At 54.3% G+C, this 224,413-nt stretch overlaps 1 protein-coding gene across 5 annotated transcripts; it reads right to left on the reverse strand.

Annotated features, from left to right (window-relative positions):
• Positions 1-5,969: 5,969 nt before the first annotated feature.
• MED27 (mediator complex subunit 27) lies at positions 5,970-218,890 on the reverse strand. Of its 5 annotated transcripts, XM_002721943.6 has the most exons (8): positions 218,665-218,890; positions 216,786-216,930; positions 142,296-142,426; positions 64,018-64,111; positions 26,166-26,273; positions 19,125-19,166; positions 7,340-7,417; positions 5,970-6,377 (listed from the first exon to the last, which is right to left on the reverse strand). In XM_002721943.6, the coding sequence occupies exons 1-8, from the start codon at positions 218,865-218,867 to the stop codon at positions 6,243-6,245; spliced, it is 936 nt and encodes a 311-aa protein (XP_002721989.1). In that variant the 5' UTR covers positions 218,868-218,890; the 3' UTR covers positions 5,970-6,242. The 5 variants fall into 5 exon arrangements, with proteins under 5 accessions (XP_002721989.1, XP_089177994.1, XP_089177989.1 ...); XM_089321868.1 differs by lacking the exons at positions 5,970-6,377; positions 7,340-7,417; positions 19,125-19,166 and having other exon boundaries at positions 26,180-31,692; XM_089321863.1 differs by lacking the exons at positions 5,970-6,377; positions 7,340-7,417; positions 19,125-19,166; positions 26,166-26,273 and adding an exon at positions 42,152-42,450.
• Between the last annotated feature and the right edge of the window lie 5,523 nt (positions 218,891-224,413).

The raw sequence follows: 224,413 nt of genomic DNA on the forward strand, positions 1-224,413 counted from the left end.
CATTGGGGGGCAGCTCTCTTACAGCTGCTGTGACCCCTGGATGCCCTCCACCCCAGCTTCTCAGGTCAAACCCTTCCTGCCCTTCCAGGCTCATTTCAATGCCACCCGCTCCAGGAAGCCCCCCTTGATGTCCTGGCCAGGGCACCCTCCTCCCTCTCTGTTTTCTGAACTCCCTGTGTCTGGCCTTCGGTCTGCTCCTCCCTGGGGTGCCCGTGATGCCCCTGGCAGGAGGCAGGGCCCACAGGGAGGGGCGTAGCCTTGCAGCCCACACCCTGCCCCCTCTGCTTTTCCACCTGTGACCTGGGGCAAGCCCCTCACCTGCTCTCTGCCTCAGTTTCCCCACCAGTAAAAGGGAGAAACAGTCTCACCTGCTGGGCTCAGCCAGTTCCAGAGGCTCCATTCATCAATCCGTCTATTCGTTCGCTGAGGCCGTGACCAGCTCATCCAGCGCCGTCGCCCGCGAGGAGCTGAGGGGGGGAAGCGGCCCCCGAGAGTGGGGCTGGGAGCAGCGGCAGCAGCCGGGGTCACCTCACCCCGCCAGCCTGGCCCAGGCCGGAGCCCAGCGTGGGGAGAAGCGTAGGCCTGGTTCCCTGCACTGGCAGGAATGAGGCTCCCAGGAGAGGCTCAGCAGGCGGCGTGGAGGAGGGGGCCTCTCCGGATGCTCTCGGAACCCCCCTCCCCGCGGCCTCCGAGGCCACAAAACAGGGGAGGGCGGTAGGGGGTTCGCTGTCTGAGGAGGGGGGCCCTCCCTGGGGCTCCCCAGTCTCCAGGCTGCTCCTGCAAGGGCTCAGTGCTGCGTTACTGTTACTGCTGCCGTCGTTGTTGTTGCCAAGCCTGACCCACCGCAAGCGCAGGGTCGGTTGGATCCGAAACCGGGAGGAAGTGAAAAACCAGAGGTGGGAAGCCAGAGGCGGCAGCGGCCCAGCGTTTGGCGCCGGCATCGGCACGCACTCTGGCCGAAGGCCTTTGGGGAGCTGAGCTGTTCCTGTTGGCGATGCCAGCTGCCTGCCGGGCACGACGGTTGGTGGCGCCATGCGCCCAAGTTCACGGGCAGCGTGGTGCCGCCGCCTCGCACCCGTGACTCAGGGCTGGGGCTCTGCAGCCGGGCCGGGAAAATCTTGGTATTTAGTGACAGTGAGAAAGGGCGCGGCGGGGAAGGGGAGCATGGAGTGCTATTTAAAGGAGCTGACAGTTTGAGCAAATTCCAGCCGGCCTGTGAGGGCCCACGGCTGCCCCGGGAGCTGGGGGCGGGGACGAGCAGCGAGGTCACGGGTGGGCTCACCCCTGTGGCTTTGGGGGACCCCCTGGAGGTGGCGATTTTGCAGGGGGAATGCTCAGGTTGCAGCCGAGAGGTGGCCACGGCCAGTTGGGAGCCGACCTGGTCCTTTCTGGCCTATGGGGAGGCTGCCGAACACTGTGGGCGCCCGGCAGCCTGTGCAGTCAGCCCCTGCTCATCCCTGGGACCTGGCCTGTGGGCGGGTGGAGGAGGGGGTGGCCAGTCCTGCCCTAAGGGCCTGTGGGAACTGTTGCGGCACCTGTGCCAGGTCAGGCCATGGCAGCTGCCCCAACGGCTCCCCGGCCCGTTGCTGCCCTGGCCTGGGAGTCAAGGGTTCAGGAAAATATCTAGACTGTGGGTGTGGCTCCCAAAGCCACACAAATGGTCAGAGGGCACACTCAGTGACACACGTGCACACACAGCAGCACATGCACACATGGCAACACACGTGGACACACAGTGACACGGACACGCACAGACGAGTGCGGTGTGGCTGGCGAGAGCTGGGCAGCCCCGGTTTGGACCCTGCGTTCCATTATGTGGTTCGCTGACCTGGGAGGAGGCTGGGGATGGCTACATGGGCTCCCCGCACGCTTTTTCGTGTATTCCTGGGAATCTGTAATTATCCAAGATAAAAAGCTACAGAAAGATTCCGGCAGGAGACTCATCTCATCAATTACGGCCACCAAATGGTGGGACACAGGGTGACACGAGCCCCAGGGCCACGCCCACCCGAGGACAGCCAAGTGGCGCTGGACAGAGGGCAGCAGAATCCTGGGCTGCAGAGGCCCGCACATGGCACATGGGCCCCGTGCCTCCCCCACCCTGCCAACTGGGAGGGTGCCTGTGACTCGGCTTTCACCCATGGGACGGGACAAGAGGGCGTCCAAACACGTGGCCTCCTCCCGGTGCCCTGTCCCCTGCCCCTGCTTGCTCACGTCACCCGGTTCCCTGCAGAAGGGACCCACGGGTTCCTTTTGTAATTGAGAGCGGGGTTGAAGCCAGGGGCTGCGGTGAGGCACGCGTTCAGCAACCGCCTGCCCCCAGAGCCGCCACGCTCGCTGCTGTCCCCCTCGGCCCCCTTCCCCTGGGGGACAGTCATTGTTTGCACGGGTGCAGTCCGCTGCTGGCCTCCCCTGCCTGTTCCGTGTGCACCAAGTCCCGGCCCCCAGGGTCCCCGGGGGCGGTGGGTCCCCGGCTGAGATGTTAGGCTGATACTGGGGCCTCACCAAGCCACCAGCACGGGGCTGCGCCTGGATGTGCCCGTGAACTTCCTGGCTGATCCAACAGTCAACACTCAGCTGGAAAGTGGGTTTCCGTGGCTCCTTGCCCGGATTTAAGGAGCTGGGGTGGGGAAGGATGTGTGTGGGAGGAAAGGGCCGGCTTGTCCTGGAGAGGGAAGCCCCGTTAGGCCCCGTCCCTGTGTGCCCGGGCCACACGCAGAACAGCACGGCCGGCATTGGCAGAGGGTGAGCAGGTGCAACGGGACTGGCTGCCCCTTGGGGTCACCCCCGGGGCCCTCCCCAGCCGGCCGGCGACGCTGCAGAGGCCGCCGTCCCCCGAGCCAGGCCAGGTGTGCAGGGGCCCCGGCTCCCATCGGCTGACCCGAGGAGGCTCTGGGTTTAGCACGAGGCCCACACGCTGGCACTCCAGATGCAGCGGCGGCTTGCACGTTCACGCCGAAAGATCACCGCTCCACGCTGTCAGTGGTGTGAAGTCTTGAGAGGCTCACGCGGTTCCCAAAGGCCGATTCCCATTTTAGTTTGGGGGGGAAAAATCTGGACAACCTTTCAAGGGCCTGCCGGCTCCATCCCATCCACCCCCACGGGCGGCTGGCAGTTCGGGGGCGGGGGAGGGTCGGGGTGCGCGGTCCAGGGAGACCTGCAGGATGGAGGGGCCTCGGGAGGCGGTGTCTCTGCTGGGGGAACTTGTGGCCCCTCCCGGGCTCCTCATCGGCCACCCGGGATTGAATCAGACCACATCCATCACGTGCCCGGCACAGAGCAGGTGCTGAGGGTTAGACCCTGCCCATGGAGCACCCCGCCTGGGCCACGCTCCCGCTGGGAGAGGCACCGAGGATGGCTCCGGAAGCCGGCCAGCGTCCTCACGGCCCACCACTGGGAGGGACGCCGGTGCACACCCAGGGCAGCAGACGCGCTCCTTTCCATGGTGGGCATGCACAGCCTGAAGCTCCTGAGCGCTGAGCATCCGGGGATCTGGGCGGCAAGCCCAGCCCCTCCCACCTCCCTGAGCTCCAAACACAGCCCCACGCCCGGAGGAGAAAGGCTTGGAGGCTTACCCGGTGCCCCCAGCCCCCTCGTCAGGGAATTAGAAGAAAAAGGGACAACGTAGTCGCAGGCCCTGTCCTTGTCCCCCTCTGCCCCCGGCAGTCACCGCTGCATCTCACAGAAGCCTCATCGGCCACCTGGGATGGCTCCCGGGGCGTCGGAGCCAGGCGCTCAGGGGTCTGCACCCCCACCCCATCACCTGCTCGCGTCCTCCGCGCCCCTGCCACCGCCCAGTTGTCGCTTGCCCACTGGCTTTCTTTCACAGTCACGCTGTTCCCCCTGGGCAAATCCGGTTTAAATGGAAACTTTCCACCGCTCCTGTGAGCGGGACGCATGCGTGGCTCCCTGTAAGCGGGAGGCATCTCCCCTGAATTCTAAGAGGAAACCATTGCCTGCCCAGCCCCGCAGTGCTCAGGCCTGGCTCGCTCCACCCAGGGGACGGCCGGAGAGCCGGGCGGAGCTCGGGGTCCCTCATCAGCAAGAGGCAAACGGTGAAAACCTGAACCCGCAGCCTCACAGCGCGACCGCCCTTGCTGTAATTCCATCGGGGCTCCAGCCCCAGGTGGGGCACGGCCAGCTGGCACCGGTGCTTGCTGTCGTCACAGCCCGGCCATGTGGCCTGCTGGCATCGCACGGGGTTCAGATGTGGATGAGGCGGGTTTTTGAGCAGAGGGGTCGCCCGTCACAGCCTTGGAGGAGACACGGACGGCCCGGGGAGCCGCTGTGCCGGCACACGGGTGGGAGCGACAGTGGAGCAGGGGAGGGCTGGCGGCGGCTTCACCGTCCCGGTCACCACCAAGGCCACGCCGGGCTCTGGCTGGTGCTGAGGTCTTTCTGAGCGGTTCATGAGATGACCGCGTAGCTCAGGGGCGCTCGCAGTCTGTGTGGAACCGTGGAACCGTCCCCACTGCTCGTCCTCTCAGCTCTGCTGCCTCTCACCATGCCTCCTGGCCGGGGAGGCCACGCCCCCACCTCTCCCAGGTCCCTGTCAGTCACTAAACCCCCGGAGGGGAGAGAGAGGGGCTGAGCACCAGATCCCAGGAGGGAGCCAGCCTGTGCTCCTGGTCCTGCCCCACACCCCTCCTCGCCTCCACAGAAGTGGGAACTCCTTGGAGGGGGTCGGGTCCTCTCCCTCCGAGCGTGTGTTCGGCTCTAGTGCAGAGACAGCTGCGCCCTCCGCTGCAGGTACCGCTTCCCAGGCCCAGCCACCCCTGAAAGGGAGGCTCTGCCGGCTCCCTGGAGAGCAAGGGGTGGGGACGTTTTTAAAGATTTACTTTGGGGGCTGGTGCCGCGGCTCACTAGGCTAATCCTCCGGCTCACTAGGCTAATCCTCCACCTTGTGGCGCCGGCACACCAGGTTCTAGTTCTGGTTGGGGCGCCGGATTCTGTCCTGGTTGCCCCTCTTCCAGGCCAGCTCTCTGCTGTGGCCCGGGAGTGCAGTGGAGGATGGCCCAAGTGCTTGGGCCCTGCACCCCATGGGAGACCAGGAGATGTACCTGGCTCCTGGCTTCGGATCAGCGCAGTGCCGGCTGTAGCGGCCATTTTGGGGGGTGGACCAACGGAAGGAAGACCTTTCCCTTTCTCTCTCTCTCTCTCTCTCTCTCACTGTCTATAACTCTACCTGTCAAAAAAAAAAAAAAAAAAAAAAAAGATTTACTTTGAGAATGAAAGGGAGAGACAGAGAGAGATCTTCCATCTGCATCCATCACGCCAAAATGGCTGCAAGGGGCCAGGGCTGGGCTGAGCTTAAGCCGGGAGCCCGGAAGGTCCATCTGGGTCTCCCACAGGAGCGCCCGGGGCCCAGGCACTTGGGCCACTTTCTGCTGCCGTCCCCGGCCATCAGCAGGGAGCTGGGTTGGAAGCAGAGCAGCCGGGACTGGAATAGGTGCTCCAAGGGGATGTTGGCGTCTCAAGGTGGTGGCTTAACCCAGTGTGCACAGAATTTAAAAGCAGGCATCACTGGGGGCGGAGCTGTGGCACAGCGGGTTAATACCCTGGCCTGCAGTGCCGGCATTCCATATGGGCGCTGGTTCAAGACCCGGCTGCTCCACTTCCGATCCAGCTCTCTGCTGTGGCCTGGGAAAGCAGTAGAAGATGGCCCAAGTCCTTGGGCCCCTGCACCCATGTGGGAGACCTGGAAGAAGCTCCTGGCTCCTGGCTTCGGATCAGCTCAGCTCCGGCCATTGCGGTCACCTGGGGAGTGAACCAGCGGATGGAAGATCTCTCTCTCTCTCTGCCTCTCTCTCTGTGTAACTGACTTTCAAATTAAAAAAAAAAAAATCTAAAAAAACAAAAAAAAAACAACAACAACAACAAACAGCGGGCATCGCTAAGCTGTCCTTTAAAAGGCGGGTTCGCTGCACTGAGCATCAGAGGCGACATGAGGAACAGCGGCCGGCGCCTTGTCCTGGGTACAAAAGGTTTATTGTTTACAAAAATAAGTTACAGAAAAGCAACACAGCCACATGGCTCATCCCAGTAACAGTCAAGGCAAGGGCTTCATGGACGGACGGGGGTGGCGGGGTCCCCAGCACTGCTCGGCCCGCTCGGACGGCCTCCCTGGAGCGTCCCCCCGGCCCCCGCAGCGGCCAGAGCTGGGGTCTGCTCTTGGAGGCTCGGCCCTGCGCTCCACGCCAGGTGGGGGCGGGGCAGACAGGTGCGGGCAGCGCGGGCGGGGCTCACTGCCGGCAGGTGTCGTGGAAGGCTTCGAGGGTCCGGAAGTCCCTCCAGGTGGGGGGCAGGCCGTCCTGCAGGAACTTCCCGCAGCGCTGGCACGGGGCCTGGAACAGCTTGACGTAGCTTCTCAGCCAGGTCTGCGAGGCAAGCGAGGGGAAGTGAGGGGCCGGCGCCTCCGCCCGACCCGACGCCCGCGTGCAGAGCGCCTGGCTCGGCCTGGACCCCGGGGGATCTGCCGTGGTGCAGAGGGGCAGCGGTCACAGCTGTGGGCCAAGGGGGACGTGGACGAGAGCTCGCCCGCCGCCGAGGGCCACACACCTTGGAGCGCATCTGACCTGAGGCCATCACTCACTGTCATTCCGTGGCCTGACACAGTGGGGACGGGCGGGGACAGCCCTGCTGCCGCCAAACCTAACGAGTGGCGGGCACACACCAAGGGGCTCAGCGTGCAGCTCTCCGGCATCATCCTAAGGACGAGGCTCACATAACTCGATTCTCAACCTCACGGAGATTCGCTGACAGGGGAGAAAACACTCAGACAACGCCCCCTCCCCTGCCCCGTAAACCAGACCTGGTGACAGGCAGGCCGGCGCTCACTGCCACAGGGGCTCGAGAACCTTGTCATTCCTCGTGCTCCCGAACCAGGGCGCCGAGTTCCCTGAGCCCAGCGCAGGGCTCACGCCCCAAAGCCATAAACACGAGGAGGCCAAACTCCTTCCAAAGGGAAGCCGGCGGGGAGCCGACTCTCCGCCTCTGTTGCTAAGGGCTGGAGCTACAGGGTTCTCGGCCCAGCTCTGCTGAGCACCCGGCTGGGCTGGGTTCAACTCCCGACAGCACGCGGCAGGCCAGGAGCCGGGCCAGCGACCCCTGAACAGCCCAGGAGCCCAAGGCGGCACCTGCGACCAAGTAGCAATGGGGACTGTGGAGACAGCTTCTGAAACCTTGTCGCCCGGCAGTGGCACAAAGTAGCAGCTGGTGGGCGAGGGGGCCCAGCGCCCTGCAGCCCACCTCCTGTGGGGAGGCCGTGGGACTGGAGCCACGGAGCCGAGCTGCCAGTTCTCACAGCCCGCCGGGAGGCCTGGCTCCAGGGGCCACTCACCATGAAGGATCTGACCACGACGTCCGGCATCTGCGGCAGCTGGTAGTGCAGCAGGGCTGTGGTGGCGTGGTCGGTCACCTGGGGACAAAGGACAATGCTGGGGCCAGTGGCCACTGCAAGCGGCAGCGAGAGCCAGGAGGCGGCTGGCTCTGCCCCGCGTGCACACAGAGCTGCCCCCAGACAAACTAACTCAGGGCTGGGGGCAGGGGGTCACAGGCAGGAAAACATGGGCCTGGAGGCCGCTGGAGTTTGGGACATTCCAGCAGCTGAAAGCCTGCACAGGCCAGAAGGGCCAGACCCTGAGCACACGGCACGCACGCAAAGGAGCAGGTGTCCTTGGAGAGTGGCCGCCTGCTCTGGGTCCTAGCTGGCCGCTGCACAGGGCTGATGTTCAGGAGCCTCCAACTCCTGCAGGTCTTTCCCTCCGAGGGGCAGGAGCTGACCGCGGACGGGACGCTCTCCCCAGCTCTCCCCCGGGGGCGCTGTTTCCCAAACCCCAGTAGGAGCCTTCCAGGGCCGTCAGGTGACCAAGGACAGAGCACTGGGTTCAAGCCCTGCACCACCCCCACGGCCACGGCTCCCTCCCGCCTTGCGCTCTGCAATGTGATGACCCCGTGAATCGCTAATGCCCGTTATCCATCAGCAGGCTCATAGATTACCCCTAACTTGATGGTCGTGTTCTCACTAATGCTTCTCTTGATCGTTCTCATTAGGGGTTCTTGGCATTACAAATGCTGTGGTTACAAAACAAAACAAAAACCCAATAACATCATTAGCTCTGAGAACACAGTGCGTGTGCCCGGATCTGTCCATTTCCACCCATGCCCTCCCCCACGGGCCTGAGCGGCATGTAAGGCAGCCAGGTGGGAACACGCGTGCTGTGCCGGCTGGGAAGGAGCCCGCAGTCGGCCCAGCTGCTGTGCACACCTGTAGCCTGAGTGTGAGGACCCAGGCTCCGCAGCCAGGCGAGCTGGTCCCGGCTCCCGGTTTCCAGCGTGATCTCTGGCTCCTGACGGGGCTCTCGGAGCCTCGGCTCCCCCTGCCCCACGGAGGTCGTCATCAGGCGCCGCCCAGGCCCCCCCTCCCGCCACGCCCCTCTTTCTCCGCTCCCTTTCTCGCTGGGTTTCTGCCGCCTGCCTGGTGAAGTGACAGAGCGGTCAGCTCTGGGGTGGGCTCTGCGCCATGTTCCCGGGGCCTGGAAGACCACCCGGCACCCAGCGCGTGGCCAGCACGTCACTTGTTGGATCGAGGAAGCCTCACAAGGTCCACTCGCCGGAGGCCACGGCCGGAAGTGCCTGGCCCGGCTCTCCTGCAGACGCAGCTCAGCTCACGCATCCAGTGTCACGGAGAAACCCTTACCCAAGTGACTGTAAGATAAATGGGACGCACGCCTTCCAGTGCCAAGACGGCTTTTATTTTAAGCAGCTTTGACAGACAGCTTTCTAAAATGAGCAAGGGTGTTTTTGAAGCAGTAGTAACGATAACTTTGCAAATGGGTGGCGGCGAGAGGGGGCTCGGGGGGTGCAGGTGGGATGAGCGGCTGTAAAACACAGCACAGCCAGCAGGGCCCACCCAGGGCCTGCCCTCAGGGGCTTGGTTCTTGCCCACCCAGCTTCCCCACTACGCTGTGTGCGGCAACCATGCTTGCCGATTACAAGAGGGACGAAACTTCTGGAGAATTCCTGACGCTAGGGCTAATTTTTTTTTTTTTTTTGACAGGCAGAGTGGACAGTGAGAGAAAGAGACAGAGAGAAAGGTCTTCCTTTTGCCCTTGGTTCACCCTCCAATGGCCACTACGGCCGGCGCGCTGTGGCCAGTGCACCGTGCTAATCCAATGGCAGGAGCCAGGTACTTCTCCTGGTCTCCCATGGGGTGCAGGGCCCAAGCACTTGGGCCATCCTCCACTGCACTCCCTGGCCACAGCAGAGAGCTGGCCTGGAAGAGGGGCAACCGGGACAGAATCCGGTGCCCCAACCGGGACTAGAACCCAGGGTGCCGGCGCCGCAAGGTGGAGAATTAGCCTAGTGAGCCGCAGCACCGACTTAGGGCTTATGTTTTAAAATGCCCCGACAGGGCCGGCTGCCGTGGCAGAGCAGGCCGGGCCAGCCTTGTTTGCTCTGCGCCCTGCTATTCTGGGTCCTTAACATCTCTTTTCTCAAGCTGGGACTGTCCAGCTGCACCAGCCCCAGGTGGGCCCTCCAGAGAGGGTAGGCCCAATGCGCTCATCTAGTGGCCAGCGCTGGCCTGGGGCCTGGCTCCTTCTTCAGAGGGGACTGGGTGCTGGCCCCGTGCACACTGCGTTTCTCTTCTTTCATGAGTTTTGATTCAACGGACCCACATTTACAGTTCGGGGAACTTCATGGAACTTGGGCTCCTGCTTCTCTCGAAGCTGTGATTGGAGCCGGGGCAGCCTCACAGGTGGCCGTGAGGATAAGCCCCTCCCCGCTTCCGAGAGGGTGCACCTGCCGCCGGCCCAGGCTGCTGCATCCATCAGGACACCTGCAGGGCCCTGCTCAAAGCCGTGACTGTCCCGACATCCCTGACCCTGCCGCAGCCCTGTGCCCACCTCCGGCTTCCTTCTTAACCGACCCCTGCACTTGACCTCTTCCATGAGGCCCCTGGAGCACTCTCCCAGTCCTGCCCCTTCTACCACGTTCTCCCTGAACGGCCACGCATGTGTCCCCATCCGCATGCAGCCACAGAGTCCCACGTTCCTCAACCTGAGTCCTCCCACTCCTGCGCTCCCTGGAGACGGAGACGCTCCATCCTGAACTGTCATGAACCACAGCGGGAGGACTAAACAAAGGCCGATAAGCATCCTGGTTATCAGTAAATCCTCCCACACCCAGGAGGCCCTGGGAGCCCCGCAGAGGCGCTGGTTCCGGCCTCTCCCTCCCTCCCGCTCAAGTCCTGACCCTCTCTCTGAGCCCGGGCGAAAGCCAGGCTTCCTGGACGGGGCTCGGCCTCCTGGCGCAGCCGCCTCCTCTTCTCTCGGACTGAGCTCCGACGGACAGAGCCCGTGTCTGGCGCACGGCCGGCCCTCGGCTGGAGCTGCACCCAAGCTCTGCCTCGGCACCTGGCTCCCAGGCCAGCCACTGAATTTGTTCCCAGGGACTGCTCGCAGCCTGGCCAAACCCGGCCCCTTTCACAGGCCGCCTGTGAGAGTCACCTACAAGGATTCTCCTTTCCCTCGAAGAGCCCGCCTTCAGTATTTTGTTTTATACTTTCCAACAATAAAGTTGTTTTCTCCTCAGTATCTGAGATGTGGATAAAACAGGCCTGGGGCAAAAAAAAAAAAAAAAAGAGAAAGAAAGAAAAACCCCTGCCATTAACTAACTGAGTGGCAGCGGCTGAGGTTGGCCCCATTGTGCCGTGGAGCTAATGAGATTCCACTGGGAGATAAAAGCCGTCCTAGTCCTCCCGTGAGGCAGAGGGAGGCCCCCTGGCTGTCCATCCGCCTCTAGTGCTGTTAGAAAAAGAGATCAAAGGGGATGGGGACCCCAAGGACAGGGAGAGACAGAGTAACATTCACCAGGGACAGAGCGAAGGCAGGAGCGGGAGCGGGCGCTGTGCTGGGAGACCTCTGGTGCTGGCTGCAGACCCACTCCGGCTTCTGACCGGTACTTAGTTCTGTCCCAGGCACCAACGGGCCAAGTTCCTCCCTGAGCTTGGAGCGCTGGAGGAGGCCTTCGCACACCCAAACCCACGCAGGACTAAGCTGGGGGTGGGGGGGACTCCTTCAAGAGACCTTGAAGGAGCTGCCAGTCACCAGGCGGGCGGGGCCGCCTGCCAGCCGCACGCTCTCCCTGGCTCCCCGGCAGACTGCGCGGGCCGGCGGCCGCCCCTCCCTGAGTCTGGGCACCCAGGCTGCTTCAAAGGAGACCGTGAGCTATTTCTGCTGCGCTGCCTGCAGGGACAGCAGTGAGCCGAGCCCACGTTTAGGGAGCGGCGCTGGGTGCGGGCTCGGCTGCTCCACGGGAGCTCTGAGCCGCGGCGAGGCCCCGCGTGCATCCCTGCAGCCCCCTCGGGACGAGAGCCGCCTGCAGCCAGAGCGCGAGGTCAGGCTTCCTGGCTGGGCCCATGCGTGGGTGCCCAGACTCCAGGCCGCTGCGGGCGGCAGGGGCTGCAGAGGTGCCACAGCCAGGTCCTCTCCTGGTATGACCACGTGGCAGTAACCACACCCCAAAGGGCCTGACAGGCACCGATGGCCCCAAGAAGCCCTCCAGAGTGCACAGTGAAGGGGGCACAGGGCAGCCACATGCTCACCCAGCAGCAGGGGAGTAGAGTGGGCGAGGGGGGGGTGGGTGCGTCGCAGGGGAGACCCTACCATCAGGTGGATGTGGTGCAGAGCCCAGCTCTCGCCCAGCTCACCCCTGCCCTCCCCTGGCCGTGGGCATGGAGGGAACAGGCTTGGGCCCAGCATGACTCCTTTCTGCCCAGGGCCACCCCTGGAGCCCAGGTCTCAGGGCATCGGGAAGGGAAGGGCAAAGCACACGGTGCAGACTCAGAGCGGTCGGCGAGACACGGGAGGAGGGGCCTCTGCGGGCAGCTTGCTCCTCCCGGGGGTCTGCCCAGGGCAGCGAGACGGCCCCGGGGGGCAGCTGCACCCTCCCGAGCCCCGCAGACGGCTCCTTCAGCAAGCAAGGCTGGAGACGCTGATCTTGGCCGAGTAATCCCCCAGGCCCTGTGGGCGCCGATGCTTCCTCCTCGGGCCTCCAGGCCTGCTGAGCCTGTGGCCTCCAAACCAAGGTTCAGACCAGAGAGGGCTGCATGGGAAGAAGGCAGTCGCATCTCCCACTCCATGCCGACAGCCCCTGCTTCAGGACGCACGTCCGCTGCAGCCTGTTCCCGCTCGGCTGCAGTCCTGGCCCCTGGTGGTGGGAGGCAGGCAGAGACCGCAGTGGCCTGTTCCTAGCCGGGCTGCCCCTCAGAATCCATCCCCCGGGGAGCTGTGCGGCAGCACCGCCCAGGTCCCCGGCCTCGATGCACTTTCTAGAAGCTGGGGAAGATTCCAGCAACGCCTGCGGAGGCTGCCCTGGCCTGTGTGCTGCACTGCCCGTTCTCCCCAGTTCTTCGGCCCAGAAGCAAGGAGAGGTGGCGTGGTGCCGGGGGCCTCGGGGGTCCCCAGCTCACCAAGCGATGCAGGGAATCGAGTCAAGTCTGAGCCGAAGGCGCTCGGGACGTGTTGGGGAGAAAGTGCAAGGTCGTCCTGGACACAGCAGGGGTCTTGCTGTGAGAGGAGACCGAGCTGCTCCACGGCGCCCCAAAGCCCTGCCCGCACACGGGCTCAGCTCGGCTCTGAGAGGGACGCGCCCGTGTGTGCAGAGCGCTTCCCTGACTGAGCGGAGGCTTGGTTGTGGTGTGGAGGTGCTAACCCTGCTTTTAGTTACTTTTCTGAGAGGCAGAGAAACAGCGCACATCTGCTGGCTCGCTCCCCAGATGCCCACAGCAGCCGAAGCTGGGAGCCACCAACTCATCCGGGTCTTTCTGGGTGGACTCAGCTACTAGAGTTGTTACTGCTGGCTTCCAGGGTCTGCACGGGCAGGAAGCTCGAATCAGGAGCGCAGCTGAGACTCAGACCCGGTCACTCTGATGTGGGATGCAGGCGTCCCAACCAGAGCCCTAACCCCATTAGGCCGTACGCCCGCCCCCACCCCACTGTAAAGCCCCAGGAACCCAGGTCGCAGCCCCGGCTCCCGTCAGCCCGTGCCACCCGCCGTATCGCCTGACTCAGGGCTGTGCTCGGCAGCCCCTCTGCCTGCAGCGTTCCTCCCCTGGAGGCTCCCATCACCATTAGCACTCAGCTCAGGGGTCTTCCCTGTCCCTTCTGTCACCGTCCCCTGGGCTGGGCAGCAAGTTCCTTGCCTGTGCCCCCAGCAGCACTCTCCAGATGCCCAGACCCGGGACCAGACGCCTCTGCGCCAGGCTGCGCTCTCCCTGGGGCTGGGCAACTCCGGCTCCTGCCTCGTTCCCACCTTGCGGTGCAGGGCCCTCTGAGGGGGGGGCTCTACCCCGGGGGCTCTCAGCTGGCAGGACGGGAGGTGAACGAGACGGAAAGCGGGCAGGCGTCTACTTTCTGCCAGCTGGGGAGGGGGCACTTCTGGGGAGGTGGGCCTGGCCAGCAGGGAGCCCAGGGTGGATGCTAGGGACCTCCTTGGGGTCCGACCAGTTTCTGCTTTTGTGCAGGGCTGAGGGGACGCACACAAAGGGTCCTCGCCATTTTGCAGGATTAAGGAATTAAAGCTCCTCACTGAGATGAAAAGCAGGCCAGCGCAAGGCTTTCCAGATGGTAGAACGCCAATTCTGCCAGCGGCTGCCAGGAAGGTCCAGGCCCAGAGACACCTGCACTGCACGCGCCCACTTGGTGAGCTGTCACTTCCTGCAAGGGCAGCCTTGCAGTCGGAGGCCCCAAAGACAGCCAGGCTCCCGGGGAAGCACACACAGTACCGCCCACTTCTCCATCAAACTCATGCAGGCCGAGGCCTGGAGCCCCGGGGGAGCCAGCCCTGGGTGCCAGGTGGCTCTGTCCACGGCGCCTGCCAGCCCAGCCCTGCTCTGCTGGAGGACACGGGGAATCGGGGCCCCACCTCTTCCTCTGCTGCTTTGTAAGGAACCAGGTGCCAAAGAGGCCATCGGGGCTGCCTGAAGGGCCCCAGCGCGTGGCGTCCTCCTCCGGCTGGGGCTCACTGTTGGCCTGCGAGGGGGTGCAGTGCCTGTGCCACAGCCCCTAGCAGATCTGCGTCCCTGACCCCCGGGACGGTGGTGGCCATGGTAGCGTGTCCTGAGCCGTGGCTCTGGGCAGCCTGAGTGCTCCAGCAGCACCCGCACAGCCCGCCCCCCCAGCAGAGAGGCGCTGCCGTCCCCCCACCCACAGACGGAGGGCACAGGCTCCCAGGAGCCGTCAGCACACTCCGAGTGGCGCAGGCTTCGTCTTGGGCAACCTTCCATGAAGAAGCCAGCGAAGGAGATGCCGGGCGGCGGCTCCGCGACCTCTGACGGCGAGACCGCAAACCACTTCCGGGACAGGCCTGCTCTCCCGCTCCCCTCGCGCCGAGTGCCATGGCCGTGGCTGCCGTGGCTGCCGTGGCCGAGGAGACTTCAGAGGGCAGGGGCAGGGGCAGGGTTATCACAGGAGGGAGACTCTGCCTCTGAGTACTCAAACAAGCACCTGCAGGAGGTGGAGGCCAAGGCCTCGTGGCCATCGGGTGAGCGCGCGGCCCTTGGCCATCTGTAGCTTCTATCTGGCGTGGCCAGGAAGTCCACTGGCAGCCGAGGAAGGCGCTGCCCTGCTCAGCCCAGTGCCGGCTCCCGCCCGGGCCCCTTGCAGAGCCCAGGCGGTCGGGCTCTGTTTCCCTGTGCTGGCCGCTCGCCTGTCCCTCACTGCTACCCACCTGTTCACATCTGCGAGGCAGCAACTGGACGCACAGCACCCGAAGCAAACGAGCGCACGTTTCACCTTTACACCTAAGTTCTCCCCAGGGGAAGAAGGTGCATTAGCACTGAAGACACAGGTGGATCGTGAGAGGCGCAGGACCCGGGACAGTGCACGGCCCTGTGCCGGCTTTGGGAAGCTGCCCCCTGACACCAGGGTCCCTGGAGGTCGGAGCCTCAGCTGTGCAGGGCGCTGAGCAGGGGAAGGGGCGAGACGTGGCCCAAGGTCTCCGAACCCTCGCCACACCCTCAGCCCTGCCCGGTCTCCATCTGTGGCATTCCCACAGAGGGTTTTGAAAGAAACGCCGACGAGGCTGCAGGAAGAAGTTGTGGACTGAAACCAAGCTGAGCCTGGGTGAGGCGAGGCGCTGCGCGGCCAGGTTCCCCGGGGGCGGTGGCTCCTGCTCCGGGCGGCCGCCTGGGATTAGCTGGACAAGCTGTTTTCGTGGAGGTGCTCAGCTTAGGCAGGGCTCTGGGAAGCCCCCCAGCTGTCAGCGTTTCAGAGTGGGGCCTTCCAGGGCTGACTCCACCCCTTCGACTGGGAAGCACCTGAGGCCCCTGGGTGAGCGAGTGCACACCGAGAGAGGCCCCGCCTTCCACAGCAACGGGAAGGAGGGAGGCATGAACGGATACGTGCAGCCCAGCGGGCGCTTTCTCCCCACCGCACAATGCTGCCCCCCGTCCTCAGCTGGGCACCACGGCCTGAGGGCTGGACACTCGCGGCCACCACTGCCGTGCTTTGTCCTTCGAGGCCGAGTGAAGAGCGGCACAGCCAGCCCCTCTGCCGCTCCCTGGGTCCCCTGCCCACCTGGGGCCGTGCACACCCCCACCCCCTTCCTGCCAGGATGCAACACAGCCGGCGGCCACGCGGTAGCTCTCACCCCTCCCACGTTTCTGGATGAGAACGCACACTGTTCTGAAACGAGGGGGTTAAAGATCAAAACAGCGACTGCCCCCGCAGAGTGTAAATGTCAGAAGCACGCGCAGGCCTGGGCCGTCCCCGGCTCTGTGAGCTGCCCTTTCAGCTGGGCCCCGTTTCTAAGTCCTATTCTCCAAGTCCACCCTGCTGGAGACCGGCGCTGCACAAAGCCGCGTCGCCCTGGGACGGAGCGCACGGCGCCTCCGGGGCTCCTCGCAAATGACGGGCACCTGTGAGCAGCTGTGGGCCCACAGCAAGCTGTCCCTGGCGTGTGCGGCTTCCCCTCCCGCAGGCCCGGGGACTAATGAGGGCCCGCGGGCATGGCCAGCGCCCGCAGACAAAAGGCAGGCCCAGCTCCGCCAGCGGCGGGGGCTCCGGGGCCTCGGCGGCTCTGCTTCCATTTTCTTCGCTTCTCGCGTCACCTCCTGGCAGTGAGGCGAGGTAAGCTGGGCTCAGCTCCACAAGGCAGTCCCCCGCCCCTCTGTCACCCAGGGGAACACCCTGGGGGGCTTCCCGTTTCCCAGCCGGCCCTGCTCTGCGGTGGCCACTGCTGCTACTTGTCACCAGAGCAGCCAGGGAGAGCCTGGCTCCCAGGACACCGTGTGGGTGCAGCTGCGGTGTCTGGGGCTCCTGCCTGCTCTTGGTAAGCAGCCCCACCCTGGCTGGGGGGTGCCGTGAGACAGCACCTTGGGGAAACGCTACAAGCACATGGGTCAGGACACCCTAAGTTTGTGAAGGCAGGCAGGGGGAGAAGTTTGGAGACTGGCTGCTGTCTCGCCCTCCTCTGCGGTGTGTTGCATGTGAACGGCCCGAGGCCAGGCCCGAGCCCTGCGCTGCGTGTGGAGCTGGGTTGTGTGACCGTGCTGGCCAGAGCTGAACACAGGGAAATACGCCGAGCACAGCCCTGCCCTCGGGGTCCCGCACGGCACACCCCTCCTGCTCTCCCCACCAGCTCCTGCCAGGGACGAAAGCAGAATGGACTTTCTGATAAACCCCAGGCCCGAGCCAGGGGACGACGAGCAGGCAAGGGCTCTGCCGAGAGGGCGCAGCTGGATTCTGTAGCCCATTCCTCCCCGTTCCCGCCCAGGGGACAGCAGGCCCCCCATGTTTCAGGAGGGAGTGAGAAACAGCGCGTCTGTGCTCCCGCCTTTAGTTCTGATCAGAGAGCGCTGTCACCTGCCCGGTCATGGCCCTTTCATCTACTGCAGATGGATGTCAGGGGTCAAGGCCGCTCAGTTAAAACCAGGTGGAGAGGACGAAGGCACCTCGGGGACAGCCCCGCCAGCACGGAAGGCCCACAGACTCCGTCCATTTCCACCGCGTCAGACCTGCTCCACAAACTACGAGGCAGGAACCGGCAGGTGTTCCGGCGAATGTCAAGCTTTCAACGCGGCCTCAGTGTGTGCCTGCAGTTTTCAGCAAACACAAAGCCTGCCTGACAGGCTATGTTCGGCGGGGGCAGAATGAACGCGAGCACGGGCTCTCCGAGCCCAGGCTTCGCCGAATCTGTGCTTCACACATTTCTAACTTCTAATCAGCCTGCTGCTTGCATTCAGACCACTTAATGCTACACACAACATTAAAGAAAAAAGAGATATGCGCGGGCCAGCAGGTGCAGGCCCCTCCCTCACGGGAGACTGGAGTGGCCATGGGGCCATTGTTAAACACCAGGGTCTGGGCTGCACGTTCCCAGCCCTTTGTGGAGCCAGAGGAAGGCAGCACAGAGGACACGAGATAAGAACCAGGGCAAAGTAAAAAATACAGCTTCACTCTTAGACCGAACAGACCGGGAGCCGTGCTGCCTCTCCTCCGCGTGGCGAAGGCAGCTGCTGGGGAAATGACAAGACCGGCGGACCGGCAGGGGACGAGTTGGCACTGATGGCTGAGACCGTGCATGCTCTACGTGGAAGTCCTTGGGGCCCGGGGACTTAGATAAGAGCCCTGAGGTTGTGAGGCCGCCCCACGCCAGGGCCCACACAGGAGTCTCTGGTGGGCACGGCCCAGGCAGGGGGCCCCGCCCGGCCTCTCCAGCGCTCAGGGTAGCAGAGGGCTATTGGGAGACACCAGGTGAGGATTCTCTGTTGAACACACATTTCATTTTGCAAGATTTAGATTGCCGGAAAGCTGCAAAAGTGGCACACAGCTGCCACCTCCCCTCACTAGGCTCCTGCCAGCACCTCATTCCCACGGAACACTCGTCACAACAGGGCAGCCAACACCACGACTCAGCGATAACTAGCCCCAGCCCCACTGGACTGTCCATTCATGCCCTCTTCTGTCTCAGGGCAGCTGGCTGCGGTGGGAGCATGGATGCCAGCCGGAAGGCAGCTGGGACCCCCGTCCTGCGGCAGTTGGGGCGAGAGCGAGCTGGCCTGCACTCAGGACCGCTAGCAGGACGGCCATTACACCCCTGGAGAGCAAAACCCGGAGCTCAGCACTCGTGGGCTCGGGGTCTCCTTTCAGGAGAGACACAGGTGGTGCCGGCACACCGTGGTGGACGTGCTAAAAGCCAGGGAGTTTCTACTCTAAGTGCCAGTCATGTGGTAGGTGAATTTCAGTTTGGCAAGAAAAAGGCGTCACGCTCCCGGGCACAGGTGGGCAACAGCTACCACTCAGTGTAGGACTTGCCCGGGACATGACGCACCCAGTCATACCCTCCTCGGCTCCAGTGCCAGCAAGGGTTTCCCACGGACTGAAACAGAATCCATGCCTCCCACGCGGGTGTCCAGGCAGCTGCCTGGCCTGGGCCCTCCTGAGGCATCTCAGGAGCTGGCTCCCCCACCCATGCTGCCCACCCTAACATGAGGGGGCCCCAGGAACAGGTGCGAGCTGCCTCATCTGCCTCGCCTGCGCCGCCGGCCCCTGTATTCCCAGCACTGAGCACAGGACACGCATGCAACCCTGGGCTCGGGTGCAGTGTGGGGTACTCCAGGAGGGACTGGGCGAAACCAAACTGGTGTGATCTCGCTGCCCGAGGACAAGGACAGCTGGCACCGCTGCTGCCTCGCTGTGGGTGGGGCGGGGCCCCTCCCTCATCAGGAGCTGGTCACTTCCCACTTTTCCTCACAACCCCTCACCAGACCTCAGCAGGCGGCCGGGATCCCCCCAGCCATCCCCAGGGTGCCTGTGTGGACCACAGGGCTCTGAGAGGGCCAACGTAACCCTGACTTCTAAGGTCTGGTGCACACAAGGGCACTGCAGGCACAGCACTGTGCACTTTGATGGACGCAGCCGTGTAATCACACACACACACACAGAGAATGGTTTCTGCACCCTGCATGTTCCGCATGTCCCCCGGCTCCCACCCCCACACAACAGCCGCCAATCACCGTCTAAATGGAACACCCAGCCAGCGGCCCCCATGCTGGCCTGTGCCTCCGCGACCCCAACTCTTCACACACCGCTGCCTGGCTGGGGCCCCGAGCAAGCACTCACCTTCTGGAACACCTGGTAGTTGGACTTGGACCATATATCAAGCTGCGGAGAGAAGAGGGAAGACTCATCAGCACTGTGTCAGAACCCCCCACCCTGAGAGTCGGCCTCATCTGCTAGGGACTTGAGACAACCACAGGAGGGAACAGAGACATAGGCACCTGTTGCCTCCTCCCCGGCTCTGCCCCGGCCTGGTTTCCTCCCCCCAGTTCCCGGACACGGCACCTCCCGCACTTCCCTTAGTTCAAAGGTCACTTCCCAGTGACGTGTCACCCAGCCACCCTACCAACATATCATTCCCAACACCCACTGTCCCCATTGTCTTCACCCTTTCAAAACCTTCTATTTTTGTAACACTTAAGAACTGCCCAAACTGCTACCATTTTTCAAAAAAATTTGTAAAACCAGCATAGTGTTTCCTAGTTTACTGTCTCTCTTGCCCACAGGCAGGAGAGCTCAGCTGGGATGGGGCTAATCTTCCCCCCACTGCCTGCCCCCTGGGTCCCTCAGCAGGCCCCAGCAGCCTCTGCAGACAGGAGGGAGCCGGCAGCTCCCGGCTGCCCAGCGTCTGCCCAGCATTTGTCCTGTGCTGGGCCCTGCCCTGGGCCCTCCACACTCAGGTTCCGTTCATAATCTGACTCTGCGGATGGCGTGGCAAGGGTTCAGAGGCACTCAGCGGCCCAGGGTCACCCGGAGACACCTCCTCCAGATGGTCTCACGGGCTCTGCCCAAACTGGCCGGGCATCAGGAGCCCCTAGGGGGATTGTTGTGGTTATTATTATGGTTTTTTAGTATACGGATCCCTGCTGTGTCTGGAGTCAGTTCAAGAGCCTTTTTTGTCTTTCTTTTCGCAGAGCTAATGTGACGCCTGGCCGGTCAGAAACCCTGGTCTCAGGCACCCCTACTTCACAAACCCAGAGGCTGCAGGCCAAGGTGGCACCTGGTCACACCTGGGACACCCAACGCCATCTGAGTTTTACGGGTTTGTACAAGCCCAATCAATGTCTTCCCACTGCTTCAAGAATTCAGAACAAGCGGAGGGTGGCAAAAATAGGAACAGCCCCGACACAGTGCTGGGTAAATGAGGAGCCCTCAGTGAGCCCCACAGGTGCTAAAAAGTCGACTTTAATCAAGAGGTCACAAGGTGAGGGAACTGCAACACCTGGCCATGAACCTCCTGGGACCGGGTTTGGGGTTGGCTGGTGGCCGGGCTGAAGCCGAGCCGTGGCTATCGGGGCCGGAGAAGCCAGTGGACGGGGCAAGAAGTGTTGCCTTTGACCAAGGACAACACCCAAACCTGGCTTTTGGAAATCTGTCTCTGCAAAGGAAAAGGCTGGGCTGTGAACTGGTTCCCGGGGCATCCTCCTGTTCACACCCCCTCCCTCAGAAATGCCTGGCGAAGACCCCGGGACAGAGGCCAGGGAGAGAAGGCCTCTGCAGGGCTCCTGGTGGAGGCTCAGTCAGCCCGGCTCCGGGGTACACGACAGAAGACGTGGCTCACGTCCATCCACGGCCCCCCGCCCACTATTCGCATCGTCTCCTTCCTGGGTCCCAGCTCCTCCCTCTGCGCCTGCTAAAACGCTCAGGGCGGCACGAGCATGACTTTGTGCACGGCCAGGACGGCACGGAGACACCGAAGGTTCTAAATCTAAATCTTAGGGAGAGCAACATCGGTCTGAACCTGGAACCGACAGAGCTGTCCTCACGGCGCAGGCTCACAGCTGCCGCCTCCCAGTCCCAGCTTCTCCGGGGATTCTGCCCGCTCACATCACACAGAGCAGACCCCCCCCCCCCAACACACACCCCGAGATCCACGGAAAACAGGGGAAAAAGAACAGACTCCGAGGACTGAGAAGTTTGAGTTTTCACCTGCAGGAGAGAATCACGTTAAGAAGCAAAATGTTTTAATGAAAAATCGTCTGGAGAGAAGCAGGCACAGGTTTAATTAAGAGATGGACTCTCCAGCCTAATTGTGGATTCGCAAAACACACGCCGCTTATTCAGAGGGAGGGAGCTGCTCTTTTGAAAGGAGGCTTAACTATGCTGTTCAGGGCCCCAGGGAACAGTTCCTGCCATCTGGGACGGAGGGACCTTAGACAGCCGCGGCCGCTTACCTGCCGGCATGCCCGTCCCTGCTAAGAAGGGGGACCTGAGAACAATGGGCTCCCCTTTAGCTGCGAATGCACGGCAGGTGGCACGGGCTCCATTTTTCTGCTAGATTTATGCCAAAGAAAGCCATTTAGCAGAGCGTCTGGAGTCGGTGCCCTGCCCTACTCAGGGGCCAAGAAGATCTTAGAAATTCATTCCAGGGAGCCAGGACTGATCTGATCCGGTGTTTACTTCCTCCGGTCATTCACTGAAAAGGGTGGGCATAGCCACCAAGTTTCCACTGACCGCAGTGCTCAAAAAAGGAACATTCTGGAAGCCGCGACCTTCAACACAACGAACTGGAGATCATTCAGAACCACGGTGCAGGAAGGAGGCGAGGAGCACCCTGGTGCTGGGCAGCGTCAGAAAGCTGTGGAACCTGGAGGGCTGTGAAATCCCGGCAGGTGGCTGCACCTGCTGTCTCCAGTGAGGCTTCCAGAAGAGGGGCCCGGCACGAGATTCGAGGATGGGACTATGGTCTGCTCTCAGAGGACCACTGTGCTGGCAAGACACACGCCTGCTCTCAGGACAAACATCCAGGCCCCTCGGCACAGGAGGAACAGGTGAGGATGGTGACAAATCCAAATCAGTCACCAAAAGCAACAACCAGAAGGTCGGGACACCAGCAGGCGGGCGAGGCCTTTCGGACTCTGAGGATGACCACGCTGTCAGCTGCAGCCCAGCCACGGGGCGGGCACTCACTCTTCACATCCTGTCGGCATGGGCACGGGCACGAGACCAATCATCTCCCAGCCCCGAGGAGGAAACTGAGGCTCAGCGGGGGCCCCGACTCGTCTGGCATCACAGGTCCCCGTCCCCAGGCCTGGCTCCGGGCTGGGAGGGGCGGCGCCGAGCGCTGGCGCTCCTGCCGTGTTCGACACCGCTGTCTGCTTTGAGGCCTGCTGCTGCGACAATCATCGCCACGAAAATTCACTTAGCAGCAAGTGAAAATGTTGGCAGCGTATCAGAAGGTTATCAATTCTTTATTTCATTTCAAAAAAACTGCACGATGAATTTTAGATGATCTGAGAGGACACTTCCAAGTGGAGTTCTCGGGCTGAGTGATGGTTTCAACTTTGAAAGCTTTTACTGACAGCTGGCAAGGTCGACAGGTACGTCACGCCCGGCTGTCGAGGGTGCTACAAACCAGCATGCTGAGGGATCACCCTTGGGGTCACCAAGTTTTCCTGCCTGTGACCCCTGCAGGCAGTCCCAGGGTCCCACCCTCCCAGGGGACGGGGAGTGGACAAGTCTCGCCCAGCCACGCAGGGCCACGGGTCTATTATTCTTCAGCTTTTCACTTTCAATCAGGACACGCATTTGTTACTAAAAAACTGCTGAAAGCACAATTTTAGGGCACCCTCTGCATGTGAATTAAACTGGATTCCCCTTCCCGGCTCTCGCCCTTCTCCCCAGAAGTAACAAGAGGCCATTTTTCTGAAGGTCGTCTGAACAATTTCAAAGGCTATAACAAATCAAAATGTTCCCTGCATCTAATATCAAACGGGGCTGATGCCAACACTTATTAGAGAAATCAGATTCCAGCTTCCCCCAACCCGCTCGACCCAAACACACACACACACACACCCCAACTTTGAAGTGGGAAGAATGCAGGGATCAGAAATTACCCTGGAGACAGCTCGGGCTGTCTTTGAAGGTTTCCTTTGATACCACCATTTCTATTCCTCTCTTACACTGGGAGGCTAACAGCTGCCTTTCTTATTGATATGGGGTAATTAATGAAGCTATGGCATTAACATAACCCAAATCCCCTAATAAGATAAATTCACCCGAGACACTTGTATTTTTTTCCGCGAAGGCTGACTGCTATAAGATCAGGACAATGGCCAGGTACTCATCTGAAATTCTGCTGTCTAACGTGCTGAGTCACAGCGCGGGCTGCGCCCCGGGTGCCCTGCCCAGCCGCTGCTAAGTCTGAACAACATTTCTGTTTCTTATTAGAAGCCTCGGGCCACTACTGCTTGGCATCAAAACTGCGCCTCCCAGGTAAGGAGACAGCATGTCAGGGTGGCGCTGGGGGTCCCTGCAAGTGATGGATTCTGATGGGGAGAGATCCTGCCGGGGCTGGGGGCTGGGGCGGTGCTGGGCCATGGCTGCAGCCACAGGGGGAACGGAGCCTGTTAGAAGGCACCACGGCCTTGGGCCTGGGGACAGCCGCGGCACAGGCAGAGTGCAGCCGCAGGAGCTCCCCGAGCCGCACGCGGGGCATCTGAGGCCACTCTCCAGGAGCCTGCAGCAAACACCCCTGCAGCTACCCGGGACAACGCGGCAGACGCAGGGCTGCTCCCAACCAGCTGCGCCGCAGGCCACGCCCTCGGCTCCGGGGCTCCTCCAGACGGGCAGCTCCATTTGGGATGTGCCAGACACCTCAACACCAGTGCACGTGCCTGCATGCAGGTAAGTACATGTGACCACGCAGACACACCCCCAGGTCCAGCACTCAAAACGGATCCCTGGTGCCGGGTGGTTCTATTTTTATCAGCAGTAAAGTGCTCTGAAGCAAAACAAAACAAATGAGCGAGCCCGGCGTGGAGTCCCCGGCAGCAGCCTGGCTACTCCGGCTTCAGGTCCCTGCTCACTGCCTGGCAGGCCTGCGGCTGGAAGAGTGCTTCCTGTCCCACCAGACTTCTGAGGCCACACGGCTCCCGACGCACAGCACACCCCCTTCTCCTGACGGACGGAGACGCCGAGCTGTTTTCTCATCAGCAGTGTGTGAGTGTGTGTGTGAGTGTGCGTGAGTGTGAGTGTCCTTTATCCTCTGACTCCTTCAGAACACCAACACCCCTACTCCTTCTCCTACTCTCCGTCTCTCCCTTCTCCACTTCCCGTGCTCTGCTTTTCCCCGACGCCCTCCCAGGCTCCACGGGGCACAGAGAGACAGCCTGGGGACCGCGCCCTGTGCTCCGGGCACAGAGAGACAGCCTGGGGACTGCGCCCTCGAAGAGCTCCCGGCCAGTGCAGGTTATGGCTCCGCCCCGGCGGCCGTGGGCAGTTTCTTCAGCTGAAAAATGAGACTCACAGCAGCACCGGGTCATGATACTGTCTGGAGGACTTCATTAGGAAATGCCCAGCACATGGCCCTGACCACGCCCGCCAGCACTGCCGGCATTTCTGTTCCTGGGAAGAGACTTCACGATCCCACAGACCTGCCGAGCGCGGCTCTGGCGGCTCTGGCACAAGCAGAGGCAGACCCAGGCGGGCTGCTTCAGGAACCCACTCACGAGCATGGCGCTGGAGTGAGGCTGCCAGGTGAACAGGGACGGCATGACGTCCCTGTCGAGGGAAGGGTGAGGGTCGCAGGGCAGGGGGCAAAGGGCACGCGACAGGCAGCTGCGAGGCAGAGTTTGGCACGTAAGACTGGAATGTGAGATGTGACGCAGAGAGGCCGATGCAGACGAGGCCAGAGGGGCAGGCAGGGCCCAGCCATCAGGCACTTCTGTGCCTTGCAAAGGAGTCTGGGTCTTGTCCAGGTTTTTGCTGGGTTCTCAGAAGCATGTTCCGCAAGACGCCAGCATCACAGCATGACCCGAGATGAAAGGAATACACAAAAGAACCTGGTGGTCAGCCAGGCGGGAAAGCCCTGCCCAGGGCGCATTCCTGCTGATGGAGTTCCACGGCAGAGGCGACCACGGGCTCCAAGGATCTCCGCGGCTAAGCAGCCTGCAGGCCGTGCTCCACGCTGTGTCTGCCACGCTTGCTACGTCACCTACTCCCAACCTACTATCCTGCTTCGAGCAACGGGGAGGGGGTACGCAGCCAGAGGCCTGGGCGCGTGGTGTGAATCTCAGGAAGATGGCCCTGGAAGCCAGGAGGGCCGGATGGTGGAGGGAAGTGTGGCTGAGGACTACGGGAGCCACTACAAAGCGGTTACTCGGTTCAGAAACAGCAGGAACCGAATGCACAGGAGACGGCTGGGCCCTGCTGCAGAGGTGAGAGGGAGGCCTGCCGGCACCTGCTGACAGCTGGGGCCTGGCTAGGAAGGCTTGTGCAGGGAGGCCAGCAAAGGTCAGCCGGGAGCCGGACGACGGGGCGGGGCCAGGCTGGACTGGAGAGACACCGGGGCGGGGGCTGACGAGGAAGCAGTCGCGAGTGGTCACTGCATGGGAATGGACGGAGGACAAGAGAGCCTGGGGGACTGGGGGTGGGGCACTTGGGAATGGCCGAGCGGGGGTGACACAGAGAAGAGAGGGCTCCCTAGCAGGCCACTTCCCACTTCCCTTCAGTGTGTTATAAGATCCTAGCCGTCTACCGCTGGGGGCTTACCAGGCGGCACAGTGCTAAGCGCGTGCCCGCTATGTATTATCTGGGACACCTCAGTACGGGGCAGTTGAATAAGGCAAACCCGGAGGCCAGCACAAGGCAGGGCGCCGAGTCTCCCGTCCTCACTCAGAGCTCGCGGCCGCCTCGCGCCCTCAGGACACCGGCCCGGCCATCGCTCAGCCTTCTGAACGTCTCCTTCTCATCTCCCTGCTGCACACCGGCTGTAACCAGCGGGGTCTCTGCTCGCCCACGGGCTGCGGGTCGCGTCCACTGCGCCACCATGCACTGCGGCTTGCTGGGGGCTACCTGCTTCTTTCATGGAAAACGGGCGTCACCAGGCTGTGTCTCCCTAACTCCAACCCTCGAAAAGCAAAATGCTGACCCCTGGGCTACTGACGTGCTGTCTGACTTGGGGGAGAAAGAGCCCCTTCCTCAGAAGAGACGTTTAGGGAGGCGGCCGGGGTCTAGGGAGTGAGTTAGAGATGCAGCTGAGGGCGGTGGCGGCTTGGGGGAAACCCCGGGCAGGGCTCACGCAGCGCTCATCTTCATATGCGGGGCATTCACCGGGGACCCTGGGCCATCCGTGCCGGGACACAGAGAGCGGCGGGCGTGTACCTTGCCGTCCTCTGTGTAGACGTCCTCATGGTAGCCCTTCACGATGGTGCGGTCGATGAAGAGGCTCCGCATGACCACGACGACCTTCAACACCTTCCCCAAGGTCACCTGTCAGGGCGCAAACACACAGACAGCACAGCTTACTGGGACGTGCACATCACAAGGGGCGGGGCTGGGAGGACTCCCCGGAGCCCTGGCGCGACCCTGAGGCACTGCAGAACAGACTCTGGCCACCAGTCAGCGCCCCGCCCTGCAGCCCTTCATACTGTTTGGCTTGGACGCTCAGGACAGGTTTCCTGTGCTCACAACCCGCCCACTGGAGACCGCCCTCTTCCAGGCCAGGGTCCCGGGTTCTGGATGCAGGGGTTAGGGAGCACATTTGTCTTCGTCCTGCTGCGGGCCCTGCACAGCCGCGGAGTACGGAGCAGCACAACAGAGAGTGAAGGCGGGCGCCGCACTCCTCGCAGCTGAGCCAGTCCTACCAGACGAAGTCTGGAGGTAAAAGGGAAGTGGCTGAGCTTTATCTCCACCAAAGAGCACCACCCTGGTGTGCAGGCAAGCGCTCTGGTCTCTCAGAACTGGAGCACGTGTTATGGATCGAAAAGGAGAAGCAAGTGCAGTTTCAGACAGCAGGGCAAGCGAACTGCTGCGCTCGCCGGAACAGACTTGGCACCTGCCTGCTCGTGGGGCGCCGTCACTCATGGCCCCTGCTGGCCCTGTCTTCCCTTCAGAGAAGAGGCCTGGTACGGGGCCGGTGTTGTGGCACAGCAGGTAAAGCGGTCAGCCCACAGGGGATGGAGTCCTGGCTGCTGCACTTCCAATTCAGCTCCTTGCTAATGCACCTGGGAAATTAGTGGAAGATGCCCCACTGGCCTGGCCCAGCCCTGGCCGCTGCGGCTATTTGGGGAGTCAACCAGAGGAGGGAAGATATTTCTGTCTCTTCCTCTCTGTGTAACTCTTTCTTTTTTCTTTTTCTTTTCTTTTTTTTTTTTGACAGGCAGAGTGGACAGTGAGAGAGAGAGACAGAGAGAAAGGTCTTCCTTTTTGCTGTTGGTTCACCCTCCAATGGCCGCCGCGGCCGGCGCGCTGCGACCTGCACATTGCGCTGATCCAAAGGCAGGAGCCCGGTGCTTCTCCTGGTCTCCCATGTGGTGCAGGGCCCAAGCACTTGGGCCATCCTCCACTGCACTCCCTGGCCACAGCAGAGAGCTGGCCTGGAAGAGGGGCAACCGGGACAGAATCCGGCGCCCCGACCGGGACTAGAACCTGGTGTGCCGGCGCCGCTAGGCGGAGGATTAGCTTAGTGAGCTGCGGCGCCAGGCTCTGACTTTCAAATAAACAAATAAATTGGAGAAGAGAGACCCGGGAGGCCACCTGGCCCAGACCCACCGGGGTGTGAACATCACAGAACCAGGTGAGGGAGAACCTTGCAGGTCTGGGTAAGACCAGAGCCTCGGCCTCCGACAGCAACCCCATCCCCCAGTCTGACCTGGACCCCCTCCCCCTGATTAGCTCTGGGCACCAGTGCCCACCCCCACATCTTTTTCCTTCAGTAACTTCACTGCTAGGTTGATGTCTATTTGTACGTCTAAAATGGCAGGGAAAATAAATAGGCCAAAGGACAGGACACGTGTACTTACATTGAAGGGAATGCTCAAACACCTTATTCCATGAAATACTTTTAAATACGGTCCCACCACGTACCACTCAGGGGTCCTACCTTGTTCCCAGTCTTCCCATCCAAACATAATCACCATCACTGTTTTAGGGTAAGTGTCCCTCAATTACTTGTATTACCAGAGATACGCGGTTTTTAAACTAACAAGGTTATAACAGATCACATCTGTCTATGTAATTCCTGTTAGGACATAAGCACCGTGCCACCCTCCATGCACCTTCCAGGCCAGGGTCAGCCGCTGTGCGTGCCTGAGCGCTCTGATCCGACACCGGATCCAAGTCTCCACAAAGCTCTCACCACATTTGAGGTTCCCTCCTTAGGAGAGACCTTCTGAAATGTAACTACACCAACAGGACAGGCTTTTGGAAGGATTTGCCAAGCTGCTAACCATAGGGTTGTGCTAACCAGGATGGCACGAGCACACCGACGTCTCTCTGCCATCAGCAATGGAAGCTGCTGGATGGAAACAAGATAAACTGAAACCCACTCCCTGCAAGTAGCCCACTGAGCTGGCTTTTGAACAAGACTTTCACCATGGAGCCATAAAACCCCACACAAACCTGAGCGAGGCGGGGTGGGGACACCTGCAGCGAAGACCCCTGCCGGCCACTCCAGCCACGCTGGCCACCCACACCTCCTTTACCCCTGAGTGATGTGAACGTGCGAAGGCACGGGTCAGTCACCTCACCTGCAAATACTGCAGGGTACATCTCTGAGATGAAGACCTGGGAAACAGAGCCTCCGCTCAGAGCTGGCCCCCGACTCAAGCAATCCCTGTGCAGCGTTACCAAGACCCCACTCATCTGAGTCTCCTAAGTACCACAAAAGTTTGCTTGTTTCAGAACTCAAACAAGAGCCACACAGTGTGCCTGGGTGTGCCTGGCTGGTCTCATAAGCCGTCTCCTACCTCCTCTGTGCAGGGAGCTGGGCTATCTGTGAGCCCCGCAGGCTGGACTCTGCCGCAGGCGCCCGTGGTGCAGGGTAGCCTGCTCCCCCTCACACACTCGTCATGTGAGGTGTTCAGGTTTGACACTTTTGGAAAGACGACACTGAGGGCTGCAGTAGTTCATAGCCAGGGTGGTGAAGTCTTGCTCTGGTTTATTTATTTATTTTTTAAAGAAAGGCAGAGTTACAGAGAGGCAGAGGCAGAGGCAGAGAGAGAGGTCTTCCATCTGCTGGTTCACTCCCCAGAAGGCTGCAATGGCCTGAGCTGCGCCGATCCAAAGCCAGGAGCAAGGAGCTTCTTTCAAGTCTCCCACGCGGGTGCAGGGGCCCAAGGACTTGCACCATCTTCTACTGGTTTCCCAGGCCATAGCAGAGAGATGGGTCGGGACTGGAGCAGCCAGGACGTGAACCAGCGCCCACGTGGGATGCTGGCGTTAGAGGCAGTGGCTTTACTGCTACACCACAGTGCCGGCCCCTGGTTTACTTTTTTTTTTTTTTTTTTTTTTTTTTTGACAGGCAGAGTGGACAGTGAGAGTGAGAGTGAGAGAGAGAGAGAGAGAGAGAGAGAGAAAGGTCTTCCTTTTGCTGTTGGTTCACCCTCCAATGGCCGCTGCGGCTGGCACATCGCGCTGATCCGAAGCCAGGAGCCAGGTGCTTATCCTGGTCTCCCATGCGGGTGCAGGGCCCAAGGACTTGGGCCATCCTCCACTGCACTCCCTGGCCACAGCAGAGAGCTGGCCTGGAAGAGGGGCAACCGGGAAAGAATCCGGTGCCCCGACCGGGACTAGAACCCGGTGTTCCGGCACCGCAAGGTGGAGGATTAGCCTATTGAGCCGCGGTGCCGGCTTGGTTTACTTTTAATATCTTTCAAATCAGTAAAGCTCTCTGAGGTTTGACAATGCAGAGCCACAAGGACCCTGGTGCTCGCTCAGCGTGGACAGCCGGGAACGACGGTTTTCTCAAGTCTGCTGGGTCACGACCACATGCAAGCCACAGTTCTGAAGCCCAGCATCCGAGGCTTTGCAGACAGCTGCCTTTGGACTGGAGTCTCACCTCGTGGCTGGGAAGCTTAGCCACGGTCTCCTTCTCTCCCACCCCCAAGTGGCCAGGACATGCCCGTGGAAGGCAACAGCACAGCATGGCCGCTATCGTGACTGGGCTCAGAGCCACGTCACACCTCGAGCCAGAACTGCTGCCGCCAGCGGGCCAGTGGACCTGCTACTCTGGCTGGCGGCATGGCTGAGCGTGGGGGACGGTGCCGCTGGGCCCTGAAGACCGGACGACTGGGGGCTCCCGGGAGTGACTGTGGAGCAGAAAGTGAGAGCCTCGGGGTCGGACAGCCGAGGGCAGGGTGCGAGGCCAGCACGTCGCTGACCCCGAGGCGGCCATCAGGTGTGCGGGTGGAGGGCGGCGCCCCTGCCCAGGGCAAGGCAGACACCTGCTCAAGCCTGTTTGTTCAGCGGAAGGCCAGCTGGGGAGTTCAGAAAGGGAGGGCGACGTAAGAGGCGTGGCTGGGGAGCGGCCACCCCAGAGGGGTCGCGGCACCAGGAGCCCTGCCAACTCGGCCATTGGGACGGAGTTCAGCCTGCCTTTTCCCACGTCCCCCACGGAGGTCAGATTCTCACACCTATGTGTTTCACCCCATCTGGAGTGACCCTGGACTTCTGATGGACCAATATGGCAATGTGCCGCACGCAGGCCACTGGACATCCTTCCACAAACTAGCCAATGCCGGCCACAGTCAGAAGCAAAGCACCCACTGCCAGGGCTCCAGGCTGCTTGTTGGCAACTGCAACGGACGCCACCGACAAGAGCTCACGCCATCTGGTGATGAAGCGGGCTTGCGGTTACCACGGTAACCCTCTTCTATGTGGAGCAGCGCGTCTCCAAAGAGCTCGCTCCCTACTCGTTCCACGTCGGTCCAGTGAGCATTCAAGCGGCACGCTGCAAAGACAGGCAGAGGAAGGCCCCTGTGCACCTGGGGGAGGCCAGCCCCGCCCGCCCCCTCAGCACGGGCAGCGCTCCGCCGTGGTTAGTGGCCCTTCCTGTGTGACCTTCCAGCAGTTGTCTGCCAAGCTGTGTGGCACTTTGAGCATATCTAGTTCAAGTGTCACGTCAAGTCACAAGAAGAGGGAAGTTGAGAATAACAGAGAAAAACACTTGGTTCAGCTCTGCCCCTAGAGAAACCCGAGGAATCTGGTGGCAGGAATGTCGTCTCCACTGGCAGACCAAGGCAGGCGATCCCTCACAACCCTACTCCTCCCGCGTGGGGGAGACTCTGGGCCCAGGGTTCAAGGAAGCTGGGCTGACCAGGACCAGGGCACCCAACCTGGCCTGAAGCCTGGGTGTCTGCAACAGGAGCTGGCCCCAGGGCTGTCACTCAGGACTGTCTGCCCCGCCTTAGGAGAGGGGTGTTCTACAAAACCCCGCCACGCCATGGTGCTATCCCGCATGGCAAACAAGGTAGAAGCCTGATACCCAGGTCTCCCTGAGGGGTAACTGACGTGGTGTCGGGGGAGGCAGACTCAGGAGGTGCAGTACAGTGCTAAGGGTCCTGTTTGTCCCAGTTCCAAGGAAGGAATGGGATAAGGCCTGTGGTCCTGATGGAGGAGTAGGTGCGGGGACGAGGAGAGACACTGGGCCAGGACGTGGCCTTGGAGAATCACAGAACCGGAGCTGGGAAGCAGTCACAGTATCATCTTCTAACTCTCCCATTTAGAAATCAATCGATTGATCTTCACTTTACTTTCCAGGCAGAGAAGGGGAAGGGAGGGACAGAGAGAGAGGGACGAGGTGGGACGGCAGGCAGGCTTCTGTTCCATCCACTAGCTCACTCCCTCAATGGCTGGGGCTGGGCCAGGCCGAAGCCAGCAGTCTGAACTCCATCCTCGCTCTGTGTAAAATCTTAAAAAAAAAAAATTTACTTATTTATTTGAAAGAGTACACAGAGAGAGAAGGAGAGGCGGGGTGGGGGTGTGTCTTCCATCCACTGGTTCACTCCCCAAATGGCCTCAATGTCTGAAGCTGCTCTGATCCAAAGCCAGGAACCAGGAGATTCCTCCGGGTCTCAAATGCGGGTGCAGGGGCCCAAGGACTTGAGCCATCTTCTACTGCTTTTCCAGGCCATGGCAGAGAGCTGGATCGGAAGTGTGGAACAGCCAGGACTTGAACCGGCGCCCATATGGGATGCCGGCACTGCAGGTGGTGGCTTTGTCTGCTGACCCCAACTGCTGCTTTTTAGCCCAGGGCCTGTGAGTGTGGCAAGGCTCAGGCAGAGAAGATCAAGTGTCTGCCACACCTTGGAAGCGGAGGCCCCTGGGGCTGCAGGGTGTAGGCCAATGGCCACATCCCTATGTGATGGGAAACCGAGGTCACGCCGAGGGCCGTGGCAGAACTCGCGTCCTGCCAGGCTCCAGGCCAGGGGTCCGGTTGTGTCTCAGATGTGAAAGGATGTGAAATGTGGTCTGAGAGGGGCCAAGCGAGCCTGGCACTGGACTCGAGATGCGAAGCCGTGAGCCTCAGGCGAGGGCTGAGAGCCGGCCACAGGCTGGGGGGAGGCAGACTGGACAGCAGATCCGCTCCGCCCCTCCAGGCCCTCTCTAGGCCCCGCCTGCGCCAGCCTCGGCACTGTGACGGAGACATGGCGGGGGCTCTGTCCGCAGTCACGCGGGGCTGCCCCCTTCACGGCCCTTGTCACAGGGGACAGGAGAGCCGGGGCTGGGGAGCCTGAGCTCTGCTGGGCTTCGCTCACTCTCTTCTCCCGAATGCAGCCTTCAACGAGGACCGACAGCTGGCGCTGGGCTCACAGCACGGCTGTCGCTACTTTCCGTAATTACTAAGCACCCTGCCTGGTAAGGCGAGGTCTAACTTGCCCTGGGTGGCCCATTCCCCTGCGGAGAGGACTGGGCCGCCTGCTAACGGGCCACCAAACTTGTGACCTGGGCACCTGCCGATTCCCTAGCTCACCCCTCGTCCGGCCTCACAACCGCGACGGCCAGGGAGCACTTGGGGCAGCCGGTTTCACTGACAGGCTTCCGACAGGGAAGGCTCTGCCGCGACTTCCCGTGTCACCCGTCAGCTACGGCTCTTCACCAGCCTTGCCGTCTTCGTCTGCCTCCCCTCCACAGCAGCCAGGATGCACACAGTCTAACGGATCAGAGACCAGAGAACCGCGCCTCCTGAGGTCGGCTTCACACTACCTCCGGGCTGCCCTTGCACCGGTATGAAAAATTCCCCCAAACTGTCAAGAGAAAATGTAGTCCATCTTAATTCATAAGGCGCACATGCATATGTAACACGCATCCCTTCCAGGGAAAACGGAGTGCAGAACTAAAGCCGGCGCCTGGATAAAACAGGACGTCGGACTCCAAACAGAGCTACGGGAACGGGGCAGGACACAGGCTACGTGGAAAGTGAGAGGCTGCTTTCTCCCAGCAGATCTGAAGTGGGCTCCTGGACGGCTGGCGGCCCCTCCCCGCGCCCGCACTGCGGGGCATGGCGAGGCAAGCCGCCGCACACCAAGTGCCTGCCACCCAGGGCCGGTGGGGCCAGGGGCAGGACCCAGTAGCGGCCTGGTTCTGCCTCACACTGCTTAGGCCGATTACAGCGTCCCCTGCCAGAATCCGGACAGGAAAACACTGGTCACACCGGGAAAGTAACAGCGCCGCCATGGGAGGGGGCAGACTAGGGGAGGAGGAAGGAGGGACAGACGGGCAAAGGCACACAGCCAGAGCGGCGCGGGCGGCCTGCAGCTCCCGGCAAGGCTGTGCTGGCTGCACGTTCCCACGTGCACTGGAGGGGGAAGGGAGCGAGACGCTCCTGGGTAGGACTGACGGTCTAGGAGACAGGTGACGAAGACCCCCACACAGAAACAGAATGTGCCAAGAGTAACAAAGCAAATGAGCAACTGGACTGCTTCCCATTTTATCTGAAAGGCAAGGAGACGGTTTAAAGAGACTATGTAGGTAACACTTGTGTGTTAAAAATGACATGTAGGTCAGCTCATTGTCATTCATTTGGTCACTCACTCACTCACTCACTGAAACCCTAACGAGGCACCCAGCACATGCAATGCATCTTCTAGGAACTGGAGATGGCCAGAGAACAAGGTCACGTTTGCTCTCAGGGCTGGACGTGCTCAGGTGGATGGGTGGCGTGGGAGCCAACGGCTGCTTAGCCTGAGCCAGGCTCTGAGGACAGAAAGCTGAAGCCTACTGAGCAGGACTGAGCTGGCCCACACCAAGCACCAGGACAGAGCAGCCAGGCCAAGAGAGCAGCACGCACCAAGGCCTGGTGTCTGAGGGGCAGGCGGGCAGGCAGGCAGGCGAGGACCCACGCTGGGCACAGGCAGGCAGGCGAGGACCCGCGCTGGGCAGAGGCGGGCAGGCAGGCGAGGGCCCACGCTGGGCACGGGCAGGCAGGTGAGGACCCGCACTGGGCACGGGCAGGCAGGCGAGGGCCCGCGCTGAGCAGAGGCAGGCAGGCAGGCGAGGACCCGCACTGGGCACAGGCAGGCAGGTGAGGACCCGTACTGGGCACGGGCAGGCAGGTGAGGTCCAGCGCTGGGCACGGGCAGGCAGGCGAGGACCCGCACTGGGCAGAGGCAGGCAGGCGAGGACCAGCGCTGGGCACGGGCAGGCAGGCGAGGACCCGCACTGGGCACGGGCAGGCAGGCGAGGGCCAGCGCTGGGCACGGGCAGGCAGGCGAGGGCCAGCGCTGGGCACGGGCAGGCAGGCGAGGGCCAGCGCTGGGCAGAGGCAGGCAGGTGAGGGCCCGCGCTGGGCAGAGGCAGGCAGGTGAGGACCCGCACTGGGCAGAGGCAGGCAGGTGAGGGCCTGCGCTGGGCACGGGCAGGCAGGCGAGGACCCGCACTGGGCACGGGCAGGCAGGTGAGGGCCAGCACTGGGCACGGGCAGGCAGGCAAGGGCCCGCACTGGGCACGGGCAGGCAGGCGAGGACCCGCACTGGGCACGGGCAGGCAGGCGAGGGCCCGCACTGGGCACGGGCAGGCAGGCGAGGGCCCGTGCTGGGCAGAGGCAGGCACACCGGGGAGAGCCTCGGAGGCTCCGTGGAGGAGTTAGGTGCTGCATGGGTGACGGGGTGGCCGCCCAGGGCTTTCGGCAGAGAAACGAGCAGGTGGATGTGTGCTTAAAAACCACTCCAGCCCGGATGCCGCGTGGAGGGTCCAGAGAAGAGGGAGCGCACAGGAGGCGCCAGCGGCAGCCTCACCGGGCGGCGGAAGTCGGGCAGCTAGAGGCTGATGGCTGCGGGGACTGAAGTGACGTGCCGAGAGCCAGCGAGGAGATGCGGGAAGAGGCAGGACGAAGGAAGCTCCCGGGGCCTGGGCTTGAGCGCCAGGCCTGCGGTCCTGCTGCTGGATGGAATGAGGAGAAAGGCGGCAGGGACGGGGAGACTAGTCCGTCTTTACGAAGCTGAGGATGCTCTTGAAGTAACCGAGTGAGGAGATGTTAACAGGGCAGGTCAGGGCCTGGGAGCCACTGCTGAGACAGCTCCGTCTGATGAGCGGCCAGAACGGGTCCTTTCTCGAGGGGGCCTGGGGACTCATCCCCGGCCCACAGCCAGAGGCACAGCAGTCGGGGCTCGGAGGTGCCCAGGGATGCGCTTCCCCCAAAGCGGTGGCCCACGGACGCCCCCCACAGAACCGCCACTCGCTGCCTGCATTAGAATGGCACCGTGGTGCCCTCGGCGGCAGAGCTGTCCCTGTTAAGGCTCTACCTCTTCTGTCGATACCCTGTTAGGCAGCCTTGGCTTTTTAATATTTTGTCTGTAGGATGTATGCCAACTTGACCTTGGTGTAGAAAATTTTAATTCAAATCAATACATGGACAAGGTCACTTTAAAATCCAATTAATATGAATGGGAAAATCTACCCCACAGTTCTGTGAGCTGAAAATGGAGCAGCTGCAAGTTAACACCTACAAAGAGACAGCCCCTCTGCCGTCTGGGTTCTCCTGTGTTTGATAATGCAGCTATCCGCGTCCTCAAACACACACGCGGTCGCTGGCATACCAAATATATAGATATATTTTGCTTCTATTTAGGGTAGCTTAAAATTAAACTGAGTTTGTTTGAAAAAAAAAATAAATGTACTGAAAGCTGTGAATTCCTATAACCCAATTTAAAAAAAAAAAAAAAAAACAAACCCTGGACTTCAACTCACCCAGGAATCCCTAGAGAAATCTATGTTTTTTAGCAGTTTGAACAGCAGCCATTTGCATTTATATGGAATGCTTTTACAGAATGCTTTGCAATGACAGCCAGAACAGAAGGGGAAACTGAGGCACTGGGCCTGAAGAGCCATCGTTATTCCTGCAGGCAATATACAACCAGGGCCCCGTGGCACCTGCTTCTCACACTTAGCGCCTACACTGCCGCGTCTTTGTTACTGCACCTACACTCTTCATTAGCGTCTGATTCACACCACGGACCAGAGCACTGCGCACCAGGAGGGAGGAACGCGCCCTTGCTTCGGCTCTTCCGTGTGGTTCTCTCTTCCCCCGTCTCACTGCCGTCCCATCTGGAAACTCAGCTCTTCTCACCCCATTCAGCAAGTTTAGAAGGGAACATAAATGATGATGCATCGGCCTAAGAGACGAGACGGCGCTGTAACTGCAAGGAACAACTGCACGAATGCAGAACTGGAATGGGATCTCAGGGAGCCGGTGAAGTGCCAGAAAGCTATTTCTCAGCTTATCTGACACTTGGATTCTTCTTTTCGGCTGCTGAAGGCCTGGCGCTGAGCTACACCAGGCGAGGCCCATCGTGGCACGGCTCTGCAGCTCTCGGGGGAATCCTCACGGCTCTGAGGCTCAGATGTCCTGCGCTGCAGGGCCGCCAAGGCGGCTTCCACCAACCCCGGCCGGCTGAGGTCGGCGGACAGCTGGGTGAGCGTGCTTGCTCTCTTTTAGAGACCAAGACCAAACTGCAGTGGCGAACCCACTGCTGGCCGGAGGACAACCTGCCGCCGCCTCACCTCGCCTCGCCTCGCAGAGCCTTCGCTCCGCCCGTGCCCCGCCCTGCCGCCCTGCATTCTCCATCCGAAAATAATAAAGCAGCAGCTGTCCCATCCATCCCTCCCACTTCCACCAACCTCCAGTTACCGCATCTGCTGCTGGTACGAATGTGTTTCACACACTCATTATTCTTTAATGATGCCTGTTTGTAAATAGCAAGATGGGATGCAATTAAACCATGAGAGGCTAAATAAACACACATCCTAATTAGGGTCTTTACAAGAGACTTTCCTTTTTCATGTATAGACTGGAATTTACCTTTCATTAATCTAACTTAATTGCAATAGTGCACCAGTAAAGAGTCAACACAAATTAAGTGCTCTAAATGATTTTTCCCATATTAGGGGGAGCGAGTGAGCCTTCCTTTGGGTACCAAGCCCCAGCCTGCAGGAGCAGTGGACGAGTGGGACCCGGTTCCTCTGAGCATCAGGAGAAGGAGCTGGGCAACAGGCTGCGTACTGCGCCATTACCAGAAAGCTCAAGTTAGCGAGGTCAAGGGCAGGGGTTCAAACTGCAGCCTCCCCCCGCCTATGGGTCACCTAGCTTTGCTGGTCCCATGGTGGCATCAGCACCTCTTACACCTGTCAGCTTTCTGCCACTGGTTCCAGGAGGGGCAGAGCAGGGTTTAGATGAACTGGTTCAAATCCATTTCCACTTCCAGCCACATCTGTAGGAAAAGGAATGCTCTCCGGTTTCAACCTTTGATTCTAGAAGGTGTGAAATCACATATGCACTTGGCAACTAACCTGAGGTAGAACAGCATGGTATGCAAGCACTGGTGGCAATCTTTTAGCAAAGACCTCAGACCTAACAGTTCACCCTTCAGCAAATGCTGACAGAGGCGTTCCTGGGAGGCAGGCGCCGCTGCGGGGAACGCGTCACTCACTCTAGGGCCCTCTGCCTCTCAGACACGACGTGTCCTCCCCTAAGCACTGATGCTAGCCACGGACCACCCTCCTCTCGCTGCCACACAGGCACGCGTGGGTCTGCAGGGGCCCAGCTTCCTTCCCGTCCCCCAGCTGCGCCAGCGGCACCTGCCTTACAAGCAGCAACCCTGAGAAAAGCCAGGTCTGCAACGGACTAGGGGGCAAGAGGGCCAAGGCCACGGCCGCTGCCTTGAGGAACTGAGGCTCCGTAAGCTGCGTGACTCAGAGAGCAGCGGATTCCCGAGCTCCTGACTTCATAGCGCGCATCTGGAAAGTTCTCTGACGCTTCCCAACGTGTGTTCCATGACAAAGGGTCTGTGGTGGTCCAGTGCAGCGGAGGAAGTGCACACTCGGAACCTTCCCCTTGGAGGGTCAGTGCGTGCGGGTCCGGGTCAGAGGCTCGGACAGGGACTGCGGCGAAGGAACCTGCTTGGCTTTGCTGAAGCAGTCAGCACCTCTCAGGGTCTCTGTGCTTACCAACTTCCTTTAGGACTAGTGTCCCAAGAGACCCACTTTGGGAAACACTGTTCCATTACCAGAATTCTAGAAAGAAGAAAGGGGCGTCAAAAGTCACAGCAGCCGGGGTCCTGTTCCCTCAGTCGGACACCTGACCCCACTCACCCTGCAGGCGCATAGGGACAGGAGCGCCACCGTCCCTCCCTGACCCCAGAGCCTGGACTCACAGCAGCAGACCAGCAGGGGCGCCACGGATGGAAACGGCTCCCTGACCGAGTGTCAGGGACAAAGATCTATCAACTCCAAGACATCCCAGAACTTTCAAAGATTCACTCTTAAGCTCGTTTTTATGGTTACATTATCAGTCTGAAAAACCTAGCTTTGCAACACCATCACCAACAGCCCTGACTTAATCACTGTGCAGATCATATATAAAAACAAAACAGAGCTTAAAAAAAATCACTCCATGTTAGCGAGCAGATGTCTAGCCCATTTGCAATTAATACGACCCACTTCCATACAATCAGACTGCTTAAAATTCCTGGAACAAGATGTAAAAGTTAAGATGCAAATGTTCTGATTTTAATGAGAATGAATGGAAACTATAAAATCCTCTCTCCCTTTGAGGGTAGGTACAATCTACATATAAGTCCCAACTGCACGCTAAATTTATCAACACAACAATCATTTGATGAGGGCTCTGTGCAGGAAGAAAATAGAACTGGGAAAGTCAGAAAGCATTTCCCACCAAAATTAAATTTTATCAAAACCATTTTTCTTTTTTGAAAGCTAAAAAAAAAAAAAAAAAAAAAAACAAAAACCCTGAACTCATTTCAGTATGTTCTCCCTAGTCCCCTACACACACTAGGAGTTTCTTATGGTTCTGAGTCTGTGTGGCCATTTCTAGTTTTTTTTTTTTTTCAATATTTATTTTATTTGATAGAGTTATGGGGGCAGAGAGAGAGAGAGAGAGAGAGAGAGAGGGAGAGAGAAGATGGAGGGAGGGAGGGAGGGAGAGAGAGAGATCAATCTTCCATCTACTGGTTTACTTCCCAGATGGCTGCAACAGCCAGGGCTGGGCCAGGCTGAAGCCAGGAGCTCCATCCAGATCTCCCACGTGGGGAGCAGGGACCCAAACACTTGGGCCCCCGTCTGCTGCCTTTCTCAGGCCAGCAGCAGGGAGCTGGATCGGAGTGGAGCAGCCAGGAAGCGAACTGGCGCCCACATGGACTGCTGGTGTCCCAGGTAGCAGCACCACCCATTGCACCACATGCCGCGCGCCCCACGCGACCTCTTCCAAGAGCAGAGGTGGCAGAAGAGACCAGGACGCTGGTGTTTCGAGGCTCTCTCTTCACATCGCAGCTCCACTACCTGGCCTGAGTTACTACACCTTCCAAGTCTGGGTTCTTTTCTGGAAAGTGGTGACGGCACCTTCCTGTGGGGCGTCGGTGTGAGACTCGGGCCAATCTGAGTTCTGGGCACAGAGCAGGCACACTCAGCTGCGGCCATGATCAAGGTTATATTCCTGGTGGCAGGGGTGAGCCATTCTAGGACTCAAGGCAAAAGCCATCATCCAGTTGTCTGTCTCCCTGCCTGGAGGGCCCTTCTGGGGCTTGCTGGCTCAGCTTCCCACCTGGAGCCAATGGGCTTCTCAAGATGGGACCCCATCTGACCCGCTGCCCCTTCCCCACAGCTCTGGGGAGGAACGGACACATCTAACCGGAGCCAGCCCGAGCCTCCCCTGAACCACTGGCGCCTGACACAGGGCAGCACCCAGCCGGGCTTTGTGGAGTTGAACAAACATGAGCTTTGATTCCCGCAGCACCGAACCATTTGTCTTCACCCGTCCAACAGCTCCAAACGCTGTCTCCTTTGTGCCAGGCTTGGTTCTACGCCTTCAGAAGAGGAACCAAAAAGTGTGCAGGCTGGTTTTCTAGAGCTCCTGGTCACGCAGTGCGCACGCTCCAGGCTGAGAAGGGCAGCGGCCAGGCACTGGCCCTCCTTTCATTTTTTAAAATATTTATTTATTTGAAAGGCAGAGGTACAGAGAGGCAGAGGCAGAGGCAGAGGGGGAGAGGGAAAGAGAGAGAGAGAGAGAGGTCACCACCTGCTGGTTCACTCCCCAGATGGTCACAACAGCCAGAGCTGTGCCGTTCTGAAGCCAGGAGCCAGGAGCTTCTTCCAGGGCTCCCATGTGGGTGCAGGGGCCCAAGGACTTGGGCCATCTTCTACTGCTTTCCCAGGCCACAGCAGAGAGCGGGATCAGAAGTGAAGCAGCTGGGACTTGAACTGGCGTCCATACAGGATGAGAAAGTGTTGCAGGCAGTGGCTTCAATGGCTACACCACAGCGCAGGTCCCTCCCCCCGCCCTTTCATCTTCTGTGACAGGAATAAGCTCTGTGCAGTCCAGGCACTCAGAAAGCATTTGATGGCAATAACCAAATCCAGAGGCTAAGGCTTCAAAGGCCCAGTAAAGCTCCTGGCATTATTCAGAAACACCCAGACGTGGGAGGCGGTGTGGCAGGCGGGGAGCGCCCGCCCTCTCCATGGGAGGCTCTGTGGCAGGGCAGGGAGCGCCCGCCCTCTCCATGGGAGGCCGGGTGGCAGGGCAGGGAGCGCCTGCCCTCTCCATGGGAGGCTGGGTGGCAGGCGGGGAGCGCCCACCCTCTCAGGCTGGCCGAGGTAACATCTCAGCCTCCCTGCCAGGTGCTTGGGCACGACCTCCTGCCTCTCTCCAGGGTCCACCCGGAGGGTTGGGGAGAGGTCACCCTGCAGACCGGCACCTTCCCTCGCTTGCTGAACACCCACTGGGCACTCAGCGGTGCCAGGCCCTGCCTTTGGCACTGGGGACACAGCCAGGAAGCAGAGTCTGGGGACACAGGGAAGGGCTGGATCAGGGAGAGGCCTCCCTCAGCGCAGTGGAGTCTCCCGGGCAGCCTCGGGGGATCCTGCTGCGCCTGAGCTGGGGGTGATGAGAAGCACATGGATTCCAGACACCTCTCTAGCAGAAGAACGCTGGAACCTGCTGGTGGACTGACTGGGAAGTATGAGAGCAACAAGAGGCCAGGGCACCTCCAAGAATTCCGGCGTGGGCAACGGCAAGAACGCCCGAGCGGCAGGTGCGGAGGTCAAGTGACGACACCAGCAGGCTGAGGGGTCTGAGGCTGAAGCCTGGGGACCTGGATGAGGGTGACACTTGGGTGTCATCAGGGACTACAACGTGGGCAAAACCTAGCAAAGCCACGGCTCCAGAATCCTGGTGAGCCGCCCACGCCTCTGATGGACAGAAATACAGAAACACAGACGTGCTGAGGGGTGAGCGGGGTCCACAGGAACCGTCACGACGCAACCGGAGAACGAAACTCAAGAACGGGGAAGAACACAGGTGTTCCCCCCTCAGTGTGGTCAGGGGCCCACATGGCGTACAAAGGATTTCTGAACAGAAACAAAGGAGGTCTGCAATTCTCCCAGCCCTTAGGATCAGCGGTCGACACGGTGACCAAGCGCAACAAGTGTTAGAGCAGTCGGATCTTCAACAAGCGTCTGCTGCGGCCCACCCCCACTGCCCTCCCCGGCCGCCGGCACGCCCGAGTCGGCAGCCACAGGCCTGCCGTCCGCATGGGCTCACGAGGGACGGCTGCCGTCCCATCTCAGGGAGGCAATGAGGCAGAGAGGAAGCGGCGACTCAAGGTCACGCGGGCAGCAGCGGCCACCCAAGAATCTGAATCCACGCTGCCTGGCTCCCCAGAGCCTGCATCCTCATTACTGTCTGCTTACAGTTGGGTTAATTATGATGGTGATGAGAAGGATGACTATTCCCATAACTACGGATGGCACAATTAGCTAAATTAATTTTAATTAAAATTTAATAAATTGATATAATTAATAATATCAGTGCATACCAGTGTAAACTCACACTCATCTTTCAATTCAATTGCCAAGAGAAATGGATTATGCACGCTGCTTTTATTAAACTGGAGTGATGGTTTTATCTCAGTGCACAGACACAATGAAAAGTTAACTGCAGGAAAAATCAACTGTGTAGACTGGGATTAAGGAATAAAGTAAAATACCAAGACAAACTGCTTTTGAAATCAGCTGAAGATTTAATGCAGCTCTGGAAGTCTTAATTTTTCGCGGCTTGGTCCACACGATGTATGTCTGGGCTAATGGGATCCCACTGCTGTGTAAATCGAGGACGCCGACCGTCCACAGAAAACAGCAGCGCGGCCCCCGCGCTGTAACTCTGCGGAACAAAGACGACGCGTCAGGCCAGTGACAGCGGCCCCCGCGCTGTAACTCTGCGGAACAAAGACGACGCGTCAGGCCAGTGACAGCGGCCCCCGCGCTGTAACTCTGCAGAACAAAGACGACGCGTCAGGCCAGTGACAGCGGCTCGCTGCAATTATCGACTGCGCTGGCTCTTGAGAGAAATGGCTCCATTTGGTCAAATACAAACTTTGAGACAAGTTGCATGGGATCCAAAGAGTCTATTGATCAACACCGTTGTTCTGTGAGGAGCCCAACCACCATGACTTACGTCGCCTCTTTGTCCTGTGGACATTATGAAGTCCCAAGAGAACCCTTCCTCTTTGTGAAGCTTGCTGTGCCTGGTACCTAGGGCCATGCAATGCTATGTAAAGAAGTGCAATGAAACAGATGTTAACGGGCCGCTGGCCGGACCCCAGGTCTTCCCCTATAGGTTCTCACGACGGCTTTGTGCACAGCAGTGCATAGTGGCACAGGCAGTGTCAAAAGGCACCGTAAAGCAAAGGAATCCATGGAGGAGCCGCGCAGGGCACCTCGGTACACAGCACACTCCTTCAACACAGGCGTGCAGGGCTCAAGGCTCAAGGGACATGGACGGAGGTGGAGCTGACTCTGTCTGGGGGAGCACGGGTAGGTATTTTGAATGTTAGAACCCAATCTGAGCCGGCGCCGCGGCTCAATAGGCTAATCTTCCGCCTAGCGGTGCCGGCACACCAGGTTCCAGTCCCGGTCGGGGCGCCGGATTCTGTCCCAGTTGCCCCTCTTCCAGGCCAGCTCTCTGCTGTGGCCAGGGAGTGCAGTGGAGGATGGCCCAAGTGCTTGGGCCCTGCACCCCATGGGAGACCAGAAGAAGCACCTGGCTCCTGCCATTAGATCAGCGCGGTGCGCTGGCTGTAGCGCGCCGGCCGCGGCGGCCATTGGAGGGTGAACCAACAGCAAAAGGAAGACCTTTCTCTCTGTCTCTCTCTCTCAACCTCAGAGCATGTAACAGCAGCAAGGGTAGCCACTGGGCCTCCTCTGAGTGTCTGGGTTCAAGTTCTGGCTCTGCTTCTGACTGCAGCTTCCTGAGAGGCAGCAAGTGATGGCTCAAGTAGTTGGTTCCTGCCAGCAATAGGGGAGCCCCAGATTGAGTTCCTGGCTCTTGGCTTCTGCCTGGTCCAGCCCTGGCTGTGGCAGGCATTTGGGGAGAGAACCAGCGACAGAAGATCTCGGACTCTGCCTTTCAAATAAAATGATTTTTTTAAAGAAAAGAATGTACAGCAGTTTTGCTAGAAAAGGCAGCAGACGGAGATGGCTGCCAGAGGCAGAGAACACCACGCACCAAGCACCACGCGAGTGGGTACCAGGTACCAGGTGTTCGTGGACTCTGTGGTTCCCAAGCAGCCTCTGGAAACCAGGAGGTACTGCTGACTGTCGCAAGTAGGCAGCTGGAGGGGCCGGCGCGGTGGCGCGGTAGGTTAATCCTCTGCCTACGGTACCGACAGCCCATATGTGCGCTGGTTCTAGTGCCGGCTAGTAGAAGATGGGTCAAGTCCTTGGGCCCTGCACCCGTGTGGGAGACCAGAAGAAGCTCCTGGCTCCTGGCTTCGGATTGGCGCAGCTCCAGCCATTGTGGCCATTTGGGGAGTGAACCAACAGATGGAAGACCTTTCTCTCTCTCTCTCCCTCTCACTGTCTGTAACTCTACCTCTCAAATAAATAAAAAAAATTTCTAAACAAACAAAAAAACCCCAAAAACCAGATGGGTAGCTGGAGCCTGCTGCCATGCACTGGCCAGTTCCGTGCTACAAAGTGTCCATCCAAAATGCCAGCCGTGCCTCCCCTGGGAAACACTGCGGAGTGCTGAGATACCGAGGCGGGGAGGGGATGAGGTGGGAAAGCTAACCAAGGCCGAGCGATAAAGACCAAGTGAGCTGCCCTGAGGAGGGGCCTTTGTCCTACGGGCAACAGGGAGCCAGCAGAGCAGCAGACTGGTGTCTTCGGGGTGACCACTCTCATGTGGGAGGCGGACAGCGAGCAGAGTGTCTATCAACAGGGAGACCAGGAGACCAAGGAGGAGGCCGGGCAAGGGGTCAGACAGCAGGCGACAGAAGCGGGCAGGACAGCATGGCAGGAGGAGTGGGGACAGTGGCTGGGGCCGCCACCACTGGGATTCCAGCGGGGGCCTCTTTCACACGTATCTGAGCAGGAAGCATTTGCTACCACAAGGAGGATAAGGAAGAAACAGAAAGGTGTCCAAGTGGAGGCCGATGTAAGGCGAGTGGTGTAGCCTGAAAACAGGCCTCACACTCGTCACTGAAAACGGAATCAGATAGTCTTAAAAAAAAAAAAAAAGTTAAGACAGTGGTGGTACTGCGTTCATTAGCTCAACACACTTTTTCAAACTTTGAAAATACAAAGTTTAACCCCCATAGGCAAGCGCCATTTGTTTCTCTAAGACATTACATTCATATTATGCATTCACAATATTTGTTTATTTTTAAAGATTTATTTATTTAAAAGAGTTACAGAGAGAGGTACAGACAGAGAGAGGTCCTCCATCTGCTGGTTCACTCCCCAGATGGCCGCAATGGCTGGAGCTGCACGGATCGGAAGCCAGGAGCTTCTTCAGGGCCTCCACGCGGGTGCAGGGCCCAAGGACTTGGGCCTTCTTCTACTGCTTTCCCAGGCCATAGCAGAGAGCTGGATTGGAAGTGGAGCAGCTGGGACTAGTATCGGTGCCCATATAGGATGCCGGCACTGTAGGCGGTGGCTTTAACCCGCTGCGTCACAGCGTCGGCCCCAACATTCAAAATATTTATCAGCAAAATTCAAATTAACTCCTTTGGAGCTGGACCCATCTTCTCCAACAGGTCCCTGCGCTGTTATAAATGCCATCTAATACCTACTGGGACATCTAACAGGATACAGACGGGGCTGGTGGAACGTGTTTCCCAGCTCCCTGGAGGTCTTAATTTCTGAGTTAAAAGGCTATCACTGGAAATGGAAGAGACTGCTAATTACTGACATTAGCATGCTGGAGCAGGGGAGCAATCTAGGCACCTAACTAAGCCATCATTAGTTTATTTTAAACTTTTAGTTAACTAGTTAATGAAGGGGGTGGGGCAGACAGAGGTCTCCTCTCCTGGCTCACCCCTAAATGCCTGCAATGGCTGGGGCGGGGCCGGAGCAGGCCAAGGGCCAGGAACTCAATCGGGGTCTCCCATGTGGGTGGCAGGGACTCAACCAATCGAGTCATCTCCTGCTGCCTCCCTGGGAATGCAACAGCAGGAAGCTGGAGCTGGGTAATGAACCCAGGCACCGCGAGAGGGTGTCAGCAGCCGAACTGGTGCCCACCCCATTACCATTAAATCCTAGAATACATTCATTCAACGTGTCAAGTGTACCATGGCTTCTGGGAGTGACTGTGTGGCACTAATAACTTAAGAAGCTAGAAGAAACAACAGGGGCTGGTGTTCTGGCATTGCGAGTAAAGCTGCCGCCTGCGGTGCTGGCATCTCACAAGGGCACCGGTTTGAGTCCCGGCTGCTCCATTTCCAGTCGAGCTCTCTGCTATGCCCTTGGAAAGTCCTTGGGCCCCTGTCCCACATGGGAGACCTGGATGAAGCTCCTGGCTCCAGCCTGGCCCAACCCTGGCTGTTGCAGCTATTTGGGGGAGTGAACCAGCAGATGGAAGATCTCTCTCTCTCTCTGCCTCTCTCTCTCTCTCTCTAACTGCCTTTCAAACAAAAAAGAAAAGAAACAACATACAACTAGTAAGCAGCATTTCTTGTTTTTATTTTAAAAGGATAAACTATTCCTTTAAATTATTTGTGAGAAGAAAAACCCCTCAATTTGACTTCACATGTTTTTTTCAGAAAATACTCATAAAAACTATTTAGCTCAAAATGTTTTGTTTTTCTTCAGCTGTCACAAAACTGACTGACAGGCATTTGGTTAAGCTTTCCTACTGCGGATCAGAGCCTTGGGTGTGTCTGTTTCCCTGACATGGCCATCGCCTCTAGGGGTGGGGCTCACGGGGCTGCAACCTGGAAGCCCCCAGAGAGTCGCCGGGGACACGGTACCCACGTTCAAACAGACCGGACACAAAACAAGAGGGCAGGGCCAGGTGCGCTCAGCAGGTAACAGGAAGTGCAGGGCTGGGCCCTGATGGTGAGTGGAGGTCTGGGGCCACGGCAGAAGACGGCCCAAATCCTTGGGCCCCTGCAAGTGGATGGAAGACCTCTGCCTCTCTAACTCTGCCTTTCAAATAAATAAATCTTTTTTAAAAAAGAGAAATATACAATATACTTACAGTCCTCCTACTGTGCCCAATTCTTGATTCATCGACTTACACTAGGGTGAACTACAGCATTGTTACTGGACTCTGAGGGCTGCAATCTGCTACCATCACTGCACTATTTATTTTGGTGCTCCACGGCCCGGGTGTGACCAGGGTACCCCGGCTGGGCCCCCCTCTGAGCACCGCCCTCACTTCCCGGCACGGCCTGACGCTCCTGGCTCACCAGCAGTTCTAGAATGTGCTGCTTCTCCAGGGAGTCTGTCAGGAGGACACTCAGACTGCCACGTGGGTGACTCATGTGTCCACTGCCCCTGGGGTCTCACTGCTGTGAGTGTGTATCGGCAGACAGCGGCCAGACACCTGTGCACACGACTGCACGGCCGGGCTACTTCCAGGTCTACCTACAAACATTACCAACAGGTCGCTCAGGCTGACACCTCCGACTGCGGTCAACACCAAGGGCTGATTTGTCCTTCTGTCCTGCAGCTGTACCTCCCCCTTCCAAAGGAAGAAACTCAGTTCCTACTCTTCCCATGTTTGTTCAATCCCAGATTCCTATAAAGGAGTTCCAGAATTACCAACCCAAACCACTGTGAAAAACCAGCCAAGTAATGAAAGTCTACTATTCGCTCAGTTATCACTCCTGAGCCTGTGGGTCTGGAGTCCCAAGGCCAGGTTCGATGGCTAGGGTGAGCTCTCCCTGCCTCCTCCCAAGCTGTGGGCACAGTACACAAGAACAGCTCGGTTCTTACTGGTTTATCCTCCTTTCTGAGTACGTGAAACACCTGAGTCAGAACTCCACACCAATACGCTCAGGGTCGCCCCCAGCGCACACCTGGCCGGCCCACACCCTGCACACCTGGCCGGCCCTCCTATCGACCCACCTAGAAGTGATGTCTTCAAGTTCACCTTTCCCCCTACACGTGGGCAACCACTGGATGCTTCCTAGCTTCTCTCTCACCAAGAAAGGGGAGCCGGGTGAGTTACTCTTGCAGTTCGCTTCTTTGTTCCAACAACGTACCCTGGAAATCACTTCATGATAAAGGTGCGGAAGGCAGTGAGGCTCCATTGTGAATAATATTTTTTGACAAGACTGGTACGTGTGGTCTCAATTTGACAACCCAGTCTTACTGTGTGTGTTGTATTTGCAGAGTTTCTCTAAGTGATATTTTCTTTGCTTACTTATTTTTTTAGGTTGATATTTTGTTTTCATACTTACCTTTGTAATGCTCTAAGACTCTCATTTTCTCATGGGCCATTTTAGCACCTTGTTGCTCAGTATTTATTGGTATCCTTATTCTCATATATGTGGGGACTTCAGTAATTCATGGAAAATGGAATTTAAGGTAAGTCGATTGTGTTACAAAGACATTTGAAATCCATGCATGCAAGCGGTCTTCAAAAACTATACACGGATTTCACAAAGTGTGTGGAAAGTAGAATTAAACGACAATGCAGGGTGGGCGTTTGGCCTAGCAGTCCAGACACTGGGTGAGATGCCTGCGCCCCATACTGGAGCGCCCCGGCTCGACACCCAGCTCTGGGTCCTGACCCCAGCTTCCTGCTAATGCAGACCCTGGGAGCGATGGCCATGGCTGCCACTCTCACGGAAGGCCTGGCCTGCATTCCTGGCTCCCAGCTCCAGTCCAGCTCAGTCAGTCCTTGTGGACAGCTGGGGAGTGAATCAGAGGACAGGACTCTGTATGTCTGTCCGTCTTTGGAACAAGAAGAAAGGCCCCCTGTGTTTTGGAGCCCCCCCCGCACCTGCAGTTCCTGCACGACGCGCTCACCCCCAGCCTTGCTGCTCAGGCTTTCTCACCCACCGCTGGGCTGGGGGAAGCTCTTCCCTAAGACGGCCCACAGGCACAGAACTCCCTGTCAACACGGTCTTCCACTGGCCCGCATACCTGAGATACCCACACATGAGGAGTATCATAGATCCGTAACTCACACCTGTCTGCAGATGCTGCTCCATCACTGCCTGGCATATCTATATCTATACCTGTATCTATATCTATACCTGTATCCATATCTATATCTATACCTGTATCCATATCTATACCTGTATCCATATCTATACCTGTATCTATATCTGTATCTATATCTATACCTGTATCCATATCTATACCTGTATCTATATCTATATCTGTATCTATATCTATACCTATACCTGTATCTATATCTATACCTGTATCCATATCTATACCTGTATCTATATCTATACCTGTATCTATATCTATACCTGTATCCATATCTATACCTGTATCCATATCTATACCTGTATCCATATCTATACCTGTATCTATACCTGTATCTATATCTATACCTGTATCCATATCTATACCTGTATCTATATCTATACCTGTATCTATATCTATACCTGTATCTGTATCTATATCTGTATCTATACCTATACCTGTATCTATATCTATACCTGTATCTATATCTGTATCTATATCTATATCTGTATCTATATCTATACCTGTATCTATATCTATATCTATACCTGTATCTATATCTATACCTGTATCCATATCTATATCTGTATTTATATCTATACCTGTATCTATATCTATACCTGTATCTATATCTATACCTGTATCTATATCTATACCTGTATCTATATCTGTATCTGTATCCATATCTATACCTGTATCTATACCTATACCTGTATCTACATCTATACCTGTATCTATACCTGTATCTATATCTGTATCTGTATCCATATCTATATCTGTATCTATACCTATACCTGTATCTATATCTATACCTGTATCTATACCTATACCTGTATCTATACCTATACCTGTATCCATATCTATACCTGTATCTATATCTATATCTATACCTGTATCTATATCTATACCTGTATCTATATTTATATCTATACCTGTATCCATATCTATATCTATACCTATATCTATACCTGTATCTATATCTATACCTATATCTATATCTATACCTGTATCTATATCTGTATCTGTATCCATATCTATACCTGTATCTATATCTATACCTGTATCTATATCTGTATCTGTATCCATATCTATATCTGTATCTATACCTATACCTGTATCTATATCTATACCTGTATCTATATCTGTATCTATATCTATACCTGTATCTATATCTATACCTGTATCTATATCTGTATCTGTATCCATATCTATATCTGTATCTATACCTATACCTGTATCTATATCTATACCTGTATCTATATCTGTATCTATATCTATACCTGTATCTATATCTATACCTGTATCTATATCTATATCTATACCTGTATCTATATCTGTATCTATATCTATATATCTGCATCTGTATCTGTATCTTTTTGAGCAGTCTGATTCTTTGCACTTAAGTTAATTGATTTTTTTTTATTTTTTAGTTTGGAAGACTGAAGTGTTTTTTCTTTATCTTTTAAGTATAACTGTATTACCAGGATATATTGTAGATTTGATTATTTCTGGTTAATAATGCCAATTACCCAGTAGGTCCTTCCAATGTATAGATTCAGACCTTCTGCAATTTCTAGAAACTTCTCTTAGATTGGTTTTACATACTATTTCTCTTCTATTACTTTGGCTTTTTCTTCCCTGGACTCCAATCATACTTGCACTGTTTTCTCTTTGGCTGTGTTTCATTTCACTCACTCTTTCTCTGGCTCTTTCTACTTTTATCATTGTCACTCTCTTGTTTTTCAGCCTTTCTTCCATTCTCTTCATTAAATTTCATTTGAACCTATTGTTCTTTGGTCATCTTAACACTGAGTCTGATGAACACCCCCTGACTTGCACCCTCTGGTCTGCTGTAACAAAACCGGGAGGAAGAGGAAGCGAGGCAGCGGCAGCAACGTGAAGACGGGTGGCAGCCAGTTAACGCTGCTTTGCAGTGATCTGCCCTCAAGGAGACCCAACGGGCCAGTCCACTGCACTGGTTTTCGATGTGGAAAACCAGGGCTTCAGCAGAGGTCAGCCTGTGAAGAGCCCTGGCCGCTCTGCCAGCCAAGAGCTGGGTCCCTGGAGATGGACCTGCCCTGGAGGCGAAGGGTTTCAGGTCTGAGAAGCCCTTCACTCGGCCCAGCTTAAAAAGTGACCATGGCTGCTGAGGGGACGGCCAAGCAGGGTCAGTGACACTGCAGAACTGTACATTTCCTGTTAGAGATGACACCTGCCTTCACCTGGCCAGCTCTCCTCCCAGGCCAGCCAGGTAATGCAAGTCAACAGGGTGCCTTTGTGAAGAGACAGACAGCTCTGGGCCTCATGACTGACAAGGCCTTCAAGCCCACCTGATCATCATCAAGCCTCTTCTGTCAGTCTCCATTTGCCTCTCAATCAAAACACTTCCTCATGGTTTTCTTAGGTCCTCCAATAATGGCTCTGTCCTTTGTTCTAGACTCTGTCTGGCCCACTTGGGGTCTCAATCCTTTGTAATCATAGCCTCTACTCTTACTTACACCAATGGCTCTACTCCCGACCCGTGTGGATTGATGGTCCTCTCCCCCACTTAACGTTGTATGACTGTTCAGAATTTTCCTGCAGACAAACCCCTCTGCCCACAAGAGACGAGTGGCCTTTCTCCCGTCTTGGTTGGGATCAGCTTCGCAGCCTCCCTCTCCTCAGTAGTGATCTCAGGAACAGCTTTGGGCCACATTATCTTGACCAACCGACTCAAAACAACCCCGACAGCTACAAGTGGAGGTCATTAGGCCCATCCTCATTAGACCTCAGCTGATGCCATCCGAGGTCCCCAAAGCCGAATCAGCTCACTAACAGGTGTGGCACTATGGGACAGATGCGCCTTACCAGTGTTGTTATTATGTTAACCACACCCACCTAACAATCTTCACAAGGGTCCAAAGACCCTCCTCATTTCTTCTCCAAAAGAACTCCTCTCATCACTTGGTTAATGCCACTCCTAGGACCACTGGCTGCTATTCTCACCCTGGCTTTTATACGACCTTGTGTGTTTAAGTGTTCTAGGAGGTGAGAACGGGACGCACCAAAGCCTTCACCAACCAGGCGGTCGACCAAACGCTGCTCCAGGGGTGTACTGGGCTCCCTACCTAGGAAACAGCTGGAGACACTGCGCCACGCCAGAGGCCCAAGGCCTGTCGCCCCTGCAGCTATAGAAGATAGACCATCGCTCCTCCACCCCGCCTGGCCTTTCGAGGCCAATGCAACCTCATACAACACCTGCCTTATAGAAAACAACAAGAAGCCAACCAATATCTCCACAGACGCCAAATAATAAATGCACCAATTCAAGAAGCAAGAAACATGATGCCCCCAAAAGAACACAACACCTCAGTACTGGACTGTGAAGATGAAGAGTCTGAAGAAATGCACGAAATGGAATTCAAAAAATTGATAAGATTACATAGAAGTGGGGTGGCGCTGTGGCACAGTGGGTTAAAGCCCTGGCCTGAAGCACCGCATCCCATAAGGGCGCCGGTTCTAGTCCCGGCTGCTCCTCTTCCAATCCAGCTCTGCTGTGGCCTGGGATAGCAGTAGAAGATGGCCCAAATGCTTGGGCCCTGCACCCACGTGGGAGACCTGGAAGAAGCTCCTGGCTCCCGTTTCAGATCAGTGCAGCTCCAGCCATTGTGGTCATCTGGGGAGTGAACCAGTGGATGGAAGACCTCTCTCTCTGTCTCTACCTCTCTCTGTAACTCTGATTTCAAATAAATAAAAAATAAATCTTTTTTGAAAAAAAGATTACATAGAAGTAATCAGAAGCAAATGCACAAACTAATGAAATCTGTACATGACATGAAAGAAAATTTCTCCCATGAAATTGAGATCTTAAAGCAAAATGAAATCTTGGAAATGAAGAATTCAATAGAATTCTAAATGCAGTGGAAAGCCTTGACAACAGAATTGGTGAAGCAGAAGAAAGAATATCTGACTTAGAAGACAAATCACAGGAAATTATATAGTCAGACAGGGGCCGGCACCATGGCGCAGTAGGTTAATCCTCTGCCTGCAGCGCCGGCATCCCATATGGGTGCTAGTTCTAGTCCTGGCTGCTCCTCTTCCAATCCTGCTCTCTGCTATGGCCTGGGAAAGCAGTAGAGGATGGGCCAAGTCCTTGGGCCCCTGCACCTGTGTGGGAGACCGGGAAGAAGCTCCTGGCTCCTGGCTTCAGATCAGCGTAGCTCTGGCCGTTGCGGCCATCTAGAGAGTGAACCGACGGAAGGAAGACCTTTCTCTCTCTCTCTCTCTCTCTCTCTCTCTCTCTCTGTAACTCTACCTCTCAAATAAATAAATAAAATCTTTAAAAAATAAATAGACAAAAAAAACAAGAAGAGGAAATTAGAAAACTAACAACAGAAAATTTCCCTAATTTGGAGAAAAAAAGGGACATCCAAGTACAGGAAGCACACAGAACTCCTAATCGACATGACCAGAAAAGATCTTCACCACAACACACTGTAGTCAAACTCTCCACAGTAAAACATGAAGAGTAGATTCTAAGGTGTGCACGAGAGAAATGCCAGATGACTTTCAAAGAATTTCCAATTAGACTCACAGCTGACTTCTCATCAGAAACCCTACAGACTAGGAGAGAATGGAGAGATACACTCCAAGCCTTAAGAGAAAAAAACTGTCAACCCAGAATGCTGTACCTGCCAAGCTCTCATTTATGAATGCAGGCGAAATAAAGACCTTCCACGACAAACAGAAATTGAGAGGATTTGTCACCACCCATCCAGCCTTGCACAAGATGCTTAAGGATGTGCTGCACACGGAAACACGGAAACATGGTCATCGCTATGGAAGAAGGTAAAGGAAGAAAATCTCCCAGGAAAAGTACAAAGGAAATCGAAAGTAAAAAATAGGACTATGTATGGAAAAATGGCAGGGCCAGGGCGTTACTTACCAGTAGTCACTTTGTGACATGTAAATAGCCTCAACTCAGTTAAAAGTCATGGAATGGCTGAAGGGATTGAAACACAAAACCACCTATCTGCTGCCTACAAGAAACACATCTCACCAACAGAGATGCACGCAGACTCAAAGTGAAAGGCTGGAAGGATGCTCCATTGTTCCCACAGGACACAGCAAGCCCGGGTGCCTACAGGTTATCCCGACTGCTTGCTTCAGAGAAGGACTGTTCCTTTGAGAGAAACAAGTTATGGATATCGGTCTGCTCATCCGGCTGGAACAGGCATATTTCTGGCTTCTGTACTTCTGCTTGCTTGCTAACAGCCAAGACCACCAAAATATGGTTTTTGCCTTTAAAAACGCCCCACAACTGAAACTCGGGGCTGTCTCCTATGGACTTGTTCTGGGAGCAGGGCAGCCGCCAGCTGGCTAACAAAGACTCCTCATTTAACTTAATCGCTTTGGTGGCCTTTTGCTTGCTGTGCCCCACAACACCATGCTAACAGAGACCAAAAGAGCTGGGGTAGCCATCCTAGTATCAGACAGACAGACTTTAATACAGAAACTGCTAAAAGAGACAAAGGAGGTTGGGATATGGAGAATCTGTCCTCAAAGGTGGTGAAGGAAAATGAGTTGTTTTCTGTCCAAGGCTGCAAAGGGCACATAAATGAAAGAGTCAAGAGCTTCTCCTCAACCCAGGAATAAAGGGGAGGGTGCTAGTAAAAGGGCACAGGGGTAGGTATTAGCTGTGGCACAGTCGACGCCCTGCACACCATCCTAGCTTTGGTCCCGTAGCTACTGCTAGAAGTCAGCTGACCAAATGGCCCACCCACAGACGTCAGCTCCAGCCCGACCCTAATGGGATTCACTGCTCCCACACATGGAGCGGGACCTGCTTCCCACACACGTGCGATCTCTCTCTCGACCCCCCTCTTTTTTATTCTTCACCCTTTCCATCCGGCCTGTCAGATTTCCACATCAATAAACCTTTTCCCTTAAAAAAAAAAAAAATGGAGTCTGGCCGGCGCCGTGGCTCACTAGGCTAATCCTCCACCTAGCGGCGCCGGCACACTGGGTTCTAGTCCCGGTTGGGGCGCCGGATTCTGTCCCGGTTGCCCCTCTTCCAGGCCAGCTCTTTGCTATGGCCAGGGAGTGCAGTGGAGGATGGCCCAAGTGCTTGGGCCCTGCACCCCATGGGAGACCAGGAGAAGTACCTGGCTCCTGCCATCGGATCAGCGCGGTGCGCCAGCCGCAGCGCGCCAGCCGCGGCGGCCATTGGAGGGTGAACCAATGGCAAAGGAAGACCTTTCTCTCTCTCTCTCTCTCTCTCACTGTCCACTCTGCCTGTAAAAAAAAAAAAAAAAAAAAAATGGAGTCTGAAAATTGGATAATTTTATCACTTTCACCATGGGACAAAGTTTTCCTTAGATCTACTCCTAGGAAGGAACTGCTTGGTTTGGGGGTAGTGGTTCTTAACTTCTTTTTGCTTGTTTGTCCAGCAAAGGACATTCATTCAGCTGTGGCTAGTGCTAACTGTTAGAGCTTTACAGGGAAAGGGCAGGCTACCAGCAACTGGGGTGAAGAGATTCTGCCTCGGGGCTGGGGTGCAATAGGCTAAGCCTCCGCCTGTGGCACCTGCATCCCATATGGGTACTGGTTCGAGTCCTGGTTGCTCCACTTCCAATCCAGCTCCTTGCTAATGGCCTGCGAAAGCAGCAGAGGATGGCCTGGGCTCTTGGGTCCCTGCACCCATGTGGGAGACCCAGAAGAAGCTCCTGGCTTTGGATTAGCCCAGCTCTGGCCGTTGTGGCCATTTAGGGGGTGAACCAGTGGATTGAAGACCAATCTCTTTTCTTTTTAGATTTTATTTATTTATTTGAAAGTCAGAGTTACACAGAGAAGGAAAGGTAGAGAAAGAGAGAAAGAGAGAGAGAAAGAGAGAGAGAGAGAAATAGAGAGAGAAAGAGAGGCTGTCCATCCACTGGTTCACTCCCCAATTGGCCACTACAGCTGGAGCTGTGCCAACCCAAAGCCAGGAGTCAGGAGCTTCCTCCGGGTCTCCCACGTGGGTGCAGGGACTCAAGCATTTGGGCCATCTTCCACTGCTTTCCCAGGCCATAGCAGAGAGCTGGATCAGAAGTGGAGCAGCCAGGACTAGAACCGGTGCCCATATGGGGTGCTGGCACCGCAGGTGGCAATGTTACCCGCTACTCCACAGTGCTGGCCCCGAAGACCATTCTCTGTCTCTCTCTATCTCTCGACAGCTCTACCTCTCAAATAAATCTGAGAGAGAGAGGGAGAGAGAGAGAGAGAGAAAGAGCGAGCGAGCGAGCGAGCATGCGCGCAAGCGAGAGACCCAGAGCCAGAGCCAGAGCGAGATTCTGCCACACTTCTGACCACCAACAGGACCGCCCCACACAACAAAGAATCAGCCGGGCCAAGACGGAAGGCAGTGTGAAGGTGGGAAGCCCGGTGCGAGGGGTGAAGCAGCTGACTCCCCCACCACGCTAAGCCACACCCAGCAGCGATCTGAGAATGACCTCCCCAGATATGAGGACTCAGAAAGTCACTTCGCTGTCCCGCTATTTCTGAAGGCACTAAATTCTACAATGTGACAGCAACAACCACTTCGGAAATCTGAACCCACGTTCTAACATCTTTGTCACTCCGTGGGATATTATTGGAATTCCCTGTTAAACACTCTTTGGGTAAAAATGCCATTTAACAAACTTTGTAAGAAAAACGTGGTCTTTATAGTTCTTCTTCATTTTTGACACACACAAAAATCGTACTGAATGTGGCTCCAAGTCAGACCCCTTTATGGCATCAGTTCTCAAGCCGTGCGCCGGACACGAAGGCGACAGAGACCCTTCCAAGGGGCCCGTGAGATCAAGTTGTTTTTAGGCCAACAGCAGCCACTGCTTTGTGTGTTTCAGTCTAACTCTCAAGTTCACGTGGGAACTTCTGGAGCCTGCACACCACGAGGTCACATCAACACGACGCTGAGTGGCTCGTGTATTCTTATGTCTTAGATATTTCTCAGTTCTAACTTTTTTTTTTTTAGATTTTTTATTTGACAAGTAGAGTTACAGACAGTGAGAGAGAGAGAGAGACAGAGAGAAAGGTCTTCCTTCCGTTGGTTCACTCCCCAAATGGCCATAATGGCAGACGCTGCGCCGATCTGAAGCCAGGAGCCAGGTGCTTCTCCTGGTCTCCCATGGGGTGCAGGGCCCAAGCACTTGGGCCATCCTCCACTGCACTCCCGGGCCACAGCAGAGAGCTGGCCTGGAAGAGGGGCAGCCAGGACTAGAGTTGGCACCCATATGGGATGCTGGCACCGCAGGCGGAACACCAGTCCCCAGTTTTAACTTCTAATATGGTAAATATTAATGGCTATTTGCATATCACACAGCAACAAAAACTCTTTCAGGTTTTCAAAAATGTTTAAGAGTGTGGGGAGGTACCAAGACCAAAATGTTTGAGAACTACTGCTTTAAGGTGAAATACAGTCAATTATTAAGAATATTCAAAATAATGTCTCAAATCAAAAATTTTTTAAAAAGTTGTTTCCAAAATGTTTGTTGCAATGGCAATGACATGGTTAGAAATTTGTTAATAAATAGAGTTTAAAGTAAAAGAAGTCAAAAGCAAAAGTAAAGAGAAGCGGGTGACTTACTGGACGACCAACCCAGGTTCCGCAACGCAGCCAGTGGTGGGAGGACAGGAGGGGACGCTCGGACGATTAGCAGTGACCGTCAAGTGTGGACTTCGTCTGGACCTTCCTTCAAGTGAACTGGCTACGGGGCATTTTTAAGCAAATCCGAGCAATCTGAACATAGTCTAAATTTTTTTTAAAAAGATGTATTTATTTGCTAGAGTTACAGAGAGAGAGGAAGAAACAGAGACAGAGGTCTTCCATCCACTGGGTCACTCTCCAGATGGCTGCAATGGCCAGGGCTGGGCCAGGCGGGAGCCGGGAACTCCACCCAGGTCTCCCACTTGGGCCATCTTCCAGTGTTTTCCCAGGCTGTTAGCAGGGAGCTGGAATCGAAGTGCAGCATCTAGGACATGAACCGGCACTCACATGGGATGCCGGTGTCACAGGCAGTGGCTTTTACTGGCTACACCATGACAAAGGCCCCTAAATTTTAAATGATACCAATGAATTACTGGTAATTTTGTTGAATTTAATAATGGCCTCATAGCCATGAAACAGAAGTGCTGTGTTTTTCTAGAGGCAGACAGCTAAGTGTGTATTTTAAATGGCAGAGGGAGGATGGACAGATCCAGCCAGGGCAGTAAATACTTGTCATTTTAGAATCTCTGTGGGCATCAACAATCTCTCTTCTTGTATGTTTGAAAATGCTGGCAGGCAGACACACTATGGACAGTTACCTACATCAAAGTCTCTCCAGAGAGCCCCAAGCAAGAACAAATACAAAAGCTGATCACAGTTCCAACCACGAGACCAAGAACATGCATACTCTAAAATACTCAAGAGTAAAACAGAAAGGAAAAGGAAAAAAAGGAAAACTAGAGAGCTATTCCTGGTACTTCCATTGCCAACCTTGGTGGAGGGAAACAATGCCCCCACAGAGTGGATATTGCATGTGAAGTTCTAGCACTGGCCAAAACTCTCAAGAATAAAAAGCAGACCACCAGGGGCTGGCACTGCGGTGTAGTGGGCTTACACCGCAGTGCCAATATGCCATATGGGCTCCACTTCTGATCCAGCTCCCTGCTATGGCCTGGGAAAGCAGTAGAAGATGGCCCAAGTCCTTGGGCCCCTGCACCCTCCTGGAAGACCCAAAAGAAGCTCCTGGCTCCTGGTTTCAGATTGGCCCAGCTCTGGCCGCTGTGGCCATTTGGAGAGTGGACCAGTGGATGGAAGACCTCTCTCTCTGCCTCTGCCTCTCCCTCTCCCTGTAACTCTGCCTCAAATAAATAAATTAAAAAAAAGAATCTTAAAAAAAAAAAAAAAAAAAAGCTGACCACCAGTGGGCCCCACTTCCCTCAGGTCTCAACTTCCGGGGGCTGCCCTGACTGCCCTCCTGCCCCCATGCAGGGCCCTCTGCCCTCTCCAGCCCTCCCCGCCTCACACCTGCAGCAGCTGGCTGGCCTCTCATCCCTCTCCCGCCCTCCAGTGCAGGCCCCGAGACACTGTGCCCAGACCAGCCGCTCTCTCCTGGGGCTCGTGAGTATTCACGGAGCAAGGTCAAGGGTTCCAGTAACACAGCCCACACACCAGTGTGACCCCCAGAGCTGGGGCTTTCAGGCCAGCCTTCACCAGAACTTGAACTCTGATCCTCAGAACATGTTCCACAGATAACCAGACTCAACTGGCCCCATGGGGGTGCGGCTCCCGGCCTCCAGCCCAGAGCCTGCCAGGAATGTGCCTCTTCCACACGCTATGACGAGTCTTAGGCCTACTCACGAGAAACACCGGACCCAGCAGGGGAACCAGAGCCCCAGACGGTCAGCAGGGCAGCTGTGGCATGGCCCTTCCTGCCTCCAAGAACTCGGCCTCCCATCAGATGCAATAATGCAAGAAGATGCGGCAGGACGCAGCGACGCCTGAACATATCAACGACACGCAGGTCAGTTAAAACAGGCAATCACAAAGACTAATGCATGCGTTTTATCTTTTGTAAAATCAAATCGCATCTACAGGCAGGTTAATTCATAAAACAGGAAGGTGTATTAGAAGCATCATGGCTGAAACTTTTCTTACATTTTTATACTTAGCGGATCAAACATTGTAGATTAATATTTTAGATGCTGAGAGGAGCCAGCAGCTTGTCCCAGGCTCTGACTCAGTTAAGCTCTTACAATATTTTGACTGTTTGAAGAAAATTAATAATGGGATGTTAGGCGGTAGATTAGCTAAAACTAAATATCAACATAGCTAGATTTATTTTTGGCTGACTGAGCTCATCTCTTGAAAGAACAGAAACAGGATTTATTATATCATGAGTTATTAACTTGCACAACGCCAAGACAGCTTCCAGAGCTGAGAGCCACGATGTATTTAAAGATTATGTAAGAGGCTGGAAGTTGGGATTTCACAGGAGTTGGGCCAGGGCTCACAAAGACGCCAGAAGTTGGGCCGGTAACTGTGCTGTCGGTTTCGGAGTCCAGCACTCCTCCTCCCAGCTCCTCTGCGCACCTGCTGGTCCATGGGAAGCCGGCGCCACGCCTGCTGGCCCTCCCTCTCACCTCCCGTGCCCAGGCCAAGCACACACAGCCGTGCAGCTTCAGATGGGCCAAGGCAACCTCAGTCGTCTAAAACAGAAGCTGTTTGGGGCTGTGCACTCGGTTCCACGCCAGAGTACCTGGTTCGATTCTTGGCTCCGGCAGTTGGGTTCCTGCCACTGGCGTGGAGCTCCTGGCTCCTTCAGCCCCAGCCCAGCCCTGCTGGATTAGGGCATCTGTGAGTGAGCCAGTGGGTGGGAGCGTGTTGTCTCTGTGTCTTCAACAAACACATTTAGGAAAACGCATACCGGTGTCAGTTTGGCGGCTCTCTGCCTCTCCCTCATACCGTGCAGAAGCAGGACAGCCGCGGGCTCCATGTGCAGTCCGTGTGTGGCCTAGGTGCCCTGCACTTACTTGGCACGGATTTCCTGAGGAGCGAGGAACCAAGACAGGACCAGCCAAGCTACCATCATCTGGGAAGACGATGGCTTTGTGCTGTCTCCCCACGCATGCTGTCCTGTGCACAACCTGAGGGAACCCCTCTGCACCCAGGCAACAGGAGCAGAGCAGAGTTAGGACGCTGCAGGGTCGGTGGGACGTGGGACGGCAAGGTCACTTCTCAGGGGATATTTCAGGGCCTCCTTCTCCACCAGGGTGGCACCAGGACTCAGGTAACTCTGGGGGAAAAGCCACCAGCCCTACTGCTCCCAACAGCCCCTCACTCAACCACAGGGTCTGCGCTGGCTCCGCGACTCGTGCACAAGAAGGCTCAGGCTGAGATTATTTAAGAAGCAAAATTAGAAACAACCTGACAGGCCTCGGCAAGGAGAGTGTGGGCAGTCACAGCACAGCACGGGCTGTTAGAGAGCGATGAAGATGACGCAGCTCCCAGACACATCCGAGCCGGGGCCCCTCTCACCCCGGCACACGCCGCCCGCCACGGCGGAGCACCCGTGAGGATCCCAGGTGAGAGGCAGGCTCGGGGCGCAGCACATGGCCAGGGGCGCGCAGGGTTTATCTGTGCTTTGTAACTTACATGCTTGTCACATGTTCGTACTTCTATCAGATTCCATAATAACACTTTAAGAATCAGTGTACTCCAAGCCTTCCTTACCCCTGCACAAGCCGTCCTTGGAGACCCTGAGGGGGCTCTGGGCTCCGGAGGTGCGGGTGGAGGAGGGGTAGGGCTCCCGGCTGCACAGGCAGTGGAAACGAGGGCCTCGGCTACTGCTGGTGCTGCCTAGCCCGAGGGCGGGGAGCTGGGAGCCGTGGGCTGCAGCCTGGCCTGCCCCGCCTCCTCTGAGGAAGCCGTTCCCTCCACTCCACGGGTTTCTGGGGGGCTGCTGGAGCCCGACTCCTGCCCTCCAGCGCCAGCACCTCCATGGTCGGATGACACGGGGATCAGGCAGTCAGCGCCAGGAGACCCAACAGGACAGTCCTGTTCCTGCTCCTCACACTCCTTTGTCCCTCCTGGCAGCTGAGCGCTTAGCATCACTAAACAGCAAAGCCGAAACCAAAGGCCGCCAAGGCCTCCCTTAGGTCAGCCGGGCAGGTTCTGTTTCCTGCTCTCCAGGAAGCTCCGCTGGCTTCTTAGGAGACCACAGGTGCAAGTCAGGTTTGCGCCAAGGGAGGGACGGGCGGGGTCGGCAGACCACTCAGCTGTGCCTGCTCCACCGGCCTCCCCAGGCCGTCCAGGGTATTCTGTATTCTGCACGACACACGGACCAAGTCTCCAGACAACACTTGCACCTCTCCCCGGGCCTCCTGCGGTGGGGCCCTACTGCCTCCTGTACAGTCCAAGTCGTCCCACCTCAGCCCAGGGCGCTGGGGCTACAGAGGCAGCAGGGGAGGTGGCATCTGTTGGTCCCACTCCCTTCCCAGGTGAGAATGCCTTCGGCCTCAGAGAAGAAGGGTGTGGCAACAGCCCAGAGATCTGTAACCCAAGAGAGCCCCATCTTAGGGGCAGGGTTGGCCTAGTGGCTGGGCCGCTGGTTGGGACAGAGGCATCTCATCTGGGAACGGGCAGGTTTGGGTCCCGACTCTGCTCTTGATTCCAGCTTCCTGTTGCTACACACCCTGAGAGGGAGCAGGTGATGGCCCAAGTGGTTGGGTCCCTGCCACCCACGTGGAAGATTCGGATGGAGTTCCAGCTCTTGGCTTCAGACTGGCCCAGTCCCGGCTAGTGCAGATCTCTGGGGAGTAAACCGGCAGATGGGTGCTCTCTGCTTCTTTGCCTCCCCCTCTACTCCAAAACCTTCTTTTAGAATAAAAAGCCAACTGAAGCAATAATGCTGAAAGCATGATTACCCACCTGGCAATCTGATCCTGAATTGGATCACCCTCTACTATTCCTATAAATAAACACCACCTTCTGTGAATCCCTGTGTCATCAAAGAAAGGTAACAACCAGCCAGCGAGACACAGAGGCCTGCGCTAGCTGTTTAGTTCAGCAAAATGGGAGGCTTCCCATGAGCTGAGCCGGCGCACGCTCACAGTGGGTCTGAGCGGGCCGACGAGGCTGGCAGGTCGCTGGGACACACACTCTGCTCTTCCCCTCAATGCCAAGTTCCAGTCTCCATCGCAAAATGGGAGCGCAAGGACCCAGAAATCATCCCAACAAACCCACTTCACTGAGGGCGCGTCTAGTCCCCGTCTGGGTTAAGTCTGCGGTCCCTGCCGGGTGGGCTACGTGCAGGATTCATGTCCTGGCTGCTGGGCGTCGAGGGCCTCGACGTTGCCACAGTGTGCGCACTTGACAGAGGCAGAATCTGCGGCGCGCTGTGTACCCAGGCACATCTTACAGGAAGAAGATGGATTTTTTTTTCTATTAAAAGAACACTATTATCTCATTTTTAAAAAAATTTTTTTTGAAATTATATATTTGTTTGAGAGGCAGAGCTACTGACAGAGAGAGGGAGAGACAGAGAGAGAGAGAGGTCTTCCATCTGTTGATTCATTCCCCAAATGACCACAAAGGCCAGAGCTGGGCTGATCCAAAACCAGGAACCGGGAGATTCTTTCAGATCTCCCAGGTGGGTGCAGGGGCCCAAGCACTTGGGCCAACTTCTGCTGCTTTCCCAGGCCATTAGCAGGGAGCTGGATCAGAAGAGGAGCAGCTGGGACTCAAACCAGCGCCCATATGGGATGTCTGCACTGCAGGCTTAGCCAGCCCACTGCACCACAGTGCCGGCTCCCTCTCATTCTTAACTGAATTTTAAAGAAAAACAGCAATGCTGCCTGCATATACTTCACTAATTTTTTTCTCACAAACAAAATAATGCAATTTGAGAAGCCCATACGACTTCCTTGCTTAAGAGAAAAACACACCGCACACACCAAGAAGCCTGCTCCCTAAAGCGGAACGGCCGAGCGCACGGCGACCCATCCTGAGGCACTGTCACTTATGGGCTCTTCTGTGAGTAAATGCTGAGACGGAGGGCATCACACGGAGCCAAAGCGGCGGTGACTGACGAGAGGTACGGCCTCTCGGTCCTGGCCCTCACCTCCCTGACGCCCGGCCAAACCATCGCCCCTTTCTGCGAGCGCTGCTTCCCGTTGGAGGAGGTGGCCCCGGAACCCGCGTTCAGGAAGCGTTCGCCAGCCATGTCAGCCGCAGACCCTCGGGAAGCGCCTCCGCGCTGAGGTCCCGTCCTTCTCAGCAGGAGGATGAGCTGGCCTTTGCAGCCAAAGCCAGCAGGCTCTGCTGGACCACCGCAGACGCAGACTCCGTGCTGAGCCTGAGAGGTCAAGTGCATGCAGCACGGCGAGCAGACCACACCCCCTGAGGCCGCCGGCAGCGAGGGCCCCTGTCCGGAGGGAGGGAACACATCGCGAGCTTTCTAAGCGATTCCCAGCCGCTGCGCTCTGCAGCCGGGCACTCCTCACGTACTTCTTTGGGAACATCCAGGCCCTCACTCGGGAGTTTGCACCCTCGGCTGACTGAGGGTCAAACAAGCCTTCCAGGTCCTTCCTCTTTGGCTCACTCCTCCATGGGGTCTGTATTTCTATCTAAAGGCAAGGCCTGAAAGCACAGAACCTTTAATCTACAGAACGCCAGCAAAGGAGACAGGCTATTTGCCATCAAACTCGGATTTAATCTCTGTGTACAGGTCCTGTGCCACAGGACCAGAGTGAGTTTTGAAGTCAGTTTTTTGTCCCTGCAGATAGGTCACACAGATCTTACCAGAAGCATTGCTGACGTCCCATTGGGTCTGGATAAGTGGATGGACATCTCAGGAAACATCCTGTCAATGCGGCTGATCACGTCATCGACATATCTAACGGGAAAAACACACACAGACGATGAGATACGGCCCCATCAAAGAGCACTAAATCTACAGTGCACTAAAGACTCCACTTCAATTTAATTTTTTATTAGTGTAATACATGTTTAGGAAGGCAAACAAGATTACAAGGCTTTTTATAAAAAATATTACTCCCCTGTTCCTTCCCCTGCCTTCTTGAAGCTGAGCGTTTTTACGTGATTTCTTTTGGTATTTACCTCGTTATTTCTACTAACATGTTTTTAATGCTACTTCTTGGTTTTTCATTTTTAAGGCGTGAATATTTACTTCCTTCCGCAGGAGAACAGAATTGAGCTGTCACCTCCCTAGCCGGGGGCTCCAACAACACAGCCTGTTCTCTTTGTCCGTCCAGTCCAGGCCCTGCCAGGGCCTCCCTGCCCCTTATACACCTGAGTGACCAGTCCCTTGGATTAAAGTCCTTGTGCTCTAAAGACCCAATGCTGTTCTTGTTTTCCTAGCTGGACTCTAATTCAGATCACAGCACAGTTTTTGCTGAAATCAGTACTCCGTGTTTCCCTTCCACATCTCTGTGTTTTGATAGCTGGGCCACACTGCGGCGCAGGGGCACAACAGCTTTTATTTGCCTGGATTTCAGTCTTGCCTTGATTTTCATTGATCAGTTTTCTGTGCACCTATCACAATTTTATTCCTAAGCTCCCTGCCTGACGCGAAGACTTCCCTCACCACAGCCAAACATCTCAGGTGGGCCATGGGCTCCAGGGCTTTGCTTGGAGATACTCCTCCAAAAGAGGAGTGCTCCGTGAAGGCCCAAATGGTGCCTGCCCCTCTCGCAGCTGAACAGTAATGGAGATCGCTGACGCAGCGGAGGCTCAGAGCAGACGCCAGCCCCAGCGTACACAGGGCTGGATCTGGCTCTGGTCCTTGGAGAATAAAATAAAGCAAGTGTCTGTGCTCACCATCCAATCACACTAGACACAAAGGAGACGTGCAATATAATAACCGAGATGCAAAACTATCTACTCAGGCAGTGCACAGGACTTCATACCTATTGGAGAGGTAAATTAAATCACATGTCCATTAAATCAGGGACACACACAACGCATAGTCTCTCGAGGAAGCAGGACCAGCTCTCCGATCACAAGCACGAAAGATCTAATTCCAAACCTGGGACTCGTGAGAGATGACAGACAACTTAGCGCTGGCTGTTAAGAAGTGGACATCGATACGGACTACTGTGAAAGTTGCAGAGTGACCCTACGGATCGACCTATCAGGTCTTCCTCAGAGGGCCGGCGTGACTACCAGTGACAGCTGAGAAGACGGGAGGAGAGGAGAGCGGAGGTGCACTGAAGGGTATTTGCTCCTGGGAAAAACAAGACTAAGGGAGACTGATTCTTCAAGTGCACGCGTGGCTTCTGAGAGGCAGCACCGAAGAACCATCTCCCACCTCGAGCAAGGACTAACGTCCGAGGGATGCATCAAACCGAGCAAGGACTAACGTCCGAGGGATGCATCAAACGGTGAACCTGCTCAGGACGAACAGGCCGACTCGGCTGCTGCTTTAATGATCTGGAAAACAGCCTGTGCGGGCTGAGATGCCGCCTCCACCCCCTCCTGACGTCCCCTCTGGACTTGCGGTTCCACGACAAGCCACCCTGGATCTCCACTTTAACTTAATTTCCTTGCAGGTGGAAGACACAGGACAAACATGCTACGCCGAGAGTGCACCCGAGGTCACCGGAAAGCACTCTCATTTCCACACTTCTTTTCTGTGTTCACGGGCACGGTGTGAATCCAGTTTCTTTAGACTCAGCAGGAAGCAGACGCCGTGTCCTGTGTGAATGGAGGTCACTGCTAAGCATATGCTCCTGGGGAGGGAGGGGTGGGCAATGTCTTCTGCACAGATCCTCAATCAATAGGCGTCCTAGCTCGGGACAGCGGAGAGCAAGCCAGGACAAAGGCAGCACCGCCTGCACTGCCTCCTGCCGTTCACCGTGAAGGCTCCGCCCTCCACTCCATGAGACCCGGGGGTGGGTTACGGGATGACCCCGAGTGACACAGCAGCCCAAGAAACCAGGCTCACTGAGCCGATCTCCAGAATTCCACGCCAAGCGCCAGACTGCTTGCTTTGCGTAAGGGACCGACCCTAAATGGGCACACAACCAAGTCCCTGCCATTCCGATTCCTTTCTCCGTGAGAGAGATCCCGGGTGGGAAAGGCTGCCAGGAAAACACCCGCGGCAGGCGGGCGGCACACAGGTCTGGGCAGGGCTTCCTTCGCCGTTGGTCCCTCCCAGCCTGGGGACCCCGTGCTCCCCGATCAGGCTCAGCGAGCTCTGCTCAAAGATGCTACTAAGCAGAACGGGACGTAAGGAGCCTGGCTCGCCACATGCCTAACAGATTCCTTTGTTACAGGTGACATTATGGATCTGCCAAGAAGACAGAGAGAGGCAGCTGCACCTCGAGGCGGGGAAAACAACGTCTAAACTCTAGAAGCAAAAATCAAAACGCGTCACTTTCAAACAGACTCAACCTGGGAAACAAACCAAACACGGACGACTCGCCGGAAATAAGGAGAGCTCGGAGCGTCAGGCTGCAAATGTGGAGACAGACACGGCTCTCCTTTGGCCGGGGGAGGGGGGGGCCGGCACGGAAGGTGGTCTCTGGCAGTGCCTGATGCCGCCTCCTGAGGCGGCGCCTGCTGGGGCGCAGGGTCGAGGACAGGTACGAACAGCGCACTCTCCTCCTACGCTCCCGCCATATGGTCCCCTCCGCTGCGTGGCAGAAGCTAATTACTCTGCTTTCTACCTTGGGCGTGCAGGCAAACAAGCAGCAAACAGCGGCGGTGGCTCGCTTACACTCGAGCAGACGCGCGCGGAAAGACATTAATTTGGTGCCAAATTGAGCAGTGAGTCACAATTTGCACATATCTGTCAACCTGCTCACAGGGTGATAACTTGGAGAGACTGCTGCTCCCGTGCGCGTTCCAGAGCCTGTCGAAACGCAGAGAGCTGCTCGGCTCCCCTTCTGGGGGCGCTCGGCCCGAGAGCTGGTGTGGCGCTCCCGGAGCCCCGCCGGAGAACGCTTCCAGAAACCGGCGGGCGTGGCACGGGGTGTCAGGGTTTTCAGGCAGAAAGCCAGCGTTTAGGCCACGGGAGTCCTCTCGACGGTTTCCCATCCAGTCCCCCCCCCCCCCCCCCGCCCCGACCTAAGAGACTTGCTGAAGTTCCTGGCAGCTTCCTGAGGCCTGAGCGCCACCTGCTGCGTCAGGATCAGCCACGCCGTGCTCGGACTCCCGGCAGGTCCTGGAGCCCTGCACCCCTCGCTCTTGGCGTGCCTGTCCCCTGGGAGCTCTGACTCAGACCACTGAACACCGGGACCTCAGAGGTCCTCCCAGCCGACATGGCGTCAGTCGGGACCTCGGCCACCTCGCCAGGCGATCCCCGTCCTGCTGGCCGGCTGGCTTGTTCAAATCCTCCCACTGTCTCTCCCCAGTGCCCCGCGCAGCCGTGTGCGAGTTTCGGGGTTCTCTGCCCAGCTGTTCTCAGCGTTCCTCGGGCTGTGGACCCGCACAGGTCACACAGCAAGGTCCATGCAGGGCCTCCAGCTCAAGAGACCTCTGCTCTGGCGCCAGTCTCCGGTTTGCTCTTTGTTCCTTTCTGAATGGTACATTTTAATTTTCAATGACACAATTTGTATTGTTTGCTGCAGCTCACAAGTGAATGCTACCGAGGTGGTACCAGCGACACAACAAATCCTGTAACCTCAGAACTGCTTCTGTGGGGGTGGGGCCGGCACTGGGGCGTGGCAGGTAAAGCCGCTGCCTGCAACACCGGCATCCCAAATGGGCATGGGCTCGTGTACTGGCTGCTCCACTTCCCGGCCGGCTCCCTGCTAGTGGCCTGGGAAAGCAGCGGGAGATGACCCAGGTGTTTGGACCCCTGTTACCCTAGAGGGAGACCTGGAGAAAGCTCCTGGTGTCGGCCTGGTGCGGCACTGGCCAATGTGACCATTTGGGGACTGGACCAGTGGATGGAAAATCTCTCTCTGTCCCCCCCTCCCGCTCTGTAACTCTTTCAAATAAATAATCTTTACAAAAAAAAAAAAAAAACAAAAAAAAAAACAAAAAAAACCAAAAAACCCTGCTCCTGTGACACAGCCCTGGGTTAGTTCTGTTTGTTGATTTATTTATAATTGACACATGAAAATTGGATGTATTTATCACGCACAACATGCTGTTTTGAAATACATACACACTGTGGAATGGCTAAATCAAGTTAGTTAGTTAACACACACACTCCCTCACCCACTTAGGCACTTCTGTGGTGGGAACACTGAAAGCAGTCTTGGCCATGTTTGGGAATACATTCTTCTTCTTATTCTTTTATTTATTTATTTATTTTTGACAGGCAGAGTTAGAGAGAGAGAGAGACAGAGACAGAGAGAAAGGTCTTCCTTTTCCGTTGGTTCACCCCCCATATGGCTGCCATGGCTGACGTGTTGTGCCGACCCGACGCTAGAAGCCAGGTGCTTCCTCCTGGTCTCCCATGGGGTGCAGGGCCCAAGCACTTGGGCCATCCTCCACTGCCCTCCCGGGCCACAGCAGAGAGCTGGCCTGGAAGAGGAGCAACTGGGACAGAATTCGGCACTCAAACTGGGACTAGAACCCGGTGTGCCGGCGCCACAGGCGGAGGATTAGCCAAGTGAGCTGTGGCGCCGGCCCATTCTTATTTTTTTTTTTAAAGAATTATTTTATTTATTTGAAAGTCAGAGTTATACAGAGAGAGGAGAGGCAGAGAGACAGAGACAGAGACTTAAGTCAGCTCACCTCATTGTGTTACACGAACAAAAACCCAATACACCCACTCATCCACCCCTCCCGCTCAAGCCCCTGGTAATCGCCAACCTACTCTCTGCGTCCATGCATTCCACCTTTCAGACTGCACAGATAAGGGACATCCTGTGGTGTCTGTCCGTAGCTGGTTTATTTCATTTAATACGATGTGCGGCAGGCTCACCCCTACTGTCACAAATGGTAGCATCTCCTTGTTCTTTTAGGACTCAGTAATACCCACTGTGTGTTACACCACGTTTGCTTTGTCCATTCACCTGTGGGCTCCATATCTTGGCTACAGAGAACAACGCTGCGATGAACAGGGGACTCAGACAGCTCTGAGCACACTGACTTTGTGTCCCCACTGTGTGCCTAGTGGCAGGACTGCAGGATCTCGCAGCAGTTCTATTTTCAAGTTGCCGTGGAACCTTCAGTGTTCTCCACGACAGCTGTACTAACTTAGACCTCCACTCAAAGTGTGCGAGGCTCCTTTTCTCTATATCCTCAACAACACTTACCTTTCGTGTTTTACTTTTTTAGAAAAGATTTATTTATTTATTTGAAAGGCAGAGTTGCCGCGAGAGAGAGGGAGACAGAGACAGAGACAGAGAGATCTTTCATCTGCTGGCTCACTCCCCAAATGGCCCCAGTGGCCGGGGCTGGGCCAGGCTGAAGCCAGGAGCTTCTTCCAGGTCTCCCAAGTGGGTGCAGGGGCCCAAGCACTTGGGCCATCTTCCACTGCTTCCCCAGGCACGTTCGCAGGACACTGGATTGGAAGAAGAGCAGCCGGGCCGTGACCTGGCACCCACGTGTGACGTGGGACTGTAGATGGCGGCTTAACCTGCTGCAGCACAGCACGGGCCCCTGTGTTTGATTTTAAACAGCTGCCTCTCACTGCTAAGTAAAACTGCCAACAAAGTCAAGGACCCACTTCCGCGACCTTAGAGGTCATGACTGCGGGTCACCACCTCTGTCCTCCAAATTCGCAGCAGCCAAGCTGTACAGAAGAGAGCGCCCCGCTTCGTGCGTTAAGGTTAAGGCTCAGCCTGGAGGTGAGCTGGTGTCTCAAGTCCTGGCATGGCCAAGGAGACCCTGCGGTCCAGCTTCCTTCAGCCTTCTTCTTCCACACCCCTGAGCAGGCCCAGGCCTACCCCGTGCGCTGTGCACATTCTGTATTCTCTGCCGGACCCCCACCCCCATGCCATCCCACTCACGCAGCAAGTCTTTGGGTTTGAGCTTAAAGGACGCTTCCGCACGGGAGCCCTCTGACCCCACGGAACTCTGGGCCGGTGCACCCTGTGCTTCCTCCTATGGTCCCTTTAATTCTCTCGTGGCTCCTGTCCATCTGTCATTAAACAACTTTTCGGGTGGCTGTCTGTTTGACGCCTTGCTCTGCTACGGGACTTCCTGGGATCGTACGCCTGCTTCTCCAGTGCTGCGTCCCAGCACCCTGCCACGGGGACTGGCACCCTTTACCACGCCTCAAGTATCTGCTGAACGGACAGGCGCTGCAGGCAAGTCAGCCACGTCGGGTGGGCATTTGGCCTAGTGGCTAACCTGCGGGCTGGGACGCCTGCAGCCGCATCTGGAAGGCTGGGTTCAGGCCCCAGCTCCCTGCTGGTGCACACGTTGGAAACAGCAGGTGATGGCTCAAATATTAGGACCCGGCTACCCTCAGGGGAGACCTGGATTGCGTTTCCAGCTGCTGGCTTCAGCCTGGCCCAGCCCCAGCACTTGCAGGCATTTATTTAGGGAGCGAACCAGCAGATGGGAACAACCCTTGACTGGCTGCCTCTCAGGACGAATTAACAAAGCAGAATCGAAATGTGTAGACCCAAATCAGGCCATTATGAGAGGACTGAAATGCAAAGTACCCTTAAGCAGAGGAAGATCTGAGATGCTAGAGAGTCCATTACATCAGCCGTCAAAAGTCACTAACAATAGCGGCCGGAGAGCTGCACAAAGCAGAGCTCAAAGCAAGCAGCAGGCCTTTCAAGTCTCGGAGTTAATGCGCGTCCACAGCTCCCTGGCATCTGTCGGTGGCAGCTCGACGCCTCTCAGAAGCGAGAGCCTTCTAAAGAGGTGGACTGCTGGTGACACGCCAGCTTTAAGGGGTGCTTTTAATGCACTAATTAATTCTGAAAAACATTAGTACAAAGATGTGTGCTACCAAATTGGGATTACAATACCAAAATGATAACAAAACAGAATGTGGAAGACATTTCTAAAGATAACAGTTTTGCAAAAACATTCATTTTCTACTCTACACGTTAAACTACATTGCGAACTCTTTGTTATTAAAGCCTTAAAATAATTTACTGGACAGATGGCTTAGCTCTCTAAAGTCTGACCCCTCCTCAAAAGAAGAACAAAACCACAACCAATCTGGCCCGCGGCCCTGGTCCCCTGTGAGTGCGATGTTTAGCAGCTCAAGCCGGATTTAAATAGCACTTACCCCACACAGTGTGCACAAGCCATGCTGTTCACTTTCCCCACCCATACACACTCTCCAAGCCAGGGAGGCGGAGGTGAATAATCCACCTTCCCAGGGGAAGGGGGATGCCCGGGAAACAGCGACAAGGGACGCATCTGCATGACATGAACATGGGGCAAGATTCTCCTCCGTCCCTGTCCACAGTGATGAGACGGAGAGGCCTTTGCGAGTGGGGAAAGCACAGGGGGGCTGCTGACTCGCTCCGTGAGGAGCAGATGAACTCACAACTGTCAATCTCGAGACGCTGAACAGGGAGGCTGGAAACTCAGGTCGAACGTGCTTGCCTTTCACGTCTGTTAGATGCTTGTATCGTGTCTGTGAAAGATTTCTTGTTATTCTCTCAGGAAAATCAAAGTGTTCTCAAAAGTGCCTGTCAAAAAGCAAGCGTGGGGGCTGGCGCTATGGCATAGTTGGTAAAGATGCTGCCTGTGGTGCTGGCGTCCTTTATGGGTACCGGTTCGAGTCCCGGCTGCTCCACTTCTGACCCAGCTCCCTGGTAACGGCCTGGGAAAGCAGCAGAAGATGGCCCAAATACTGGGCCCCTGCCACCCGTGTAGGAGACCTGTGAGAAGCTCCTGGCTCCTGCCTGGCTCAGCCCTGCTCCAGCCGCTGCAGCCATTTGGGGAGTGAGCCAGCAGAAGGATGATCTTTCTGACTCTCCCTCCCCGTTTGTAATTCTGCTTTTCTTTTCTTTTTTCTTTTTTTGACAGGCAGAGTTAGACAGTGTGAGAGAGAGACAGAGAGAAAGGTCCTCCTTTTCCGTTGGTTCACCCCGCAAATGGCCACCACGGCCAGTGCTGCACTGATCCAAAGCCAGGCGCTCATTCTGGTCTCCCATGGGGTGCAGGGCCCAAGCACTTGGGCCATCCTCCACTGCACTCCCTGGCCACAGCAGAGAGCTGGCCTGGAAGAGGGGCAACCGGGACAGAACCAGTGCCCCAACCAGGACTAGAACCCAGTGTGCCGGTGCCGCAGGTGGAGGATTAGCCCAGTAAGCTGTGGCGCCAGCCTGTAATTCTGCTTTTCAAATAAAATAATCCTACAAAGAAAAGAACAAAGCGAGCTCAGACGTCCTGCAGCATCTGCTTCATCTGCTTGGGTGTCGGCAGTCTCTCACCTGCTCCCTTCCTGTCCCTGCACACCTGGCTGCGCACCGAGACACGCACAGCCTCCGGACCCTCCGGGGCCACGCAGCCAGTCTGCAGCGGGGCTGCTCCCCCGGAGGCCTCGGCGGCGCTCTGCCTTGCTCTACTCTCCTTGGCTGCCCGTGGACGTTAGGCTCCCCAGATAAGTTACCTGAACAGAGTTAGGAGAACACTGGGCAAGCCAGCCAACACTCTTCCTCCATTTGCCAGAGCAGAGCCACACACACAGGGGCCCTGCACACACGCACGGAAACAAATTGCCCGCTGCCGGCTGCCAAGGGCCCAGCAAGTTCACGGGCCTGCCGTGAACTACAACGTGTGACAAATGTCACCTCGAAAAAAAGAGTTCTTCGTACACGCCCCCGGGCATGATTTAGAGGGAGAGGCAGAGCAGTGAGTCTGTAAACGACCGCAGTTGCAGCCATCGATATTTATTGAGTGCCTCCAATCCTCCACAAACACCCAGCGCATCCAAGGAGAGGCCTGGCAGGGCCGGCGAGGGCGGCAGGACGGCGGCGTCTCTGCTGCTTTAAAGTGACCTCTGTCCCCCCCCCCCCCCCCGTGCGCTCTCCCGTGCTGGGAGGGGGCAGGGCGAGTACAGAGCTCCCGTTTTGTAGCAGACAGAAACAGAGGTTGCGTGGCTTGCCCAAGGCGACAACACTGCTGGGCGGCGGGGCGGAAGCCAGAACCCGTCACCCAATTCCCTGCTCCGAGGCTTTCCTAGGCATCAGGGCTCTGATCGGCTGAAAGAATTCCAGGGAAGCAGACTTCACTTTTGTCAGTCCGCACACTTTTTAAAAAACAACGGAGAAACCCTCAGTGGTGGAGTAACAGGGCGGAATGAGTGGATGGTTTGCTCTCTTCCAGCTGGGTGCAGACACCGCAGGGCGAGCGTGCAGGGGCACCCAAGGGCACCACGGTGATCAAGGGGCCTCCGGCCTCAAGCCCGCCCCTCCCAGGCTCCGGGGAAACAGACCGCCACGGAAAAGCTGCTCAGTACGTTCGCCTGCGAAGGATCTTTTCTGTGTGTGTGTGTGTGTGTGTTTAAGATCAACATATTTATTTGAAAGTCAGAGTTACAGAGCGAGAGAGAGCAAGAGCGGGAGAGAGAGATCTATCTGCTGGTTCACTCCCCAGAAGGCTGCAAAAGCTAAAGCTGGGCCAGGCTGGAGCCAGGAGCTTCTCCCAGGTCTCCCACGTGGGCGCAGGGCCCAGCACTTGGGCGTCCTCTGCTGCTTTCCCAGGCCACAGCGGGGAGCTGCATTGGAAGTGGAGCAGCTGGAGATTGAGCCGGCACCCATATGGGACGCCGGTGTCACAGGCAGCAGCTCAAGCCGCTATGCCAACGCCGGTCCCCCCGTTCAGCTTTATGCTTCTATGACTCTCAGTGTGCAAGGCTGGTAGGCAGCAGGAAGGGACAAACAGTGAATCCTTGCTTTGCATTTGATTTTACATTTATAACCAAAGGATTCATTCTTCTAAATTTCTGTTTTTCTTGCATTACAAATTTGGTCAGTTATCTTGTGGGTCACTGTTTTCCCTAAACTATTTAAGCAACGTACTAAGCTTGGGAAAGAATTCTAATTTCACTCAACACCTACCTCTTCTGCAAGCCTTCACCAGGAAAAACTCCAAAACGCCGAACCTCCCCACTGAACCTTCCAGAAACGCCAGTAACGCCAGTTCTTAAGTCAGGCATCTCGGTGAGCTCTGGGGAGGTGACACGGAGCCCCGCTGGGCAACCAGCACAGCAAGTCACCTGGCAGAGGGCAGCCCTTGGGGTCTTTCAACCGGGGGCCGGCTGGGGCAGACAAGGCCCCGCTGGCCCAAATTCTACTGGCCTTCCTTCCGGCCGGCTCTGTGTGTGGACCACCTGCTCGGGCTGTGTTGGAAGGTGGCGACCAGCCCAGGAGCTCGGAGGGCTGCGGGCGTGTAGAACAGACTTCACCCCCACGCAGGTTCCGCTCTCTGGGAGTGCACGCGGTCCAGTCCACAAGCACAAGAGCCAATGGGAGTGCTCACACACTTGTTCTAGTCACAACAGCACACCAGGCAAACACACACCCGTCGGCAGAAATAGCGGACGCCTCTCAGGAAAGCACTGAGCCCCTCCTGGGGAAAATATGCTGCTTGTGACAGTCATTTCAAGCTGTATTTTCTCTCAGACAACCCAGGCCCTGAGGGGAGAGTCTAGGCCCCACCTCCAGGTCCCGCAATGAATTTCCACAGAACACACGAGGAGGAACATTTGGTGAACTGAGCTGACTCGAGCAGATTGAATCAAGGTACCACAGAGTAAACAGACCCTGTTTTGTAACTGTTTCTTCTAAAATAAGTGAAAATAAATAAATAAATAAATAAATGAATCAACACCAGAAGATGCCGTCAAGCCGAGCGAGCAGAGCCAGCGAGGCTGCCCCCTGCCTCCTGCCCCCTGCCCGGGGCCTCCTGGCTGCAGCCTCAGGGGCCCGTCCCACCTCGGGGCTCTGACTCTGACTATCCACTCCTCAACAAACCCTCCCGGGGCTCTGTGTACAGAACCCCGGCCCCTGAGTAAAAACCCAGCGCCCACCCTCGGTCTCCCTCGCCTGCCCTCAGAGAGCCCAGAGCACCTGTCCCGCGCGTCTGTGGGCTGACTGCCTGGTGTCGGCCTGCCCTCCAGAGGAGAGCTCCACGGGCCACCCTGCTCCTGCTGTCAGCACCCAGCACCCTCCACCACAGGGCAGGCTCTCCAGGGACACTGGGTAAAGAATCCTGCCAGTGTGCGCGGCAGAGAGCCTCCTGAGGACCCACGCTCACGCTCCGGCCCTGCCCTCGGGCGGGCTCCTTTAGCCTCGCTCAGCTCTGGCTTCCCCCATCCGTCAGGTGAGGCTGAAGGCACCGCCTTCTTCACAGGGCTTATGGGAATTCAGGGAGGAAGGGCAGCACACAGGCACTGAGCACAGACAAGCCATGCCCACCAGCGCTCCTCCTCTGGTGCGCACACTGCCCTCTCCTGCCGCGGCTGGGAGCTTCCGAGTGAGCAAGAAGCCACCGGAGGAACAAGCACGAACAGCAGGGCCCGCTCTCGGGGGGTCAGGGCCCACTCTCAGAGGGGTCAGGGCCGCTCTCGGGGGGTCAGGGCCGCTCTCGGAGGGTCAGGGCCTGCTCTTGGAGGGTCAGGGCCTCTCTTGGAGGGTCAGGACCTGCTCTCTGAGGGGTCAGGGCTGGTCTCGGAGGGGTCAGGGCCGCTCTCGGAGGGTCAGGGCCTGTTCTCGGAGGGTCAGGGCCCGCTCTTGGGGGGTCAGGGCCTGCTCTTGGGGGGTCAGGGCCTGCTCTCGGGGGGTCAGGGCCTGCTCTCGGGGGGTCAGGGCCGCTCTCTGAGGTGTCAGGGCCTGCTCTCGGGGGGTCAGGGTCTGCTCTCTGAGGGGTCAGGGCCGCTCTCGGGGGGTCAGAGCCTGCTCTCAGAGGGTCAGGGCCGCTCTTGGGGGGTCAGGGCCTGCTCTCAGAGGGTCAGGGCCTGCTCTCGGAGGGGTCAGGGCCTGCTCTCAGAGGGTCAGGGCCTGCTCTCAGAGGGTCAGGGCCGCTCTCGGAGGGGTCAGGGCCTGCTCTCAGAGGGGTCAGGGCTGCTCTCGGAGGGGTCAGGGCCGCTCTCGGAGGGTCAGGGCCTGTTCTCGGGGGGTCAGGGGCCACTCTTGGGGGGTCAGGGCCGCTCTCGGAGGGGTCAGGGCCGCTCTTGGAGGGTAAGGGCCTGCTCTCAGAGGGTCAGGGGCCACTCTTGGGGGGTCAGGGCCGCTCTCGGAGGGGTCAGGGCCGCTCTTGGAGGGTAAGGGCCTGCTCTCAGAGGGTCAGGGCCTGCTCTCGGAGGGGTCAGGGCCCGCTCTCGGAGGGGTCAGGGGCCACTCTCGGGGGGTCAGGGCCTGCTCTTGGGGGGTCAGGGCTGCTCTCGGGGGGTTAGGGCCTGCTCTCGGGGGGTCAGGGCCGCTCTCGGGGGGTTAGGGCCTGCTCTTGGGGGGTCAGGGCCGCTCTCTGAGGTGTCAGGGCCTGCTCTCGGGGGGTCAGGGCCGCTCTCGAAGGGGTTAGGGCCTGCTCTCGGGGGGTCAGGGCCACTCTCGAAGGGGTTAGGGCCTGCTCTCGGGGGGTCAGGGCCCGCTCTCAGAGGGGTCAGGGCCTACTTTCAGAGGGGTCCCGCCTAGGACACTGTTGCAGGAAGGAGTCCTCTGCCTGATTTTCCTGAAATGTGACTCGGGACGCAGGTGGGCTGCAGCACGCTGACCTGGCTGGACACCTCCACTTGTCCCCTCCACCCTGCTCCTGCGGGTAGCTGGCCTCCACAGGTGCCATCTACAGTTGTTTCTGGCCTCTGGCAGGCACACCGGCCAGAGGTTCAGGGGAGAAGCGTGAGGTCACGCACCATGGAGGGCTGGCTGTGACGACACAGCAATGCCGCAACATTAACGACTGCAGGCCACAGCCACTCCCCAGCAAACGGACCCGCAGCACCGGGCCCGACAGCCTCGGCCACGTGGCTGGCCCCGGCGGCTCCTCTGCCCTCGGGCTCCTGGCTGGGTCTGGACAGAGGGCAGCGCTGACAGAGGTGGAAGGTGGGAGGTCAGGGCATCTACGCTGCCTGCAGGCTCACCAGGAACTGGTGCACCTCACCACGGCCCGCCAGGATCCCCCTGCAGCTCGCTCTCTCTCTCATGCCCTGGGTTCTCGTGACCAGGCCCTCCCTTTCCCCCGGGGAAGGAGAGGGACAGTTCTGTCCGCAGGTGTCTGCCAAGGGCACCGCCCTCGTTCCTGCTGGCCTCCCTCCCCGGCCTCCTGGCGGCCGTCTCTCCCAGACAAGGCTGTCCCAGGTGAAACAGGACATCAGCACTGACCCTGTAAGGAACGTGTGTTGGAGGGCATTCAGGTGAACGGAAGGTGAGAGTGAGACGCGCTCTGGATTGGCAGGCGATGAAACCCCACACGCGCTCTGCCTGTCTCACCCGGGAGGCCACCAGCTCTGAAATCCACGCACACAGAGTAACGGGATCGTAAGGCAAGAACCGGCCTCGCTGACAGGTCCTGTCTGCGTTTCTGTTGCGAGATCTCGCCCCTCCTCTTCCTTCTTAGAGCGTGCTGGCACCCCCAGTCCAGCCGCAGAGCAGCCCCTCTCAGACCACGGCCGAGGGGCTAGCTCGCTTTCCCTCCACGTTCACTGCCAAGCTCCCATGTGCCCCAGGCTGACCTTCTAGAACGTGACACACGTGCTCATGCCACGTGGTGTGTCAGTGATTTTAGGTAACCAGGGTTGGACGTTCCTCACGTCAACATGTACGCGGACAGAAAAATCTGTCAACCTGTGACTTCACACACCACTGCTCAGCCACACCACCACAGAGGTTGCCTCAGAATTCACAGGGGCCAGCCCTGGGGCACAGCGGGGTAAAGCCCCGGCCAGCAGTGCCGGCATCCCATCTGGGTGCCAGTTTGAGTCCTGGCTGCTTCACTTCCGATCCAACTCGCTGCTGATGTGCCTGGGAAAGCAGCGGAGGGTGGTCTAATTCCTTGGGCCCCTGTATCCACGTAGGGGACCTGGAGGGAGCTTCCTGGCTCCTGGCTTTGGACTGGTTGAACTCTGGCCATTGTAGCCATTTGGGGAGTGAACTAGCAGATGGAAGACCTCCCTTTCTCTCTAACTCTCTTAAATAAATAACATAAATTAAAAAAAAATTAATTTAAGGAAAAGTATCATGAAAATATCAGAGCTGCTTAAGTACAAAGGTTATGGCCACGGGGCCAGTGCTGTGCGTAGCGGGTAAAGCAGCTGCCTGCCGTGCCGGCATTCCATATGGGCGCTGATTCGAGACCCAGCTGCTCCACTTCGGATACAGCTCTCTGCTGTGGCCTGGGACAGCAGCAGAAGATGGGCCAAGTCCTTGGGCCCCTGCACCTGCATGGGAGACCTGGAGGAAGCTCTTGGCTCCTGGTTTCGGATCGGCACAGCTCTGGCCATTGAGGCCAACTGGGGATGAACCAGCAGATGGAAGCGCGTGCACGCTCCCTTGCACTCTCTCTCTCTCTATACTCTGTTTAACTCTTTCAAATAAATAAATAAATCTTCAAAAAAAAGGTTATTCTCAAAATCAGGCAGCTGCCAAATAGCTGAGTTGAGGAACACCTCCTAAAGCCAGGTAACTAATGAAACAGCTGAATTCAAAGGGTTTTGCCTGTATTTGTAAACTGTTGTGTTTTTTTTTATTCTAAATAAATCTTCACTTTCATGCCTTATAAGCGGGGGGGGAGTTTCATGCCCACGTTTGCAGGTATTGAAGGAGGAGAAATGGATAGGCAGGGTCAGGGTGTCCAGGTCAGCAGCACCGGGAGGCAATCAATCAGCCCGAGCTGACCACACCAGAACGTCTGGGAGTATGCAGCGTGAGCACGAGAGCCGGGCCTCCTTTGGAGAAAATGATGCGGCCTGCACGCCTGGCCACCGGCTCCCAGTCCCTCCTGCCGCTTCCAAAGGAGGTCACAACTGGACCAACACCCATTTCTTTCCATGGAGCCAAATCCAGGATTCCAGCCAGACAGGTAAATGAGCGCGCAGTGCCTGCAGTGCCTGCCGAGACCCCCGGAGGGCGCCCTCCCTAGGTTCCCATGCACTAGCGACAGGCACCACAGCTCCCTGAGCTGAGAAGCCCTTGGCAGTCGTTCCAATCCGCGCATCACCTCTTCTGCGCTGTGCACGAGAGGAGAAATAAAGGTAGTCGGCTGACACTGCTCACCACGCGATCACCACCCTACTCTGGGGCCTGCTACTTGTCCCTCCCGCGCCCAACCTAACCCAGAGAAGCTGCTTTGCCCAGCACAGGAGCGAGGCTAGCGGATGCACAGCGAAGGATGCGAGCTGGTCAGCCCTCAGCGTGCGCTCCTACTACGCTCACCGACAAGCCCTGCTCGGTGACCGGCACAGCAGCCGATGGGGATCAGCAGGAACCGAGGAGGCTCCACCCACTCACCTACTGACAGACGTCGCCCACACCTCGGACTCTGTGTGTGTGTGCCCTTTTCAACCACAGGGAACACCCACCAGGGCAGACTACAAACCGGGTCTTAAAATAAGTCTCAAAACACACAGAATATGTTCTCTGGTCGCACTGAGGTTACAAATCAGCAGCAAAAATAAATCACGCACGTCTCCCCAGCGATTTGGAAATCAAACAATATACTTCTAAGTAACTCGCGGGTCAAAGAGGAAATCACAAAGAAGATTAGAAAGCATCCTGAACTAAATGATAATAAAAACACATCAGAATTTGTGGATGCACCTAAAGCCTCACTTAGAGGGAAATTTATAGTTTAAGAAAAGCTTACAGGGGCCGGCGCTGTGGCATAGCGCCTGTAATGCCGGCATCCCATACTGGAGCTGCTGGTTTGAGTCCCGGCTGCTCCACTTCCCATCCAGCTCTCTGCTGTGGCCTGGGAAAGCAGTAGAAGATGGCCCAAGTCCTTGGGCCCCTGCACCCACATGGGAGACCTGGAAGAAGCTCCTGGCTTTGGATCAGCCCAGCTCAGACCATTGTGGCCATCTGGGAAGTGAACCAGTGGATGGAAGATCTCTCTCTCTCTCTCTCTCTCTTTTGACAGGCAGAGTGGACACAGAGAGAGAGACAGAGAGAAAGGTCTTTCTTTTCTGTTGGTTCACCCCTCAATGGCCACTGCAGCTGGCGCACTGCAGCCGGCGCACCGCGCTGATCCGAACCCAGAAGCCAGGTGCTTCTCCTGGTCTCCCATGTGGGTGCAGGGCCCAAGCACTTGGGCCATCCTCCACTGCCTTCCCCGGCCATAGCAGAGAGCTGGCCTGGAGGAGGAGCAACTGGGACAGAATCCGGCGCCCCGACCGGGACTAGAACCCGGTGTGCTGGCGCCGCAAGGCGGAGGATTAGCCTAGTGAGCCGCGGCGCCGGCCCTCTGCCTCTCTTAACTCTGCCTTTCAAATAAATAAATCTTAAAAAAAAAATGCAAACTAAATTCAAATGAAGTAGGAGGAAATAATAGTGTATGCAAATCAGTGAAATAGAAAATGGATAAAAACAGGAAAATCACTGAAGCTGACAGTAGGTTATTGGAATAACATTGAGAAATCACTAGCTAGACGGATCAAAGGAAAAGAGACAACACGATTTACCAATATCAGGAATCAACGAGATGACATCATTGTTTCTAGAGACATCGAATGAATAAGGGAATATCACAAACAGCCGTATGCCAATACATTCAACAACTCAGATGAAATGGCTACTTTTGAAAGACATAGATTGTACTACTGATATAAGAAATAAAAATCTCGTCTACAGCCACATCACCCTGAACATGCCCGATCTCGTCAGAAATAAAAATGTGATTAGCTTTATGTTTACTTTTTAAGAAGTGAATTTCTTAGCAAAAATAGTCTCATAAAGAAAACTCCAAGGGCTAGTGCTGTGGTGTAGATGGTAAACCTCTGCCTGAAGCGCCGGCATCCCCCATGGGTACCAGTTTGAGTCCCGGCTACACCACTTCCAATCCAGCTCCATGCTAGGCTTGGGAAAGCAGTGGAAGATGGTCCAAGTCCTTGGGCCCCTGTACCCACAAGGGAGACCCGGAAGAAGCTCCTGGCACCTGGCTTCAGATCACCCCAGCTCCAGCTGTTGCTGCCATCTGGGAAGTGAACCAGTGGATGGGAGATCTCTCTCCCCTTCTCTCTCTGTCTCTCTGCCTTTCCAATAAATAAAAATAAATCTTAAAAAAAAAAGAAAGAAAGAAAGAAAGAAAACTCCAGGCCCACATGGATTCCTCCATCAATTTTACCAGGGAAGGAATAACACAGATCTCAAGGGAATTCGGGAAACAGAGGGAGAGTGAGCACTTCCCCAGTCATTTAACAAGGCAGGCACCATCCTAGCACTGAGACTAGCAAAGGCATTACCAGGAAACCACAGGCTGCCTTCCTCATGAAGAAATGAATTACTGGCAAACAGAATGCAAAAGCGTACAACAAAGTTAATACTTCACGATGGAGTAGATTCCAGAAACGTAAAGTAGGATTAACATTCAAAAATGAACCCGTGTGTGATGTGGACGTGCATCGGAACACTGCCCAGCCTGGGACAGCAGGGAGGTTCCGACACCTGCCCAACGTGCATGAGCCGTGAGGACAGCAGGCAAAGGGAAGTCGGCCAGTGCCAAAAAGACAAACCCTGACGACTCCGCCCACACAGGGCACTCGCAGTGCTTGCCCCACACCGACAGAAGGAGACGGGTGGTTGCTGGAGCAGGGGAAGAGAGGCAATGGGGATCGGAGTTCCGCGGGCACAAGGAGGGTTCTGAAGACGGGGGGTGGCGACGGCTCCTTGCTGCCACGGCCTGGGCTGCTGACAGCCAGGAGAGCGCATCTTTGTTACGTGTATTTTACCAGAAAGAGACGCAACAAAGCATGTTCACAAAACACAGGGGAAAACAACACAATCCTCATCTCAACAGATGCAGAAAAAGCCTCCGACGAGTTTCCACGCTCCGTTCGTGACTTTTAAAAACTAGCGCAGACTGGAACAAGAGGAGGGCAGAAGACATGGGCTGTCGCTCCCTGGGGAGAACACGCCCACTGCTGGGCTGATAAGCACCTGAGAGGCTCACTGTCAACAGCCAGCCCAAGGGAACCCACGGAGCACGTGGCTCCCACGCCACTTACCGGGACAGAAAGAGACCGATAACACCGAACGCTGGTGAGGACACACAGCAGGTCACTGTCATATAACACCAGTGGGAGCACAGCTCGGCAAACCACTGTAGGAAAATGGCCAGCAATTTGTATAAGGTCCACATATGCACACTAGCCAGGATGCCACAACTCCACTGCAGGGGCTTCCCTAAGAAAAATAAAATTCCTGGGGCTGGCGCTGTGGCGTGGTAGGCTACGCCTCCACCAGGGCGCCACTTCCAATCCAGCTCCCTGCTAATGGCCTGGGAAAGCAGTGTTAGATGGCCCAAGTGCTTGGGTCCCTGCACCTGCATGGGAGACCCAGAAGAAGCTCCAGGCTCCTGGCTTCAGATCGGCCATTGTGGTCATTTGGGGAGTGAACCAGTGAATGGAGGACCTTTCTGTCTCTCCCTCTCTGTATCTGTAACTCTACCTTTCAAATAAATAAATAAAATCTTTAAAAAAAATCCCATGACTACACAAACAGTGGTACATAAATGCCCCCTGCACTTTCATTCTTAACACGCCCAACCAGAAAGAACCCACGCGGCCAGGACAGGTCCACAGACAGAACACGCTGTGGTACGGCCACACAATGCAACACTACTCCAAAAGCAAAGAAGCCGTGAAGGAGCAACGTGAATGAAGCCTGAAAATCTTTGCTGAGCAAAGCGGCGAGGCTCAAAACAGGCTTCCATGGCCGGGACAGGAAACTCTCCGGAAGGCTCAACCCGTCCAGGGACAGATGCACGGCCACCCGGAGGAGGCCGGGGAGCAGCACACAGCAAGCTCCAGGGAGACACAGTGCTCTCTTACTGGGGTGGGGTCCCACAGACGCACACTTGTGAAAGCTCTTAACTAGGTGCAGTTGCCTCAATAAAGCCGATGTCTACGAAGTGCCTGGACCACGAGTTAACGTTCTGCACTCATCTCAACGTTACTGGGGTGAGAGCTGCACGAACTGCGGCCCACACTGGAGTATACACCTGGTTGGAATCGGCTCTGCTCCCCACTCCAGCTCCCCACTCCAGCTCCCTACTAATGCGCCCTCTGGGAGGCGGCAGTGCTGCTCAAGTTCTCGACCCCCGCCGTGCGTGTCAAAGACCTGGACTGGGTTCCCGACTTGCAGCCGTCGTAGGCTTCTGGGCTGTGAACCAGCCAACCTAGTGCACACACATGCTCTCTCTGTGACTCTCCCTCTCTGCCTATCAAATATTCAAAAACAGGTCAATAAAAGTTTTGGTGACACAAGGCAAGATACAGGATACTCTTGGGTAGTCCAGGTGCTGAGAACCCCCACTGCTCTGCTCTGCAAACCGTGGGAGTGCTGGGGAGACCACTGGTCCCACCGCAGGGGCCAGCGGCAGTGGTGGCAGCCGCGGCAGTGCTGCACCACGTACCTGCAGAGCCTTAGTCCTGACAGGCTCGGCCCCACAGCCTGGCTTTGTAATCCTTACTGTCTTCCCGCCTGAGCCGCGACTGGCACACATCTGTTCGTGGATGGCTGGAGAGGAGAGGAGTCTGCACACGCGGAGCCCGGACCACCTACGGCAGGGTTTCAGCAGGACCCCTGCACACGCTGATGCCCCCTTGGCCTCTTTGCCCATCTGCACGAGTAGCCGAGCTTCCATGCATTTGAATGGGAAAACATTTCTGATACGTTTAGATCTCTACACTACCAGCAGAGTAAGAAAAATTTCCCTGAAAACAGCGTTTGGACAAAAGCCCTTCCCACGCTGAAAGAGGACAATGAACGCATCAGGAAGGCGGTGCTGCGGCTTAGATCATGCTTCGGGCATCCAGCTGGCCAGGGCTGGGCCCACACTCTACAGAGCGAGGCGAGTTACTGAGCTTCAACTCTCGTCGGAATGGGGACAGCGACAACCTCGGATCTCCGAGAGCGGCGGCGGCGACCACACGCGTCAAGGATTTCAGCACAGTTCCTGCACACACACTCCTCGAAGTGGCGGAGGTGAGAGGTCAGCACGCTCACCTCTCACCTGAGTCCAGGTGACGGCGTCCTTTTGCAACTGTTTCTTCTACCTCAACCCAGAGCTCGCAGCTCTAAGTCAGTTCCATACGTATGTCTTAAGAGCATATGACCCTAAGGAGACTTCAAAAATTTTACACAGAATATGCACTATGAAAAAAAAAACTATGCGAGGACTATAATTTTTTGTGCCGAACTAAACCTAATCTTTAATTTCACTTTCCATGAACTTTCTAAAGTACCCTTGTTTATGCACAATGAAGCAGCTACATAACTTTAGACTGTCCATCTTTGAAGATTACACAAAGTACCTATTCTAGAAAATTCAATTAGTCAGAACACCTCATTCCTTAACTTTTTGGAATAACTGAAATTTATTATATTTGATAGACTTAAGTAGAAGTTTTCAGTACTATTTTTTGAATCTGAATTTATTTGAGAGAGAGAGAGAGAGAGAGAGAGAGAGAGAGAGAGAGAATGAGAAGAAAGACAGAGGAAGCTCCTTTCTGCCACTTACCAACTTTCAGCAATGGTCAGGACTGGGACGGGCTTGAGGTGGGAGATGGAAACTCGCTCCAGGTCTCCCACACGCGTGGCAGGGACCCACTCACGGAGCCATCACTGTCACCTCCAGGTCTCCCACACGCGTGGCAGGGACCCACTCATGGAGCCATCACTGTCACCTCCAGGTCTCCCACACGCGTGGCAGGGACCCAGTCACAGAGCCATCACTGTCGCCTTCCAGGCCTGCACTATCAGGAAGCTGGTGTCCGGGGCCAGCCCAGGAACCAAACCTCTGATGTAGAACGGGGGCGGTGTAACCACTAGGCTAACTGCCTGCTCCAAGCAGTGTTTTTCCAGGCAGAACTATTCCCAGGACAGTTCTGGCACACACACACCGGCTTTGCCACTGTTGAAGGGCTCATTACTAGAAAGTTCTAGAAATTTCAGAGGACACCACAGAACTCCTGCAGCCTCGCCCGAGGCCTGAAGGCGAGCATGGTAACAAGCACCCCAGGAACCAGGAATGCTGTACCCCAGGAAATCGCCAGGAGGGCCCTGCCCGCCGAGGCTCACCACGGCGCTCACTGCGGCTGAGTGGGCCGCTCAGGGGCAAGTGCAATTGAAGGGCAAGGCCTGGTGCGGCCTGCACTCGAGGATCGCAGAATAGAAGGAGAGAAACAATTATTTACTTAAATGTCAGTGGCTTCAGAAATAGACACCAGGAGAAGAAACATGGAGAGCTCCGATCCTGAATCTCAGACACCCACTCCGGTAAACAATTAGCAGATGCAGCCCTAAGTCAGCCGGTGGTTGTATCAATCACCAAACACCACGCTCCAAACACCACCATGCGCACCTACTCCAAGGCTGCCACGTGAGCCCTGCCGTGCGCACACACACACGTGAACTAGTACCTCGGAGGGCCCCTCCCGCTCAGATCCACAGTGGCCCTGACAAGGAGGACTGCAGTGACTCACGCTGCACATGAGTCAACAAGGCCACGGCGCTAGTCAGCCGCTAGCACGTGCTAACCCGGAGAATCACGTGTAACGTGAGATAACCACCCCGTGTCAGGGAAAACAGGAGCGGCGCCAACGTGACTGCGAAGGCAGGCTAACGGACTGCAGGCACGTGAGGGGGATGAGCACCAGGACGTGCTCCCTGCGGAAGGCAAGGCCTCCCGGACAGGAACGAGGAGGAAGCTGACAACGGCTGTTCAACATGCCATGGCAGCTGTGCGTGCAGCGGGATCAATCATTCTGTCGATGGCGTAGGACCCGGCGACAGCAGGGAGCACCGGGGTTAAGTATCAGGCAAACCTTCACAACTGGAGAGGTAGCAGGCAGAGAGCCTTCCGGGAGAGTCCGCAGGCTGAGCGCCCGTGCAGGCACTCCGGTCACAACTCCCGCCGCAGTGCAGGGGTGGGGTGAGTGAAGCAGCGAGGCCCAGCCTGCCCAGCCACACCTTCACGCCTCCTTATGAGTGAGGGCGCTGCCCACCAGGCCCGACTCCTGCCACGCCACTCAAACCCACCACGGCCTGCTGAGACGGCCCGCCCAGGAGCAGCAGGCACACCGTCAGCGTGACGGCCACTGCTCGGAGCAGCAGCTGCAGCCCTGGCCAGGGCACTAGTGCTTCTGCCTGCCTGGAATGCTCTCGCAGTCTTTAGCCGTAATTCAAAGGCTTCTCTCTTTGTTGAGTTCAAAATGGTATCGCACAGTATCTGTCGTTCAACAATGTAAAGCATCCAGGCTTGATTAGCATGACTCAGACTTTTCATCATTTCCACGAAGGTTCTAAGGGCCTGCCTGCAGCTCTGGGAAACCGGGCTTCTCCCAGATTTCCACCGTAAATAACGATCGACCGCTGGCCTCCGCGTTGCAAGGCCTAATGAAGGCGGCAGGGTCCGGGACAGAACATCTGCCCTCATTAGCCCGCTGTGGTGCCTCGGGCTGGGAACGCCCCACTTCTCACATCCCCCCACAGCGAGGGGCGCAGAGCCCCTGCGCGTCCCCGGGCCCTGACCGCACTCAGGCTCTCAGGCGTTCTGCGCCCTCCGGGAGGTGGAAGGCGTGTTTTGAAACACACGCCCAAAGTTGACGGCTCTAAGAATCAGGATCATCGGCCCTGAAGGAATCCTGTCGTCCTGGAGGTGCACCTGGCCCGAGTGATGGGCCCGGATGAGAGCCTCCTCGCTGGCTGGAGGCAAAGCTGGGGTCAGACTCGGCCCCTTCGAGTTTCCTCCTCACTCACCAGTCGGATACAGACCTGCAATGTGCACCAGTACACTTTCTTTTTTTTAAAATAAGTGGTCACATTGTGGTACCGTGTGTTAAGCTGCCACATGCTACACTTTGGCATCCCACTTTTTTTTTTTTTTTTTTTTTTAAGATTTATTTACTTGAAAGTTGGAGTTACAGAGAGAGAGAAGGAGAGGCAGAGAGAGAGGTCTTCCATCTGCTGGTTCACTCTCCAGATGGCTGCAACAGCTGGAGCTGCGCCAATCCGAAGCCAGGAGCCAGGAGCTTCTTCCGGGTCTCCCATGTGAGTGCAGGAGCCCAAGGACTTGGGCCATCTTCCACTGCTTTCCCAGGCCATAGCAGAGAGCTGGATCAGAAGTGGAGCAGCCGGGACTCGAACTGGCACCCATAGAGGATGCCGGCAGTGCAGGTCACGGCTTCACCTGCTAGGCCACAGCACCGGCACCAAACCAGTACACTTTCCAAAGAGAGGCTGAAGAGGCCCCTGACAGCTACATGTAAATAAGTTTCCAATGTAATTTTTTAATAGACATACTATATCCTTACTCACCCCCCCCCCTTTTTTTTCAAGATTTTCTTGTTTATTTGAAAGGCACAGCTACATATATAGAGATCTTCCATCTGCTGGTTCCCTCCCCAAAGGCTCTGGGACTGGCTGAATCCAGGAGCTTTCCCAGGTCTCCCAAGTCGGTGGCAGGAGCCCAAGCACTTGGGCCATCCTCTGATTGTTCCAGGTGCGTCAGCAGGGAGCTGGACCAGAAGTGGAGCAGCCAGAACTCAAACCGGCACTGGGCCACACTGCCAATGCTGCACTCTCACCTTTCCAACAGTAACTCCCGGTCATAGTTGAAGTGCGACTGAGATTATGCCACAAGGTTTGAGAGACCTCAATCTCTCGAGCATGGCCTCTGGGGGACATCACAAGTCTGGGCTTCACGTGTGTGTGTGTACACATTCAATCAACCCAGGCTGGGTGCTCCTTCAGTGTTCAGTGCTAAGCAGAGCCTTAGTATCTGCCTTGCCACCCTGAGAAACTGGAAGAAAACAGCACGCACGGCCAATGAGACTTTGCCAAGATTCTCCGCATTCCTCCCTCCGAGAAAGGGAAAACCTGGGTAAAGTTCATGGTGGGGAGGTTTGATCTGATCTGATCTCAAGGAAGCAGCTAATGATTTTCCTTCTGCAGCTGTGGATGACATTTTAGCTTGGAGTCAAACACGCCGGCCTTGTCTATTTTGGTTTGGTCCAGTCCAAAAATAAAACTCGGTAAAATCGAATGTGTAGTTCTAACCCTGTGCCGCGATGTCGAAGCACAGCGGCCAGCGAAGCCATTTCCGAGCCATACATCATTTTCTGCTTCGGGGGCTACCCAACTGCTTCCAAGTTCATTTCCACAGTACACAGGGATAACAGGAACCGTGTCATTCACAGGCGCCACGGCCGGTCCATTTCTACAGAGTAAATGGAATTTTTCCAACTAGATTAGGTTTCAGGGTGGAGAACAAAGACCCCCCGAGGTTAGAACTTCCGGAACAAAATGGCTAGAAATGAAGTCCAGATAATTTCAGGGAGACTTTTCAAGTGTGACTGGCTCAAATGGAAGGCCCACTACGTCAGACATGGAGCTGCCAAGAGGCCCTGCAGTAGCCGGCTGCAGCAGAAGACGCGAACCAGCAAGAGTCCTCCATCGAGGCAGAGCAGTCAGGCCGCCACGGGCTGCCGCGAGCAGGACGCCATCCCTGCACCCCTTGCGCGCCCAGCCCTTCTCAGTAGCAAGGCCTCAGCTACCTCCCGCCTGCTCGCTGGACGCCTCCACTTCACTTTATTCATGTTAATGAATATCTTCTTAAAAACAAAGATGTACTTGCACTTCTCCTAACAAGAAAACAATTACATTTTCTGTTGATGTTATGAGCACCAGCGCAGGCCCTGTGCTTTGTATTTATAGCTCCTTCCCCGTCTCCTCTCCCATTACATAAGCACTGGCCCCCAGTGGCTGCCAGGCTGCGGGCTGCATGTTTCCAAAGGCGTTGCCCTGGCAACCCAGAGAGGATGGGCTGCGGGAGAGGGTCTCTGGCAGTCTGGGCGGCTGGCCCGCTCTCCTGTTCTTGACTGCATGCCAGTCTGTTATGGGGCCAGACAGAGTGGACAGTGAGCGAGCGAGCGTGCCGTGCCCCTGGAGGATGTGGCTTCGGGCTGAGATCTGATGGGGAGGCTAACAAGGAGGCATGACGGAGTTGAAGGGGTTAAAACATGGGTCCCTGTGTCCCTGGGCCAGAACTTAAACACTATATACCCGGTTTCCTCCCCTAGTCCGGAGGGCTGTTGGGATGAGTAAGGAACTCAGTGCGAAGTGCTAACAGTGCTGACAGAGTCGTCGCTCAAGAAGTGACAGCTGGGGGGCAGTTGCGTCGACGGTCGCGCTGACTGCAGTGGAGGCAGCGGTGACGACACCGACGGCAGCGATAGCGGTGGCAGCAGCCATGGTGGCAGTGGCAGTGTCAGAGGTGGTGCTATTGTGAGTGTGAAGCAGAATCCAGGCTCATCTGTGCCTTTGTTAACTCCTTCAATGCCAAGATGGTCAATGAAAACTTCATCCAGGGCCAGTGCCGCGGCTCACTAGGCTAATCTTCCGCCTTGCGGCGCAGGCACACCGGGTTCTAGTCCCGGTTGGGGCGCCGGATTCTGTCCCGGTTGCCCCTCTTCCAGTCCAGCTCTCTGCTGTGGCCCAGGAAGGCAGTGGAGGATGGCCCAAGTGCTTGGGCCCTGCACCCCATGGGAGACCAGGAGGTCTCCTGGCTTCGGATCAGCGCGGTGCGCAGGCCACAGAGGCCATTGAGGGGTGAACCAATGGAAAAAAAAAGGAAGACCTTTCTCTGTCTCTCTCTCTCACTGTCCACTCTGCCTGTCAAAAACAAACAAACAAACAAACAAACAAACAAACAAAACTTCATTCACTGAGCAAACTGCTGTGGCCACACATGAGACAGGGCCCCAAAGACAGCGCGGGAGTTTTCAATGACATAAGAACAAGATGCTGTGATGGCGATACTAACACCCCCCCCCCCCCCCCCGCCGTTTAAACCTTGGAGCAAGGACGCATGGTTCCTGTAAGACGGTGGTCTGTCTCAGAAAGCAGAGCGTAATGCTGCAGCACGAGGGATCAGCCGCTCTGCTTTGATGGAGTCCTTTCCGGCACAAGGACGCAGTGCCCACATTTCAAGCTTTCCCTCGGCTCTATGCTAATGCTCGTTCAATGTTACATCTGAAGCCCGCAGCCCTCCCAGCAATCCCACAGCCAGCTCCTATTGGAAACTCTTATTTACATGCCTACACCTTTCTCAGCAGAGGCGGTTTAAGGGCCGGCGAGTGAACTCACGCCCACCACCACGCAGCGTGACTCTCATTATCTAGTCCTATAGCCTCTGCAGGTATTTTCACTCACATTGAAAAGGTTCTGGAAGGGGAAAGAGTTCAGATCCCTTAATCTTTCTTTTGAAAATACATTATTCATGAAGCTCTCTCCTTCATTCCCAAACGGGTAGGTTTAAACAATTGCTTAAAGTGCTGTTTTTAACTGAAGAACGCATTATTCATAAAGTCCACAGCCCGGCAACACTGACTTGCTCGCTGGTCATTTTCCTCCGATCGATGGCTCCCCAGTGCTGAGCACACCACAGTGGACGGTGCTCCCAGCACCAGGCCAGGAGCAGAGGTGCCGGCCTCCCATAAACACAGCAAGTCGGTTCATGTCGTCTATGGTCCAACAGGAGCCTGAACACCTGTGGGAGTGTGGCTAAACCTTACTTGGGAGGACGTGGTGTGCTAAGCATGTGGGAACCTCCCTGCCACCGCTTCGCGGTCGATCTACTTATCCCTAATTTGTTCTGTTCAAGTTGAAAACCACCGAAGACACTTAGCCAATGAGTTCAGTCAGCACAAGGAGCACAGGATGCTGGTCCTTCCCGGCCAGCGCTGTCCCTGTGTCCGGCAGGGCCAGGGCTCGTGGGCAGCACGGCAGCCAAGCCAAGCCTCCCTGGAGTCGGCGGCCACCTTGCGTTCAGACGCATCACTCCACTTTCTCTTAATTACAAACCCCAAGTTAACAGTTTAAATTAAAAAAAAAAAAAGAAGAAGAAAGAAAGAAAAGAAAAAGAAAAAGGATTCCACTTAGACAAAAAGCCCTAGGCACTGTCATTTCTCAGTGTTATTTCAAATAGACCCGTGCTACCACCAGCACACACTGGAAAGTCTCTTACGTTAAAACCTGTCCGCAGTACAGTTTTGCAAGCAAAGGCATTGGCACAAAGTAACCCAGTGTGGGCAAGACAGGTGACATCAGAGATTCAGGAGCTGTCCAAGCTCTTAGAGGACCACAGGCACCCCACAGGAGATCCACCTGGCAATATGGTTGGTGCATTCCTGGGGCTGGCAGTGTGGCACAGCGGATAAAGCCGCCACCCACAATGCCAGCATCGCATTTGGTGCAGGTTCGTGTCCCAGCTGCTCCACTTCTGATTCAGCTCCCTGTTGATGGTATGGGAAAAGCAGTGGAGCACAGCCCGAATGTCTGGGCCTCTGCGTCAGTACCTGACTCCAGTCTGGTCCAGTGCTGGCTGTTGTGGCCATCTGGGGAGTGGACCAGAGGATGGAAGCTCTTTCTGCCTCTCCCTCTCTCTCTACAACTCTGCCTTTCAAATAAATAAATGAATCTTAAAAAAGGCAAAAAGAAAGAGTGCATGCCTGCTACTGGCACCCACATCCAAGAGTTCAGGGAGCAGGCCAGGGGAGACCTGCCTTTGCAGAAATTCAGATTGCTCCATGCTGTCTGTAACGGAGAGAATTTGCTTTAAAATACTTTACTTAGGGTCATTTTCTACCCTACCATCACTTCTTAAGAATTTATTTATTTATTTGAAAGGTACACACACACGCGCGCACACACACAGTGTGGGGAAGAGGGGAGTATGAGAGCGCGCTTCCATCTACGCCTTCATTCCCTGGATGCCCACACAGCCAGGGATGGGCCAGGCCACAGCCAGGAGCCCGGCTCCTTGAGTCACCACGTGCTGCCTCCCGGGGCACACATCAAAGGAAGCTGGGTTGGAAGCAGAGCCAGGACTGAACTCAGGGAGTCGGACCTGGGTGTGGGAACCCCAGGCGCCCACCCGTATTTCCACTCCTGATAAAATGGCTGCAGGTATGAACTCTGCAGTCACCATGGTGCTGGTGAGCAACAGCACACAGCAGAGAGGAACGTGGACCCTGGAGGTCAACTGCCCGGGTTCAGATCCCTGCTCTGACAGGATCTGAATTCTGTGCGACTTTGGTCAAGTTGCTTAGCCCCTCTGTGCCGTAGCTTCCTCTTCTGTGACAGACACCTGACAGAGTCGACCTCACAAGGATTTCGTAAAGATGAAACCAGAGAGCTCAGAGGATTCCAGGATGGAGGAACAGGGAGGGCGCTTACTGATCTGGTCCAGGGAAGACAGTTAAAACAATGTGGAGAGATGCAATCTCAGGGAAGAGCTAGGGAGGAAACTCCGTGCAAGGCAGAGACACGCTGTGGATCTGCACGCAGGCGTGGACGTGCACAACTCAGGGCCCCAGCAGCCGAGAGCCTCCGCGCCAGCTTTGGAGAGTCTGCTGAGACCAGACCGCAGCAGCTCAAGCCGCTGGTAATAAAGCTGTGGGAAAATCCTGGGGTGAGTCCAGCTTGGAGCCCTGTGGGGGACAGTGTACCTGCAACCCTAGAGGACACTGGCATTCTATAACTAGCTGAGAGGGGTGGGCGCCATTTTGCACATACCTAATAGCTGTGCCGGCTCATGTCCACACTCTCGAGAGGAGATTCCAGTCTGGCCGGGAGAACTCACGAGGGCTGGGTGCTTGTGACTGTGGGAGCCTTGTGTGCTGGGACTTGGACAACACTGTGGCTGCATGGGAGGGCTCAGGGTGTGGCTGGGACTTTGAGCAGGCACTGTGGGCGGCTCCACACACCCGGGCTCCCTGATTCCTGGGTAGGTCATTGCTGTGGGATCCGTGCTTACACTGAGGACTGCACAGATCCTTTGTGTGGTTACTGAGGCAGCACGGATGAATATTCTACCCACTGGGCTAGCGCCAGGCTCTGGTCTCCTTGGATGAGAGGAGGTGAGAGTGAGACTGCACCAACAGAGCTGATCACCCTCCCCTCTGACTAAAAAAAAAGATTTACCATGCCCGACTTGGGTGTCACCCTGGACACTCCCCTCATCTTGGAGCACTAAACAGAGCTCCCAGCACACACCTCTGGGTATTCACTGAGAGAGCAGACACTCTACTAAGCCATAGAGGCACAGTCCAAAGATAAAAGCCATCACAGGTGGAAAAAAGAAAAAAAAAAAAAATCAACAAGTATCTCCACAAATGCATAATAATAAATGCAGCAATTCAAGAAACAAGGATAAGGAAGACAATATGATGCCCCCAAAGGAACGCAATATTAGAATGTGAAGATGAAGAGATTGAAGAAACGTCAGAAACAGAATTCAAAACACTGATCACAGGATTACTCAGAAGTAATCAGAAGCAAATTCACAAATTAAAGAAATGCATGTATGACATGAATTGTGGTGGGAAGAGAAGGCCATGCCAAGATGGCTGCTGGCCAGCGAGCGTCAGTTACTCAGGAATGGCTTTGAATCCCACGTGACAATCAGAGCCTGCCTGGCAACAGGCTGTGACTGGATGGCTTTGGAAACTGCCTGGCAACAGGCTGTGATTGGTTGGGGCATAGACTGCCCCTTGACTGGATTGGCTGGTCTTGGCTATATAGGCTGTTGTGCTAACTGAAATAAATGAGTCTGCGGGCTGCTTGCCTCAGGCCTGCTTTCACCCGACTCCCAGGGTCTGTGTGGTGACTCTGTGCCTCTTGCCCCCACCACACTCCTCCTCTCAGAAACGTATCCACTGCAACATTGTTGAGAAATCAACTGCAACAATGAATGAAAAATTTTCCGATGGAATTTAGAGTTTAAAGAGAAATCAAGGCTGGCGCAGTGGCTCACTAAGCTAATCCTCCACCTGCTGTGCCGGGACTCTGGGTTCTAGTCCCGGTTGAGATGCGAGTTCTGTCCTGGTTGCTCCTCTTCCAATCCAGCTCTCTGCTGTGGCCTGGGAAGGCAGTGGAGGATGGCACAAGTCCTTGGGCCCTGCACCCGCATGGGAGACCAGGAGGAAGCACCTGGCTTCTGGCTTCGGGTTGGCACAGCGCACCAGCCGTGGCAGCCATTTAGGGGGGGTTGAACCAACAGAAGGAAGACCTTTCTCTGTCTCTCTCTCTAACTCTGCCTGTCCAAAAAAAAAAAAAAAAAAAAAAAAAAAAAAAAAAAAAAAAGAGAGAGAGAGAGAAGAGAGAGAGAAATCAAAATGAAAAACTGGAAATGAAGACTTGAAGACTTCAACAGATCAAATAAAAAATGTGGCAGAAGAAAGAATATCCAAGTCATAAGACCAATCTTTGGAAAATTTAGTCAGACCAAAAAAAAAGAAGAAGAAATCAGCACACTAACAAATAGTGTCAGAGATTTATGGGATATCACCAAACAACCCAACATATGGGTCTTAGGAGTTCCTGAAGGTGTGGAAAGAAAATGGATTAGAAGGCCTTTTTGGTGAAATAATTACAGAAAATTTCCCTAATTTGGAGAACGAAAGGGACATCCAAATACAGGAAGCACACAGAACTCCTAATCGACATGACCAGAAAAGATCTTCGCTACAACACATTGTAGCCAAACTCTCCACAGTAAAACAAAAAGAGAAGATTCTAAAATGTGCACAAAACGCCAGATTCCTTTCAGGGGATCTCCAGTTAGACTCACAGTTGACTTATCAGGAACCCTATAGGCCAGGAGAGGATGGTGAGATATATTCCAAGTCTTAAGAGAAAAATACTGTCAACCCAGAATACTGTACCCTATAAAGCTCTCATTTATGAATGAAGGTGAAATAAAGACCTTTAACAAACAGAAATTTAAAGAATTTGTCACCACCCATCCAGACTTACAAAAGATGCTTAAGGATGTGCTGCACACAGAAACATGGTCGTCACTATGAAAGAAGGTGAAGGCAATCTCCCAGCACAAAGGAAATCCAAAGTAAACAATGGGAGTATTTATGGGAAAGTGGCAGGGCCAAGTCATTACTTATCAATCACTTTAAATGTAAATGGCCTCAACTCTACAGTTAAAGAGACACAGACTGGCTGAACGGATTTAAAAACAAAACCCATCTATGTGCTCTCTACAAGAAACACATCTCACCAACAAAGATACACACAGACTGAAAGTAAAAGGATGGAAAAAGACATTCCGTGCTAACAGAAACAAAAAAAGAACTGGTGTATCCTTCCTAATATCAGAAAAAGTAAGACTTTAACACAAAAACTGTTAAAAGAGACAAAGAAGGGCACTATGTAATGATTAAGGGATCAACTCAACAGGAAGATGTCACTATAATAAACGTATATGTGCCTAATTACAGGGCACCCGAGGATTTAAAAAGAAATGCTAATGAGTCTAAAGAGAAACACAGACTCTAATACAATAGTAATGGGGGACTTTAATACCCTACTTTCAGCAATGGGTAGATCAACCAGACAGAAAGTCAGCAAGCAAACAACAGTTAGATGACACTACAGACCAAACGGACCTAATGGATATCCACAGGACTTTTCATCCTACAGTTGCAGAGTCCATACTCTTCTCACCAGTGCATGGAGCTCTCTCTAGGACAGACTGCATGTTAGGCCATAAAGCAAGTCTCAGCAAATATAACAAATAAAAATCTGAAGTCATATCATGAATCTTCCTCGACCACAATGGAATGAAGCTGGAAATCAACAACCCAAGAATCTCTAGAGCATATGCAAGGACATGGAGACTGAACAGCATGTTCCCAAATGGACAGTGGGCCACTGAAGAAATCAAGAGAAATAAAAAAACTTACGAAAATGAATGAAGATGACAATACAACATAGCAAGATTTATGGGATACAGCAAAAGCAGTGGTAAGAATGAAGTCTGTAGCAATTGGTGCTTACAGCAAGAAATTGGAAAGGCACCAAATAAATAAGCTATCAATACATCTCAAGGACCTACATAAACAACAGCAAACCCAACTCAAAATTAATAGGGGAACAGAAATGAAAATTAGAGGAGAAATAAAATTGAAACAAAAAAAATACTAAAGATCAGCAAAATTAAGAGCTGATTTTTTTTTTCAAAAAATAAAATTGACACACAATTGGCTCAACTAAACAAAAAAAAAAAAAGAGGGAGAAGGCTCAAATCAATAAAATTAGATGAAAAAGGAAAGGTAACAACAGATGCCAGAGAAATAAAAATAATCAGAAATTACTACAAAGAGCTGTATGCCAACAAACTGGGAAACCTAGAAGAAATGGATAGATTTCTGGACACATGCAGCCTATCTAAGTTCAGCCATGAAGACATAGAAAACCTAAATAGACCAATAACCAAGACAGAAACTGAATCAGTAAAAAAGTCCCTCCCAAAAAAGAAAAGCCCAGGACCAGATGGCTTCACTGCTGAAATTCTACCACTTATGGAAGAACTAACTCCAATTCTTCTCAAGCTATTCAAAACCATTGAAAGGGAGGGAATCCTCCCAAATTCCTTGTATGACGCCAGTATCACCTTAATCTTAAACTTGAAAAAGGTATAACATAAAAAGAGAACTACAGACCAATATCCCTGATGAACACAGATGTAAAAATCCTCAACAAAATACTAGCCAATCGAATCCAACAACACATCAGAAAGATCATTCACCATGACTGAGTTGGATTTATTCCTGGTATGCAGGTATGGTTCAACATTTGCAAATCAATCAATGTGATACATCACATTAACAAACTGAAGAACAAAAACCATATTATTATCTCAATAGATGCAGAGAAAGCATTTGATAAAATACAACATCCTTTCATGATGAAAACTTTGAGCCAACTGAGTATAGAAGGAACAGTCCTCAACACAATCAAGGCAATTTATGATAAACCCATGGCCAGCACCCTATTGAATGCGGAAAATTTGGAAGCATTCCCACTAAGATCTAGAACCAGATAAGGATACCCATTCTCACCACTGCTATTCAATATAGTCCTGGAAGCTTTAGCCAGAGACATTAGACAAGAAAAAGAAATCAAAGGGATACAAATTGGGATAGAAGAAGTCAAACTATCCCTATTTGCAGATTACCTGATTCTATATACAGGAGATCCAAAAGACCCCACTAAGAAACTAACTGGAACTCATAAAGAGTTTGGTAAAATGGCAGGATATAAAATGAACACACAGCAATCAACAGCCTTTGAATACACAGACAATGCCACGGCTGAGAAAGAACTTCTAAGATCAATCCCACTCACAATAGCTACCAAAAAAATCAATAGCCTTAGAATAAATTTAGCCAAGGATGTCAAAGATCTCTACAATGAGAATCATAAAACATTAAGGAAAGAAACAGAAGAGACCAAAAAAATGGAAGAATCTTCCATGTTCATGGATTGGAAGAATCAGTATCATCAAAATGTCCACATGACCAAAAGCAATTTGCAGATTCAATGTGATACCAATCAAAATATCAAGGACATTTTCCTCATATATATAGAGAAAATTTTGAAATTCATATGGAAACAAGGGAGACCCCAAATAACCAAAGCAAACTTATACAACAAAAACAAAGCCAGAGGCATCACAATACCAGATTTCAAGACATACTACAGGGCAGTTGTAATTCATACAACCTGGTTGGTACTGGTACAAAAAGATGGACAGACCAATGGAACCGAATAGAAACACCAGAAACCAAGCCACACATCTACAATCCACTTATCTTTGACAAAGGAGTTAAAATCAGCTCTTGGAGCAAGGGCAGTCTCTTCAACAAACGGTGCTGGGAAAACTGGAGCTCCACATGCAGAAGCAGGAAACAAGACCCCTACCTTACACCCTACACAAAATCCACTCAGGATGAATCCAAGACCCCGATACCATCACATTATCAGAGAACACTGGGGAAGCCCTGCAAGACATCAGTGTAGGCAAAGAGTTCTTGGAAAAGACACCAGAGGCACAGGCAATTAAAGCCAAGATTGATCAATGGGATTACATCAAAATGAGAAGTTTCCGCACAGCAGAAGCAAACGGGAAACTAACAGAATTGGAAAAATTATTTGCAAACTATGCAACTGATAAAGGATTAATAACCAGAATCTATAAAGAGCTCAAGGACCTCCACAACAACAACAAAACAAACAATCCAGCTGAGAAATGGGTAAAGGACTTAAAACAGGCATTTTCAAAAGAGGAAATCCAAATGGCCACCAGACACATAAAAAATGCTCAGGACCACTAGCCATCAGGGAAATGGAAATCAAAACCACAATGAGGTTTCACCTCACCCCAGTTAGAATGGCTTTCATACAGAAATCAACAAACAGTCAATGCTGGCAAGGATGTGGGTAAAAGGTCCCCTAATCCACTGTTGGTAGGAATGTAAACTGGTACAGCCACTGTGTAACAATATGGAGATCCCTCAGAAATCCGAATATAGACCTACCATATGACCCAGCTATCCCACTCCTGGGAATTTACCCAAGGGAAAATGAAATCAGCATATGAAAGAGTTACCTGCACCTCCATGTTTATTACAGCTCAATTCACAACAGCTATGATATGGCATCAATCCAAATGCCTGTCAACTGAAGACTGGATTAAGAAAGTATGGGATATGTACACCATGGAAAACTACACAGCAGTTAAAAAACAAAGAGGAAAAAAAAAACCAAATCCTGTCATTTGCAACAAAATGGATGAAACTGGAAAACATCACACTTAATGAAATAAGCCATTCCCAAAAGGACAAATACCATAGGTTCTCCCTGACCTGTGGTAGCTAACAGAGCACCTAAAAGGTAACCTACAGAAGTGAAACTGACACTTTGAGATGCAATGACTTTGAGCAGCCCTTGTCTCGACTGCTGAAGAACCATTTTTCTTTTCGCACTATTTGTTGAACTTTCGCACTATTTGTTGAACTCTTTACTTAGTAAACAGTTAAACATATGTGTACAGAGTTAATTGAAAATAGATCTTAGTCAAAAATAAGAACGGGAATAGGAGAAGGAAGGGGAAGTAGGGTAGGAGTCCGGTGGGAGGAAACACGATGTTCCTAAGTTGTATTTGTGAAATGCATGAAGTGTGTATGTGTTAAATAAAAGGTTTCTGGGAAAAGAATGCATAAACGCAGAGTGCTGAGACACAAGCACCCAGTAACGACTATGAATGCTTGCCAGAGCCACGGCCGGCTCTGCTCTTTACCAGCGGGGTGCGCTGGCCGGCTCGCTCCCAGCTCAGTTTCCTTACTGTAAAACAGCAATAATGAGGTTTTCTTCACAGCAGGGCCCAACAACAACATATGTAATGTGCGTGGGACCGGCTGCGGCACCTAGGATGTGCCCGCTGGGCGGTGGGGCCACCGTGACTGCATCAGCAACCAAGCAGAGTCCTTGTATGGTTCTTCCCTCCGTGCAAGAATCTTCATGCTTGAATAAGCAACGTGCTATAAGCTTATTCAAACACACAAACCCTGGGCCGTTCCAATTTGTGGGTGTTAATTCAAGCTTGCGGAAACGCAGGTACTATTTCCAGCACTGTTAAACATACCCCCCGTGACACCACCGCTGTGAACCAGCGCATGCACACTCACCGGCTACTTGCAAATGGGTAACTGTAAAATTAAAGCGAAGTGTGTGATTTCTGAAGGTATCACTTCTCCTTTCATTATCAGGTTGCAGTTAGAGCAGATTCCAACTCAGGAAAATGCTTCTGTCTCACGACCCCAGCACTCGGGGCTCAGCTCCAGCTTAAGCTCACAGATCTGTTTGCGTCCAGAATCCCAGCACGGACGACGCGGTTATTGTATTGACTGAAGACACCTGGTGACAGCAAGCGGCAGACCCAAAGCCACGTAACCCCTCAGGGCGGAGGTGGGACAGGAAGCTTGCTCTGCTCTGGTCCTAGGTCCATTTTCCTCCCTCGCCACTCAGGGCTCTCGGGGGAAGCCTGCGGTGGAGCCGTGCAGGTCCCCACTGTGAACGTGACGGTGACCCCAGGCACAGCTCTGTGGGAGCCACGGGGTGGGGGTGGGGGGGCGGGGGGGGGCACTCACGCACATGCACGCCGTGGCAGGGAGGTAAGGCATCCCTACGAGAAAGAACGAGACCAAACATCTGTCCTCCCTGGGGGCACAAGGTAAGGCCGGACTTTTTCAGTGACGTTTCATTCAGTGTAGAGTTCGCTGCTATCCTAATACCCCAGCGGAGCTTCCTCCTTACATTTTGCAGTTGAGTAGCCTCACCATGTTTTAGAAAAGCTCTCTCGCTTATCTCCAGGGTGATTCCATCACGTGAAGGCTCGGCTGCTGGGAGGAGGGAAGGGAGGAACACGCCTCGGTGCCTGCGACTCATCTACCACCACTGGACCGTCCCTGCTCCAGCCCAGCAGGACTGGCCCTGACACACAGCTGGAGAATGAAGAGGAAGTTCCAGTGGTGATGCGTGCAGCACCGTGTCAGGGCGGCCACGTGAGGGTGGCCACAAAGACCTCAGCGGTGGCACTGAATGGGATGGAGCCAGCGTCACACCTCCTCCTTGAAAACCTCCTGGAAACCAGGCAAAGTCACCACAGCAGTGAGACTGACAAACACTTCAGTAAGACTTGTTTTAAAAATTCCCATGAACCACGGAACACAGGTGGGCATCATAGCTGGTGGGTGGTGGGAGGTGCACGAGGACAGACGAGTGACTGTCCCTAGGCCCACCTCCAGAGGGCATGACCAGCAGGTCTGAGGACAGTGGCAGCACCCAGGCAAGACCTCCCCAAGGGGGTCGCAGAACCACGCGGCAAACCCCGCTCTCGGAAGGGCAGACGCTCCCTAAGGGGCGGCTGGGAGCCCGGCAGAGCAGGAGGGGTCTTGGAGCAGTCGGGGCGCACGGGGTGCCTGCAGGCCCGGGGCTGCGGAGCTCCGTGAGTGCCTCAGCCCACAGGGAGTGGGGGAGGCTGCCCAGCGTCAGGTTCCCTCCCTAACCAGGCAGGTCCTCTCCGCAGTGGGCCAGTGCAGGCTATGATCCCAGCCCACCCAGTGCCCTGAGAGCGAACGGGAGCGTGAACAGGTTAGCACTGCACACCATGGGAAAGCAACCACAGATACAACTCAAGCCAAGGAAGTCAAACCGAGCTAAGAGAAACGCAGGCAACAGTCGACTGACGCTTTGCAAAACCAGCACTGGGCACAAAGGAACGCTCTCAGAAGTGAGACGGCTGGGCACCAGGAGCATGTGAAGTGAAAACTGATGACGTTTGGTAAAGTGTGAGAAACCAGGAACAAATCAGAAGACAGCACACCAAACATCCCAGTGGCACAGGGAGAGAGGTGGAGGATGCAGCACAGAGACCAGATGTGTCACAGGGACTCTGGATCCTGACAGAGACAAAGGCTGCGTCTCGGCGGAAAGCGCTCTGCAGTGTCCCGAGGGCGATCCTGAGGCGGATGGCCCCCTGTGCTGAAACAGGCACAAGGAGCCCAGTGCCATCGGGCTGTGCTTCGGAACATCGCATGGCACAGGAAGAAAAGAAACACGGTCACGTCCGACGATTTGGGATTCATTCACTCTTCTGTCTCTGTGAATGTCTGAGACTTTAACAATGAAAGCGCTGTGTTTGGAGGGGGAGATGGGGCGGGCAGGAAGGAGGCAGAATGGCCTTGCTGGGGGAGGGGCTCACTGAGCTGCAGCCCTAGGCCCAGGTGGGGCCAGATTAGGAAGCCCTTGTTCACCAGGAGACGACCTTATGCTGAATGCAATGGGAAGCTACTGGAAGGCGCCGTCACCCTGGACAAAATCAAATCTGTGCTGCGAAGCGCAGAGCAGGTGCAGACCCCAGGTGGAGGCCATATCCTGGCGACAGAGAAAGGGGCAGGACTTCAGCAGTAACTCAGCTACTGCTAACGGACAGGCTGGGGGTGGAGGTGAGGAACAGACATCTACACTTTGATTTTGATCTTCCCATAATCACTTGTCTAAATTGAACTGTTTTCCCAGAAACACAGGAGAATTTCGCAGTTCTCTATGGCTAATCTCTAAAAAGCACTCAATGCAGAGAGGCAATTCCAAAGCACTATCACAGAGATGACCACCAGAAGTCCGACTGGCATGGGCCCACGCTGGGCCACGTCCAACACTCAGACGACAAAGCCATAAGCACCCAGAGTGTCAGAAGAGGTTTCACTGCAATGCTAACTAAACATCTCTCTCTTATTTAAAAAAAAAAAAGACCAACAATGTTGGCAATCTCCTCCCTCCCAAGCCTCTTCTTTCTTATTTTTTTATAAAGATTTATTTATTTATTTGAAAGGCAGAGTTACAGAGAGGAGAGGCAGAGAAAGAGAGAGAGAGAGAGAGAGAGAGAGAGAGAGAGATCTTCCATCTGCTAGTTCACCCCCCAGATGGTTGCAATGGCCAGAGCTGCACTAATCTGAAGCCAGGAGCCGGGAGCGTCTCCTGGTCTCCCACGTGGGTGCAGGGGCCCAAGGACTTGGGCCATCTTCTACTGTTTTCCCAGGCCACAGCAGAGAGCTGGATCGGAAATGGAGCAGCCGGGACTAGAACTGGCGCCCATATGGGATGTGGGCACTGCAGGCAGCGGCTTTACCTGCTATGCCACAGTGCTGGCCCTGCCTCTTAATTCTAATGTAGGTATCTTCTAATTAGGTTTGTTCCATCACAAGTTTCAAGTACGCGAGGCCTGAATCAATGAACACTTACCTCAGCTATTATAAGAGGAACGAGTACTAAAATGATTTGCTCCTCCTGCCTCCATGGAAGGTGAGGTTCCATTTACAATTGAGCAAGTCTTCAATGGAGAACAGCTCCCTTTAGCTCCGCCCCCTCCACCACCAATGACCGCGTCAGTGGGCGGCTTCCGCTCAGAGAGCTTCTGCACTGTGAACAGAGTCGAGGAGAGACTCTGGTAGCCGCTGGGCAGAGCACGCAGTTCCTGCCTGCAGCAGGCACCCCTGATGGCCACAGCGCCGTCGCAGTATGTCCCGTCACCCGCATCCTGGCGCCTGCAGGGGACAGGGCCTCAGGAACGTGCACCCAACGCACGGCCGAGCGCGACTCTCCCCAGACCTTCCCGGTCCCTGGCTGAAGAGAGAGCTTCAAGCGGGGTGTGGCTCTCGGGGGGCCGGGTCAAGGGGAACCAGGTGATGCTCAGCAAACGAACTGTTGGCACCACCACAGCTGCTCTGTGGACCTGGAGCAGCCCAGTTTGCTCCGTCAGCCTCGGCAGAAAATCACAAATAAATGAGGCCCCAGCCTTCAAAGGGGCGAACCAGGAGGCACAGAACTAAAGCGCACGGAGCTGAGGAGGATCGGCGACACGGGTCACCTCCCCCCACAGTGAGGACACACAGGCACTGCGGGATGAGAGTGCATGAGGCAAGAACTTCCTCTGCCCGTCTCAGGGGGCTCCGCCGCCACACTGTCCCAGACCTCTGCTGGGGAAGGGGCCAGCGGCTGAAGAAGCGCTCCTAAGAAGCCGCGATGTGGGCAACACCGATTCCCCTGCATCAGAAACCATCGGGTTCCGCCCGAAAGTACGCAGGGAGGAAGACAAGGGCTGGTCCAGCGCCACCAACGTGGGAGCCACCGTTCCAGCACGTTACGAGCACCATGGTGGCACATACCACCAACCTGCAGACACGTGCTGTAAACGGCATGGCCAGAATGGAATACATACCTTTCTACAGTGCCAGGTGTGGAAGGCAATCGCTACCAGAGAGTCTGTAAGCAAGGCAAACGAATGTGGCAATGAAGTTCCACTCAAATGCTCAGCGCAGGAAAATAGCCGACAGTAGTCACATACCATCTTCCTGTCACAACTCCCACCCTGGAAAAACCTAAGCTCTTTTCTTTGTTGTTAAAGATTTATTTATTTATTTGAAAGTCAAAGTTACACAGAGAGAGACGAGGCAGAGAAGAGAGATCTTCCAACTGCTGGTTCACTCCCCAATTGGCCAGAGCTGCGCCGATCTGAAGCCAGGACCTAGGAGCCTCCTCTGGGTCTTCCTATGCGGGTGCAGGGACCCAAGGACTTGGGCCATCTTCTACTGCTGCCCCAGACCATAGCAGGGAGCTGGATTGGAAGTGGAGCAGCACCCATATGGGATGCTGGCACTGCAGGCGGTGGCTTTACCTGCTATATCACAGCGCTGGCCCCAACACTAAAGCTCTTAAAGTCAGCAGCCCATCCCCCTTTCCTCCTGGTGAACAAAACCCTGGCAGGCTTCATGCTGCACAGAAGGAGGCCCTGTCCCCTCCAGATTCAGCCCCACATGCACGATCCTGACTCCCTCGGCGATGAGCGGGATGCTGACACGCGTGTGTGATGTGGGACCACTGCAGCCAATGAAATGTGGAGAAATCGGCTGCCTGGCTTCTGGAAATGGGTTCCTTGTTCTTAATGGGAGTGACCAGAAGAGGCAGAGCCACCCCACGCGGGCTTTGTCTAGTCCTGCCTGGAGGGGCTGCTTCCTTCCTGCAGCCAGGCGGAGGGGCGGAGCCCGAGGTGGGGCTGCAGTTTGGAAACATGACGTCTGTGAGCTCCTGAGCTGCTGTTTCCCTGATTCTAAGGTACATTTCCACCACGTTTATTCATCTCTAAAGCGTGTTGGGGCCAGCGCTGTGGTGTAGTAGGTAAAGCTGCCGCCTGCAGAGCTGGCATCCCATATGGGCTCCAGTTCAAGTTCCGGCCACTCCTTTCCAATCCAGCTCTCTGCTATGTTCTGGGAAAGCAGTAGAAGATGGTCCAAGTGCTTGGGCCCCTGCACCCATATGGGAGACCTGGAAGAAGCTCCTGGCTTTGGATCAGCCCAGCTCTGGCCATTGTGGCCATTTGGGGAGTGAACCAGTGGATGGAAGATTTCTCTCTCTCTCTCTCTCTGTCTCTCTGTAACTCTGCCTTTCAAATAAATAAATACATCTTTAAAAAGAAACTTTAGGTTGGCGCCGCGGCTCAATAGGCTAATCCTCCACCTAGCGGCGCCGGCACACTGGGTTCTAGTCCCAGTCGGGGCGCTGGATTCTTTCCCGTTGCCCCTCTTCCAGGCCAACTCTCTGCTGTGGCCAGGGAGTGCAGTGGAGGATGGCCCAAGTGCTTGGGCCCTGCACTCGCATGGGAGACCAGGATAAATACCTGGCTCCTGCCATTGGATCAGCGTGGTGTGCCGGCCGCAGCACACCAGCAGTGGCGGCCATTGGAGGGTGAACCAACGGCAAAGGAAGACCTTTCTCTCTGTCTCTCTCTCTCATTATCCACTCTGCCTGTCAAAAAAAAAAAAAAAAAAAAAGAAACTTTAAAAAAATTAAAATCAACTGTGTTCCATAATCAGCATTAAGTCAGCTAAGTTTAGTTAACGGAGATTTCTCTTTCAAGATTGGTTTATTTGAAAGGCAGAGGTACAGGGGTGGGGGTGGAGATATATATTCCGTCTGCTGGTTCACTCCCAAATGGCTGCAACTGCCAGGGCTGCAAAGGCCAAAGCCAGGAGCCTGGAACTCCATCTGGGTCTCCGACGCGGGTGCAGGGACCCAGGCATTGGGACCATCTTCCGCTGCTTTCCCAGGAGCATTAGCAGGGAGGTGGAGAGGAAGTGGGTGGACAGAGCTGGGACTAGAGCCAGTGCTCACATGGGATCCGGGATCACAGGTGCAGGTTAGCCCACTGTGCCACTGGCCCGAGATCTCTCTTTCTTGGTGGAATGCAGGGTAGGGGTGCATCTTACAGTTAATGACACATAGCACAGGCCCAGGAGCGGCCTCGCCTCAGGACTTCCTGCTGTAATAAGCTGTCCATTAAGTGAACCGTCACACTGTGCATTTTGGTTAAATTAGTTTAACTTGGGCAGTTACATGGTTTCTGACACTTAGAGAAGGTACCAAGCCCAACTGCCACACAGATCAAGCAGGTGCAACCCAGGGCTACGGGGTCACACCAGCATCCTGATCGCCATTCTCATCACGGGTACTTCTGCTAGGCTGAGCTTCTAGTGGCCTTGGCACAGACCAGATGTGTTAATACACCTAAACAGGTAAATAGGATTCTTAGGGTGAGAAGGGGCCTTGAAGATTGCAGGGTTTAAGTTTCCTGTTTAAAAAAATGAGGAAATGTGGGTCCAGAGAGAAGAATCTGCCCAAAGATGAACCGTGGATCTGTGACAACTAGGAACAGATTCAGGAGTCTGTGCTTCTGTATCTGGACTGTCCATCGCACCTACGGGAGCCTCATCTGCCCACCTGCCTGGAAACTACAGGTGCAGAGAAGAGCGGCTAATGAGGGTCACACGCGACCACGGCCACGGCAAATTCTCCCCCAGTGCACCTCTGAGGGTTATTTCACGCTGGATGCTTCCTGCTCACTTGGACACCCGCTTCGCCCCTGGGAGTGACTGCCCTGACGGGGTCTGCCCAGACCTCTCCCTTCCCCAGTGGACCGGAGGGCATACACCCTTCTGATGGCCAGCAAGCCCAAAGGGGACGGGGAGCACTTATTCAGGAGCAGAAACTCGGGTGGCCGTGGGAGTTCAAGAGAACCTACGTGATTTTCTATCTTGGTTCTAAGTTTAACTCACGTCTGTTTTCACCCTGACCTTTAAGCCAATGCGAAAAGCCATAAAAGGAAACTTAATTACTTTGCAGGCATTTGTGAAACTTGTTTGGGTTACAGTGATTTATTTATTTTTCCTTTAAATATGTGATTCAGAAGTAGTCTGCAGAATACTAAATTTTTCATGATCTCTTGGAGTAAACCTTTTTTCAAAAGGATTGTACCTCCAAATATTTTTACCAAATAAATGGCAGTTTAGCACTGTTCTGTCTCCCTAATATGAAATTAGATATCGTAAATAGTCAACTCTCCACTACAAAGAAAATGTTGGAATTTGGTTAGTGGACTATGTGGGGAGCAATTCGGACTAGACTAAGTTACTGGAATTAAGACTTATTCTATGCATCTGCTCTCCCACAATATGGCGCTGGGAGAGGAGAAAACAGCTTCTACACAGCTGCCTCCAGTTCAGCCAATAAACTGTAGGACTTGCTCCTGATTGGAGAGCAGCGTACTCGGCGTGTGGGCAGCCGAGTTAGGATTGGCGGAGGAGGACTATAAAGGAGGAGAGAGACGGCATGCACCGGGAACATCTAAGAGGAACATCTAAGGGGAACACCTGTGCAGCCCCCGAGAGAGCCGGCCGGCGGTGTGCCGCTCCCCTGCGGAAGTGGGGAATGTGGCCAGGGGGAACCGCCCTTCCACGGAGGTGGAAGGGACAGTAGCCAACCTGGGAAGAACCAGCAGCAAACCCGGGAAGGGCCAAGCAGACGAAAGAACAGCGCAGGGTCCTGTGTCGTTCCTCCACGAAGGGGGGAGCGACAGACTATCTAGACTGAATACCTTTCCTTTAATTTTTTTTTTTTTTATTTGACAGGTAGAGTTACAGACAATGAGAGACAGAGAGAAAGGTCTTCCTTCCATTGGTTCACCCCCCAAATGGCCGATACGGCCGGCGCTGCACCAATCCAAAGCCAGGAGCCAGGTGCTTCTCCTGGTCTCCCATGGGGTGCAGGGCCCAAGCACCTGGGCCATCCTCCACTGCACTCCCGGGCCACAGCAGAGAGCTGGACTGGAAGAGGAGCAACCGGGACTAGAACCAGCGTCCATATGGGATGCTGGTGCCGCAGGCGGAGGATCAACCAAGTGAGCCATGGCGCCGGCCCCCTTTCCTTTAATATCGCTGCTTACTAAAACCTCCTGCAGCCAGTGGGCAGAAGCAAAGACGGTGGTTTTGCTACATGCTAGAAAACCAAGGAAAGGGGTAGGCCTTGTAGCATGGTGGGCCAGGCTACTGCTTATGACACCTGCATCCTATATGAGGGTGCTGGTTCAAGCCCCAGTTACTCCACTTCCAATTCAGTTTCCTGCTGGTACATCCTGGAAAGCAGCAGATAACGGCTCAAGTGCTCGGGCCCCTGCACCCACGTGGGAGACCTGGATGGAGCTCCTGGCTCCTGGCTTCAGCCTAGCCCAACCCTGGCTGCTGTGGGGATGTGGGGAGTAGGGATGGAAGACTGATCTCTCTCTCCCTCTCTCTTTTTCTGCCAATCAAATAGATGAAAATAAATAAACTTTAAAAAATAAGCATAGAAACGACAGGGGAGAAAATAAAACCAACAGTTATCAGGAAGGACAATTCATGAAAGTTCTGAGTTCTGATCCAGTTTCTGCTGACAAAAACCCATGCTGCATAAAATGTAAGCAAATCCAACGTTTAAAATTAACCAAAAATAAATAAATAAAAAGCAGCAGCAGCCGCCGAGTCATGTACTCTCCGGCCCCTCGTTACCACACGCCCACACCCTCACAGTGCAAACACGAGATTGCAGCTGAGAGGAACACACAGCAAGGACAAAGACTGAGACGCACACGGCACCGCGAGCGTCGCGGTATCACTGTAGGAGCAGAAACCCACTCACACACCCTCTCATTCCTTCTCCTCCCTCTCCCTCTCTCTCTCAGATCTGGTGGCCAACGGTCATTCTGACCCTACAGGGCTGTGTGGGCAGAAAGAAAATGACTGATGGAGGCAATAACTGTCAGTTCCAAGACAGAGAAGGTTCTAGATGGGCCAGAGCTAGAGAGGAGTTCAGAGACTTCAGTACTCTATCAGCCCAACTGCTCATAATTAAAAAGAGGAAACAGGTGAGCTGGAGTCGGGTGAGCCTAGGGTCACCCAGCTAAACTGAGAGCCAGCCCCTGCCTCTCCCTCACTGCAGGAATCAAGCACTCTCCAGCTCTGCAGATCCAATTATCCTCCCCATTATCCTAATCTGTTGATACTAAGCTATGCCCTGAAGATCAAAGGCCAAGAACAAAAGGGAAAAAAAATCCACAAAGGCAGACATTGGGCAGGGTGGGTGCATCAGGTCCTCCTATCACTGATTCCCAGGTCCCCAAGTGAAAAACCAAACTGTTCTCACCAAGCCACTCTTCCACCACAAGTAGGCAGCGCCAATGAATTAAAACCCAAAAGATAGGCAATTTAGGGAAGTGCCCAAAGAAATATCTCCAAGGTCTCTTCTTCCTCAACTAAACTTTTGACCAATTTTGCTTTGTCACTTGCCTCCAAAATATCTGTAAATATAAACTGTTTACAGCGATTACGGAAACAGCTACCAAAAGACATCCAACCAAAAAACAAACGAGCACAGCACTAGTCTAAGCTGGCTCCGTCTCTAATCTACAATGCTATTATCTAATCAGGAGAGAGGCAAAAACAGATCATTATGCTTTAAGAACACTTCTTCCTCCCCCGTCTGCTCTCCCGAACCCTGATCACAACACAGTTAATTCAAGATTCAACGTGCAGGAGCCCCATTCACACAGGAAAGGCACTAATTGGGCCTCTAGTAGCAGCTGTACCACTTTGATGTCAGTTACAAGGATGAACTGGAGCAGAATTCTTTATGGCCCTGCCAGCCAGCCCATCAGCACGGTTAACCCTTCAGCCACCTGCTCTTCCAGGCAGGGTCTCGGGAACATCATTCACAAGCTGGTTCCTCAGGAGCATGCCACACGCGGCACACACTCTGCCGGGGGTGCGGGGCAGAGCAGGGGCGTCACAGAGCAGAATCAATGCTGGAAACAAGAGAACAGGCGTTCCAGCTGCCGCCTGCCAGTCCTGAGGCCTCACTTTCCTCTTCTGTCAACCTCAGCTTGTCTAGGTGCTTGCTAAGCGTTTCCCCAACGCGGGCAGCCCCCGTCCCCACTCTGCCAGGTGGCCAGTGCGGGGCCTTGCCTCTTCCTGAGAGTTGTGCCCCAGGCTCTCTTGAGGAGGTTCTGGAACGTTGGCGTATGCCAGCCCCCCACCAGCCTGGGCTGCCGGGGCCCACAGGGAGGGCCTCTGTGTTTACACAAAGTGAAAGCGCCCTGCAACAACACACGTGCTTCGTTTTTACAGTAATTAGAAATGAATGAACTGGTCATCGCTGAGGGGTGCTGAGACCTGGGACACGAGCAAAGACTCAGCCACTCCCTCTGCCGGTCCTGCCGGTCCTGCGAGTCCCCCGTCAGTGTCGCAGGTGGAACGGTGGCGGAGGGAACATTACTACCTTGGCTCTCTGTTTCACATGGAAGAAGACTTTCCAAGTGGACAAGGCAAAGAGGAAAGCAAGATTTATTAGTCAGAGACCTCCAGCCAAAGTGGCATGGAGGGGATCTCCAAGACAGGCAAAACCCAAAGGGGCCAGTGGCACGAGGTTTTTTTTTTTTTTTTTTTTTTTTTAAATTTACTTGAAAGGCAGAGTTACAGAGAGGCAGGGGAGAGAGGGAGAGAGAGAGACAGGTGTCTTCCATGTGCTGGTTCACTCCCCAATTGGCTGCAGTGGCCAATCCGAAGACAGGAGCTTCTTCTGAGTCTCCCACGCGGGTGCAGGGGCCCAGGCATTTGGGCCATCTTCCACTGCTCTCCCAGGCCATAGCAGAGAGCTGGATTGGAAGTGGAGCAGCTGGGACTAGAACCTACACCCATATGGGATGCCGGCACTGCAGGCAGTGGCTTTACCTGCTATGGGCAGAGCGTACCACAGTGCATACCTAGATTTTTTTTTTTTTTTTTTGACAGGCAGAGTGGACAGTGAGAGAGAGACAGAGAGAAAGGTCTTCCTTTCCTGTTGGTTCCCCCTCCAATGGCCGCCACGGCCGGTGCACTGTGGCTGGCGCACCGCGCTGATCTGATGACAGGAGCCAGGTACTTATCCTGGTCTCCTATGGGGTGCAGGGCCCAAGCACTTGGGCCATCCTCCACTGCACTCCCTGGCCACAGCAGAGAGCTGGCCTGGAAGAGGGGCAACCGGGACAGAACCCGGCGCCCCAACCGGGACTAGAACCCGGTGTGCCGGCGCCGCAAGGCGGAGGATTAGCCCAGTGAGCTGCGGCGCCGGCCCTAGATTTTTAAGCATAATTTTGGGGAAGGAAAAAACTTGACATTCAGTTACAAGGTGGGGACAAACCCATCAAAAGATCTGATCTGCAATCTTCTGTCCTGTCTGGCTTGCTCACGACCAAACAGAGCCATCAGAAAGGGGGGATCCTAATCTCCTTTCAGTAAACTGTGAGCCACTCCCTTGCTATTCTCAAGGTAAGACTGGAAGCTTTCAAGGAGTGGGCAGGCAGGCACCTTTGACCTTGCTAAATATTTGCACCCTCAATTTCCACTGGGACCACCCTGACTGCCTATCAACCCACCTGACTCCTCACATTAGGGCAACCCAACAGTGATGCAGGGTGGGGCATTCCCCTCCGAGAGGTGAACGGAGCCTAAGGAACTCTGACATTGAACAAGCACACACCCCACGCTCCCCAGAGAACACAACACCTGCAAGGGGGCAGCCCTGGGAAAGCAAGCACGCAAACCCCACACGGCTCGGATGGAGCACCTTTGCCCAGCCCAGGGCCCACAGAGGACAGAGACGCACAGCCCAGAGTCCAGGTGAAGGAGAACAACTTGGTTTCTTCAAGAGCAAGATGCAAGAAGCCAAGTTACAGAGAGAGCTAGGAAAGGGACACACATGCGACACACCAACTGTCGCACGCAGACTCTACTGGAATCTCCATTCCAACTGGACCCAAAAAAGAAAGAATTTGTGCCGCCTAGAAGACAACCAGAAATCTGAAAACTGGACAGCTGATGCTGTGGAGCTGTTACTAGTTTTATTTTGGGCAGGGTACTAGGACTAGCTAAGCGCCTGTAAGATGCCCCACATTTACACGTCTTTACAGAGCCCTGGGGAAATGGCCAGGGTTCCAATTTGCTTCAAAATAACAGCAAAGGCTGAGCGGTGCTGGGGCATCTGCCTGGCATCACGGTGGTGTTCTGTCCACTTCCATGTACTTTAGTGACAGAATTAAAAAGACAACACTTAAGAAAAGGGACTGTCCCACGCACAGCTCCACTCTACCCCGACACGTGCCTGTGCCATCCCACCCCGCAAGGCCCTCCGGAACCACAGCGGGGCGTCTCCAGCAGGCCCCTTATTCTAGTTCTCCATCTCACACAGGAAGACCTTCAACCCCAGCTTCCTTTGTCTCTGATAGGGCAGGATCATCTCTTCCCCCTCTCCCACAACCCTCACGCTCTCTTCACACTATAGAGCCCCGACTGGAGGAGGAACCGCTTCAGGGCTGCGCGGGCTCGGGCTGGCCCCGCAGAGCAGAAGGCTGGCGCCTGCCTCCCCGGGGCCACGGGATCCCATGGGCATTGCCTGGTTCTCTGGAGGCACAGGGCTGGGGGTGGTGGCCGCCCAACACAGGCCAAATGAGGGACTTGGCACCTTCCTTTCTGCCACCACGCCCATCAATGAATTAAAACAGGTAAGATCCAGTGTATCTTCACAATCTCACTTTAAAGCAGATAAGGAAGTTCATCAACAGTTACAGACCTTCCTTTGTGTATTAGAAGCATATGATAAACACACATTCTGTTTTCCCAAGCTGCATTACTTACTTGTTACTAAATAGTAACAGTTGCTCTTAAAAAATTTCTTTAAAAAGTCTTTGTCCCGAAGCCTGCCCACCGAGGCACTCCGGCCTTCCTGGCATCCGCAGCCTTGCCTGCCTGGAAGCTGATGGGCGCTCTGTCTGCGCAATCACCAATCACCGTGCGAAGGGCGCTCTCTTCACTGGCTGCTCCCCGACTCTAGGGATGTAGACGTCCCCCCCCCCCCCCCCCGACCACCTATGCTGGGACAGGAATCTTCCCACTGCATGGTGCTGGCTCCTGGTAGAGAAGAAGGAGACAACCCGCCTGCACCCGTCCACGCCCCTCTACTTCTCCTCGACATCTCTGCCCAAGATAACACTAACCTTTCACTTCAAATACATAAATCTGTGCATTCCCAATTCAGAATTTCAGCTGAAATCTTGACTGTTTCTTTAAAAGGCTGTGGTCTGTGAACTGCCAAAAGTACAAAAGACCTCACTAACTAGAAAACTGCTGTTGCTTGGCAGGAGGGGTACACACACACACTCACACACACACACACACAGGTACACACAGGAGTCGGGGGGGCAGAGAGTGAGCTCAGTTGAGCGAAAGCAGTGGCTTTAGGCACTCCACTTCAGAGATAAACCAGCCACCCAGTACATTAAATATCAAACGCTGGACCAGGCAGAATCTCTCCTGATTCAAAGCACACCTGATTTTTGACCCCAAACATGGACTACTGCAATCAGCAGAAGGTTTGAGGAAGAAGAGACCCCAGGATCCAGGAGAGCTGGAACCAGACAGGCAGGCCCGGCTCGTGGCCACCGAGAGCTGTTTCTCGTGCGGCACTTTGCTTCTCCGAGTACGAACGTGCCCTGGGGCAGACAGGTGAGGGGCACAACTCACATCTCCCTCTTCACTCACCAGGAAGAGCCTGACGCTCCACGGCGAGGCTTCCCAATTAGTTCTCAAACAGAGGCGCACTATCCAATCACTATGTGAATTCCGCTCTGCTTGGAAACTCTTAAAAATGTGCTCTGACTGCGCAGGGAGCGCTGCATGGGGATATTAGCCTGCCTAGTCCCATTAAAAAAAAAAGGCTCAAAAATGCCAGGCTTTAACCACTTCACTGCTACTTTGGGGGCCTTCCTAGTTCAATGACTCCTGATACTTCTGGCAGTCGAAAGCAGTCGGCGCCGACACGACTGAATTCCTTGTTAGCAGAAGAAACAGTTCAATGGAGCAGATTAGGAAATGAAACCCTGGAGGGTTCCAGTCACCCCAAAATTTTTGACAGAGTTTGCACATTCTAAAAGCAGGGATTACACTCTGGGTTTTTTACGAGTAATCAGCAGCGCTTTCTTTATCAAGAGCTAAATCTGGATGAGGCCATCATTTCTTGAAGCAGCAGGACTCCTAATTGCAACAAAGACACCACTGAAATTGTTACCCAAAATACAAACGGGATTTCAGAGCTGTTGGCTGGGATTCATGTCTGTGGCTGTGAAACTTAATTTCACACCTTGGATAAACATTTGCTCATTCACAGCAATTGTTGCAAGTTCTGAGGAAAGCCACTATTTATTTGTCTTGGCTAAACTACAATAAATCACATCCTGATCTCCGCACAGGCTGATGGCTGAAGACGCTCTCCTTCAGACCAGCGTAAGACGAGCGTTCGCTCCATGGAATCCGGGCCCGTGTGTTAAATGAAACCAACATACACTCTCTGATAATGAAGAAGTCAAACATACAAAAACGCGCACACCATCCCAGACTCCTGTCTCTCCATTGACAGGAGTGGCCATTTGGGCTGGGTTGCACAGTTCTTCCTTTGTCCACCATGATTCCCAAAAGGCACTGCTGGTCCCAGAGAGGAAGATGAAAGGGGCTCAAGTCACCCCCCACCAGCGGGGCGTCGGCAGCTGGTCTGCATCCACCCAGCAGGAGAGCAACAGGCCGCCTGACTCAACCGCAGCGCCAAGCCAAGAAAGGGCCGGGAGGTGTCCAGCCAGCCTGCGCCCGAATCGCCCACCACATTCCCTCCCAAAGGAGCAGAGGAGCCGAGGGAGAGGGGCCCGTGCAGGGCCGGAGTCCACAGGCTTTCTAAGAAAAGCAGCAAACAGATCTGACAAGTGGCTCCATTTCCTTCCCACTTTACTGTGAGGGGGTAGAGGCAGTAAGAAATGGGGTTGCAGTCAGGAGGAAAGCACATAGGAAAAGGTGCTTCCTGCACCCAGACCCCCAGACCCACCCCCCCCCCCACACACACACACAGCAGCAGCTGCTGACTGCACGCACTTCCTGTGACCTTCCACTAGGGGCAGGCTGGTGTCCACGGGCGGGAAGCCGCCCAGCATTCATGCCCTGTCCAGTCCCCTCCTCTTGGGTCCTGCGAGTTGTGTTTACCAGGAAAACGTGGCAGAACTGGCACGGTGCCCAGGTCCGGGCTTTATGAAGCGTGGCAGTGTTTGCTTCTGCACGCTCATGAGCTGTACTGCCTGGTAAGCAGCCCAGCCCCTTTGCTGAAGAGGTCACAGGCACAGGCCACAGGAGGAAGGATCTGACGCCACAGGGAGTTTCTCAGGTCCCCACCAACCAGCTGGACAAGGACAGCTCCAAAAGTGACCACTGGCAAAAAAGGCAGAGGAATCACCCAGCTGGCCCAAACCAGACTGCAGAACTGGAGTGAACACGGTGTTGCTTCACATCACTAAGTTTTGGTGAGGTTGGCTAAGAGGCGGCAAGTGGCTCCACACATCCTTGTCTTTCACGACCACATCTACCCAGGAAGCTGACGCTACTATGGCCATCTTACAGCTAGGGAACAGAGGCAAGTAACGCGGCCCGTGGCTCTGGACGGGGAGGTGGAGCTGAAACCCAGTGACTTGACACCACAGCGGCTCCCCTGCGTCAGGGACCCACCGTCTTCCTGAGCGGCCAGGGACCATATCGGTTCAGCTTCACTGGCGACAGGGCCTCTGATGCAGGGACTGACCTCGGTGTGGCTGTAGCCGTAGGCAGTACACAAGCGAATGGGAATGGCTGTGCTCAAGTCAGACTATTTCTCCAAACAGGGAGCACGCCAGTTTGCCGACCACGGCTCAAAGTCAACAGGTGTGCACATCAGTCTCCTGAGGATTCTGCCACAATGCAGCTTCCCATTCTGTGGGGTCCTGGGTTTCAGGGAGTCCCAAAGACCCCTGTGGCTCATGATGGCGCGCAGGGCCTCCCCTAATCAGTGAGCAACCCTCACTGTCTATGATCACAGGGGATAAGTTTTATTTCTGTCACTGTTTACAGTGAGGAAAAGGACTGGAGATGTCACCTCGGCCAGATCTTTCCAGGAAGGGAAGCTCCGCCGGGCTTGCCTGGCTCCGTGGCTGCCCACACCTCGCCGGCCCCGCGCTGTGGAGGACCTGCAGGTGAAACTCGGAGGAGCACCACCAGCCCGCCGAGCAAGCTTTCACATCTCTCAGTCATTTCTGCAAACTTCTCTCTCACAACATAGGCACTGCTAATTGCTTGGGAAGATCCTCCTTTTATTTCAGCAGTGGTTCTTATTTCAAAGGCTGCCCGAAATACTTCACGAAATTGGCTTCGACTTGGTGCGAGACAAATACATGGAGTTTATTACTATAGTAAACCTAGATTTGCCTTCCAGTCATTAACAGTGAATATTTTTAGCATCTAAAAATGCGCATCTCAGGCAGACATGTAAATATTTAGTGCCACCCTTTTGAGACTGTTACGCTTTCATTTTCAATCATGCAGAGGTATGTACGTGTTTTCATTAATAGTCTAATTATATCATATATTTTTATTCCACACAATATTTCGCTTCTATGCTTGAAATAACTGAATTCATTTCAGCTAATAAACGTGCTAAATGGACATTTTAATAATTGAAATCAGCATATATTGTACCCTTCAGAACAACTCAGAGGGCAAGAACCACTGACCGTGTTACCCCGGGGCAGAACTCCCCTGACCTGGGGCAGCTTCGCTCAAGGTCACAGAGCACTTCCAACCGACTCCGGCCCCGATCGGCACCGTTTCTGACCTCCCATCTCAGGAGTGAGTCCTAGCCCTGCTTGTCTTTACAGTGACACTCCCCTCACCTTGTGTGCCTGTCTCCTGTACCCACAATCCTCCGCCCTCTGCCACCTCTGCTCCTGTCAGCACTCAAGGCAGCCTGCCCAGACCATGCAGTGACTGCTGCAGCCACCTGCCCAGGCGCAGCCCCCGATGCCTCACACCACTCCACCGACCGACCACCTTCTAGCCCTCTGCCTGCCCCGAGGCTCCTGCCCCGCCAGGCGTGTACTCCATCGGCACTGCTGTTAGAGTTGCACGGCCCCCAACAGCTACTTTACGCTGTCTCAGTGCCGAGTGGCCTTTGTTTTCCATTGTTTGCTCTGTGGGTCGACTTTACTGTTGTCTTGGGGTTATACTCCAACTGCTTTCTTCTTGATTCTCTTGGGGTTTTCTTTCTACTTTACATACTAAACCCAAACCCCTATTTCTTAATGTTTAGACATATCTCTCGCTCCCAAATGGGAAAACTCACCAACCCGAAGTCCTGATTCTATTTGCTCCCTATCGTTACATCCCCAGGTTTGATGACAATATCCATGTTATTCCTGACCACTGCTTGGCTCTGGCTGTCTCCTTGAACAGACCAGTGCCTTCACCGCTACCCACCAGGAAGTCATGCCCAGGCCTAGAACAGCACCTGGCACCTGACAGGCAGGCGGGCCGTGCTTGCTGAATGAATGAGTGAGTGAATGAGTGAATGGGGTTGACCCCTTTACTCACTGCATTTCGTCACTGAGTAGCTTTAACACAACAGCTTGTGGGCCTCCTTGAGTCCATGTATGTGTCTCGCGCGCACACACGCACACACGCACACGCACACACCCCATCTTCATAAAAACCCACCTGCATGTACAAATCCAGCGCCCCTGCAGGGTCCACTGCAGAACCTGAGGGGTGCCTCTGAGGCCAAGCCCCTCTGCTGATGGAGGAAGGCTGGCGCCTACCTGGCAGCTGGAACTCCCTTGTGATTCTGTGTGTGCAAGCAGGGGGATTCCAAGGTCTCGGCTGAACTCTGCCTCCCGACACCAGTCTCTAGAAATCTGTATTTCTTCACAGTCCGTGAGGACAACCAGAGGCCTGGCCCAGAAACCAACACTTCAGGGAGCGTTTTGGAAACAGGCCCTACACAAAGGAATTGAGGTGAGAGGGAGCAGAAGGAAGCGGGGATGAGCACGAGCCACGACTCTCCTGGATGCTGTCCCGGAGGCAGCAGACAGGGTCGCCGACCTCGTGGGGACGGGGACCAGGGGCTCTGGACAGGAAGGACGCCGAGCTCTGCCATGACTGTGCAACTCAGAGGAACTTCATTCTGCACAGGTGCTCCCTCCCCTCGAATGTCACACCTGACAATCGCAAGACATCAAGCTGTTTTCCTGAAGATATTAAGGCCTTCTTCGAGATATTTCAAAGGCATTCTCATTTTCTTGCAAATTTACTCAATTTTCTGTCCTTTCTTGATTTCTGTTTACATTCCCCAATTGTCAGGAGGACAGTATTCCGACACGACAGCAAGCAATCAGAACGCGATGGGCAGTCCTGACGGATGGCATGTGACATGGGAGGACACCTTACCCATGCAGATGCCCCTGGGGCAGTGGGGAAAGCAGTGCCTGAGGAGTCGGGACACTGGGAGGGCCCTGGCTGCTGTCCCTCGGGCTGCTGGGCCCGAGTTCCCAGCTGCAAAGCGGCCAGGATCCACGGCCCTGAGCACGGAGGTCAGGGCCTGGGTGAGCGGACTCGCACGTTTACAGTTCTGAAAACTAGGGGCTGAGGGAATTACTTCTGTAAGTGTAGCAGGCGAAACATAAAACCAAATCCTGATTATTCAGCTGTTCTAATGTTGGCAAATGACATAACTATGGAGCCAGGATCTTTGCTGGCTACTAAGACGAGCAGCTCTTCCGTCTACACAGGAGCAGTTATGAATGCAGCAGTGTTACCTGTTCATTCACAGGAGCAGTTATGAATGCAGCAGTGTTACCTGTTCATTCACAGGAGCAGTTATGAATGGAGCAGTGTTACCTGTTCATTCACAGGAGCAGTTATGAATGCAGCAGTGTTACCTGTTCATTCACAGGAGCAGTTATGAATGCAGCAGTGTTACCTGTTCATTCACAGGAGCAGTTATGAATGGAGCAGTGTTACCTGTTCATTCACAGGAGCAGTTATGAATGCAGCAGTGTTACCTGTTCATTCACAGGAGCAGTTATGAATGGAGCAGTGTTACCTGTTCATTCACAGGAGCAGTTATGAATGGAGCAGTGTTACCTGTTCATTCACAGGAACAGTTATGAATGCAGCAGTGTTACCTGTTCATTAAAGAAGCCACTTACTCTGCAAGCCTCAGTGTGAAGAGATGGAAACAGCTCTGGACTTGGAAACATTCGTTATCTGATTTAAACTTTGTGCAACTATGAGGTGTGAGAATCATCATCCCTATTTTGTGGATGAAGGAACTCAGAATTCCAGCATTATTTAGGCAGCTGGTGAAACAGCAGAAAAGAACACATTCCTAACACTCTGAAAATATTCCCTCCTTTGGATTTCACCAGTGTTGTGCAGCAGGTAAGGCCATTTCCTGCAATGCTGGAATCCAGATAGTCCCAGGGACTCCACTTCCAGGCCAGCTCCCTACTAATGTGCCTGGGAAAGCAGCAGGAGATGGTCCAAGTCCTTGGGCTCCTGAGTCTACGTGGGAAACTTGGATGGAGTTCCAGACTCCTGGGTTTTGGACTAGCCTATCCCTGGCTGTTGTGGCCATTTGGAGAATGAACCAGTGAATGGAAGATCTCTTTCTCTCACTCTCCGTCACTCTAACTCTGTCTGTCAAATAGATAAATAAAAGAGCACAGTGAAGCGAGTGCCATCTTTGTATTATATTTTAACATTTTATTTCTTTATTTGAGAGGCAGAAGAAGACACAGAGAGAGAGATCATGCCCTCACCCTGCTGATTCACTGCCCAAACGCCTACAATGGCCAGGAAGGAGTCCAGTTGACGTCAGGAGCTGGGAACTCAATTCAGGTCTCTCCTGCGGGTGCAAGAAATCCAATTTCTTGAGCCACTGGCACCGCAGCCCAGGGTCTACGTTGGTAGGAAATTGGAGTCAGAAGCCTGAGCCAGGGATTAAACCCCAGGTACCTCAATGTGGCATCACAGCACTAGGCTAAATGCCCAAAATGCCCACCCCCAAGGCCCCTCTTTTAAATCAGCGCACTGAAAGAAAACCTGTTTCCCTTGCAAGACAACTCTGACAGCTTCTCATAACTGCCACTTGTACCCATGTACCTCCGAGGCAGCCGTACAAAGCAACAGATGCTATGCTGAAGTACAGCTGTGTTACCAAAAATGCAGGTGCCAGGAGCGACCTCAGTGTGCACCTGCTGAGAGAGAAACGCCTTCAGATAAAACCATTCAGAACGCAGATTTAAAGCAGGGCTGTGCTTCCGCATTCTCTGACCCAGCCAGGAATCCCTCACAAAACAGTCAGGCACAGCTCACTGCCACTAGTTCTGCAGCAATTCAAAGCAGCTATTTTCTAAATTGCCACCAGAAAAAAACCTCTGTAACCATTATCTCTGCCCACACCGTACCAAGAATCAGAGGCAGTGAAGGCAGCAAGCAGGTCTCACAAAAGCAGGGTATTCCTACTCTACCACCCTGCTCGAAGGCATCACACCTAACACGGACACACTGATAATCTAAATTGAAATACAGTGAAGCACAACACAGAATACATTAAGTGGGATTTTTCCTTGAAGCTTCCGGAAAGCACTCACAGATTTTTCAGTGTCTCGGAGCCATCATTATTATCTACCAAGACATCCGTCAAAACACCTGTTAGTGAGACTGTTCATAAGTTCATCTGGCGACCCTGACACCACATTTTACCATCTTTTCTGCCTAATGCCTATGATGTGGAAAGGAAATGCTGTCTTACTACACATATTAAATGTGTGTGAGAAGATACACACTCCAATCAGATACACAGCTTATCTGAGCCAGAACTGATCAGGAAAACAAACAAACAAAAAACAACAACCAAGGAAGCCCCGTTACCACGTCTCCCCCTGAACAGGAATCTCTCAGAACACGGACGTGGGCAGCACCGCACAAAGAACCCGCAAACCCCCATCTGTGGAGGTCGCACTCCTCGGGTGCCTCCTTTTTAGAGGGAATGCACAGAAAAGTCAACTCTTCCGGGCCTGCCTCCCCCAAGGAGCTTCCTTTCTGCCCCTCCCTGGAATCCCCAAGGAACTCATCGCCCAAGGTATTAGCTGGGCCATCCCGCAGCCACTGCACGCACCCATAGCCACGGCATTTGAGCTGCAGGCCCTCGCTCAGCGATCACTGCGCAGTGGACGGTGGACAAGCACAGCCGTTCCTCTGCTGTTAGCCCCACTTGACAGCCAAGAAGCCCAAGGGCTGTAGAGGCCGGAGAACATGCCCCAGAGGCCTGTGTGCCGTGAAGACCTGAGGCTCGAGCCCCGCGTCTCACCCAGCTCACGCCTGTTTATTTTTATATCCGTGCGTGCTAAATCCCCAGCTTGACTGAATTTCTAAGAACACGGGTTCTCTGTACCCCTCGGGTCCTCCCAAGTCTGCTGGTGAGAAGTATCACGGCAGGTTACCATCAGCTGGTATTCCTGGTTTGTTTTTTTTTTTAAAGCCAAGTTTTTTTTCCCTTGCAAATCCTTACTTACCACGCTGAAAGGTTATTAAAAAACAAAAACAACAACTAATGGCGGGGGAAGGCAGGGCGTAGCAGCAGCGTCCTGGATCTGAGCCGAGCAGCGGCGGCGGCTCACAGCTCAGCAGTGCGGACTGGAGAGGCTCCTCCCAGAGCCCCTTCAGGAAGGTCCGTCCCTGGGGAGGACGGTCAGCACCCACCTCCAGGGTCCACATCTGCTGCAAAGCCACTTCTTGGAATTGACATGGACTCCCAGAAGCCTAAAGCTGCATGCACCCCTCCCCCACTAACAGTGGGGCTACACGGGGAACGGCGGCAAATAGAGTCCAGGCCAAATTCCAAGGTGCGGTTCACAGGGGGACCACTGACAGAACGTGATGGGCACTGACATAATGGCGTTTTGCACACCCCCACTAGGTCCTTGGTCTGGAGGGTAAGACCCTCCAGAGTGGGGAAGGCCCAATACTACCACACCCCAGCACCACCCTGCCTCTGCCCACCCCCACATCTAAACCAAACACGCATCCCCAGGAGGCAGCACGGATTGTACCAACTGGAGAGAGCCCAGGGACACAGCAGCCAGGGCCCCCATCCTATCTCTGTCTAATGTACCAGTCTAACCCTGCAGAAAGCAGAAGGTCCCAGAGGCCCGGGGCGCGTTCCATCAGGCAGGGGCCTGCTCACGGCACTGGGTCAGCGGAGGTTATCTTTGACAGAGCAGAATAACTCGCGAGCTTTCTTATCCCAGTCAAAAAGAGGCTCCGAACAAGCTCCCAGTCCATGGAACAGACCCTAACGTATACCCAGAGCTTCTTCCCCTTGGGGCAAACCCTCCTGCTCTTTGTCCTAACATGTAACGCCCGCAGGCCGTCCCACCACCCCTTCTGCAGCCATGCCTATGGCTGTATGGGGACATCCCATCTCATCAACTATGCATGGCGGCTGCACTACAGGCTCACTTGGGGCCGTGAGACACAGCAGTGGGGGGCTGGGGGGGGCTTCACACAGTGCAGCCAGGCGTCACCCTCACCCCAGGCGGGCCCATGGACTGGGGAGGGGGTTCCCCTGTAAACCAGACCTTGGGCCTTGGCCTGGAGTCCATTTGTGCCTGTTCCATTTGTACCCCCACTGGAAAGGAAGTGCTGTAGGCTTGGCCAATAGGTGAGCTCAGCAGCGTGGTGCGTGGTGCAGATGGTCCAGGGCCTAGAAGGAAAGCCTGGAGGCCAGGACAAGAAGCGTGAGGCACGGACATGTGCACAGATTACAGGCACGAAGGGGCAGCTCTGTAGCTCAGGTTCTCACTCAACCTGGAAAAGGCGCTGAGCCACCAGGCAGACAAAATGACCTGACCAGCTGACACTCTCCATCCCACCGTCAGCTTGATGGACCCAGGGCAAAGTGGCTGAAATGGGCCCAACAGCATAGATTCACACTTACTAAAACTGACCCAGCTACCGAGGCTAATAAATGCCCAACATGCCAGTGACACAGACCAAGAATGAGCTCCCAACCTGGCACTGTTCCTCCAGGAGACCAGTGTCCACGTGGTGCAGGGTGGCCACTGCACTTCCCTACCCTGGGAGGCCACAGGGACAGCATGTCTCCCTGCTACAGGCTGTCCTCCTGGCTCCGGCAGCTGAAGTCGGTGACACCATTCAAGGGCTCCCTGGGACTCTGTGGGTCCCACGGGATCCCACACAGTATCCTATCAAATCAGACGCCACCTGGCCTGCTGGGCCCACTGTGACGGGGTCAAGGGTCACATCACGTCCCCGCCCAGCACCTGTGGTATAGGACCCACGGAGGCCGTGCTCTGCAAAGACGGGGCACCATCCTCTAAGACACAGTGCGTGCACAGATCAGGGAGCTCTGCGTGGGGCTATGCCCCTCCCAGAACAACACACGGGCAAGAGGAGAGAGAGAAGTGTGCTCTACATCCCGTACTCCTAGTGTCCCACGGGGACTCCAGGCAGAAGTGTGCTTTACATCCCATACTCCTAGTGTCCCACGGGGACTCCGGGCAGCAGTGTGCTCTACATCCCGTACTCCTAGTGTCCCACGGGGACTCCAGGCAGAAGTGTGCTCTACATCCCATATTCCTAGTGTCCCACGGGGACTCCAGGCAGAAGTGTGCTCTACATCCCATATTCCTAGTGTCCCACGGGGACTCCAGGCAGAAGTGTGCTTTACATCCCGTACTCCTAGTGTCCCACGGGGACTCCGGGCAGAAGTGTGCTCTACATCCCGTACTCCTAGTGTCCCACGGGGACTCCGGGCTCTGCAGAGACCTTGGGCCCTCAAGGGACACACTCTGCTGTGTCAGGAGTCCCTCTGAAAACAGCAAGCAACGGCTGTCACCAGGCACCTGGGCTCCTAGGCCAGAGACGAATCGCCATTGTGCAGAGTAACTGGTAGGGCTGCTGTTACAACGGAGGCAGAGAGGAGCACATGTGGAGTCGAGACGATCCACACGCTAACCTGGGACACCCTTGCTTACTGTGAGTGTAAACGGGGACAGCCCCCCTCCCCCCGTCAGAAAAGGGCGCAAAGATTGGGCGCTCGTGCTTGGCAGGGACGGAGCTTTGGGTCCGGTCACTGCATGAGCCACTGGAGCAGGAGGGTGAGCAAAACCCAGGGTGGAGGACTACCAACTAGGCCCCAGGACCAACCCAGGACCAACCCCAGCGGCGGGGGCTCTGCTTGCTCTGGCTCAGCCTCGAGGTTCTTCCTCAGCGCTCTGGGGGAGCGGCTGGCCAGACGCCTGTGCAGCAGCAGGGCTGCGCAATGGGTGGGCTGCGAGACAGGGAGGCGAGCCCTTGCATCCGTCCCGGTGAGGCAGGCAGGGCAGCACGGCCGGCCTCTGCGTCCGCGGAGTCGACAGCCACACGCAGCAAGGTCTTGGAAGCCGCATGTGCACTGAGTGCGCTCAGACTTCCTCCCTGGGGTTCCGGGCGCAGCACAGCATAATGACCGTGTTGTATCTGCGGTAAGGCAGAGACCGTAAGTCACCGAGATGCCCGGCACAGGGTTACATGCGAACGCCGAGCTGCTCCACGTAAGGCACTTGGCCATCCGCAGACTTTGTTACCAGCAGCTGTCCCACGCCCGGCGACCTGTGGCTGCTATAACCGAACATCAGCTGCTACTCACTGTCAGAAAGAAAACAGAACAAGTCTAGCTTGCTTCCCCTGCAAACCCGTGTTTCCTCACGTTGAAAAGTTGTACAAATAGGCACTGTGGGGAAAACAATCAAGTACAAGCACCCTGGAACTCAGCCATCTAGGAAGAGTGTCGCAGCTGATGCAGATCCGAGGAGACGGGAGGCTCTCGACCATCCCCTCGTCCGGGAAGCACGCGCGCTGCACAGCTACCGGGTGTCGTCAGCACACGGCGCCAGCTGTCACTCACTCAGGATCGGCTGCGGCTGCACAGCACTGCCACACCGAGGTCGGGACCTTCCTGGCGCCAGCCGCAGCTGGTGACGGAGGGGTCAGGGGTACAAAGGCCCAGTGTCCCGGCAGATGCAGGGTGACACTTGCGGAGATCTCTGGGCTGGCTGAGGCTCTGCTTCCGGCCTGTGCCCCTCACGGGTGCTCATCCCTCATCCAGACTGCACCCCCAACCCCACCTCTGCGGGGCACAGCTTGGGTGTGTGGCTTCTGTGGTCCCCATGCCACGTTCACATCCTAGTCCCATCACTTTCCAGCTGGGGGCTGGGCCCAGGCGCGAGCCTCGGGGTCACTGCGTGAAGTGACAGCGCCTCTGAGCAGGCTCGTGTGCCCTGCGCAGTGGCTTTTCATTATTAACCAGCCCAGTGTGCTGCTTCCCTCGCCGCAGACTGCGTGGGTTGGTGATCTCTCGTCTCTTTGAACTCCGAGTCTATAAATCTGGGCTCATTTGTAGAACAAAAATATCTGTTCCTGCTGCTGATGAAGTATCGCTTCCCTGCCAAAGAGCAGTGCTAACAGGGCAGAGCTCCAGGGCCACAGGAGCACCGAGCGCACAAGGGCTGAACCGTGCCCTCCCGCCTGCAAAGAGGCAGAAGCAGTGGGCGGGCGGGCGGCTCCTGAGGCCACGCGCACGTCCCCGCAATCCGACAGGGCTGAGTGGCACTTGGGGTAGACAGCTGGGGTACTATAAAACCACTCAACATGTCAACTAAGAAACAGAAAACATTTTCTGCCTCTTAAGGGTTTTGCTCTCATCTCCCTCCGTCTCCCCAACGTGGGACGGGCAGGAGGAGAAACGCAGCGGGCGCTCGAGGGGACACAGGAGGGCTGTAAGGGGTTCCAGTCAGGGCTCCACTACTAAAAACCGCAGGAACTCCCTGCGTGGGAGGAGGGCAGACAGGGGGTGCCTCCTGGCTCTCCCAGGCCTGGGGTTGCAGGAGGCTCAATTGCTGTCCCCAACAACACACGGGTTCCTCCAGGGAGGACAACGCCACGCGCTGTCTAAATGTCTTCGGAGCCAACTGCATTGAACTAATTGGTCAGAGGGGACCTTTGCATTGTAGCGCTCCTCTGTGAAAAACAGGGAAGTGGAAAAAGAGACGGCAGGCCCGCATGTGATGGGGGAGGGGTCATTTTCACTGACAGGAAGAGGTTCTGAAGACAGGGAAATTCGTGGCTTTAACTTGCTTAGCATATGTACTTAATTTCAATGGTTTTATTTTGCCCAAGTCCAGCAAAAGCAAAATCTTGGTCTGCTTGGCCAGACGAGCAGGTCACCAGCAGAGACGGCCCTCGGAGCCCTGCGCTCAACACCCTCGCCGGCGGGGTGACACGGCCGCTAAAGAGCAGCTGAGGCCCTGACAGGCTCACACTTCTTCTCTGGGGACAGAGTCCCTGAGAGTCAAACCCCAGGGCAAGCAGCTGGGGCTCCTGCACGGAAAGTCCGCCCCAGGGCCCGTGCTGTGGCACAGCAGGTTAAGCCACTGCCTGCAACGCCAGCATCCCGTACGGGTGCCGGTTCTTATCCAGGCTGCTCTGCTTCCAATTCAGTTCCCTGCTAATGCACCTGAGAAAGCAACAGGAGATGGCTCAAGTCCTCGGGCCCCTGCCGCTCATGCAGGAGACCCAGATGAAGCTCCTGGCTTTAGCCTGGCCCAGCCCTGGCCATGCAGCCATTTGGGAAGTGAATCAGCGGATGGAAGATCTCTCTCTCTCTCTCTCTCTCTCTCTCTCTCTCTGTAACTCTTTCAGATGAATAAATCTTTTAAAAAAAAAAAAAAAAAAGTCCCCACATCCAAGTGTTACAGTCCTTCAAAGGATATGTGTGGGGTTGGGAACAGCTTTTCCTGAGCAAACAGCGGAGTCAGCGGGGCACGAGGAGGCTCAGTGCAGGCCCCTGTAAGGCCGTCTGCGGGCTGGGTACACAATGGAGGCCCACAGGACCGTGCTGTCCTCTCGTGGCACATTCACGGAACTTACAGACGAGCGCACATCCCATCTAAGACCCGAGTCTGGGAGGGCTCTTGATGTAGACACTGAAGGGCTAACAGCACGATTTCTAGGGCACAAGGATGTGACCAGCCCGGGGTTGGCTGCATGTCCACCCTCTGGCCTCTTTCCTTGGCTCCCCAGTACCCTGTAAGCTCCTTGAGTAGAAAGGTTACTCATTGCTGAATAGCCGGCACACTGCATTGTGGGGTCATACTTTATAATAAAAAGCAGAGCAGAGGACACATCAGTGCCAGCTGCAGATAAGGAACGGCGAGAGCCCACGTCCCGGTAGCTTACACGTGAGTGCTTCTAACAACATGGCCAGGCGTTAAAGCCTGTCACCTGCAGCTCAAATCACAACAACTAAGACGTGGGATCAACCCAAATGTCCATCAGCTGAAGGTGGGATAAAGAAATTATGGGATATATACACCACAGAGTACTACACAGAAGTAAAAAAAAAATTTTTTTTGAGGGGCTGGCGTTATGGCGCAGCTGGTTAAAGCCTTGGCCTGAAGCTCTGGCATCCCATATGGGCGCCAGTTCTGGTCCCGGCTGCTCCACTTCCTATCCAGCTCTCTGCTGTGGCCTGGGAAAGCAGTGGAAGATGGCCCAAGTGCTTGGGCCCCTGCACCCACGTGGGAGACCTGGAAGATGCTCCTGGCTTTGGATTGGCGCAGCTCTGGCTGTTGTAGCCATCTGGGGGGTGAACCAGCGGATGGAAGACCTCTCTCTATTTCTACCTCTCTCTGTAACTCTTTCAAATAAATAAAAAATACATCTTTAAAAAAAATTGAAATCCTGTCATTTGCAACATAATGTATGCAACTGGAAATCATTATACCTAGTGAAATAAGCCAGTCTCAAAAGGACAAATACCATATGGTCTCCCTGATCAGTGGTAACTAACAGAGCACCTAAAAGGTAATCTATAGAAGTGAAACTGACAGTTTGAGATGGGATGATTTTGAACAGCCCTTGTCTTGACTGCTGAAGAACAGTTTTTTATATTATTTATTGAACTCTTAGTGTAGCGTTAATCTTATAAGCAAGAAGTTAATTGAAAACAGATCTTTGTAAAAGATAAGAATGGGTCTAGGAGAGGGAGGAGGAAGAAGGGTGGGAGTGTGGGTGGGAGGGAAGGAAGAATCACTATATTCCTAATTTGTATATATGAAATGCATCAAGGTTCTATACCTTAAATAAAAGGTTCTAGGTTAAAAAAAAAAGAAGAAAAAAAATTAAAATAATAATAAAGGAAAAAAAGCCTGTCACCAGCACCAACCCACTCCAGACCTACAGGTCCCACATCCGTGTGGGAAAGACGATGACTAGGTTAGGAAACGCCAGAAAGCACCTGAGAAGAACCTGGAGTGTTGGCACCCCTGGGTATTGCACCCCTGGGTATTTGCAGCCCTGAGTGTTGGCACCCCTGGGTACTTGCACCCCTGGGTACTTGCACCTCTGAGTGTTTGCACCCCTGAGTGTTTGCACCCTTGAGTGTTTGCACTCCTGGGTATTGCAGCCCTGAGTGTTGGCACCCCTGAGTGTTGGCACCCCTGGGTACTTGCACCCCTGGGTATTGCAGCCCACAGCCAATGTTTCCTCTGAAATTCCCACAGCAGCACAAAGATAAGCACACAGTAGGTATCCAACGGACATCCACCAATCAAGGGTTTTTGTTATTGTTGCTTTTTGAAATTTTTGTTTGTTTATTTGAGAGGCAGAGCTAAAGAAAGGTCTTCCGTCCACTGGCTCACTTCCCTGATGGCCGCGGCAGCCAGAGCTGAGTGGATCCGAAGCCAGGAGCCAGGAGCTTCCTCTGGGTCTCCCACGTGGATACAAGGCCCAAGCACTTGGGGCATCCTCCACTGCCTTCCTGGGCCACAGCAGAGAGCTGGATCAGAAGAGGAGCAGCGGGACACAAACTGGTGCCCACATGGGATGCCAGCACTGCAGGCAGAGGCTTAGCCCACTACACCATAGCACCAGCTCCTCGATGCTTAATAATTTATCTAAGACAGGCTCTATTAAGGCATATTCAATGCCATCATAAGAAATTTTGAAAAGCTATATTTCTCAAAAGTAATTTCTTTCTGTCGCTCCCCCTCTTCGTGGAGGAGCGACACTGAACCCTGCGCTGTTCTTTCGTCTGCTCGGCCCTCCCCGGGTTTGCTGCTGGTTCTTCCCGGGTTGGCTACTATCCCTTCCACCTCCGTGGAAGGGCAGTTCCCCCTGGCCACATTCCCCACTTCCACAGGGGAGCGGCACACCGCCGGCCGGCTTTCTGGGGGGCTGCACAGGTGTTCCCCTTAGATGTTCCTCTTAGATGTTCCCGGTGCATGCCGTCTCTCTCCTCCTTTATAGTCCTCCTCCGCCAATCCTAACTCGGCTGCCCACACGCCGAGTACGCTGCTCTCCAATCAGGAGCAAGTCCTACAGTTTATTGGTTGAACTGGAGGCAGCTGTGCGGAAGCTGTTTACTTCTCTCCCAGCGCCATATTGTGGGAGAGCAGATGCATAGAATAAGTCTTAATTCCAGTAACTTAGTTCAGTCCGGATTGCTCCCCACACTTTCTTTCTATTGGGCAGAATTACAGAGAGAGGAGAGACGGAGAGAGAGACAGAGACAGAGAGAGAAAGATCTTCCATCCTATGGTTCACTCCCTAAATGTCCGCAATGGCTAGGGCTGTGTCAGGCCAAACCCAGGAGCCAGAAACTTCTTCCTGGTCTCCCATGTAGGTGCAGGGGCCCAGAGACTTGGGCCATCTTCCTCTGTTTTCCCAGGTGCGTTAGCTGGGAGCTGAATTGGAAGTGGAGCAGCCGGGACTCGAACTAGCTGCCCATATGGAGTGCCAGTGCTGCGGGCCGCGCTGCTGCTAAACCTGCTGCACCACAGTGCTGGCCCTCAGAAGTAATTTCTCATACAGCAAGTCTTGAGCCTTCGCACTTCATCAAAGATACACACCCGGCAAGTGAGCATGTTAGAGGATGTTCAGCATCATTAATCATTAAGAAAATGCATGTGTGGCCAGCGCCGCGGCTCACTAGGCTAATCCTCCACCTGCGGCGCCGGCACTCCAGGTTCTAGTCCCAGTCAGGGCGCCGGATTCTGTCCTGGTTGCCCCTCTTCCAGGCCAGCTCTCTGCTATGGCCCAGGAGTACAGTGGAGGATGGCCCAAGTGCTTGGGCCCTGCACCCCATGGGAGACCAGGATAAGCACCTGGCTCCTGCCATCGGATCAGCGCGATGCGCCGGCTGCAGCGGCCATTGGAGGGTGAACCAACGGCAAAGGAAGACCTTTCTCTGTCTCTCTCTCTCTCTCACTGTCCATTCTGCCTGTCAAAAAAAACATATATAAAATAAATAAATAAAAGATCCTTTAAAAAAAAAAAAAAGAAAAGAAAATGCATGTGAAAACCAGAAAACACTACTGCATACTTTGAGTTTCTAACCTTGAAAAGACTGACTACATCAAGTGCTGGTAGGATGTGGAGCAGCTGGAACTTTCTTAGCCGGCTTTGCTGGTAGGAACGTGGCAATGACAGGATCTCTGTGAAAACCTTCAGCAATCTCTTAAAAATTACACACACACCTGCGGTATGGTCTAGACACATTGTAACCCCAGCATTTACCCGAGAGAAAGGGAAGCACACCTTCACACAAAGATTTGTTCGCATATAATGTCCATACTAGCTTCATCTGCAACAGCCAGAGCAGCTCAGGGTCCATCAGAAGAATGGACGAGCAGACTGCGGTCCAGTCACTCAGCGGAATGCTGCACAGCAGTAAAAGCGATCCACTGACACACGCAACAACACGGACCAATCTCAAAACGATCACGCTGAGTAAAAACGCTGGGCTCAAAAACAAGAGTACACACTGCATGACTGCATTTACATAAACCTCTAGAAAAGCAAACCACAGTGACAAAGAGCAGGTCAGCAGTTGTCTGGGGAGGGGTGAGAGGGCTAATAAAAGAGGCATGTGGAAACTTCTGGAAGCTAAGCATGGCACTACCCTGAGTATGGTGAGTAAGGTGGTGGTTTCACGCATGTTCACAAGTAACCTCTTACACACTGTAAACACCTGCGATCTACTGCATTTCTATAACCCCCAGTAAAGCTGTTAAAAGCTGCAAAGAAAAAAATTCACTGCAGATGTGCAATACACTGAAGGGTGTATTTCTGATTTACTTAAGGACAATAAAGAGACTATAATGATAACGCAACATGTTTAGCTACAGATACGCATTTTACTAGAAGGACCTAATCACTAACATAAAGTAAGAATATATTCAAAAGAAACAAGTGAACTATCACCAGCCTGTTCCTTTCTGAGATCCGAGGCTCACAGGAAAGCCCTGGCATGCAGGACACTGGACACACTTCGGGAACTGATGAGGAAGCAACAGGGGCAGGCTCTGCCGCCTTCTGGGCTGTAGATTCCAGCAGCTTCCCATCCAAGGCCGTGAGCAAAGACATTCTGCCAACGGCTCTCCCAGGGACCCCCCACCCCTGGGTGTTCCCTGCACTCCTTCCGGAGCAGGGGTCTAGATCTTGGCTGCGTGCAGGAACAGCCCTGGGAGCTGGTTAACAAGAGGTGACCGGGGCTCTCCCCTACGGAGCCAGTGTGCAGGTGGTGCTGGCAATCACTATGTGGTCTCAAGGCTCCCTCACCTGCAGAGCATAGCTGGGGCCCCACCGCTGGCTGGTCGGTTCCTTCCCCTGGCAGCCAATATGAATCCACTCTGACCCAGCTGTCAGCCACCCCAAAGTGAGAACTGGCTCCAACTACTCCTCCCAAAGGCCAGCAGGCCCGGAGCTTGGAGCTTTTCCAGGCTTAGCGACACACGCCCGTGACCCCCACTGCCTTCAGACAAAGAAAACGGCTCTTTCCACACAAAATACAGCCCGAGAGACTCTGAGCCAAAGACGGTTTACCATGTTTTTATTATTATTATTATTATTAATTATTATTATTATTAAGAATTCTTATGTATCTACCATGAGTACTCTGAAAGACCTGGACCACCACTTCAAAATCCATTCGGTTGGAAAGTCTTCTTTTCTTTACTTTTTAAAAAGATTTATTTTTATTTGAAAGGCAGAGTTACAGATAGATGAAGAGGCAGAGAAATCTTCCACCTGCTGGTTCACTCCCAAATGGCCCCAATGCGCGGGGCTGGCCAGGCTGAAGCCCGAGCCTTGAACCCCACCTGAGTCTCCAACATGGGTTACAGGGGCCCAAGTACGTGGGCTATCCTCTGCTGCTTTCCCAGGCACATAAAGAAAGCTGGATTGGACTGCTGTGGCCAGGGAGTGCATTGGAGGATGGCCCAAGTGCTTGGGCCCTGCACCCCATGGGAGACCAGGATAAGCACCTGGCTCTTGCCATCGGATCAGTGCGGTGCGCCGGCCGCAGCGCGCTGGGCGCGGCGGCCATTGGAGGGTGAACCAATGACAAAAGGAAGACCTTTCTCTCTCTCTCTCTCTCTCTCTCTCTCTCTCTCTCACTGTCCACTCTGCCTGTCAAAAATTTAAAAAAAAAAAAATCTTAAAAAAAAAAAAAAGCTGGATTGGGAGTGGAACAGCTGGGACTTGAACCAGTGCCAGCACAGGATGCCGGTATTGCAGGCAACAGCTTAAGATGCTGCACCACAGCACCAGCCCCCTAAAAGGCTAAAGCTAAGAGACAAAGCCTCTTCCTGCTCCTGCCTGCTCCTGTGTTACTGAGGTCACCACGCCTACAGGAGTTTGCAGAATCTTCTGCAGAGGTAAACAGAGAAACAAGCTCACAGCTTTTGATCACCCATGACCCTGAATGAAGATGGCGTAGGCTACAATCTACAGGTTACTAATGGCCTACATAGCAGAGAAAGAGAAAGCAAAAGAAACATCAAGGAACGACCACAATTACTTTCCATACCAGCAAAGATTAAAACCAGTTTCGCTTACAAGCAGTGTTAGCTGGGAACAGCGTGGTGTGAAATATTAACAGTCCTGAAGCTCTGACTCTTTGTTATGCAAACAGGGATGTTAAAGAAGGACCCAGCTTCTGTCTGATGAGCTGAACTACACAACCACCCATTTCTTTTCTTCCTTTGCCCAATAATGGCCAGAGTGATGTAATAACCACACCAGACAGCTGTCTTCCTGTAGAAAATCACCTTGTAAAGGAGAAATGCAATTAGAGGATGGAATGAAATATCATTTTAAACTGATTCTGCAGGCTGCCACGTTCGACTTGGTGCTCAACGGCCAGGCTCTTCATTACAGTTTCCTATCTTACGTAATTCCTCTTCCATTCAGTATCTGTGGAAGACCCCGAGTTTCACACTTTGGACTGTGTCACAATGGATCGGAGACGAGCAGGACAGGGTAGCTGAGAGTGGGGCCAGGACCAAGACCAGAGAGGAGGGGCAGACACTGCCACGGGACAGGTGGGCCTGCGGGGCGGGGACTGTCACCCATTCCTCTTCAAGTCTCCCTCCACACGCCCTGGCAACTCACCCTCTCCTGACCGTGTCCGCCACCCCTGCTCGGCGGATCACCTGAACTCTGTTTCCTCCATCACAACCCGAGCTCCACAGCCAGGACTTCTGAAGCACCTGGTCAGGAAAAGCTTCACACACAGTGGCCTTCCCCGACCGCACTCCCACTTCCCAGGCCTTGGCAGGCTGCGGTCCGGCCAGTCAGAAGGTGCTCTGGGGCCGCTGCTGCACGGCCGGGCTCCAGCGACCCTTGCGTGAGTGAACGGCGGCCCCAGCGAGCAGCAGTGGTGACACTGGCAACCTGGAGACACCAAGAGAAACAGCCAAGTGCTTCCTTTACATGAAAAGGCGGCTGTTCTGTCAGAGAAAAAACTGCGCCGAGGTTGCTAAGATCTGGGTTAAGAAGAAATCTTCAATCTGTGGAACTGTGAAGGAGAAAAAGAAATCGGGCCGGTCTGGCTGTTACTTTGCTGTAAATCTCGCGCGGTGCCTGATTCAGAAGCTGGCTCTGATCGCAGAGCGGCAAGTGTAGAGACAGATGGGCCACACACAGGGGCCGGCGCTACCCTGCTCTCAGGGAGGTGAGGGATGACCACACATAGGGAGCCAGGTGTGTCAACAGTACCACAGTCTCACTACCCCCTCCCCTGACCCTCGGGGGACTGGGTATGTGAAAGGAAATCCAAGCTCTCCCATCATTCCACCCGAAGCTCAGGGCACGGGGAACTTCACAGGATCCACACGAGCTCACTGCCTTGCTGATGCGTTTACGTGGCGTACCACTTTCCACACCCGTAGATTCGCAGGCTGGTCAGCATACACCCAGCCTGCAGGCCGCGTGTCATCAATGCTGTAAGAGTGAAAAGTGCGCCCACACGCGCACACACAGAGGGGCACTGGCAATCAGAGGTGCAGCCAGAGGGCCCGGTGTGGGCACAGCCAGCACTTCCACGGACGGCCACGCAGCATTCCCGTGGGCTGCCCAGAGCAGCGGGGCAGCTCTGGTGTCCGTCCACAGCAGCACAGCCCTGGAAGCTACAGAGTTTAGGCTGCGGCTATTCGCTGAACTGCACATGTGTCTCTCCAGGGGGAAATAGCTTTTACAACATGTATGCTAATGAGGCGCAATGACATAGAGCATCTAAAACAAAATGTCCCTATGTTTATTCTCCATAGACAGACTTCTGCATTAATAGTTATGAGGAATCCCTCATTTATCCCTCCCAGAGATTTTTCTTCTGCCCAAAGAGAAGGGATAAAAGATAAGTAACGCGAACCAATTATCTTTTAAACAGCCAGGAAGGGCCATCGTATTGATCCGCATCCTGCCGCTGGATTCATCCCGTTAAGGCACCACTCCCCACACATCAGCCCTGCTCACAAGCCCAAGGGGCCTGCTCTCCCCAGCACACAAGGCCTTCGCCAGCTTTCGGACCCCACAGATCTGACCCTACCCAGCCTCGCTGAACAGGAGGGACCACCACGAGGCACGGCCGACTCCAGGGCCTCGCTCCTACACGCTTCTATTTGTCCAAACAGCACCTGGTTCCCAGCACGAGTACTTCCAATTCACAATGAGCCTCGAGCCCTACAAACGCCTGTCCAGAACTCGTATGAAAGATGTTCCGCGCCTCCTCAGCCAGAGAGCCGCAGAGCGGAACCACCCTCGCCGAGCCACCGGCACCAAGTCAAGACCAGGCAGGAAGAGCGGCGCAGAGGGCCCTGGGCCTCGGAAGCTTCAGCTAAACGAAAGGGCCGATGCCCCAGTGGAGATGCCAAACAGCGCCTCACAGCAGGCAAGGAAGGGGCTTCTGGCTGCGCCCACTCCCCTCGTTCCTTCCCTGCAGACCCTTTGCTCCTCCAGGCGCCAAGGACGCGGCACAGGGACACCCAGACCAGGACCTGTCGGCCACCACGCCAGAGCCACGGATGAGAAGCCCCAGGAGCCCAGAGCACCCTGGAGGCTGCACAGAGGGAGAGGCCACTCCGGGCCCTCAGCCTCGGGGCGCCTTGCCAAGTCATTTCAGGGCAAATGGAAAACAAAAAAGGGTAAACAGCGACCGACGGCTCCGGGCGGTGAACCCGACAAGCCACTCAGGCAAGGCCGTGGCACTCCCTGTTCCCACTTGGGGCTGAGGGTGCAGCCGGCTTCAGGGAGCTCTGGACACCCGGGCTGGGCCATCAAGGCTTTCTTTCTGTCCCGAGTCAAGATGGCCGGAGGGCATGACAGTTCTCCCACCCTTTCCCCTGCCGCGAGAGGAGAACCCTCAAGGAGCCAGGTAGGCTGGTTCCCACCAATAATTGACTTTTGTCCCCAAAAGGGGTGAAACTAATCTACTGGAAAGGATTCTGCTGCTGAAAGCGAGGCACACGGTGAACTGTGCACGGGCTCCAGAATGCTCCCCGGCTACGCTGCCGTCTGAACGTACCGCTCACTCTCACGATGCCCCACAGACAGGGCCGCGCTGCTCGGAGACAGGACTCACTGACACCCCTCACCTGTTCCTGGACTCAGCTTGAGCCTTGCAGGAAAAAGGCCCAGACAGCTCACACACGACTGCTGTTGGCAAGCGAGCTTAGCTGCTGTCGGTTATTGGAAACTGATCTCTTCCTTATTAACAGGGTCCCGCAATGGAGAGAAAAGATTTCTCCATGTTCGAGAATGCAAACAATGTTTTAATCTTTAATTATATTCTCAATTTCAGCTCTTCTGGAGAGTTCCAGCCACCAAGCCTAGGATTATTTCTTTATTACACAGCCTCTCTGTGGTATTTAATGAATATTGTTACTTAATACTTGCCAGTAGGGGAAAAGATTGATTTAGTGAATTTCCACCCAAGTTCTGATAACTTTTTCCACAACTCAAGCAACTTCAGAGCTGCAAGGTCCTCTGCTTGCGGGTGGGACAGCAGCAGGGCCCAGCCGTGCTCTGCTCCCCAGCCCAAGCTCCGTAAGTGAGCGCCCGCTGTAGAGCACCCCGAGGACGGCCCTGAGAGGCGTGATGCTCGGCGCGGCGCCGGCCCAGAGCGCGCCTCGTTCACCGCTCAGGCGCTGCGACTCGGCCCCAGGCAAACTCACTCCTTTAAAGAGATGCAAGATACTCGGGTTCAAGGTTCCTGTTGCACTCAGAGTTGGAGACTTTCGCATCAATTAATTACTACAGAACCAAATCCCACCCTCAACAAAACAGCAAGACTTTCAGGAGCAAAAAACGCCCTAGAGAACCAGAGGACAAGGGGATCCTGCAGGGACACGCGGCAGCGCTCACCTGCCAGCGGCCTCGGCACCGGGGTCTCTGCACGGGAACTGCAGAAGCCTGGAGCTCGTACCTGGAGGGTTTGGGGAGAAAGGACACTTCTTACAGGTCTCAACACCAGCGGAAGAGATCAGGAAGTCACAGGCAGCAACCCACGGAGGAGACCTGGTTCCGTGTGCCCGTCTGGCTCAGAAGAAGCACCCAGCACCCCGCGACGTCCCCACGACGAACCCCGCCATCCAGCACTCGCAGAGGGCAGACTGAGGCCGTGCGCTGCTCTCGGTGACGCCTGGTGGTTTCACCTCTGCCTTCAAGAACAGAGCCGCACTCCCCCGCCGTGTGAACGCGTGCAGTCGCCTGTATAGGCACCATGTGCAACCCCGAGCCAGGGTCTCGGTAGTGAGTGCGCAGGCAGTGACAGAAAAGCGGCTCTTCCAGCTCAGCTCTCAGGGCCAGGTTAGTGGCCGTGCGGATGGCGACCTGGCGTGCCAGCACGCACCGGCACCGGCACCAGCACAGAGGTGCCATCGTCGCCGCGGCGGCCCTGCTGCCTCCCGCGGAGCTGGCGCTTTCTCCGGTAACAGCTGTCTCAGCCACGGTGCCGGTGGTGCTGGCGGAGCTCACACCTGAGCCAGGTGACCGAGGAACCAGCGTGTGAGGTGAAGACTGCACCCTCAACTGGGAGAGGCAAGAGTGAAACAGGCGCAAACGCTGAGCCTACCCCACTGCTGGGCTCCAAAGAATGTCAGAGAACTCCAGGGCCGGCGCTGTGGCGCAGCAGGTTAATACCCAGGCCTGAAGCGCTGGCATCCCATATGGGCACCAGTTCTAGTCTCGGCTGCTCCACTTCCAATCCAGCTCTCTGCTATGGCCCGGGAAGGCAGTACAAGATGGCCCAAGTCCTTGGGCCCCTGCACCTGTGTGGGAGACCCTGAAGAAGCCCCTGGCTCCTGGCTTTGGATCGACATAGCTCCGGCCATTGCAGCCAATTGGGGAGTGGACCATCGGATGGAAGACCTCTCTCCACCTCTCTCTGCCTCTCCTCTCTCTGTGTAACTCTTTCAAATAAATAAATCTTTAAAAAATAATAATAATGTCAGAACTCCACTCAGCAATCAAATGGCACTAACCACTGACCTAAGACAGGAAGAAACCAGACAGCAAGCGTTACGTTCCATGTAACTCCTTCCTTTTACACAGAGTTCCAGAAGTGGCAGCGTGAGGGCCTACGGGTGGAGCCCAGGACTGTGGCCGCCCAGCATGGCCGAGCAACCTGAAACAACGGAGCTGGGCCGCAGAGCAGAGCCGTGAGCAGGAGCTGGTAGGGGAGCGAATTTAAGGCACGGCTATTCTTACGGGAATGATTCAGGAGAAGGCAAATACTGGAGTGGGAGAAAGAGAAGCTGAGTGGGGAGTGGGCATGGAGTGGGTGGCAGCGGTGGGACCACGGGCGGGTGGAAGAGCTGTTCTCTGGTGGGGGCAGGAGGACTCGTCCCCAGCAGCCATGGAGGAGGAGCCTATGAAGGGAGGCGATCTTGACTCAGTGGAGGATCTCTTCACAGAAGACCACCGAGAGAAACCCGGTGTCCACAACTCGTAGGGGATGGTGGTGGTATTTACACATGCAACCTTCCTAGAGAGCTGTCGTGTTCCCCAAACCTAAATGAGACCCAGGTGTGGTCTGTGGTCTCTGGTCCCGGTTGCCACCGAAAGCCAGACTGAACTGTTGAACCAGGAGTCACCAGCCATTCGGCTCAGCCACATGGATTCAAACCACCAAGCCAAGGGGACACAAAGCACGGCGAAAGCCACACTGCTTTCTGGGAGAGCGCGCAAGACCACACAGCTCCATCTGACAGACCAGAAACACAGAGCTCTCAGCGCCCAAACACAGGTCAGGCAGGCAGGGAGTGAGCCCTGGCTGACCTCAGTGCTAGCAGTGTGACCCGCCACAGGGCACGTGGCCTCTGCGTGGGAGAGAGCCTGTCTGTCCAGGACGAGACTTCACCGCACAGGACCTTGGGAACCAGTTCTAGTCCCAGCTGCTCCTCTTCTGATCCAGCTCTCTGCTGTGGCCTGGGAAAGCAGCAGAAGATGGCCTGAGTGCTTGGGCCCCTGCACCAGCGTGGGAAGACCTGGAAGAAACTCCTGGCTCCTGGCTTCAGATCAGCCCAGCTCTGATTGTTGCAGACATTTAGGGAGTGAACCAGCGGATGGAAGACTTCTCTGTCTCTCCCTCTCATGTCTGTAACTCTATTTCTCAAATAAATAAATAAATAAATAAAAAAGAAAATGGACTTTTTTGTGTGTTTGAGAGACAGAGACAGACAAAAAACAGCGGACCACCTGCTGGCCCAGATTTCGGGACCTCCTTAATGACACAGTTAACTTACGGTCATGTTGTGCTTACAAAAAAAAAGTGTATTTCAGAGTCCCGTAGAGAACATGGCTATTAATACACAAATACAAATATTCCACAGATCAAATTATATCACCTTTTATTTAACAACTACAGTCACTAAAATGTTGGGACATAACACAGAACAAGATCACAACCCTTTTTAGAGATTTTTGTTTTAAAACTTATATATTACATATGCATAGGAAAAAGCCCAGGGCAGTATCCGTCAAAACCTTAATAACTTGCTCAGGGTGACAGCATTACTTTTTCTTGTTTGTAGTCTTTATTCTATTTTTTTTTCAATCTACATTATGTATAAATCTCTGGTGTTCTATTTTTTAACTTTAGAAACACTGTATGACCCAGTTTGGCGGACAGCTGTGCCACATTTCTAGCCAACAGTGTACACAAGGAGTGGCACACAGTAGGTGCTCACAAGTGTGAAGATGGCTAGAACCAATGCCTGCCAGCTGGAGGGTCGTTCTACAGAGGGATTCTGGGACAACGTGAGCTCAGAGAGCCCCGTGATGTGAAACTGCTGTGGTCGGAGCCGGCGCAGTGGCGCAGTGGGTTAATCCTCCACCTGCAGCGCCAGCATCCCATATGGGCACTAGTTCTAGTCCTGGCTGCTCCTCTTCCGATCCAGCTCTCTGCTATGGCCTGGGAAAGCAATGGAAGATGGCCCAAGCACTTGGGTCCCTGCACCCACATGGGAGACCTGGAATGAGCTCCTGGCTTCAGATCGGCCCAGCTCTGGCAGTTGCGGCCATTTGGGGAGTGAACCAATGGACGGAAGACCTCTCTCTCTCTGTCTCTCCCTCTCACTGTTGGTAACTCTACCTCTCAAATAAATAAATAAAAATCTTTAAAAAAAAAAAAAAGGCAGTGGTCAATTATCCCAGGAAGCACGCTACTGATGATTATAGGAAATCATTTCACCATTATATTCTTAAGAAACAGCGACCACTTTTTCTCTTTGAAACTAAGTATTTTGAGTGATTTATTATAAATTTATAATGACAGCTGTGAACACCTCTCTCTCTCTCTTTTCCTTTCCTCTGGCATCAGAACAGAGTCTGTTGATTGCCTCGGCGCTTAAAATAGTTGGAGTGTCCTCATAATAGCATGTCACCTGTAAACAGGTTTCAAGCCAATGCAAATTAACAAATGGTGAACAGATGGACCCAGCGCTGACTTTTGTCAAGAGAGAGTTAGCAACAAACACTTTGTGGCTCCAGTCTTACGGGACCATTGGAAACCCTTTCACTCCTCGCCAAACATCTTGCCTCAGTAGACAATCCATGCAGGGAAAGTGACAAGTCACAAGGCCCATCACACTCACGAGGGCTGAGAGCTGAGGCCGTAGAATCACAAAGTCAACAGGCGGCAAACCGCCCGGCGCAGGAGCCTGAAGCAGCTTCTCTGCGCACAGAGCGCTGAAGCCGCGGGCGTGCAGCAGGCTTCTCTGTAAGAGGACGGCACCTGTGGGTGCGCACAGCGTGAGAAACAGCCTGCTGGGGGTGGGGGGCTGGTCAGTTACCCTCCCCCTGTCCTGGAAGCACTCGGTCTTTGTGAAGAGGCCCCAAAAACTCACACAGCTGGTGACACAGGAGTGCCCACCAGCTACAGAAAGGGCCTCCCAGCCCACGAAGGGCCCTTTCTCCTCCTCATTCCAGTCTCTACATCGTCACCTCCTCAGAGAGCCCGCTTTGACCACTGGAGTCAGGCAGTTTTCCCCACACCCACGCCTTCGCATGCTGCTTACTCCAGTCCCAGAATTAACCACGACTGGAAATCATGTCTGACAGTTTGTTCAGGGTGCTTTTCCTCTCCTTCCCCACTGCACCCCCTCCCCTCCTAAATGAGCACTTCCAGGAAGCCAGGCCACGTCTGACTGCTCACGACGATGGCCCGAGGGCCTGGAACTGTGCCTGGCTCGTAGCAGGCACCACAGACATCTGCTCACCACACAAGATGAGAGCCCGGGCAAAGGTAGACGGCTGAGCCTCCCAGGGAACGCCCGTTGGACCGGAAATGCAGCCTGTGACTGAGGATGTGGGGAAGAGGGGATGCGTTCCAAGTCCAGGCCCAGCCTTGGGGGTACAGGCCCCCCGGGGAGCTCCACCAAGGACTGAGAGCCCACGCCCTGACCCCACATCACTAACTCAGGCCTGGCACACAGTATTGTGTGGCATACTCAAAGAACACTGTATCCCAAGGAAGAGGGATGGCCTTCATGAGTCCAACAGGTTCTCGGGCTGGGGGAGCAGCTGCAGCAGACAGACTGGGTGTCTTCATTTACACAAAGTTCCAGGACAGGCAAAATGAACTGGTAAAGAAGTCAGGCGGAGACTGGGAACGCGAGGACGAGGCCTTCTGCATTCTGGACATGCAGGTTACATGTGCGAACACACATGTGACGGAAGTGCAGGCTACGGCGCAAACACGCATGTGAACAAATCACCCAGCTGGGGGTCCCATGGGCCTGACCTGTATCTTCTGTCCCTCCCCTGGGAAACAGCAGAGCACGTGTGCTGCTACTCAGACGCACAAACGGGCCTGACCCTGCTCATCTCAGTGCTAGCCGGTTCTCCAGGTGGCCTGCCGTGGTGTCACCTGGAACCAGGACCGGGGCACTCGCCCACGTGCCACTCACGCTGGGAGGATGATCAGGAAACAAAGAACAGGCTGCAAGGTATCCCGAAACCCTAGGCAGAATGTGACCTGTGTCACACACGGCCGCTCACAGGACTCTGCATCACTTCAAAGCCTAAAAGTCACCTTTTTAAAGAAACAAACTTTTAGGAACGGGTGTTGTGGCTCAACGGGTTAAGCTGTGACCTGCAATGCCAGCTTCCCACATGAGGGCCGGTTCAAATCCTGGCCACACTACTTCTGATCCAGCTCCCTGCTAATGCCCCTTGGGAAGGCAGCAGAAGACAGCCCAGTCCTTGGGTCCCTACATCCACACGGAGACCAGGACAGAGTCACAGGCTTGTGGCTTCAGCCCAGCCCAGTTCTGGTGGCTGCATCCATCTGGGGAGTGAATCAGCAGATGGAAGATCTCTGTCTCTCCCACTCTCTCTGCACTTCCATCTTTCAAATAAATAGATATCAGAAAAAGAAAATTTTAAAGAAGAAAAAGCCATTCCACTCTCCAGAAGCAAGCACAAAGTAGTCACCACTTGAGAAGGTAAAGTGCTTTTCAAACCCATCACTCACTGAGGCGGTAAGACCAGGGTCGTGGGCTGAGCCTTCGGTCTGCGCTTGGCAGACACGCCCATCTGATTGGCAGAGCGCTTCAACGACTGCTGATTCAGAAGGCCGGATGCAAGACCCGCGTGGTACTGCAGCTGCGGAGAAGAAAGAAGAAAGGGGGAAGAAAATTACATTTCGTAAAGGCAGGACGAAGGGCACGGAATGATCACTACTGACAGTTTTAGCCCCTTAGGACATTTTAGGTAATTTCAAATATATCTACTAACATTCTGTGTCAAGAAACATTCATATGGAGAAAATCAGAAAAGTAGGAAAGGAGCCATGAATAAGGTGCTCATCACAGCATTACACAATGATGAATAACAGGAAGCAATCAGAATGTTCCATGTTCCGCAGTGAATCGGGAGAACAGTTAAAATATGAAAAGACCTTACAACATCATTTTGTTCAATCAAAAAAAAAAAAAAAAGCTACGCTATAAACAGAGAACCACTTAAAGAGATGGTCTCTAAAATACCAATAACGTGGGGCCAGCATTGTGGCGATGCCAACATCCCATACGGGTGCCAGTTTGTGTCTTGGCTACTCCGTTTCTGATCCAGCTCCTGGCTAATGGCCTAGGAAAAGCAGTGGAAGACGATCCAAGTATTTGGGCCCCTGCCACCCACGTGGGGGACCCGAATGAAGCCCCTGGGTTCACCTGGCCCAGCCCTGGCTGTTGAGGCCATCTGGGGAGGGAACCAGCAGATGGAAGATTTTCCTCTCTGTCTTTCCCTCTCTCACTTGCAAATAATTTTTTTTTTTTTAAATTAACAATGTATTTCTAAGTACTAGGAGAATTTGTTAATTCTTTCTTCTTTAAATTCTTTTGATTTATTTCAGAGGTATAGAAACAGAGACAGAGACAGAGAGATAGCTCCTATCTGCTGGTTCACTTCTCACAGGTGCACAGCAACTAGGGCTGAGCTGTGGCGGGAGCCAGGAGCCAGGAGCACAACTGAGGTCTCCCACAAGGATGGCAGGAACCCAGCCAGCTGAGCCACCACTTACTGCACCCAGTGTGGGACACAGGCGTGTGATGTCTCAGCTGTTAGGCTAAAAGCCTGCTCTTTCCTTTTTATTGTTTACTACTGTTCATATACGCTTCCATAAATAGCTTTAAAGCTTGTAGCAGTCACTTGTTAATAAGAGGACTCAGGTTTCCTTAGAGACAAAGTTAGTTTTAGAAACTCACTACTGTCAGGTCTCACTTTGTAACAAAAACTACCTAACTTGTAGTCTGCTGCAGCAAACCATGACTACAAAAAACCATGACCACAACTCAGTTTATCACACACAAACGGAATGTAGGAATTGGCTTTCAGAACCCCAGGGCTACTGTTTTCAATGGGGAAGGTCCAGGTATCAATCAAAAGAACAAGGGCCTGAAATATCCGCCAACAAGGTACAGGAATGGCCTCCTGCTCGCTGAAGGGAAGGGGGTGGGAGAGCAATTTCCTTTCCACTTAAGGGGATGAACAATGTAACCAGGGCAGAAAGCAGCTACTTTAAATGGGCTCCCAGCCAGCAGGTTTGCTTTATTCCTGGACAAACTGCTGAGCTTCGAGGTTGCTTAGGACAGATCATTTTACTTCTCTACAGTATTTCAATGTCCCTATTGGAAAAGAGAAATGGTACTGCCTAGTTCCAAACCAAACAAGACTTCTGAAAAATACATCTTATAGGGAGCTGGCACTGTGGTATAGTGGGTGAAGCTGCCGCCCGCGGTGCCAGCATCTCAAATGGGTGCCAGTTCAAGTCTCGGCTGCTCCACTTATAATCCAGCTCTCTGCTGTGGCCTGGGAAAGCAGCAGAAGATGGCCAAAGTGCTTGGGCCCCTGCACCCACCTGAGAGACCCAGAAGCTCCTGGCTCCTGGCTTCAGATCGGCACAGCCCCGGCCATTGTGGTCATCTGGGGAGTGAACAGTGGATGGAAGACCTCTCTCTCTCTCTCTGACTCTGCCTCTCTGTAACTCTGCTTTTCAAATAAATAAATAAATCTTTTAAAAATATACCTTCGGAGTTATTTAGGTAAAATCTAACACACACATTTTAGGTGTACAGTTTGTGAATAGCGACCAACTGTGAACAGCCTTGTGACTGAGACCCCAATCAAGACCGAAATCTCCCGTCACTGTAGAAAGTTCCCTCGAGCCCAGTCAATCCCAGCTCCTACCATCAGGATCTTCTGACTTAAAATACAACACATCATTCTCACCCATTGTCATATAAGACATATACATCCAATCTGGCATGACAATGATGTTTACTGTCCTTTTTTTAAAGCCCTATGCTTTTGTATTTCAGATCCTGAGAGTTGTCAACAACCTTTCTATAATAAAGTGATCCTTGAAAGGTATCCCAGTTTTGAACAGATGTAAATAAAACATTCAAATGTGAAAATGACAAGCTAAGAATTGGGATTGAAATCATTTATAACATCCAATATGTTTCTTCCTCTCTTCTCAAACTAAGCAAGGTCTCTCAAACATATATTTAGAACTAGTTAAACATACAAATAGTAATTCATTCTGAAGCTCTGAATCAATGCCTCCAAACCCTCTTCCTAGCATGGATTCCCTTCGCTAAGTCAGCTACACCACAGCACATGGAAGTGAAACTGGTGCCACCATGTATGAGGGGCTGGGCCCTCGATGCAAAAGGCAACGATGCCCTGAAAAGTAAATGGCCTGCATGCAGACAGAGAGGGAAGAAACAAGGCCAGGGGAAAGGCCTGCCCCTTGGAGAGGCAGCCCAGGCGCAGACGCCCGTGCCCAGCAGGATCCAAGGTCTGCGTGTGGAACACCTGTGCTCCTGCCTGGCTTGCTGGTTTGCTGCAGGAGCCTGTGGCTGCCCCATACACGACACAGATCTATCACGCCCATAGCAGAAACGGAGCTCTTCCCAGGGTGAAGAAGGGAGGGACAATCTGGCTCTACCAGCTCATCTTAGACCAATGAATTTTGCTCAAATTTGGTTTTCTCCTACAGATTTCTTAAATGGGGAATCGATGGAAGCCAGGAACAGTACAAGTTTGAAAGACAATGTTTCAAAATGTCAGCTGCTCGGGCTTCGATCTTCCCCACCAGAATTTGCAATGAGTGCAATATGCATAGGGCTTTATGGAATTAAAGGGAAAGACAGCTTGGCAGGGCCCCCTCCTGGCTCTCCTCTTGGCTTGCCTTCTTCTTTGTGTCTTCCTAGGGTCCATGCAAGCTCAGCCATCCCAGCCTTGCTGACTCGGAGCGGAAGAGCCCTGCCCCTGCTAACTACGCAGAGCGCAGTGCGATTCTGCCCACCCAGCATCATCTGGATCATTTGCTCAAACAAACAAACAAAAAAACCCCAAAACAGCAGAAATTCATGCTAACTGCTGTCCGTCTTTTAAAGGGTTCCTTTGAAACGTCTACCCATCCTGGATGCTCTCAAAATACAAGGCACTCGGAAGAGTATGTAGGTGGAAGGAGTCTTCCTCCCCAAAACAAAACCCGCCCTTGGAAGCTGACTCACAATGATCAGGCGACATTTGCTAATCACATGTACAGATCCCAGTTTCCAGGAACACAGCTCCAACTGTTGAGATCTATAAGGGGCCCATTAAATATTAACGGAACCACCTCTATAATGGGAGAAAAGGTCAAAGTTAATAAAACTGACAGGCAGCTCCTGTTCAACTGGTTTATACATTATTTAAGCATCAACTACTCCATTCCATGAACAGTTCAAGTCTGAAAAGACACTTGGAAAATGTTCACTCAGCCAATGGTTCTAAAACAGCAGAAGGGAGTTCAGAGTGAATCTACAAATTAGCATTAAGAACATATCACTCCTCAAAATACTGCCATAAGTTTTCAATTACAGGTTTGTAATATTTTCTACAAAAATATATTTCAATAAACATACTTCCTTCCAAATGTCTGTGGCATGGAAAAAACTCTATTTCAAAGAGCAACTTATCAAAGTTCTAACATGATTTTTATACCCAAGATCATTTCTCCACTCACCAGCAATAAAATGAAAGATGGAGAGAAATAAAACCATCTATTCTTTTAACTCCTACATCTCACATCTGTGGGGCTGGGGGCATTTGTGTGGCACACTGGGGAGGGCCTTTACTTACTGTTGCCACTCCACGGGAATAATGATTGGTACTTCAGCGTTCTCTGGAGTTCTCAGTTACAATTTTGCTATCTATTAATCTCAACCTTCTATTTCCAAGAATGATTTAGGATTGTTCTATCAGTTCTCAACCTAAAAGCCTTTCTGATCAATTCTTTCCACACCTGGGGAAGTTCCAGCTACTCAGAATGACCTGAGGACAAGCTCACTTAGAATCAGGAACGCCTCCACCTGTTCTCCAGCGTGTACTGTCACCACACTGACCACATAAGCAGCTCCACGCGTTCTCAGGTGGGGTCCTGTGTGCTCCGTACGTGTGTGAGCTGACACATCTCCCCGTCCTCTCTACAAAACTACATTTTGCTCCAAGGACCCGGCAAGCTCTAAAAGTTGAGTGCTGGGTGTTTCTGAAGGAGCCAGAAAGGCATGTGGCTTCCCCAGAGTGGTGGAATCATGTCTACAGTATTCATATAGCAGGCCTAACAAACCGTCTTCCCTTGGGTAGCTTAAGGCTATGCAGAATCTCTTAAAGAGTCCAAACTGTTGGGGTCAAGATGAAATTAGATTTATGGAACTATCACACGGTATCCCATAAATATGTAAAAAATTTAAGCATAAATATAAAACTTCAACTGGCTTTAATATGCTACAAATTACAAATACGAACATATATTGGAAGGAACTTACAGGAAAGGAAAGCATAAAAGACAGGACGGAAATGTAACGTTTCTAACTTAAATCTTGAGTTCCCCAAATCAGATGATCATCATCTTCCAATGCCTGGTGTCTTTTACATTGTTCTGGATGCTTCCACCAGCCCCAAACAGATGAAGGCAATGTTTCACAACAGAACAAAGTTGGAGAAGCAAATGGAAGGAAATCATGGTGGCTGTGTTTGATATCCTAGTGAAGCCAGTGCGGTTCAACAAGGCCTAGTACTCTAAAGCTGCTGTGCACGCTGAACCGACGTGGGGTCCCTGGTGCACGCTACAGCGCCTCACCACACACAGCCTCACTTGACCCATGCCAGGCAGCCCGAGTCCTGCACTAGGAGAACCTGGCTTCAAAAATCTCAAAACTTATAATAAGCCAAACCACACAATATATGATTCTTCCCACTATGAAAATCATTACTTCCTTCTCAAGGATTCACCAAGAGCTTCTTTAAAGAAGAGGGGAAAACAGCTCTCCTAACTCTAAGACATGACTCACTGTATTTTTAAAAAGCACTTTACATATAATTACTTATGTTTCTAAGACATTGGCAAGTCATGTTAGTAGTTCCAAGAACTAAACCCTTTGGGCAACGAATGGGACAGAACTGAGTTATAACCACTTCTGGCCGGCTTAGACCAGAGGACTCACGAGAAGAGATCACATGGACAGGAGCCTCCCCTCTGCTAGCCACTCTTGGCCAGTGCCCTTCCCAAGCACACAGCTCCTGTCCAAACTGGACATGGCACCCAGGAAGGGCAGCCCGATGTGACTTCCTGGTCCAGGAGGGACGCTCGCCACCCAGACAGACTCATCTGGAGGGTGCAGAGGTGCTACTGCCCATGTTCCCTACAATGCCTAGGATATGCACCAAACACAGGGGGCACTCAGGAACTTGCAACCCATCAGGTGAGTGAGAGCGCTGAGGCCTGGCCCCGGAGCTGCATCCTATGGTGCTCTTTTGGCTGGCCTCTGAGAAAAGCAGACACACGGCTTCAAAGGTGCTTGCTGTCAGCACAGAGCCACAAAGGAAACCTTTTCTCTTACTCCAACTGCTCAAAAAGCCAGTCTGAACTCTTGTGCAGCTGGAGTTCAGGGGAAGGAGCCCAGGGTCTGGTTTTATTGGGATTACTTCAAACCACTGCGTTCTGACATCAGGGAGGGGCCCCTATTTTGCGAGAAAGGAGACTCCAGCCTTCCAGAGGTCACACGGACGGGAAGAGGGGAGCCTCCCGGGGCTCACCTCACAGCCGTTTCCTGCGCGGACACGGAGGCTGCATCTCTGACATCTGTTCCCCGTGCTTCCGCGATGAAACTGTTTCCTTTGGGATGGGGACGGAGGCTGAGGAAGCCGCAACCCTGGCTAGCGCCCCAGCCCCTGGGCCTCTTGCTCACCCCGTTCACCGGACTCTCCCAGCTGTGGGGAGGCTGCACACTTTCCCCGCCCACTGACTCCAGCCATGCGCAGGGCGCTGAGTTTGGGTAAGTTTTAAACCCTTTGCCTTAAGGTTTTAATATTCAAAGTTAATGCCTTACAGAAATTTTAAAAACTACAGAAACTTAAAAAAACCTAAACCCTAGACTTGGGGTAGTGATATAGTTAACCTTCCTACCAGCTCTGAGGCGCCTCCTAGCCGCTTGCTGTTCTGCGATGGGGAAGCTGTGGTTCTGCCTGACCTCGTGTTCAGGAGAATCCACACGCAGCCTGTCCTTACTGAAGAATTCTCATGGAGATCTGCGTGACACATACATAATGACAACAAGCGAGGACATCAGTGCCACCTCCCTGCACAGCACTGACCAAAACAGCCAGAGGAGGTGGCCGGAGCAAGGGCACTGAACCTCCCTCCAGGGTACAGGGCACCAAACCCACAGTCACTATGAACCACATCCCCACACACCTGGGTCAGACCACACCCACGCAGCTGTGATGTGCGCGTGGGGCCGTGGCGGTGGCAGGGGTGCTAATTTGGGGCTTGCATGCAGTCACATTTCTCTATCCCATTAAACCTCCAACTAAAACTAAGATTAGTGCAAAACCAGAAACACTTTGCCACCGCTCTGAGTTGCAGAGACCTTTGCTCCTCATTATTTTAATATGTTTTATTTCCAGCTAATGAGAGAGAATCATGCATCATGACGGGGCTCCGGTTCTTCTTTTGAACATAACTCTAAGCAAACAACAGGCAAGTCCTCCTGCTATTATCTGTGCCAAGAAAAACAGCCACATAAAAATACCATAAATCTAACTGTTCTGCTTGGGTTTTAATCTAAATATCAGATAATGATATTAGCTTCTTCCCTCCTTTTATCTCCTAATGCTTTTTTTCAAATAGCCAATAGTTAAAAAAAAAAAAAACAACTCTTAGATTTGAGCTTTTATGGGTAAATAATCTTTTTACTTGGTCAAAACAGCATCAATAAACCATAAGAAGGAAGCCTCCAATTTATTTGCCTATTTGTTCTCCGCTGGGAGCCAGGTTTCAGGCCCTTCAATTATTGTGGGAGCAGGATACCAAACCAGGGTTAGCTGGCTGCTCCGCTGTGCCATTCCACGCTAACTGCCGCGTGGGCGTCCTTCTCCCTGCACGTTCCCTCCACACTTCAAAAGCTACCAAAGAAATAAACCAAATATGGCAGCCTTCTTCCTTCTCCACATAATGGCTGGGGTCAGTCAGGACGGTTCCACCGGGCGCTCCCAGACTCACACCTTTATTAACAGGCCTTTCCCCACAATCGCTGCTCCTGACACCACAGCTGTGCGCACGTTATCATACTTCAGGGATGCCAATCAGCTGGCAGAGATGCCACTCACATCTGCACAGATTCGCTAAGACAGCAAACTGCGACTGTGGCTAAAAATGGAGGAGCCAGCCACCACAGGGGCCAACTGAAAGGAAGGGAGACAGGAGAGCAACAAAGGACCGACGGGCAGCGGGCAGTGCAGGAAGGACCGACGGCGTGGCCCAGCGTGTCTCCTGCTGACGGCCTCGGCATTCACTCTCTGCACTCAGACACGCCCCACTCGGTCTCCAGAGCAACGCACAGGGTCACGAAGGAAGGAGAAGGGCACAGTCACCGAGAGCCACGGGCTGGGTGTTTTCTCCCCCTAACTCCAGGTGGAGGCACTGATGTGCTGTTATCAGGAGGCGGGGCCTTTGGGAGGTAACTAGGTTTGAGGGGGTTTTGAAGGGGAAGCATCCATGAGGGGTTAGTGCCCTTATAAGAGGAAGACGTGGTGGGGTGGGACACCCAAATCCCCTAGCAGAACACCTGGTGCAACTCCTGACACCGGGCTACTCTGACTTTCTGATCCAGTTTCTTGCTGTGCACTCTGGGAGGCAGCAGGGGATGGCTCAAGTCCCTTGCCGCCCATGTGAGAGACCTGGATGGAGTTCCTGACTCCTTCCTGACTCCTAGCTTTGCCTGGCCCCGCCATGGCTCTTCCAGGCATCTGAGGAGTCAACCAGTAGACGGACCCTATCTTTCTGTGTGTCTGTGCTTTTCCCTGTGTGTGTCACTCTGCCTTTCAAATAGCAATTTAAATGAAGAGGAGTAAGAGGACCAGAGTTCATTCTCCCCCCGCCCTTCCATCATGCGACGATACAGCGGGAAGGAAGCAAGAGCACCCTCACCAGACACCAAACCCACTGGCCCCAGAACTGTGAGAATAAATGGATGTCGGATGCTGAAGCCACCCAGGCTTCTGTGCTCGGTGACAGCAGCCAAGCTAAGACATGCGGGCCAATATAAAGACACAAGCAGGAAACACTGACAGAATCAAGGTTAAATCTGACAAAGCAGGCAGGAGGGCACCACAACAAGTCAGTCCCGGGTGGGGAGGAGGGACCACAGCGGGCTGTCTCCTTGGCCTACTGGGAAGAGGCCCACGTCACCCACTAAGCCTGAGCCACCCCAGAAAAGCATTCATTTACGCACAAACAGAATGTCCCGGTCTATGACTGACCAAAGACAAAAAAGGCAAGGAGAATGACATTCTGGAGTTACCTTTACACTTTCACTAAAAATGTAGAATACTCATTTTTAAATGAATACTTGGCCGGCGCTGCGGCTCAACAGGCTAATCCTCCGCCTTGTGGTGCCGGCACACCGGGTTCTAGTCCTGGTCGGGGTGCCGGATTCTGTCCCGGTTGCCCCTCTTCCAGGCCAGCTCTCTGCTGTGGCCAGGGAGTGCAGTGGAGGATGGCCCAAGTGCTTGGGCCCTGCACCCGCATGGGAGACCAGGATAAGCACCTGACTCCTGCCATCGGATCAGCGCGGTGCGCCGACCACAGCGTGCTGGCCGCGGCGGCCATTGGAGGGTGAACCAACGGCAAAGGAAGACCTTTCTCTCTGTCTCTCTCACTGTCCACTCTGCCTGTCAAAAAAAAAAAAAAAAAAAAAGTTTTAAATGAATACTTAAGGCCTGAAGCAAAAGCCTACAAAGGAAGCCTAGAATCCCGTCCAAGGTCCCTTCTAACACTGAAATCCCACATTAAAAATACTTCCCTATGGAAATGCAGTTGAGCTTGATTCCTAGTGTAAAAACCAACCACGTGAGATTTGAATACACTGATGAAATGCCAACTAGTGTCACCAGGAGTCTCCACCTGAGACAGGCCGCGGGGGCTGGAAAAGGCTCTCTGTGACGTCTCGTGCCTGTGTACCCGGAATCCAGTGCGGAGTTCACAGAAGTACAAAACTTGGCTCGACATCTTCCTGAACATGCGCAGTGGCGCATGAAGGGAAAACTAGAGATTCTCGAATAACCAACATCTTCCGAACTCCTCTTTCTTTCCCAAGAAAACAGAGATTTTTCAGCGGAGAACGAGGCCGAACGAGAAGTTCTGCCAGCTCTGCATCTCCGTTCCATCCCAGACCCGGAGGTCCAGGTGCTGACGTTTGCCGAGTGGTCGCGGCAGAGATCCCACCGAAGAGACCAGTACATGGGGTTGCTTTCCAAAACCCCCAATCTGACAAAAAAAAAAAAAAAAAAAAAAAAAAGTGAGTTTATGATTATATTATTTTTAAGCTTCTTTTGCAGGGAGAGTGAGAAAGAAAATGTCTGCTTGGGATAGAAAAGCAAGGCCAATGCACCTCCCGTCAAGGCGGCTCCAGGCAGAACTGGATCCCTCGAGACGCCTGGCTCTGCTCTTAGCTCCGCTTCCGTGACCATTGTATGCAGCCCCGTTCGCCCCCTCGGCGGCCCTCCGTCCACCAGGGATGTGACACCTGCCTGGCCTGGCTGGGGCTGTGACGCGCAGGAGGCCGGCAAGAAGGAAAGGCAGCAAAGGCGGACGCACCCAGAAGTGGGCGCCGCACATCGGCGACTTGCAAGGTCCCGTGACAATCACACCAGAGAAGTCCACAGTAGCCGGAGCAAAGTGAGGACACAGCTCTTGGTCTGGTGCACGCGAGAACAGGACTTGGAAGCAGGAGAGGTGGAGGAAGGCACATTTCTCATCACCCATGGTTAACAAGCGCCTCCCCCTTTTGGGGCAGGGGAGACGAAGGCCTAAGGGCTCAGGTCCGCTGGAAGCAAAGGGAGTGAGGAGGCCCCTGCTTTCCTTCACTCTGCCACAAAGCCGCAGAGGCGAAGCCACCAAGGCAGCACGGCCTCGTGGGCAGGAGGCAGAGCTCCGCGCCTCTCCTCCCTCGTGAGCCTGTTTCCTCACCAGCCCAGGAAGACAGACAGCGTGGACCGGCAGGGGTGCAGGCGTGCTCGTGCTGTGAGCACGCTCCGTCCAGCTCTGCACAGGATTAACAGCGCCTTTCCCTCACCTCACACCAACCCGAGATGGCACAGCCAGCCTCCCTCCACGGATGAAGCACAGAGTGCTGCTTGCTGGGATTAAGGAACGGGATGGGTACAGAAGGGGAGTGTGGCGGTGCAGAGGGCTAGCTGAAGCTTGGATTGCCCGCATCCCACATCAGATGCCTGGGATCAAGCTCAGCCTCCGTGTCCCAACCAGCTCCCTGCTGATGCACCTGGGAAAGCAGCAGAAGACGGCCCAAGTGCTTGGACCCCTGCGCCCACGTGGGAGACCCGGATGGAGCTGCTGGCTCAGCCCTGGCTGCTACAGGCATCGGGGAGTAATTCAGTGGATGGACGATCTCTGTTTCTCCCTCTCCGTCACTCTACCTTTCAAATGAACAAACAAACGCACACGCAAACTTCTAAAAAAAGATTTTTTTTTTTTTACAAAAAGCATAGAAAAGCTAAGCACAATGCCCAGAGGGAAATGCTGAGAACTGCTTCCGTGGTTTCCACAAGGGACCACAGCCAGAAGTTCACCTCCTCCAATAAAGCGATCGGAATCTTCACCACCACCCGCAACAGGCCACACGGCAAACTGCTGAGGGCACAGCCACACCCAGCAGCTGGTAGCCACCCTGCCGTGCCACCTCCAAGGGACACAGGACGGCTGTGGGAGGCCTGCAGAAACACTGCGGGCAGTCAACAGGGATGCCCTCCTACCACACTGCGGGGACTGCCCTGCCCCTACCACGCTGCGGGGACTGCCCTGCCCCTACCACGCTGTGTGGACTGTCCTGCCCCTGCCACGCTGTGGGGACTGCCCTGCCCCTGCCACGCTGTGGGGACTGCCCTGCCCCTGCCACCCTGTGGGGACTGCCCTGTCCCTGCCACGCTGTGGGGACTGCCCTGCCCCTGCCACGCTGTGGGGACTGCCCTGCCCCTACCACACTGCGGGGACTGCTCTGCCCCTACCACGCTGTGGGGACTGCCCTGCCCCTGCCACACTGTGTGGACTGCCCTGCCCCTGCCACGCTGTGTGGACTGCCCTGCCCCCCCTACCACGCTGTGTGGACTGCCCTGCCCCTACCACGCTGTGTGGACTGCCCTGCCCCGCCACCACGCTGTGTGGACTGCCCTGCCCCTACCACGCTGCGGGGACTGCCCTGCCCCTACCACGCTGCGGGGACTGCCCTGCCCCTACCACGCTGTGGGGACTGCCTTGCCCCTGCCACGCTGCGGGGACTGCCCTGCCCCTACCACGCTGCGGGGACTGCTTTGACTTTACATTTACATGCAGCCTAAGTGCCCAGAAAGTTGGCTCCAACTCGATGCTTTAAATAACCGTCTAACAAAGTGCCCAGTACTCCCAGAGTCTCTCTCCAGTCAGTCTCCCACAGTGCTTGTTTCTGCCTATGCAGGGCCGCAGAAGGATTTTCGCTGGCTGCTCTAAGTTCTGGTTGAGGTTGCCTACACAGGAAGGATGAGAAAGGAAAGCAGGTGGCAGCCTACATGGTAGGAGATTCTCCTGGGAAGAAAAAAAAACCCAACGTCACACATAGTACGTGATGCACAGACCAAGGCAGAGAGATCTGCACCGCTGGTGGTCTAGGGGAGTGGGCGTGCGGTTACCTGTCTGTCCTGACATCAGGGGCCTCTGCTTCACCCGCTGTGTGCCCTGGGCAAGTCTCAATTTGGCAAAGTCTCATTTCTAATACTGGGCTAATACTGCTACTCATACTACTGGCTTACCCTCAGAAGCAGCCTGGGGCTTCACACTCAGGTTCTGGGCATTAGTGAGGGATGTGTACCTGAAAAATGCCGAGCAAAGAGCTGGCACCCAGTACGCACTCAAAAATGTTGACCGGGATTAGCGACAGGCTGAGGTTGCCGAGCCAGGAACAATCAGAGCCAACACCGGCATGCGTTGCCTCTGATGACAAACCCGAGTGGAAATGGGTAAAACGGGTCTGCTCTCGGTCCCTCTGGGAAGCAAAGTGCGGAGGCAAAGCAAGACTGTTACAGGGCCGAGCCGCTGACAGAAGGGACGCTCTGAAGTGCAAGTCACTCACTCTGAGGGCACAGCCTACACAAACTTTCCAGCACCTGCAGAGATGAACAAGTCAAGTGACCAAGCTGAGGGTCAGCAGCAGCCAGGAATATTAACAACATGGCTGTCACCCACGACACCCACCCACAGGAAGAGCCTCGATGGGCAGTAGTCGTCCTTCGAAGGCAAACATGAGACTAGAAGGACAGGCCTGGACCACGACCACGTCCGCCACACCCCGACAGACGGCGTCCGTCTCCACCGGAGGACTGGGCATGAAGGAGGTGGGACTGAAGCTTGCTCAGGCTTTTCTGACAAATCTTTCGGGGGCTGACATTAGAATCCCTTACAGTCTGGGTTTTTAGCTTCTGTGTCGTTTATTCTGGTGTACCTCTCTGCTCTCTAAACGGTATGCCACGAGAGCCCACAGGCTTAGCACAGGAGCCTACACGGCGTTTGCTAGCTGCTGCTGTTTGCTGAGGACGGGATGGCTTGCCGGATGTGGAGCACACCGCTAGACGTGACGGACAAAGAAACGACCCGTGCTAGAACTGTGCTGGCTTCACACCTGGAAAACAATGACAGGAAGTGTGCGAGTGGGCTCACTAGGACTTCACGGCCTCTGTAAGGCAGGCACGAGTACTGTTCCCTTCTGTTTCACAGGTGAGGAGGCTGCGGCCCAGAGGCAGCAGGGTCAGGGTTCTAGGATTCCAGGATTGCAACCTGGACAGCCTGGCTCCCGGGTCCTTGCTCTGTGATCACAGCGCCAGCCGTCCCTCCAGAACCTGGCGCGCTCTAAGCAAGCACTTCTAAAATGAATGAGGAGGAGCAGGAGACGGCCAGAGATGGGAAGCAAACATCCAAGTTGAGCCAGCTTCACGCGTAAGGTCCCAGTGGGAGGTGACAGTGGTGGCGACCCACTGGCTCCCTTGTCACCTACCTAGGTCTTTTCATGTCACAATGTACACGGCCTCACTGGGTTACACAGTTAGCAAGGATTCATTGTGAGGCTCCATGGGGAAGTGGCAAAAACTGGAGAGATGTCCCCAGCCAGGCCCCGTGGAAAGGGGAACGCAGCTCCGCACGGGCCAGCAGAGCTCCGGCAGCTCACAGCCGCCGTCCTTCTCAGATCCTTGTTTCGGGCTCCCGCTGCACTGGCGCCTCTTCCGATCCGACAGCACCGGGCGTGCCTACTCCCCTTTGCTCCCTCCTAGTCTGTGCATATCACCTTTCCACCCACGCACTGCCTGCTGGTGTCTCACACCCGGAACAGAGAAGGGGACCAGAATCTGCCAGTACTGAGCCAGAGTTCCTTTTCGCAACATAAAAATGCATCAAGTTATGAAAGTCAAAGCTTTCTCATCAATGTAGGCGCCAGAACTCATGTGGCAGCACATCTGACATGAACTGACGTGAGTCTATTTTTAAAGTCTTAAATGATCTCACTTAATGTGAAGAATCATACATTTTGCTGCCCAATATTTGATTATGGGGGTACTGCCCTAGACCACAATGGAGAAGTTAATGTCATAGGTATAACGTGGCCTAGGAACCATGCTACTTTCTACGACACATTCTAATATTCAAAACACATTCAGACCCCCAACACTGCAGAGCTGTGAACCTGAGATACGTGTCTGTTCTAGCAGTCAAGACACCACTCGGGCCGCCTGCATCCCCATCAAAGTGCAACTCCCCTCCCGACTCCACTTCCTGCCGGATGCGTGCCCTGGAAGGTGGCAGGTGATGACGGCTCAAACACTTGCATCTCTGCCGCCCACGCAGGAGACCTGGATGGAGTTCCAGGCTCCAGGCTCAGCCTGGCCCAGCCCAGGCCATTACAGGTATTTGAGGAGTGAACCAGTAAATGGGAGATCTCTCTTTGCCTGGGTCAACCAGTGGGACTTCTGTGTCTCTCTTTCTCTCAAATAAATGTTTAAAAAATTCGTTTTAACTATTAAAAACAAAGAGAGCTATAATATACTATATATTATACATAATGTGGCACAGTATATACTTAATATATATGTATATATACTGTGCCACGCAGCAGAGAGTGGCTGTGTTGGGCACGGTGCACAAGCTGGCCAGCCCCGTCCACTGCCTCTGTCTCAGCACCCATCTCTGATCAAGAGGCCCAGCCAGGCGAGAGTCCAAAGGCAACCTCTGTGTCTTGGCCTGACCCCTTCTTCCTCCTCACTGGCATTCCACCGCCCTGCCTCCAGCCCACCCACCCCACCACTCTGCCCCCAGCTACTCTGTGCCAGACACTCTGGCCAGCTTCTTTTCCGTTCCTAGAAGGCCCAAGCCCACGTGTGTCCTGAGGCCCCTTTGCCCGGAACACTCCCCTGGGTCTCTGCGTGCCTAACGTCTTATCACACAGGTCTCAACGTGACTTCAGCTTTTGCTGGCCACCTAATCGAAAGGCGCCTGCACCTTAATCACAGTAACAGAGCTGGGTGGCATCAGACACACACCCAGACTGCTGGTCTCTCTGTGGAGTGTGTACTTCCCCCACCTCGTCCCCTCCCTGTCCTACACACTAAGCGACAGCCTCCCCAAGAACACCTATCCCGGTCACTACTGTAGCTTCAATACTGACAACAGCGCTTGGCACATAGTTGTAGCTCAATAAATACTTGCTGAACGAGTAGTAAGCAAACACTGAGAACAGACCTGTGGGCACTGCAGAACTGTGCCCACGCACCATCAACACAAACCACAGTGCACGAGACCCCGAGGAGTATGAATCTCACACCGTCTTAGACTTCACGTGGAGGACAACTGCAGGAGGGGTGTCGCTGAAGAAACCGCGCAGGACTGTGGCCCAAAGCGGGTCACAGCCTCCAAATCATTCTCAAAACTCAGCCAGGGATCACCTGCACCACAATCGCCTGAACAGCGCCCACCCCAGCAGCGAGTGGTCCTCAGACTCGCTGAGATCAGCACCGTCAACGGCAGCATTAACATCTGCTGACTCACTGCCTGCCTCGGGGAGCCAGCATCCAGCTGGCAGGGATCGGAGAAACCTGCTCTGTCAGGCAACCCCGGACAAGGCACCTTGGCCAACTCCAGCGCCCACACTGCCCCCGCCCTGGACTCGAGCTCCCAACGTGAATGCAACATGCTCGCAGCACTGACAGGCTTCCAGCATGCCAACCCGATCGGAAGTCTGACTGTTCACTTCACACGTGCGCACGGTGCTGCAACACCTTATGGAAAACGGGAGTGAAAGACAGGCTTGTTTTGGTGCGGGGCTTTCTGGAACGACGCAGCTGCTTCGTGACACACTTTCTGTGACCTCGTGAAGCCCCTCCCGCTGAAGAAGCGCCGTGGAGAGGCAGACGCGAGCCCCACGGCAGCGCCCAGATCCCGCCCGTGCGAGGCTGCACTGGACCACGCGCACCCAGGCAGGCCCTGCGTGAGTCTTTAAACAGTTAAATTTTCAATCTGTATAAAAAAGAAAATCCATCAGATTTGATTGATAAGTGTACTTTTTAAAACTAAGGGTAAAAAAGTGAAGATTGGCAACATTTTCACCATATAATTTGCTTTCTTTGCCTTTTTCCACAGCACTGCACATAAATCAAAGAAATGTTAAGGAGGCCCATATATCACCTCCTGGCATTTCAAAACTATTTACCAAGTCTTTAACAGACACAGGACACAGTATGGAAAACTATGACCAGGGAGGCTGAAATTAAAGGGAGAAAATTAACTCAAACACGACAGAGAGTTAATTAAGTTTACAAATAACTCTCCAATGAGCAAATTATGATATTTAATAAGAAGGGCCTTGGTGAAGTAGGGTTACAAAATACGGAGGGGGCGGGGAGGAAGACGAGCCCAGAGAGTTTCCCAACAAAGACTAATGTATATTTGAACAAGCTGCCTTTCTGTGATTAAGCACAGAAATCCGGGACCCAGGCAGGGGAAATGATGTTTTAATAAGGTCTGAAATAGACTTGTGAGCTGCATTTTGCATTACCCTTGCAAAAACAGGGGGGAGGGGCGGGGGAAGCACGGCTGGCAGGTTGACTCAGGTGTGCAGGCTCATCTGGGTGCAGTGCCGCTAACCACCGCAGCCAGGAAGAGAAAGGGGGCTGCAAACAGGCTGTTGTGTTTCTCCCAGAAAACAATTCAAGAATTTCCCCCCAGAAATTTCAATCAATTGGCAGCTTACGCCTTCTTTTCAAATACAGGGCTTACCTGTCCATCTGCTGGGGGTGTACAGCCTAGCCTGTGCAGGGGGATTCTACCACTCGAAAAGAGCGGCCACCTGCAGCACCGGTCACCTGGTCTCAAGACACCCTGCCCCAGCATGAGGCAGGTGGGGCTAACTCTAGTGCAACCTGTTCTGCTTTGAAAAGCCCCACTTTTAACACTGCTGTCAGGGCCGGCACCGTGGTGTGGTGGGTTAAACGGCCTCCTGCAGCTACAGCATCCCATAGGGCTCCGATTTGAGTCCCGGCTGCTCCACTTCTGATCCAGCTCTCTGCTGTGGCCTGGGAAAGCAGTGGAAGATGGCCCAAGTGCTTGGGCCCCTGCACCCACGTGGGAGACCTGGAAGAAGCTCCTGGCTCCTGGCTGTGGACTGGCCCAGCTTCCAGTCATTTGGGGAGTGAACCAGCAGATGGAAGACCTACCCCTCCCTCCTCCCCTGCCCCCCCCTTCTCCCTCTCTCTGTAATTCTGTCTTTCAAATAAAACAAATAAATCTTAAAAAAAAAAAGAAAGAAAGAAAGGGGCCGGCAGTGTGACAGCAGGTAAAGCTGCTGCTTGCAGTGTCAGCATCCCATATGGGCACCAGTTCCAGTCTGGCTGCTCCTCTTCCAATCCAGTTCTCTGCTGTGGCCTGGGAGAGCAGTAGAAGTAGAAGATGGCCCAAGTGCCTGGGTTCCTACACCCATGTGGGAGACCTGGAAGAAGTTCCTGGATCCTGGCTTCAGATCGGCCCAGCTCTGGCCGTTGCAGTCATTTGAGGAGTGAACTAGCAGAAGGAAGACTTCTCTCTCTCTCTCTGCCTCTCTGTAACTCTGCTTTTCAAATAAATAAATAAATCTTGAAAAGAAAAGAAAAATAAACGCTGCTATTACGAGGCAGGTACTCTTGCCTTCAACCAGTCAGCTTGTAGGAACAGGCCATTGGCCTGCCAGCTGGGATGCCGGCTGGGATGCCTGGGTTGGAGTCTCTACCCTGCCCCTGATTCCAGCTTCCTGCTAGCACACACATCCTGGACAGTAGGTGATGGTTCAAGCAGCTGGGTCTCTGCTACTCATTTGAAGACCTGGATTGAATTCCCAGGTCCCAGCTTTGGCCTGGCTCTCGCAGGCGTTTGGGGAGTGAACCAAAGAGCTTGACATCTTTCTCCCTCCCCCGGCTGCCGCCCCCTCCTGTGGGTCTCTGTCTCTCTCTGCCTCTCAACTAATAATTTTTTAAACACAGCCTGTAGGTAAAGGGGTGGGGCCAGTCCTTTCTCCCCAGGAGCTCAGTATTCTATCACCTTGCCCTCCCGCCACTTGACAACAGCAGCATCAGGCAGATCTCCCCGGAAAGCAGAGCAAGGACTCAGACATGATCACGTCTCTCAAATCAGCAACAGCACCTGCACACAGTTCCTGGAGTCCCAGGACGAGAAGGTGGCCGCCTCACAGAAAAAGGGACACCCATTACAGTAAAATGTGTTTTTAAAACACAGTCAAGATGCTAGAAACACACCTACAAAGCAGAGCAGGATTGTGAGGCCTGCCTGTGGAATGTGGTACAATGAGAGTCAAGTTCACCTGCACTCCTTCCCCAAACCACCAAAATGACAGCCAACGAATAAACACAAGGGTACAAGTCTACAAGGACAAAGAGACTATGAGAGGAGCAACAGAGGGAGCTCCCACGTTTTGGAAGACAGGAGGCACTGACTGGGCGGGCAGTCAGCAGGAACCTGAACGCTTACCCAGCCAGGGGGAAGGGCTGAGTTGAGAGGGTGGAAGAATCCAACAACAAGCAAACTGAATGGTGCAGCAGACCTTCCACAGGGCAAGGGCGCGGGGGCGCCCAGTGCCATGGAAGGCCAGGAGGACGGGGGAAATAAAAACAGCTGGATTGGCTAGATCTTCCAGATGTCCAGATCCCTGCTTCCTCCTGGAGCCGGGTGGGGTCTTCTCCAGAGAGGCGCAGGGTTCAGGGACAGCAGACAACAGAGGGTAAGTCTGCACACCGAACGGCGAGACTCCCTCCAGCACCAGCCCCCACGTGGCTCGGCTGTGAACCACGGGCGGGCCTCACAACAGCGTCCAGACAGCATCAATGAGAGCCGAGCGGGGAAAGGGGGTGGTGTGGGAGTTAAATCTTTATCTGCATGGCAGGGATGTCAACAGATAACATCTAAAATAGCTGTCTCATCAAGCTATTTAGGAAAATGCAGGCAAGTAGCCAAAGAAACAGCGACAAGAGTTCAAAGGTGTTGCCTCCAAGGAGAGGCCTGCAGACAGCCAGGCACGGCACTAAAGCTTCTGCCACAATCGTGCAGCCTCACTCCCAGCCTTTTGAACTAAACTGTGTTTGTACGCCTTTGAGGAAAGAAGTACGGGGGGGGGGGGGGGGGCACAGAACCAGGGGGACGAGGGTCTGGAGGGGGAGCTCACAGGCCCCGGGAGGGCGGGCGTGCTGCCTCACCGGGCCCTTTCACGCGCCTGAGTAGCACTCACGCGCTGGATTTCCAGCCGCCTGCCACCCCACTGCTGAAGGTTTCTACAACAGCAGATGCCTCCGGCCCACACAGCAATTAATTTGCAAATTCCCTCAGGTTGCAGAGATAATGAGGCACCGGGAGCTTTCTCCACTGGTGCCGTGGATGGGGTGGGCGGGGTGCTAAACTGGGCCAGAACAGCTCCCCCCTCCCCCGCTGCACACGAGGAAGGGAGACAGTGAGGGTGACCACCTGAAGGGAAGCCCTGGAGCATTCGAGAGCAAGGAGAGGCCTTCCATCTGGGGGAAAATCAGGGCTTTCAGCTTTCTTGTCATGGTCTTATCTGGTGTTCACCAAGAAAGTGAACTTTTGGGAAAGAAATGATGTGGCACATTGAATTCAACATTGGTCTGTAATTTGGCAAAACCACCTATGAATCCCACACATTTGATTTTTTTTTAAAGAGCTGAAGTAACCAATGTTGATTCAAAACACAGGGGTTGAAAATAGTTTTGCTGCTTCCGCTCTGCCAAAGAACTGTCTCTTTCTCATTTTCGCTTGTCTTTTTTTTTTAATGACCTAAATGATAAGCTGAACAAGACGACGCTGTTGCCTTTCACCGTGCACACATGACTCGTCACAGAACACGTTGCCAACCGTGCATCCTAATCCCTGAGGAGCCCCCAGCCTCAGGAGGCAGAGCTCCGCGTGCCACCGGGCCTCCCCTGTCCCCCCCCTTCCACAGCCCTAGGGGCGAGCCCCTCTCCTCAGGTGTGAGCAAGCATTTCTTTAAAAAAAAAAAAAAGATTTATTTATTTATTTGAAAGTCAGAGTTACACAGAGAGAAGGAGAGGCAGAGAGAGAGAGAGAGAGAGAGAGAGAGAGAGAGAGAGAAGTCTCCCATCCGCTGGTTCACTCCCCAGATGCCCACAATGGACGGAACTGCACCCATCTGAAGCCAGGAGCTTCCTCCAGGTCTCCCATGCGGGTACAGGGCCCCAAGCACTTGGGGCATCTTCCACTGCTAGCCCAGGCCACAGCAGAGGGCTGGATCGGAAGTGGAGCAGCTGGGCCTCGAACTGGCGCCCGTATGGGATCCAGCACTTCAGGCCAGGGTGTTAACCCGCCACACCACAGCGCCGGCCCCAGCAAGCATTTCAAGAGGCGTCCCTGTGTGGAGCTTTCCCAGCAAACCCAGCAGGCGTCCGCAGAGCCCGACAGGCACAGCGCCGCGGCTGCTTCCTCCGTGCTGCTCAGGACCAGAGGAAACGTTCACGCGAGTATTTTTCACTCCCGCCAGCCAAAGTGGTCTCAGACACGGTGCTGGTCTCTGCAGACATCACTCTGCTAAGACTGTCTGTCAGAATCCCTGGGTTTGGAGGACATCATTTTTTTTTTTTTACACGATTATGAAAGCAATCTAAAGTCCCCCTGACATTCTCTGACCCGGCATTGTCTGCAAAGGGCACAGGTTAACAATGTTTAAGAAAAGATCACACGCGATGTATAAATCATGGACACTCCTCAGCTGCTGTCTGGTCCGGGCTTGGGATTCAACACCACATTACCAAGAAATGAACTGGCTTTGCTTTTCATTTGCGCTCCATACCGGCTCAAGAAGCACCACGAAAATGCCAACAAAGGCATTTTTGGATCTCCAATCATTTGACATTTTTTCTAAGAGAATTTAAATTTGAAAAACTTTGGTAAATTTAGAGTCTTGCGAAGTGTCAGCGCCTCCCCTTCCACTCCCCTAAAAAGGGCAAGGAAATTCATCATCAAAGGTTACCCTGCACCGAATGGCATCAGAGTGTGGAATTTCAGCGCAGACGCGTGTGTCTATAAATCTCCAAGAGAATGAGGCCCCCGCCACCGCTGCCGTAACCGGAGGAGCCAATGGAGGAACGGCCGCCTTCCTAACTCCGCTGTTGGTTGTTTTCTTTTCTGGTATTGTCAGTGCAACCCAGACAAAACTCCCCAGGGTTCTGAGCAAGCCTCCAGACTCTACGGGGCACAGAGGCAAGAGAAACTCTTCCCTCTTCCCACCCCCCCAGTCCATCTCAGGAATCCAAGGACATTCATAATTTGGTGATTAAAAATACACTATTTTCGTTTCAAACATTCAACCATAATGCATTCCCTTCTTTAAAAATTTCATAGCATCTACACTTTCAATTTGAGGGTTTTCATTCATGCTAGGTGAGCCTCTTATGTCCTATATTAAATGCAAAGCATGTGTGATCAGCACTATTAATAATGTAACAGGGCCAATCTCCGGAGCAGGGCAGAGCACCAGCCCCAGCCCCGGATGAGTGGAGGTGGAAGCGTGAGCGCCAGTGCCATCGCAGTGAAATACACGGGAAGAGAGGATGCGGCGCACAGCTCGTCCCGCGCCCCCACCCACAGGAGCAGGGGGAGTGTTTCCTTTCTCCCCCAAAGGTGAACACATCATTCGCTCTCATAAACACAAACACATCTGAAGCAGAAAATGAGTGATCGCCCTTATTAGCGTCAAGGGAGAAGAGTTTAAAAGCAGTTGTGGACAAATCAAGATCACACTTGTCTGAGCACAGGAAACGCAGGGGCTGAAGGTCACGGCCTTCTGAGGGTCACTGAAGCCCGAGTTCTTCCTAACAAGGCTGCCATGTTGGATGCCTTAGCAGGGCTCTGACTGAGGACAGAGGGCTACTCGGGAAACGTTCTCTGTTGTCTATGGAAGACTCACAGGTACACCTGACCTTCAGGCCCAACGACAGCTCCAGAGGAACATCTGATGGGAACTGAATCTCAGAGTGACCACCTGGGCTTTGGACATGGTTCCACAAAGCCTCCTTGCTCAGCCATCTCCAGCCGGAGTTAACCTGGCGATGGTTCCTCCTCTGGCACCTGACTGCACTGACTGGGCCTTCACCCTCCCTCTGTCTGGCCCTGATGTTACAGAAGTCTTTATTACAAATCATCAAGTCGCCACGGGTGAAAAGTGGGGGCTGGACACGCTGAATGTGGCCTCGCTGATTCAGAACACACACATGCAGGTGCACACACTGCCACGCATGCCTCCAATGAGCACTCTGCCACAGGAGACAGAATCAAGGTTCCTGGTCTACATAACGGACGACAGTAACAAGAACCTCCCAGTTATACCACCTGCCAGTGTCAGGTCCTGGGGACACATCCCGATTCTCCAGTAAGCAAAGAGGCCCAGAGGGGCTCTCACACACCCAAAGTCACACAGCCGATCCCGGGTCCAAATGAGCCCAGTCTCTGCAAGTCTAATTACAGAGCTGTCTCACCACACCGAGTACAATTTCATCCATTCAATAATGAATGATAATAATAATATGTATTAATAATTACACATTAATAATTAAACACAATGAATAATGACTAGGTTCTGTGAGTCTAGCGTGCCGGGCACTGCTCTGAGAGTAAGTGGAGCACACTGCAGAGGGAGACGGGACAGACAACACGCAGGACTGAGTCACGTCGAGTGGTGACAGGAAGCGGGGAGGCAGATGACGGGAGCTGCAGCATTAAACAGGGGGTCCAGGCATGCGTGCCTGCCAAGGCACTAACTGAGCCAAACACTGACGGATGCAAACACGTCCTGGAGACAACCAAGGAAAACTTCCGACAGAGAACGTGCGGATGAAGAAGCTGGCACCACCACATGGTCTCACACACCTCAACAGTAAATACTCCAACAGCCCTGAGACGGGAGTCCCTGTGGGGGGCAGGTGCATGTCACCCCTGCATTGTTCTCTTGCTCCAGGCCCTGCGGGCTGGGTGGGCAGCTCTCTGGCCTCACTGCTGCTATGCACCAAGCAAGTGACCCCGGCTGGGCCTGAGCACAGACCTCTCCTGTCTCCAGTTCAGTGTGCCCAAATCCACGCTGCAAGAGGAGTCTCCTTGGGACACTTCTCACTCCACACACACCCTCCTACATTTGGTTACACAGAGAAGTACAAACATGGTGTTGTATTTCTGATCACCCTGGATTAGCAAAGACCTAAAAACTAGATAAGATAGAGCATGAGGTACTTGGGTGGGCACGCAGGCACTACACCAGGTACAGCTTCTCTCTGGCTAGCACTCCTCCCTCTAAAGACACATCCCGGACATGGGCCAAGACTTTACAACAGGATAGTGACTGCACCATTGTCTGCAACGACAGAAGACTGGAAACAACCTAAACTCCCTCCAGAGAACTGGTCCACTTAGTGGACTGTCAGCAGCTGCTCACAAAGGAGATAAGAAGGAGGAAGAGAACAAGAAAGAGGAAGCGGTGGCCTTTCCAAAGAGCGTGACAGGCGCCTGTTTTGGGCTACGGGGGAGGATGAACGCCTTTGTTCTTAGGACACAGGCTACTTGCTCTCCCATGGCTTAGCAAAAACGATAATGGGGCCGGCGCTGCGGCTCACTAGGCTAATCCTCCACCTTGCGGTGCCGGCACACCGGGTTCTAGTCCTGGTCGGGGTGCCGGATTCTGTCCCGGTTGCCCCTCTTCCAGGCCAGCTCTCTGCTGTGGCCAGGGAGTGCAGTGGAGGATGGCCCAAGTGCTTGGGCCCTGCACCCCATGGGAGACCAGGATAAGCACCTGACTCCTGCCTTCGGATCAGCGCGGTGCGCCGGCTGCGGTGGCAGCCATTGGAGGGTGAACCAACGGCAAAGGAAGACCTTTCTCTCTGTCTCTCTAACTGTCCACTCTGCTTGTCAAAAAAAAAAAAAAAAAAAAAAGATAATGATCCTGTGGATCGCGACAAGGCGAAGTGCGCACGGCGAGCGCAGACACGGGTCAACATACCAATCTTACAACTTTTCTAAACCTGGAGATGTTTTCAAGAGACATTGCTGGACAAACTTGTGAAGGCCCTGGCCAGCCCTCAGCAGGGAGAGCCCTAGCACACCCAGGCAACTGGAAAGCCCTGGCATCCCACGCGGGGACCCCAGCCAGGCGAGGCAGAGGACAGAAGACTTGTCTTTGTATGTGGGCATTAACCAGGCCAGAGCATCCGTCAGCTGGAACTCAGCCCACCACACCTACACCACCAGCCAGAGAGGCAACAAAACAAGTTCTGCCGTGGATCTTGGGTCAGGTCCACTGGGCCCAACCTTGCGCCCTGACCATCTTCCCAGTGCTAGCACTCTGAGTGATGCTGCAGATTCCTTAAAAGAAAAAAGGAAAGGAAAGAAAAGAAACAAAAGACTAAACTGCATTCATATGCTGGGTTGCTTAAAGCAAAGACACAGACATTTAGAAACCTCTGAAAGAGCTGGAACACAAAAAATATTCTTTGGCAAAGAACGCAGGTCTTCTGGTTTGTGCGTTTTGGCTTTTTAACTGTGTCAGTAATGAAGTACGTCACAGACTCACATCCTCTGCTTTTTATTTTTTAAAAGATTTATTTATGGGGGCCAGCGCTGTGGCACAGTAGGTTAATCCTCTGCCTGTGGCGCCGGCATCCCATATGGGCACTGGGTTCTAGTCCCGGTTGCTCCTCTTCCAATCCAGCTCTCTACTATGGCCTGGGAAAGCAGTGGAAGATGGCCCAAGTCCTTGGGCTCCTGGCTCCTGGCTTCGGATCAGCACAGCTCCGGCCGTTGTGGCCATTTGGGGAGTGAACCAGCGGATGGAAGATCTTTTTCTCTGTCTCTCTTCACTGTCTGTAACTCTAACTTTCAAATAAATAAATAAAATCTTTAAAGAAAATTTATCTATTTATATGAAAATCAGAATTTTAAAAAGAGAAAAAGAGGAACAGAGAGAGGTCTTCCATCCACTGGTTTACTCCCCAAAAGGCCGCAAACCTAGGACACGTCCAAGGCAAAACCAGGAGTGTCCTCCGGGTCTCCCATGTGGGTGCAGGGGCCTAGGCACTTGGGCCATCTTCTACTGCTTTCCCAGGTGCGTCAGCAGGGAGCTGGATCGGAAGTGGAGCAGCCAGGATATGAACACAGGATACCAGCACTGCAGGTCACTGCTTTAACCTGCTGAGCCACAGTGCCAGTCCCCATCCCTGCTTTTTAAGGGATGATGAAGCAGGATTGCTCTCCTACCTGGGCGGCCTTGGGCACAGGAAGTGAATCCAGTTTTGTCACATGTGAAACCGAAATTATACTGTGCACACACCTCACAGGGCCACCTGTGAAACACATCACTGCCTGCAGAAGTACTGTTCACACTAGCTCCAGGCGGAGTGCTAGGGATACAGCTTTTTAAAAATTTTACTTTTGAGAGAGAGATGGAGGGAGCTCAGGATACAGCTTTGAACTTCATGGAGCCTCCAATCTATGGCAGACAGACCTGTGTGACACATGCTGCAAAGGCCAGCACGGGTGACGGAAGCTTACAGCAGCAGGACGTCCCAGCAGAAGGAACGGCGTGTGCATTGTGTGTGTATGGGGGGAGGGGGATGCTTGGCAGCCACAGGAGGCAAGAGAAGGGGAGTCGGAGCCGTGAGGAACAGTGCCGGGAACAGCCGAGCACTGGGCAGCGACAGACAGCTGGGGTGCGGCATCCGCTCCCTGCCGGCATGCTCACGCACTCCATTTGTCACGGGCATGAGAGCCGAAGCCCCCACACAAGGAAGCAGGGTGGCAATCAGTGTCATCCCACTCTCCCAGCTTCCTGGACTGGGGGCTACTATATCCTGGTCGCCTTCTCCAACAACGTCCTGATTGAGAGGTCCCTGCTGGCAGGAACATGAATGGTGACAGCTGCCTGAGAAGGTTTTCAAGCCCACGGCTGAGTTAGACACCCAGGTACTAGCTCATTCAGCCACAATGACGGCCCAAGGCACCCACACAAAACAAGAGTAAGCTAGGCTTCTCAAACGGTGGTTCTAACAGTTGAAAGACTAGTTACTGGCACACAAAACAAACAGAACGCCATTGAAATCCTTGGAGCGGTTGGCAATTCATACTTCCAAATCTAAAGCCTGGAAGGTACAGAGAACAGATGGCCGTGCAACACGCACACATGCACAGCTACAATGGGCGCAGGCGGGCTCCGGCGGCGCGGAGAGAAACCGGAGCTGCCGTGCTGGCGAACATGGGAACATGACAAGAGCACCGCACAGAACCAAGAGAGAATGGGCAAACCAGGCAGGGCTCGGAGGTGGCGCGTTTCTCACCCGCAAGCTTTGGCCAACACAGAGCAGCGCCCTCCCCAGACGTGAGATGAGGCTGTCCATCTCGAGACCAGTAGCAGTCACTGTCATGGTCTCCCCAGCACCAGCTAAACCCCGCCCGCCCCGCCAACCCTGGAGCCTGGAGCCGCACAAGGGCAGTTGAGTGTTGCATTAACACAACTCCGACGCAAAGAATTGACAGAAGTTACAGCTGGGAGGATGTGACATTTCATCTAGCACAAGCTGCTATTTTATTTAAAAATTCAACAATACCAAAAGAAAAAAAAAGGCCCAAGGAGAAAGTAGCCTCACCAGGGCTACATTCTCTTCCATTCCTTTCATTCATTCATTCATTCATTCAGCCAACAAATATCTGCAGCCCACTCCCTAAAACACGCCAGGCCTTCCAGCACCTGGGAAATACCTGGGAGATAAAGAGCACTCCCATACAGGAAGACTGACAGTCACTAAGTTCTATTTTTAAGAGCAAAATATGCAGTATATTAGGAGATGAAATGTGTCACAGATTTTTATTTTATTTTCAGAGAGATGGAGAGCCTGCACGTACTGGTTGAGCTGGGCGGGGGCCAGAGCCCCGGACATCAGCCATCACTCCAGCCCCCAGGCAGGACCTGCACTGGCCGGAGCTGGAGGCAGGAGCCAGAGCTGGGCGGGGGCCAGAGCCCCGGACATCAGCCATCACCGTGGCCCCCAGGCAGGGCCTGCACTGGCCAGGGCTGGAGGCAGGAGCCAGAGCTGGGTGGGGGCCAGAGCCCCGGACATCAGCCATCACCGCGGCCCCCAGGCAGGGCCTGCACTGGCCAGGGCTGGAGGCAGGAGCCAGAGCTGGGTGGGGGCCAGAGCCCCGGACATCAGCCATCACCGCGGCCCCCAGGCAGGGCCTGCACTGGCCAGGGCTGGAGGCAGGAGCCAGAGCTGGGTGGGGGCCAGAGCCCCGGACATCAGCCATCACCGCGGCCCCCAGGCAGGACCTGCACTGGCCGGAGCTGGAGGCAGGAGCCAGAGCTGGGTGGGGCCAGAGCCCCAGACATCAGCCATCACCGCGGCCCCCAGGCAGGGCCTGCACTGGCCGGAGCTGGAGGCAGGAGCCAGAGCTGGCAATCGGGCTCTGATGTGGGAGGCGGGCATCTGCCCACTAGGCAGGACTCACCAGGGTCAGACGTGGTGCTCGTGCATAAGATGACTTCTGCAGACTTGAACGGGACACCACAGATATCTGGGGAAGGACAGTCAGCACAGAGGCCCTGAGGGGGCAAGGGGACTGTCCTGGAATGTTCTAGAATCTGCAAGAGACCAGCAGCCAGGGCAGAGAGCACTGAAGAGAGAGCGAGTGCAAGGGTGGGGGGATGCCAGCTTCACTCTGGGCAGGCGAGCGACAGGACTCGGCTATCCTGGCTGCCCTACCACCGCAGCAGAGCGAGGAAAGGAGCGAGCCACGACAGGGCCAGGAAAAGAACATGGGAGTCAAGCTGCTGAACTGCGGCTCCAGGGCTGGTGCTGTGGCTGGGCTGAGCCTCTGCCTGCAGGGCCAGTGTCCTACATGAGCACCAGTTTGAGTCCTGGATGCCCCACTTCCGATCCTGCTCCCTGCTGTGGCCTGGGGAAGCAGCAGAAGAAGCCCCAGTGCCTGGGCCCCTGCACACGCATGGGAGACCAGGAGGAAGCGCCTGACTTCAGATCGGCTCAGCTCTGGCCGTTGCAGCCATTTGGGGAGTGAACCAGTGGAAGACTTTCTCTCTTTCTCTCTCTCTCTCTAACTCTGCCTCTCAAATAAATCTTTTTTAAAAACCTGGCTTCAGACTAGTCTAATTTTGGTGTCTTTGCCTTCATGCTGGACTTGTAAATTGCAAGGAATGCCCTACAGCAAAATGACTCCGGGTGGTTCATGATCTCTGCAAGGGCAAGAACTTCCCGGGCTGGAAGGCAGCTCAGCAGGAACCTCGGGCAGGACCAGGAGATCCACCTACCAAGGTGTGCACTTTCCACTCCCCAGACCTGTCGTCAGCCGAGGGTCTGCTGCGTGTCAGCTCAGCTGGGAGCAGGGGAAGAGGAAGGCCCTGCCGGTCTCCACCACGACCCACGCACACTTAAGCCCATGCACCTCAGCTTCTACCCTCCACAACAGAAATAATGACGGGACGCGCACGTCCAGGCTGTCGGGGACTGAGTGCGCTCCTGCAGAGCGCTCACACAGTGTCATCCTGGCACACGGCAGGCGCTGCACGCCGCTGGCCGCGGTCACCAGCAGTTGTATCAGCGCGGCTCTCCTTACGGGACCGAGGGGAGACAGTGAGGCCGGGCCTCACAGCGGCTACCGAGCTGAATTCACCTCCAGGCTGTCTGATGCCAGAGGCCGTGCTGCAGCCAACGCACAAAGAAGGAGAGCCCAGTTTCCTGTGAGTCTAAGGAGTGGGAATGAGCGCCCGTGTCCCAAGGACGGGTGGAGGAGGAGCCAGGAGGCGGTCTCCAGTGTGTACTAACCACCACCCCTCCCCCCGCGCCCCAACAACTCCCTGCAGCCACCAGGCCATGCCAGTGCCGGCTCTGGCGAGAAGAGGAACAGGGAGATTGGGCCCTGTCTCCAAGGGATTCCACTGCTCCGAGGACACCCCTCGCCCCGTGACCACAAGTCTCTCCCTGATAAGACAGGGTCTCTGTGATCTCTTCTCTGGCTCTGACATTTCATGATTCCATGTTTTGAATTTGTTTTGTTTCCTAAGACCACAGAAGAGAGAAAAGTGTCAATAAAACAAAGACATTTAAAATGATACACTATTCCCCATGATATGCTAAATTTCATTCACATCACGTTGCCAAGATCAACTAGGGACACACCTCTTTCCAAAATGTCATCAGACAGAAACTAGTGAGCTCCATCTGATGACACTGGACCAACCAACACTCAACAGGCTGAGGCCTCTCGGGACCCTTCCCTGCACAGGGACAGATTCTTAAACAATTGAAAACCAAAGGCCAGCACCTTTTTGCTTTATTTCCCTGTAGGAAGAGCTGAAAGCAAACTAGGTAGAAACTATATGCAATGTTACTTAAGGACAGCCAGTGGGCCGGCGCTGTGGCATAGCGGGTAACATCGCCTGCAACGCTGACATCCCATATGGGTGCTGGTTCATGCCCCAGCTGCTCCACTTCTCATCCAGCTCCCTGCTGATGGCCTGGGAAAGCAGCAGAAGATGGCCCAAGTGTTTGGGTCCCTGCACCCGCGTGGGAGATCAGGACGAAGCTCCTGGCTTCAGGCCAGCCCAACCCTGGCTGTTGAGGCTATCCAGGAAACGAGCCAGCAGATGGAAAATCTGTCTCCTCTTCTCTCTGACTTTAAATAAATAAGTAAATCAGAAGGAAGGAGGAGGAAAGAGGAAGTTAGAAGAAGAAACAGTTACAAAACAAAACTGGAGCAGCCTGGGACTAAGCAGTGGGGCTGGCGAGCATCCTCTGGCAGGGCCCGCCCATGAGAACGCCATGGGCCCCGTCTCCACACAGGGTACAGTGTGCGCAGAAAGCAGTCCTAAGGAGGCAGGCTCTTTCAACGTGGAGCAGCGTGGGAGCCGAATGCCGTCCAGGCCTTTCAGCCGGCCAGGCAGAAAGCTGGGTCAAGGGCACGAAGGTCTCTGTAAGGAGCATCAAATTGACAAGTCTCGCGCTCAGCCAGCACATCACACTCTACACACGTGCACTCGGCTCCACACAGGACAGCACACACGGCAGAATTTTCCTTCTCCTTTTGAAAGATTTATTTGCAAGGCAGAGTTATAGAGAGGCAGAGGCAGAGAGAGAAAGGGAAGTCTTCCATCCACTGGTTCACTCCGCAGGTGGCTGCAATGGCCAGAGCTGCGCTGATCCGAAGCCAGGAGCCAGGAGCTTCTTCTGGGTCTCCCACACGGGTGCAGGGGCCCATGGACTTGGGCCATCTTCTACTGCTTTCCCAAATCATAGCAGAGCGCTAGATCGGAAGTGGAGCAGTCAGGACTCGAACCAGCGCTCAGATGGGATGCCGGCACTGCCCGCTACACCATAGCGCTGGCCCACTGCAGGATTTTCTACAAAGGCACATCGAATGGTTTCGTCTGCTGCAACCCTCCCCCAACTGGATGCTTCTGTCATGTTGAGATTTCACGAGGGGAGGAGCCCACAGCCTGGCTCCAAAGGGTTAAGCTGTACCCCCAGCCAGGCTCTGGGCCACTGCCCCCACAACTCCAGAGGCACCACTCACAGGGCCGCACAGCGCACCTGGAAACAGAGCACATGGTGGCGCTGATGGTAGCTGTCATCAGACCCAACCAGGGGCGAAAGAGGAGAACACAGGAACTCAAGTGGAAGAAGGGGCTGGAGAGAGAGAACAAAAGGAACGGAGGCAGCAGGTAAACAGAGGGCCGAGTGCCCAGGGCAGGAGAGGAGAGCGGCCTGCGCCTCCTCACAGGCCCACGGCAGACAGGACGGAACAAGACTACACTAGGGCTCGCGTCTCCCATCTCCTTCACGCCATCACCTCTGTGGACACCAAGCTCTGCAAAGAACCAGGGACGGCGTGCAGTGGACATGCACTGGGCTTAGGGAACTCAGCTCTGCACGAGGACAGGAGCCGCCCCCGCAGAGGCGCCCCGTCCCCTCTTGCTGCCCAGCGTGGCCAGCACAGCGCGAGTCAGCAGGCCTGCGGAGCCAGCAGCGTTCTGACAAAGTTCTCCTAAAAACCTACGGCTGCAGGATTTATGAACAGAAAGAACGGAGATTACTCTCTACATGTTTAAATATTCAGTGTGGCTCAGAAACTTTTTCCTTAGGACTCAAGTCCAAATTAGTGCTCTGTGACAAAGAAAAGCAGGAGAAGGTGCAGTCTGAAGCAAGCCCATGCAAGCACATTCGTGGAGCCGGGCCGAGGGTGGCAGTTGCCATGGACTTTCTTCTTCTCAAGAACGCACATGATTAAGACAGATTAAATACCTACTTTGCCTAAATACTCTTGATAATGAGTTTCTTTCTTTCTTTAAGGGTGTTTGATGTTGGCAGTTGATGGATCTTAAGTTAAATTGTTTTAATTCAAAACAGCACCATCTGTTGTTAGGCTCTGCTGAGAACCAGAGGAGGGACAAAGTGTGTGATCAGGAGCTGCGTGGAGACAGGCAGGTGGCACAGGGCAAAAGAGCAAGTGAGCCAGGCCCAGGGACGGGCCCTCCTGTCCCCAATCCGGCAGCTGAGTGCCCAAAGAGCCGGGACTCCGTTTTCAAAGAGTAACGTTGGCAATGGCAACCTTCCGGGAGGCTACAGCTATCAACGCGTCTCGTGCGCCAAGCACTGAGAGGAGGCTTTTACAGGAACCACCTCATCTATCCCGATCGACACCTCGTGTCCGCCACCTCGCTCAGGACCGTGAACACTAGCGTCGGCCCACCCGACAGAGGAGGGAGCCGGGCAGAGTGCTGAAGCCCCTTGCCCCAGGCCACGTGGCCTCGAATAGGAGAGTCAAGATGTGTGCGACTCCAGGGTCTGCTCTGGTGGCACCGGAACCGGCCTGCCCAGCCGCTGCCGCCGCCCCCTGCTCCCTGAATCCCCAGCCCGGTAGCCACGACCAGCACTCGGCGTGAGTCATCACCGGGGCAGACGCCAAGCCGAGCACTCGGCACTGCTGAGGCTGCACGCTCAGACCCGCGAGTGGACCCTGCTGCCCACGTCAGGTCTGCTGTGCCTGGACTCCGCCTTTACCCCACACCCGGGATCCCGGCAGGGATGTGGTTACGCAAACTAGCACGTGCCGAACTGGATCCAGCGGAAGGGCCCCAGCGTTTAACCTCTGAAAGGCTAGCTACCTTCCACGATACGCTTACTCATCTGCAACGGTGCCTACGGATTGCGTGAAAGAGCGCTCGCACGCCCATTCATCACGTTTGCATTACCTTTACCAACCCAGCCACGGCAACAAATGAGGGGCCATCCAGACAGCACACAGATGGCCAACTGCACCCTCCGAGGGGCGAGGTCAGCTCTCCAGGAACACCCGCAGTAGCCGAACGTCCAGCGCTCGGCACCAGAGGCAGGGCTTCCGAACAACTAGTGTGCTCTTGATAAAGCGCTGCAGCTGAGAGAAGGGCGAAGGGCGAAGGGCGAGGGGCGAGGGGCGAGGGGCGAGGGGCGCGTCACACTCAACACAGCGCGGGGCGGGCAGGGCTCCCACAGGGAGGCGAGACCCGGCAGCGGCATCAAGCAACGCGTTTTATCTTTCACGGCTTCCATTTCCCCATCTTAAAAAAAAAAAAAGGAATAAAGATGTCAGCCCTCAGGAAACAGACTCAGACTCGGACGCCTCTGGTGGGGCCCCTGGAGGGGGGCAGGGAGAGGGCGCTGCTGAGGGGGGGCTCGGGGCTCCTGGGCAGGACCACACTGCGCTAGGTGTGCTTTATCACTACTCAGGCATCTCACACAGGGGGTATGTGGAGTTCTCTAGAAAGCCTTTCATGATTTAAAGGGGGAGCCCTCTGAGTCTCCTATTATAGGGAGCAAATGAAAACATATCTTGGGGCCAGCGCTGTGGCACAGTAAGCAAAGTCGCTGCCTGCAACAATGGCATCCCGTGAGTGCCGGCTCTTGTCCCGGCTGCTCCACTTAAAATCCAGCTCCCTGGGGCCGGGGCTGTGGCGCAGGTTACACCTCCGCCTGAAGTGCTGGATCCTGTATGGGTGCCGGTTCCCATCCAGCTCCCTGCTAATGCGCCTGGAAAGCAGCAGGAGCCTGGGCCCCTGCACCCGCATGGGAGACCTGGACAAAGCTCCTGGCTTCGTCCTGGCCCAGCCCTGGCCAGCGGCTGCAACCATTTGGACAGTGAACCAGCAGCTAGACGATCTCTCTCTCCCCCTTCTATCTCTGCTTTGAAATAAACAAATAAATCTTGAAGAAAAAAAAAAAAACCACAAACCTCATTCCCTGCTAATGGCCTGGGGAAAGCCGCAGAAGCTGGCCCAAGTCACGTGGGAGACCCAGATGAAGCTCCCAACTTCAGCCTGGCTCAGCTCTGGCCACTGCATCACTTTGGGAGTGAACCAGCAGATGGAAGATCTTGCTCCCTCTCTCCCTCCCTCCTTCCCTCCTTCTCTCTGTCTTTCAAATAAATAAATAAATCTTCTTTTAAAAAAAGGAAAGAGTCCAGCGCCATGGCTTACTAGGCTAATCCTCCACCTGTGGTGCCAGCACCCCGGGTTCTAGTCCCGGTTGGAGCTCTGGTCCTGTCCCGGTTGCTCCTTTTTCAGTCCAGCTCTCTGCTGTGGCCCAGGTGTTTGGGCCCTGCACCCGCATGGGAGACCAGGAGGAAGCACCTGGCTCCTGGCTTCGGATCAGCGCAGCGCGCCAGCCACAACACACCAGCCATGGCGGCCACTTGGGGGGTGAACCAATGGAAAAAGGAAGACCTTTCTCTCTGTCTCTCTCTCACTAACTCTGCCTGTCAAAAAAAAAAAAAAAAAAAAAAAAAAGGAAAGGAAAGTATATGTTAAAAGAAAACACTAAACTGAAAGAATTGGTTTTTATTAAAATACGAGTTAACAGATTTAAGAAGGAATTCCAATGACCAGTAACAATTTGATTCAGGAAAAGACTCCTGGGCTGAGAGCGCCAGGGTTCTACAGGAGAGTGGAGCTGGGGGGGCTGTGGATCTGAGTAAGAACTGACGAACCACTGGAGCAAACAAGGGCAGAAGCAGCAGCCAGCAAGGTGCAGAAGGCGACAGGGGCTGCTGGCAAAGGCGCCTCCAGGTGCTGGCCCCTGGGCGGAGACAGCAGCAGGAGGGGGCCCCTGCGGTTGGCAGTGTCAGGGCTATCTTCCCCCACGAGATCCTCTAAACTTTCTGTGATAAATGCGTCACTTTGATCATTTGAAATGTTATTCATGAAGTAACTGAAAGAAGACAGAAGACGAAACGCGGGTGAGAAAGAGGGAGAGGAGGAGGGGTGAGCCCAGGTGTGCGGTGCCCCACTGTGGAGAGCTGTGGGACCTGGGGAGGCCGCCTCTCCTCCGGTCCCACTTCCTCCGGGGTGGGAGAGAGGACGACGCGCACAGCACAGCCCGGCCTCTGGCTCAGAAACGGCAGAGCGCCCCTGGCGTAGCGTCTGCTCGCTCACAGCCCCCAACAAGCACCCCAATACTGTCCCTCTTGTGCTGTCACCCCCAGCGCTTCTGCAGTGGCCTCGCAGCAGAAGCTCCCGGGGGGAAGGAGGGCACCCCGACATGCCCTATCTAAGGGGCGAGGGCGCTGCAGGCCTCGCCTCCCCTGCACAGGCGGGTCTGCCCACCGCGCCCCACCGCACCTGGAGTTCGCAGGCTAACTTGGTTTCCAAGGATCCGCCTCGCAGCTGCACCTGCTGACGGAACATCTGAAGGACAATTCTGCATCTGCGTAAGTGATCAAAAGCGCGCACATTCCCCCAACAAGGTCCATGGCTGCAAAATAATCCGCAGAAGCCAAACAAATGAAAATGCTCCTGTAGTTGTTTTTTTTTTTTTTTTAAATATCTGGTCCATTCTCATTTAATGAGAAGCTTACCATTAACAAGGCAAACATAAAATGCATGCAATTCAGTGCGAAGGCATTAAAAACAGAGAAGGTCATCACTTTGCGTGCTACGTCACACCGTGTAACAAAAGTAACTTTATTTGATTAGAGTTAAAAGTATGAAATTAAGTCACAGAAAAACACAGGAGAAAAATAAAATCTCAAGACTGATGTCATGGCCCAGGGAGTCAGAACACTTGCAACACTGGCATCCCATCCCAGAGTGCCGGTTTGTGTCCCGGCTGCTCCACTTGCAATCCAGCTCCCTGCTGATGAGCCTAGGAAGGCAGAAGATGATGGCCCAAGAGCTTAGGTCTCTGCCATCCATGTGGGACACCCAGATGACGTCCCAGGCTCTTGGCTTCAGCCTGACTCAGCCCTGGTTGTTGCGACCATTTGGGGGAGTTAACCAACAGATGCAAGATCTCTCTCTCATTCTACCTTTCAAATAAATATTTCTAAAAAGATGTGAGCATCTCACAACTACTTTCTAAGTTTAAAAGAGATAGAAGACACCAAAATGATGAGTAAATTTGACTAAATACAAAGTCAAAACTTGTGTATGCTAACAAAGAAGAAAATACCACAAAATCTAAGACAACAAATCAAGGGGCCCAAGCCAGGGGCCTGGAACTTCATGCAGGCGTCCCACGTGGGTGGCGGAGACCCGGGTACTTTGGCCGTCTTCTGTTGCTTTTCCATGCTTATTAGCAGGGAGCTGAATCAGTGGCGGAGCAGCTGGGACTCGAACTAGTGCTTGTATGGGATGCCAGCACACAGGTAAAGGCTTCACCTGCTGCACCACAGTGCTGGCCAAAAGATGTGGCTTCTCTAATTTGAGAGGCATAGCCAGAGACAAAGAGAGTGTTCCCATCATCTGGTTCACTCCCCAAATGCCCAAAATGGCTGGGCCTGGGCAAGGGGAGGTGGGAACTCAACACAGGTCTCCTTTATGGGGGGCAGGACCCGCTACTTCGACCGTCACAATTGCCTCCCGGGGTCTCTGCTGGCAAGGAGCCAGAGTCAGGAGCTGGGGCCAGGCGTTGCTCCCAAGTACTCTGATTTGGGAGGTGGGTTTCTTAACCACTTGATCAAACGTACTCCCTGAAAAGACAAGAATGAGAGGACCGGCACACTCTCTCAGGTTGCCTGAAGAGGTGCCCATCCATTCTTACAGACGTCCCTTCCCTAATAAACCTTGCTATTTTGCTTTCCACTGCTCTCTGTCTCACACCTGAATTCTTTCTTGCATGAAGACAAGGACCCTCTGCTTCAGCACTGTGGTGTAGTGGGTTAAAGCCCCAGCCTGTAGTGCCGGCATCCCATATGGGCACCAGTTCGCGTGCCAGCTGCTCCTCTTCCGATCCAGCTCTCTGCTATGGCCTGGGAAGGCAGTAGAAGATGGCCCAAGTCCTTGGGCCCCTGCACTCACGTGGGGGGCCTAGAGGAAGCTCCTGGCTCCTAGCTTTGGATCAGCTCAACTCTGGCCGTTGCAGTCATTTGGAGAGTGAACCAGCGGAACAGAGGACCTCTCTCTGCCTCTCCTTCCCTCTCTTTGTAACTCTGACTTTCAAATAAATAAAATAATTCTTTAAAAAAAAAACAGATTAGGAAGATATATGCAAAAACAAAAAAGCTTTAATATTATTAAAATTTTGATTTTAATTTAAAATTAAATTTAAAATTAAAATTTTAAAGAAAACAATGATAAATATTTGTACCAAGTATGCCAAGATATATGTTAAAAATGTTCCTATAACATATTTATAAGTGTAAAATAGCTTGGCAACCTACCATAGCGGAAGAGTAAATTACGGTATGTCCGTAGAAGGAAGTACCATACGCGTGGTGTGTGCGTGATCTGAGCTCTATTACTGAAAGAAAACTACAAGAGAACATGTCCAGTAAGAGTCCACCTCCACGCGCACACCCACCTGAGTACGAAGCACAGACTGGGCAGGTGTTCGCAGTGGTCACACCTGAATGGGAGAGCTACGGGAGAGGAGCCAGATCGTATCCCAGCCATGCACTGGTGACTCTTTAGACCTCTACTATGTGTGCTTACTTTTCCCGACACAGTTATTACCTGTTAATCCCAAAGACAGACACTGCTGCGGCCACTTCAAACTGCACGTCAGGATCCGTTCTCCTTGACTTCCTTAGTAACAGAGCTCTCGCTCCTACACAGGACCTGCTGCCGCCCCGTTAACATGCCGCACTTCCCAGCAACATTTGCAAGTAGCTATAACCACACACCTGAGTTCTGGCCAACAGGAAGTAAACAAAACCTTCTGCGCAGACTCCAGGAAGTCTCCTTCAGAACTCACGAGCCCTTGGCTCTTTGTTCACTCTTTCCTTCACTTGCTGCTAGAGTGAGAACGTGATGGCTGGGGCTCCAGCAGCCATGGCAGATCATGTGGGAATAAAAGCTAGAACTGGCAAAGCAACAAGATAGATGGAGTCTTGGTCCCTGGCAATACATGTCAACCATATCAGTTCTGGGACGTCTTAAGAGACCTACGCTGTTTACAGCAAAACCTGATCCTGATATCAATATGGACACTAAATTCAGCAAATTAATAGGCAACCAAGGCCGGCGCCGCAGCTCACTAGGCTAATCCTCCGCCTGCAGCGCCGGCACACCGGGTTCTAGTCCCGGTTGGGGCGCCGGATTCTGTCCCGGTTGCCCCTCTTCCAGGCCAGCTCTCTGCTGTGGCCAGGGAGGGCAGTGGAGGATGGCCCAAGTCCTTGGGCCCTGCACCCCATGGGAGACCAGGATAAGTCCCTGGCTCCTGCCATCGGATCAGCGTGGTGCGCCTGGCCGCAGCGCACAGGCTGCGGCGGCCTTTGGAGGGTGAACCAACGGCAAAGGAAGACCTTTTCTCTGTCTCTCTCTCTCACTGTCCACTCTGCCTGTCAAAAAAAAAAAAAAAAAAAGGGCAACCAGCCAGGATTAACAATTGGACTGGGCCGGTGCCGCAGCTCAATAGGCTAATCCTCTGCCTAGTGGCGATGGCACCCCAGGCTCTAGTCCTGAATGGGGCGCTGGATTCTGTCCCGGTTGCCCCTCTTCCAGGCTAGCTCTCTGCTGTGGCCCGGGAGTGCAGTGGAGGATGGCCCAAGTGCTTGGGCCCTGCACCCCATGGGAGACCAGGAGCAGCACCTGGCTCCTGGCTTTGGATCAGTGTGGTGCGCTGGCCACAGCAGCCATTGGAGGGGAACCAACGGTAAAGGAAGACCTTTCTCTCTGTCTATCTCTCTCTCACTGTCCACTCTGCCTGTCAAAAAAAAGAACAATTCAACTGAAGAAGAGAGATACATACGTCAATAAATATAAAGGCATAAATACATACGAAAAAAGCAAACAATCAACACAGTAACCTGCAACAGTTCGCCTATCAACTAAGCATGGAAGCATTTATATTTTGTTTCCATTTGTTATGATAATCTTTCCTCTTAGAAAGCAGTTTGATAACAAAGTCCTCCAAATCCACAGATTTCACATTTCATGAATTCAACAAAGTACAGATCAAAAATAATTCTAAAAAATAAAAATAAAACTATTTAAAAATCACAACTGAACTTCGGGACAGATGGCCACAAAGCTGCTGACTGGACAACGGATGACACGCACCTGAGAGGACAGGCAGGCACGGGCTCTGAAAACCAAGCTGACACTGAAAGCACACCCAGAGACGGGCGACCCAAACTTGCAGCTGGAACCCAGCGGGGCTGAGTGCTCGTTACAGCGGGAATACCCATATCCTCTACTGCACTTCAACAGAGCCCAGAGTCTCCAACATGATACTGAACACGTCCAAGATGCCATCCAAAATTACCTGGCGTAGGAACAATCAGGAAAATCCTAGTTCATTTGGGAAAAGACGCCCCCAAGACATGACAGAGCTGCTGGAATTCTCCGACAAAGACACTAAGAGGTGATTACAGAGGCTCCGGCTAGCGGAGGAGAATCCCCTTGAAGTGAATGGAACAAAGTCAGCAAAGAAGTGACAGCCACAAGGAGAAGTCAAGCGAATGGCTTAGAGGTGAAGACTGCAACAAGCATTTGTTTTTCAAACTCACCAGAGGAGTTCAACTACAGAATAGAGAGGACAGAGGAGAGTTGATAGACTTGAAGGGAGAAATTACCCAACCTGAATTATGACGAGAAAAGAAAAAATGGTTGAAAAAAATGAACTGAGCCTTCGTGGGCATGCAGGACAGGGTCAGAAGGGCTAACGTTTGTGTCTCTGAAGGTCCGGAAGGAGGCGAGAATGAGTGAAGTCCAAAACATGTTTGGAGAAAAGAGTGGATGAAATTTCCCAAAATCTGGCAAAGATCGTCCTGAAATATTTATAGAAGTGGATGGACCCAGAATAGCCAAAAACAATTTTTGTAAAAGAACAATTTTGAGAACTTACACTTACCAACTTCAAAACATTCTACAAAGCCACAAGAATCAAGATGATACGGTACTGGCATGCGGCAGACATGTAGATCAATGGAACAGATCTATACGGAACAGAAGGGATCGATAGAAAAAAACCGGGAATCCAAAAATAGACCCTTGCGTTTATGGTCAATTGATTCCAACAGAAGTGCCAACGCAACTCAGCAGGGAAGAGTTGGTCCCCTCAACAAGCCACGCTGGCACACGTGGGCGGCCCCCGCATCCACGCAAGACGGATTTAGATTCTGATCTCAGACCACCCACAAGAACTAATTCAAAATGGAATCCACATCTAAATAGGAAATGTACACTGCAAAATTTTTAGAAGAAAATTTATGAGAAAATCTTTGTCACCAAGGTTTAGGCAAGAGATTCCTTACACATAACACAAAAGCACAATCATACAAAAACCCATACAAACATTGGCAGCCCTGCCATTTAAAGTTGCCAGAACAACACAAATGTCCTCGGTGGGTACTGGCCAAATAATCCACAGCACATCCACACGATGGAACGCTACTGAACAAGAGAAGGCTCGAACCGCCGACAGATACAACGTGGACGACCTCAAAGGCTTGACGCTGAGTGAAAGCCGCAGAAGCACAGGACGAGCAGTGTTTGACCCCTCTGCTGTGGCACCCTCCCACACAGCACTGGATGTGACTCTGAAGAACAGACCACGGCCTCGGGGTTCGGAGTGAGGGAGGGCATGACCACAAAGGAGAGCGTGAGGAATCTCCCGGGGTAAAAGAAACATTCCGGATCCTGGTGCTGGCGGGAGTCGCACGAATCTATACATGGGTTCAAATCCACAGAACTGCAGCTGGAAAGAGAAAGTCGCCTGTCCTGTAGTTAACTTTTTAATGAAGTTTTTCAAAAACACTCCACAGGTTTCAGTGATCAATGTGGTACTGGTATCTGTGGGATAACAAAAAGTCAGGCGATGGGGGGAGGGGCAGGTATTGTTAACAGCAAATTAAGCCACTGCTTGGGACACCTATATCCCACATCAGAGGTAGGTTCAAGTCCCACCTGCTCCACTTCCAATCCAGCTTCTCCCAGCTCAAGTACCTGGGTCCCTGCCACCCATGTGGGAGACCCAGATTTGAGTTCTGGGCTGCTTGCTTTAGCCTGGCTCAGCTTGGGCTGTTGTGAGAATCCGGGGAGTGAACCAGAAGACAGACACTATCTCTGTCACTTTGTCTTTCAAATAAGTCTGAAAAAAAAATATAAATAAAAATAAAAAGATGACAAGCGAGGGAATCCCACTGATCACAGGTGTGCTGTTTTACAGGTGAGTAGAAGCATCTCACTCGTGAGCTCTAAGCACCCGCCTGTCTGCCTGCAAGACTCCCACAGTACCCCTGGGGCCTGGAAACAGGAGGGGGGGCGGCGCAGATGTGAGACTTTCACCAAACTCCTTCTCCAAGCACCCTTCCCAAGCATTCCTTGAATGTAGTGGGATTTAAATTTGCCAGAAAAAATAAAAACATATCTCTTTGAGTTATGCATAAATATACACATGTACATATTGTTAAGATGGTTCTTGCTTCAAGGATCTTCCTGCCTTTACAGCTTTGCACCTCACTTTGGTACTCCCCGCAGAACCAGGTGGGACGTGTGCACAACACAGCTCCACAGACAGTGAGAGCAGAGCGTGGGACGTGGCAGGAGAAGCAGGAGGAAATGCCCTATGGGACCGACAAACACGGTGGGTGCCCCCTGCAGCAGGGACAGCCATCCACAGCTATCGCTGTAGGTCAAGGTCAGACTGCTTGGGAATTCAAAATGCTTTTTTATAAATGTTCCGGAAATTCACAGACACACACACCTCCATCCACATGGCACCTCTACAGTGTTCAGCTAACCATCTACGGCCGTGCAGCAAAGCTTGTCCAAATCCTGGAAAATAAAACTTAAAAAATCCATACCCTTTGACCCCATAACTCTTCTGGGACTCTATCTCTTAGGAAATAAAGATGTGTTAACCTAAATAAAGATGTTTACTACATCAGTACTTGTACTGAGTCAAGCTAAATTCCAACAACAAGAATAGTCTGGGAAATAATGACACATTGCTGAATAAAATACTACACAGGAACATTACCATGTAATCAAACAATTCCTTTTTTTTTTTTTTTTTTTTCCTGGACAGGCAGAGTGGACAGTGAGAGAGAGAGACAGAGAGAAAGGTCTTCCTTTTGCTGTTGGTTCACCCTCCAACCCTCCAATGGCCGCCATGGCTGGCGCGCTGCAGCCGGCGCACCGCGCTGATCCGAAGCCAGGAGCCAGGTGCTTCTCCTGGTCTCCCATGCAGGCGCAGGGCCCAAGCACTTGGGCCATCCTCCACTGCACTCCCGGGCCACAGCAGAGAGCTAGCCTGGAAGAGGGGCAACCGGGAAAGAATCCGGCACCCTGACCGGGACTAGAACCCGGGGTGCCAGCCCCACAGGTGGAGGATTAGCCTAGTGAGCCGTGGCGCAGGCCCACTTCACTATATCTTAAGAATTCTTTGGGGCCGGCGCCGCGGCTCACTAGGCTAATCCTCCACCTGTGGGGCTGGCACCCCGGGTTCTAGTCCCGGTCAGGGTGCCGGATTCTTTCCCGGTTGCCCCTCTTCCAGGCTAGCTCTCTGCTGTGGCCCGGGAGTGCAGTGGAGGATGGCCCAAGTGCTTGGGCCCTGCGCCTGCATGGGAGACCAGGAGAAGCACCTGGCTCCTGGCTTCGGATCAGCGCGGTGCGCCGGCTGTAGCAGCCATTTGGGGAGTGAACCAATGGAAAAGGAAGACCTTTCTCTCTGTCTCTCTAACTCTGCCTGTCAAAAAAGAAAAAAAAGATATAGTGAAGTGGAGTGAGGGTAGTTTTTATTGTACTCAAAGAATTAAAACAACAAAGCTAAACACAAAAACATCCACCTAAAGAAAAAGACTAGCTGGAGGAAAGGGGTAAAAATGTTCATAGGAGACGGCACGTGGTGCAGCAGACCAGGCACCACTTGGATGTTCGCATCCCATGCGGAAATGCCTGGAACCAAGCCCCACCTCCACTTCCAACCATCTTCCTGCTGGCGCAGCCTGGGAGGCAGCAGTGACCACTCAGGTCGCTGAGTCCTGCCGCCCAGGGTGAGGCCTGCACGGGCTTCCTGGCTCTCGCTTCAGCCTAGCCCAGCTCTGGAAGAACTGAAGATGGAACTGGACTGAACGGAAGATCGATCTCTCTCTCTCTCTGTGTGACTTGGCCTTTAGAATAAACAAACTTAAAAAAAAAAAAAAAAAAAAGCTAGTGGTGTCTAAGTGGTAAGATTCCAGCTGACTTGCTGTCTTCCTGTTTGCCCATGTTTCAAGTTGGGAAAATAAGCACACGTTACTTTGAAGACAGTTATTAGCCACCCCGACTCCCACCAGCCAAATAATTCTTTTTCTACCTTGCGAATGCCCTCATCATTATCTCTTGGGATACTAAGTCACATCATAGATTTTACAACAAAATTTTTTCTCTCAGGAATGGAAAAAATGGCTTCTTGAATGCAGAAAACACAATGGCTCATTCCAAGTCCTCAGTCCACACCGTGGCAGGGAAAACCACTCTGCAGCCGCGGGTTAATAAACGCTGTGAAGTTACCCAGAACTACTCAGATCACAGTCCTCCTCATTAGGGGAAAATTAATGTGACACACTTGCAGGAACACCATTCCAAAGTAGCGAGGTCTCTGGACAATTACAGATGTCAAGCTGTCACCCCGAACGCACTAATAACTAAACCGTTCTTTTGATTCCTTGTAACTTAAAGGCCCCCACCCTCCCAAACTGTCAAGGAGGAGCCTTCCCCTCCATCTGTTCCACAGCACCACGCTTAACCAGAAAGGCCAACGGCAGAGCCCTCTGGACCTGTCAGCGTGGCTCATCAACCGCTCGCAGGAGCCGAGCCACTCGGCGGCCGCGGCCGTCCTTCACCCGACATCCGTGTTGGGGGCGTCGAGCGGGGCCCCGGCAGCATGCTGAGGTGTCATCCACTCACATTCGGGCTTCCAGGAGCAAAACATGGCATTTGCAAGCCACAGCCAACTAGCTGTGACTAATTTTCAGAATAAAAAATGCACACTGGGCCTCTGCCCTTTAAGCCTGCTGTAACTGCTCCGTAAATTCAAGATGTGCTGTAAGAGCGGATAGCAGCAAAGGAGAACACAAGCCGACGACAGGACCCTGGCCATTCGTGCCTTCTTCAATCTCCGTGGAATGTGATTAAGCACGACCTTTAAGAGCAGCGGCCCCACCAATCAATTCTGGTGGAACGGCCCCGCACGTGACGGGCGTGCTCCGTGCAGGGGGAGGAGCTCGCCAGGGCAGCGGGGCCCGGCCATCTCACTGTGCGGGAAAAGTTGCGGAGATTTATCGTCATTGATTTTACTTGCAAGAAAAACATCAGAAATCTGCAGGCTCAGCAGGACACTAAAGGTCGGTCCTGGCTTCTTGTGGGATGAACTTGATATCGACAGTTATTAGGACATATTCACACCACATACACTAGAGAGGGGCTGAGAAGTTGCTGGTAATCTCACTTAATCCTGGTGTGGCCCCAAGTCAGGCGCTGCAGACTGTGGGAAAAACCAAGGCAAAGCTTCGATACTCCTGAGACGAGATTCTGCCCACGAGCTCATGTTTGGAGCCACACGGAGAGCAAGGGCTGCAGAGTGGTGACCCTAGAGTGGGGAGGTGGCATGCGAGGAGCAGGAGGATCACCGGGGTGCCCACCTCCCTGCTCCTCAGGGGTCTGCACATCCAGGAGGAGTGCCAACCAGGCCGGGCCAACGAGCAAGCGAGCACACAGGATCATGGACCTTCCACGCAGCCAAACTGCCTCCCTGGCCCAGCAGTCCACACAGCTGGCTCCTGGCACCCAACAACCCCCATCCACACCTTCAGTGAAAGCAAAGAACTGAAAACACTGCCAGAGAGAAACGCAGGAAATCCAGAGAGAACACAAAAGGGTAAACAGGGGCCAGCGCTGTGGCGCGGCAAATTTAGCTATCACCTGCACGCCGGCATGCCACAGGAGCGCAGGTTCAAGTCCAGCTGCTCTGCTTCCAATCCAGCTCCCTGCTAATGCGCCTGGGAAAGCACCTGAAGCAGCAGACGACGGCCCAGGAGCTTTGGCACCTGACACCCACGAGGGAGACCCAGCTGAAGTTCCAGGTTCCTGGCTTCAGCCTGGCGCAGCCCCAGCTAGTTATTACAGCCACTTAGGGAGTGAACCAGTCGGTGGAAGATCTGTCTTGCCCAATCTCTGTATAACTATGCCTTTCAAATAAATGAATCTTTGAAAACAAATCAACAAAAAAGGGTAAACATTCTTTTAAAGAATCCTGAATTGGGGGTTGAGGGGGGTGTATACTGTTTCAAAATAAAGTTATCTTTTTCTCTTATAGTGCATTTTTTTTATATTTTTATTTGTTTGTTTCTTTGCTTGTTTGAGAGGTAGAGTTACAAAAAGAGGGAAAGATGGAGAGGTTTTCCATCCACTAGTTCATTCCGCAACAGCTGGAGGTAAGACTATCTGAAGCCACAAGCTTCTTCCGGGTCTCCCATGCAGGTGCAGGGGCTCAAGCACTTGGGCCATCTTCTACCACTCTCCCAGGCCACAGCAGAGAGCACCCAGGACTAGAACCGGCACCCATATGGGATGCCGGCACTCTAGGTGGAGGCTTAGTCTACCATGCCACAGCGTTGGCCCCTCCTCTTCTCTCTTTTTTTTTTTTTTTTTTTAAGATTTATTTATTTTATGTGAAAGCCAGAGTTACACAGAGAGAAGAGAGGCAGAGAGAGAGAGAGAGGTCTTCCATCTGATGGTTCACTCCCCCAATTGGCCACAACAGCTGGAGCTGGGCCAATCCAAAGCTAGGAGCCAGGAGTTTCTTCCAGATCTCCCACGCGGGTGCATGGGCTCAAGCACTTGGGCATCTTCCACTGCTTCTCCAGGTCACAGCAGAGAGCTGGATCGGAAGTGGAGCAGCCGGGTCTCGAACCAGCGCCCATATGGGATGCCAGTGTTTCAAGCCAGGGAGATGACCTGCTGCACCACAGCGCTGGCCCCTCCTTTTCTCTTAAACTTAACACCATAAAGAGTCTGAGTTCAAGCCCAGGAAATTGGAGAAATGAAGCATTTCTCATGCTGAGGAATGGATCTGACCCTACTTCTTACCAATTCAAACATCAGGGCTTTATCTGTGACATGATATGAATGAACTTAACTGCTGACGGGCAAATACAGGTTCCGGTCACCACAGTGTCCTGGGAAAGCGTCCCTGGAGGGGAAGGCAAGCAGGACCTGAAGGAGGGCAGGAAGTGAGGAAGAGCGGTGTTCTGAGAAGGCGGCCAGACATCAGCAAAAGCGCCATTTGCAAAGTTCAAGCTGTGTTCCCAGGACAGGAAGCAGACAGTCCGACGAGGGAAGGCTCCATCCATGCCACCATCAGACGGGCAGTGGGAGACAGTCAGGGTCAGGCTAAGGAGCAGGAGGCCAGTGGGGCCACCGCTGAAGACAGCCAGCAGGAAGCAGGCCAGCTGCAGGTAGCAACTGACCACCTGATTTCTGCCGAAATGCCCAACGAGCAGAGGCACGCCACAGGAGGCCTGTCCCCGCCCTGTAATACCCCCATGGAGAAGAACACTAAGAAGTCAACGGAAATTACAGCTAGAAAGAATAAATCGTTTGACAGTAAAATACACCGATAGCCACAGTGTAGCAGCATGCCTTCAATACACCCCAAGGCTGGACTTCCTACTGTATCCTCTGTGCCCAGACAGCTGCTGGCTGTCCCCATCACCACATGCAGGCCACTGCTCCCAACCAGACCTACCCCCACCCCCTCGATGCCTCACCCACCCCCCCTCCAGCCTTGCAGCCTACAGGTTTTATCTTCAAAGCACTCATCACGGGGCCAGCACTGTGGTGTAGCAGGTAAAGCAGCGACCTGCAGTGCCGTTATCCCATATAGGCACTGGTTCGACACCCAGCTGCTCCACTTCCAGTCCAGCTTTGGATTGGGGCCCAGCTCTGGCCGTTGTGGCCATTTGGGGAGTGAGTCAGCGGATGGAAAACTCTCTCTCTCTCTCTCTTTCTCTCTCTGCCTCTGCCTCTTAAATAAATACATAAATCTTTAAAAAAACAAAATAACTGCCACCTTCAACACCGGCATCCCTTATGGGCACCAGTTCAAGCCCTGGGTGCTCCACTTCCAATCCAGCTGCCTACTAACGCACCTGGGAAAGTAATGGAAGATGGCCTAAGTGCTGTGGGAGACCCAGAAGCTCCTGGCTCCTGGCTTCAGCCTGGCCCAGCCCTGGCCATTGCGGCCATCTGGGGAGTGAACCAGTGAATGGAAGATCTCTCTAACTGTGCCTTTCAAATAAAAATAAATCTTAAAAAAAATTCATCACTACCTATGGTAGCTACCCAAGTGCTTTATTCTCCCCCTCCGAGTACCCGCTCCATGAAGGAGGGCACGGCCAACACCTCGCACATGGCTGACACTGGGTAAACACTGGACTACTGAAAAGACCTGGCGACAGCTGTAACCGGAGTTTCTCCAATCACCTCTCACCCAGGAAGCCTGGCGTCACACACACATAGCTACACACCCTCCACTGCTGCGAGAGCTCCAATTGATCTTTTCAGCTCAAGTGTCAAGACACAGAAGGTTGAGTAATCAATTGCGAGGAGCGTTCTAAATAGCATGTTCCCGATAACAGTTACGTACACGAGCTTGTCAATTATTTACTGATAAATTAGATCAGAGCCAAGGTTATTCCGCTAAGATTTCCTCCGCTCATTTGCATTTCGGTAAGCTTTATTCAGTGGGAAAGCGGGGGTAGAATAGAGCCGGCTGCGACGGGGATTGCTGGGAGGATTAACCCAAATGCCCAAAGTGCTGTGTTCTCAAGCCCAGCTTTGGTGGGGAGACAGAGGGCCTGAGACAGCTCTCCCAGAGAGCCTGTTTTCTTTCCACCCCATCACCACAGCCAATGCTTTTCAAAGTCCCATCCTTTTCCTGGCCCCTGTGAAATTCATGGAAATATGCTCAGTAAAGTAAAAGGAGTTAGCACAGGTCTATGCAGCCCAGGGTTCTGTCCAGGCTCAGATGTGCTGTCCACAATTTTATTGAAATAAAGTTAAACTCTAAAATGTAAACAAGTTAAACCTAGAGCTCCTCGGTGCCACCAGCCATGTCTCCAGTGCAGAAAGTGCTCCCAGCAAGCTCTGCTCTGGAACTCCGGCAATGCGTGTGGCACATGGGATGGCAAGGCCAGGAGAAGCCCACTGGAGGAGACGGCAGCCAGGCAGGCCCTGCCCCTTGCCACTTTAACTATGAGTGCACCGAGCTCATGATCAACTGGAGAACACAGCACAGTCCCCACCCAATTCTCCACTGGCTTTTGCGTGATACAGGGGGCTGAGCGCGGCTCTCACCAGCAGAGAGGGCTGACCCTACCGAAAGCGGAAGTGAGATTGCCAGGCTCCAAGCGGGTCACCCTGAGACAACCCCATCCCTTTCCCTTCCCTCTACCTGGGGTCAGCTATGGTCTGCAAACTTCTGCTGCCAGAGCAAAGAGAAAACATCTTGCAGAAGAGCTGACATTTCACCTGAAAAAGTCCCTATTTTTTTTTTTTTAAATTTATTTGACAGAGAGTGAGTGAGTGAGTGAATGAGAGAGAGAGAAAGGTCTTCCTTCCATTGGTTCACCCCCCAAATGGCCACTACGGCTGGCGCTGTGCCGATCCGAAGCCAGGAGCCAGGTCCTTCCTCCTGGTCTCCCATGCAGGTGCAGGGCCCAAGCACTTGGGCCATCCTCCACTGCCCTCCCAGGCCACAGCAGAGAGCTGGACTGGAAGAGGAGCAGTCAGGACTAGAACCTGGTGCCCATATGGGATGCCGGCGCCGCAGGCAGAGGATTAACCAAGTGAGCCACGGCGCCGGCCCCAATGGTCCCTATTTTGAGGTTTCTTAATAAAAGATTAACTCCACACAGTGGCTATTGAGTAGTTAGGCGATATGTATCTTTCTGAAGTATGTAACAGCTGCCCAGCCTAATTACTCTTTGTAGGAGTCACATTTCAAAGGGAAGACTTAAACACAAAGAGACGAAAACCTGTGTCCAGAGCAAGGCCGGAGCCACACAGGTGCGGGAGGACACTGCACACCTGGCCAGGCAGCTGCAGCGAAGCTCCCGGCCAGGCCCATCTTAGTGAGCGTGCTCTTTCAGATGCCACCCAGCTGCGGAGAAAACGTGGTTGGGCAAAGAGAGCAAGGGGCCATGGGGTGCTCATTTCACTAGGAAAAGCACTATCTGAATACCACATGAGAGACAGACAGACAGACAGACAGACACACACACACACAGGGTATCTGGGGGAAATGCCTACCCCTTTGAAAAAGGACAGTCTAGGAGGTGGCGCTGTAGCACAGAGGCCAGTTCGGGACCAGGCTGCCCCAGTTCCACATTCTGCTAATGTGTCTGGGAAAGCAGCAGAAGGTGGCCCATGTGCTTGGGCCCCTGCACCCACACAGGAGACCCACGCGGAGTTCCGGGATCCTGGCTTCAGTCTGGTCCCGGCCCAGCCACTGGGGGAGTGAATCAGCTAATGAAAAATTCTCCTCTCTCTCTTTCTCTCTCTCTCTCCCCCACCTTCCCTCCCTCTCTACTTCTCTCTCTCTCCCTGTCAAATAAATTAATAAATCTTAAAAGAAAAGAAAAAACACTACTTTTTAAAAAAAGAATCAGCCAGCGCCTCTTCTGTATGAAACCCTATAGTGAGGAATTTATTGCCTCAGCCCTCACAATAACCCTAAAGCAGACGCCATTACTCACCCATTTTACACGAGAAAACTGAGGTGCAGATATTAAACACCACAGCGAGGAAGCAGAAGCAGGCGGTGGACCCAGCAGTCTGGATGCAGACCCAGGTTTATACCTGGGCTATACTCTCTGCATCTCCTCTGGGTCTCACGGACCTGCTGTTCTGGGCTAATTAGCCAGGTGGGGCCAGCAAGGTGTCTACCAGGTGACTCCTGGGTGGTTTCCAGGTGAACACTGCTTTTCATTTTAGGGACTATGTCATTATTATGATGTCCACTAGAAAAAAATAAAGAATTAGTAGATCAAAGACAGTTTCCTTTTTAAAGAAAACCCATTTTTAAAAGGCCAATCTAATTATTTTTTTAAAAAAGATTTATTTTATTTGAAAGTCAGAGTTATATAGAAAGAAGAAGGGACAGAGAAGAGACAGAAAGAGAGCTTCCATCCGCTGGCTCCTCCCCAGATGGCCACAACAGCCAGGGCTGGGCCAGGCTGAACCCAGGAGTCAGGAGCTTCTTCGGGGTCTCCCACGTGGGTGCAGTCCTAGAGCCATCCTCCACTGCTTTTCCAGGCACATGGGCAGGGAGCTGGATTGGAAGTGGAGCAGCCAAGTCTTGAACTGGTGCCCATATGGGATGCTGGCAACACAGACTGCAGTTTTACCCACTATGCCATAACTCCAGCCCCTTAATTATTTTGAAAGTTGCATTTATTAGAAAGTCAGACAGGGAGAGAGAGAGGTCTCCCATGCGCTGGTTCATCCCCCAAATGCCTGCAACAGCTGGGGCTGGGCCAGGGCAAAGCCAGGAACTGAGAACCCAATCAAGGCCGGCACACGGGTAGCAGGGACCCAGACATCTGCCCCATCACTGCTGCCTCCCAGCGTGCACATCAGCAGGAAGCTGGAATGGAGAGAAGGACATGGACTCCAACACAGGCCCTCTGATACAGGATGCAAGCAGTCACTTAACTACTACACGAAATGCCCACACTTGTTAATCTATTAAAAAAATATCAAGGGGCCAGTGCTGTGGCGTAGTGCGTAAAGCAATGCCAACATCACACATGGGCACTGGTTCAAGTCCCAGCTGCTCCACTTCCAATCCAGCTCCCTGCTGTGGCCTGGGAAAGCAGTGGAAGATGGCCCAAGTCTTGGGCCCCTGCACCTGCAAGGGAGACCTGGAAGAAGCTCCTGGTTCCTGGGTTCAGATAGGCACAGCTCTGGCTGTTGCAGCCAACTGGGGAGTGAACCAACAAAGAGAAGACCTCTCTCACTCACTCACTCTCTCTATGCCTCTACCTCTCTGTAACTCTGCATTTCAAATAAATAAATAAATCTTTAAAAAAATATATATATCTAAAATTAGCAAAAACAAAGATGACATGGAAATATAGAAAAAAAAGTAGTGCCTGAAAATCTAATTTCTTAGATTGGGAGGTTTAGGAATCTGGTATCTTGCTGTTCTAACCTCTGCTCAAACTGACCTGTCCGCTGGAATGTTCTCCTAACCTCTGCCCTCCCTCCAGGTCTGCGGGTCAAATCCCTGGAGGCTCCCTGGCGGCGCACCCTCCTTGACCTCCTAAGTGCTGCCCGCTGCCTCTGCCCGCTGCACGTGGACCTGCCCCTTCCTGGAAAGCACCCAGAAGGCAGGGCCTCACAGCTTTGTACACAGCTCCCAACTGACCATCCTTGGAGCAGAGAGGAGACAGGACTGGTACAGAATAGCCATGGTCCCAGTCATGTTTTGAGACAAAGGACTCCAGCAGGAATCCCAGAAGCCAAACCCAGGGGGGCTGGAAGACCCCTCCTTGGCCAATGCTCACGGGTGGTCCCGGAAGCGGGGCCCCGCTGGGAGGGGCGCCTGGCATCCTCCACGTCCACGACGTGCCCAGCCTCCTGTGAGTACTTTATGAGCAAAACACAGTAATTAACCTTGGGACCACTGGCAACCACATGCACAAACAGACTAAATTAATATTTACAAGATCAAACAGGACAGCAAAGACGCTTAGATCAAGGAGGATTCAGATGTGGGTCAACTCATACTCCAACCACAAACGCAATCCACCGCTGGGATGCCTCACTGGCTCACAGCACTGCTAAGCTCCTCCGGGAGGGAGCAGCAGGGAGGGGAAGGCAGCTGGACTGCTGTCAGATAGAAAGGATTTAAACCCAGAAATTAACTCATCGGAGAGAACACTCCCCATTCCCCGCCCAGCCCTCCCTGCACTGCAGCCAACACAGCAGCCACGGCCATTAAATCCACAGATAACACAAAACCTCCTTTGGTGAAAATTCTACCACAGCCTGAAGCTGCTGATTAATACCGCTAGGAAAAGTTGCTGTTGAGGCTGGCGTGGCACAGGGGTTAAGTTCCCTTTGCAACATCAACATCCCATACCAGAGCGCCAGCTGGAGCCCCGGCTGCTCTGCTTCCAACGCAGTTTCCTGCTAATGCACCTGGGAAAGCAGTGGAAGACGGCACCGCCGCCCACGCAGGAGATCCCAACGGAGTTCCAGGCTCCCGGCTTCAGCCTGGCCCAGCCCTCACTGGCCCAGCCATTTTGAAGAGTGAACCAGCAGATGGAAGATCTCTCTCTCTCTCTCCTGTCACTCTGCATTTCAAATAAATTTATCTTTTTTAAAAAAAGTCCTTTTCCAAAGCCCTGCTCCATGTCAGGCACCTGCTGAGTTCTGTGGTGCACAGCTCCCTGGAAGCCCCACAAGCACCCAGTGAGGAAGCACAAGGAGGCTGAGCCATCTGCCCCCAGGACCCCCAGGACCCCCAGGACCCCCAGGAGGAAGCCGCCGAGAGGAGGCGGAGCTTGAAGCTGACATCAGACAGAGCTTGAGTGCGTCCCATCCCCACGTCACACTGCCGTGCAATGTTCCCCAGACAGGACGGACGTGACGTCGGCTCCTCTCCCACCACGTCCCTCACTCCGCGCTTCATCTGGTAGCCGCGTTAACCAGGGCGGCCCCTGGCGTTCTCCACACCTCATTACCAGTTCTACAACAGACACTGCCTACGGACAGACGCGAAGCCGAATCTTCCCACAGCTGGGCCAGGGCCAGCAGGGAAAACGAGGCACAAACCGCAAACGCATAGGCTGACGCGACTAAATCATCACAGAGTAACCATCTCCATCCCAACCAGGAAACAAGAATTGCGGCTGAGAATACACCAACTTCCAAGCAGGCAGAGGTGTGTCAGAAGAGCCGTCTTCCGACTTTCCCAGACACCATAACCGAGGGCACCTGGCCTTGCAGAGAAAGCCCCGGGACAGCTGACACGACCCCTCTCTCTCAGACCTGCCACCGTGACTGCATGGACGTGCGGTGGACCGGAACACACGGCTGGCTCCAGCCTCTGTCGGGGAAAACAGAACCAAAGGACTCACTCCTCTTGCGGCGCACACTGCCCACTGAAGCAGCAGGGAGACACACGCCGAGGCCAAGAGGCCATCTTGCTCGCTGAGCGCTCCCGTCCACGACAGCAACGCCGATGCAGACACATGAAGACTGGACGAGAGCCCACGGGGCCCGGGGCTCGCCGTGCTGCTGCTAAGGGCCCTGCGCTCACAGGAACTCCACAGAACCCTCGCCTGTCATCAAAGAGCCCAGACAAAAGGAAACAGGAGCCCGCCTCCCAGGACAACGCTCAGGGACTCCATGCAACAGACGGCTCAGAGCGTGGAGGCTTGTCCGCACCTCCTCAGCCTCTGGGGTCGGCAGGGAGTTGTGTGGCCATCCCAGAGCTGCTTGGCTTCAGGCGAGGCATGTGCCAGCCCTGAGCCTCAGTGCCCTCCTCTAGTATCCGACAGGAACCCGCGTCCTCAGATGACTGGATCCACAGATCACCGGGGACCAAATCACACGGGGGAGGAGTGCGAGCTATGGCCTGTTGCGACAATTATCCCCATGGGGAATCCCCCAGGCGCCTGCACCAGTGACGGTGTGAAAGCGCTGGGTGCGTCCTCAGAGGGGACACAGAGCTGGGCCACCCGGGCCGCATGGACCATGGGTCACTCCCAGTGTGGCATTTAAACACTCTCTTCCATCTGCAGCCAGACTTTCTGCCTGAAATAATCAAGAATAACATAGGGGCCTCATTAAACTCCATTTGCTCTGGGATAATACATGCCAATGGGAGGGCAACATTTCAATTTCCCACCTATTAGACAAGCGAGCAACCAGAAAGTCCGGCCTGCACCTGGGAGTTCCCAGCAGGTAGCAGGCGGTCCCAGCCGTTACTGATGGAGGTGAGGAGACGCCCTGAGTTACCCTTCTTCCAGACTCCGGAATTATCAGTGGTCCCCCACTCTAAGCCCCTTCTTGATGACAGTGACTCCCTCCCCTCCCTTGGTGGCTGTGACCCCCCCAGGGACTGTAATATACACAGGAGACTGTTCTTCCTCAAGGGAAAAAATTCTCAAGTGACAATGCTACTCACATGAGACTCGGCCGCCCACGTTAAAAGTAAAAACTTCATCTTAAGCTGAGTGGGCTATGTTAAGTGTGACCACCAGAAGGCAAAACAGAAAACAGACAGAACACGCACTGCCCATCAGTCCCAAGCTTCTCACAGGTGACACAGGGATACCAGTTCCCCTCTTCCTATCTCACTGAGAGGTCAAGTGCACTGTTCTTCTTTAGCAGCTTGGAAGGTCATGCGAAGGTCACTGAATGAAAAAAATGGACTCTGCAAATTCACACCTCTGCATCAGTGGAACGCTACGAAAAGCGAAGGCTTTCATAGCCAGACTCTTCACTAATATCTCCTACGCACTGACCCGCACCTCCTGAACTCAGCACACATCTGAGGATCATGGTTTCTGCAACGGATCGTGGGCGGTGCTTCACCTTTCTTGGCGGTTTGAAAGGAGTGACGCACCTTACACATGGCCTCACGTCCAGTGAGACAGGAGCGACCTGGGGAGTGTGCCACCCCTACTACTCACACCTCCTCCCCAGCCCTGAAAACAACTCAGACACCTGCACCAGCGTCACTCTGAAACGCTGCTGGGCTTGGAAGAACCCAGCAGCAGCAGGCTGCAGGGCCTCGGCGCTCAGAGACAATGAAATCCAACTCACACGCCAAGTTAAAGGGGCCATTCTCCACACGTGCAACGTGACACACGGGGTCAGAATCCAAACCAGCGCTCCTCCTGTTGTAAGGGCTTCTAACGACCTGGGGCTTCCACTCCGGGAAGAGTCTGGTACCTCTGGGAGTGCAAGAGGGAAAGAATGGCCTGAGAAAGCCTTCGGGACCGCCTGGGGCCAGCACGGGCTGAGGTAGGGAGACCCGCTCCGGGCTTCAGCAGTAATCTGTGCACAATTACCCTTGCAGGTTGATACAAGAGTCAGCTCAAATAAATTAATCAAAGTACAAACTGTGCTGGCAAGCTACAGTGCTGAGCTTCTCCTACGGCCAACCTGCCAACAGCGCCAAGCAGCCACCAAATGGGAACTGGCAGGGGTCGGCCCAAGAGGCGCAGCCCCATTCAGGAGCCGGGGCAGCCCTGGGAGGGGAGGGCTGAGGGAGGCTCTGTTGAGCCGTGACGATGACGGCAGCCTTGCACACGGGATCCGTGACGGCCTGGACGCCCACAGCCACGTGTACACCACAGCAGGAAACAAACCCTCGGGAGAGCAGCCATTAACACGCCCTGCCCAACACACGGCTCCCCCGCCTGCTGAGCTGCACCACTGGGCCCTGAGCTCCTCCCCCGAGCTCACACAAGAACTGCTGAGAGGACTGCTCACAAGAACTGCTCACAAGAACTGCTGAGAGGACTGGCAGCTCAGGAGCTTCAACGCTCCCCAGCAAATACCATGTAATTGTATCTGAAAGGGAGAGAGAGAGAGAGGTCGTCCTTCTAGGGCCTCATTCCCCAGAGCCCGCCAGTCCAGGCCAAAGGCTCGACCAGGCTAAAACCAAGAGAGCCGCAAACGGCATCTTAGCCACCATGCCAAATGCGCCCCCCCCCCCCATATTTTGTCATGATACTCCCAGGAGCTAACCTCTGTGGAACCCTGGGCTAAGTTCCGCACCTGCGTCAGCTCGCTGAATTGTCAGAAAACCCCTGAAAGCTAAGAACTGTTGTTATCCCCATGTACAGAGGTGGAAACGGACTCAAGGCAGATCAGGCAACCTACCCAAGGTCACACGGCAAACAAATCGCAATGCCTAGATTCCATTAGCTATCTGCGCTGGGGGCAGGAGCAAAACGGGGAGGGTTTGTTTCAAGAGAAAAAGAATATTAACAAGTTAATGGAAATTCAGTTCCCATTTCTTTTATAGAAGAAGAACTGATTCATGTAAATATGACCCCACGTGCAGAGGCTGGTAGCAGGAGTCAGCAGGTCCCTGCCACAGCTTTTGCCCTGACATAAACATCACCAGTGGCAGAGACATCAAGAGGCTGGGCCACAGGGACAAGTGATAAGAGTTGCCCAAAAAAGCTGAACAACACAACCTTGATCTTTTTGGCTACCATTTCTACCTGCTCCCACAAGATACAGATACAGTGCCCACCACTAAGCAAATTCAATATAAGCCAACTCATAAATGTCTTTCCTGTGGCTGGGAAAACCAGCACACAAGGACAGTGATGGTCACTGGGCCCAGCTGGGATCGCTGCTGGCCCCACCCAGTGGCCATGTTTCTGCGCAGCCTCACTGCAGCGCCAGCCTTCCCAAGCTCCACACTCTCCACCAACCACAGCGCTGCCAACGTCAAACCATCTCTCTGGTTTCCCAGAGGAAGGTGTCACAACTGTTAGCCCGCAGCAGCACGCGACGCTACAGAGCCCTTCATGCACAGCCGAGCCCGCCACACTGCAGGACATCTCAGGGAGGAAGGGGGAGCCCCAGGGGTACGAGTGAATCACTGGAGGGCGGAGGCTGAACCCCAGCTTTGGAAGTTATTTCTCTCACCGTGAAAGTAAGTCAGCTCTACGACGACACACCACACCCAGTTCACAGCCTGCTCCTGCCGGCCCCGCGCTCTGGCTCTGGGGGCCACAGGAGGCTCTGCCCAGCCCAGCAGTCAGGACCACAAGGATCACTGCGGTATAAAAGGAACTGTACTACAGACCTTTTGACTCTGACTGTGAGATTTTCTTTTTATATCTATGCCAGCAGCAGACAGTTTGCAAATGCAGTGGCTTGGCATGCTTTTAAACTAATTGTTTTGGTTTGAAGATTCTATAATAAGCTTTATAGAGTGTAACATGTTAATCACTGAAAGACGTGTTATATTTTAAGAGGGCATAAACATTTTATTAATAAAATGTTTTGTTTACAAATTAACAAAAACTAACAACATTTCTTCCTCCATGGTAATGTTTCTTACAACTCGCTGGGGCCACAGATGCTTTAAAAGAATCTTGATAAAAGCAAGGACTTGTTTGCCCGGGAAAATGTCCCTACAAATATGTGCAGAACAGAGGTCTGATCACAGACCCAAGTTAAGAATCTGATCTGTGGCTGGCGCTGTGGTGCAGTGGGTTAACACCCTGGCCTGAAACACTGGCATCCCATATGGGTGCCAGTTTGAAATCTGGCTGCTCCACTTCCAGTCCAGCTCTCTGCTGTGTCTTGGGAAAGCAGTAGAAGATGGCCTAAGTGCTTGGCCTGCACCCATGCGGGAGACCTGGAAGAAGTTCCTGGCTCCGGATCAGCGCAGCTCCGGCCGTTACGGCCAATTGGGGAGTGAACCAGTGGATGGAAGACCTCTCTCTCTCTCTCTCTCTCTCTCTCTCTCTCTCTGCCTCTCCTCTCTCTGTGTAACTCTGACTTTCAAATAAATAAATAAATCTTTAAAAAAAAAAAAAAGAATCCAATCTAATGCTGAAGATGACTTCTGCAACATCTCTACCAGGCGCTGGCAGAGGCCATGGGAAGGGATATTCGAGACCAGAGATTATTTCTACGACCCTTAAGGTTTGGGGAGCTAAGTTACACGTTAACAACACATACAAACGAAAAGCCCCTGAAAGTATGCAGGACGACACAGGGACTGAGCGGAGAGAGTTTCTTTTGCCAGAGTCCCACGCACAGCCCACTCACGTATTTAAAATGCAAACGTCCGCGAGGGTCTCCCTGATTTCTGCCAGTGGTCGGGAAGCTTACACCTATGATGTCGCGGAAACACGGCGAGTTGCACCTCACAGAACAGCGCCCTCGTTGTGGGGCACCACCGCCCTGGGATGCGCCCTGGTTCTCCAGACGACAGCCGTGCAGCACCTGGGCCGCGCGGGGCCAGGAGGCCCTGGCATGGACTCAGATGCTCCAGCAGTCCTCTCTGTCATTCCACTGCGTCCCCTCCTCAGGAGGCCAGAGCTGAGGGTGAGCACAGCCAAGCGGCCCAGCCCCTCCTCTGAGGCCTTCACAATGACCCTGGCAGACCTCCCACCACCCCGTCTACAGCCCAGGAGACAGCAGCAGGCTGCCCGAGAGTAAAAGCTAGCGGAGGGAAGAAGCAGGGCTTGAACCCAGGTCACGAGGCCCTGGGGCCCCAACCTGGACTCCCAGGAGCTGAGTCATGATGGATGGGTCACTGCGTGACACGCTGCTGAAGCCAGACACACAGGTGCTCCTAAAACTTGCGCTCTATCCTTTCTTTGTCCTCTTCCTATCTGCCTCAAAATAATCAAGATAATTTGCCTTCTGCTTGTATCCCCAAACTAGTTAAAACTCGCACACACACAACCTTAATGCGCATTATCCTCCAGCGAGCCAGGCCGTGAGCGGAATGCACAAACCGAAGACAGAGGTCTCGGCAGCTGTCGGGAGCTCAGGAAACGCTGCAGTCGAGAGTCATCTCCTACAGCAGAGCGCGCCCAGCACCCACCTCTCCACTCCCGCCCCGCCTCTCAAGAAGCCCCTGGAATTCAAGTTACCAGACTGACTTCAGAGAGCAGGCAACTGCTTCCTTAACTGCCGGCGTTCAGCAGGCTGGTTTCCTCCCGGGGCCTGGCCAGACACGGGAAATATAATGCCACGGGCACCCACCCCGGGCAATCAGTGCCAAGAGTTCATGTGAATCAGAAGCACCCTGTCTCTCCCTGACTTGAGAAGCTAGCAAAGACCTTTCCCCTACGTATGCAACTAGGAACAAAAACAGAAAAATTGGGAAGTATTTGCCAAGCACAGAGAGAGGGGCCCAGGTACACAGGGCAAGAGCGCGGGGCCGCAGGCTGTGTCGGGTGCCCGCGGTGACTGGGGGCCCGGGCTGGGCAGAATAGGAGCCGCCCAGGATGGTCACAAGCCACACTGCGCATGACGAGGAGTCATCAACACATTTGAAGCCAGAGATTCGTGATCAAACTTGCACTTCGAAAGTTCACTCTGGCACTGTGTGGGAGAAGACTGGAGGTGCTGAGCAGGGAGGTCACTTTGCGGGCGGCTGCAAATGTCCCGGCGAGAGAAGATGGCCTGAAGCGGGGTGGGCGCATCTGCTCACTCATTTAGCAACACTTGCTATTATTGTCTGAGGAGTGAGCGCACAAGATGGGAGATGCAGCCCCTGCAAGCGCCCTCCAAGGCCAGACGCTATCTGTTCCTTTAGGACCAAAGCAAAGGGGGTGCTGACGGGGGAGCCTACGAGAGGCCATTTCCACCCTCCACTCCCAACAGTGAAGCTGCTCCCCCAGAGGCACCCTCTGCTAACCAGCAGCTTTGCACACCTTCCTCGACAGCGATGCATGCCCACCAGGACGTGACCGAGAGGAACAACGCTCGCTGGAAGAAGTCTCAACGCGGGAAGCAGCACTCCCCACGAGACATTTGCTGGGAGATGACCGCACTCTGGCTCCACAAGCTGAGGTCCCCAAGTACGGTGTTTTGGCTGAGGATTCCAGTGACCTGCCAGAGGATAATGTAGTTATGCTGTCTGAGCTACCGTGAAAATGCATTAAAATCGCAATGTTTGAGCTCATCCAAGCAATTAAAATTAACACAGACTGCTCTGCTTTAGACTGGAAAAAAACAGGGGAGAGGCCTCCATAATCCTCTTTTTTTTTAACAAAAATAAAATGTTGTAACATTTTAAAGGCATTTAGATAGAGCTGGCAGTTTTGCTATCCAAGCCAAGCTTAACAATCTAGTGAGCAGGAATGTCTCCCCTGACTCGAGTTACGTGTTTGGGAGCAGAGGGCACAGGGGATGGACGCTCAGGGCGATGCAAAGAAAACTAAGGTCTTCTGAGTGCCCACGCGGCGAGGTGCGGGGACGGAACACGCGCCGACCCTTCCTACAGGTGAGAGGGTGGAGCCCGGAGACGAACTCCCCTTCCAGAAGCCACCACTGTGACTCCAGAAGGAAAATACATCCCCACTTTGTCACCGAACAAGACTCACCTACAGTCACTGCCTCCTTTTCTGCTCACAAACAGGTCAGGATCTCGGTCTACTCTGAAACTCCGGTGATTCTAATTCTTACCACAAACACCATCTGTTGACGTCCTAGTTTGAATCGATGCATTCAATTCTGAGAGATATACTGGGTTATAAAGTGAGATTTTAAATTGCCAAGACTGATAAATCTCCCTAGGATCGGCTGTCTGGATAAAGGGCCAGACAGGCTCAGACAAGTGCAGAGAACAGAGCAGCCAGGACCCCGGCAACCCCAGCTGAGGCGCCAGAGCAGTGGCATCAGGCTGCTCTCACACGTGGACAAAACTGTCCTCCAGGCCTCCAGGGGTTTAAAGAAAAGTTGAACAGACCAAGCCACCCTTATAGTAGCTCCCCCTTACCTATGGTCGGCTTTCCAAGGTTGTAGGTCCAAAAATATTAAATGGAAAGTTCTGGAAATACTCCCTAAGTTCTAAAGTGCACACCATTCTGAGCAGTGTGAGGCCACCTCATGCCCTCCTGCTCCCTCCTGCCCAGAGCGGGGATCACGCTGTCCAACACGGGTGGGCTGGAAGCATCACCCACCCGTCAGTCCCTTGGCAGCTGTCGTGGTCATCAGTCCAACTATCGTGGTATCACAGTGCTTGTGTCCAATTAAACCTTTGTGCACCTAATATCGGCCCCCAAGAACAAGAGCAGTGAGGCCAGCAATTCGCATGTGCCCAAAAGAAGTTTCAAGTGCTTGGTTTAGATGAAAAGGTGGCAGTTTTTTGACTTAAAAAAAAATTGTAGGAGGAGGTTTGCTAAGATCTATGGTGAGAGCAAACCTTTTGCCTGAGAAATCAGGAAGAAACGGCATGTGTGCTAGTTTTGCTGCCACACCTCAAACTACACCAATTATGGCCAAAGTCAAGGATGCGTGCTTAGTTAAGATGAAGAGGTGTTAAATTACAGAGTTTAGCGCTAACCACTGCAGGTCTCATCTCAGAATACATTCCCCACGGACAAGGGGGGTTATAGTACAGGGGATAACATGTGTAACCCCTGGCAACAGTGTCGCCAATCCATTGTGGCAAAGGACACACGGAAAGTCCTCTCTTGACCGAGGCAGGCCAGCTGGGTCGGGACTGAGGTCGATGGCAGGGAGGAAGTCCGTTCCCAAAGCTGATCCAGTGACTACTTCTCCTGTGTCTCCCCTCTGGACACAAGTACAAGACACACACTTAGCGTTCTCCTGAAGTCAAGGAGAGCCCCTCACAACGAGCACAGCCCTGGGCCGGGGCAGAAGAGCAAACTGCTGACAGCCAAGGGCAAACACACCAGAACGCTCTGTGTCACTGGCAAGAAGTTCACATTTGCATTAAGCATGTGACAGAATTAGAATGCAGCAAGCTATAAAACAGGATGATATTTAAGATACCAGGACAGCAAGACAAAACTGCCTTTATGTTCAGACACTTTCCTAGATAAGTTACACATGCCTACTAAGTCAGCCAGCGCTGAGAGCTACGCTAAGGACCAGCAGGCTGAGGCTCTCCAGGCCGCTGGTCAAGGGAAGGAGGGAGGGAAGCAGGGCCAGTGCTGACTCAGTGGGCTAAGCCTCTGCCTGCAGCGCCGGCATCCCATACGGGCGCCGGTTTGAGTCCCGGCTGCTCCACTTCCGATCCAGCTCCCTGGTGTGGCCTGGGAGAGCAGTGGAGGATGACCCAAGTGCTTGGGCCCCTGCACCCACATGGGAGACCCAGAAGAAGCTCCTGGCTTTGGATCGGCCCAGCTCCAGCCATTGGGGAGTGAACCAGCAGATGGAAGACCTCTCTCTGTCTCTCCCTCTGTCTGTAACTCTTTCAAATAAAAAAAGAAATATTAAAAAAGAAAAAAAACAACAACAACAAGACGAGAAGCAGGAGCTGGCAGTTGAGTCAGGAACTGCTCTTCCAAGCAGGGGCTCTGCGCCCCACGCTGCCCTACACTCCTCCGTCACCAGTCATGGGCAGGGAACTGCGCGGAGGCCAGGGCCCGGGAATGTGGGAACGTGCCGGCCTCGCCCTCTGTCTAGAACAGGACCTGGCGCAGGCGCACACAGGTACTCGGTGTATAAGTACTGAATGGACAGGCGGGTACAAGGAGAAACATCTGGCCACAAGCACAACCCTTCTCTCCCATGGGAATGCTCGCACACTTGCAGACGCCCACCCTTCAACCCCACCCTGAACACAGGCAGCAAGGAGAGCGCCCAGCCCAGAGTGAGCAACCATCAGAGAGGCCCACTGACAGGAAATAATCATGGCACAGTGCAACTGTGTGATCTGAAAACACAGGGACACACAGGCACGACATCAGGCCCCAGCAGCTCATGACTCGGCAGAGGGCTGAGCACAAATCCCACTGACCAGGAGGAGCACAAATCCCACTGGGCGGAGGGGCTGGCGCCCATTCCCACACCAGGGTAGGTGGTCGGGGCCCCTCGTCTGTCCTCTTTCCCATGATGCCAGCGACTCCCTGAGATCCCAACTTGTCGCATGCAGGGCTTAAAGCAAACACGGTGCCTGACTCCAGAATCAGGGGTCTGAGGCTGCTTCGCTCATGAAGGTCAAGGAGACTGACCTGAGCCACGTCCACGCTGGGCTGGGCCTGGTGAGGCTGTCAGCTAATAGGTCACGTGGAGAGACCACTGCTCCTGCCTCAGTGACAGGGACAAGGCAAGAACTTAAAGAGTCTCAGCAGTGGAAGAAACCGGCCTGTTCCTCTGATACCCGGGGGCACTCCGGTACCAAGCTGCCATGTGCTGCGCGCCCCCAGAAGAAGCTGAGGCGTGGCCTTGGATGGCCCCTCTCTGTAAAGCGAGGTGCAATGACCTATCTGCTGGCTGAGGTCCCCCAAGATCTAACACTCAGACACAGGAAGCAAAGCCTGTGTGGAAATGCGGCAGGAGCGGCCCTCCTCACTCGCCCCCGCGGGCGAGTCCACAGCTCCTGCTCGCGACAGAAGGGGACAGGCAGGCAGCGTGCCGCACGCTGCGTCCAGTGCAGCTGCCCAGAGGCTGCGGGGCAGAAGCGGATGCAATCAGCTCTGCGTGGCCCTCACCGCAGAAACACTTCATTGGGGCTGGAAGAGGCAGCGGGCAAGAACCCAAGAGAAGGTGCTTGCCGTTCCAGACAGGGGCCAGCGAGCAGCAGGACCCGGTCAGTCCTCAGCTCCAGGTTCCCCACCCCTGAGCCCAGGCCGCAGGGCAGAGCCATCCTCAGTGAGGCTGAAAGCGCCTCCAATTCCAGGGCTGAACTGTCAGACAGGGCGGGGCTGGGGGCAAATGTGCAACTTGGCACAAATGCTAGACGTCCCCAGAGTGGAGTGAGGGTCTTGGGGAGTTCCGTGCGCTCTGTCAAGTCAGCAAGGAAAGCAGAGGCAGAGCCAAGGCCCCACGCTGCAGGGACTGTGCCCCAGACACTGCAGCAAGCTGCGCCTCCCAAAACAAACAAGCGGCTGCAGCAGGGAACGCCCACACCCGAGCGGAGCGCGGAGCGGAGTCTCAAGGCCAAAGGACAGCTCCGTGAGCAGCAGGCAGCGCTGACACACAGCCCCCGACGCCCACACTGGCAGGAGATGTCAGGATAAAGTCCGCTGCCACTCCCAGGCAGACCGAAAGTCTAAAAAGAAGTCAAGGTGAAGGCAGCAGGCCAGGTTCAGAAGGGAAATCTAGAGGGTTAGGCCGCCACCTGCAGCACATGTGGGCACCAGTTCAAGTCCCAGCTGCTCCACTTCCCATCCAGCTCCCTGCTAATGTGCAAGGGAAAGCAGCAGAGGGCCCAAGTGCTTGGGCCCCTGCACCCACGTGGAAGACACAGAAGAAGCTCCTGGCCATGTGGGGAGTGAACCAGTAGATGGAAAAAAACTCTCTCTCTCTCTCTTTCTCTCTCTGCCTTTCAAGTAAATAAAATGAATCTAAAAAAAAAAAAAAAAAAAAAAAAAAACCTCTCTAAAAATACATATATATATATAAAAGAAGGAAAAAACAAAGAACTCAGAGGCTTCAACTGAATTCCAACCATGGTTTTCTCACACACTTAGAAGTAAGAACCACTGTTCACCTTGTGCCCTGCCCGGAATTAGAAACTTTATACACATCTCTGCATTCACCCTCAGACCCTGGGATGTCAGGGTTATGTCCACTGTATGGTCCAGCAGACTGAGGCCTGAGATGTTAGGTAACTTGCCCGAAGTCTCAGACCCAACATAGGAGAAAGCTTAAACTCAGGGGGAAAGAGACTAGCGAACAGGCGAGTGGGATAAGAGCAACAAAGGGGGTACACACGGGGCCACCCGATTCCACAGTGCCCCGTGAGGTTTCCAGGGGAGATGGCGCTGAGTTGAGAGCTAAATGAACAGGAGTTTTCCAAAGAAAGTAAGAAAAGGAAGAACACGTGCAGAGGCCCGAGACAGAAGTCACGTTCCCTGGGGGACCTGCAATGAACCCCCAGATTAACCGGCAGAAGGAGCAGAGAAGGCGGGAGGAGAGCAAGCTCGGAACTTAAGCGTTTACAGAAAACGAGACATGATGTCAGGAATCTGCTTCCAAACGCCCCAGCTCCCATCCCGACCCCTCCACTCCCTCATCCCTACAGAAAAAGAACATCGGGCCAGCGTTGTAGCACAGCAGGTAAAGCCGCTGACGCAACGCCCGCTTCCCACAGGGGCACCGGTTCAGGTCCTAGCGCCCAGCTTCCAATCCAGCTCCCTGCTAACAGCCTGGGAAAAGCAGCAGCAGGTGGCCCCGGCGTTGTCTGGGACCCTGCCAACCACACAGGAGGCCTGGCTCAGTCGTGGCCACAACAGCCACTTGGGGAGTGAACCAGCAGAGAGAGAGTTCTCTGTCTCTCTCCATCCCTTTCTCTTTCAAGCAAATAAATAAATCTTAGGGGGAAAAAAAGAACAAAGAAAAAAGAAAAAGAGGGAGGGAGGAAAAATGGGGAAAGAAATGAGACAAAACGTCCCCATTTGCTGGAACTGGGGATACAGGAGGTCGCTACACCACCTTCTTCCAGTTGTGTGTAGCTGAAATTTTCCGCAATAAAAAGCTGTGACCGTCCATCCCACCCAGGAAGGCAGAGAGGGAGGGGCCACAGGAGCGGACCGCGGCCAGACCGTGCAGTGCTGACGCTAAGCTGGCGGCGTGCAGGGACCCACTCACGCCACCCTCAACCACCAACAGGCGGGGCTAAGCTGGCACTGCAGAGATGAGGAAACTGAGGCAGGGCTGCCTGGCCACAGGTCCGCCTGCTTCCAGACTCAGGTTTCAGGGGGGGCTGGAATTCACCGGACAGAGGAGGAGGAAATCATGAACAACAGCAATGAGGCAGAACTCTACACAGATGCCCCGAAAACAGATTCGAATGGGCACAACACGCACGGCTGCGCCCCAGGCAACAGTGTGGGCCAGGGCTCAGGCAGCAACGGTCAAAATGGAGAGCCGAGAGATTGTGAAGAGGTGGAATCAACAGATGGGCCAATGGGTGCGAGGGCCAGCAGCAGCCCCAGTGGACACCCAGGGGTCCGGGCACGCGGCTGGAGAAGGCCCCCACCCCAGGCAGCAGGTCTGGTGCAGCCTGTGGGAGGTAGCAGGCAGGGCTGTAGTTCCAGACTGCTTCGTCTGAGAGGCTGGACACCAGCCAAGGGCAGGTGTCCAGCGGGTCCTCAGACACCTGGCCCTGGATCTCAGGCTGAAGACTCAGGTGTCACTGTGTGCAGCTGGCAAGGAGGGGGAGTGTGTTCAATGGGAGAGAAACTACCAGTCGAGCCCCGGCCCGAACCGGCAGGAAAAAGACACGAGAATGAGAAGAGGCGCAGCAAGATCCTCTGGCCTGACCCGGGATGCTCCCACCACCAACCTGCGGCTCAGCGAGCAGAGAAACGACGCGGGACAGCTTCCCTCCCACCTGGGCTCTGGCTGCAAACCGCAGCCTCACGGGTCCAGAAGAGGCTAAGTCAGCACGCCAACAAGGAAAAGACGTGAGTCCCCACGCACAGGTGGCTGCTGGCGGCGGCCCATGCAGCCGCCCAGGGCAGGCCCGTGATGTCCAAAACAGAGTCCCGCGCACTCTCCAGAGGAAGAACGAGAGTCACAAGCCCGAGTCCAGCAGCGAGAAAGCTGCACAACTGGACGTGGGGCGGCCGGAGGTGGGAGTGAGCCAGCCTAGGGACACGGCCTGAACTGCACTAACATTTCCCCAGGGAGCCTGCAGGAGCCACTGCTGTGCGGAGACCCTCCAGGCGAGACCTCCAGGCCTGCGGCGCTGCTCCGGGGCAGTCCAAGGCCTCAGGGGCATCGCAACGGCTGTGGGCCCCAGAAACGTCCCCAGGACAGCAGCAGGGGTGGACGAGTCCCCAGGCCCCAGCTCAGGCTTTCAATTTCAAACCCACACGGATGCACCTGTAACACCACAGGCGCTTCCCTCGCTGGAGCTGAACGGGCCACCCTCCGTCCCCACGATGAGGGACCAGGACTCAGGGGAAAGCCACTGGCATGGGGTCACAGCGCTGGACACGAGGCAGCTGAGACAAAACGTTCTGTCCGGCTAAAGCAGCCGGATGACAGCTTTGCCGTTAGCACTAAGGAAAAGAACAGCCACTGCGGACGCCCACTTACCAGACCCCGGGCAGGGTGCTGGGCACCAGGTGTGACAAAGCCATGGCTCTCAGCATGCCCCCAGGGCGGGAGCTGCCACTGCCCGCCGGGCACTGGCTTGGTGAGAAGCTGAGGCATGGCAGGGTCAGAACCTGCCCCAGTCTGAAAGCTGCTGGGAAGGCCTGGGGCACAAACCCCGGGGCCGCGGACCGGGTCCGACCAGATGCTGGCTTCTGAGCTGAGCTGGCCCAGTCCTGAACACAACACTGAACACCTACGCCGGCTGCCCGCAGCTTTCCCACGCGGCAGAGGACACAGAGCCGCCGTGGAGTGCAAGCTCTGGAAGACGGCCCTGAGTGAGCGTGGAGTGAGAAGGGCCCTCCTCGGCCTGGACCCGCGGGCAGCCCTGCGGACGACGCGCCCTTCCCACCCTCTCGGCGAGCTCCTCACCCCTCCTGTGCCCCTGCCTCTCTGGGGCCCCTCAAGTCCCACAGCCCTCCCCAACCTCCCCGCCCCTCGCCTCCACCCCCAGACTTCAGGAGGAAAGCGTGTGTGCACACGCTAACTCACACTCACGTGCGCTGTTACCATCAAAGCCTGCGTGCCTAAAGGACTTGAGACCACGCCAAAGCGTCGGGGCCTGGGGATGGAGAAGTCACCGGAGGAGTGGCCCCAGCTGTCCCGTGCCTGTCCTCAGCGCTGTCTGGTCAGACAACCCCTGGGCAGCACTGGCTCCTATCACCTCTTTCAGCCCCAGCCTTCTGAAGGAGCTACAACTACCGTCCCCATTCCAGAGAATGGAAGACTGAGGCGACTCACAGACACGCAGGTGGAACTGGGACGTGGCCGGGGCAGAGCTGTGCTCGTGACCGCTGCGCACCACCGCCACACTGAGCACACGTGCACACCACCGGCTCGCCACAGCTCAGCCCCGAGGCCGTTCCCATGCATGGGCTCGCTGAACGTGACACAGATGGACTGTCCCCATTTCACACGCCAGGCAACTGAGCTCAGAGCCTCTTCACTTGTGCTGTTGGTGCAGAGGTGGCCCAGAACTCGGGCGTCTGACACCTGAACTCACGCACAGCCCTGACGCTTCTGCACCCCACAGGACCGAGAAATCCGGCCACGTGCTCACATGTGGTTGTGTTTCTGCTTGGCTGCACTACCCTCTGTTCTCTCCTTAATGGCCCACACGGGGTCAGGGCCTGGGAGCAGGAGGGAGGGGAGGAGGGGAGGGTTCGAGGCTATCGGGGGCGTCTATGCTAGTCAGAACCACGATGCCAGAAGCTCCCTCGCAGTGGCTGGCTGCAATGAAGGCTAGAGTCAGGGGAAAAAACCTGCGAGCGTGGCGCCTGGCACCCCTGCTCAAAATTACACACCTGGGGTCGGCGCTGTGGCACAGCTGGTAAAGCCGCCCCTCAGTGCTACATCAGGTGTGGTGCTCAGACCAGCTGCACTCAGCTCACACCACGGGTCACCGCCGGACCCCCTCTCCTCGGAGGCACTGGCCATGGAGTGGGCGCACTAAGAAGGGTGCACCAGCGACAAACACCGTAGATAAAACCGCTAACTTCAGCCCTCAGAGCGTCGCCAGTGTACCACTGACCCGGCCCGGCCCTTCCGAGTCACCCTTCCGGAGGGTAGCCCGGCCTCCTGCAGGAGCTCCCACCTACCAGCAGCACGGCTGGACTTCGGAATGCCCTTAGCACACTTCATCAAGAACACAGGCAAGCAAACCACAAAAGGGGTTATAAGTTAAAAAGTCCAGAGCAAAAGCTTTTTTTTTGACAGGCAGAGTTAGACAGTGAGTGAGTGAGTGAGTGAGTGAGAGAGAGAGAGAGAGACAAAGGTCTTCCTTCCGTTGGTTCACCCCCCAAATAGCTGCTACGGCTGGTGCTGCGCCGATCTGAAGCCAGGAGCCAGGTGCTTCTCCTGGTCTCCCATGGGGTGCAGGGCCCAAGCACCTGGGCCATCCTCCACTGCACTCCCTGGCCACAGCAGAGGGCTGGCTTGGAAGAGGGGCAACCGGGACAGAATCCGGTGCCCCAACCGGGACTAGAACCCGGTGTGCCGGCACCACAGGAGGAGGATTAGCCTAGTGAGCCGCGGCGCTGGCCAGAGCAAAAGCTTTTATTCAACCTCATTCATTCGGGGAATTTTAACCGAAGGCTGACTGTGCACCCTGCACCTGCTAGGTGCCCGGGACTCTTGGCAAAGAAAAGAGGGACATGGGACCTCTCCGCCGGGACCCTACAAAGGTTTCCCCTTAAAACACGGACAGGGTCCACAAGGCAAGGCACTGTAAACAGAGCAGAGAGGCCCCACCCAGACCTGTGACACCAATGCCACAGACACTTCAAGCTCTGACAAGCATTTGGGAGGAGGCAGGGAGGGGATGACTTCAGACTACGTCAGCACCTTCTCAGGACAAACCTGCCGTCTCAGGGCCGGTGTCGTGGCGCAGCAGTAAAACTGCCGCTCGTGACACCACATCCCGTATGGACACCGGTTCAAGTCCCGGCCGCTCCACTTCCCATCCAGCTGCCTGCTAATGGCCTGGGAAAGCAGCAGAAGATGGCCCAAGTGTTTGGGCCCCTGCCACCCACGTGGAAGACCCAGATGAAACTCCTGGCTCCAAGCTTTAGCCTGGCCCAACCCTGGGCACTGCGGCCATCTGGGGAGTGAACCAGTAGATGGAAGATCTCGCTGTCTCTCCTTCTCGAACTCTTTCAAATAAATAAATAAATCCTAAAAAAAAAAAAAAAAGTTGCTGCCTCTTTAAAAATGAGAACATTGAAAAAATATTAAAAGACAGCCACACACCTTGCTCTGAACCCATTCCTCAACCCCGTTTGAAAGCAACTGTCGCTCCCCCATTCGCGGAGGAACAACACAGGACCCTGCGCTGTTCTTTTGTCTGCTCGGCCCTTCCCGGGTTTGCTGCTGGTCCTTCCCGGGTTGGCTGCCGATCCTTCCACCTCCGTGGAAGGGCGGCTCCCCCTGCCACTTTCCCCACTTCCGCGGGGGAGCGGCACATCGCCGGCCGGCTCTCTCGGGGGCTGCTCAGATGTTATCCAGATGTTCCCCTTAGATGTTCCTGGTGCATGTTGTCTCTCTCCTCCTTTATAGTCCTCTTCCACCAATCCCAACTCTGCTACCCACACGCCGAGCACGCTGCTCTCCTCCAATCAGGAGCAGGATCAGCTCCTGCAGGTTATTGGTCGAACTGGAGGCAGCTGTGTAGAAGTTGTTTACTCCTGTCCCAGCACCGTATTGTGGGAGAGCAGATGCATAGAGTAAGTCTTAATTCCAGTAACTTAGTCTAGTCCGAGTTGCTCCCCACAGCAACAGCTCAGATACCACCAGGGAGAGGCAAAGCTCAGCCTGCCCGTCCAGCCCCGCTCCTCGTGGGGCCTGCATCTGTGGATCCAACCAGCGGTGGGTGGAACATGTCGGGGGAAAGCCGCATCTGTACTGCGCAGGCACAGATTATGTTCTTGCCAAGACTCCTCAAACAGCACATGGTATCTGCTACTATAAATCATCAAAGACGATGTAAAGCACACGGGCGGGTGTGGACAGGTGACGGGCTTATGTTATAACATAAACCCTCAGGCTCGCTGTCCGTAGCTGCCCTGGACTTGCAGCCAGGGATAGCACAGGAAAATGGAGGAAGCGGCCTTCTGCCGTGGACAAAGGGAACGAAGAACGGAAGCCTGGGCCAGGCCGCTGGGAGCTCGGGGAGGGCCTTCGGCAGTGGCTCGGGCCCCGGCTCCACAGGTCCGCGCACAGCAGCCAGGCAAGGGCAGCGTGGATACCAGTCCTCTCCTGTCCAGTGCAGAGGCCTGTCGCCCCGACAGAACAACTGTCTATAGGTGCTGAAGAGTTAAAAGCTGAATTCTCTCCCCAATTCAGCACCAGAGAAGTGCTGCTCGCAGCAACTCAACATCATTTCATTAGACGAGATTAATTTTTAAATGTGTTATTCTAACAATTATGCCGACTACCGTGTAATTAATATTCCGACTGACTATACGAAAATTACAAAACCCCCTGAAGAAAATAATTAGTCATTAGGCAGGAACAAGACTTTTCCGTGGCCAGAGCACATAAAACAGAAAGTCCATCACATGATGGGTGGCATCAAAGTGTCACCCACGCTTCCTTCAATTCTTAGCCAACAGCGCGTAAAGCTGACACTGGCAAGTTACCCCAGACTTCACATAACACAGTGATGCACTTGCTGGTTCGAACTCTTTGAGGGTAAAAGGATGAATGATGAAAGCTTCGGCAATTAAAAAGCTCTTTTCATTTGTTGAAGAGGCAAGATAAACACATAGAATTAATTGTTTGCTTCTTCCATGTCACCAGCCAGAAATTGGAATACGAGCCGATTCCTTGAGGCTATTTCTTGGGTTTAATAAATGTAACTGCACAGGCATCCTTATTCTTGTTTTTCTCTATTCTTTCAAGGTTTATTTTTTTAATGAATTTCTTGATTAGCATGTCCCACCTGAGCCGGGCTTCGCGTCCAGTGGTCCCACCCTGCAGTGCTCGCATTTCAGTCCCGGCTCTGCCCCTGACTCCAGCTTCCTGCAGGTACCGGCTCCCGTACTTAGAGCCCTGTCACCTGCATTGAGCTCTGGCTGCTGGCTTCGGCCGGGACCATGCCCAGCCACTGTGGGAGCGACCCCGCAGACGGGAGCCCTCTCTGTTTCTCTGACTCTCAAATAAATACATTTTTTTTAAAAAGGAATTGTTTTAAAAAGCATGTAATACAGATGCTATGTATAGGGTAGAGTGTATAGTGTAACACATATGCACAGCAAAACTGATGGAACCAAGAACCAGCCTTGCTACTTGCTTATCTGTTGTGTTTGGAGCCTCCCAGCTTATCATCCACCTGAAACGCTTACAGACGTAAGGCGGGGCATCAACAAGTCCTGTTCACTGGACATCACCCAGTAAACAAGTGAAGAGATCCTGCCCTGCAGCCCTCCTCCAGGCCACGCCCGCCCCAGAACAGTGACAGGATTCCAAGGCAATACACACACCTCAGCAGGAAGGAACACAGCAGCTGATTAGTGACGTCTGCCCTGCAAAAAGCAATAGTTTAAGGACATGTGTGCTATGTATTGGCCATCTCCACCCCCTCTGACCATTAAAGATCAGCATACTGGGGCTGGGGCTGGGGCTTAGCGGGTAAAGAGGCCGCCTGCGGTGCCAGCACCAGATACAGGCACCAATTCAAGTCCCAGAGGCTCCACTTATGATCCAGCTCCCTGCTAATGCACCTGGGAAAGCAGCAGAAGATGGCCCAAGTCCTTGGGTCCTGCACCCGCGTGGGAGACCCAGAACAGCTCCTGGCTCCTGGCTTTGGAGAGGCTCAGCTCCAGCCACTGCAGCCATCTGGGGAGTGCACCACTGGATGGAAGACCGCTCTCTGTCTCTCCCTCTCTCTGCAACTCTGTCTTTCAAATATATAAAATAAATCTTTAAAAAAAGAAAAGAAAGGTATTATATGAAGTAGGACTAAAACATCATGTTTTAGAGGAAAGAACACTGGGTATTTTAGGACACTCAAAATTCCAGCGGAGCTGGGGAGCCTCGAACAGTCAGTTCTCTGAGCCAGTTTGCTCAGAGCTAAAATAAAGGGTGAATTTGTTACAGCTCACTGTCTGCTCACACCAGGGAGGCGGGAAACAGCACAGGTGCTTCCTAGGAGCCTGACGTCACCAGGCCAAGGAGACGCCTGGGCCCCGGCCTGGCACCGGGACACGTTTCTACAGGCGCCGTCACCTTGCAGCACCTGCAGGGCAGGAGGTCACACACGCAGGTGTCTGCTCAGCACCACACAGCCTCTCGGCCACACTGGGGCAACGACTTCTACTTCAATAGCTGAACAATAAATTCAATGAATAAGTAAACTACGCTCACCCAAAAGTTAATGTTATCACTCAGCTTAAGAGCAGTCACTTGGGCTGGCGCTGCGGCCTGCAGGGCTGGCATCCCCTGTGGGCACTGGTTCAAGTTCCCCCTGCTCCACTTCAGTACAGCTCTCTGCTAATGCACCTGGGAAGGCAGCGGAGGAGGGTCCAAGTGCTTGGGCCCCTGCACCCATGCGGGAGACCTGGAGGAAGCTCCTGGCTCCTGGCTTCAGACCAGCTCAGCATCGGCTGTTGCAGCCATGAGGGGAGTGAATCAGAAGATGGGAGACCTCACTCTCCCTCTCCCTCTCCCTCTCCCTCTCCCTCTCCCTCTCCCTCTCCCTCTTTCTGTCTCTCCCTCTGTGTCTCTGTAACCCTACCTTTCAAGTAAAATAAATAAATCTTAAAAAAAAAAAAAAAAAAAAAAAAGAGCAGTCCCTTCCGCCGCAAGTCCGGGTCACTCACAGCTGACGCCTCCCACCACCGCAAATCCTCCTGGTTCTGGCCTATCTCCAGAGCAACTTCACCCCCGTCATTCGTCAACGTGGCCTCCGGGTCCAAACACCAGAAAGCGTCCGGGAGGGGCCCAGCCGGAGAGAAGCCACACCACGTACCTACTGAACGGATTCCACCCAACCACCAGCAAGAACGCCCCTGGGCAAACAATGAAGCCAAAACAGGATGGCCCGGGGCGGGGGCCGCGCTGCCTGGCAGGGCCGAATGTCTCTACCTAGGCTGTCTGTCCTGCACCCGGCCCCGCCTTGAGAACCACCTCTGTCACCTCAGGAGAACCTCTTTGGGAACCGCCCTCCTCCAGCGCCAAGAAGCCCCACTTCCTGTGCCTTGGGTGATGCAAGCAGAATCCCATGCAAGGACATCTTCCAGGCACGGCCGGAATCCTCCTCCAGGACCTGCCAGGGACACGACTTGATCAACAAGGACGAGGACCAGGCGCACTTAGAAATGCCGGGCCATCTTTCCACCAGTGGGACTTCTCAGGGGGCCACCAGAAAGCAGGCTAGCGAGAGCAGGGGCGTGACCCACCCCGTCACTCCATCGAACCCTGGGCCTCAGGAGCTCAGCCCCAGAAACTCCCAGACACCGCCCCTGCCCCACCTCCACACCTCTGGGTTTAATCTAAACAAACTGGGTTTTGGTCTCCAGCGGCCCAGACTTTGGGGAAAAAGCCTTCTGGGCCAAACGTATACATTCCAAGTTCAAGTTCGTTCCTTAGTACCTCATGACAGATCATCTTCTCCCTGAATCTCGAACTGAGCTTCTGGTGTTCCACTTCAAAATCAAATATAAAAAAAATCTCCACAGGGAAATTCGAAGGGAAAACTCTACACACCAGTTAAACCATCAAGGCAGGGGAGGGGAGGGAGAACTGGAGGGGCCACTCAGCTCCCGACAGAAGTGTCCACCGCGGTGTGTGTGTGTGTGTGTGTGTGTGCCAGACGTGTTCCCTGTCAACAGACGGGCACGCGCCGCCCCGAGTGTGTGTGTGCACCAGACGCATTCCCAGTCAACAGACGGGCACGCGCAGCCCCGAATATGTGCGTGTGTGTGTACCAGACGCGTTCCCCATCAACGGATGTGCACACACAGCCCTGAACCAAAGAACTCGTGAGTAAACAGGCCGCTGCCAGCTCATGAGCCTCGTGTGGGTTCCTTCCACAGCTGTCCGAGGCCTATGCCACGGGCCCGCCTGCCGAAGGAAACCATGAACACCAGGTCCTAGGGACCGGGTCAGCGCCACCCTCCCTCACAAGGGGCCTACAGAAAGCAGGCGTCTAACAAACAGCATCCCAGGGACGTTGTCCCACCGACGAGGGAAGACAGCACGAGAACACAAACCCCTGGGGCGCCGAGCACCCGCACTGGCAGTCCTGAGTCTTCTGGGGGTCTCAGCCCCTCTGGGAACCTGGTGAAAGCTGGCAGGCCTTCCCGGACAACCCACACAACTCCAAGTAGTTCTTAAAGCTGCCCTACACTCTGACTCCAGCTGACTCGGAACTGCTTAAAGATGCAGTGGCCCGCGTGACACCATGCACCCTGCAGCCTTCCGAGGAGGGCCTGAGCAGTGTGTAGGAAATTCCAAGACTTGCGGCTCACGGCCTCACGCCAGACCCAGCACAACGCGGAAACCAACGCCCGCCCCGACTCGCTGCCCGCGGGCACCACGGGAAACCTCGGCCCGGCTCAGCGCCCCCGTACCTTGTTGGACCACTTGTAGGCTTGCAGGAGCTGGCTGTAGAGCGGCGTCTTGTCCTGCACGGGGTCCAGGCTCAGCAGCCCGCTGTTGTGCAGAGGATGGTTCTCCGACGGCTTGCCCACCAAGTTGCTCAGCCGCTCCAGCTCACTGGGGAGGAAGCAGATGCAGCGCATCAGCCCGAGCCACGTGAGCTCCCGCCAGAAGCCAGCCACACCAGACAGAGGCTGCCCGGCCCCCCATCCACCACGAGTGTGCTTTCTGAAAGGTAAGAAAGATTAGGGACAATCGAGACACCCCTCAGTGGGCGCATCTGAACCTCAAGGAGCTCCCTGGTGCCACTCCCAAGGAGCACAAAAGCTGGGGCCGGCACTGTGGTGCAGCAGGTTAACACCCTGGCCTGAAGCGCCGGCATCCCATATGGGCGCCAGTTCGAGTCCCAGCTGCTCCACTTCCCATCCAGCTCTCTGCTGTGGCCTGGGAAAGCAGTGGAGGATGGCCCAAGTGCTTGGGCTCCTGCACCCGCGTGGGAGACCCAGAAGAAGCTCCTGACTCCTGGCTTCGGATCGGCGCAGCTCCAGCTGTTGTGGCCAATTGGAGAGTGAACCAGCGGATGGAAGACCCCCCCACCCCACCCCACTCCCCGCCTCTCCTCTCTCTGTGTAACTCTGACTTTCAAATAAATAAAAATAAATCTTAAAAAAAAAAAAAAAAGGAGCAGAAAAGCTAAGGGCACCGCGTCAAGACCTCTCCCGACCAGTCGGCCTCCCGGGACGACACTGCCTCTCACTCGGGGTTCTCGGCTCCACGAGCACATCACCGCGTCCGGCAGAACAGCGGGCGGCGGAGTCGACGCTGATTATTTATCGTTCACATCGGGATAGTCGTACGTGATGCCTCGCAGACGGTAAAACTCGCCAACACAGAGCAGCGAGCAAACGAACAGAACGGGAAGACCCCACCACGGTCGTGTGTCAAACAGCCCAGTCTGGCAGGAGAACTCTGGAGATCAAGGGCGGGGGCACGCTCCGAGGACCCCCGAAGCCAGCACGGAACCACCAGAGCCTCCCCTGAGCCGGCAAAGCATGGGGCAGGTGTGTGACTTACGGCAGCTACTGGGGGCAAGGGTGGGGGGACCAAAGGCACCATCATGTGGCCACCACCCTGTCCTCCATTCTGCCTCCTCCTCCCACCGGTTACTAAGCAGACTGAGCGGGACCACCGGCTCACAAAGCCCTCCCCTGCCAACAGGGGCACCCACCCTCCTAAGGAGGGGAAGGCAGTTCACCCGAGCGACCCACAGGTGCCAGGCATTCACACCTAATCCTCGCGTGCGTTCAGGAGGCGACTTGCTAGACAGAGAATCAATGAGCGCCCCGGGACCCTAAAGGCCGCGACGAAGAGTGCTGGGGAGGGGGCGTGGAGGGTCCCGATGAACCTGGCTCAGAGACCAGCTCCCTGCTGGGGGAGACCTGCGCGGGTGGCTGCGCCGGGGCGGGAAAGGAGATGCACCCGCTCGCTTGGGGACGGGGGTGGCATGAGGCTGATGAGTTCAGGGGCGCGCAGCTGCCCGGGTCCTGTTGGGTCTGACACGACAGGGCCCACAGGTGAGAAACCTGCCGAGCTCGCAGGACAACTGGCAGTTCGTGGGAGAGAATGGGGCGACCACGGGGGCGTGGAGGGCGGCGGGAGCCTGCCGGGAGCAGAAGGCCAAGAGCAGGCAGGCGAGGAAGCGGGCCCGGGGCGCGGGCCCAGGCTCGGGGAGGGGACGAGCGGCGAGGCAAGGCGAAGGCTGCACAGCCCCGGGACGGGAAGTCCCGCGCGGGGTCTGGCAGGGTCGCGGCGGCGCCGGTCCCGACCCGGGCCCCTTCCACCGGTACCTACTTGAGGTCCCGGTTGACCGAATGCAAGTTGTCCTGGAAGTGCGCAATGAAGGCCTTCTCCCGGCCTTCGAGCGTCTCCTTGTTCCGCATGCCATCCTTCAGGCAGTCGAACACCCTGCTCACGCTGGAGCGCAGCGCCTGGATGGCACTGATGGCTTGGGCGAAGGCCTCCAGGTTCACCCCGACGCTCAGCACGTCCGCCATGTCGCCGCCGCCACCGCGGGCTCGCCCAAACCGGCTTCCCGAGGCGCAGGCCGCGCTCGCTGATGACGTCGCCCCCGGAGGCCGCTGGGAAATGTAGTTCGTCCGAGGCAAGCTGCCTCGGTAGCTTGGAAGACAGGGTTCGCTTACACGAAACTGATGCAAGGGCTGGGTTTGCCCCACGGCGAAGAGGACATAAAGGCCTTGCGCTTCCCCAGACTTCCACCTGGGAATCGTGTGGAAAAGAATTAGAATAAAGTGAGCCATGGTCATCAGGAGGTGGGGGAGAAGGGCCATTTTCCCCTACTCTCCAACGCCAACTAAGCAACGTGGAAAGGGGAATGGAATTAGAAAATCGCCATTTGGGAACCATTAGAAGGATTGATGCCAGGGCCGGGGCTGTGGCCTAGCCGGTACAGCTGCTGCCTGCAGTGCCTGCGCCCCATATGGGTTCCGGTTCAAGTCCCGGCTGCTCCACTTCCATCCAGCTCCCTGCTAATGTGCCTGGGAAAGCAGTGCAAGATGGCCCAAGTGCTTGGGCCCCTGCACCCACGTGGGAGACGGGAAGAAGCTCCTGGCTCCTGGCTCCAGACAGGCTCAGCTCCTGGCAGTTGAGAAGTGAATCAACGAATGGAAGACCTCTCTCTCTCTCTCTCTCTCTCTCTCTCTGTATGTGTGTGTGTGTGACTCTCCCTCCCTCTCTCTGTAACTCTGCGTCTCAAATAAATAAATAAATGAGAATAACAGCATAGTTAAACAGCCTCACAGTGTCTCTCCCAAGGCGCTTAGGAATTAAGAAGGGGACAAAACTATCCAGCAAATCCACTTGAGACTCTACACCGGAAGAAGGAAGGCAGGCCCTGGGAGAGAGGTTTGTACAGGAGTTCCTACCAGCGCCACTCACCAGGCAGCCCAAGTGCCCATCAATAGAATGGATGAAGGGTGATGTAGACATACAACAGATATTTTCAAAATTTAGTTACTTATTTGAGATGCAGAGAGAGAGAGAGAGAGAGAGAGAGAGAGAGAGCGAGGTCTTCCATCCACTGGTTTACTCCCCAAACGGCCACCACAGCCGAAGCTGCTCTACCGCAAAGCCGGGAGCCTGGAACTATCTCCATCTGGGTCTCCCACATGGGTGCAGGGACCCAAGCATTTGGACCACCTGCTGCTGCCTTCCCAGGCCATCAGCAGGGAACAGGATAGGAAGTGGAGCAGCCAGGACACAAACCTGCAGTCACATGGGATCCCACTGCACCACGACACCGCCCCCATGTACAACGGACTATACTACTCAGTTTTTAAATGGAAAGAAATTCTGACGTGTGACAATATGGAAGAAACTTGAAGACTTTATGCTAAGTGAGCTAAGCCAGTCACAGAAAGACAAATAGCGTACAACTCCACGCGTGGGCTACTTTGAATATTCAGTCACAGAGACAGTGAACTCTGTGCCTCTGAAGACAACATACACAGCTCAGAGACTATGGAAGGAAAAGGAGGCTTGGGTTTTAAACAAAACCCCCAGAGGGGCCGGCGCTGTGGCACAGCAGGTTAACGCCCTGGCCTGAAGCGCCGGCATCCCATATGTGCACTGGTTCCAGTCCCAGCTGCTTCTCTTCCGATCCAGCTCTCTGCTGTGGCCTGGGAAAGCAGTGGAGGATGGGCCAAGTCCTTGGGCCCTGCACGCACGTGGGAGACCTGGAGGAAGCTCCTGGCTCCTGGCTCCGGATCGGCGCAGCTCTGGCCGTTGCGGCCATCTGGGGAGTGAGCCAGCAGATGGAAGACCTCTCTCTCTCTCTCTCTCTCTCTCTCTCTCTGCCTCTTCTCTCTCTGCGTAACTCTGACTTTCAAGTAAATACATCTTGAAAAACAAACAAAAAAAAAAAGCGGAATCCTGGCCAGATCGGGCTTTACCGACATTCAAGACAGATTCCTTTTTGTCTCTCCATCCTGTCCACTGAGGACGGGATTCTGAGATGTGTTGTCTTTGTTCCTGGAGAAAGATTACCTGAGTCCTTGTGTTCTTTCCTTAGAGGAGCTGGGCGTGCCTGGCTGGGAGCACAGTGGAGGAGCCAGGGCGGGGGGGGGGGGGGGGGGTCGTCACGGTGTGACCTTCAGCTCACCTTCAGGAGGGTCCTGCTGGGTGCCCCAAGGACAAGAGCCGGAGCCAGCTGCAGGGAGTCTGGAAGGAGGCAGATTCCAGCCCAGAGCCTCCAAGGACTTCAGTGGGGAAAGTCCTGGGATGGGTGGTGGCAAGAGCTCCACAAGAACCCGAAAGTGCTTAATGCCACTGAACTGAGTGCGTCGAGATGGCTACAATGTACCCAGCGTGTGTATTTGACCACAACCTCTTAATAGTTCAGAAATGCTTGGAAAGGAGGGGAGGGCTGTGGCTTCACAGAAGAGACACCTGCCGGGCACCAGCTTAGCCAAGAGGTCGGAGCCAACGCCGCCTGCGACAGAGCACACTGTGACCCCCCCAGTACGGCACACAGAGGGCTGCACGACGCGGCGGCTGGGGCATTCCTGCCACAAATGTAAAACCTGTGTCTAATCAGTGTCGCTGAAACTCACATTGAAAGACACTCGGCAAAATGACTGACCCAGGGGGTGGGCATTTGTATGCGGTTAAGACACCAGGTTGGGGCCGGCACTGTGGTGTAGTGGGTAAAGCCTCCGCCTGCAGTGCCGGCATCCCATATGGACGCTGGTTCGAGTCCTGGCTGCTCCCCTTCTGATCCAGCTCTCTGCTATGGCCTGGGAAAGCAGTAGAAGATGGCCCAAGTCCTTGGGTCCTAGCATCCACGTGGGAGACCCAGAAGAATCTCCTGGCTCCTGGATTCAGATTGGCCCACCTCCATGGCCATTTGGGGAGTGAACCAGTGGATGGAAGACCTCTCTCTCTCTCTCTCTCTCTCTTTCTCTCTCAGGTTAAGGCACCTGCATCCCATGTCAGAGTGCCTGGGTTCAAGCTCTGGCTGAGATTCTGATTCCAGCCTCTTACTAATGTGCACTCTGGGAGACAGCAGGTGACGGCTAAAGTGGTCGGGACCCTGCCACCCACCTGGGAGACCGGCTTAGTTCTCAGATCCTGGCTGCAGCCTGGCCCAGGCACAGCTATGGCTTGCATTTGGGGATGAATCAGAAGATGAAAAATCTCTCTCTCTCTCACACACACACACACTGCCCTTCAAATAAATATAATTTTTTTTAACTTAGCCACACACATCTGTGTCACGAGAGATGTGCATGGGTGGACACCTCCGATGACACCAGATCCCAGCCCTGGCCGTTGCAGCCGTTTGAGGAGTGAACCATTGCATGGAAGATCTCTTTCTCTCTGTCTCCCCTTCTCCTCTCTGTCACTCGCCTTTCAAATAAATAAAATACATTTTTAAAAGAGAGAGAGAGAAAGAAAGAAAGCAGTCAGTCAGTCAGTCTAGGGAGTTGTTAAAGGCGGGCAGGTCATAGAATCTGACAACCAAATGCAATGCATGACGGAAGGTTTTTTTTCTCCTGCTGATCGGATTAGGAACGTTCTGTAGCTTAGCTAGCAGTATTTTCACGGGCGGGTGTTTGGCGTAAGGCTTAAGGTGCCCGTAGCTCACATCAGAATGCCTGAATTGGACCCCTTCCTGCCTCTGGCTCCTTAATCCCACTTCTCAACAATGCAGACCCTAGGACGTGACAGTGAGGGCTCCAGGGAGTGGGCTCCTGCCAGCCATGTGGACGTCTGCGTGGAGCTCCTGGCTCCTGGCTCTGTCTCCGGCCCAGCCCCCAGCCATTTGGGGAGTGAACCAGCAGATGGGAATTAACTCTCCCCCCCACCTCAATCTCCATCTCCACACCCCCAATTTAAATAAAAAATTTTTTAAAGATTTTTTTGACAAGCAGATTTAGACAGTGAGAGAGAGAGAGACAGAGAGAAAGGTCTTCCCTTTCCGCTGGTTCACCCCCCAAATGGCTGCTATGGCTGGTGTGCTGCGCCGATCCTGTGGGGAAATTAGGCACAGGAGGCAATTCAAAGATGGCGCCTGTGGGGAAATTAGGCACACCTGGCAATTCAAAGATGGCGCCCAAAGGAAGTAAGGTGGGCGGTGCCCAAAGTCGTTTACCACCAAAGCTGATTGGCTGCGCAGCATCAGGGGAGGTGACGACAACTGATGATGAGAGTACAGACATGTGGCTGGTCCTGTAAAAAGTCACCCCGTAAAATGACGTTTTAAGTAATTGGTTGGTCCTTTTGCCCTGCCCCAGTAATCCTGTGGTCTTGTGCTTTAAAAGGCTTTGCTACGCCCACAATAAATGGAGTTCTTGCTTGCTTGACTTGACTCCCTGCTGTGTCTGACTGTCTCCGGGGTCGGGAGGCTGGGAACGGGCGAGCGACGCACTTACCTTTCTTCGGACCCAGTCCATCCTCGTTCGGGTGGACTAAGACTCAGCAGATCCAAAGCCAGGAGCCAGGCGCTTCCTCCTGGTCTCCCACGCAGGTGCAGGGCCCAAACACCTGGGCCATCCTCCACTGCCTTCCCGGGCCACAGCAGAGAGCTGGACAGAAAGAGGAGCAACCAGGACAGAATCCGGTGCCCCGACCCGGACTAGAACCCGGGGTGCCGGCACCGTGGGAGGAGGATTAGCCTAGTGAGCCACAGCGCTGGCCTAAAAGATTCATTTTTAAGGTTTTATTTATTTTATTATTTGAAAGACAGAGTTACAGAGAGGGAGGGAGAGACAGAGAGAGCGGTCTTCCATCTGCTGGTTCACTCCCCAGTTGGTGTCAATGGCCAGGGCTGGGGCTGGGCCAGTCCAAAGTCAGGAGTTCATCCAGGTCTCCCACATGAGTGCAGGGGCCCAAGCACTTGGGCCATCCTCTGCTGCTTTCCCAGGTGTGTTGGCAAGTAGCTGGATCAGAAGTGGCGCAACTGGCACCCACATGGGATGCTGACGTTTCAGGCAGCTTAACCTGTTACACCACAATGCCAGCCCCCCAAAAATTGTTAAAGTACTTTATTATGTCATGGTTTTTTTCATTGTATTGTGGTTATGGCAATAAAAGAGTATTCTTGTGGGACCGGCGCTGTGGCCTAGTGGGTAAAGCTGCTACCTGCAGAGCCAACATCCAATATGGACACCGGTTTGAGTCCCAGCTGCTCTACTTCTGATCCAGCTCCCTGCTAATGTGCCTGGGAAAGCAGCAGGAGGTGGCTGTAGGTGGGCCCCTGTACCTATGTGGGAGACCTGGACGGAGCTCCTGGCTTTGGCCTGGCCCAGCTCCAGCCTTTGTAGCCATTTGGAAAGTGAACTAGCAGATGGACAATCTCTCTGTCTCTCTCTCTCTCTCTCTCTCTCTCTCCCCCGCTCTCTCTCTGTAACTCTGTCTTTCAAGTAAGCAAAATGAATCTTTTTTTTTTTTTAAAAAAAAGAGCATTCTTGTGTCTGCATGAAAAATAAAATAAAATATGGGTATGTTCATTTCAAGAGAGAAGGAGAAAGCAGACGTGGTAAAATGTTGACAGCTGTGGGATCTGGACGGAGACAATGCAGGA

The sequence above is a fragment of the Oryctolagus cuniculus genome, chromosome 1 (assembly GCF_051225735.1).
Source record: "Oryctolagus cuniculus isolate XC-2025 breed Fujian yellow rabbit chromosome 1, ASM5122573v1, whole genome shotgun sequence".
Lineage (NCBI taxonomy): Eukaryota > Metazoa > Chordata > Mammalia > Lagomorpha > Leporidae > Oryctolagus > Oryctolagus cuniculus.

Bases quoted from the DNA above. Each gene is read 5' to 3' on its own strand.
- MED27 (XM_002721943.6), bottom strand. From the start codon at position 218,867: ATGGCGGACGTGCTGAGCGTCGGGGTGAACCTGGAGGCCTTCGCCCAA. The intron at 216,931-218,664 runs GTAGGTACCGGT...CTTCCTCCCCAG, and splicing joins TCGGTCAACCGGGACCTCAA to TGAGCTGGAGCGGCTGAGCA. The intron at 7,418-19,124 runs GTGAGTGCTTGC...CTTTGTCCCCAG, and splicing joins ACTACCAGGTGTTCCAGAAG to GTGACCGACCACGCCACCAC.